Source organism: Rhineura floridana, chromosome 1 (assembly GCF_030035675.1).
Source record: "Rhineura floridana isolate rRhiFlo1 chromosome 1, rRhiFlo1.hap2, whole genome shotgun sequence".
Lineage (NCBI taxonomy): Eukaryota > Metazoa > Chordata > Lepidosauria > Squamata > Rhineuridae > Rhineura > Rhineura floridana.
The window spans coordinates 29,242,745-29,525,762 of record NC_084480.1 but is presented as its reverse complement, the minus strand read 5'-3'; the positions used below and the strand labels follow the sequence as shown (position 1 = coordinate 29,525,762).

General features: G+C 43.9%; 3 protein-coding genes and 9 long non-coding RNA genes across 18 annotated transcripts; 2 read left to right on the top strand and 10 right to left on the bottom strand.

Annotated features, from left to right (window-relative positions):
• Window positions 1–46,282: 46,282 nt before the first annotated feature.
• Window positions 46,283–94,015, top strand: LOC133380236 (complement component C6-like). The gene is made up of 18 exons (XM_061617085.1): window positions 46,283–46,420; window positions 49,828–50,008; window positions 53,090–53,249; window positions 54,038–54,182; window positions 57,536–57,677; window positions 58,963–59,101; window positions 65,749–65,949; window positions 69,183–69,423; window positions 72,852–72,974; window positions 73,460–73,626; window positions 75,666–75,891; window positions 79,001–79,172; window positions 83,119–83,230; window positions 83,400–83,532; window positions 84,800–84,991; window positions 86,154–86,244; window positions 89,519–89,760; window positions 93,524–94,015. Exons 1-18 carry the CDS (start codon window positions 46,417–46,419, stop codon window positions 93,697–93,699), a joined length of 2,847 nt encoding a protein of 948 aa, XP_061473069.1. The 5' UTR covers window positions 46,283–46,416; the 3' UTR covers window positions 93,700–94,015.
• Window positions 94,016–96,150: 2,135 nt separating this feature from the next.
• LOC133380240 (complement component C6-like) lies at window positions 96,151–147,799 on the top strand. 7 transcript variants are annotated; one of them, XR_009761391.1, is made up of 20 exons: window positions 96,151–96,289; window positions 97,560–97,719; window positions 98,784–98,940; window positions 102,155–102,299; window positions 103,383–103,524; window positions 105,480–105,618; window positions 106,942–107,142; window positions 120,226–120,466; window positions 121,033–121,155; window positions 122,094–122,260; window positions 123,050–123,275; window positions 124,767–124,938; window positions 126,117–126,228; window positions 126,706–126,838; window positions 128,063–128,254; window positions 128,940–129,030; window positions 130,303–130,541; window positions 136,563–136,648; window positions 140,636–140,774; window positions 146,187–147,799. XR_009761391.1 is itself a non-coding variant. In XM_061617110.1 (19 exons), the coding sequence occupies exons 2-19, from the start codon at window positions 97,577–97,579 to the stop codon at window positions 146,232–146,234; spliced, it is 2,757 nt and encodes a 918-aa protein (XP_061473094.1). In that variant the 5' UTR covers window positions 96,151–96,289; window positions 97,560–97,576; the 3' UTR covers window positions 146,235–147,799. The 7 variants fall into 7 exon arrangements, 6 of the variants coding, with proteins under 6 accessions (XP_061473094.1, XP_061473109.1, XP_061473084.1 ...); XM_061617110.1 differs by lacking the exon at window positions 140,636–140,774; XM_061617100.1 differs by lacking the exons at window positions 136,563–136,648; window positions 140,636–140,774; window positions 146,187–147,799 and adding an exon at window positions 134,996–135,889 and having other exon boundaries at window positions 96,152–96,289.
• Window positions 142,087–200,958, bottom strand: C7 (complement C7). Its single transcript, XM_061617169.1, has 18 exons — window positions 200,741–200,958; window positions 200,261–200,316; window positions 196,800–196,872; window positions 193,714–193,855; window positions 192,226–192,379; window positions 189,334–189,472; window positions 178,014–178,148; window positions 175,297–175,540; window positions 169,863–169,976; window positions 167,242–167,408; window positions 156,201–156,429; window positions 154,234–154,405; window positions 152,702–152,789; window positions 151,674–151,806; window positions 149,837–150,028; window positions 146,405–146,504; window positions 144,525–144,709; window positions 142,087–143,374 (listed from the first exon to the last, which is right to left on the bottom strand). The coding sequence occupies exons 1-18, from the start codon at window positions 200,744–200,746 to the stop codon at window positions 143,187–143,189; spliced, it is 2,517 nt and encodes an 838-aa protein (XP_061473153.1). The 5' UTR covers window positions 200,747–200,958; the 3' UTR covers window positions 142,087–143,186.
• Window positions 200,959–233,311: 32,353 nt separating this feature from the next.
• LOC133375667 (uncharacterized) lies at window positions 233,312–238,006 on the bottom strand. The gene is made up of 3 exons (XR_009760291.1): window positions 237,867–238,006; window positions 234,107–234,247; window positions 233,312–233,454 (listed from the first exon to the last, which is right to left on the bottom strand). It is a non-coding gene; the product is annotated as an uncharacterized LOC133375667 (long non-coding RNA).
• An 853-nt stretch (window positions 238,007–238,859) lies between these two features.
• Window positions 238,860–243,554, bottom strand: LOC133375666 (uncharacterized). Its single transcript, XR_009760290.1, has 3 exons — window positions 243,415–243,554; window positions 239,655–239,795; window positions 238,860–239,002 (listed from the first exon to the last, which is right to left on the bottom strand). It is a non-coding gene; the product is annotated as an uncharacterized LOC133375666 (long non-coding RNA).
• Window positions 243,555–244,405: 851 nt separating this feature from the next.
• Window positions 244,406–249,102, bottom strand: LOC133375664 (uncharacterized). Its single transcript, XR_009760289.1, has 3 exons — window positions 248,963–249,102; window positions 245,203–245,342; window positions 244,406–244,550 (listed from the first exon to the last, which is right to left on the bottom strand). It is a non-coding gene; the product is annotated as an uncharacterized LOC133375664 (long non-coding RNA).
• An 852-nt stretch (window positions 249,103–249,954) lies between these two features.
• Window positions 249,955–254,652, bottom strand: LOC133375663 (uncharacterized). Its single transcript, XR_009760288.1, has 3 exons — window positions 254,513–254,652; window positions 250,752–250,891; window positions 249,955–250,099 (listed from the first exon to the last, which is right to left on the bottom strand). It is a non-coding gene; the product is annotated as an uncharacterized LOC133375663 (long non-coding RNA).
• An 850-nt stretch (window positions 254,653–255,502) lies between these two features.
• LOC133375662 (uncharacterized) lies at window positions 255,503–260,200 on the bottom strand. The gene is made up of 3 exons (XR_009760287.1): window positions 260,061–260,200; window positions 256,300–256,439; window positions 255,503–255,647 (listed from the first exon to the last, which is right to left on the bottom strand). It is a non-coding gene; the product is annotated as an uncharacterized LOC133375662 (long non-coding RNA).
• Window positions 260,201–261,052: 852 nt separating this feature from the next.
• LOC133375661 (uncharacterized) lies at window positions 261,053–265,730 on the bottom strand. The gene is made up of 3 exons (XR_009760286.1): window positions 265,591–265,730; window positions 261,848–261,988; window positions 261,053–261,195 (listed from the first exon to the last, which is right to left on the bottom strand). It is a non-coding gene; the product is annotated as an uncharacterized LOC133375661 (long non-coding RNA).
• Window positions 265,731–266,584: 854 nt separating this feature from the next.
• Window positions 266,585–271,281, bottom strand: LOC133375660 (uncharacterized). Its single transcript, XR_009760285.1, has 3 exons — window positions 271,142–271,281; window positions 267,380–267,520; window positions 266,585–266,727 (listed from the first exon to the last, which is right to left on the bottom strand). It is a non-coding gene; the product is annotated as an uncharacterized LOC133375660 (long non-coding RNA).
• Window positions 271,282–272,131: 850 nt separating this feature from the next.
• LOC133375659 (uncharacterized) lies at window positions 272,132–276,829 on the bottom strand. The gene is made up of 3 exons (XR_009760284.1): window positions 276,690–276,829; window positions 272,929–273,068; window positions 272,132–272,276 (listed from the first exon to the last, which is right to left on the bottom strand). It is a non-coding gene; the product is annotated as an uncharacterized LOC133375659 (long non-coding RNA).
• An 850-nt stretch (window positions 276,830–277,679) lies between these two features.
• Window positions 277,680–282,376, bottom strand: LOC133375658 (uncharacterized). Its single transcript, XR_009760283.1, has 3 exons — window positions 282,237–282,376; window positions 278,477–278,616; window positions 277,680–277,824 (listed from the first exon to the last, which is right to left on the bottom strand). It is a non-coding gene; the product is annotated as an uncharacterized LOC133375658 (long non-coding RNA).
• Between the last annotated feature and the right edge of the window lie 642 nt (window positions 282,377–283,018).

Here is a 283,018-nt window from a genome sequence, read left to right as displayed (position 1 = left end):
TATGTATATGTTTGTGTTTAAAAAATGTTACATGATCTCTGAACTGTCATGAGGCCTTCAGTTGTTACGTTGTTACAAGCCTGCTTCGGAGTAGCTGCTTGGTGACAGGTTCTGAGATAGGAGAGGCACAATGGCTTTATGTCGGAAGGCAGAGCTGGGGTCCCAATCCCAGGGAGCTGGATCCCGGAGAGTTGGGAGAAGAGTATTCAGATGGATGGCAGAGGGAAGGGGGAGGAACTTCCCCCCTTTGGAGCGAAGACGAAACAGAGGAACTGCCAGTGATAAGGTCGCTTAGCAATGGGGAGCCTGAGCCCTCCCTGGACATTCTCACGCCTCCCCCTCTTTCAGGCTCAGAGCAAGAGGGGAAAGAGGGAGGGCTGCTCACAGCCGAAAAGCGGGGAGGCAGTTTACCATCAGCCCCTCCCCTATCCCCCATCCTGGAATCGGAAACTTCAGAAGAGGAGGGGGTGATGCGTCCCCCCTCACCGCGCACACGCAGACAGCTGAAAAGACAGGAGAGAAGGGGGGGAAGGCGGGCAGTACCTGAGGGGCAGTTAAGGAGGAGCGAAAGATTGCGCACCCGTTTGGCCCCATCTTAAAGAACAGGTGGGAAGAAGTCCCTTGCTCTGTCAACTTTCTCCCAATGCCGCAGGACCTGTATCCCTGTATTGCTTCATGAGAAAACGCAGTCTTTGTTTGGACATTACCCTAATAAAACACGAATTAACTACAATCGTTGGTCTGGTTCCTGAGTCACATCCTGGGCCTGACAGCTTGACAGAGCCACCTAAATCACCCTCAACGCTCTCTTCACTTGACTGGGACAAGATGTCAAAGGGAGCAGCGGGGGGGACGAACCCCACTTCTGAGACGGAAGAAGTGGAACTCTTGAGGACTAAGGTAGCTGATTTGCAGATGGATGTTCAAGCCCTGCTAGCAGCAGTCAAGGCGCTGAAGACGGATAATCAAACCTTGAAGGCCACGATAGACCAGATGCGAACAGCCCCTCCAGCTGCCGTAGTAAAGGTTCCCACTGGATTGCCCCCAAAATACGCGGGACAAAGTGATCAGTTGGCAACCTTCGTGGCTCAATGTGAGTTATATCTGGATGTCAGGCACACAGAATTTCCAGACGATGGGGCTAAAGTAGCTTTCGTGATTAGCCTCCTGGAGGGAGAAGCTGCAAAATGGGTGACTCCGTATCTCGTGAGAAAGGATACTGTCTTAGGAAGGTACAGAGGATTTATACAGGAGATGACCGAGATGTTTCAAGACCCGCAAAGGGCTGAAACAGTAGCGCGGCAACTAGGCGCTCTGAAGCAAGCTAAAGGGACTGTTTCCGAGTACACTAACGCTTTTAAAATTCTGTCCCAGGAAACTGGTTACAATGACGCCGCCCTGATGTTTATGTACCGGAGTGGATTAAATGCTGAAATCCTGGATGGGTTGGCCAGGACCTCCCCCCCCGCTGACCTACCAGGGCTCATCCGGCTATGCCTACAGATAGATCACCGGATGGAAGGAAGGCGCCTGGAAAGGAAGCAGGAGGTCCCGAGATACTCAGCCTCGGCATCCCGCAACAAGACCCTTCCCACTGCAGGGATGGCAGGTAATGCAACTGAGGGACAGGGAGGGGCTAGGCCAAGACTGTCGGAAGAAGAAAAGGAAAGACGACGCCGGGAACGTTTATGCTTTTATTGTTCAAAGCCGGGCCATGTGGCCAGAGCCTGTGGACTGAAAGGGGGGAAAGCCGAGCCGTCGGGAAACTAGAACACCCAGTCCACGTGCAGGCCGGTGGACTGGGGGCAGCGTTGTATAAAGGCCCCCCAACGATCCAACCTCCCTCAAAGGGGGTGTTGGTCTTGCCTATTCAGATTACAACTTCCAGAGGAGTGGTGTTTAATTCCACTGCCTTAATTGACAGTGGAGCCTCCACAAATTTTATTGATGCAAAGTTAGTCAAGCGTCATGGAATTTCCCGGTGGAAACTGGACGCTCCCCTAGCTGTGGAGACTATCGATGGGAGACCCCTGAAGTCAGGAGGGGTGACACAAGCCACGGAGGAAGTGAAACTTCAAATCCCTGGGCACGAAGAGTTCATTTCGCTATACGTGTCAGATCTCTCGAACTTTGAGGTGATTCTGGGAATGCCCTGGCTAGCAAAGCATGAACCCAAAATAAGTTGGAAGGAGGCGGTGGTGTGGTTCACCTCACAGTATTGCCAGGAGAACTGTCAACCTGAAGGAATCAAGAACACCCTAGCGGGGGCAGTGCAAGAGATCGAGCAAGTGACCCTGCCGCCAAAGTATGAAGAATTCAAAGATGTGTTTGATGAAAAAGAGGCAGAGACTTTACCCCCCCACCGCCCTTACGACTGTGCGATTGACCTAGTGCCAGGAGCCAGCATTCCATCAGGGAGAATCTACTCTCTCACAGAGAATGAGAGGGAGGCCCTGAAGGAATTCCTGGATAAAAACCTGAGGCGAGGATTCATATGCCCCTCACAATCCCCTGCTGGAGCACCACTATTGTTTGTGAAAAAGAAGGGGGGGAACTCAGACCCTGTAACGACTATCACGCATTGAACCAGATCACCATCCCCAACAGCTACCCGCTGCCCCTGATCTCAGAGTTGCTGGACCGACTGCGCTCTGCAAAAATCTTCACGAAGTTGGATTTGAGAGGAGCGTACAATCTGATCAGAATGAAGGAGGGAGATGAATAGAAAACAGGATTCTTGACCGCTTACGGACAGTATGAATACCTGGTCATGGCGTTCGGGCTTTGTGGAAGTCCAGGAATTTTTCAAAAATTCATGAACGACGTGTTTAGAGACTTGTTGGACACGTATGTAATCTGTTACTTAGATGATATCCTGGTGTTCTCAAAGAACCAGGAAGACCACGACCAGCATGTGAAGACGGTGTTGAAGAGACTGAGAGAAAATCACCTGTATGCTAAATTAGAGAAATGTGGATTTGACCTCAAGTCTCTAGACTTCCTTGGATATCGAATCTCAGCGGAAGGCGTGGAGATGGACCCAGGGAAAGTAAGCTGCATATTGGACTGGGGCCAACCTGTCACCAAAAAGGATGTACGTTTTTTGGGGTTTGCCAATTATTACAGAAAGTTCATTCCAGGGTTTTCCAAATTAACAGCTCCTCTGACTGACTGTTTAAGGGGGAAGAAGAAGTTTCAATGGACAGAGAACGCCACCGAGGCCTTTGAGGAGCTGAAGAGAAGGTTTGCTACTGAGCCCATTCTGCGCTTTGCTGATCCGAACCGCCCTTTCGTAGTGGAAGCAGATGCTTCAGATTTTGCCATCGGGGGGGTCCTGCTACAATTAGACCAAGAAGGGAAGGAGCTGCACCCCTGTGCATACTTCTCTCGGAAGTTAAAGCCTGCAGAGAAGAACTACACAGTTTGGGAGAAGGAGCTGCTGGCCATCAAGGACTCTTTTGAAAACTGGAGACAATACCTAGAGGGGGCCTCTCATCGAATTGAAGTGCGCTCCGACCACAAGAATCTTGAAAGCCTCCAAACAGCCAGAAAGCTGAACCAGAGACAGATAAGATGGTCCCAGTTCTTCACTAGGTTTAACTTCCAGATTACTTACCATGCCCAAGCCAAAAACCAGAGAGCGGATGCCTTATCCAGACAGCCACAATACAAAGAAAGTGAATCCGAGGACCAGCCTCAGTACGTAATCCCGCCAGAGAAATTAATGTTGGGAGTATGCCAGCCTTCATGGGAAGAGGAACTCAAAAAGGCACAACAAGAAGATGCAGACATGCTAAAATATCAGCAGGAGACGGGACAAGGTCAAGACTCAGAAGTAACCTTTCACTGGAGAAATGGACTGTTATGGTTCAAAACCGCCAGATATGTGCCAGAAGGGGAATTAAGGCTCAGAATCCTACGCCAGTGTCATGATTCCATCACAGCGGGACACTTTGGGATTTACAAGACCATTCAGAACGTGGCCAAGGACTTCTGGTGGCCTAAAATGCGTCGGGATATTGAGAGTTATGTAAAGTCCTGTTCTGTCTGTCTGCGGACAAAAACACAAACAGGGACACCAGCAGGACTGTTACAACCGTTGCCTGTCCCACACGAACCCTGGAAGGACCTCTCCATGGATTTTATAACTGATCTACCCAAGTCCCAAGGAATGAGAGCCATCTTAGTAGTGGTGGATCTACTTACCAAAATGGCACACTTTCTTCCTTGTGCAGGGGCCTTAGAGGCTAAAGAAACGGCCAAGTTATTCATAAAAGAAGTCTACCGGCTGCATGGATTGCCAAACAGCGTAGTCTCAGACCGAGGAACTCAGTTCACAGCCAAATTTTGGAGAGCAATGTGGAAACAGTTGCAGACGGAATTAAAACTCTCCTCCGCCCATCACCCCCAGACAGATGGGCAGACGGAACGCTTGAACACCGTTTTGGAAAGATATTTACGAAGTTATGTGTCCTATCAACAGATTGACTGGGTATCATATTTGCATTTTGCAGAGTTCGCCTACAACAATTCTCTGCACTCCAGCACTCAACAAACCCCGTTCTTCGCTAATTATGGATTCCATCCTAAAGTCTTTCCAAGCAGCTCAGAAGGAATGCTGGTACCGGCAGCTGAGAACTTCCTTAAGGAATTGCAAGCGGCGCAACAGACACTGAAACAGCAGTTAAACGAAGCCAAAACGGAGTACAAGCGAGTTGCTGACCTGCACAGGAAGGAGCCCCCCCCCTTCAACCGGGAGACCAGGTATGGCTGTCCACCCGCTTCCTCCAGATGCCGGGCAAATGTAGAAAATTACAAGACAAGAGGGTGGGTCCTTTCGAAATAGAAACTCAAATCAATCCCGTGGCGTACCGACTGAAGCTGCCTGACACGTTTAAAATACATCCTGTGTTCCATCGATCCCTCTTAACGAAAGCCGCCCCTCCCAGTGAGTTACGGCCGGAGGAACCTCCCGGAGCTCCACTCCTGGTAAATGAGCAGCTTGAGTTTGAAGTTGAGGAGATCTTAGATTCCAGGATCAGACGCCACAAGCTGCAGTACTTGATTCACTGGAAAGGCTATGGGGTGGCTGACAGATCATGGGAAGATGCAGCTGATGTGCATGCTCCAGAATTGGTAAAACTTTTCCATCAATGTTTTCCCCACCGTCCCAAGCCAGACAAGGGGAGGGGGGCACAGCCTGGGAGGGGGGATGGTGTCGGAAGGCAGAGCTGGGGTCCCAATCCCGGGGAGCTGGATCCCGGAGAGTTGGGAGAAGAGTATTCGGATGGATGGCAGAGGGAAGGGGGATATCACGGGGTGGGTCTTAGTGATGTCACAGGGGTGGGTCCCAGTGATGTCACAGGGGCAGGCCCTAGTAATGTCACTAAGCATGATACCTTAAGCATCAACCACAGTTGCTTGGAGCATACAATTCAAACAAAAACTTTTATCTGATTGGAAATTAAGATAGAAATCTTACCTAAAAGATAGCGCCTGGTAAGGAACATTTAATCAAGTCAACTTGCTTCTGGCTAAAAGGGTTAAGTGCCCTCAGGCCAGGCCGGTCACCAGAAGGCCATTGTAGGAAGAAAGGAGACTAGTGTTGTGGAGATGTTAGATGGGACCACTCAGGAGTAAAGATGGATGCCCCTGAAGGCTGCAATTCTAAACACATTTACTAAGGGACTAAGCCCCATAGAACTCAATAGGACTTCTCAGTAGATATGGTTTGGATTGCATTGTTGGTAAAGCTTGACCAGGGATCCTCTGCAAAGATATCCACATCCAAGCAGGGTTGGCAACCCCCTGCCTGCAATGCCCTGCCCCTACATTTTAACATGGCAGCTCCAAATTTCTTTACAAATTTGATCCTTCATTTCAGAAAGAGGTCTGAGAAATGAGTAAGAGTAAGAAGTTTCTCTACTCTTTTCTGTCTCTCCTGTAGGCTGCTATAAACTCACTTTGACAGCCAACCCAATTCCAGTGAATAATAATTGACAGAGAGAAAACAGACATGGTTTGGTCTACCTTCATAGGCAGCAGCCTGGGAACAACAACAATTGCAGCCACACTTCCCAGTATGTGAATTCTCTTTTACCACTATTGGGCAAGAAATAAACCATCATGCAAACAACAAGGCACATCATTAGTGGGTTTAATGGGGTTGCGCAGAGCGCATGGAACCATGGTTGTTGCTTCTCTGGATGAAAGGGAGTGAGGATAAAGGAAAATGAAATGCAAATAGAAAAACAAAAACAAAAGACAGCAATGATTTCCTAAATGCAATACCATAGCAACCACAACAAGATTCCTATGAGTAAGGCAGAAAACTCAGCATCCTACAACTCAGCATCAGGATTCCTAACCAAAAACCAAAACTAAAAAAGTCCTGGCAGCCAGTTAGCCAGGGTCACAGAAATCCCCATGCAGCACAACCTGACCCTGGGGCTCCAGTTAGTACAGAATCCTGTGGCACGATTGCTGACAACAGTGAGACCCTATCAGCATATAATACCTCTGCTCTGAAATCTGCACTGGTTGCTGATTTGCTACCAGTCCATATTCAAGGTGTGCTTTCCATGTTACAGTGCCATGTAGTACTTGTTCTGCTATTGTAAGAAATCAGTCCTTTAGTGTGGCAGCACCCACTCTTTGGAACTCCCTGCCTATTGACATTAGCAGGTGTCTTCATTGTACTCTTTTTGGCACCTGCTAAAACATTTTTGTTTAGGCAAGCCTATCCAGGCATATAGAAGCTATTATGTTTTTATCTATTTTTAACTCATTGTTGGTTTTATTATTCTGAATATTTTTAAATACCTGTCTGTAACGGTTGTTGCCAATAATTTTATTGTTTAATTCTTTCTGTAAACTGCTTTGAGATTTGTTTTACAATAAAGTGGTATATAAATGTTGTAATTAAAATACATAAATTAATTTCTGAGTCATTGTCGCCCTTGGGTCTCTTTCCATTTTTAGGAACAAAGGAATCTGCCTTATACTGCCTCAGGCCATTTGGTGCCATTTAGCTGAGTACTGATGACACGGACTAGCATTAGCTCTCCAGGATTCCAGGCAATAGTCTTTGCCAGAAATTGAATTTTGGGCCTTTGCATGCAAAGCATATGCCCTACCACTGAGCTACAACCCTTCCCCTGTTTTAAAAATATATATTTTAAAATTGTTCTTTTCAGTTCACTTATGAACGCACATAATACCTAGGGCAGATCCACAGCATTCATTTAAAGCACATGAAGCACATGAATCACGCCACAGAATCATGGGAACTGCAGTTTTTTAAGAGTGGTGGGAACTATAACTGTGAAGGGGAAACTATACTTCCCAGGATTCTTTAGGGGAAGTCATGTGCTTTAAATGCAAGTCAGATGTGCTTTAAACATATTGTGTGGATCTACTTAATCAACTTTGCCTGCATGTAAATCGTTTTTTTTTAATGGAAATGAGCTATAAAGTTTACTGGGTGACCATGGACTACTCACCATCTCTCAGCCTAATCTGCCCCTCAGGATGAAAACAACAGAGGGAAACCATGAGCACCCCATGGAAGAAGGGCACACTTAGAATGTAGAGAAAGTAATACTGTACAACCATAGTGTGAAATCAGATACTTATCGGGACATAACATGAAGAAATATTTATATAAGCATGACTATCAAATATGTTTATTATTTACACAACCTGTAAAGATATTTATAGTGCAATCCTATGTTTGTTTACTCAGAAGCAAGTCCCAATGTATTCAATGGGGCTTACTCAAACAGGGAAGCATGCAGAAATCTGCAACCTCAAGTGATAAAGAACATCATTCACCCAACCCAAAATTCAGAATCATGCCACTTTAAGCTGTTTTGCAACTGTTTATACTTGTTTTTATGGTTATTGGATTTCAGAGGGATTTATTTCTTATTGTGAGTCGCCTTGGTTTCCAGTCTGCAACCCTACCACACAGAGTTGTTGGAAAGACTCCATACACACACACACACATACACACTGGAGATGTAAAAATACATACACCCCATATAATAGTTTATTGTCAAAACCAGTTGGTCATTGCAGAATATGTTTGTTTGTTTTAAAAAAATCAGTATTAGTTTCCTACATAATAAAAAACACAAATTGCTGCAGCAACATGGAGAACTGAATTTCAGATTGGAAAAATGAGAAACTGAGAGAAGTGAAATTGACAGATCCTTCCAACTCTAATGACTACACTACCCAAGGCATACCGTACTAAACCAGTGTGAGACATGCTTACCTATAGCAAAAGTCATCCCTTCAATAGCACCAACAGAGATGTGGGTCTTTTCCATTTTGGTGTTATCAATATGTGTGACTTAGATCACTGTTCTTCAACCTTGGGTCCCCAAATATTGTTGGACTACAGCTCCTGTCATCCTTGGCCATTGGCTAAGCTGGCTTGGTTGATGGGAGTTGTAGACCAACAACAACCCAAGGTTGAAGAACAGTTGTCATACAGAAGAGAAAACAACAATGGCTAGCCATAACCTGTTTGTGATTGTCTTGTGACTGGTATGAGTATCACAGATTCTAGCATGTATTCAGTCTAGAGGTCATACTTCCAACAGAAATGGCTGCTTTAGAAATCATGGATTATGAATGCATGCATTATCGTTGCTCCCTGCTACATATACAAATGGTAGAATGCACCCAGCAGTTCAAACTTGATGCTATCTGTGGTATGTATAGTAACACAGGAAGTTGCCTTAATAGCAAGTCAGGTCATTGATCCATCTAGCTCATTACTGTCTACACCAGGGGTGGTCAGGAGGTAGATAAATGTAATCTCTGGGTGATTTGAAGTACATCAGCAAGGATTTATGACTCTCAATTGTTTAACAATGGCAACAATAGAAGGACTCCACCCCTCCATGCTGTTATATTGCTGAAATGAAAAAAACACTATGGGGTACAGTTAAAGCAGGAGTGGGTTTATGTGAGGAATGACTGTGGTCTTTGTTATGTTCTCAGAATTTTTGAACTCCCTGTGTGTGTGTCTTTGGCACCTGGCTCCAGTTGGTGGATCTCACATTGCCCCGCCAAAAAAGCATTGTGTCACTCTTTGTTTTTCCGTGCTAAATACAGCTCTATGTTTTCCTGTATGATAACTCTATGTTTCTATAGGTCCATAGACTTTGCAAGAAGTGATGCTGTACAAAGTGTTGCCTGTGGACCATCAAAGAACTCTAAACTGGGTTTTTTATTATTATAATTAATGCATAGCAGTTGAGGATTTTTTTAAAAGTTAAAAGTTTCATTTCAGTTTTTTTAAAAACAACAACATTGCTTTGCTTTAACAAAAAACAAACAAAACAACAGAGTTCCTCAGAGCTCTGCAGACATCATTCTAGATCAGCCATTCCCAACTAGTGGGCCACCAGGTGTTGTTGGACCACAATTCCCATCTTTCCTGACCATTGGCAATGCTGGCTGAGGCTGATGGAAGTTGTGGTCCAACAACATCTGGTGGCCCACTAGTTGGGAAAGGCTGTTCTAGATGGTATCCCATTGTAAGGCCTATCAGAGAAGACATTCAGTCATCAGGAAAAAAGGCCACTGTGGAACAGCAAAGTTTTAAAAAATGCACAAGCAAGAATATACGCTATGTGGCCACCTCTTAATTATTTTAAAGTAAGAAATACAAGCTTCCACCCCCACCCCCTTTAAGGGATTGCGGAGGATCTTTTACTTCTCCCACAAACAGCCCCTGGACCTAGTTGTCTGCAATTTGGCAGGTTTAATCTACTGTGGAGAAGCTCCTATGCCTGTAAATTTCATCCACTTTGGCAAACAAGGTGGCAGAGAAATGAAGCTGTCTTTAAATTCCCCATTATAGTGAATGGGGAAACACAGACCTTCATTTTATACAAAGTGTCTCAGGAGCCAAATTACAGACTGAAGTGGAGAATGCTCAGAGGCACTCAGAAACAGACTGGAATTTTTAAAACCACACATATAAGGTGAATTTGGGGGGCTGTGCACATCCCTAGTATATACCTTAATTGCTGTGGTGTAGTGGTTAAGGTGTTGGACTACGACCTGGGAGACTAGGGTTCGAATCCCCACATAGCCATGAAGCTCACTGGGTGACCTTGGGCCAGTCACTGCCTCTCAGCCTCATGAAAACCCTATTTGTAGGGTTGCCATAAGTCGGAATCGACTTGAAGGCAGTACACACACACACATTATATTTTGCATTCATATACCTGGCTGTGAAGCATATGCATAGCACGTCAGATGTGTGTGTATGCATAGGTAAACTGGTACATTTCCTTTAAAATATTTGCAGGAGACAAAAAAGGGGGCTATAGTTTAGTGGTGGAGCACATGTTTTACGTTCAGAGGCCCCACATTCAATCCCCGGCATCTCCAGTTAAAAGGATCACATGACAGGTGATGAGAACATGATGGGCCTCCCAGAACATCTGGCTGGCCGCTGTGCAAACAGAAAAATGAATTAGATGAACCCGTGGTCTGATACAGCTGGGCTCTTACATACTGATGAGAAGGACCACAGTGGAGACGCTGGCCAGCCATTACCAGTCACTGAACTAGAAAAGAAACTAGAAAAACTAGAACTAAATGGATACATAACTTGCATCTCCCTAAACTCAGGCTGTAGCTTAGTGCTAGAGCATGCACTTTGAATGCAAAAAGTCAAGGTTTAATCCCAGGCATCTTCAGATAGAGCTGGGAAAGATTCTGGAGACTTGTGACCAGTCAGCGCAGACAGTACAGAGCTAGGGAGATCGACAGCAGCTTTTCATGTCCCTTTGTTGACTTGTTAAGTACAAGAAGCAGCCAATCAAATTCTAAACATCCTTTCTAAGGGCAAAGCACAATGGGGTTGTGTTGTGCTAGGCCTGCCTTTTTATATATTTTGGATGTGTTTGTAGATTTTCATTTTGTTCTTATATATATATATACATACTTGATTTTAATGTTTGTATCATTTTGTAAGTTGCTTTGGGTTGCTTCTTGTGAAAAAATCAGCTTGGAAAAGTTACTTTTTTGAACTACAACTCCCATCAGCCCCAGCCAGCACTGTGCTGGCTGGGGCTGATGGGAGTTGTAGTTCAAAAAAGTAACTTTTCCAAGCTCTGGAAAAATGCTAATAAATGCTAATACTAATAATATTCTGAGTAAACTCGCATTGGAGTTATTTGATAATATAGAGTGGCCAAGAGTTATCAAATCCCTCCTTAGATAGATTCCATGTGAGGGTGACATGTCCTTTAGGGGAAAAAAAACCTAACCCTGAAGTAAAGAAATTAAGGTTTCTAATGACTGAAAAAGACTGCAATCCTAGTAGAAATTAGTGAGGTTAAAATAATTCCACTCAGTGGCTCTCTAGCATGTTTTTTACTTCCTACTGTTGAGATGCAATTAAATTTATATTGAGAAAATATATGAACTGCTTTGTTCAGAGCAGCAAGCATGGACGTGTCACTTATACAAAATCTTTTCATCTGAAAATTGTCAAGATTTTGTTTTTGATTTTTGCTGTTATTAATATTTTATTGAGGATTTTCACCATAGCAGGCAAAAACATTGAGAATAATATAATATGCTCATTAGAACTTTACATAATTTCATGGATACAATTCAAACAGGCTGAAAGCATCTATTAACACAATCATGAATATGCCCGTGAGCTTGAAGCCCTGTTATTCCCTGGAGTGAGCAATGACAGGAATAAATAAGTACTCTAGATGAGTGTACCTTTAAATAGCATATAATAAAAAGTGAAAATAGCATATAATAAACAGAAAAAAAAGGAAAAGGTGGGGGAAACAACAATGAGGTGAGTCAAGAAATCATGTTTTATCATCCTTAGGGTGGTTATAAGTCTACTTTAGAGAGGGTAATCCTCTGTCTGAAGTTGATTGCAACTGACCGACCCTGTGCCCCCTAAAAGTGCTGGACTACAATTACCATCAGCCCCAGCTACCCAGCCTGGGCCTGATGGGAGTTGTAGTCCAAAATATCTGGAGAACATCAGGTTGGCAAAGTTTGGCTCTATTTGAAGGACTATCCAGTCCAAGCATGATTTAAAGATAAAGAAGGGAGAGTAGCAGTGGCCTTGAACTTGCCCATCAATAGTTAGCAAGGACAGAGGTCACCTGGCCATAGGCTTCCTCATTATGGATTAGGGATGGACAGTTCTCTCAATTTTGGTTCTCTCAGTTTCTCATTTTTCGAAGCTTAAATTCAGTTCTCCACATTTTTGCAGCTATTTGCCATTTTTTTTAAAAAAATTCTGATGAAAATTTTCCAGCTTTTTTTGTGCAATTTTCTCCTAATAAACAAAAATTTGAGGGCAGTTTTGACTAATGTGTGCATTTTTGCAAACAGTTTCTCACTGTATAATGCATTTTGTTTATTGTTTTCACTCATATATTCATGTTATGCACACTTTCCCCTACCATGTGCATTTTTGTAAACATTGGTTGGTTGGTGAAGTACATTGCAAAATTCAAATAAGTGCGAATTTTGAAGGATGGGTGTGTCTTAGTTCTCATATCGTTTTGGAAAGTGACATATTCAGCTCCAAATGCAAGCTGAATTGAATTTCTCCCCCATACCTATTATGGATGCTGACTGCTGATTTTCTCTACTGGTCAGAGCGTAGAGATGGAAGAGGACCACCAAACCACCTGCACACCCCTCCCTAGCCACTCTGAGGCCCATGAGTCCTTTCATAACTGAAAGGAAGAGAAACATTAGCTGTGGCTTATTGACACCCTCTGTCTCTGTGTTTTATGGTATGTTTGTAAATTGCCTTGAGGCGCATGTCAGAGGTAATCCATCGATTACTAAAAACAAAATGAAGACTACATTTTGAGTGGGCTTAGCTTTGTCTAAGACCTTGTAATTCATCCCATGGCAATTGCCTCAGCTTGCTATCTGGTACAGAAAATTGGCCCAGACCAGTAAAGTAAGTTCCAGAGGTTAAAGGGGCTGTTTAGTAGAGGCAGTCAGGTAATAAAGGTGAGGCAGTGGTGAGGCCCATTGAGAGGCTGGGTTAGATTCTTTGCATAGCTCTCCTGCCTCTCATGGTGCCGGCTGTCACTAGGGATGGGAGAAAAATTTGGTTCAGATTGTATTAGCAATGGAGAAGAAATTTGATTCAGTTCGCATTTAAAGTCAAATTTATCAAATTTGCATTTTCCTTAACCACATGAGATCCAAAACAGCCATCCTTCAAAATTAGATTGGAAAAAATTAGAAACGGAGAAAACTGAAACTGAGAGAACTTTCCATTCCCTAGTTTGTCTATAATTCCCAATATTCCTGAAACAATATGCAAGCTGTGGCTGTCCTTTGAAATTCACACTTCTCTAGATTTTGCAGTGCAGTTCTTCAACAACAAAAGCAACAGTAAAAATGTGTATATAAGGGGAACGCATACATCAAAAATGCATATATTGGTGAAAATATATATTTGTGATTCTCTATTTGCTTTTATTTGTTTTATACTGTTTCATTTAGGCTCTATTTTTGTTTTAATGCGTTTTAATATATATTATACATGGTGTACACCACTAAGAGATTTTAAAGCTATTAAGCGGTTTAGAAGTGCTTTTACATAAATAACATTCAAAATGCATTATATTAGGAAAATTCTTTGCAAAAATGTGTTTTATTAGGAGAACATACTAAAATGTTGATGAACTGTCACAAGGAGTTTTTATTTTGTTAAAAATGTACACACTGATGTGGAAATTAGGTGAACTGAAGCCTGGAAAAATGAAACTCAGCTTTCTGCCTGACAAAGATCTAAACTATCATCTCATAAATCTATCTGGTTTGGACAGCAGAGGGGAAATCCTACCCCTGAGTCTGGCAAACCACCAAAGAACATGGACTTCATGTGCATTTTGATGCTCAAGCAGGAAGTTATTGCATTTCAACTGAAAGAGGAAAAGCAAGGGTATTTCCCCATGAGGAAGGTATTTCAGTCTTTACTAACCCTTAAGTAATACTAAACATTAGAAATACAAAAGGAAGGTTGAACTGCTTCCTACACCATGTGTATCTATCTGTGACTCAATGATAAATAACAAGAGCCTTATGAAATCAAGGGGCAGGGGACTCTTCATGTTTGATGTTTTGTTGAATGATCAAGAGCAATCTCACCAGCCTTTGAGTTTTGGTTAATACCAAAAGTTTAGTTTCACGGAAGTGCTGTCACTGAACGACTGGCAATTTGTTTAATTAGCAGCACTAAGAAAGATAGAAAATAAGTTTGTGGAATAGCTGGGCAATGCACATGTTCCCAGAGAGCCTGGTTCTTTCTTTGCTTTTGTTTAACATTGGTTGATTGACACAAGAGACAGGAGTTACTACAACATCAGGCTGTGGGAACTTCTGTTCTGTAGGGAAAGAATTATGTCTCTGATGCCTGATAAACCCCTTGACACAGGCACTTGTAATGGAGCAGAGTTATACACAGGTCTCTGGAAGGACTTTAGACACAGACCTGCAGCATGAGTTCTCTTACACTGATGAAAGGAGAGTGAAGTCTAGAGTTTGGGCTGAACTTAGTGCACAGTTGCGCTCCCTGTTCTTAAACAGTACATTGTTACTGTTTTTTCTTTCAGCCAAATAAAGTGTCATCTGTAAAAAATATGCTTTAGGAAGGATGTCACTTTAAAAGTCCCTACAGGGACTGAGGACTGGGAGTTAGATAAGTTTGCAATTTGCCCAGAAAAAGCAGCCTTATCAGTCAGGCCATTGGTCCATTTAGCGCCATGGGCCTAATTAGGCAGGTCTCTCCATTTGGTGCATGAGGCAATTTCAGCCTATGAGCCCTACACCTGACATTATATATTAAGCAAAGTCATGCCAGGTAAGACTTAGCTCCCTGCCAAAAGCAGGCTTTGCAGTCACTGCCTATCAGCTGATTGCCAGCACCTGCAAAGCCTGGGGCCTTCTCAAGCCCTTGCTGTCATTTTCAGTGTTTGAAAAGGCACAGGGCTTTGCAAGTGCTGACACTCGGCTAAACATAGATGCCTGCAAAGTCCTGTGCCTTTGCCCACACAATTTGATTTCAAACAGCACAGGCAAAGGAAAATGTATGAAGTGATGTCAGGTGCATTGGGAGTAAAGTACCAATGCATGTTACAAGTGATTTGAACCAGTGGGGAGGGGGGCAGTAGATAGAAAGGCAAACATTTCTTTCCTCTGCTGATTCTTCCTCTAAAATGTTGGTTGTTTTTGCAGGCTTTGCTCCTCCCCTTCCTTCTCTTCCTGCCTTTGTTTTCCATTAGTAATGGCTCCCTAAGGGCAGGCCACATGGCTGCTTCAGCATGTATGACATTACCTCTTTGCAGTAATAAACCTTGAGTTTCTTTATTCTTTCAACTACCAGTCTTAACAGACTAGTTATGTCTGCACTCTGCTGCAATATATACACATACATGCCACTAACCTACAGCTCTTCTCTTACAGTCAAAAAGTGTTATGTGTTTGAAATAACTAAAAATGACTGAGCAGTTATTCTCGAGCAACAGGATACCTATAACTTTGCCAAACCCACCCTGCTATTGGTACTCCATACTGTTCCATGATGACACGCCATGTGTTGATTCTGCAACACTAGCACAGCTGAATGAATTTGGATGCTACTGGCAGGTCACAAAACAGAGGGTTTAATCAAGCAGACGGCAGGCTGCCATGCTTTGCTGGAGGACTGCCTATAGTCTAGGGAGTGTGAGTTTGCTGGGGTGTGGTGAATCAAAAAGAACAAAAATGGAAACACTGTACAGGATGACCAGGGCACTGGAAGCAAAGCTCTGTGAGGAGAGACTGGAAGAACTGGGCATGTTTAGCCTTGAGAAGAGAAGACAGGGGAGATATGATAGCACTCCTCAAGTACTTGAAAGGTTGCCACACAGAGGAGGGCCGGGATCTCTTCTCGATCATTCCAGAGTGCAGGACATAGAATAATGGACTCAAGTTGCAGGAAGCCAGATTTCGACTGGACAGCAGGAAAAACTTCCCAGTTGTTAGAGCGGCACGACAATGGAACCAATTGCCTAGGAAGGTGGTGGGCTCTTCAGCACTGGCGGCACTCAAGAGGCAGCTGGACAGCCTCCTGTTGGGTGTGCTTTAAATTGGATCCCTGCACTGAGCAGTGGGTTGGACCCAATGACCTTAAAGGCTCCTTCCAACTCTTTTCTCTGATCTATGATCTCACAATTCTGCGGGAGCGAGCAAGCAACATTTCTGTATGAATTCTGTGTAGGTGTGCAATAACTAAGGCAAGTAGGCTGTGTGTCTGTGTTAAATCTAAACTCTATTAAGATGTTTTTGTTGTTATGTGTCTTTAAGTCGATTTTGACTTATGGCAACCCTATGAATCAGCGACCTCCAATAGCATCTGTTACAAACCACCCTGATCAGATCTTGAAGGTTCAGGTCTGTGGCTTTCTTTATGGAATCAATCCATCTCTTGTTTGGCCTTCCTCTTTTGCTACTCCCTTCTGTTTTTCCCAGCATTATTGTCTTTTCTAGCGAATCATGTCTTCCCATTATGTGTCCAAAGTATGATAACCTCAGGCTTATCTGTTTAGCTTCTAGTGATAGTTCTGGTCTAAATTGTTCCAACATCACATTTCAAATGAGTTGATTTTTCTCTTATCCACTTTTTTCACTGTCCAACTTTCACATCCATACAGAGATCGGGAATACCATGGTCTGAATGATCCTGACTTTAGTGTTCAGTGATACATCTTTGCATCTGAGGACCTTTTCTAGTTCTCTCATAGCTGCCCTTGCCAGTCCTAGCCTTCTTCTAATTTCTTATTGTCTCCATTTTGATTAATGTGTGTGCCAAGGTATTGATAAGCAAAGCAGCTTTATAAATTGTACCTGGCAGCACCTCTTATGAACTGAGTAATTCATCTAGTAATGATATGGAAGATGGCAGAGTGCCTTCTGAATCTGCTGAAGCCCTTTTGGGTAAAGTTTCTTGAAACTTTTAAGAAGCAACTGGAGTGAAAAATGATAATGAGCTCTCATACACTCCTGTGAATCTGTGGCTTGATTATTTAAGGTGTGTGTCTCTTTATGCATCCATATCTATCTATATCGGTTCCATCTAGGGTTGCCAGGTCAGAAGCATCCCAAAACCTGAGAGTTCAGGGGCGGGCCCTAGTGATGCCACAGGGGCGGGCCCAAATAAAGTCACAGGGTGGGCCTGAGTGATGTTACAGGGTGGGCCTGAGTGATGTCACAGGGTGGCCTGAGTGATGTCATTAAGCATGATACATTAAGCATCAACCAGAGTTGCTTGGAGCATACAATTAAAAAAAACCATTTCTCTGATTAGAAATTAAGATAGAAATCTTAGCTAAAAGATGGAGCATGGGTAGGGAACATTTAATCTAGCCTACTTGCTTTCAGCAAGGAAGGTTTAAGCAGAGCTTGGAAAAGTTACATTTTTGAACTACAGCTCCCATCAGCCCAATCTGGTGGCCATGTTGGCTGGGGCTGATGGGAGTTGTAGTTCAAAAAAGTAACTTTTCCAAGCTCTGGGTTTAAGTGCCCTCAGGCCAGGCCAGTCACCAGAAGGCCACTGTAGGAAGAAAGGAGCCCAGTGTTGTGGAGATGTTAGATGGGAGCACTCAGGAGTAAAGATGGATGCCCCCGAAGGCTGCAATTCTAAACACACATACTAAGGGACTAAGCCCCATGGAACTCAACAGGACTTACTTCTGAGTAGTTATAGTTTGGATTGTGCTATTGGTAAAGCTTGGCTAGGGATCTCTGCAAAGACATCCACATCTGAAGAGGGTGGTTTATAACAGATGCTATTGGAGGTCACTGATTCATAGGGTCACCGTAAGTCGAAATAGACTTGAAGGCACATAACTACAGCAATGAAATACAAGAAAAGCTTCACCTGTTGACATTCTGTTAGTCACCTTATTACTTGTGTGCAGCCCCTCCCACCTCACCAGCACAAGAGCAGGCAAATTTGCATCCTATTTTTCGAGTGAGGCAAGTGCCTGATCCACCTACAGTGTCCAGGGCCCAGAAAACCCTGCTGGCATTCCTACTGAGAAATGCCTGGCTCAGATGTTGCTAGGGTTTCAGTCAGCTCCACTACATCTCTGGATGTTAAATCTCTGAGAATCACTATGGGTTGTACTCAACTAAATCCTACCCAGAGCAGACCTATTGAAATTAATAAACCTAAGTTAATTGTGCCTATTAACTTCAAATGGGTGTACTACAAGTAGGGCTGCCATTGAATTGCCCTATGCTTTTGAATGAGTACAGGGCATACTACACAGCAGCAGCCTACAGAAAGGCAGCTGGCACCACAGAGGGGATATGGTGGCAGCAGGGATCCTCGGTAGAAAAACAGAGCTATTCCAAACCAGGCAATGTCTCCTATTTTCAAGGGGGTGAAAAGCTGGGGGTATCTTGCCTAAACCTTCATCTGGCATTCAGCACTTCCCTGCCCCTCACGCTGCCCATCCTGCCTACTCGAGGGAAACTTTAGTCTGCATCAGCACATATCACTTGCTCTTGACCTTGCCAAGGCTGACTGACCTGCTGAAGCTCTCCGATATTTCTCTGTGATATAGCAACATGTGTACAAAGAGACATCTAGCTGAGCATGGTGTGGTTCCCAAAGGTCTCTGGGTTTCCAGAAAGTCAAAGGGTGTTTTCACACTTCAGGAACAAAGAAGCTCTTGCTGTAATTGGGCTTTAATGGGGTTTGCAATGTAAAAGAGACACTGGCCAGAATGCTCATTTGAGTGTTCTGTTGGGGCTGTGATGGAACATCTGCTTTGCATGCAAAAGGTCCCAAGTTCAGCCCCCAGCAGCATCTCCAGGTGGGGCTGAGAATGTCCTTTGCCTGAAACCCTGGAAAGCAGTTGCCAGTCAGTGTAGACAATACTGAGCTAGATGGACAGATGGACTGACTCAGTATAAGGTAGCTTCCTTTTTCCTATGCTTGAAAACTGCCTATCTTTCTGGGTTCCCCCCCTTCCTTATTTATAACAGATGTTAATTCTAAATAAATGAATATGTTATCTGGTCAAAGGGGTCATTAGGAAAGGTATTAAAGATAAAAGTGCTGATATAATGCCATCATACACATCTCTGGTGCAACCGCATTTGGAATATTTGGCATATGGTTGCCTCACCTCAAAAAAGATACTGTACAGCTGGAAAGGGCTCAGAAAAGGGCAACCAAACTTATCAAGGGGATGGAGCTACTCCCCTATGAGGAAAGGCTGCAGCATTTGGGGCTTTTTAGTTTAGAGAAAAGGTGAGTAAGAGGTGTCACTGTAGAGGTGTACAAAATTATTCATGGCATGGAGAAAGTGGGTAGAGAAAAGTTTTTCTACTTCTCTCATCACACTAGCACTTGTGGACAGCCAATGAAGCTGAATGTTGGAAGATTCAGGACAGATGAAAGTACTTCTTCATGCAGCACATAGTTAAACTATGGAATTTACTCCCATGAGAGGCAGTGATAGCCACCAACCTGGATGGCTTTAAAAGATGATTAGACAAGATAAGGCTATCAATGGGCAACTAGCTATGAGGGCCATGCTCTGCCTACAATCAGAGTCAGCATGCTTCTGAATAGCGGTTGCTGGAAACCGCAGGAGGGGAGAGTGCTCTTGTGCTCAGCTCTTGCGTGTGGGCTTCCCACAGGTATCTGGTTGGCTTCTGAGAGAACAGGATGCTGAGCTAGATGGGCCATTGTTATGTTAACCCTGATGGGAGGCAATTCCATTGCCAGACTATGTTGACAGGGGAATGTACATCTGAAAAACGTTTCTCCTCTCGAAGGACCGTGTCTCATCCTGGTAAGGAGATCTTATTTGAAGGTTGTCAGTTAAGAAATGCCTCTGATGATCGGATGCCCTTCATCAAGCCAACAGTTATCTCAGAGGGCAGATCTTTGTGACAAGGTTCAAGCACTTCCAAAGAACCTTGTCTCCCTCTGGTATACATGTTAGAAGCATAACGATCTCTTCAGATGAGGCAGACACTTGATAAGCAGAACATCATGCCCTCAGAGTTGATATTGGCCAGGCACCTTGGGATGATGAAACGCCTGGCTCATCTGACTCCAACTCTGTGCCGGGCTTATTTATTTATTTATTTATTTAAGAAACATATATCCTGCTTTTTACCACGTGTCAAAACGGCTTCACAGAAAAAATACAAAGCACAGAATTTAAAACAAAAAGATAGAATACATCAGAACAGGATTCATGGTGTGAAATAAATCATGAATTTTTCCTAACAAATATTTTTTTCTGCAGTTTTGACTAATGTACACAGTTTTTCAAGCAATTTCTCCTAATACAGTGCATCTTTATATCTTATTTTCACTAATATATGCACTTTTATACACATTTTCCTCTAATAGACATTGGTTGGAGGACAGCATTGCAAAATTTGGATAAAGTGTGTATTTCTTTAAGAAAGTGTGAATTTTATATACTTGATAGATGCAGCTATAAATGTGAATGGAATCAAGTCCCCCCCCCAAATCCCTAGAATAGTAGACCAGGCAGGTCTTTGGTCTTTGGCCTCTTCCAGTAGGGCTCCTCTTATGTTTTCCCTGCTCCTCTTGATCCTGGCCCAGGTTTTCCATCTCTCATTCTTCTAACCACAGACACTTCTGTCCTGCATATCCAGATACCACAGCACCTTGCAGATCTACTTCAGTTCTTCTGCCATAATTTAATTCTGCAAACAAGCTCACCCACATTCCTATGTACCCACAACTTGTCTTTTCTACCCATTTGACATAGGTGCGGTCCTACGCAAGCTCCCTCAGGACCTCAGCAGGGATTGCTGATTTCAAGCACACATGCACGCATGCCACAAGTCTTTGTGTCTCCTTACTCTTCCCAAGTGGGTTTTCCCTCTAGCTCTCCTTTTTTCAAAACCAAATATGGTCACAAAAAAGTTTCAGTCTTGCATGTCCAGATATTTCCCAGGGGTTTTGCAGCCCCCTTATTCCAACATAGTGAAAGCAAGCATGGCCTCATCTACCTCCCCACCGTCATAATGGTACATGTCCTCCTGGGTTACAATGCAACTGCTTATAAAAAGGCAGACAGTTTCTCAGCCCAGCTGGGTTTCCTGTGGGCACTCAGAGAATAATCACTTTCTCTGAGAGCAAACTCCCACCCTCTCATTGAGCTCAATGGGCCTCACTCCCGGGTAAGCATCTCTTGGATCTTTCATTCTGAGGGCTGCTGCCACAGACAAAAGAAGACAAGAAGCCACATGGTGAGTAGCACTTGATTAGGTATCCCAGTCTCCCTTGTTGCCTTTGGGACAGTGCCTACCCATTTGACATAGGGGATATCTATATTCCCATAGTTCCTTTTGGCTACCCATCTGAAGATTCCTGTTCTTTTCAGGCGATCCATAACATGTAGAAGAGAACACATGGAAGCAGAGGAAGAGGAAGGAGGGTTGCATGTGATCAGCGGTCTGTGTGCTAGAAAACAGCCTGGCAAAGGACAGAATGGAGACGAAGGATCCCAACAATGGACATTCATCAGCACTCTACCTCCCTTTCATTGCTGTCATCATCTGTTGTCACAAGCACTGGGCAGCGACAATAGGCCCATTGATGTGAAGTATTTAGCTCTTGTGTCTGAACCCAGACACAGATTGGCTATTTCAATGAGGCCTCAGGTAGACCTGACAAAGGTGAGATCCTTTTCTGTTTGGTCTTTGCCAGGGCTACCTGAAGAAATGCCCCACTCACCATTTAACTTGGCCGTGCAGGTGTTGCTGGTTGCCTGAATTGGAGCCGAGAAGGAATTTTTCCCTGTTGAACCCGAACAGGTTTTTTGCCTTCTCTGCACTGCCTTCCTCCTTAACTATTGAGCCTTCTTAGCTTGTAGCTCAGGAGGAGTTAAAGAGTGGGAGCCATACACAGTACAATCAGAGCTTGGAAAAGTTACTTTTTTGAACTACAACTCCCATCAGCCCCAGCCAGCATAGCCACTAGATTGGGCTGATGGGAGTTGCAGTCAAAAAAGTAACTTTTCCAAGCTCTGAGTACACTTCAGAACAGCCCCAAATAATAAAATTATACAGTTCTCAGAGTTTACACATATATTGCTTGTCTTGTCTTTCTTGGTGCGTTGTCTTGTCTTACTTCCTGGGTTTGGGGGCAAGTCTCTTTGGTCTCTGTGCATAGGATTCTAGACTTAATCCAAATCAAAGCCCATTGAAATGTATGGAACAGCTGCAGAATAAATTATATGTCATATAACGTAATTATATGTCTCACTTGAACAAAGTGTTAGAAAGAATCTTTACACAATGGGATGTGTCCAATGTTGGTTCTACTCAGAGTACAACAATTGAAATGATTGGACATGACTGATTTAGGTTAATTTCAATAGGTCTCCCCTTAGAGGGATGGGGGAGAAATTTGATTATGCTTGCATTTGAATGAGAAACTACCTAATTCACAGTGCTTGAACTAATATGTGAACTGAAACACAGCTAGCCTTCAAAATGTGCCCTTCTCTGAACTTTGTGATGCAGTTCCCCAACACAAAAATATGTAAAGAAATGCATTATACTGTGGGAAAGTGCATAAACATGCCTATATTAGTGATTATAATTGCTTGCAACAAAGTTATGGGAGGAAGGGTGGGATAGACATTTAATAAAACAAAAATGTGTTTGTTAGGAGAAATTCACACTAAAATGCTGCCATTTTCATGAGGCTTTCTTTTATAAAAATGCAAAGTAATGTGGAAACTGAGCAAAAAATGAGAAATTTGGGAAAGGGCCATAGCTCAGCGGCAGAGCCTTTGCTTGGCATGCAAAAAGTCCGAGGTTGAGTCCCTGGCATCCCAGGTAGGTCTGTGAGAGACTCCTGCCTAAAATCTTAGAAAGTCACTGCCTGTCAGCTTGGACAATACTGAGCTAGGTGAACCAACAGTCTGATTCGGTATAAGACAGCTTCCGATATGCCTAATCAAAATTGTCAGATTTGTAAATTGGGCACAACCCTATGTTCACAAATGAAACTGAGTTGCTTTCAGTGGATAACTAGGAAGTAATGAGCAAGAAACTACTTTTAGCATTTGGCTTATAAGGATAGATAAGGCTCAGCTTCAAGACTATAATGGGGGACATGGTACAAGAGGTCACAATGGCAGTGACAACCATCCTGACTCAACAATAGGCTCACTGATGAGCAGTACTCAGTTCTGAGCACTGCTTTCAGGTTGTAACACTTGCCAAATTTACTACTATACAGTTAATGAGATAGTATTATTTTAATATGTTTCCTTTATCATCATGTTTAATTAAACAATATTTAGACTTATGATTGAATGTGACAATAATCTTAATTATAGAACACAATTCCTTGTTTAGTTATACATTTTAATTATATATTTGATTTTTTAAAACTTTTATGCCGCATTATTTTCAAAGAAATCTCATAGCGGCTGACAGGTTAAATAGTACAAACGAAAACAAATAACATCCCAAATTAAATCCAATACAATAAAATGAAAAAATCATAACAGATTTTCATTCTGGTTTCCCTGAAGTTATCCATTTCAGATGAATTAGATATGGTAAACAAAAATGATAATAGAATGTGTGCACACGGAAGGAATTCTTTTATTTTTGCATTCAGTAGCAAAAAAATGAGACTTTTATTATGAATCAGTTGTTACTGTATTATTAATAAATAACATTTATCTGGATTATAACTGCACCTAATTCTTGATCATAAAAAGAAAAAGGCCTCGTCAATCTTTAGGTGGGAACTGGAAGCACTAAGCATTTTTTTGTTTGCTCCCTTCTTAATGGGTTTTCATTCTCCTGTGTTTGCTGAAGGTTTAGAGTGTGATCATGTTTTATCTTCTTTTGTTATTTTTGTTTTATTTCCTATCTATTCTGAAGTATTTTCACTCTGCTTTTCAGCCAAAAATGGTTCCCAAAGCAGATCTCAATTAATTATCAAGAATAAGACAGGTCCTGCCCTCAGGCTTGCAGTTTAAAACAGTGTTTCCCAACCTTTATGAGTACAGGACCCCCTTTGTAAGCTCAAAAACTTTTGTGACACCCCCGCTCCACTAATTGTAATTTTAGCCTATGTTAAGCGACAAAATGGTGCATGGCAAAATCACATCTCCAAATATCACTTTCCATAAAAAGCTCCCTGAAGACAGGCAGGTGTTGCTTTCTTTTCTAAATGCAAAGGTCCAATCCAATTGGGATCCCACTCCACCCCTGACTGACGATGTACAGTCCTCCGGGAGTGAGTCTCCTCCTCCGTTCATGGACTCCTCCTCCATCAGCAAAGAGGGGTCTGCAGTACCCTACGGCCCTTGAGGCACCCTCAGGAACCAAATGATTGCACTAGAGAAAGAGAGAGAGAGAGAGATCAGCGTGGGAAGCCTCAGGCCCAAGGGCAAAATCAGAGCTTGGAAAAGTTACTTTTTTTGAACTACAACTCCCATCAGCCCAATCCAGTGGCCATGCTGGCTGGGGCTGATGGGAGTTGTAGTTCAAAAAAGTAACTTTTCAAAGCAATGCCCCTCACTCACCCTATCTCATCCCCTCCTTGAGTGGTTTTGCCTGGCTGGGATATGCCCTTGAACTCTGATAGTGCTTGCCTGGATAGAGGATGGAGAAGGGGTTTGTGAGCCTATGTCTAGAAACTCACATAGCGTACAAAGTCCACGTTGACATCCATTGCTTCATCTGCTCTTGCCTCAGCCTCACCTGCCACTGGCATGTGGCCCTCGGAAGGTTGCCTGGAAGGGAACACGGCCCATGAGCTGAAAAAGGTTTCCTACCCCTGATACAGATTTTATTATATATGACAGACTCAGGCTTTTGAACTTCTCAGTTGCACATGCTGAGCACATAGCCAAAGAGAGATGGGCGCCCATTAGTAGCTATTTGACTTCTGTCACATGTGTGAAAGTCATATGCAAATAGCACATAAATTGCATGCAGTTGTAATCCTCACCTTCGCTGCGCCTTCGCTTCCAATGCACACTATGTTTTCGGGGGGGGAGGGACTCTTTGGCACTGGATGAGCAGCCAACCCTTGGATTAAAAGTCGTAGCCAATTTCAAAGGGTAAATCTCAGGGAGCCATGGACAGTGCAGTATATATATTTCAGTACAGGCTTTTTCTGGATATTGCTCACCTTAACGTCTGGCTTTCTCCTCCCCCCCCCTTGTTTGATGATCACATCTTACTGATTATGAAATGCAAATTGCCTTCATGCCTGCAGCTCCCCCAAAGTATATCAGCACTGAAAAATATGATGCTGGTTGGCTTTGATGCTTGCATCTGTCTTAGGGTTGCCAGGTCGGAACCATCCAAAAACCTGAGAAAAAGGGGAAGGGCCCTAGTGACATCACAGGGCGGGCCCTAGTGAAATAATGGGGCAGGCCCTGGTGATGTCATGGGGCGGGCCCTAGTGATGTCATTAAGCATGATACATTAAGTATCAACCACAGTTGCTTGGAGCATACCATTCAAAAAAAATTCTCTGGAAATTAAAATAGAAATCTTACCTAAAAAAGGGTGTTCCCAGGTTCAGCTGAAGTGACAAGGTCATTCCTTCTCACAAGCTTAGGGAGCATGGATGGAAATGGACAGCCTTCGTCAGTCTCGAATAAGGTTTTCATGGTAAGTGGTATTCAGAGGTGGTTTACTATTGCCTTCCTCTGAGGCTGAGAGGCAGTGACTGGTCCAAGGTCACGCAGTGAGCTTCATGGCTATGTGAGGATTCAAACCCTGGTCTGCCAGGTCATAGTTCAACACCTTTAGGGAACATTTAATCTAGTTTACTTGCTTCTGGCGAGAAGGCTTTACATGCCCTCAGGCCAGGCCATTATAGGAAGAAAGGAGCTTAGTGTTGCAGAGATGTTAGATGGGAGCACAGATGGATGCTGTAGTTTGTCATGGGTGGCGGGAACTCTAACTGCGAGGGGGAAACTACACATCCAAGGATTCTTTGGGGGAAGTCATGCACTTTAAATGTGAGTTGGATGTGCATTAATTCTTGCTGTGAGCTGCCTTAGTTTCCTCTGTAAGCTAACAAGTAGGGCCCCAGTACCAAAACAAAAAAATTAAAAATTAACACATGGAAGGAATACATCAGGCATAGGGAACCATAGGACTTCCAGTTATGCTTCTGGTCCTGGGGAGTTGCAATTCAGAACCATCCAGAAGGCCTAAAAAAAAAAGAAAAAATTGAAATAAAAGAACATAAGGTTGCCAGTGGTAAACTTACCAGAGTCAAAACCACGAAATTTTAAAGGAATTTATACACCTACACACCTGATCATGTGTAAACAATTAAATAGCTGAAGTTAGTTCAAAGCTTGTAACTAAGCTAAAATCCAATGGGAGTAAGTCCCATTGAACCCAATGGAGCTTACTTCTGAGTAGACATGTATTGGTTTGTAGCAAGAAGTGGGGGATGATTATATTGGATGGCAGCAGTGAAAACAACCCTTAATCCTCTGCTGAAGCTTTCCTCTGAGTAGCTGCTTTTTGTGTTTATTTATACCCCACCCTTTATCCAAAAGGACTGGGAGATGGTTACTTGCGTCTGCTGTATAATGGCCAAGGGTATTGCTAGCAGTAATGCAGTGGCAAATTCAGGAGTGCAGGGTTCCTTCATGATAGTCACAGCCACACCCCTCCCACCTTTCCCCCTTCTGCTGCTGGGTTTAGAATGAGATCCTTGTTAATGCATTCTTCCACAACAGAGGTCCCTAGGAGCCTACAGGCATGAAAGAGGAGTGTATTAGCTACTGAGAAGAGTCTGCTCAGTGCCTTACCTCCTTTTACTCTGCTTGGTTCCAATCAGCAGGAAAGGACAGGGACGCATGTTAGAAGACTCCCCTGTCATGTTGATTGGCTCATAGAATGCTGGAAACACAGGGATTCTGCTGAGACCCTGCTCCCAAAAAAGTAAGGCATCTAAGACTCCCCGAGACCCTGGACGACTATACCCCTGGTTGCTAGGTTCTTGAAAGACTCTGGGCAAAAATCTGCATAAATGTATACAGTGCTTCTGGGCAAATTAAAATACAGTAGGGCCCCACTTATACGGCGGGTTCTGTTCCGGACCCCCGCCGTAAAGCGGAAATTGCTGTAAGGCTTAACCCCATTGACTTTAATGGGGAGTGTTGTGCGAAAATGATGCAAAAATGATGCAAAATGCCACAAAAGCGGCAAAAGCGGCTTTTAAAGAGGGGAGGAAAGCCGCTGCACTAGCAGAACGCCGGGAAGCGGAGCGCCGGGAAGCGGGGCCCTACTGTAGTGTGTGTATACACAATATATTTGAAGCACGTTTCTCCTTCCCCAAAGAATCCTGGGAACTGTTGTTTGTTAAGGGTGCTTGAAATTTTAGCTCTGTGAGGGGTAAATTACATTTCCCACAATTCTTTGTGGGAAGTCTCGCACTTTAAATGCAGAGCTTGGAAAAGTTACTTTTTTGAACTACAACTCCCATCAGCCCCAGCCGGCATGGCCACTGGATTGGGCTGATGGGAGTTGTAGTTCAAAAAAGTAACTTTTCCAAGCTCTGTTTAAATGTATGGTGTGTATGCAGCCTGGGATCTCACTGGCACTGCAGTTTGCTGCCCTATGAGCAAAATAAAAATAAACGTGTTTTTAAAAAGCGGGGCACAGCAGATCTGGTCTAGCACAAAAGACCCAGGGCTCAACCTCCCCTGATAATGCCCCTAGCAATTGCAGATTATTATAAATAATAATAAATGCAGTGTATGGCAAGGAAAAAAGATGGGTTTCTGCCCTGAGATGTTTAGAACAGAAAAATAAGATGAAGTCTTTTTCTGGTTGACCCAATACATTTTAGAGGAAAAGACTCTAAAGCCCAATCCCAAGCCTAGTTACTCCAAAACAATCCTCACAAAATTCAGTGGGCTTTCTCCTACCCAAGTGTGTTTAGGATTGCAGTCTTCATTCTGGAGGAAGAACATACTTTCTTGGAAGTAACTATCATGGGAGGGTTCCCAAAGGGGGCACAAGGCTGCAGCAGGTTTTTCTGAGTAAATGAACACTTACAGAGAGCGAGTCTGCTTCAGCTGGTGCTTGGGAGAAAAAGGCTCCCAAGCACACAAGAGAAGAGGTGAGGGAGCCCTGGGATCGGTGAGGGAAAGAAGCGGGAGGGAGAGAGAAATACTGATGTCTCTCATGCAAAATAAAAAAATAGACAAAAATCAAAGGGGGAGGGTAGAAAAGGGAGGAGACAGGGAGAAAGGATGCCTCTAAATGGGGGGGGGGAAGATGGGACACTATCCTGGGTGAGCTGGAGTCGGAAGCTCTAGAGTGGCTAGAGCTCCCTGGCTACTATATGTAAAACCCTCAAAGCCAGGGGGCTTTGAGGGTTTTACATATAGTAGGGTTTTACATATACAGAGGGGGGGCAAAGGAAGGAGGCGTGTCTGGGAGTCCACAAAAGCCGGAGATTAAACTTCATGGGGGTGAGTCTGACCAGAGGCCAGAAGGGCAAGAGCAGGGCCTGAGTCTCTGGCGATTTGCCAGAGATCTGGTAACGCTAGCTCTATCTATAGATATAAATATACCAGCTTCCAGTAATGGGTTGAGAAATGTTTCAGGAAGTAGTTGTGGCTACAAGAAGCATGTTTAGTATTCCAGGCATTTTCTGTTTAATGAACAAACAAACCTTGAGCTATGCAAGATCTGCCCTGAGAAACTGCACTAACTGATTAAGTTTCTGGTTTTATATACATTTATAAACACAGTTTGTTTTTCCTTGTAGTATCTGCGTACAGTCTTTTTTGCCCAGAGACAGAACAACATGATGCTTATTTTATTTGTTTGTTTGTTTATGTCCTTCCTCCCAAAGGAGCCCAAGGGGGCAAACACATCTCTGATAAAACAATACTATTAAAAATAAAAGCACATATTTAACATGTTTTTTAAAAAACAAAACAATCTAAAAACATTTTTTTAAATTACAAAGCAAAACGTGGGGAGGGGACAGTATATGGCTAAATAGATATGCTGACACAAGAACTTTTGGTTGTGCAAAGGAGCTGTCCTCCCTCTCCTCTCCCCTTGTGTCCCCCTAAATCTGTTCTGGGGTTCCCCCAACCCTCCAGAGAGATTTGGAGAGGGTGCAGGTGGCGCATGGAAAGAGGAGAGGGAGGAGCATTTCCACTGCACAAGTGAAAACCTTGTGCTTAGAGATATATTTAGGTGGATAGTGCCCAGGGCTTGTGGGCACTTATAGGGGCAACAGTGATTTGTAAGGACAGGCAGAAGAGCATTCTTTGTGCTTCCCTCACTCCTACATGGATTGTTATTTCCTGTTCGGGCATGACGTCTGGAGAGGGCTAGACGGACATTGAAAAAGTGTGGCAAAAATGATGCTAACACGCATTCCATTGCATTCTGGGCCATTTGGGTTTCAGGGCAGACTGCACGATTAAACCACTACCAACACACTTAAAATGTCTCACTAGTCCTCTTCAGGCATGCTGCCTGCATGCCAAGGCTACATGCAAGAAAGGTGAGCTGGCATGAACATATTTTGCCCTCCTCCTCATGTATCGCTATACTCATTGGAGGGCAAAATCTGAAGCAGGGAGCCTCCTCTACTAATGCAAAACTGGGGTTCTAAACATACAAGGAGCTTCCTGTACTTGTGGAGTCTAGGGATGGGGAAAATATCCGCTAAATCGGACTTAGTACTGGATTCTGACTTCAATCAACAGTCCGCTATCTTTTTGGACTGGCACTGGTTTCTTGCAGCAGGCTGCGGCTGTAATTGTCACAGATTTCTTGCAGTGGCCGCAGCTGTAATCAGCGTGGATTTTTTTCCAAATTTGTTTCCCGACTTTACATAATTATTTTCATAATTTCCTCTAAGCTGATGCATTTGTAACAGTGTGTAGGTATGATGAATAGGAAAAAGTAAAGCACCATGATCATTTACATAGGCATTTACGTTAAAAATTACGCAATTATTTCCGCAACCAAAACAACAACAATAGTGGATCGAATCGGCAAGTGCCAAAGCAAGGGGGAACAAAAAAGGGGGGATTGGGATTGAACAACGGACTATCGGAATACAAGTGGATTGGAACTAGGCAGCGGACCCCATCCCTAGTGGAGCCCACTTCAGCCCATGGAGCCTTCCAGCTCATGGAGCCAGTGTGGTATAGTGGTTAGAGTGGTGACCTGGGAGACCAGGGTTCAAATTCCCACTTGGCCATGAAGCTCACTGGGTAACCATGGGCCAGTCACTGTCTCTCAGCCTAACCTACTTCACAGGGTTGTTGCGAGGATAAATTAGGAGGTAGAGAACCATGCTTGTATGCTGTCTTGAGCTCCTCAGAGGAAAGGTGGGATATAAATGTAATAAAATAATAAATAAAATGGAGAGCAATGGGCATAGGACCCAGGAACTTAGTACACATCCCTGCTCTTGCATAGCCTTTACACACAAGCATTACACCAAAATAGGACTAATGTCTCTTAATTTTCTTGGTAGAAGACAGAAAAAAAATGTTGCTTGGTTTCCAGCCAATGACAGAGAATATACCCCTTCTTTTTAGCTAAATCTAGTGTTGGCAGTCATTCTTAGGTTCCTATATACAGATTGCCTAACACCTAAAGAGCCAGTGTGATTTAATGGTTAGACTGTGTCAGGGAAGAAACCAGCCCTGGCACTAGCAGGTGGCCAGGCGAGGCACTGGCCAAGGGCGCAGGAGCTCACAAGGGCCCCTCACTCTCACGGGCTTTGCTTTCCTTCGCTAGGATGCCCAGGCGATCAGTCCAGTCTCAAGGTGACTCACAGCCCAGACCCCAATTGGCAGCACACTGACATTCACAGAACATGGGGGGGGAGAAGGAGGAGGTTATGCTGCCTGGTGGATGAGTGAGCCAGAGTGAGTGATGTGAGGCAAAGAGGGTGGGGCCAGAATGGTATGGAGAGGGGAGTGATGGGAGGAGCAGCTGCAGCCACAGGAGATGGAGAAGCATGCGGGACTGGGGACTTGCCATGAAGGCAGCAGCAGCAGCTGAGGGAAAAGCAGAAAGGGGCTCCTTCCAGGGAGCATAGCACCGGGAGCCCGCCAGCTCTTCTGCCTAGCTTAGGTGTGTGTGTGTACCAAAGGGAGAGATGTGGAGGTGGGAGAATGGCAGCCACCACCCTAGCATGTCTTCTTTTCCTATCCTTCAGTCATCATCAATTGCTTTATTTGCTTTTATCCATAAGCCATTACAAAACAAACACAAACATTAAACAATAAAATACATATAAAACCAAAACATCATATAATTACAGACGTACCAAGGTTTACTTATTTAGCTCTTTAAAATAATTCGCTCTGATCTTTTTAGCTGCAAGAGCAAAATTGGCCACCGCGATTGTAACCATATTTTGCTTGTCCGCCAAAAGATCTACTATTAAAATATCGGGAGGGCACACCTCCCTCGAGCTAATCAAGGGCTCCAAAAATTGGTATCTAGGGCTATTGTAGAGTGGGCACCTTAACATATAGTGAGCGAGATCCTCTGGCTCTTTGAGTCCACAAATACAGTAACGCTCCTCTTTCGGAGTTCCCTTATACCTGCCCTCCAAATAGGCTGTGGGCATCGTCTGAAATCTAATTTCAGTAAAAGCTCTACGTAACGGAGCACTTGTTAAAATAATAAAATATGAGGGAATAGCATGGTTTACTTTAAAAAGGGGAAACCACCATGAAAAGGGGGACGACACTATGGTAGCCCTGTCTTGGTCCGCATCAAAATTTAAAACCCAATTGCGAAGCTCCAAAGATGAAAAAGTTGAAAGATTACTAGGGGAAAGGTTATAAAAAGCAAATAATTCCCTGGTGGTTTGAGCCCAGCTCCCGGTCCGGAGTTGTTCTTGCCAGCAGAGTTTAATGATAGAGGAATCATCCAAAATTGAAATTTTCCTCCAAAACCTTAAGATAGCCAGATCAATTTTGGCTGACAATGATGAGAGGCGTAATTCAGCTCTTAAATGGGCAGATGAGGATCCCCGAGGGAGTCTCAAAATCTGTCTCATAAAAGAGTTTTGTAAAGGCTCAAGGCTGGCTTTAAGCAAATAACCCCAAAGTTCTGCCCCGTATAAAATTTTGTGTAGAACTTTGGCGGTAAAAAATTTCAACATTGGGGTAATCAACTGTCCCCCACGGGAATAAAAAAACCTTTTTAGTTGTCCAAGGACTCTTGCTCCTATTAATTTAGTAGCTTCTAAACGGGGCTTCCACAAGAGCTTGGCATTAAAAGTTATGCCAAGATATTTGAAAGATTGAACCTGCTCTAAAGATATCCCATTCAGTGTCCAGTTTGTTTTAATCTTTTTTCGCTTGCCACAAACCATGATTTTGGATTTTGAATGATTAATTTGTAAATGTTGGGCATGGCAGTATTCCTCTAAGCGGATTAACATTCTTTTTAAACCTATTTTGTTAAGGGAAACAAGGACCAAATCATCAGCATATAATAAAGATGAGATTTTTCTTTTCCCCACCGAGGGGGAAAAAAAATTTGGAGAGGCCAATGCGGGGACAATATCATTTATGAAATAGCTGAAAAGAAAAGGGGCCAATATACAACCTTGCTTGACCCATTTCATTGCTGGAATTTCGCGGGAAAGGGCACCATTCCTACCAAGACGGACTCGTAAAAAGTTGGATTGATGGAGAGATCTAATTAGCCACATGAGTCTTTTATCAATAGTGTCTACATTCAACTTAAGCCACAGCAACTCCCTATCAACTGAATTGAAAGCTGAGGCAAAGTCTACGAATGCCATGTAGAGCGATGCTCTCGGGCCTGTTAAGGACTTAGTTATTAAATGCTGTAGAATATAAGCTTGGTCTACTGTATTTCTCCCCTTCCTAAAGCCCGCCTGCTCCTGATGGATGATAGAATACTTGGAGTCCCATTCCATAAGTTTATTTAAGAGGAAACGCCCATAGAGTTTAGCAGTAACATCAAGGAGACTAATGGGTCTATAATTGCAAGGGTCTGAAGGGTCCCCTTCCTTAAAAATAGGTATTATTATGCTAGTGCGCCATCCCGAAGGGAAGGCGCCCGTAGCATTAATATGTGTAAATAAGATAGCAAGAAGGGGTCCCCACCAAGAAATTTCTGTCAAATAAATCTCCGGGGGCAACATATCCTCTCCGGGAGCTTTATTTACACGAAGAGACAAGATCAAATCTCCTATCTCGGCAGTGGAAACTGGGGCCACAATGGCAAAGCGATCGAATCCTCAGAAGGAGGGGGTGGTAAAAAAGAGCCAAACTCAAAAATTTTACTAAAATGTGCAATCCAAGTTTCAGGGAGAACGGGGGGAATGGGAACAAAGTAATTTTGGTTAACCCCCCCCGTACAAGATTCCAAAATACGGAGTCGTTGCCCTGGAGTAGGGCTTGCCCCAAGTCTCTCCAATTGTTTGAAAAAAAGGCCTGTTTTTTCTTTCAGCAGCTTTTTATACGCCCTCTTCATCAATAGTAGTTGAAGAACCGCCTCATCTGAGTTATTACGGCGAGTAAATCTAATTTGGGCACCCAATTCTCGCTTCTTTCCTCGGCATTCCCTATCAAACCATGATTTGGGACCACCTGTAGGTTTGACGGGAGCAGAGGAAGTCACCAACTGCTTAAGAGCAGTGGTGATTTCTTCATATAACCCTAAGATGGTCTCTGGAGTAGAGATTGTCTGTTGGGGGAGCTCAAACAAAGCCATTGTTTCTAAGGAATGTTTTACTGTCATTTCAATGTCTGGTGTCCATTTTAGACGCAACCACTCAGATTGTCCAATACTGGATTATAAATACATGGTAAAATGCTTGCAAAAGGGCCTTGGAGTTTAAGGCAAAGGGGAAGGTGGTTGCTGTCAGGTCTAGATAGGACTGCAAATTCCTTGACAATTGACACTAGTGAGGGGGATCCAAGGATATAATCCACCACACTGGCCCCTTTTCCTGAAATAAAAGTAAAATAACCATGGGAAGAATCCAAATACGATCCATTTAGACAGAGTAATTGCGATCTAATAAGAAGACGAAATAAAGCACACCCATTTTGATTGTGGGACTTATCTCTTGACGACCGTGGTAAAACTGTCAGGTCATCAAGAGAATCCCCGGCTAAATTTCCTAAAATAGGATAACTAGGGCCCAGTCTAGCATTTAAGTCACCGCAGATTATTAACGAATGTGACGGATAATCATATGAGAGTTTGTCCAAGTAATTCTCTAAAATAATCCAGTTAGTCGATGTGGTTTGAGGGCATAAAGGAGGAAAATATACATTCAAACATATAATGGGGGAGAGATCGGTGATGAATATTATTAAGGCCAAACAGAAATCAGGAGTTGGTTCGGGAGGCTCAATTACGGTCACACTCAGAGTGGTGGCTATTAAGGTTGCTATGCCTCCACTACCACGACCTCTGTCAGCTCTCCTCGTTGCCTTTTCCCCCCAGGCTTTATAGCCCTGAAGGAAAAGGGAACGAGGATCCAGGAGCCAGGTCTCTTGGAGGCAAAGAGTATCAAACGATTGTATGAAACTTATAAACTCTAAGTCCCCTGTCTTATTATTCCATCCGGCAATATTCCAAGAGAGGAGGGACAAAGCAGAGGGTGAAGAGGAAGAACAAGTCTCAGTGGACAAGTTGTTAAGATTGCCTACTTGGCGCGAGACTAAAGGACTAAACTGACATTTAACTGATTGTCTCTGTCATTCCTCTGAGTTGCTCAATTCCGTAATTTCAACAATGTCTGGGGCCAACATACAAACATTTGAGATAGGCAAAACTGTAAGATTTCTCTGACAGCATGTAGTAGGGGCCAGATCCACCGGTGAACCTAGTTCTTCAGGGTCCAGGTAACGCATTTCAGTCCACGAGGGGCATGTTGAATTCAGCGCTCTCTTGGGTCGGTGGCTGAAAAGAGATTTATCTCCCATATCATTCAAGACTTGCTTACATGATGGGAAATTTAATTCAGCTGACGTTTGGGGAACAATACTACTCAGAGGAAAGCTACTCGCAGGGTTATTCAAAATGACTGACTGGGCAATAGAAGAGGTGGGCAAGTTAGAAGGAAACGATGTCTGTGAATAAGAGGACAGTGGAACTTCCTCGACAAGGGGGACTACTTTGCCCCCTTGCACGCTTTCTAATAACGTTATAAGGTTGGTCAGTCTAGAAGTAATGTCGGCTTGCTCCTTCTTTGGGAGATCATAGAAGGACCTAATCAATTGGGCTTCTTCTAAGAGGAGGGGTGTGATGTTTCTATATATTAGTGTATATATGGTAAGTGCTGGTTGTTTAGAGTATACATGGTAAGTAGTGAAAGAGGAGGGGGAGTGAATGGGCAATAGAATGCTTGATGATTGGCTGAATGTTTAAAATGGCTGACAGTATAAATGAAAGGATGACAGGTAAATCTGGGTGAATGTGAGGTGGTGAATTGTGGAATCTGGGGGGAAAAGAGAAAGAGTGGATTGCTTGGTGGGGTTTAGAGAGTTGTTTACCAGGAGGGAGGTGGAGTTCGGATTAGTATTGAGTAAAACCATATGCTTATGTGCCTTAAGAAGAAATCTTGTTAATCTTGTTAGCTTTGTTATCTGTAATAAATACTTAATTTGGTTTGCCAAAGGCCTGATCCTTGGCTGGGGTTTCACAGACCAGAAGGGAGGGTAAGGTAATGACCAAGGCTGAAGGGGAACTGTAACAAATGGTGGCAGCGGTGAAGAGAATAACAATACCAGTATTCAGAGTCTCTGGGAATACTAGTATTGGGACGTTACTGGTGGTTGCCTAGCAGGGGGATCTGTTGAGATCTGTGCTAGAGCGGGGAGAGAAATCATAAGAGAGAGCGGTCCGGACTGGTGGAGTCCCTGGTGGTGCCTAGAGACAGGCAGTAACCACGAGCAGGTAGGAACCTGACAGGGAGAGCCAGGGAAGGACGCCTCACATGTGGTGGTAGCGGTGGGATACGAACAACAGGGAATCCAGATACGAACCAAAGAGAGTCCCAAAGACACATGGTGACAAAGGAGACTACGTCACAGGTGTTGGCTGTAGCAGTGAGATACGAATACTAGACAATCCCTAATAGTTGTGTGGCAAACAGAAATAACAAAACAAGATTTCTTGTGAGAGTGACTGGCAAAGAGTATGTGGCAAAGAGTGAGTGAACTCAAACACCATGGCTGAATACATAAAAATGAAAAGAGAGGAGCTGGTGGAGAAGTGCATAACATTCAATTTACCTCATGAGGGTAAAGGGGTAGATGAATTGAGGGTAGCACTTATAGGATTTGCAACTGCCCAGCAAAAACAACCTGTCAGAGAAGAGACCCCAGAAGGATATTTAAGCAATCCCGCTTATATAGAGTACTTGAGAGAGAAGTTGAGGATGGAAGGTGCAGAGAAGGAAAAACAGAGAGAGCTGGAAGCTGAGAGATTGAGGATGGAGGCTGAGGAAAAAGACAAGCAGAGAGAGTTGGAAGCTGAGAGATTGAGGATGGAGGCTGAGGAAAAAGATAAACAGCGGGAGTTGGAAGCTGAGAGATTGAGGATGGAAGGTGCAGAGAAGGAAAAACAGAGGGAGTTGGAAATTGAGAGAATGAGATTGGGGTTTGAGGAGAGGGAGAAGCAACGAGCATTGGATGCTGAATTACAAGTAGAAAAGTTAAAATTTGATAGAGAGAAATTTCACTCTGAGGAGACAAGGAAAGAGAGAGATGGAGCAAAAATAAAAATTACTCCAAAAGACTTTGCTGTCTATGAGCCTGGTCAAGATCCTCAAATTTACCTCAGCACCTTTGAAAAAGCAGCTCAGTTGTGGGGGCTACCTGAAGATAAATACATGCAGTATTTATCAAACCTGATTAAAGGGGAATTGGCTGAGGTATACCAATACTTCCCCTCAGACAAGCCCGTCACCTATGCTGAATTCAAAGAAGCAGTGTTTAAAAGATTCAGACTGGGGCCTGATTATTTTAGAAAGCTTTTCAGAAATTGCCAGATACAGACAGGGAGGTCTTTTGTGGAACTGGGAGCAAAGTTGATGGATATATTTGGAAAGTGGATGAGTAGTGCCAAAGCTCAGTCAGTGGAAGAGGTGAAAAGCCTCATGATACTGGATCAATTATACCATCAGTTACCACCAGAAATAAGGCTCCTGGTCAAAGACCGTTCCCCTACATCTGTGCAGGAGGCCGCAGAGATGGCGGATCACTTCGCCTCTAATAGAACTGGCTGGGTGGGGAAAACATCAAGAGAGTTTAAACCCAGACCATATAGTGCTGGCAGAAGGGATGTGGTACCACAGCGAGTGAGTCCTCCATTAAAATCTGAAGGGCACAGGACACCCCAGAGTGGATCTGTGTACCCTAAAAGTGAGGAGAAATTATGCTACAAATGTGGTAGACCAGGGCACCTACGTTTTCAATGTGAGGTTGCCAACCCCATTAGTAATCCTGCTCAGACAAGGGCAGTGAAAACAGAGCCCAAGGCTTTAGAAACAGCGAAAAAGGTTCAGTTTTGCCAGATAAACTGGACAGAAGTAACAGACCTTGATTCAAGTCTGAGAGAGGAAGTGAGAGTACAAGGGGCAAATTATTGGGCATTGCTTGATACTGGTGCCGCTCAGACATTACTGAGGCCAGATTTAATAAAATCTGAGGTAATATTACCTCAGGAAACTGTGACTATCCAAGGAGTGAGGGGTCAACCAGAAAGTTTGCCTGTGGCCCTGGTGGAAATGACTTGGAGAGGCCGAGAGGGCCGATATAAAGTAGGCATTGCCCAGCAACAAGAACCAGTAATACTGGGAAGGGATGTAATGGGCGCCCAAGGAAAGATCTATGTAGTGACCAGACAGCAAATTGGCAGAGAAAAAGAAGCCATATTAAGGGGGGCTGAAACAAACAGGGTGGAATCTGTTAACCAGCCTCAGGTCACCATAGCAACCACTAGCAGGCCTGCTGAAGAAGACAAACTGTATCAAGTGGTCTCTGGGGAAGAAGCAGAGCAATTCAGGGAAGAGCTGCATAAAGATATCAGTTTGAAGCAGGTAAAGGAACAAGCCCTGACCCAACAGATTCCTTTCACTGACAAACTGAGGAATCAAGTTGTGTGTGAGAATGGGATTTTATATAGACTGTGGATGCCTGCTAAAAGAAAGGATGAATGTGAACTAGTGAAGCAATTGATAGTACCTAGCAAATACAGAACCAGATTGCTAGAGGTAGCCCACGATGTCCCATGTGCAGGACATCTGGGAATAAAAAAGACCAAGAGGAGATTGGCTGCACATTATTATTGGCCAAATATCTCCAAGGATGTAAAACAACATTGTCTATCTTGTGGAATATGCCAAAAGGTGGGAAAGAGTGGAGTAAAGACCAAGGCACCCTTAAAGCCCCTTCCTATAATTGGACAACCCTTTTATAGAGTGGGAATAGATTTGGTGGGCCCTTTTTCCAAACCCACAAGGCATGGCAAGAAATATCTAGTGGTGGTGGTGGATTTTGCTACCAGGTACCCAGATGCAGAAGCACTGAGATCTGTAGAAGCCCCTGTAGTGGCAGAGGCTTTATTAAAAATCTTTATGAGGCTGGGTTTCCCTCATGAAGTGCTGACAGATCAAGGCAGTGTATTCATGGGAGAAGTGATGCAATGTATGTGGAAATGTTGTGGTCTAAAACATCTAAAGACCACTACTTACCATCCCACCACTAATGGGCTAACTGAGAGATTCAATGGAGTTTTGAAGGGCATGATAAGAAGCTATGTTCAAGATCACCCACAAGACTGGGATGAACGTTTGGGATGCTTCTTATTTGCATACAGAGAAGTCCCTCAGGAGTCAACAGGCTTCTCAACCTTTGAACTAATGTTTACTAGAAAAGTGAGGGGACCTTTGGAACTGCTAAAAAATTCATGGGAAGGAACTCTGGGAGAGTACAAAACTTCTGTAGTAGATTTTGTATTGGAATTCCGCAATAAATTAACATCAATGATGGAAGTAGTGAAAGAGAATTTGAGTCATGCACAGGAGAAGCAAAGTTACTGGTATGACAGAACAGCCAGAGAACGTGTGTATGATGCGGGAGATATGGTTATGGCGTTCATACCCAGGAAACATGACAAATTACAGGCTAACTGGGAAGGACCATATACCATCAGAGAAAGGCTTGACACAGTGACATATGTAATCACCACAGACCAATTAAACAAAAGCAAAGTGGTTCATGTAAATATGTTGAAGCCTTACCATACCAGGGATGCACAGGTGTTGCAAGTTACCTTATTCCCTGAGGGAAGTGGGCCTGAACTTCCAGATTTGGTACCGGAAAGCAAAGACAAAGGAGGGGTAGATCAAGTGGAATTGTCAGAGGAGGTGAAGGAGGAAGTAAAAGAGGAGATTCTGAGAGTTTTGAAAACCTATAGGAATCTCTTTAGCAACAAACCTGGCCGAACCAGTATAGTTATACATTCCATTGATACTGGAGATCATGCCCCAATCAGATCTGTTCCGTACCGTGCGAATGGGAAAGTTTTGAATGAGATCAAAAAGGAGGTGGAAGAGATGCTGGAATTAGGAGTGATCAGGGAATCCATCAGTCCCTGGGCCTCAAGTATTGTCCTGGTTCCGAAAAAAGATGGAACGACAAGGTTTTGCATTGATTATCGGCTAATCAATAAAATTACTGTCCCAGATGCGTATCCTATGCCTAGGGTAGACGCTATGTTAGAGTTATTGGGGGCAGCAACCATTATCTCTACACTAGATCTCTGTAAAGGATTTTGGCAAATGGAACTAGATGAGCAATCCAGAGCCAAAACTGCCTTCAGTACACCAGATGGGTTATATGAGTTTGTGACCTTACCCATGGGACTAAGGAACTCACCAAGTTCATTTCAGAGGCTAATCAATACTGTGTTGCGAGGCATGTCAGATTTTGCAGTGGCCTATATCGATGACGTGGCCATTTTTAGCAAGTCGGTGCCTGAGCATGTCCAACACCTGACAACAGTATTGGAGGCCTTAAGAAAAGCAGGCCTCACAATAAAAGCTAAGAAATGCTAAGAAATTAAAGGAAGTAATCTATTTAGGACATAAGGTGGGGAGTGGGAAAATCACCCCCTTATGGAGCAAGGTGGAGGCAATACAAGCGTGGCTGATCTCCTTAACCAAAAAACAAGTAAGGGCATTTCTGGGTGTGGCTGGTTTTTATAGGAAGTTTGTGAGAAATTTTGGGGAAATAGCAACCCCCTTGCATGAATTGACCAAGAAGAAGTGTTCTGAGCGTGTGGTATGGACGGATGAATGTCAGAAGGCTTTTGATCTGCTGAAGCAAGCCTTGTGCCAAGGACCCATATTAATAGCACCAGACTATGAGCAACCATTCATCGTGGCTACAGATGCGTCAGACCTCGCGCTGGGAGTCGTCTTGCTGCAGGAGAGAGAAGGCACCAGACATCCAGTGGCGTATCTGAGTCGCAAGCTGACGCCGAGGGAGAAAAACTATTCATCGGTCCAGAAGGAGTGCCTAGCGGTCGTGTGGGGACTGAACAAGTTGCGCCCATACGTGTGGGGACGAAGATTCACAGTGACTACGGATCATCGGGCCTTGTTATGGTTGCAGACTATGAAAAACCATAACACTATGCTGCAGAGGTGGTCCTGGGCCCTACAGGACTATCAAGTGGACTTCCAGTTCATCAAAGGCAAGGACAATGTACTGGCCGATGGACTTTCCAGGCAAGTGGCTGGGACTGCAGTGACGTGACCAGACAGAGGAACAAAGAAAGACATTTTCCCCATAGAGACTTTTATTTGTTAACGCGACGTATAAATCCTGGAACAGGAATAATACTCTGCCGTTGTTTAAGGGGGGGGAAATGTGATGTTCCTATATATTAGTGTATATATGGTAAGTGCTGGTTGTTTAGAGTATACATGGTAAGTAGTGAAAGAGGAGGGGGAGTGAATGGGCAATAGAATGCTTGATGATTGGCTGAATGTTTAAAATGGCTGACAGTATAAATGAAAGGATGACAGGTAAATCTGGGGGAATGTGAGGTGGTGAATTGTGGAATCTGGGGGGAGAAGAGAAAGAGTGGATCGCTTGGTGGGGTTTAGAGAGTTGTTTACCAGGAGGGAGGTGGAGTTCGGATTAGTATTGAGTAAAACCATATGCTTATGTGCCTTAAGAAGAAATCTTGTTAATCTTGTTAGCTTTGTTATCTGTAATAAATACTTAATTTGGTTTACCAAAGGCCTGATCCTTGGCTGGGGTTTCACAGACCAGAAGGGAGGGTAAGGTAATGACCAAGGCTGAAGGGGAACTGTAACAAATGGTGGCAGCGGTGAAGAGAATAACAATACCAGTATTCAGAGTCTCTGGGAATACTAGTATTGGGACGTTACTGGTGGTTGCCTAGCAGGGGGATCTGTTGAGATCTGTGCTAGAGCGGGGAGAGAAATCATAAGAGAGAGCGGTCCGGACTGGTGGAGTCCCTGGTGGTGCCTAGAGACAGGCAGTAACCACGAGCAGGTAGGAACCTGACAGGGAGAGCCAGGGAAGGACGCCTCACAAGGGGCTCGTCCACCAAGCCTAAGGTACTAACTGGAGCACGATCAGCAATAGGGCTCATTGAAGACGTCACTGCGCAGGGCGCATGGCTTGGCTTATTGATTGAAAAAGACTGAGAGAAGTGCTGCCTTTTGTTGCTTAATAATGGTCTAGTAAAGTCTAAGAGTTGGGAGGAAACCCCATTTACAAAGAATCTCATGATTTGTACCCCAATACTCTCAAAAGCAACTCTGTGCACAAAGACCATAGCTGCTAGGCTTGGGTTCGTAAAGGAGACAATAGCCCAAGCTGACCGTTGGTTATTAGGGAGAAACTCAACATATTTAATATGTGCCACACGAAAACATCCAGGGAGGAGAGAATCCAAAAAATACAACAAGTGTCTTTTCTTATAGCGTTGGGATTTTGGACCAAAAGGCATTGGGTAGTTTAGAAATACCACTGTATCTTGCTTCAGAGTTAGATTCCATTGAATGTGGGATAGGCTTTTCAATGAACACTTCGCTGGACTTTTCGGCTCCAATTCATTCCCCAGCGATGATCCAGCTTGGAGGGAGTTGCACGAACGTTGCCTTCGGGGATTCGATAGAGCAGGATGTAATGGAGGAAGGGCACAATCCTGTTTAGGCGTCGGAAGAATTGTTTCTTTCATAGGCATGCTTAACAGTTTGGCCTTCTTTTCCTTCTTTTCTTTCGACAAAATCGTAGAAGATTGCGCTGTGTCTACTTCTGGGGTCCTGCTTAGAGATTCAAGTAATTTAAATAAAGGTTTGTAATCCAATTTCTTGTATTGCAATGGTTTTGGGTTTTTTATGTTCTTTGGCTTTTTACATGAAATCTTCCCTCGTACCCGCTTTGTTTTTGGCTTGACCACTTTTGACCTTTTTTGTGAGTTCTTGCCTTTGTCAACTTTTGTCTCTTTTGGTCTTTCTCCTTGCTTGAAGTGTCCAATGGCATTTACCAGTATGGTCAAGAGATTGTTACATTCCGAAATAAAAACTTTAATTAAGTCGAGTTCTTTCAAAATCAAGAAGAACCAGCCTGCTGTGGGGATATTGTTAAGTCTAAGGGGAGAATCTGCTCCCATATCAGATGTATTTGAGGGATCAATTCCAGATAGATTCTCCCCACGCTCCCTGGCCTTGTCTTCCCCCTGGAGACGGGTCCAGCTTTCGGCTGCCGCTATTTCTTTTGCCAAATTAAGGGATGGAGCATTAGAAGCGTCCTTCAGCCCATATTGAATACTTTTATAATTCAGAGACCAATCTAGAGGATAGCCTGTTGGAGATGATGGAAGGATCTGCACACTCTCCAATACAGAGATCTCAACGCTTTTTGGTGAAAAATATTGCGTAATCTTGGCTTGTCGAGTATTTAAAGGGGCCGCTTCCTGTTCGGGCATTATACCAAGCTCTTTGCATCTTTTCCTGGTGAGAACCATAATTATATCATACCCTAATGCCTCTAAAGATCACTAAGAATTTCCGACTTCCGGGAAGGGTGACTTAGCCTGTGCCTGCTTTTGAGACGGGCTCCTGCCTCAAAAGAAGCTTATTCAGATATATCAGTCAGTTTTTTCTTTTTTTTTTGACTGATTAGACTTCTCCCGGGTAGGGAGAAACGAAGAGATTAACCTCAAAGCCTATTTTTGTTGGGACGACCAGATCTCATTAATTTATGGGACGAGGTCCAGCCGACGAAGGTGGGACGGATTTTCAACAGCAAGCTCTATCTGTTAAAGCGAACGTTCATCTTATCTTCTAAGAGAGAACGCACTAACAGGCAAGCACCCTTCTTTCTATATTTTTCTTTTACTTGACTTAAATTGTTGCTGTTTAAAAGAGATTTGCCAGATTGATCGGTTTTTGACATCTCACTGGGGAGCCGTAACTTCTCTCTGCTACGCACTAATTAATAGCTTATCTCTGTTTTTGTTGCAAAAAGCTGTCCTGGATTTGCATTCTAAAGATACACACAGAAGAGGGATTTCTATTCCAGATTTTTATTTTGAAAAATATTATACTGTTTTGAGACTACTCTCTTTTTGGTCTATTTTATTTTGACGAATCTGTTTCTTGACGATTGCCATTAATTGCTTCGATCCTGGGAACTGCATTTTGTTTACTTAACTATTGGAGAGATAAGGCTGTCTGCTCTGTTTATACTGTGATGTCACCAAGTTTGGAGTATTAACCCAATTGTTGCTGAAATAAGAAGTGGTTTTCCTATATTTTTCTTTTAAAATGGCAATTAAGAAAGTGGCTGAGAATCTGGAAATAACTATGTTTCAGAGAATAATGAATGAGATTGAGATAACGAAAATTGAATTGAGTAAAATGAAGCAGGAGATTAAAGATATAAGGGTCCCTGTGAGAGAGGTGACCCTGGAAGGGGTCCCTGTGAGAGAGGAGACCCCGGAGATTGGAATAGGGGTCCCTGTGAGAGAGGAGACCCTGGAGACTGGAATAGGGGTCCCTGTGAGAGAGGAGATCCCGGAGATTGGAACAAACGTGGAACAGGAACAAGATTTGGAGTCTATGGACTTTAGAAATAAAATCTATTGTTTGGAACTCAATGTTATCTCTGAAGAAATTAATGAAGATTCTAGAGATAAAGTTATCAATGGCATGGATTATCTTCTGGACTGGAATGATGTGATGGAGCCCAATATAGAGAAAATCTATGGAATTAACTGCAGCCATGTGACAATGGAAAAACTTTTAAGAGATGACCCAGTGTATTTTGAAAAAAAGAACAGAGATATGATTTTACAGCAGTATTTCAGCAACTTATTCAGAATGGATGGCAAGAAAATATTTGGGATAGAGGTAATTCCCATCAGACTCTTATTATATGACTATGGCTTTGACAGCAAGATTATTATGGAATACTGATAATGGAAGATTGGATATTGAAATTACTGGACTTAACAAGACTACTGAAGATGGAAGATGGAAAATGGAACTAATAGAGATAATAGAACAATGGCTACTGAAATTACTGAACCTAACAGATTCTGATGTGATGGATTAATTGAAATGTTTATTTTGACTATGGTTATGACAATAAGATTATCATAATTAGTAATGAGATGGATTAATCGATATGCTTATCTGGAAAAAAAAATTGATAGATATATTTCTTAAAGAATTGAAACCTCTCTTTGACTTTTTGTGGAAAGAATAAAGTAATGTTTATGAGATTTGATGATTAAGTAAGATAACTACTGGAGGAAAGTGATTTTATAATATGACTTAAGAGACAGGATTGCTATATATTATAGACTTATAACTGATTTGATCTTTGACAAATGGGAAGTCAATATTTTACTCTTTATTTTTTTTTTTTTCTTCTTTTCTTTTTTTTCTTTTTGTTTAACTATTTTTGATTTTGTTTTTTGTCTTTGAATGTTTTATGATTTTGTCTTGTATGTTTTATGAAAATCTGAATAAAAATTATTGAAAAAAAAAATAAAAATAAAGATCACTAAGAATTTCCCAAGGTTTCTCAAACAGGGGAAGACAAACAGGGAAAGAAATATGCTGTTAATGAGACAATTCGTTTGGCATGGGTTGCTAAAAGGAGCCCGGCTTCCGACAGCCTTGGGGTCAATCCCTCAGTCTTTCTGTCCCTTTTGCAGCCCTCATTCTCTTCCTTTTCTCACATTCCAAGGGCCCCTCTGACCACCCACCATTCATTTCCTTCCCTTCAGCTTTGCTCGCTACAACCTCCCTCTCACTTGGCTCTCTAACCAATCCTAAACAGATTTATCTCAGTTTGAGCTCCACTGATTTTACTGGGGCTTCCTTCTGAGTAAGCATGCTGAAGTTTGCAGCGTAAAGTGTTGGGATTTGGAACACAATACCTATCTCATTTCCCATCCCACATACAGTAATGCCTCAGTTAACAAAGCAGAGGAGTTCCTGGACATTACTTTAACAGAAAGTTTGATAAGAGAGGTAGTAATAACATGGAAAGAATAGGGATAGGTTCCTATGCGTACTCATAGAAGGTGGGGGCAGCTTCAACGGGCTTTAAAGGGTGCCTACCCAACACCCACACACCCACTCCTCCTCCTTCCCCTCCACACTCAGCCTTGAAGCTCCCTAGGTGACCATAGGCTGTTCCCTGTATCTGTCAGCCCTAATCTACCTCACAGGGTTGTTGTGAGGATAAAAGAGGAGCAAGAATTGCTTGGAAGATAGGTAGGACACACATGTAGTAAGTAAATTTTTGCTGTTTTTCTACAAACTTTTGCTATAACCTATGCAGCTACTGTTCTGGAAACCTATGTCCTCGCTGTGGGAGGCTGTGTGGATCCAGAATTGGTCTCCACAGTCACTTACGGACCCACTGTTAAAGACCTTACCCTGGAAGACAATCTTACTCGGCCACGAGTGATCACCAATGAATGAATGACTGTTCTGGAGTATGAGTTACCAACCATGTCTACTCAAGAATAAACTCTGGTGATTTCACTGAGATAGTTAAGCATGTTTTGGATTGCATATCTGGGTTACATTTTAATGGAATGCAAACAAAACCCTTGCATTGCGCCATCGTTTGAGTTGCACCATCACTTGAAAACCCTTGAGTTGCACCTCTTGTTCAGAACGGCTGAGGTCAATGTTGCATTTAGGACAACAGGGGCCACCAAAGTAATTCACTTTTCAGGTAGCTGCTTTGGCTGGATTGTATCTTTACATTGCACACCAACTGTATGGGTAAGTTGTTCTTAAATTTATATCGGCAACCTGACAAGTAATCCCAGTAGATAAACCTACCTAGTGTCTCCAGTTTGGGTGTCTCTTTTAAAAGATCCAATTTATATGCTGCGGTAAAATAAGGAATCCACCAAATAATAATCAGATTAGCTTTACAGGAATGTGGCAGGCCACTCCTGGTTCCAAAGCTAAAGAACAATGATAGGGAGTAAGGTAAGTTGTCAGTGTAGTTCAGCTACTAATGAACTGTGATTTTCCCTCCCTGTGGGGAATACTGTGCCACGTAGGAGAACTTTATGGATTTTTTTTAATTTAAAGGACTGCCATTAAGAGCTCTGTATGAACAGATTTAGAATGATATTTGTTGAATAAGTGAAAAATAGAGGCTTAGATAAAGTGAAGCAAGTATCTACAATAATAGTTTTTGAAAGTAGATGACAGCCCTCGAGTAACTTTTGGAATGTGTGATGCATGGCAATGTTAATGTTGTACTTTGGGTTGCCACCTTTTCTTTTCTCTGCTCCTGTACCTTTAAAAGAGTCCTGATTAAGGTCTTAAAACTTTTCTAGCATTGAGATAAGAGGCTGCAGGGCTGGAGCACTGCTGGCTTAATATCTGTGTTTCAGGCCAATAAAAAAAACCCAGATAGAAATCCTAGCAGGTACAGGCAAAATGTTTGTAAATGTTGTAAGCCAGGATTAAAATGGATAGAAAATGCTGCCACATAATGTGAAAGCAAAATATATTAAGGTTTGGGGGGTGGGGGGAGCAGGATTGTTAAGGATGAGGTGAATATTATCATAAATCAAAGAGTTTAGTGATGAGATGAACTATAGCAGTGCAGTTACTCAATACTGATAAGGTTCACCGCTGTTTTGATACTTCTGTGATTCTCTCTCTCTCTCGCTGCTTATAGGCTGTAGCTGTGAGGAATTAGCATTATAGTAGGGCCCCACTCATACGGTGGGTTGCGTTCTGGACTCCTGCTGAAAAGCGAAAACCGCTGAAAAGCAGAACTCATTGAATAGAATGGTGCGCGATGCCCAAAAACCGCCGTAAAAGCGGAACAAGCGCCATATGAGTGGGGCTTTAGTCTAATTGCACCTAATTGAGACCACCACATTAGCGAACCGCCGTAAAGTGGGACCTACTGTATAGCAATATTTCTTGAGGAGGCTAATTATACTTGGACAGGAAGGGGCCAGAGATCTCTCAGGGAGAAGGATGTGGATCTTCACAAGATCTGGCCATTTCCAGAAGTTAAGTGCTGGCACTTATTATTTATTTATTTTATTAGATTTATATACCGCCCGACTAGCATTAGCTCTCTGGGCGGTGAACAACAGAATATAAAAATACAAAACATCTCAGTTCTCATAATAAATACAGTATAAACATATATAAAACAATAAATCAAAAACAATTACAACAAAATTTAAAACTAAAACGAGTTACATATTAAAACGCCATAGCAAAGAGGCAAGTCTTAACCTGGCGCCGAAAGGAGAGCAATGTCGGTGCCATACGCACCTCTTCGGGGAGACTGTTCCACAGTTCGGGGGCCACCACTGAGAAGGCCCTAGATCATGTCACCGTCCTCCGAGCCTCCCTATGAGACGGAACTCGGAGGAGGGCCTTCGATGTGGAGCGTAGTGTACTTAGCGCTGATGTAAGCCCATCATGGTTGTTGGCAGGACTAGCACCAACAGCTGGCATGGTTGGGCACCTGCCCAGGCTCCAGGAGGGAGCCCACTGACAAAATCTCCCTAGACTTGCTGCTCCTTTTTACCATTGCATAGGGGCATAGGAAGCTGTCTTATACCATCAGACCAATGGTCTGTGTAGCTCAGTATTGTGTGCACTGACGGGCAGCAGCTCTCTCTGGGGCTTCAGACAGGGGTTTCTCCCAGCCCTACTTGGAGATGCCAGGAACTGAACTGGATGCCTTCTGCATGTATAACAGATGCTCTACCACTGAGCTACGGCACTTCCCCTTGCAACTGGCTCCTTCACCCACTTCTTGCGCTGCCTCGGAAAACATTGCTATAGTAGACACATTAGGATCAGTAGAGGCCACTGCCTGCTTGCTTATTGGCTGTCTGCCTGCCAAGCAAACAAGTGGAGCAATGATAAGGAAGAGGAGGAACAGCAGCAGCCTGTGATAATGGTGGGGTTAGAAGCTAGACTTGTTGCGAGAGGAGGGAGCATGGGGGGTGTCTTGCCCAGTGGTTCTCCAGAACCTGGAGCCAGGCCTGGTTGTGAGATGGTAGTCAGTCAACAGATGGTTGTGCCAGAGCGAAAAGGAGCAAGATATCTGGTTAGCTGCAGCATGGTGACATAAAAAAATGCATCACGACAGAAGCACACTCCATGGTTCCATTGGAAGGACTTACCAAGTGCTATCTACACTGGGACCCTTAGAGATTTCTATTAACAGAGCTGTAATTCCCTCTAATAGTGAACTCAGATGTTTACGTGTGCCTATCATTTTGGGAGTAAAATCCCCCCCCCTTAATCACAATGTGATTTCTACATACCCAGGGAGACTCCCTAGATATGCAGAAGCAGCATATATGTTTGTAACTGGAATGAGGGGGGGTGAATTGCCAGAAAAAACCCAAACCCACCAAAATGGCCCCAAAAGCTCCTATGAGGTCCCTGGGCTGGACAGAACATTGACGCCAGTTAAGCATGTACGAGGGGAGTGGAAGGGTAAATGGGAGTCTCTCATTTACGTCTATAGTAGAGAGTAGCTGACACATGTTGTATCCACATCATACAGTCAAAGCACACGGCTTTCCCCCACTCCAATCTGGGGAATGCTGGTTTACCCCTCACAGAGCTACAATTCTCAGCATCCTTAACAGACTACAGTTTCCAAGATTCTTGCGGGGAAGCCATGTGCTTTAAATGTATGATGTGGATGTGATGATAAGAAGTTAGTGTCAGTTGTAGAAATGAAAACGGGGGTCCTTTTCCAACATGGGAAGGTTGGTGACTAGGTAGGCATGATGTGCACGAGGACTTTGGGGGTAGGAGAACATGCATGCAGCCCCTGCCCCAATCCCACATGTTAGAAAAGAGCCATAGGATGTGCCTTTCCAGTACAATCCTATGCATGTCTGCTCAGAAGTATGTTCCATTGAGTTCAATGGGACCTATTTCCAAGTAAGAGTGTATAAGATTGCATCCTGAGTTCTCCTCATTGCTTGTTCACAGCGGTATGTATTAATGGCTTTGATTTCCATCATGATTTTACTGTACACTTTCAGTGATTATCACAGTTTGATCTGGGCTTTGGTCACTCTCTGCAGAACATTGCAGGGTAGACTAGCTCTTCAGCTGCCATATTACAGAAGTGGATGTTAAACTGTTCTAATTGCAACCATTTTTTGTTTGCATTGCAGACTTCATTGACTTTGCTAGCTTCATGCCTACAGCTATGGAGAAAAAAACGAGTTTGCTCCTCCTCCTGCTGCTGCATGCCACCATTGAAAGCAGCGAGGGATGCTACTGTGACCATTATCCATGGACTCCCTGGGTTAGCTGTTCAAAGACCTGTAATTATGGGACTCAAAGTAGGCATAGGTAGGTGAGAACTGCCGTGTTAGTTGTGTGTGTGTGTGTGTGTATGTGTGTGTGTGTGTGTGTGTGTGTGTGTGAGAGAGAGAGAGAGAGAGAGAGAGAGAAGTAGCCTACTGTACAGAGTCACATCTGTTGCCCCATCCACTTTTGTCTCTGGCCATACCCACTTTGCCTCTGGTCCCCCCGACCACTGAAATATGGCCCCCAAAAGGTTGCTCATATCAAATGCAGCTGGAAAAGGTTCTCCACCCCTGCTGTAGAGGTTTTCCTCCAAATTTTGATTTAACCATGACATGGTGTGTGATGCCCACTTTTCCTTCCCAGTGTCAAACCTGAAACCCCAGTTCAGAATGCATTCATGATAGGCCTCATCACAATAGTTGGCGGAGAAGCCTTCCTAGGAGGGCTGACAAGCTGGCAGACCAAGGGAAGGGTCCTCTTTGCCATAGCTACACTTTTGGATTAGGATTGGCTGAGTGGTACACAAAGTTGATTGGCCAGATAGCAGTAGATTGGCAGAAATGCTTGCAGAGCTTCTCTGAGTTCAGATGGAAGTATAAAATATGTGTGTGGAACAAGAAAGAGAATGTGGCTTTGAGATTTTGGGTTTTTTAAAAAAATCACCTGCATGACATTCTCATTGGTAGGACAGTACCCCAGTGGACAGCCTCCACTGCATGATGTATTGTCATTAGTCATGATGGAAAAGGAATACTAGGGGTGCTTCCAATGTCTCCTCATCTCAGGGTTCACCCACACAGCGATTTAGTGTATGTGTGGCGCTACTTGCATCCCCTTGTAATTCGCATGGATCACATGACATTGCAGGCAAGCAGAAGCTGTCGTGGTTTCCCCCTTTAAATCCATATTAACCCAATCCGGTGATGATGCGAAAAGGAAAGGGAAAACCATCTCAGCTGTGCTGCACTGCGCTCCTCCGCGCTCCTCCTTGTAGGCTCTTTGCTTCAATGTTATGTTAGTGGGCGGGCTCTCATGTGCCCCATCACCTGCTCCCTCTCTCTCTGCTGTGTACAAAAGCTGCAGCAGCCGCTGCCTACTTTGCCTTTCACTCACTCCCCCCACCCCCCATCTGCCTTTCACTCAGGCTTGGACAATGGAGAAGGGAAGGGGGGGTCTAGTCAGTTTCATTTTTGCTTGTCAATTGCACACCAAGGCGCTCTCCTAGCTTCAGCCTTGAACCGGAGGGAGTAAACATGTAAAATTAGAGGGCAAGGCCACAAGGAAACAGCAACTGTAATCCTTCTCAGAGGAATGGAAAACAGTGGATTGGAAGCTACCATTGAGCAAGAAGGGTAGACCTTGAAAAGCTATTACGATTGTAAAGGCAGCATCTTTAGTATGAAGTTAGGCTCCCGTGTGGATAAGCCCTCAGTTTCTCCCTGGATTTCAGAGTTCTGAAGTAGAACAAATGCACTGGAAACTGTCCACTGTCCTTTTTTGATTTCCATATTTTCTACAGAGCACTGTGCATGCAGTTTGCAGCAGCTTTCAGTTCATTAGTGCTTTCCCACATGTGCAAACACATTAGCCAGTCACATGAGACCTGCAAAGAAGTAATCTTGATTGCATCAAGATTACTTCTCTTTCATGTACTGTCCATGTTCAGGAGTGCATGTGAGCATCAATGAAATACTGCACATAAAGAATCTTGATGTAATCATTCATACACTGAGAACAAAGTTGCTTCTTTGCAGGGTTTTATGAATGTGCATTGTTAATGCAGACAATGGAAAAAAGATAATGGGATTTTGGAGTTTGAAGAGGCCTTGGAGTTCATCTAGTCCAATCCCCTGCTCACTGAAGGACCTGCAATGCAGGATGCAACTACAACATTCCTGATAGATAGCCATCCAGCCTCTGCTTAAAAATCTCTGGTGAAGAAGAGCCCACCCCCTCTGCTTTGCTATTGAAGAGCTCTTACCATTAGGACACGGGTGGGGAAACTTAGGCTCATAGACCAAATGTGGCCCTCCAGGTCTCTCCATCAGGCCCTCAGAACTTTCCCCAGGCCACCCTCATTCGCTCTAGGCCACACCCTCACTGGCCCCGTTTCACACCCTGAGTGTTTTTGCTTGGCTGGCATGTGTCCTTATTGATTGATTGATTGATTGCATTTGTATACCGCCCCATAGCTGAAGCTCTCTGGGCGGCTTACAACAATTAAAAACATTAAAAACAAATAAACAAATTTAAAAACACTTTTTTAAAAAAAAGCAATTTAAAAACTCATGCTAAAACTCATGCTAAAATGCCTGGGAGAAGAGGAAAGCCTTGTCCTGGTGCCGAAAAGGTAACAGTGTTGGCGCCAGGCACACCTTGTCAAGGAGATCATTCCATAATTCTTGCCTAGATGGAGGACAGAGAGGGGTGCTGAGTATCTGTAGAAATTAGCCTACCGTACAAGAACAGTAAAATTAACATCTGTTGCTCCACCCATTTTTGCCCCTTGCTCCCCCACCACTGGCATGTGGCCCTTGGAAGGTTGCCCAGAAGCGAATGTGGCCCTCGGTGTGCAAAAAACTTGGTTCCCCAGGTTTGCATTAAGAAGTTTCACCTATTGTTTAGCCAAAATCTGCTTCCCTTTAGGGGAAGGCTAAGCAGCCATCACTCTGCCACCCCTCTCCATTCTAAATTCCCTTTCCCCTAAAACCATTTTTCAAATATAAGAATGAATCCAGGGCCTTTGTTACATGCATATGTACGTAAACATGTCACTTGCCCCTTTAGCTGCCAATTTCCCCCCAACCCGCTTTCAGGCCTCCTCCCCAAAGTTAAGCAAAATCTGAACTGCTTCAGCAAAACTTTTTTTTACTATTCTTATCAGTGCTCTGTCAGATCAGGCAAATGCCTTCAGTCTCTATTCCTTTGTGGATGAGTCCATGTGACTTCCAGAATCCCAGGCCTGTTTCAGGCATGCTTAAGACAAAGGGGTTTCTTGCAGCAACTGATTGCACATTAATTTAGCTTCCTTTGTCCCCATCAGCTAGCAGATTCCAAAATGGAAAGCCTTTTCCTTTGCATGACAGGGATTCCTGGTCACATTCATGCCTTTTTATATTCTAGGCAAATCAAGGTGGATGATTATTATTCCAAAAACTTCTGTGCCCAACTTTGCACCACTCAGGAATCCAGGGCCTGCAACCAGCAGATGTGTCCTATCAACTGCCAGCTTGGAGACCAGCTTGGTCCCTGGTCAGACTGTGATCCGTGTGTTAGAAAACAAGTAAGTGCAAAAGGAACTTGAAAGGGTTGGGTAGAAAAGTAAGGCAATGGGGAAATATGTATTTTTATCTATTAAAAATACACCCTGCTCTTCATTTATACAGATATTAGGGCAGGGTACAACCCATAAAATAAACAAATTCATATATGCCACACATGATTATGACATGTGCATACAGGCCCAGTGCCAGAGGGTGGACAGGTTGGGCACTGGCCAAGGGCCCCTGTGGCTGACAGGAGCCCCTGCTGCTGGGGTTGGGCAGGTGTAGCTCCTGCTCCACAGTCTGTGCTAGCATCAGGTCACATCGGTGGAGCGGAAGCCACCCTCCCAGGCGACGCCTCCCTCCACTGCTGGTGCAGGGTGGCCACACCACTTGCCACAGGCTAGTCATGTTGCCTTGTTAGTGTGCTGCTTGTGCATGCTTACCATCACCCAAGATGGCAGGCATGCATGTGCAGTGTGCTATCACGTTGATGTGGCCAGGCTTATTTAAGACTGCAGTGGCAGTAGTACCACGGTGCTGCTGCCCCTTTCGAGGGCCCATTGCATTCTGTTTGTTTCATTGCACATTTTAATTGTGGATGTCTATTTTAATATTTTGATGAAATGGCTTTACTGTGTATTTTAATTATGGGTGTTTAGATTTTTTGATAATTGGTTTGTATACTTGTAAACCCCTCAGAAGCCATTTTGGCAATTAAGCGGCATATAAATTATATAATAATAGTAAAGCAATAATAACAACAACAACCCTAAGTATCATAATCAACCCTTGTTCTGCCTTTCAGTTTCGTGTCAGATCCCTGACTAGACCCTCTCAGTTTGGGGGACAACCCTGCAATGAGCAACTGGTAGAGTCCCGGAGGTGCTACCCAACCAAACAGTGCAACATGGAGGCAGTAAACTGTGAGAACAAATTCCAGTGTGCAAATGGTAACTCTTCTTTGTATCTTCATTCCTCCAGCCAATTATGCACCATCAAAAGATTTTAAATCATTGTAGACTGTTTGGGCTGAATCCTGCGAAGTCATTGCATGAGCAGAATGACTTCTGCTTGTAAAATGGAACTTCCCCTCCACCCATGGGGCCCCTCCCTAAATCTGTTGTAGAGGAAACACCCATGGCAGATTTGGAGGGTGTGATGTGCATGGAGTGAGGAAAGGAGGGGGAAGGTCCATTGCATAAGCAGAAGTTGCTCTGATAGTGCAATACTTGTTGGATACTTATGTATTTACTTACTTATTTAGCCTCTGCTAGCACGTCTACAGAGCAAGCCTCCATGCCATGGCTCCAGTTCTCTGTATTACTCAGGTTCCCCCATAACTATCCTGATCTACCTGACCACCCACTGTTGTGCTGTCAGAGTCATCCCTGCAGGGAGATCAGAGGAAACTAGGCTCACAACAGTCATTTTCAGTGGAAGCTGCACACGTTTTCCATGATATTTCATTTGGCCTTAAGAATCTGAAAAAAAAAAATACCAGGTGTTTCCTAACCTTTGCTGGACTAGATTTTGTTTTTTGTTTTGCTGGACTACAATTCCCATCATTACTGACCATTGGCCATGCCGGCTGGGACTGATGGGAGTTGTAGTCCAACAACATCTCACCCTAAAGTTGAGAAAGGCTGTGCTAGTCATTAAGGCTATTTGCTTTTCCTGTAGGAATGGAAAACTGTGGCCCTCCAGATGTTGCTGTACTACTACAGTACCCATCAGACTTGATCATTAGCCATAAAGACTGGGCCTGAGGATATTTGGAGCCTAACAACCTCTGGGTATACATCCCTGAATGAAAGAATATATTCTTCTTGTTTTTAATAATAATAAGAATAGCAGCTTCTAACTACTAAAGCTTGGGCATGAAAATATAGCATCTTGACAGGGTTGATGATCACCAACTTGGACGGTTTTAAAAGAGGATTAGACAAATTCAGAGAACAAGGCTATTTATTTATTTATTAAACTAATATCCCACTCTTCCTCCAAGAAGGACCCAAGGGCGGCAAACAAAAACACTCTAAAACATCTTTAAACCAAAAGACTTTGAAACTTAAGTGTGAATGTGTAAGTGGTGACACATGGAGGGAAGGCGGCGGTCATCAACAGCGGATCTGGAAAGGGGGCTGGACAACTTTCCATGTGGATGGAACATGTCTCATCGTGCATTTCCAAGACTGCACTTTTCTTATTTATTTATTTATTGTATTTATTGCACTTGTATACCGCCCCATAGCCAAAGCTCTCTGGGCGGTTTACAGCAACCAAAAACATTAAAACAAATATACAATTTAAAACACATGTTTTAAAAACAATTTAAAACACAATTAAAAAATTTAAAACAATTTAAAACAATTTAACACACATGCTAAAATGCCTGGGAGAAGAGGAAAGTCTTGAGCTGGCGCTGAAAAGATAACAGTGTTGGCGCCAGGCGCACCTCGTCAAACAGATCATTCCATAATTTGGGGGCCACCACTGAGAAGGCCCTCTCCCTTGTTGCCACCCTTCAAGCTTCCCTTGGAGTAGGCACCTGGAGGAGGGCCTTTGATCTTGAGCGTAGTGTACAGGTGGGTTCGTGTTGGGACAGGCGTTCCATCAGGTATTGTGGTCCCAAGCTGTGTAAGGCTTTATAGGTCAAAACCAGCACCTTGAATCAAGCTCGGAAACATACAGGCAGCCAATGCAAGCGGGATTTCTTGGATTTATTTTCCTCCATTTCTTGCAACACATCATGCCAGTTCTTGATCTGCTCACACCAACAGCACCGGAGGTGTCGCTTCATCCCTTAGGTTCTGTTTTAACCTCGAAGAACATCCAAGCCCATTGCTTTGTGCATGAAGTTCAAAGCTCAAGGGTGCATGGATAGACATCTGTTTCCAGATCCAGAATTTTCCTTGTCTGAAAATTCAAAATGTGAACATCTTTCCAGAAGATTATGCAACTTGAGATGTTGTGGTCTGGGTTTTTTTCTGGGTCCCATATTTAAGGTCACATCTCAGTGCTGGCTTGAGAATGCAGGTGCCCCATCAGATCTAATGGATTTTTTTTGGGGGGGGAGAGACTAGATGCCAGAAAAATTAGTACCACCTGTGCATTTGGTACTACCAATTAGTACTACCTATGCAAGAAGAAGGAGGTGTGAAAATTGGAGGGAGAAATATAAATAATTTAAGATATGCAGATGATACCATACTACTAGCAGAAACCAGTAATGATTTGAAACGAATGCTGATGAAAGTTAAAGAGGAAAGCACAAAAGCAGAACTACAGCTGAACGTCAAAAAGACTGAAGTAATGACAACAGAAGATTTATGCAACTTTAAAGTTGACAATGAGGACATTGAACTTGTCAAGGATTATCAATACCTCGGCATAATCATTAACCAAAATGGAGACAATAGTCAAGAAATCAGAAGAAGGCTAGGACTGGGGAGGGCAGCTATGAGAGAACTAGAAAAAGTCCTCAAATGCAAAGATGTATCACTGAACACTAAAGTCAGGATCATTCAGACCATGATATTCCTGATCTCTATGTGTGGATGTGAAAGTTGGACAGTGAAAAAAGGGGATAAGAGAAAAATCAACGCATTTGAAATGTGGTGCTGGAGAAGAGCTTTGCACATACCATGGACTGCAAAAAAGACAAATAATTGGGTGTTAGAACAAATTAAACCAGAACTATCACTAGAAGCTAAAATGATGAAACTGAGGTTATCATGCCCTGACACATCATGAGAAGACATGATTAACTGGAAAAGACCATAATGCTGGGGAAAACAGAAGGGAGTAGCAAAAGAGGAAGGCCAAACAGGAGATGGATTGATTCCATAGAAGAAGCCACAGACCTGAACATACAAGATCTGAACACGGTAGTTCATGACAGATGCTCTTGGAGGTCACTGATTCATAGGGTTGCCATAAGTCGTAGTTGACTTGGAGGCACATAACAACAACAATGCATTTGGAGCTTACCTAGCAACCTCCCGGCTCTGGCCAGGCAAGTCAGAATCTGCATGATCCTTTGAATAATATATTGGATGGTGGCTTAAAGACATAGGCCATACGTGGCTATTAATGGTTATTAGCCACAATGGATATGTTCTACCTGCACTGTTGGAGGCAGTATGCCTTTGAAAACCAGTTGCTGGAATCGCAGGTGGGGACGATGCTTTAGTGCTCAGGTCCTGTTTGCAGGCTTCCACTGTGAGTACAGAGTGCTGGACTAGATGGGCCTTTGGCTAGATCCAGGAGGGTTCTTCTTACACTCTTATGTTCTTCGCAACAGGTCGCTGCATCCGCCGAAACTTGGAATGCAATGGAGAAAACGACTGTGAGGACAATTCAGATGAAAGGAACTGTCGCCGTGTGCAGACTGTGTGCAACAGAAGGCACGAAAGTGTTCCTGGCGTGCAGTTAATAGGCCATGGGTAAGTTATTCTTAGAATCAATTTGCGTTTTCAAATTAGAAATGTAAAAAAAAGCATTACCAATAGAGGAAAAAAATTAATATAGGAATATCTCATACATTCAGATATGCTTTATACATATGCTATTTTTTAAAGAAAAATAGTATATTACAAAGAGCAAGATATAATGATTTTCATACAATGGCTGATGTTAAAACATTTAAATAATTTTAACTTATTTTAATATTGCATTTTTACATTGTAGCAACCCACCCTGAGACCTTATGGTGAAGGGCTAATAAAGCTAATAATAATAGCAAATTTAAAAAACCAGAAAGAAAGAAGTAGTAATTCAGCTTCCTTTACTAGTTCCTTAGAAAAATGTATATTGATAATGTTATGAATAACCCATGGAATATTATGAGCATATCAGATTCTATACAGTCATACAGAAAATAAAGTGTAAGTCCAGATACTGTCTTGAAATGGTCTTTTCCAATGATTTATATAAAGTTTCTATCAGATTATTAGGGGCCTGCCTTTCTTTGCATCTTTTGTAATAAAAATGATTTGATAAGAAACATATTCCAATGGTATAAAATTGGGGAAATATCTACTATCTTTAGAGGACTTCCAATTTGTAGCAATAACAAGTTAAGTCTGACCACAGTCAAGAGAGCATCCATCAATTCTAAATAGTCATCCTGAACAATTCCTTTTAAATAGATGCAAATAAAGCTTGCATGAAAAACTGTATGTATTTTCATGCACAGCTCTCCTAATATACACATTTTGTACACAGGTTTGCCCAGCCTACACATTTTTGCAGACAATTTCCCCTAATATAATGCATTTTGTACATTATTTTCACTAATACACATATCTTTGTGCACACTTTTCACTGCTTTAGGTGTTTTTGCATCCATTTTTTGGTTGGCAAACTGCACTGAAAAATTTGGAAAAGTGCAAATTTCAAAGGATTGTTTGAGTTTTGGTTCATGTATTGATTCAGGAAGTGCAAATTAGGTAGCCTTGCATTAAGATATGAATCAGATAAGTTTCTCCCCCACCCCTAGGCATTATTATCGTTGCTGTTTATTACGTTTATATCCTTCCTTTAGTTACTCAAGAATAAGGTCCATTGACTTTCATGAGCGTATACCTCCCAGTAAATAGGCATAGGCAGGCACATTTATTTATTCACCTGTCCATCTATGGATGAAGAAAAGCTTCTTTGACTGAGGAGTCAAAGCCTTTGATGCTTTTTGTGACCAGCCAGACTTCCTGAAATATTTCCTTTCTTTAGATTTCACCTTCTGGCAGAAGAGAACAGAGGAGAAGTCCTTGGTAATTCTTTCAATGGAGGCAAATGCACACTTGTGAAAAACAATGATACAAGGAAAACGTTCCGTGTTCCAGCAAACATAGAGACTGTCAGCTTTCAGGTAAGCACCACATCTTGCAAGCAACCCCCTCTAGGATGCGCACCTTAAGGTGGTGAGGGGGTTTGAGAGTGTTGAAGAAGCTAAGAGCAATGCCGTTGGGAGTCTAGACCAAGAGGCTAGACCAGACTAAGATGCATCCATACTCAGAGGAAGGCAATGGTAAACCACCTCTGAATATCTCTTACCACGAAAACTCTATGAACAGAGTATCCAAAATGCAACACGAGATAGTGCTGGAAGATGAGACCCCCAGGTCAGAAGGCACTCACCGAGCTACTCGGGAAGAACAAAGGACAATTACGAGTAGCGCTGTAACTAATGACGCAGCTGGGTCAAAGCCGAAAGGAAGCCCAGAGGCTGATGTGCACAGATGCAAAAGGAGAGTCTGGAGTTGTACAATGCACCAGGGTGGTTCGTGACAGATGCTCTTGGAGGTCACTGATTCATAGGGTCGCCATAAGTCGCAGTCGACTTGGAGGCACATAACAACAACAACAACTTGCAAGCAAAAGCTCTACAGTGATTAGAAGGCAAATGATATAGTGCTTTTGCAAGTGAGGACTGGACATTTTCCAGATTTTATTCATGTAAAGCATTTATAAGCCACTTTTCAGGGCCATGCCTTTACAAAGCAACATACAAAAAAGGAATACATACTGTACATACACACTACACATCATAATTGTATATAGTGCTATGACAAAGCAACCCTGAATCATGTAAATTATTTGCACTCTTAGGGAAAGGGGAATGGTGGAAGTACCACAGCAGGGATTAGTTAGTGTGCAACCTGAGGGGTTAAATTCTGTTATTGGTCTGGCTGACAGCAGACTCTGATTGGCTGAAGGTTTTAGTCAGTTGGGAGCTGTCAGTAGGACTGTGCTAGAATTCTGCCCAATTCAGAGTTGGTACTGAATTTTCCATTAATTTGCTTATTCTCAATCGTTGTAGATCGGATTTTAACGTAGCAAATTTCCATAACTATTTTTGAAAATTGACATTTTTTAAAAGAAAATCTACCTCTAAAATATCAGTTTTAAGAATGATAATTTATCAATATTTCAGTTTTAAGAATGATAATTTATCAATATTTCCTTTAAAAATATTGACGTTTCCTTCAAAATACCAATATTTTGAAAGGAAATATAGATATTTCCTTCAAAATAACAATATTTCCTTTAAAAATATTGATATTAATATCAACATTTTTTCCAAACAAAAAAAACATGGATCAGTAAAAGCAGCAGCTAGTGGATAAAGAACGATGCTCAAGATTCTACAACAAAGGCTCTTGCCATATATGGAGCGAGAAATGCCAGATGTCCAAGCTGGATTTAGAAAGGGAAGAGGCACCAGAGATCATATCGCAGACATATGTTTGATAATGGAATGGACCAAGGAATTTCAGAAGAAAATCACCCTGTGCTTTGTAGATTACAGCAAAGCCTTGGATTGTGTAGATCATGAAAAACTATGGAATGCTTTAAAAGAAATGGGGGTGCAACAGCATCTAATTGTCCTGATGCGCAACCTATACTCTGGACAAGAGGCTACTATAAGGACAGAATATGGAGAAACTGATTGGTTCCCAAGCAGAAAGGGTGTGAGACAAGGGTGTATTTTACCACCCTATTTGTTTAATTTATACGCAGAACATATCATACGGAAAGCGGGATTGGACCAAGATGAAGGAGGTGTGAAAATTGGAGGGAGAAATATAAATAATTTAAGATATGCAGACGATACCATACTACTAGCAGAAGCCAGTAATGATTTGAAACGAAGGGTGATTAAAGTTGAAGAGGAAAGCACAAAAGCAGGATTACAGCCGAATGTCAAAAAGACTAAAGTAAGGACAACAGAAGATTTATATAACTTTAAAGTTGGCAATGAGGACACTGAACTTGTCAAGGATTATCAATACCTTGGCACAGCCATTACCTAAAATGGAGATAATACTCAAGAAATCAAAGGAAGGCTAGGACTGGGGAGGGCAGCTGTGAGAGAACTAGAAAAGGTCATCAAATGCAAAGATGTATCACTGAACACTAAAGTCAGGATCATTCAGATCATAGTATTCCCAATCTCTATGTATGGATGTGAAAGTTGGATAGTGAAAAAAGCGGATAAGAGAAAAATCAACTCATTTGAAACATGGTGTTGGAGGAGAGGTTTACACATACCATGGACTTCAAAAAAGACAAATAATTGGGTGTTAGAACAATTTAGACCACTATCATTAGAAGCTAAACAGATGAGACTGAGGTTATCATACTTTGGACACATAATGAGAAGACCTGATTCACTAGAAAAGACAATAATGCTGAGGAAAACAGAAGGGGTAGAAAAAGAGGAAGGCCAAACAAGAGATGGATTGATTCCGTAAAGGAAACCACAGACCTGAACTTACAAGATCTGAACAGGGTGGTTCATGACCAATGCTATTGGAGGTCACTGATTCATAGGGTCGCCAAAAGTCGTAATTGACCTGAAGGCACATAACAACAACATATATGGATGTGAAAGTTGGACAGTGAAAAAATGGATAAGAGAAAAACCAACTCATTTGAAATGTGGTGTAGGAGGAGAGCTTTACGCATACCATGAACTCAGAAAAAGACAAATAATTGTGTGTTAGAACAATTTAAACCAGAACTATCACTAGAAGCTAAACAGATGAGACTGAGGTTATCATACTTTGGACACATAATGAGAAGACAGGATTCACTAGAAAAGACGATAATGCTGGGCAAAACAGAAAGGAGTAGAAAAAGAGGAAGGCCAAACAAGGGATGGATTGATTCCATAGAAGAAGCCACACACCTGAACTTACAAGATCTGAACAGGGTTGTTTATAACAGATGCTATTGGAGGTCATTGATTCATAGGGTTGCCATAAGTCATAATCGACTTGAAAGCATATAACAACAACAAAGGCCTGACCTAAGAAAGACAAACCTCTCTGTTTCTTTCTTCTCTAGCTACACCCTGTTCAGTTTACCTCAGTCAAGTATTATCAGTTTCTTTTCTCTCTGTGGGCTCCATCTACTTTATTCCAGTTGCTCTGCTAACATGGAATACATGGGTTATCAATGGCAAAAGTGTGTACTGAAGAGGCTAAGCATAAATCAGTGAAACAGAAATTCCATAACTGGGGGGGGAAGCACCAGAACTTGTACTCGCCAATCTAACTGATCTTTCCAGCAGGCACAGAAGCAGGACCTCCAAATCAGATTTTAATGTACAGGCAGGATCATTAGTTTAAGAATCAGATCTGTTTTAATGTCAATTCCCATAGTAAACTGACATTACAGCTCTAGTACACTGCATAGCATTTGTATATACTTTTCCAGATGTCTGGTATATTTTATTGGGCTGGGATAGAATTTAGCAACCAGTGCACAATCTAGACAATCTCAACATTTTTTTAAAAAAGTTTCTGATCCTCATGATACTTCTTTTGAAGACACACAGTCCAAGTCTGCAAAAAGCCCCAGTCTTCAAGGAGTGGGAAAACTATGGCTTGGGCAGATGTTTATACTTAAGAATGCCACCTTCCTGCTTGTATCAGTTACCCATTCCTCTTCTTCCTGCTTGTATCAGTTACCCATTCTCCTCTTCTCCTTGCATAATAATATTACTGCTTACAAGGAAAAGGATAACCTCCTATTTAAAAGCTCACAGTTCCGTAAACAACTTCAGTTGCTCCAATCCTGCAAGGGAGACCTACATGTGCAGCTGTATAATCCCATGCTCATCTCTGTTCAGTTTGCTGTGCATGGACTTGAGCATCAGCAGCCAGGGCCCCCAGTCATGCATATCAAAGCTGGTTTCAAAGAGCTCAGCTGTGTTCAGAATGTGCATCACTTCGAAAGGGTAGTGACGATTAGATATTTCTTTCCATGAAGTGGCTTATTAGCTGCAATAAATCTGCTGCAGTATCTGGGTTTTCTAGGTGTGGCCTTGGGTATGTCTTTGTGTCTCTGATTATGGGAAAGTACATAAGATGAATGTCTAAGCGCTTTGATCTATGAAACTATAGATTACTATCCCTAACTGGTTATGGGCATGTGTGAACACAGGAGAAGACTTTTGCATGTACATTCCTAGCTGGACAAGGAGTTACATGTGCAAAGGCAAACTGGGTGCACAAGTCTTGTCCCTATCCACTCGCTATATGTGAGTGATTCTGGTCAAAGTAAGCGGCAATAGCTGTGACTGCCGTTCAGGAGGACAACAGTGGACTGGCTAATCCCTGTTCCTCATACTTCCTGTTGAATAGCTTGCAGCCAGGATGGTGCCCTCCTGATGTTACTGATTTATTTGATTGATCAGTCATGTGCTACCCGATTTTAATTATGTTATAAGTCACTTGGAGACAAGTGACGTAACATAATTAAAAGCCAAGATAATATATCATACATAAAACAAAACAAAAATAAAACAAAACAATAACCACCCCCATACAGCCCCAGAAAGCTTTAGCAGCGCACTAATCCTGGCTACTAAAGCAAAAAATATAAAATCTCACCCATCTTCCAGCAGATAACAAATAAAAATAAAACACAAATGTAAGCCACCACCAACCAGCCCAAGGTCAGGTGTATTATTCTGGGAATTTCCCACCCAGGAGTCTTGGCCAGCTGCTGCAATTAGTGGGGGAGTGGGTCTTCCTCTAGGGATGGGTCAATGGCTCTCCTCTCCTTCCAGAGTGGTCAGTAGCAAAATGCAGGGCAGTAGCAGGTGGATACTGCACCTCTCCTGTTGCTGCTGTTGTTGGACTACAAATCCCTGACCACTGGCTATGCTGTCTGGGGTCAATGGAAGTTGTTAACAACATCTGGAGGGGGGTACTAAGTGCAACATGTCTGACCAGGGCTGTGTAAACCTAATTCAATCTCCTGCATGCACATGAATTAAGACCCACATGTTAAAGCTAAGATCCATAGGGCAGTATCCAATGCTCCTGTTCTATTAGCGCAAGGATTTCTGCTTGCACAACGGAACACCGCACACCCTCCCCAAATCTGCTCTGGAGGGTTGGGGAAAACCCCAGAACAGATTTAGGGTGTGCATTGGGGGGACGACGTTTCCATTGCACAAGTGTAAATCCTTGTGCTAACAGAACAAGAAACTTGGTGCTGCTTTGGATACAAGCCTTGTGAATTATTTTATGGGATTCTATGGGGCATTTCAAGAATTCCTCCAGAGAAAGTATCTCATGGATGTCAGTTTGAGTGGGGTCTCCTCAACCTGTCATGGTCAGCTTCATTCTTTGATGTAATAGCATTTTATAGATAAGTAGGTTGTGAACTTTCATTGAGTTTCCTAAGTGTGGTTTGGATTTCCTTTTACTTAAGGATTTCCAATCCAAAACCAAGATTATTGTGAAGTTAAGCCAGGAATGGTTAAATATTTGCATTTTCTTCCTCTTTGGTGTTCCCCCTCAAGTGTTACAACAAGCGGGGGAACTCTTTTTCAGCATGAGAACCACATTCCTTCCTGGGGAACCTTATGGGGGCCACATGTCAGTGGTGAGCTGGGCCGTACAAGCTCGTGGGGTCTAGCAGAAGAGGGACAGAAAGGCTGCTGCATTTCTGTGCTGGGTACAGAGGAGGGATGGACTGCTGTGTCTCTCCTCTGCCAGTCCACTTCCTTGCCTGCATGGAAGGCCATGCACTTGTCTTGTCTGGCTTCCCAGCTAGTGCTTAACATGAGGCTGTGTTAGTCTGAACACCTCAATAGTCTTAACATTGTAGCCATCTTGCAGGTGTTCAATCTGCATGTGTGAGGAGGGCAGCAGGGCCATGTGCACAAGCCCTACCTCTAACATCCCCATTCCTGCTGGAGACCTTTGTGTATTAAGTGTGAAGGTCTGAAAAGAGATTCTAAGGATATTCAGCTGAGCCCACTTAGGAAGCTCCCTCCATTCACGAATCCTGAATGATCAGGGACCCCAGTTGCAGGGAGGCTTCTAAGCATTTTCAGCTGAATGCACTTAGAATCTTCCTCCATACCTTTCTGTTCAGTGCAGGTCAGGTGTGGAACCAGCACACATAGTGATGATGGGGACAGGGCTAGCATATACAGCCCAGCTCTTCTGTACACATCTTCAGGCAATAATTATCCTGTGCTGTTGTGGCTTGAGGCTCACTGGATAACTGGTAGCAATTACCAGAGACGGGGCAGGCAAACCAGGACTCTGGACAGCTCCCAGCTGGCTGAGCTTTGGAAGATGTTGTCTTAGCAAAAGATCTAATTCTCTGAAGGCTTCTAGTGGCTCCGCCCCTCTAAAAGAGCTGACAAGGGCCTGTAATTTATTCTGCAGGTGTGTGTTCCTATGGGTGGCTCTGGAACAGAAGAGAGTACATGGGAATCATTCCCAGAGTCTGTGGAAAAAGAGAAAGCCACAGTCTTAGGCCTAGATGATGGAAAAAAGGATGCTTGAAGGCTCCCTGAATCCCAAGTGGGGTAACTTGTGAGACATCTGAACCTGAGTCCTCCTTGGGGTAATGCAGTATCCAGATACAGGGGACATGAGAATAATGTTTGAATAAAGCCATATCTTTTCTTCATTGAGGGTATATATTGTAAGACACATGTAACAATATCATTCAAGAGTGTGTATCTATTTTCCCTCTCCATAGGTAGAGAATGAAGAAGATGATGTAGCATCTGATTTCTACAGTGATTTAATTCCTTTAGACTCTGCTTCCTCTAGAAGCAGTTCTTCCTCTGGCTCAGGCAAAAGCTCTTCTGGAATCCCATATCTTTTCTCCAAAAAGAAAAAAGTAAAGGTCACATCCTCATCCTCCTTCAAGGAAGCTGTGCAGGCTTCATATAAAAAGGTACTCATGCTTTTGTCTTCTACCCACCAGTCTTTGTCTACTGGTGCTGCCATGGAAAAGCTTAGGGTTTATTATCCAGCAATCACAAAACCTTTCCTCCACTGAATTACCTGTATTGTGAGCGAGCAGAAAATTGTGTCATAGGCCATGAAAGTGTCGATCGAAGCAGATGACTTTAGAATGTAAGAGGTGGCTTTTCGGGTCATTAGAGGAGGCGAAAGATATATTATTTTTCCATGAACAGGTTATAGGGGTTTTTATTCTTTTTAAAAGACTCCTGATGGGTGAAATTAGATTTTTTTTCCAGTCCCAATGAAGCCACCACAATACAATTTGAACAAGAGTGATCTGCTCTTGTTTACCGATTTCTGATGCAGCAGGAGACATTGGTAGTATTACCTACACTGCAATAGAAAAATACCACTGTCATAAAATTCTACAACGAGTGTCCGTAGAAAATGCACCTGTGTTATAAAGCCACAAGAGTGGCTGTATACTATAGCCAGCAAGGATTTTTCACATTCCACCATGTTACATTGAAAATAGACCCCATGCTATTCTGCTGCCTCCCATAAGCTCTTTTCAAAACAAAAATCTTGTAGTCTTTAACTCAGAAACACTTGCTTAACAGCTCTCTAAGTTTTCAGAGGGGTACACAAAACAGAGAGAATCAAGAGTTCAAAGTGTAAAACAAGAGAAAAAAATCTAGACCCCTGTTGGACTTATTTCTGTCAGTGGTCTCATCATTTGCTGAAATTAATTACAAATCAGCCATGTTCACAGAGTACTTGTAATCCTGTTACTGGCCTTGCCCCATACTCTGTCCGCCATCTTCTGCAGTTTAGAAATAAAAAAAAGGCATGGCTGATTTTTATTTAATATAAGAAATTTAACATTGAAGTCAATGATAAGCATGGGTATGCTCAGTAAGAACCAACTGTCAGTGTTCTAAAAGCCAGACTCACAGCTGTTTGGCTAGGCTAATCAGGTGGCTACACCCACACCAGACATTTATTTCACTTTAGACAGTCATGGCTTTCCCAAAGAATCCTGGGAAGTGTCATTTGTGAAGGGTGCTGAGAGTTGTTAGGAGACTCCTGTTCCCCTGACAGAGCTCTAGTGGGCCAGAGTAGTTTAACAATTAGCCCCTCTTCCCAGAGATTTCTGGGGATTGTAGCTCAGTGAGGATATAATATAGAGTATATAGACCATTCTGGACAGATGGGAGCTGATGGGAGTTGTAGTCCAGCAACATATGGAGGGCACCTCTGTGGCTACTCCTGCAACTGGTAGACCAAGCATTCATTGGGTGATATTTGGCCACTATCTACCATAGCTCAGCCAAAGCTACCTTGCAGATTTGTTGGAGAGAAGTATGTATGTTTTTCTGGAGGAAGGGTGGGGAATACATTGTAAATATATGTTCCTGTGAACCACTACATAGCATTTGGGCATAAGAAACACCACAGTTCAAGGGAATGTGTCATGAGTGAGAGGCCCTTCTCTGTGGTGGACCCCAGTTTCTGGAATGCCCTCCCTTTCTAGGTGTGTATTGTATTGCTATTATACAATTTATAGTGTCAGATCAAGGTGTACATCTTTACTCAGGCTGTTGATGACTGGATATTTTCTCTCCTGCTATCTTGCTGACTCCTGTTTTGCTGCTACTGTGATATTGTTGAGTGTTGTGGTTTTAATTTATGGCTTTAATGGATTGTATATTGTTTTAAATTCATGATATTTTATATATTTGATGTAACCTACCCTAAGTGGGCTATAAGTATAAATAATAAATAAAATAAATAATGTTACATTCCTAATCATGTCTACTTAGACATGGACTTGGACTTTCAAAAACTTAGGACTTTCAAAAAGCTTTCGACAAGGTATCTCACCAAAGACTCCTGAGTAAGCTTTGCAGTAATGGAACAAGAGGAAAGGTCCTCTTGTGGATCAGGAACTCATTAAGCAGCAGGAAGCAGAGAGTGGGAATAAATGGACAGTTCTCCCAATAGAAGGATGCAGAAAGTGGAGTCCCCCAAGGATCAGTATGGGGCTTGTGCTTTTTAACTTGTTCATAAACGATCTAGAGTTAGGGGTAAGCAATGAGGTGGTTAGGTTTGCTGGCAATAATAAATTGTTCAGGGACGTTAAAACAAAAAGAGATTGTGAAGAGTTCCAAAAGAACCTTTCCAAATTGAGTGAATGGGCAGTAAAATGGCAAATGCAATTTAATGTGATCAAGTATAAAGTGATGCATGTCAGGGCAAAAAAATCTTAATCTCACATATATGCTCATGGGGTCTGAACTGGCAGTGACTGAAAGGAAGGAGACCTTGGGGTTGTAGTGGATAGCTCGATGAAGATGTCAATCCAGTGTGCGGCAGCTGTGAAAAAGGCAAATTCCATGCTAGGGATCATTAGGAAAGGTAATGAATATAAACCTGCTGATATCATAATGCCATTGTACAACTCTGTGGTGCAACCACACATGGAATACTGTGTACAGTTCTGGTCACCTGACCTCAAAAAGGATATTGTAGCATTAGAAAAGGTTCAGAAAAGATGATTAAGGAGATGGAATAACTCCCCTATGAGGAAAGGTTGCACCACTTGAGGCTTTTTTGTTTAGAGAAAAGGCAAGTAACAGGTCACATGATAGTAGTTTATAAGATCATGCATGACACGGAGAGAGTGGATAGAGAAAAGTTTTTTTCTCTCTCAACGCTAGCACTCAGAGGCATCCAATGAAGCTGAACGCTGGAAGATTCAGGACAGATTAAAGAAAGCACTTCTTCACCTAGCACATAGTTAAGCTATGGAATGCACTCCCAGAGGAGACAGTGATGGCCACCAACTTGGATGAGTTTAAAAAAGGATTAGACAAATTCTTGGAGGATAATGGTATCAAAGGCCACCAGCTACGCTCTGCCTCCACAGTTGGAGGCAATATGCTTCTGAATACCAGTTGATGGAAACCGCAAGGGGCTGCGGGAGAGTGCTCTTGTGCTCAGATCCTGCTTGCAGGTTTTCCATGAGCACCCGGTTGGCCACTGTGAGAAAAGGATGCTGGACTAGATGGGCCACTGACCTGAGACAGCAGCTCTTCTCATGTTCTTATGATCATAGAAGTAAACTCCATTGAATTCAATGGGGCTTACTCCCAGGTAAATAGGGTTAGGATACGTTATTATCTACAGGAGCAAGCTCTTTCTTTTATTCTTCTGTTTTAGAACTCCAACTTTATTAGGGTCCATAAGGTGATTGCTGTGTCAAACTTCACAGTGAAAGAGTCAGACTTGCACCTCTCTGGAGTGTTCCTACAGGCCCTCAACAGCCTGCCTCTGGAGTACAACTATGCCCTCTACAGCCGGATATTTGATGACTTCGGGACTCATTATTACACATCTGGGTCAATGGGAGGCACGTATGACCTCCTTTATCAATACAGTGCTGAAGAACTGAGAAATTCAGGTACATGGCCACAAGCAAGGAAGATAAGCCCGCACAGTTATTTTAAGAGCCCTGGGGGTATTTTTGGATGGAGGGGGAGCATAAGCAGCAATTTAATTAATTATTTTTCTTTAGTGAGATAATGAAATAGGATATGCTCGAGAGTATATTGTAGCAAATGTCTGAAAAAACTGAGGAAGGGTTGTTTAGATTTTTCATGAAAAGTGCAAAAAGAGGACTTTTAAAGTGATGAGCAGAGCAATAAAAAAAAAACCTTTATGCCAGGCTGAGGCAGTTGTTGGATCAGGTGGAGATGTTCCTCTATCCAGCTTTCCTGGCTCAGGCGACCTCCCCCATTTGACTGCTGAAGATGCAGGCAGGTGGGAGAACCACTGGCAGAGTATCCATGCTGGTAGGGGCCAGAGGAAAGCCCTGAAATTTGGCATTCTGAGGGCAGGGAGGAAGGGGGCAGGGCTGAGTCACCCCCAGATTGGCTAGAAATCCACTTGCCTTCCTCTTTCCTCTGAAATGCTGTGGAGCCTGCAGATCCTTAACTTCCAATATTCTGTGAAGAGAATTTTTTTTATTGGGTTTTATGGATAAACAAATAGAAAAGAAATATGGAATAATAATATTATATATGATTACGGCAGCAAGATTATTATATGCACAAAAGTGGAAAATGGAATCAACACCAACAACGGAAGAATGGCTATTGAAATTAATGGACTTAGTAGAGATGGATAAATTGACATGTCTACTTAGAGAAAAATCGACAGATACATTTCTTAAGGAATGGAAGCCTCTCTTAGACTTTTTGTTGAAAGATCAAAATAAAATGATGATACTGGGATTTGACGATTAATCAAGACAGCCTACGGAGAAAAGGGATTCTGTATGTATACATTAAGGGACAGGTTTGATGTATATTATATACTTATAGCTGATCTGCGACAAATCGGAAGTCAACTATTTTATTTTCATTTTTTGTTGATGTATTGTTATGTTTTTTTTACTTTGTTTTGTTTGTCTTTTGAAAAATTTGAATAAAAATTATTAAAAAAAAAAAAAAAAAAGAGCTGCAGCAGTTGGTGGTCCATTCAGGAATTGTATGGGTTTTTGTTCTGACTTCAGAATGCCATGACTGGGGAGGGGCTGATTCTCAACGCTGGTCCTGCTGGTGCAGAGCTTGGAAAAGTCACTTTTTTGAACTACAACTCCCATCAGCCCAATCCAGTGGCCATGCTGGCTGGGGCTGATGGGAGTTGTAGTTCAAAAAAGTAACTTTTCCAAGCTCTGTGCTGGTGTATCTGACGCTGCTTGCGCAGGAGGTGCGTGGAGAACATTTATAGCTTGCCACTGACTAGATTAACTTCTAGGCCTGGCACCAGGCATGACTGGGCCTTTGGGCACCAGGCTGCCCCGGGCCTGTGTTGTCATGCTCTCCAACGCCCCTTATCGATGCAGCCAGCATGGGCTTTAATAGGCCTGCCCCACCTGTTTCCTGTGTCACTGCATCAGCACACTGTGTGCATGCATGCCGTCACCCAAGATGGTGTCGGGGGCATCAAACCCTTAGTTGATGGCAGGCATTCATGTGTTAGTGTGCTAACATGGTGACGCAGGAGATAGGTGAGGTGGGTGGGCCAATTTAAGCCTGCACCTCCTGCATGGGTGGGTTTCCTGGGAGGGTGGACGTCCCGCTCCAAAATCTGTGGCAGCATTGGATCGCTGATCCCTGCAACCTGATGCTGGCATGGATTGCAGAAGGCCCTTGGTCATTGCCTAACCTGGCCGCCCACTGACGCTGGGGCTGTAAGCTTCAGTAAGGCATGTGCCAATCCACATGGTAAGAGGTCAATGGGCACAAGAGTTGCATGCTTACCATGAGCCACATACAACTGCTTGTAGTTGGGTTCTGTGGATAGAAGTCAGAGTAAGCAGCACTACCATAACTAGGGCAGTTGGACATCAGAATAGGGTGTCTCAAGGTGTCCATCATAAACCTACAAAATCCCTTTTGTCATGTTCTGTACGAATGCACTCAGTGGCAAAGATCTCTCCTCAGTCTCTGTTCTCTTATCTGTAAAATGGGTATAACCTAGGGGTTTCCATTGGTTCTGTGTGTATCCTGAATTTCGAGGCAAATTGGGGAGGTTCAGGGGAGAGTCTCATGGTTCTACATTGGCTCGTGCTGTTAATAATGCATGTTGAGGGAGACCAGGGTTCCTTAAGCTTGCAAGTCACCTGTGGCCTTGGCTATCAAAAAAAAAAAAAAAAAAGAACTTTACCATTCTCCCTCTCCCTTCCCCCTCCCCCCGAGAAGCAAAACCATGTTGACTGGGGAAACATCCAGAGCTCAATAGAGGGAGGGAATGGAGAGATGGGGGGATTTTTCATTTTGATAGACAGGCCTTTATATTTTAATCACAGTGCATTATTTCCCCAGGGTGCTCCAATCACAGACCTTTGGGGGAGGGATTACAAAGTGTGTGCGTGTGTGTGTTTTCATATGGACCTATGCCTTCCCGTAAGCAAAACAAAGAGAGATCTCTCTCCCAGGGTCAAAAGGCAGTGTCCCCCAAAATTCATATTGGGAACAAAAAATTCATATTAGAGAGTAGAGAGAATCCCACTTCTACCAATGACCCTTGAGTAACAGAGTCAGTTCTGTGGAGTGATATTGTCCCCACACCAGTTTTTCCTGGGATCAATGCTCTTTTTTCCAGCAGTTCCTACCACCTTTCATTCCCATTGTACTCACCCCACAAATAGTAGAGTTTGCCCTTGCAAGAGAACCACTGCAGCTATCATTCTGAAATCTGTCAGGCTTAATCCTCTCAGATGGGGTGGCCATGCCTGCAAATTTCATCCAATTCTGGCATGAAAGAAAGGGAAAAAAGTATAGACTTTTGCATTGTTTGAAAAATCAAACTGGTGCACTGCATGAAAACTCCTAGATGTGTCTGCCTAGAATTCAGCAGGCTTGATCCACTCTGGATGAGCTGCTATGCCTGTAAATTTCATTCACTTCTACGCAGAGCTTGGAAAAGTTACTTTTTTAAACTACAACTCCCATCAGCCCCAGCCAGCATGGCCACTGGATTGGGCTGATGGGAGTTGTATTTCAAAAAAGTAATTTTTCCAAGCTCTGCTTCTATGAAAACGAATAAGGATAAAGCCATTTTTAGATTATCCATAATCATGAATGGGAGAGTGGGTGGTGGAACAGATCTTTCCCCCCCCCCAGAGATCTAATTTGATCCCAAATGACAAACTGAATTGTAAAAACAGAGTGCCTCTGAAACAGATCACGGTGCTTCCCAAAATTGCACATGCAGATAAAAGCTGAATCTTGTGGCTTGTGTTGTTTTCAAAGCAACACATGAATGCTGGATGATTTTGTGACTTTTAAAGTATTGGAGAAATGATTTCTCTCCTCTCTTTAGGCTTAACAGAGGAAGAAGCAAATGAGTGTGTCCGGACAGAAACAACTAAGCGTGTCTTTTTCAGAAAGAAAAAGAAAGTGCATACGAGATGCGTCACCAACCGAATGAGCGCTCGTCATGAAGGTGACTATAAAGGATAATGGGTTTCTTACTGTTGTTTCTCTAGTCCAGCAGTGTGTCTTGGGAAAGGATAAGAAAAAGCGATAGGGATTGCCATGGTGAATCCAATGAGTGGCCAGTATATCTCAGTATTTTCCTTGCAAGCGTTGACAATTGAGGGAGCCTGTAAACCCCATATTCAGCTCCCCTGTCTTTATCTGCCTTGCACCTGATATGATATGTGATGGCAGATCTAGGGCAGGAGGGCATGGCTCAGCCTAATGAGCCTAATGTGGAGGCCTAATGGACCTCATTATTCCCGTGGGCCAGATGTTCCCTAAGGCTGGCATATGATCTATGAAGTTACTTCTCTTTACGTCCTCCAGGTTTTCAAAAGTGTCCTCTGCAAGCCATTGTCTGTCTCAACTTTGAATAGAGGCTGTCAGCTTGATCGTTTCTATGGTGACCAAACTCTTGGAAGAAAATCACTCATTTCAAATCTGTTCCAGGTTCTTTTTTGCAGTCCTCTGAAAAGTCTATCTCATTAGTAAAAGGAGGGAGGTCTGAATACGCCGCAGCTCTTGCCTGGGAAAAAAAAGGATATTTCCCAGAACATGCCATTTACACAAATTGGCTAGAATCGACTAAAGACAATCCAATCATCGTTGATTTTGAGGTAGGAAAGGAGAAAGCAGAAACAGGCCTCAACTGCACTATACATTTAAAGTAGTATCATATCACTTTAAACAGTCATGGCTTCCCCCCAAGAATCCTGAGAAGTATAATTTGTGAAGGCTGCTGAGAGTTGCTAGGAGACCCCAATTCTCCTCACACAGCTCCAATTCCCAGAGTTCCCTGAGAAGAGAACGGATTGTTTAACCACTCTGCAAAGTGCAGCTCTTTGGGGAGAAGAGGGATCTCCTAACAACTCTCAGCTTTCTTGACAAACTACTCTTCACATAATTCTTTGGGGAAAACCATGATACTGCTTTAAATGCGTAGTGCAGATGGGGCACAGTAAAAGAATGTATAGGTTTAGGTCCTAAAATGCTTCAGTTTGCTTTTGGATGAGCATAGTCTGGCTGTGAATATTGTGAACATGAAATACAGTTAAATCTATAGGTGAAGGGTTGTAGCTTGGTGATGCAGCATCTGCTTTGTATGCAGAAGGTCCAGGTAAGGCTGAGAATGGACCCTGCCTGAAACCCTGGGCAGCTGCTGCCAGTCAATGTAGACAATACTGAGCTGGACAGGTAGCTTCCTATGTTTCAATATACTTTGTAAAGCGCCTAAAGCTGGTATGGGGAATCTGTGGGATTCTAACTGCTATCATTCCTGACCATTGGCCATTTTGGCAGGGGCTGATGGGGGTCCAGCAACATCTGGAGGCCACAAGTTCCCCATTCCCAAGCTAAAGCAATAATACATTTGTTAGCCTTTATGTTGCCATAAGACTCTTTGTTGTCTTGCTGCAACAGATGACCACAGCTACTCCTCTGGATAATGTTTTCTAGATGCGGTAAAAAGATTTTTTAAAATAACAAAGTCCCTGCCTGGAAGGGATTCACATGGCTCCTTCTCACTAGGGATGGAGAAATTCAATTCAGTTTGCATTTCAGTGTGAACTTACCTAATGTGCACTTTCCAAACCAAAATCAAACCAAAACACAGCCTCTGAATTTTGCAATGCAGTTTCCCAGCCAAGTAATATGTACAAAAATGCATACGCAAGGGGAAAGTATGCATAGAAATGCATATATTATGTTAGTTAGAATAACATACACAAATGTGTCACATTAGGGAAAATTGCTATCAATATAGGGCTATCAATGGCTACTAGCCATGATGGCTGTGCTCTGCCACCCTAGTCAGAGGCAGCATGCTTCTGAAAACCAGTTGCCGGAAGCCTCAGGAGGGGAGAGTGTTCTTGCACTCGGGTCCTGCTTGTGGGCTTCCCCCAGGCACCTGGTTGGCCACTGTGAGAACAGGATGCTGGACTAGATGGGCCACTGGCCTGATCCAGCAGGCTCTTCTTATGTTCTTATGTTCTTATGCTTTGCAAAAATGTGTAAGAGAAGGGGAAACCGCATACAAAAATGTGTATATTGGAAGTAATTTGCACTAAAATGCTTGTGTGAGGAAACACATTGAAAGAAAGAGTGAGGGGGTTGCTCCTCCCCCTCCCACCAACATGCCTGGTATCTAGGGATGGGATGGTTGGCGGGTGGTGGTTCAAAAGCATTCTGTTGACTGAAGAGGCCAGTATCGATTCGAGTTTGTTCTTTGTCCGCTAGCTGCTGCTTTTACCAATCTGTTTTTTTCTTGCAAAAAATTGATATTAATATCAATATTTTGAAAGGACCTGATTGAAAATTTTGAAAGGTATCAATACAATTATTAATATTGATATTTTAGAGTTGGGTTTTTTTTAAAAAAAAAGTTTTCGAAAAAAGCAGGAAATCACTACGTAAAAACCCAATCCACAACAATAGCAAATAAGCAAATTAATGGAAAATTTGGTACCAAATCTAAATTGGGTGGAATTCTAGCACCTCCCTGCTGCTGGTGACATCCCTCCTGCCACAATCCATGGCTGCAAGCACTCTGCAGTCTGGACGTTCAGAGTGCATCAGAAGGGGTGGAGTTCCTCCATGTGAGGGAGAATCCTGACTGGGCCAGGGTTCTCATTGCTTCCTATTCACTTTTTTTATATAGTTAACTACCATTTTGGATGTGGTGAAGGGCTTCCCATGTGCGGTGACTAAACGTCGTAACCTCAGGAGAGCTCTTATCGAATATATGGAACGATTTGACACGTGCCGATGTACTCCGTGTCCCAACAATGGCAGGCCTGTGCTATCTGGAACGGAATGCCTCTGTGTGTGCCAGGCTGGTACTTACGGCGATAACTGTGAGATGCGAGCACCTGATTACAAATCCGGTATATGCATTAATGCAAGTATTTTCACTGTAGTAATACACTATAGGGAAGCAGCCTTTCCCAACTTTTGGGTCCGCAGGTGTTGCTGGACTACAATTCCCATCATTCCTGACCATTGGCCATGCTGACGGGAGTTGTAGTCCAACAACATCTGGGGACCCAACAGTTGGGAAAGGCTTATTTATTGCATTTATATTCCACCTTTTCTCCAAGGAGCTCACACATGGTTTTTCCCCTCCTCATTTAATACCCACAACAACCCTGTAAGGTAGGTTAGGCTGAGAAGCAGCAACTGGCTCAAGGTCACTCACTGAGCTTCATGGGTCAATGGGGATTCAAATCTGGAATTGTCTCCAAGAGCATTTGCTGGCTGCACCCTCGGTTTCAGTTTTTAAGTCTTATTTTAAAACCTTCCTTTATTCCAAACCTTTTGGAATTTCAGCTTAGGTTTTTTACTTTTTATAATTTGGATACCTTGAAGTCCTTACTTTGTCCTTTCTTTATTTCTCTTCCCTTTTTGTTGTTCTCATTTTATTTTATTAGATTGTACACCTTTTAAGGCAGGGATTTGTTTTTTTTTTTAAATGTTTGTACAATGCCATGTGCAGTGTAAGGAGTTAGACTTGATTGCCTTATAGACCCCTTCCAACTCTACTATTCTATGATTCTACACATACACAAATATTTGTGTAAATCTCTATAGAGCCAGAGCCCACTTTGTCAAATATGAAGTAGTTTGCTTCTGATTGTGATGACCTACAAAAGCTTAAGCCAGTATGTAACTATTAGGTTTGAAGGTAACATAGGCACCACTGTTTTTGCTGTAACAAACTTACCCCAGCTATGCCCCAGGCGCAATGCATCTGTTCCCTAGAGGAGCCCAGCACAGTTGTGATGACTGAGGCTGATGAAAGTTGTAGCACAAAACAACGAGCTTAATTAATAGTAATTATTAATAGTAATATTAATAGTAATAGTAATAAAAAAACCTGGTCTCCCAGGTCCCAGTCCAACACTCTAACCACTACACCACACTGTCTCTTGAGCAACATCCTGCTTGTGGAAGCACCATAGCTGTGGAAGCCATGCTCTAATATGCCGGGCTGGCAATGGGCCAGAAGGGTCAGGGGTTCATGGCAGATTAGACACTAGGCCACAGATATAGAAATGAGTGGAGGGTGGTCCATTAGGGCAAATGAGGCACTGCCCCACTAATATCAGTCTGCCCTCAGCCAGCTCCCACCTGCCTGCCTTCTTTCTTACAACCAGTCCAGAGAGCTGCACTGCTTGTCAGCTTTTACCTTAGCCTCAGTGTTGCCTTTTGTAGAACTTAACAGGGAAGAGGATGGGGCCAAGCTAGACTGAGTTGACTCTTCTTCTCATTGACTCTGCCTCCACCTACTGCTTGGGCCCCTTGGCATCCGCCCCACCAGCCACCACTGCTGGAAACAAAGCAAGGATTAAGAGGAGCATCCGGCGTTGGGGAAGATGGAGGCAGCAGCAGCTGTCACAGGCCTTCTAGATCCTGGATCCAGGAGCATTAAGGGAGATGCAGCTCCTGGCCCCTGGGTAACCAGGGCTTCAGATGTTTCTAAAGCTCCCCCGCCAAGGGCTCAGCAGCATTTGAGGAGCAATTGGGAAGAGCCACTGCAGCGCATCAGGAGAAAGAGTGAGATAAGCCTTGAAGAAAGAGGAGAGGGCTGAGGAAGGTCCGTGGCTCAGTGGCAGAGCATCTGCTTTGCATGCTGAAGGTCTCAGGCTCAGTCCCCAGCATCTCCAAGTAGGGCTGGGAGTATCCCCTGCCTGAAACTCTGGAGGACTCAACACTGAGCTAGGTGGACCTATATCCCAGAGATGCCAATCTGCTGTGGATGATGGAAGCACTCTTCAATTAAACCAGGGGTGGGCATTCGGCAGCCTTTACCTGATTTCATGCGACCCTCAGCCTAATTTCAAGTGCCATTTGTGAACGATTAGTTTAGACACACTTCTGGTAAGAGTGATCTTTTCCTCCCCTGGCAGCCTCCTGGACAGTGATGAAATGGGGCAGAAATGAGGTGAGAGGGTGGGAGAGAGAGAAGGGGTGTCAGAAAAGGTATTGAAAATAAAACAGCCGATATCATAATGCCGTTGTATAAATCTATGGTGCGGCCGCATTTGGAATACTGTGTACAGTTCTGGTCGCCTCATCTCAAAAAGGATATTATAGAGTTGGAAAAGGTTCAGAAGAGGGCAACCAGAATGATCAAGGGGATGGAGCGACTCCCTTACGAGGAAAGGTTGCAGCATTTGGGGCTTTTTAGTTTAGAGAAAAGGCGGGTCAGAGGAGACATGATAGAAGTGTATAAAATTATGCATGGCATTGAGAAAGTGGATAGAGAAAAGTTCTTCTCCCTCTCCCATAATACTAGAACTCGTGGACATTCAAAGAAGCTGAATGTTGGAAGATTCAGGACAGACAAAAGGAAGTACTTCTTTACTCAGCGCATAGTTAAACTATGGAATTTGCTCCCACAACATCCAGTAATGGCCACCAGCTTGGATGGCTTTAAAAGAAGATTAGACAAATTCATGGAGGACAGGGCTATCAATGGCTACTAGCTGTGATGGCTGTGCTCTGCCACCCTAGTCAGAGGCAGCATGCTTCTGAAAACCAGTTGCTGGAAGCCTCAGGAGGGAAGAGTGTTCTTGCACTCGGGTCCTGCTTGCGGGCTTCCCCCAGGCACCTGGTAGGCCACTGTGAGAACAGGATGCTGGACTAGATGGGCCACTGGCCTGATCCAGCAGGCTCTTCTTATGTTCTTAAAAACAGAGAGAGAAAGGGTGGCTCTGTCCTCTTTTACCTCTTTACCACAGCCAACAGTGCTGTGATCCCCAACAGATGAGGCCAGCCAGTGAGGTTAGGAAGCGCTATGGTTACATAGATTTGAATTACGCCATGTAATAAAGTCCAGATACATCATCTACACCCTGAGGAGACGGAAGAACTATTCAGCCAGTTTTAAGTCTTGGCTTTAAGTAAATATGTGCCCCTTGCATCTGGTGTTACATTGTGATGAGCCTTGTGGTTAATTCGGATTTGCTCAGGGTATCTTCTCATCTGTTTCAGTTGCTGTGGATGGTTACTGGAGTTGCTGGTCTCCATGGAGTCCCTGTAATGCCTCCCATAAGAGGCAAAGGGCCCGTGCATGTAACAATCCCTCGCCACTAAATGGAGGGAAGCCATGTGAAGGCGAACCTGCGCAAGAGGAAGAATGCTATCTCTCAATATTTGCTGACAAGTACGAGTGAAATTGGGCTGGTTGTGGGAAGGGCCGTAGCTCAGTGGCAGAGCGCATGTTTTGTAAAAAGGTCCCACATTCGATCCCTGGCATTTCCAGAGAGTGCTGGGAAAGCCCCCCTCCATCTGAAACCCTGAAAAGCTACTGCCAGCCAGTGTAGATAGTATTGTTACATGCACCCCAGTCTTTGAGGGGTGAAAGATTTTTGGGGTGGCAGCATCACCTACCTCAGGTTTAGTTTTCTTAGAAGAAAGGTAACTGGAGACTTGGTGTCTGTATCATTTTTTAAATTAATATTTAAGAACATAAAAGTGTTGGAGAATTCTTCTCCTTGGGATCTTTTGCTGGGGGTCCTTGAATAAATGGGAAGACACAGGCTTGAAGCAAAAAGGTAGGCCTTGATTCTTTACAAGCATATGCATATGCACATGCAGGGTCAGCCCCCCCCCCCAAAAAAAACATCCAGGAGAGACTTTACTGAGGCGCTGTGTGCAAGCTGTTTTATAGAGTACAGTTACAGCATGTGACAATGATTTCACCAATCTCATGAGTTCTTGCCCACATAACATCACAGTTCCTCCTCTCTACAATCGTTCCAAACCAATCAGAAAGTATTAGCTAACTCCAGTGGTGATTTCAAGATTCTGTCCATATCATTAATGTCTCCATTGTCCTACTGTCTCTCTAGATTAATGAATTTTGGGACTAGTTGGAACAGTTACTATTGTGAATATGCTTTCAAGCATACTTGGTACATTCCATATGCCATTGTTTCTGATCAGTCAGGCTGACCCAGGTACACCTGGAAATATTTGGACAAGTTCCCTGAGTTAAGTTTACCTCAACTCAGGGTGTTTGGGAATGTATGAGCACCCCCAGTTCTATTCCTTTGCCATAGGGGTTCTTATGTCCTTATACTTTCTCAGAAATCCCATTTCCTTACCTATAAAATACACAACTCATGAAAGAGGATTTTGTTTAAACCCCTGAGCTACACTGTGAAACCACACAGACTAAGGAAAAGACTGGGTGACTCTGGCTAACTAGTATCTTTCAGCCTCAGAAATATAGAGGAGGCAGGCCACCCCCTCTTTCTTAATGAAAAGACCACCTTTTTCTTAATGAAAACACACATAAAGTTGTTATAAAATCTCACTGTTTCTCTTCTTTATACCCTTTGATTATGCTGTAAAGCTTTTTTCCCTCTAGATGGGGCTATGGCTTTACAGCATACGAAACCAAGAATCACTAAAATTCAGTTTCCCAGGATTAACAATATATCTATAAATCATAGCTTGTCACAGGTTAAATGGTCTTTTGATTTTAAACAATAGGCTAATTAATATCTGCCAGTCATGTACCAGCTGATTTGGCAAGAACCCAAGAGTTCAAACTAAGTTTACTTTGCCTGCTTTTTCTATAGATTTTAGGATTCTCTGTGAGCCTGTTCTCAACAGGCCTTCAGGCCTATTCTTAATTCCTTATGATCCTAAACCATATGCCTTCTTAATATCTATGATTATGTGTGGATATATAAAATTCCCCATTAAAAGAACCCTAGAGAGAGGATTCAGAAGCCTTTTTAGCAGGTCACAACAGTAACGCTTTCTCAGGTCTTATTATTTTATCATAACAGCACTAGGGATGGGCAAAAATTTCAATTCAGTTCACATTTCAAGCCAAATCTATCAAATTCACAATTTCCACAACAATATGAGAAGCGAAACACAGCCATCTGTCGAAAAGCACACTTATTTGAATTGTGCAATGCAGTTCACCCACCCACCAGTGTTTACAAAAATGCATATGTTAGAGGAAAGTGTGCATTAAAATGAATATATCTATGAAAATAATGTGCAAAAATGCATATATGATGAGAAATGGCTTACAAAACTGTGTACATTAGTCAAAACTGCCTACAAAACTGAGTTTATTCGGAGAAATTCACACTAAAATGCTGAAGAATTTACTTGATGATTCTGTTGTGTGTGTTTTTTAAAAAAAGCACAAATTGCTGCAGAAATGTGTAGAATTGAATTTAAGATTGGAAAAATTAGAAACAGAGAGAACTGAAATTGACAGATCTTGCCATCCCTAAACAGCACATAGTTAAATTATAGAATTCACTCCCACAAGAGGCAGTGATGGCTAATGGCTACTAGCTACAATGGCTATGTTTACTTCCACTGTTGGAGGCATTGTGCCCCTGAATGCTTCCTAGAAAGTGCAGAAGAGGAAAATACAGTTGCACCAAGGCCCTGCTTGCAGGCTTCCCGCAGGCATGTGGTTGGCTGCTGTGAGAACAGGATGCCAGAATAGATGGACTTTTGATGTTCTTATGTTCTTGTTTTAATTTGTATACTGCCTTGGGATGGATTGTAGCAGGTAGGATATAACTACTTCTATTAATTAATTAATGGCTAAAATGAATTTGCGGGGATGGTGGATAGGAAGCACAATCAGTGACAACAGGCTTTAGCTCCAACCAATGTATGTTCATTAGAACATGTGTAGAGAGAGCTGTCACATCTACAGCTGTGCATGTGGAGAGCTCCCTTCAGGAGCCTTCTATGAAAGTTCTCCACATCCACATACACAATTACAATCAACTCATCTTACCCCTTTGAATGACTGCCAGTCACAGTAGGTAATCCTGGGTTAGATGGACCAATGATCTGTCTTGGTTCCCAACCCCTGCTGTTTACTGTGAGGAGAGGACCATCCATCCCCCATATATCGATGTCCTACATCAAAATCCCAGTGTGTCACAATCTGTGAGTTGCTGCATTGTTAAAAGGCTGCTTTGAGAAGTGAAAGGCTCCAGCAACAGTAGTCCTTTTTATTTATTTGTTTATTTATTTATTTATATCCCGCAGGAGCCCATTTTTATTGCGCATTCATGATGGTTTATGCTCATGCTGTTAACGGGATGGTTATACACCATCCCACTTTCAGTAGTGTTTGCGCCTGCAAAAGTTTCAGGGCAGACTTGGCTTCGGTTCCAATCTGTGCATGCCCCATAACTTCCTGCTGAAATCCTGCAACATTTCATACCACGAGCACTCTGGGGGGTGGGGGAGGTGTCCTGTTCTTTATTTATTTATTTGGCTAATTGTAAAAAGGATTTATATCCCACTATTTATATATTGTAATGTCAGGGTAGTATTCAACGATAAAACATAAAACATCACAAAAACAGTACAAAACGAATATTTAAAATGACTGGCCAGTCAAAAAAGCTTCAGACAGCTGCATTTATTTACTTATTTATTTATTGCATTTATATACCGCCCCACAGCCGAAGCTCTCTGGGAGGTTTACAACAATTAAGAACATTAAAAACAGTTATACAAATTTAAACCATTAAAACCCATAAAAACCGATAAGCAAGTTAAAAGCACATGTTATTCAAATGCTGTTAAAATAGGCCTGTTGGCATAAAAAGGTCTTCAAGAGACTCCTGAAAGTCAAAAGCGAGGATGCCTGCCGAATCTCTGCCGGAAGAGTTTTCTACCGCATGGGATCAGCGACACTAAATAGCCAACTTTTGTTGAGCTATATAGAACAAGAGTGCCCCTCCAGATGGTAATAATATGGTAACACTAGGGAAGTATCACAGAACAACTAATAAAATGGAATGAAGTGTAAACTGTGAAGTATAAACCCACCACTAATGCACAGTTATTGTGTCAAGGACACAGTCTGGAAGGGCCCTTAAAGAGATGGAGAAAAATTCACAGCTTTGAAAGTAACATTCATATGGCTTTACATTGTGATCCCTAAACTTTTATGGTTTTTCATTGTTTCAAACCAGAAACTGAAAGCTTAGAGAAAGGATAAGAGGTTACCCCCCTGCCGAGGATCGAAAGTAGATGTGAAGAAGTATTGCTGGTGGTTCTGTTAAGCAAACAAGGGTTGCGTAAATTCCATAGTTCATTTCTTTTAGGGGGGCTTTGTGCATAAATGATGACGAAGAGAAAAAGGAAATTGACATTTTTGTTGGGCAGCCTGAATCTGGATGCTTTAAACCAGACCCTCCAGAACATGGATTCATCAGGGTGAGTGTTGGAGCATTTGCTTAAATAAATAAAAGAGCCAGCAATATCCTGAAACAGAGTTCTGTGAAACAGCTTGTGTATTCCCTATGCAAACCAAAATTGTGTTTCTAAAACTGTTTAAATGTCGTTTGGAATGTTTAGTGAGTAAAATTCTCCATTTTAATTTCAGAATGAAAAGAACTATTATGCTGTTGGCGAACAAGCCGAAGTTGTGTGTTTTAGTGGATATGATCTTGTGGGGTATCAATTCTTTCTCTGCCTGCCGGATCAAACGTGGGCACAGCAGCCTGTTGATTGCCAGCGTAAGAGCCAGAAAAATCCTTGCCACTAAACTGGCAACTAGAGATAAGAAAATCATAATCAGGGATACATACATCGTCCCTTCGTGTATTCATCCAATGTGTGAGGAGGTTGTGGGGTCACGCTGCCTGGACCCACTGACATGCTCACCGTCAGCAACCCCCTGCCACAGTGAGACCAGGCTCTGCTATATGGAAACTGAGCTATGCACATAGAATTCCTCCACATGAGTGTGGGATCCTGACTCCTGACATAAGGGGTGTGTGCCCCTTATGTGGATGAGCACCTGTCTGTACATGCACAGAGGGGTATTCAATGCTAGTCCTACTTAGAGTAGACTAATTGAACTTAACAGACATAACTAATGTATGTTAGGACTTACATAGGAGTTAGGACTCCTGAGTAGGGCTTAGCTGAATACAACCCTTAGTGTTTATTCTCACTGCAGCAGAATATGCAACTGGCAAGGGTGGCAGTTGGGGGGGGTAGATAGTACACTCTTCTCATGATTTGGGTGAATATGTGAAGGGGGTTGTGCACATCCCCCTAATGCAGAGGTCACCAAACTTTCTGGACCAGTGGCCACATTTGGAATTTTGAGAAAATGCCATGTGCGCCAGTCACAAATGACTGCCTTGAGTGTGTGCCATAACACAAAATGGCTGCCACAGGGACATAGCATAGCACAAAGTGGCTGCCACATCTAGCAGAAAAAGAGGGAGGATCACAAAATGGTGCAGACATGCTTCCCAATAACAAGAACTCCATCAGCAGGGAAAAGACTCCACTCACTCATGAGAGAAATCATTTCCACATCTCCCTTGTTCAGAGCAGACGGGAGGGTGGGTTTTGAGCCCTGGCATCCAATGAAATGTAAGCACGTTCAAAGGGGGTGTGGTCAGTGTAGCAGAAGCCAAGCCAGGACAAACAAGAGCTGAGCAAGAAGAACAAATAATTTCTTATGCGTTGTGGATTTTTGAGGGGATATTTGCTGAGACCTTTCATGGGCACCATAGGAGGTACTGGTGTGTACACTGGTGCCCTAATGAATACCTACACCAATTCAAAGATGGAAATTTCTTTCTAGGCAACTTACTCCCACTGGATCAAGTTGTCAATGTTTAAAGCTTTTTTTTTTTACAAATGTAATATTTGACATATTTGGACACACAGTAATAACAAAACAGTTGAGTGCCTCTTTTATTCCATGTTTAACCTGCAGGCTTTTCACCATAAGATGCTAATCTTTTATTATTATTTTTACTATAGCATCTGCTTGTGTCAGACCATCAGCATCTCCTGATGTCTCCATTTCCCCATTTAAAAGTGAATACAGCGTTGGGGAAACCATCCAGCTAAGTTGCCCTGCCACCTATATCCTAAATGGCCACACCCAATACACTTGTGGGAAAGGCCCATCCTGGAAGCCTCCTGTTTGGAGAGTACTTACCTGCAAGAAAGGTAAAAAGAAAATGAGAATATTCCATGTGGCATAGTGGGAAGTGTATCAGACTAGGACTTAAGATCTTGGATGGACCACGTAATGATTTGTTGGGGTGTTGTATTTTATTATATTACAATTTTAATTCCATGGAATTCAGATTGTAATACAATAAAATGCAATATAAGAAATAAAAGAAGCAATAAAAATATATTAAAATAAATGTGAGCATTTAATGTGATGGATATGTTGTCTCCTGTTTTCAACCACAAATCCATAGACACATCACAGACCACCTGAATGAAGTTTGCAGACCACTGGTGGACCACATGTTGGGAGCCCCTGTTCTAGCATCAATGGAGACTGAGTACTTGTTTTTTCTACATAGTCTACACACAATCTAGAACTATTGCATATTTTTTGCTCCTGAAAAGCACTTCTTGAGAAGCGGTTTCATTCGGGGGGGGGGGGGGAAGCTCATTGCAGATATTTTATACATTACCCTGCAGTGTGTCCATTTGAAAACAGATGTAGGTAGTCCCAGCAATGGGAGGTGCATCCACACCTGCCCAGTGACATTGTGGCTGGGAGTATACCATGATTACAATCACCACTTCTTTCTTCATTCACCTGGGGCGTGTGCAGGGAGGAAAAAGCACGGATAACTTAATCAATGGGAGGGTTTTCAAATGCATACCTAGTAACCACACCTGCCCTTGTGGATGACAGGATCTAGAATCAATCTAGATTGAAAGCAGCATGTTACAGATGAGCGTGAACAATTCTGGACTGAGGAAAACTACATTTTTGCACTACGAATGGGTTAGTGTGAATGGGGCCTCAGAGTTATTGGGAGGATAAAAGTATGTGTGTGGGAAAAAAGCTACATATGCTGCCTTGAGCTCTGGGAGGAGGGTGAAATAAAAATGTAACAAATGGGTGTCCACCAAAACCACCTTTTTATGGACCTCTCTAATATATTATCTTCTTTTCTGGCCCTGCCTTATGACACCTTCAGTCTTAAATGCTTCTCTGCCTCTTTGAGGCCTTTCTCATACCACATTTGAACTTCTTTTTTCTTTCTTATGTTTCCCAACATTTGTCAGTGCTCAGTGCTGAAATCTAGAATGGCATTCATATTTCTAAGCGCCTCAAAAATCATGGCATTGCTGACTTTTGCAGATGATCACACTCAAGCTCAAGGCCGTTGCGGCCCAGGCCAAAAGCAGGCTGGATCTCAATGTGTGTGCCTGTCCCCAACAGAGGATTGTGGGTAAGGAAAGTTTCATTTCTCCCACACACACACATGCACACAGACACATATATGCTTTTTGAAATGTGTATAGCTCTTCACAGGTATGGCGTGGGAAGTTTCAATGCTATTTCAAGGCTTATTGGATTTTCTGTACATGTGCAAATAAAGAGGCGAGAAGCAGACAATAGTTATTAAGTGGCATGATAGAGGCATTGATGCACACGCACATTTCTTTTGTCCCACCGTCACCCCTGGTCAAATAAGTTTTTGAAACACTATCAACCCTCCCCTCCTGCCCACACAAAACCTGTTCGACTAGGAATTAGTGTACACACTGTGAAAGAGAATGCTTCTCATGTACCACTTTCAACCTTCTGAACAACAAAGAATTTTCTGCCTCTATGTCAGATTTGTATGGGTTCCATAAACCTGCCTGGTAAACTTAATGTCATTCTTGATTCCTTGCCTCTCAAATATTCCTTGCCTAGGCAGGCTTCAGGTTACTTCCAGTCATCAGATCTGATGTCAAGCCCCACTTTAAAGGTGATGGAACCTAAGCTGCTCCTTCCATCCAATCAGAGGATGATCCATGAGGGAAAATAAGGCACTGCTCCACCAAGCTTAGTCTTCCCTCAGCCAGCCTCCACTTACAACCAGTCCAGAGGGGGACACTGGGTGTCAGCTTTCTTCTCCTTAGTTTCTGTGTTGCCCTTGTAGAACTCAGCAGGGAGGAAGATGAAGACATAACTAGAATTAGGGCCAGTTCACACAGCAATTTAACATGAGATGGGTTCTACTTGCATGCCTGTTTAATTCGCAGCGATCACATGATGTAGGAGGCAAAGGGAAGGTGTCCTGGTGCTTTCAGCTTTTAATCCACAGCAAATAAATCCAAGTTTAATCCAAAAAGGGAAGGAAAAACCATCTGTGGTTCATATCTCTAGGGGCTTGTAGACTCTTAGCTCCTATGCTTTTGTGAGTCCATGCCCACTCCCTCTTCCTCCCTTTGTTATGTCATTTCCTGCTGGCTCCCGTTCTGCAAGCCTGCTGAAAACAGTGCTTTTTTCCCTTTCTCCCCTAACTTGTACAAAAAAGTATAACATTGTTCAAACAAATATTTGTATTCCTGCTGGATTCTGAAAATACAAATAATCAAACTTAGGGTGTTTTTTTTTTTTATGAAACTTTGGAACAAACTGAGCATGCTCGGTTGCCAAGGTAACCAGAGGACGTGATAGTTTGACTTTAAGAGGGTGTGGTCATTAGGAAGCTGTGTGATTGACTCCCTTCAATATGAACAGAAAACAGCGATTGGAAGGTAGGAAGTGTAATCTTTAAACTCTCATCACGATGGAAAAAGCTTCATCTTTAAAACGGGGTTCAACTCCAGTGTGAATGAGTCCTTAGTTGGTTCTGCCTGTCCTTGGCTGTAGTGCCACCTACTGTTGGCCTCTGGTCTTGTGCCTTAAGAGCCAATGGACACCTGCCACTGCGACTTCCAATGACCTGTGTTGCAGATCTGAGTATTTAGAAATGGATTGTATAGAATGCATTCCTTGCCAACAATCACTTTGAAGCTTTCCATAGGGTCTCCTCTCCAATTCTGGAAAGCTTCCTTCAAGCTTTTATTATCAGTGGGTGTTGACCAGGATGCAACTATCTCCCAACAGACATTCCTAAATGTGTGTTAACTCATCCCTTCATCCCTGCCCAGAACTCTCCAGGTTGCGATCCAGTGGGCATGCTGAGAATCTCAGTGTGTTAAACTAAGCTATAGCCAGGACTATGATGGTTCCTTGCCTTTAAGCAGTGGAGGCTAGCCTTTTAGGGCAAATGGGGCACTGCCCCATCAGTCTCAGCTGGCCCTCAGCCAGCTCTCTTCCCCACCCTCTGCCTTTGTACTTATAGCCCATCTAGATGATGTCCCTGGTTGCCAGCTTCCTACTCCCTCGTGCTGCCTTTGTAGGACCCAACAGGGAGGAGGATGGAGACAAAACTAGGATTAGCTGGCTGTGCCTCTCATTGGCTCTGTTGGCCTCCACGCCTTCCATCCTTTCTGATGTCTGTTTTGCCCTAGTCCTTGTTTTTCTGCATGCACACAGGGAAAGCATTTTAAATTAAACCCTCAAGTAAATCTGTGCAACTCCTGCCACTGCTAGAACTTTACCTCCACAGGCTGCACAACACATGTACTATTGTTGTGTACCTGACTCGGGTTTAAACAATCAAGTTCCTTGACTTAGCTTGCCAGACCAAGGCATCTCTCGTTGGCAGCCTCCAAAAAACCCCTCAAGTATCCTCGATGATATAAGTATCCTCGATGATATAAGACTGAGATGCTGTTGGTGGACGGGTTCTCTGATCGGATGGTGGATCTATACCCTGTCCTGGACGGGGTTACACTCCCCCTAAAGGACCGGGTTCATAGTCTGGGAGTCTTTTTAGACTCTTCCCTCTCACTTGAGGCTCAAGTAGCCTCGGTGGTTAGGAATGCGTTTTACCAACTTCGGTTGGTAGCCCAGCTACGTCCCTATTTGAGTAAAGAGGACCTTACATCAGTGGTACATGCTCTGGTAACCTCACGTTTGGATTACTGTAATGCGCTTTACGTAGGGCTACCTTTGAAGACAGTTCGGAAGCTACAACTAGTGCAAAATGCGGCGGCCAGATTGCTGACAAGGACCAAGCGGTCCGAGCATATAACACCTGTTCTGGCCAGCTTGCACTGGTTGGCAATATGTTTCCGGGCTAGATTCAAAGTGTTGGTATTAACCTATAAAGCCTTATACGGTGCGGGACCATGATACCTTGCGGAACGCCTCTTCCGATATGAACCGGCCCGTGCACTACGTTCTGCTACGAAGGCCCTCCTCCGGGTTCCAACTCACAGGGAGGCCCGGAGGGTGATGACAAGATCTAGGGCCTTCTCAGTGGTGGCCCCCGAACTATGGAACAGTCTCCCTGAGGAAGTACGCCTGGCGCCGACTCTGCTTTCCTTCCGGCGCCAGGTCAAAACCTTCCTATTCTCTGAAGCATTTTAAGTTACATTGATCTAATTTTAAAAATGTTTATTGTATTGTTGATTGTATTTTAATATTATTTTGTTATTCATTGTATTTTTATACTATTTTATGTTCACCGCCCAGAGAGCTATCGCTAGTCGGGTGGTATATAAATTTAATAAATAAAATAAATAAAATAAATAAATAAACCCAAAGGCTGCTTCCTTCTGCATTTTTCCTTTCACTGCTTCGACTAGCCAATAAGTTCTTTCTCTTTCTCCTTTTGGCAGCCACTATTCTGAAGATGTTTGCGTCCTGGATGCAACTTCTGAACAAGCCCTTACAAAGCCCAGCTGTCAGTTCTTGGCAGAAAAATGCCTAGTAGAGGATTCGCTCCATTTCCTGCATTCTGGCCCCTGCCTCAGTGACACTGATTTGAGGTGGGCCAAGGAAAGGGCCAACCTCTCTGCAGGCAGCATAAAGAAAGAGCCCTGTGGCTATGACACATGCTATGACTGGGAGAACTGTGCAGGTAAGTCTGGCTCCTGAGTCCTGCAGTTGCTCTGGGTTGAGGCCCAGCCTGATGTTGAACACAGTGGGTCTCACATGTGGCAATTAGTTACATTAGTCAATTAACTTAATTAATCCATTAAAGCAGGGATGGGAACTTTTTTGGCTCCACAGGCCAAATTTGATGGTTGGGCAAGACCTACTGTCAGTCACCAGGCATCACAGTGATGTGACGTGTGAAGTGCTGCTTAAATGAAGGTTTTTTCCTTTGTTTTCACAGGGGATTTTGATGTAGTTAAAAGCCCTCCAATTTAGCAGGGAATTCTGATGTAAATCCTGCCACGCTGAGCAGGATATAATGCCAGATGATGAATGGGGGTATAAATTCTGCTGCTGTGGCTGCAAGTAACAGAGGTGCATGTAGCCAACTGGGATATAACCCATCAGATAATGTCACAAGTGATGTCAGCTAATGGGCGGGCGGGCGGGCAGGCGTGGTTTGGGGGAAAATGGCCTAGCAGATCAACTTGGGGGCCCTGGAGGGCCACGATTGGCTCACAGCCTGCAGATTCCTTACCCCCTGAATTAAAGGTTGTTGTACCAACTCTTCAGAAGTGCCCCTGATTAATCAGGGTGCAGATTTATTTTTATTCACATCCTCCCCCTATAATTTACCAAACAATGCTAGCGACAAGCCCTGTCTTAGAAAAGGCATTCCCATATGAAGGTGTCTTCCATTGAGCCAGGCCATTAGTCAATCTAGCTCAGGACTGACCTGCTTCAATTGGCAACAGCTCTCCAAAGTCTTAGGCAGTTGTTTCTGCCAGCTCTGCTGGCTGAGATTCTTTTAGGTGAACATGCCAGGGATTGAATCTGGGGCTCTTCTGCGTACAAAATATGTGTGCTACCCCTGTGGCTTCCCCTTCTCCCTTGCTCAGGTTGAAATGCATCTTCCAGGGGCTTCCCCCAGGCACCTGGTTGGCCACTGTGAGAACAGGATGCTGGACTAGATGGGCCACTGGCCTAATCCAGCAGGCTCTTCTTATGTTCTTATTGCTAGGTACCTAAAGCACTTGGGCACAGTCCAACAACAAAAATCTGCATAAAATTTGCATAGGCTAATTTGTATAGTAAATTAATATGGTGGTTGGCTGGGGTCTCGCTAGCACTGCACTTTGTAGTGTGCCCAAGTATCCTGCACTACATGCGGTGAAAGAGGACGGGGGAAGGACTGTAACGTGCTGGCAGAGCATCTGCTTTGCCTTCAGAAGGCCCCCGGTTCAATAGCCAGCATCTCCAGGTAGGGCTGGGAAAGATCCCATTCAGAAATCCTGGGGAGCCACTGCTAGTCACAGGAAAGTAGGAAGCTGCCTTATACTGAATGAGACCCAATGGTACTACTGAGCTCAGTACTGTCTACCCTGACCGGCAGTGGCTTTCTAGGGTTTCAGAGAAGGTCTCTCCCAGCCCTACCTGGAGATGCCAAGGATTGGACCTGGGACCTTCTGCATGAAAAGAAGATGCTCTACCACTGAGCGCAACAGTGGCAACCCCTGATGCTGGCCCTGGTAAACTGAGGGAAAGGACACTGTCAATCCTCCAGGGCAACCCTAGAAGTCCCAAGGTGCCACCAGTGGAGCTGTGATCCCCTTCAGCTCCCAGTTCTGAGTAAAAAAAAAAAAATCCATCTTGAACAAATAGCAGCAACTGAGATGAGAAAGTGCTGTTTGTTTAATGAAGAGGTTCTAGCATGTGTCTCAGTGTGTGCCTGTGCTGTGAAGCAAAATCCCCAGGAGATTATTTGTTCAAGCATTATTGTGCAACGGGGGAAAATATTGTGGTTTTTCCCATAAAGTTACAAAATGTTTCTTGGCTGGCTCATTGCACAGACCAGACCAGCCAAGAGAAGGAAAGGGTGACAGCTGCACAAGCAAAGGTCAAGAGGAGGCTGGTGTGGGAAAGAGACTTCCCTCCCCTTCTGTGAGTTTAAGAAGTCAGAAATTAGTGCACTGTTTCACCTTGGGAGAGCTGAGCACAGCCGCGTAACAATCCTCCAGAAGGCCGAGGAGAAAATATAACTTTTTAATTTTTGACCTGGCAACTCTTAATGTCAAGAAGGGCTGTAGGCGTCCTGGAGAAGGAGTGTAGCTCAGTGGTTGATAGGGAAGGAGGAGAAATTCAATTCCGTTTGTACTGAAAGCTAAATTTATCAAATTTGCGCTTTCTAAAACAATATGAGAACTGAAATGCAGCCATCCTTCAAAATTTGTACTTATCTGAATGTTATGATGCAGTTCTCCAACCAAACAAAGTTTACAAAAATTAATATGTAAAGGGAAAATGTTTATGAACATGAATATACATTAGTGAAAATAACATACAAAGATGCACCATGGTAGGAGAAATTGCTTGCAAATGTATATATTAGTCAAAACTGCATGCAAAAATGTGTTAGGAGAAATTCGCACTAATACGCTGAGGACAAAAAACCACAAATCGCTACAGAACTGAATTTAAGATTGGGAAAGTGAGAAACAGAGAGAACTGAAATTGACAGATCTTTCCATCCCTAGTGGTTGAACACCTGCTTTGCATGCAGATGGTGTTCCAGGTGTTCAATCCCTGGCATCTCCAGGTAGGGCTGGGAAAGACTCCTGCCTGAAATCTTTGGGAGCCTCTGCTGGCCAAGCTAGATGGAGCAATAGTCTAGCTCAGTATAAGGCAGCTTCCTATGGTCCTATGACTTCCCAACCTGTTTCCCCAGGGAACAGAAAATGGTTGCACGCTCCCAGCAGGGATGGGCTGAGATTTGTTTGGTTCACATTTTAAAGCAAACATACCAATTCAATGCTTCCTGAACCAATACGTGAAACAAAACACAGCTCTCCTTTGAAATGTGCCTTTCTACACATTTTGCAATGCCGTGCTGCAACCAAAGAATGTGTACAAACTGCATCAATTAGTGGGAAAGCTCACACAATTTAAAAAATGCATTGTTGGAAGGAAATTGCTAGGCATATGCTAGGCATATACTAGGCAGATTTGTATACCAAAGTGTGCGTTTCTCCTAATTTATAGAAAAATGTGATTAATTTTTTTAAAAAAAGTGGAAATGAATTTAAGACTGGAAAAATGAGAAGGAGAGAAACTAGAACTGACAGATTCATCCATCCCCCCTGTTCCCTGCACCACTCTGGCACGTAGTCAAAAGAGGCAAATCAAGTGATTAAATCCAGCCAGAAATTATAATCTCGATCCTCAGAGGCAAGAAGTCAATGACCCCTTCCCATCTCCTGCCTTTCAGTAACATGGTGCTGTTCCCAGTCTTAAGTCCTGGATCTCAATGGTCAACTGTGATTAATTGTAAACAGTGGGGGGCCCTTTCATGTTACATCAGCACTGCAGGAGGTGCTTTTCTAGAGTTTCATCCCACAACGCTCCTGTAATTTTCAAAGGCATGCTGTGTCACAAACCCCCTTTGTGTGTGCATTGCATGAAGGGACACACATTGGACAGGGAAAGGAAAGCTTGCATGCATAGGACTTCCATGTGCTCTGGAACCCTGAGCATGCAGAATGCCGAAAACAGTGAAGAGGCTGCATGCATAGGCTTTTCTTTGCAGGTATCCATGCCTCATACATCAATCTCAGTGCCATGCAAGTTGGGGGTGGTGCCAGGGGCTCAGCCCCATTCTGTGTAGTTCTGCCTTCCTTCTATAACATTTCCAGCCTTTAATATGCCTGGGTACCATCTGAGTAAAACAAAAAACCCTTTCTGTCTTGTAGAGTCACACAATGCATGCTTCTGCCTGCTGCCTAACCAGTGCCCGCAACGTGAAGAGCACCTTGTCTGCATCAAAGTTAGATACAGAACGATGACAGCCAACCTCTGTACACTGGGGGCAATGACATGTTCCAGAGTGCGCTATAAAATACTACATGAAGGAAGCTGCTTGGACTAAGAGCCATCAGAATCATTGCTGGGCTACTTTTGCTCTGGGCCCCTACATATGGCTTTCATTTCAAAGACTGTGCATTCCAGTTCAGCTCTGTTTTTTCCTGTGGTCTACCTGTGCATGGGGTTCAGGGCTGTGCCAATCTGCCTTTTCTTCAGCTGACTCTCTTTGATCATGTGAAGAGTGTCTTTCATTTGAAGGAAGCCAGCTTCTTTTCTAACAATATGGTCTGTGGACAGAGTGCATCTGAGCTTGTACAGGGTGCCTCTTCTAGGAGGCAAATTTATAATAAAAAATCCAAGGACAGTGCCTCTGAAAATAAGCAGAGTGTTAAATGTTGAAAATATAGATAAAAAATACCAAGCAGTAAGAATTCCATAAAATTAAGGCCAGTTGGCAGTGTCAACCTCGGATGTTTTGCTGGTTGCAATGGCACACACATACACACTGCTATGACTAACACTTGCTGTGCTAGTCAAACATCAGTTCCTGCTTTCACTCTCCCACCCACCCCACATCCTCATGCCATCTGAAGTGTGTTGCTTCAGCTTGCTGCACAGTAGGCCAGCCCTACCAGTTGTTAAATGTAGGCCTCTGCAGCTCTAGACAGCTGACATGAGCAGACAATCTATTTCTTTCAGCTGGCTGACTTCTTACATTCTGCATTGCGAGGAGTACATGTTTTGCATCCCAAAGATCCTTGGTTTGACACCCACCCTTTACACTAGAAAGAAGCTCAGGATGCTAGGCTGGGGAAAATGTCTGCTTTGACACTTTGTCTTGCAGTAGACAGTACTAGGCTAGACGGGCCAATGGCCTGACTTGCTATAAGGCAGCTCCCTGAGTTCATAAGGCTTCTGCTGTTGCCTTTGTCTGGGACACTTCTTGTACCCTCCATTGTATACAATATTAACTCCAGGAGCCAACCAAGAGTGTAAGATGTGCCCCAGAGATGCAAGCTTTCTGCAGCTTTGGGGAACTCACAGAAAAGTGGCAAGGCTCGGGAGAGTCTGCATAATTGTGGCCACTAGCCATGACAGCTACGTTCTACCTCTACTGCCCAAGGCAGTGTTTCTCTCAGTACAAGTTGCAGGGAATCACATGTGGGGTATGTGCCCTTGCTCTCAAGTCCTGCTTGCAGGCTACCAAAAAGCATCTGGTTGTCCACTGTGAGGACAGGATGCTGCTGAACTAGATGGGCCTTTGGTCTGATCCAGCAGGGCTCTTACGTTCTTATTAATGTCTAGTTTTTTGCAAAAGCAAGAGGAAAACCCTTCAGGGTGATGTTGAAAACAGCATTTTTATAGTACAGGGTGCTACATGTCTACTCAGAAGCCAGTCCCATTGAGGTCTATGGGACATTTTCACCGATAAACATGCACAGGATTATAGACTAAGAGAGCAATCCAGTGGTGGTGGGAGATTCTATGATCAAGCAACTGCCATATCCCAAGCCCTGCTGGCTAGCTGTGGGGGGGAGGGCAGAGGTTTTTTCTATATTTTCTATCATTCCATTTATTAGAGAAGGAGGGCCAGGATCTCTTCTTGATCATCCCAGAATGCAGGACACAGAATAATGGGCTCAAGTTACAGGAAGCCAGATTTCAACTGAACATCAGGAAAAGCTTCCTAACTGTTAGAGTGGTACGAAAATGGAACCAATTACGAGGTGGAGGGTTCTCCAACACTGGAGGCCTTCAATAGGCAGCTGGACAGCCACCTGTTGGGTATGTTTTAATTTGGATTGCTGCATTGAGCAGGGGTTAGACTCGATGGCTTTATAGGTCCCTCCCAACTCTACCATTCTATGATTCTAGATTCTATGATCTGCATTTTATTTTCCCTCCCATTTTATTTTCCCTCCCATTGATTCAATGAGAAGGACATTACTATCACAGCCCCAGGGCTGGTGTGAGTTTGGGCCCTTTGGGAGCAAATCAAAGGGAACAAGGGGACTTGGGATCCTGTGGGTCCATGGCCTCCCAAGACACACCTCCAAAACACCCTGTTTTCTCCCATGCCACAAGCGGGTCACTGTTAGGAGGCTATCTTCAACCATGCAGCTTACTGTGAGCATACTGGGAAGCCTCCAGTGGTGTGTGTGTCATCCTACCAATGAGCTTCCCTCTGTGGCAGAGTGACACTTAACACCACTTCCAGCAACTCAAAAGGCCAGCTTTAGGACTATTATGTAATTATTTTTTTAGGAATCCATAGAGTTGTACCTTGTGATGATTGGAATGCATAGTTAGGAGTTCCTGCCTGATGCAAGTGGCTTTTGTATGACTTTATAGAATTCCTTCTGAAATGGTTATCTGTTGCCTCGCCAATATGTGTTTAGCATTAATCAACCTTAACCAAGGGTCCGCTTGACTTAAATTCTGGGAGTAAAGTTTCTGTTCTGTTAAAACTTAACTAATACAAATAAACGTCTGATCAGAAAGGCCAATTCTATTTTTGATGGGCAGCGGAAAAAAATCAACACATATTAAGAGTAGACTGTAGGACTAGAGTTCCAAGTGCTCTTTCCTTTACCACATTATCAACCAGACTTGGCATTTTGTGGCTTCTCACACATGGTTTTCAGTCCACCAAGGTAAGTCTCTTTCTTTGACAGATGTTGATTCTTTTATTTGTTGGGCTATACATATATAAATTCAGAAAAAATATGCAACTATATGAATTGCCATGCTGGATCAGATGAAGACCTATCAGGTTCAGTAAACTCTTTTAGAACAAAGGCCATCCAGATGCCTCTAGGAAGCCCACAAGCGGGGCTTGAAAATGGCCTCCTGTTGCTTCTGAAGACAGAGATTCCATTTTGTTGTTGCATTCTCTCTAATAGCAAATGCAACTAGTAAGTGCCGACAGAAATGGAGCCATCGACATAGGAGGAGGAAGTATCAATGTGCTCTCAGACATAAGAAACATCTTTCAAAGAAAAGCCAAATGAGGACTAGGTACACTTTGCAGCAACAGAATGTTGAGAGACAGGTGGAAAAGAAAAGCTGAACATGGGAGGGGGGCTGGTGGAGGAGGAGGGCTTTGCATTGGATGGATGGCTTGAACCCTGAATTGGAACACTCTTGTTGGGAAGTCAGGAAACCTTGCAATATTTTGTTGTAGTGCCCCCTTGTTATGGCTAATTGCCATTGAATAGACCTGAATTTCTTAATCCTTATGCAGAGCTGCCTAAATGAGTAGCCTTCACTGCATCTTGTGGTAGAAAATGCCATACATTAATTACATGTTGCATGAAGAAGCACTTTCTTCAGTCAGTAAGAAGCACTTTACTTCAGTCAGTAAGAATCCAACAGGAGCACTAATCAGCTTCAGCAGGGGATACCAAATTCTAGAAACTCTGGAGAGCAGAGTCAATTTCCTTGTATATTCACTCCATATGAACTATATTCCTCCTTAATTGCCTTCCCCCTCAATAAATTAGGAGAGATTTCTTCAGCCTCATGATTATTTTAGGCTGCATATGAGCCAGTGTGGTGTAGTGGTTAAGATGTTGGACTACGACCTGGGAGACCAGGCAATGATAAACCACCTCTGAATATCGCTTACCATGAAAACCCTATTCATAGGGTTGCCATAAGTCTGAATCGACTTGAAGGCAGTCCATTTCCATTTCATAGTCCTACATAATTTTAGTGGGGTGCTTGCTGGAGAAGTATACTAATTTCATGTTAACACACAAACTTAACACACAGGTGCTCACTTTCTACCACTGAGCTATGGCCCTATTTTGATTTGTTGACAATAGGACAGTGTATTATTTATTTTAAAATATGTATATATCATCTTTGAGAGTGGACTATTGCCATAGGTAAAATAGATGTATGTGCATCCATCCTTTGTAGCTTGATACTTTCAGACTATGGAAAGAACCAGTCTGGTGATCCTTGTCCTACTGAGCACTGTAATTAAGAAAAGTTTTGGGTGCTTCTGTGACCATTATCCCTGGAGTTCCTGGTCCAGTTGTTCAAAGACTTGCAATCATGGAATACAAAGCAGATCAAGGTTGGTATAAGCAACCACAAGATGTTTTTCCCTTCAGAACACAGACTTTTTTTGCCTTGATCAACAACAAACTCAAACATTAATTTGAGAGATACGTTATAGAAATAATAGTATTGTTATTTATTGAATTTATGTAACCATCCATCAATAATTATTCCCTTTGTCTTGACAAAGAGGAGAGAGCTTGTTTTTTATTATTTGTTTCACTTATGAATCACTTCCCATGAGGCATCTCAAAGCGCCTTATAATATAATATATATAAAACAATTAGATGTAGAGGATAAAAACAGTTAAAAGAATTGCATATATAGAAACAATTTTTAAAAACAATTATAAATACAATATAGTTTAAAATAACAACAGCACATATATAAAATAAATCCAAGGCACATACCAACTGGGATAAAGGTTTTAGAAGGCTTGTTAAAAGAGGAGCATTTTTATCAGGTGTCACAAAAACAATAGTGAATAGTGTCTGATACACAGTGGAAGGGCATTCCAAAGTGTAGGTGCCACAACACTAAAGGCCTGATTCCAACATCATAAAGAACAGACCTCCAGATAGGATGGTATCTGTAAGACACCTTCTCCTGCAAAACAGTGATTGACTGGATATGTAAAACTATGCAAGTAAAATCTTCCCAAATTAGTTGCAACCATCAATAATTGGTTCCAGATCGAGGGGCAGGACTCTCGGCAAGGTGTCCTCAAGGAAAAAATCCCACCCCAAGCAAGCTTAACGGGGGTGGTGGAGTGAGCAGCACCAGAGACAGGTAGCAGGTGACAATGTACATGTGCAAAACCTCCCCATAGAAAGGGGATTCTGATTGGCCCAGGATTCCCACCTGATATGGAGGAGTACCATGTACATAAATCACTAGGTGCATAGGGCCACGTCTCGTGCTCGCCACATGGGCAGACAGGTGTGTAGTCAGGATACACGTTGCTAGTTGGGGTGGATCTGTTCTCTGCCTTGGAGGAATATGTAAGGTATGGGATTGTGTGTACCCCCTATCTCCCTGTCCTGAAAATCAACACTGATTTAAGCATCTTCATCTTGCAGAGAAAGAGTCTATGATGCCTATTATTATAAGAATTCTTGCGACAGATTGTGTGCCTGGAGTGAAACTCGGGTCTGTAACCAGCAAGCCTGCCCCATCAACTGCCAGCTCAGTGACTGGGGCACCTGGTCAGAGTGTGACCCATGTGTTAAAAAACAAGTAAGCAAATTTAACACGCAAGAGTGCGTGAACAAACTAGAACTCTGTGATTTCCCTTTGCTTTCAGAGACAGCATGCACAATTTAGAAAACATAAGAAGATGAATGGAATACATTCCAAGAAAATGGGCAACTCCCCATACAGTACTTTAGGGTTGCCAGGTTCAGTCCCTGAGACTGATCCTGTATCTTTAGGAGAAGAGAAAGTCAGCCAAGTGCAGGTGTTCTTGAAACCCTGTAATGGGAAAAAACACAAGGTGGAATTCTCCCTTCCCCCTGCACAACTTTTAAAGATATAGAAGACCTCTTGGTTGCCAGGCTCAGCCTCCAAGAGGTCTTTTGTATCTTTAAAAGTTGTGCAGGGGGAAGGGAGAATTCCACCTTGTGGTTTTTCCCATTACTGGGTTGCAAGAACATCTGCACTTGGCTGACTTTCTTTTCTCCTAAAGATACAGGATCAGTCTCAGGGATTGAACCTGGCAACCCTACTTAAGATGTTTGCAGTGTAAAGCTCACAGTAATAGGCTATTCAATTACTGATCTTCTAGCACAGGCAGGCTCCTGAGTTGATGCTACTGTCTCAGCAGTGGAGATGTTCTTCTGCGCCTGGTTTATTATGCAAACAGTGCATATGCAGTCAGGTATGGTTCTAGAAGGAGTTACTACAGCACAAAGCTGAAGTAACCCCCAGCAGTATTTGGCAGCTTAAATGCATTTAATGCTATCATTTGGATTGGTGGATTGGTGCAACAGTTAACCCCTAGTGATTCCTACCCAATTCTCCTCCTCCTCCTCTACCACCACCACCTTCCTGCTTTGTAAACCTGATACTAGGGAGAGATTTGGTTCAGTTTGCATTTAAAGGCAAACCTACCTAATTTGCAGTTCCCAAAACTAATTCACATTAAAATGCTGATAAATTTTCATGGGGGCTTACAAAAAAAAACTGATGTGGAGAACTGAGTTTCAGATGGGAAAAATTAGAAACAGAGGGCTCATCTACATGGAAGCATTTCTTCATAGGAAATACACTTCTTTTACCTTCGCTTTTCATTTGCGTCATCTGCAGATGACCAAGCATGCTCAGTTTGTTTTACCAGCAGCAGTAGGTTCCTTAAACAAAACAAACCTGAAGTGTGAATATCTGTGTTTGCCCTGGTAGGATACAGCTGAAATACAAATCTTTGTTTGAGCAGTCATATGCTTTTGCGCACAAGGTAGGGGGGAAAGAAAACAAAGGCACCATTTGCAGCAACATAAAAATAGCCAGAATGGAGAGGAACTGGAAGTTGCTTGTCAGCCTACAGGAAATAAAATGAACGGAGGAGGAGGAAGTGGGGATAGAGAGGGGAACAATTGACACACCCACCTAAAAGCATTGGAGCAAAGTGTCTGCAAGCACTAGAGAAAGGGAGTGAAGACATTTTTTCCTTCTCTTTTTGTATTATCAGTGGATTGGGTTAGTATGGATTTACAGGGGGGAACTGTGTGATAGGTTCTGTTTGCTGGTCACGTCATGTGAACCATGCAAATTTAAATGAGATGTGAGTAGCACTAAACACACATTAAACCACTGTGTAGATGAGCCCAGAGAGAAACTGAAATTGAGAGATTTGCCTATCCCTATCTGACACAAATCCTAATCAACATAAGGTTGGGCTGATTTAAACGTAATGAAATGTGGTTGCCCTTGGGCATTGGAAAACTTTAGAACTACCTTTTTTGGAAATTTGTATAGATGTTGAAAAGCTTATTCATCTCCAGATTTTAAGGGGGAAGATCTATTTAAATCTCAATGACATAGTGTATGTATACCAGTTGATAATCATTCTGGTTAGATGTTGTTTGTTTTATATATAACAATCTGCCATTATTAGTTTTGAATGGAAGTGTGGCAACATCATGAGCAACCATCCTAGCTTTCTCGTATAGTGGGTAAGACAGGAGCTCTGAGCCAGGAGCTTGTCCAGGTTCAACTCAGAGCCCACTGTGGACTCTCTCCATAGCCTTAAGGACACTAATATCCTCAGCCTCAACTACCCATCTGAAATTCAAGGATAAGATTACTAGTCTACCATGTAGGGCTGATGGAAGGGCTAGTGAGATAATCTATGCAAAGCACCATATGCATAAGTGTTTGCCTAACTTTGTGAAAGGTAAAGAACTATGTGGGCCATAGCCTAACCCACTGTAGTCGGAAGGTAGATTGACATCTATTCTGGGAGATCTGTGGGTAATCTGCAGTAGATCAGCAAAGATTCCCAAGTCCATTTTTTTTCAATGCCAGCAACTATATAGCATTCCCCATCACCACCACTACCACCTCCATATTAGGCCGGTGAAATGAATTAAACTTGTGGGGGATCCCAAGAGTGGGTTTTTGAGCGAATGAACTGTAAACTCTGGTCTGGTACTGAAAACAGAGTGCTGGGCTAAGAATGTGCTCACAGAAACTTTGTTCCTTGTTTCTAAATGTATGCTCACAGACAAACAAACACCACCCCAAGCCATAGATTTGCTGTGGTTGGTGGATTTTTGAGATTCTAGTATGAAACTCATTCCAATCTGTATGTAACCTTGGAAGGCTGCCTCTTTTGAGGGAAAGGTATCCAGTCTTAGGAAAAGATATTTGGAATCTAGTTTAGGCTGCTGTGGTGAAGATTCTGAGTTGTAAAGATATACATTCATTTTGGCATCTATCCTCTAAATTTTAATGTTTAAACTCTAGCAAAAAGAAATGCATTTTATTTTATGCATTTTAAAGTGAAGTTTAAAATGTATTTTATTTGCATGTGGAGTTTACATGTACTTAATTTTGTTCTCTTTTTATATGGTCTACAGACTAATTCAATAAAACTCTGTTCTATAGTAAATATATATATATATTACGTGACTCTCACAAGCTGAAGTCAGCCTGTGCCTGACCTAACCCATTGAATTCCTGCTAAACTTCTATGTGACATCTGATGTTCCATCAGGACACCTGCACACCTTTGAAGCTTAATCTTCACAACTCTATGGGCCAAGAACTTGTGTTATTTTAAGAGCAGTGAAACCTCAGGTTCTCTATATACTGCATTCCACATCCAGTGCCAAATGCCATATTTGTATAATCCAGTTACAGACACTTGATCTACATGCAGATGCAGCACAGAAGCTAGAAACACCATATTATTATTTCGTCTTTGTATTTTCACTTGTTTCATCCCTTTCAGTTTCGTGTCAGGTCTCTGCTACGCCCATCTCAGTTTGGAGGTCAATCCTGTACTGAGCAGTTGGCAGATTTCCAGAGATGCTTCCCAAGGAAAATATGCAGGATAGAAGAAGTCAATTGTGGGAATAAGTTTGAGTGTGAAAATGGTAATTTCTGTATTATATATCTCTTTGTAGACCACAATTGATGCATGCCCATATATTTCTTAGATTCTGAACCTCTTGACCTGAAGTTCCCAAACTTTCCAGGCCTAAGCAAGGGCACATTGGGAAATCTAAGAAACTGTTGCAGCCTCTACAAAATACCATTTCACAGAAGAAAAACTGGCCGTGCTCAGATAACCAGTGATCATTTTTTTTGGTTAAAAAAAATTAAGTTCCTGTACTCATATCTTGGTCAAAGTGCTGTGGGTGCTAGCACAAAATGGCAAAAAAAAGGGGATGGCACTACATACCAACCTGCTGCCCTCAAGTGCAGTAGAGGACTCTGTCTCATTGTCAGTATTGAAGTAAGATTCATCTGCCAGCCCAGACAGCTTTTTGTATTTGGAAAGCTGGGTGGGGGCATCTTGCCCTTTGCTCAAGCAACAATGTGTTTGTCCCATTCCTGTGAATGTCCAGCCTTTTTCATCTTACCATATGTGTGCTAACAGCATGATCTGCGGCTTCTCAAAGTGTGATAAGTAACTTGCTCAAAAGTGTACCCCCACAGGTCTTAACAAGTTAGATTTGTTTCTAATGCTGATTCATTACTGCAGGCATGATGCACCTGTTGACTCTCCAGATGTTGCTGAACTACAACTCCCATCAGCCCCAGTAGGCATGGCCAATGGCCAGGCATGATGGGAGTTGTAGTTCAGCAACATCTGAAAGGCTAAAGGTTCCCCACATCTGCATTACTGAAAGCAGTACTCTTGCTGTATTCAGTAGGATCTTTACATCTGTCCAGGAAGTTACTAATTCCAGATTAATTTGAAGGCCTTTAAACCATCCAGGGCATAAATCCCTCTTTAAGGTACTGTTTTGCTTCATGACCTGTCAATTTAGAGCACCCTTTTTCTTTTTCTTAAACCAGCATGTTTCTTATACTAGATTGGACTAGATCTTCAGTACACTGCAGTGCTGTTCAATTAGCACTAACACACCTTGAGTTGTGCCACAGGGGCTACTGCTTCTTAGCAAGAAGTCATTCCTGAAATGTGTCATGTTACCGTTATTTCTCCAAAACAGGCCGTTGCATTGCCAGACAACTGAGATGCAATAGAGAAAATGACTGTGGAGACAATTCAGATGAAAGGAATTGTCAGGGGACGAAGACTGTGTGCAACAAGAGAGCCAAGAGCCTACCAAGTGTGCATCTCATGGGCCTTGGGTATATTGCTTCCGTTTGAACTTCACATGAGTAGCTTAGTACAACACTAGTACAATAACACTAGTACAAAATCACAGGACATAATGAGCAGCTCTGTGTGATGTTTGTTTGTGTCTTGGACTCAGAGTGCTGGTGAAGGATCCAATGTCTGAATGCTCTCTCTTTCATATATATTAAAAGAAGGGTCACCAACCCGACATCCATGTGCAACAGCTCACCTGCCAGTACCTCCAATGGCGCCCGTAAATATCCCCTCAAGAATTCACAATACATGAGAGACTGTTTGCTCCTGTTCAGCCTCTCCTACATTAAATATGCCCTCTTAAACATGCCTACATTTTATTGGGTGATCCACCCTCACTTCCATTTTGAATACAGGAGAGGTGCAAAGAGCTTCTCTCTGTGAGTGAGTGCAGTGGTGACTGATATGGGTGCCTTCTTCTCCATTGAATGGGGGGGGCACTGACAGAGGGCATGCCCACATCATTTTATGGTCCTGTCTCTTTTTAGAAGTGGCAGTCATTTTGTGTCATACCACACCCCAACAGCAACCATTCTGTGACTGGCATCTATTTTGAAATTCTTGAAATGTGGAATGGTCCAAAAAGGTTGCCAACTCCTGTATTAAAGAATCTCCTTGGACTTTCAAAACTATGACACAGCTACATCTGTTCCTGCTGTAAATATCAATGTGAATTCCTAGTCAAATTGGTTGGCAAAAACTCACCAGCAAATCTTTGCTCACGGGGTGGTAATTGCTCTCAGGTCCATCTAGGGTAGCCAAAGGAGGCAGAATACCCAGAGACAGCATAACAACAATTAGCAGTGAGTATGGTGGAGTGGAAGGCAGAGCAACCCTTCGAAAACTGGTGTTGCTGTTGCTTAAGGGGACAGGGCTGGGGTGGAGTGGCACTATGGGGGTGGAGTGGGACTATGAGGGTGTAATGGCTGGACCACCACTGTCAATGCAACACTCCTGTTGGTGCACCTGCACAGCTTCAATCCCATCACCATCTTGCCCCATCCAAGTAAACAGCGGTGACAATGGTGTTGGGAGAGCGGCTCCATAGCTGTGCCCCAACACATGTGCTCCTACTGATAAAAATGGCTACTGATAACCACACCCACACACACAAGCTAACACTTATTAGCTATTACTAACAGGAAAAAAGCAAGGTGCAAATTACATGTTATAGTGAGATGTGTGGGCACTTCTGCGCTGACCTGCATCTCCCTAGTAATGTGTGATTGATTGATATCACACGGCCACTCCACTTAACTGACTCCCCAGCATGCAAGGTGGGGAATGAAATGTTAATACAATACCCTACTTGTGAGTAAGTAATGCGTGCCTAGGGCTTACCTCTCCATCTAACCTACCTCACAGGATTGTTGCGAGGATCAAGTAGAGAGAGGGGAAGATTCACATACACTGCCCTGAATTGTTTGGCAGAAGGGTGGGATATAAACAAAACAAATGAAAATAAATAGTCAACATATTGTGGCTTTACATACATATGAAAATAAGGCAGACAGGTGTACAAATGTGGGTGGCTATCAGTCCTACTTTATAGAAAATGCTCTCTTATAAGGGCCGCCCAGTCCACATTTCGCTTAAAGATAAAGAGCCTTAAAAGAGGAGAGCAGCGATCTTGCAGGTCCCCATCCGCAGTTAGCACCTGGACTGCAGACTGAGCAGGCACACAGACACCCAGTCAAAAGCATTCACATTATTGTAAGACATACTGTATTTCTATTTAAATTATACAAATGTCTACATTTGCATCTGTACATATCAGCTAACATATGAAATTGGCATGTAAATCCTTTTTTTATCTTTTTCTTTTTGATGATCTGTAAGTGACCGCTTAAGAACAAATTTGGTATGAGCCAAGAACAAAAGCCACCTCTTAGTTCTGTATAGCCTAATCATCCTTTGCTTCATTTCACTCTAGATACCATATTCTGGCAGGAGAGAGCCCAGGGGAAGTCCTCGACTCTTCTTTCAATGGGGGGACCTGTGTCCTGGTGGTGAGCAAAGACAAAAGGAGCACATTCCGTGTGCCTGCAAACCTCGAGGCCATCAGCTTTCAGGTGATTGACAAGGCCTTCTGCAGGGCTAGCAACTCAGCTGGCAAAGGGAGCCCAGTCAGAGGATGGACTGAGGTCCCCAGGCTTTCCTCCAGGTTTTCCTAGACTGTGCTGCAGGGATGTGGCCTTTCAGATGTTGCTAGACTACTTCTCCCATATAATTCTAATAATTGGCCATGCCAGAGGGGGAGAATGGGACTTGGGAGTCCAACTACATCTGGAGAGCCACAGGTTCTCCATTCTTGCTGTATTGTCACCATTGGGGAAAGGGGCATAGCACAGTGGCAGAGCATCTGCTTTTCATGCAGAAGATCCCAGGTTCAATTCCCAGCATCCCCAGGTAGGGCTGGCAGAGAACCCTGTCTGAAATCCTGCAGAACCACTGCCACTAAGCTAGAAAGACAAATGGCCCAACTTGGTCTAAGTCAGTTTGCTTCCTGTGAAAGAAAGGACCTCTTTCTCTCAGTCCAGTGGGTATTAATGAAAGACTGTTGCTTATTCCAAAAGTTGATAGGTGCTTAAAGCACTTGGAGCACAGGCCCATGATGCAAAGTTGCATGGAATTTGCATAGGTTAATTTGCATTTAGAGAAGCCTCGGTGAAATTAACATGGTGCACCCAGCTACTGCATTAGTAAAGTAAAAGTAAAAACAATCTTTTAAATTTAAAAAGGAGAGGGAGGGACAGGAGGCTAGAGGTCTGCTGCAAAAGACCCAGGATCCTCTCCACCACAGCTGAAAAATGCCCCTACCTTTGACCATGCCATGGGGCTGCTGAGAGTCAGAGTCCAGCAACACCTGGAGGGCCATAGGTTCCCTATTCCGGCTGTAAGGTAAGTGAGTATTATTAGCACCCCAATTGCAGATAGGGTGACTGAAGCTGAGAATGTGACAGCTTAGTGGGTTCATGGCAGACATTCAAATTGGAGATTATCTGACAGATAGCTCAGGCTGCAATCCTAACCCTGCTTATCTGGGAGCAAGCCCCATTGAATTCAGTTGGACTTACATATGAGCAGACATTTTAGGATTGTGCTGTCAGTCTCTTAGCCACTACACTAGACTAGCTGACCTATGTAATATTCTATATAAATGGTATAAAATTCTGAAGAGCGCAGTGATTTATATTTTTCCTTTGAAATGCATTGTAACTTTGTTTTCTTTTGTAAATACTGACTTTTTTTAAAAAAATGGAACCTTTTCACATTATTTATGTTTAAAACAATTTGGCAAAACATCATGTTTCATCCACTGTGCTGTGTGCTACCAGCTTTCATTCTACCATTCCCTCTAATCCACACATGATTTTCTGGATCTCTCTTGACAGGTGAAGCATCAAGAAGATGACCTGAAAACAGATTACTACACAGACTTAACACCCTTGATACGTTCGTATAGTAAAAAAGAGTCTTCCAAGAGACACGAGAAAGATTATTCTGGAATCCCGTATTTTTGGGGCTCAAAATCAAACACAGAAGCTACATCATCAGCTGCCTTCCAGGAAGCCATTAAATCATCCCATAAAGTGGTGAGAAGTTGCAGCTCCATAGTCAGCCTCCATCTACTGGGCGCTTTCCAGAGATTTTGGACTACAACTCCCATCAGTCTCAGTCAGCACAGCCATGTTGGCTGGGGCTGATGGGAATTGTAGTCCAAAACAAGGCATCAGGTCGATGAAGGCTTTCTTTAGTCATGCCAATGCATTGTTTCCTTTTCTTTCCCACAATCAGCTGGCACAGAATTCAAAGGGTGGTTTTAAGCAAGTACTTAATCTAGCTCAATATGATGGCAGCAGTGCCCATCTCAGTAGCCCAGATCCTTCCAAAATGTCTACTTATTGAGTAAGCTCCATTCAGTAAAGGTCCTTTCCAATGTTAATTAAAAGTATCTTGTTCGCAGGTTGATCCCATTTTACTACTTTTCTGCTCAACATGACTGGCGAATTAGTGCTGAATTGCCCCTTATTAGATACGTTGTTAAATTAGGTGTGATGACATCATGTCACTACTCACAATACAGGTATTTGTGTGAAAGAGTACACACTTGTTGATTTGTTCAGCTCAGCTATTGTGTACACAGGTTTTGTTGTTATGTGCCTTCAGGTTGATTACAACTTAATGGTGACCCTATGAATCAGCAACCTTCAATAGCATCTGTTATATAAACCACCCGCTTCAGATCTTGTAAGTTCAGGTCTGTGGCTTCCTTTAGGGAATCAATCCATTGCTTGTTTGGCCTTCCTCTTTTTCTACTCCCTTCTGTTTTTCCAGCATTACTGTTTTTTCTTGTGAATCATGTCTTCTTATTATGTGTGCAAAGTATGATAAACTCAGTTTCATCATTTTAGCTTCTAGTGATAGTTCTGGTTTAATTTGTTCTAACATCCAATTACTTGTCTTTTTTGCAATCCATGGTATGCACAAAGGTCTCCTCCAACACTACTTTTCAAATGAGTTGCTTTTCTCTTATCTGCTTTTTTCACTGTCCAACTTTCATATCCATACATAGAGATTGGGAATACCATGAATGATCCTGACTTTCGTGTTCAGCTATCCAGATTTGCATTTGAGGATCTTTTCTAGCTCTCTCATAGCTGCCCTCCCCAGTCCTAGCCTTCTTCTAATTTCTTGCCTATTGTCTCCATTTTGGTTAATGACTGTGCTAAGGTATTGATAATCCTTGACAAGTTCATAGAATCATAGAATAGTAGAGTTGGAAGGGACCTATAAGGCCATCAAGTCTGAAGCCCTGCTCAGTGCAGGAATCCAAATCAAAGCATTCCCGACAGATGGCTGTCCAGCTGCCTCTTGAATCCCTCCAGTGTCGGAGAGCACACTACCTCTCTAGGTAATTGGTTCTGTTGTCGTATGGCTCTAACAGTTAGGAAGTTTTTCCTGACGTTCAATCGAAATCTGGCTTCCTGCAACTTGAGCCCATTATTCTGTGTCCTGCACTCTGGGACGATTGAGAAGAGATCCCGGCCCTCCTCTGTGTGGCAACCTTTTGTGTACTTGAAGAGTGCGATCATATCTCCCCTCAGTTTTCTCTTCACAAGGCTAAACATGCCCAGTTCTTTCAGTCTCTCCTCATAGGACTTTGTTTCCAGTCCCCTGATCATCCTTGTTTTCCTCCTCTGAACCTGTTCCAGTTTGTCTGCATCCTTCTTGAAGCACGGAGACCAGAACTGGATGCAGTGTTCAAGATGAGGCCTAACCAGTGCTGAATAGAGGGGAATTAATACTTCACGCGATTTGGAAACTATACTTCTGTTAATGCAGCCTAAATCGCATTTGCCCTTTTTGCAGCCACATCACATTGTGGGCTCATATTCAGCTTGTGATCAATGACAATTCCAAGATCCTTCTCACATGTCGTATTGCTGAGCCAAGTATCCCCCATCTTATCTGTGCATTTGGTTTCTTTTTCCTAAGTGTAGAACTTTGCATTTATCCCTGTTGAATTTCATTCTGTTGTTTTCTGCCCAATGCTCCAGCCTATCAAGGTCCCTTTGAATTTTGTTTCTGTCTTCCATGGTATTAGGTGTGCCCCCCAATTTTGTATCATCTGCAAATTTGATAAGCACGCTCTGTACCTCCTCATCCAAGTCGTTAATAAAAATGTTAAAGAGCACTGTGCCCAGGACCTAGCCCTCTGGTACCCCACTCGTTACTTCCACCCAGTTTGAGAAGGAACCATTCAGAGGCACTCTTTGAGTACGATTCTGGAGCCAACTGTGGATCCACCTGATAGTTGTTCCATCCAGCCCACATTTAGCTAGCTTGCTAATCAGAATATCATGGGGCACTTTGTCAAAAGCTTTGCTGAAGTCGAGATATATTATGTCCACAGCGTTCCCACAGTCTACAAGAGAGGTTACCTGATCAAAAAATGAGATAAAATTAGTTTGGCAGGATTTGTTCTTCATAAATCCATGTTGGCTCCTAGTAATCACTGCATTGTTTTCAAGGTGCTTATAGATTGACTGCTTTATAAGCTGCTGCAGAGTTTTTCCAGGGATTGATGTTAGGCTGACTGGTCTGTAGTTCCCCGGTTCCTCCTTTCTGACTTTTTTGAAGATAAGACAACATTAGCTCTCCTCCAGTCATCTGGCACTTCATCAGTCCTCCATGATTTCGCAAAGATAATAGACAGTGGTTCTGAGAGTTCTTCAGCCAGTTCCTTCCATACTCTAGGATGCAGTTTATCGGGCCCTGCCGATTTGAACTTGTTCAAAGTGATTAGGTATTCCTTGACTATTTGCCTATCAATCTCAAGCTCCAATCCTGCCCCTTCTACTACATGTTTCCTGGGAGGGTCATAGACCCTTTTTTGGGAGAAGACTGAGCCAAAGTAGGAATTGAGCACCTCTGCCTTTTCTTTGTCATCTGTTCTCATTTTGCCATCCTCAATGAGTAGCTGTGCTACCATTTCCTTTCTCTGTCTTTTACTATGGACGTACCTGAAGAAAGCTTATTTGTTGCTTTTGGCATCCCTTACTAACCTCAGCTCATTCTCAGCTTTAGCCTTCCTGACACCATCCCTGCAGTTCCGTGATACCTGCCTCTACTCTTCCTTTAAGGCCTGGCCTTCTTTCCTAGGGTTGCCATATTCCAGTTCCACAAATCCGGACAGGTTAATTTGCATATTATGTAAAGTATTTGCATATTATGCAAATTATTTGCAAATTATTTGCATATTATGCAAATATTTGCATATTAATACTTGGATTGTCCAGTTGTTTTGTTTTTGTGCCTAGGAATTACCACCAAAAACTGGGGAAAGATGTGAGAAATCTTTTTTTTAAAAGCAACATTTTTAGCCTTAAATGCCTAGACTCTAGTTTCCAACACTATGGAGTATTTATTAATTGATTAAGAGAATTTATATTCTACCCTTTTGCTGTTAAAAACAGAGCTCAGCACAGCTTACAAATATAATAAAAACAATAAAAATACACAATCAATATAAAAACATAATAAAAACACAAAATAGCAACAAACATAAAGTAAGTCAGGGCAACAATACAGTTAACCATATACGATATATTTCAAAGATGTGGTGGGTGGAGAAAAACAAGAAGCCAAAATGTTAGGAAAAGGAGTCTTTCACACCACATGCTCAGTTCTAAATACTGTTGCAGCAAGCTTTACAAGTTCCTCCAGTATTCCACTGGTGCAGGCACTCAGACATTCAAAGTATCTGTATGGTTCTTAGGTTTTATAAAAGCAGAGCTTTGCTTAACTCAAAATTTCTTCTCCCTTTGATCAACCACATCTACACAGGTTCCACCTCCATACTCAAAATGAAACTGGGCCTGGAAGTATGCAACAACCCCACACATACCTTGCTAATTAGATTACCAATGCCAGGATGTCTGTCTTATCGACTACTCTCCTGCTCTGCCCCCCCCCCCGCCCATCATGAAAGACCCAGTCCTGGGCTCAGAAAGAAAATAAATATCTGGTCCTCTTCAAATTATTGATAAGCCTCTTGTTTTAATTGAAATAATAATTATAAATTCTTGTTCTTATCACTAATGGGAGTTAATTATCTTGCATATGCTGCTGTTGCTTCTATGGCTGTAACAGAGTGAGGTTAAAGATAAGTGAAATGCAAATAGGGAAAAAACAACACAAAAGGCAGTAACACTTTCCTAAATGTAATACCATACCAACCACAACAAGATTCTTATGAGTAAGGCAGAAAACTAAGCATCTCACAACCAAAAATATGATAAATGAAGAAATATTTATATAAAAGCATGACTATCAAATATATTTATTATTTACACAAACTGTAAAGATATTTATAGTGCAATCCTAGGTTTATTTATTCAGAAGCAAGTCCCAGTGTATTCAGTGGGGCTTACTCAAACAGGGACAGAAATGCAACTTTAAGTGATAAGCAACTTCATTCACACAACCCAAAATTCTGAATCATGCCACTTTACACTGTTTTGCAACTGTTTTTATACTTGTTTTTATGGTTATTGGATTTTAAATGGCTTTATTTCTTGTTGTGAGCTGCCTTGGTTTCCAACCCTACCTCACAGGGGTGTTGGAAAGATTCCATACACGCACACACTGCAGATGTATAAATACATACAGCCCATATAATAGTTTATTGTCAAACCAGTTGGTCATTGCAGAAAAATCAGTATTAGCTTTAAAAAAATCAGTATTACTTTCCTACAGCATAAAAACTGTAATACCTAAGTAAGCCCTGCCTACTTGCTTTAAAATAGGACTGGAGGGCACAAACACAATTCTTTTTTACATTCACTCCAAAGTCCCATTGATTTTCAGCACATTCATAACCATGTCTACTCAAAAGTAAGTCCTATTGAATTCAATGGGATTTACTCTGGGCATATGGGATTAGCATTGCTTTTACAAAAAGCAAGCATTGGGAAGGTTTTCAAAACACTGCCCAAGATCTGACTCCTGCACACAAGAGGAAAAACACCTGAAATGTATATACTTACCCAATTTATGAGATTTTCAGATAAACAGGGTGAAACCACCATTTTGTTTTCTAGACACTGCCTCAGGTCAATGAAACTGAAACACAATCCCTGATTGGCTGCAATCCTGAACAGGCAGGGTTAAAGCTACGAAGTGCTATACAGTACTGTTTAAAGAAAGATTTAACAGTCGGGGGGGCGGCTGACGTTTTTATAATAATAATAATAATAATAAAATTTTATTTAGCAGACGCCCATCTGTCCGACTGAACGGACACTCTGGGCGACTTACAATATAAAATACAATATAAAATACAATCTACTCATATACATAATCATCACATTATTAATATCATAACATCTCATCTGAAGACCATCTTACATTAATACAATGTAAAACCTAACCCACCCCAGAGATCCCATAGGCCTGCCTGAAGAGCCAGGTCTTCAAGGCTCGGCGAAAAGTCAGTAGGGAGGGGGCATGCCGAAGGTCAAAGGGAAGTAAGTTCCAGAGGGTGGGGGCCACGATCGAAAAAGCCCTCTCCCTGGTCCGCACCAACCTAGCTGTCTTAGTCGGTGGGACCGAGAGAAGGTTCTGTGAGGCTGATCTTGTTTGGCGGCATATTTGGTGATACTGGAGGCGCTCCTTCAGATAAACTGGGCCGGAACCGTATAGAGTTTTAAAGGTTAAAACCAACACCTTGAATTGGGCCCGGTATACAACTGGCAACCAGTGTAATTCAATCAACACTGGGGTGATATGATCGCGGCGGCGGGTCTGCTTTATTAAGCGTGCCGCCGCGTTTTGTACCAGCTGGAGTTTCCGGACCGTCTTCAAGGGTAACCCCACGTAGAGCGCATTACAGTAGTCTAATCGAGAGGAGATCAGGGCATGTATCACTCGTGGGAGCAGATGTATGGGAAGATAGGGTCGCAGCCTCTGTACTAGGTGAAGTTGGTACCAAGCTGCCTGGCTCACTGCAGAAACCTGAGCCTCCATAGACAGCTGGGAGTCCTTCCGGGAAGGGTGACTTAGCCTGTGCCTGCTTTTGAGACGGGCTCCTGCCTCAAAAGAAGCTTATTCAGATATATCAGTCAGATTTTTTTTTTTTTTGACTGATTAAACTTCTCCCGGGTAGGGAGAAACGAAGAGATTAACCTCAAAGCCTATTTTTGTTGGGACGACCAGATCTCATTAATTTGTGGGACGAGGTCCAGCCGACGAAGGTGGGACGGATTTTTAACAACAAGCTCTATCTGATAAAGCGAACGTTCATCTTTTCTTCAAAGAGAGAACGCACTAACAGGCAAGCACCCTTCTTTCTATATTTTTCTTTTACTTGACTTAAATTGTTGCTGTTTAAAAGAGATTTGCCAGATTGATCAGTTTTTGACATCTCACCGGGGAGCCATAACTTCTCTCTGCTATTCACTAATTAATAGCTTATCTCTGTTTTTGTTGCAAAAAGCTGTCCTGGATTTGCACCCTAAAGATATACACGGAAGAGGGATTTCTATTCCTGATTTTTATTCTGAAGAATATTATATTGTCTGAGATTACTTTTTTCCTAGTTCATTTTATTTTGACGAATCTGTTTTCTCACGACGCCATTAATTGTTTCGATCCTGGGAACTGCATTTTGTTTACTTAAGCATGGAGAGATAAGGCTGTCTGTTCTGTTTACGCTGTGATGTCACCAAGTTTGGAGTATTAACCCAATTGTTGCTGAAATAAGAAGTGGTTCTTTTATATTTTTCTTTTAAAATGGCAATTAAGAAAGTGGCTGAGAACCTGGAAGTATCTATGTTTCAGAAAATAATGGATGAAATTGAGATAACGAAACGAACCCTGCGACAGGGTTGTAAGGAGCTGAAAATTGAAATGAGCAAAATGATAGGGGTCCCTGTGAGAGAGGAGACTCTGGAGACTGGAACAAACGTGGAACAGGAAAAAGACCTGCGACAGGGTTGTAAGGAGCTGAAAATTGAATTGAGTAAAATGACACAGGAGCTTAAAGAAATAGGGGTCCCTGTGAGAGAGGAGACCCTGGAGACTGGAATAATTGAATTGAGCAAAATGTCACAGGAGCTTAAAGAAATAGGGGTCCCTGTGAGAGAGGAGACCCTGGAGACTGGAATAATTGAATTGAGCAAAATGTCACAGGAGCTTAAAGAAATAGGGGTCCCTGTGAGAGAGGAGACCCTGGAGACTGGAACAAACGTGGAACAGGAAAAAGATTTGAAGCTTATGGATTTTAGAAATAAAATCTATTGTTTGGAATTTAATGTTATCTCTGAAGAAACTAAGGAAGATTCTAGAGAGAAAGTTATCAATGGCATGGATAATCTTCTGGACTGGAATGATGTGATGGATGGAATTAACTGCAGCCATGTGACAATGGAAAAACTTTCAAGAGATGAGCCAGTGCATTTTGAAAAAAAGAACAGAGATATGATCTTACAGCAGTATTTCAGCAACCTATTCAGAATGGTTGGCAAGATAATATTTGGGATAGAGGTAATTCCCATCAGACTCTTATTGTATGACTATGGTTATGACAGCAAGATTATTATGGAATACTGATAATGGAAGATTGGACACTGAAATTACTGGATTTAACAGGACTATCGGAAGATTGGACACTGAAATTACTGGATTTAACAGGACTATCGGAAGATTGGACACTGAAATTACTGGATTTAACAGGACTATCGAAGATGGAAGATGGAAGATGGAACTAATAGGGACAATAGAATAATGGCTATTGAAATTATTGAACCTAACAGATTCTGATGAGACGGATTGTTTGAAATGTTTATTTTGACTATGGTTATGACAATAAGATTATTATAATTAGTAATGAGATGGATTAATTGATATGCTTATTTGGAAAAAAATTGATAGATATATTTCTTAAAGAACTGAAACCTCTCTTTGACTTTTTGTGGAAAGAACAAAGTAATGTTTATGAGATCTGATGATTAAGTAAGATAACTATTGGAGGAAAGTGATTTTATAATATGATTTAAGAGACAGGATTGTTATATATTATAGACTTATAACTGATTTGATATGTGACAAATGGGAAGTCAATATTTTATTCTTTATTTTTTTTTTTTGTTCAATTATTTTTGATTTTGTTTTTTGTCTTTGAATGTTTAGTTTTGTATGTTGTATGAAAATTTGAATAAAAATTATTAAAAAAAAAAAAAAATAGACAGCTGGGAGTCCAAAATGACCCCGAGACTGCGGACCTGGTCCTTCAGGGGCAAACTCACCCCATTAAGTATCAGGTCAAAATCACCCAACCTTCCCTTGTCCCCCACTAGTAATACCTCAGTCTTATCGGGGTTCAGCTTCAGCCTATTCTCTCCCATCCATCCACTTACAGACTCCAGGCACTTGGACAAGGTATCCACAGCCAACTCTGGTGAAGATTTAAATGAGATATAGAGCTGCGTGTCATCCGCATATTGGTGACACTGCAGCCCAAAACTCCTGATGATGGCTCCCAGCGGTTTCATATAAATGTTAAATAGCATGGGAGAGAGGATAGAACCCTGTGGCACACCACAGTTGAGGGGCCAAGGGTCTGAAACCTCATCCCCCAACACTACCCGTTGATATCTACTGGAGAGATAGGAACGGAACCACTGTAAAACAGTGCCTCCAATTCCCAGTCCCTCCAGGCGACTCAACAGGATACCGTGGTCGACGGTATCGAAAGCCGCTGAGAGGTCCAGGAGGACGAGGAAGGTATGTTCTCCCCTATCCAACGCCCTCCTCATATCATCCACCAGAGCGACCAAGGCTGTTTCAGTTCCGTGTCCAGTCCTGAAGCCCGACTGGAAAGGATCTAAATAATCTGCTTCCTCCAAGTGTGTCTGTAGCTGCTTTGCCACCACATGCTCAATTAACTTGCCCAAGAACGGTAAATTGGAGACTGGGCGAAAGTTGTTTAAATCTTGGGGATCCAAGGAGGGCTTTTTCAGAATAGGTCTTATCACTGCCTCCTTGAGGGGCAATGGCATTACACCCTCCTCCAAGGATGCATTTACCATTGCCTTGATCCCATTGCCCAGTCTCTCTTTACAGCTCATAACGAGCCATGAAGGCCAAGGATCAAGTAAGCAAGTGGTTGGTTTTACAGTAGAGAGCACCTTGTCCACTTCATCAGAGAGAAGAGGCTGAAACCGATCCCAGCAGACCGGATTGCAACTGGCCGCCTCTGGACCTCTACTTGTAACCACGACGTACGGAATCTTGTCCTTTAGGTGCTCGATTTTATCGGCAAAGTGTTTAACAAATGCGTCACAGGAGGCTTTTGATTGTTCCATAGGTTCCTGTGCTACTGGACCGACCAGGCTTCGGACCACTTGGAACAACCTCCTGGGACAGCACTCTGCCGACGCAATAGAGGCAGCAAAGAATTGCCTCTTTGCTGCCTTTGTTGCCCGCTGGTAGGCCACTATTGCCGCTCTAACCAGTGTCCGATCACCTTCAGTGCACGATTTCCGCCATCGGCGCTCTAGTCGTCTCACTTCCTGCCTCAGACTGCGTAACCGTGGTGTATACCAGGGTGCAGTCTGAGTTCTATTCAGGAGAAGAGGACGTTTCGGTGCCACCCGGTCTATTGCCCTAGTGATCTCCCTATTCCACTCCATCACCAGGGCTTCGACCGGGTGGCCTTCAATTAGCTCCAGATCACCCAGCGCATTTAGGAATCCAATAGGCTCCATCATGCGTCTGGGGCGGACCATCCTAATAGGTCCTTGTCCCCTGCGGAGGGTGTGCGGCACAGAGAGATCCAATTTCACCAGGTAGTGATCTGACCATGACACAGGGCTAGAAGAAACAGTCCCCATCTTCAGATCACTTTCCTTCTCTCCCGCGACAAATACAAGGTCAATGGTATGGCCGGCTACATGGGTGGGACCCATATTACTTAGGTGCAGTTCCCATGAAGTCATGGTTTCAATGAAATCCCGAGGGGCTCCAGTGAGAATGGCCTCGGCATGCACGTTGAAATCCCCCAAAACCAATAAGTTCGGGGTAAACAACCGTACAGCCGCGACCATCTCGAGCACCTCGGCCAGGGAGTCTGCCGTGCAGCGGGGTGGGCGGTACATCAGCAGAATTCCTAAACTGCCCTTTGGTCCCAACCTCCAGTACATACAATCAACAAACTTGGTCACGTGGAGAGGAGGTCTGGCGAAAACCAAGGACTCTCGATAAATAACTGCCACACCCCCTCCCCGCCTACCAATCCTCGGCTGCTGTGCATATCGGAAACCCGCTGGACACATGGCCTCAAGTATAGGAGCCGAGGCCTCGTCCAGCCAGGTCTCCGTAATGCACGTCAGGTCTGCATGCTCATCCAAAATAAGATCATGGATGAGTGATGTTTTCTGAACTACAGACCTGGCGTTATACAACAGCAGTCGAAGATTGGATGGAGTCTTACATCCCCCAGTTATCTTCTGGTTTAGGGCAGGCCCGGAACAAGGGATGGGTACAATACATCTATCCCTTGTTCCCCTAACCTGGCGTGGCCTGCCACCTCCGCCCATCCAGGGTCTGCTGCCAAGCCTCACGATACCGTGGCTCCCCACATTATTCCCCTCCAGCTTACACATGTCCCCCTCCCCGTCTGCCGATCAGGCAGGCCCCCCACCCCTAAAATTAGCTTAAAATTAAAATTAAAAAAAATCAAAATGAAAATAAAGATAAAAATAATAATAAAATAAAATAAAATAAAAAATAAAAAATAAAAATATATAGAATGAATTAAAATAAAATAAAAATAAATAAATAAATAAATAAATAAAATAAAAAATAAAAAATAAAAAATAAAAAAATAACAAAATTGAAATAAAAAATGAAAAATAAATAAAATAAAATAAAATAAAATAAAAGCCTCCGACTTCCTTGATCCAGATGACGTTGGAGGAACTCGCTTCCATTCGCTGGCACTTCTTTTTAACTCCTGCTGCCAGTCACTCTCTCCTGTCCAAGCAAGATGTCCTTAAGCCGCCAAGCAAGGGCGGCAGCAGCACGGCCACAGCAACGGGCGCAAGCCGCATCAGCGGCAACGATAACAAAGACGCCCCAATGGGCCGCGGCGACGGGCATAGGCCGCAACAACAGCGGCGAGGAAACATCCGCCCCACCGAGCAGCCGCGGCGGCAGCAGCAGAACAATCCAAGCCACGGCCCCAAGCGCCGGCCCCGAAGGCGCAAAAACACCAGCCACCAGAAACGTCCGGGCCAGGCACAGCAATAGCGGCACGCAGCAAGAAGGCAGCAAGCGACACAGCCGCCGTACCAGCAAACACAGCCACACCCACAACGGACGGGGCCACCCGCAGCCAACCAGCCACCGCAACAGCAACAGCAACCAAGCGCCCCGAAGAGCCGCAGCTGGAATAGGAGGCGGCAGGCCGTAACGAAGCCCCAGGCCACAGCAACCATGGCGTCGGAAAAGCCAGCGTCAGTCCAAGCAAGAGGCAAAAATCACAACCGGGAACGCCTCCCGGCCCAAAGTAAAAACGCCGGCCACAGGTAAGGCACGGGGAGATCTCCACAGGATGGTATTAAAAAAGGGGGAGACAACGCGCTTGCTCACCCCTTCACACAATCCAGAATGGTCCAGGAGCCTTTCAGAGATGTTTTAAAGATATTAATTGATGTTATTGATGTTAAATGTAAATGTTAAATGTTAAGGCGACGGAGGAACTCCAATCCACATCCTCCTACTTCGCCGCCTGACGGTATATATCTCGAGAACCGGACCACCTAGAAACTTAATTTTTTTTTTAAATTAAAGCTGAGAATCCGGGCCACCTAAAGGACTAGTCGGGTGCCGGGTGGCATGCATAGAATTCGGGTAAAACCTGGCTAACCGGGCAATATGGCAACCCTATTCTTTCCACTTCCTGTATGTGTCCTTTTTTTGTTTTCAGGTCCTCTCTAAGCTTTTTATGAAGCCACATTGGTTTCTTCAGCTGCTTCTCCCCTTTTTTCCTTGTTGGAATTGCTTGCTATTTCACTTTTAGAATTTCCTTTTTTAGAAACTCCCACCCATCTTGGACTCCTTTTCTCATTAGGGTCGCTTGCCATGGAACTGTACTTATAATTGTTCTGAGTTTATTGAAATCAGCTTTCTTGAAGTCCAGTGTGCGTGTATGGCTTTTGCTTCTGTTAAAATCAAGAATTCAAGTATAGTGTGGTCACTTTCCCCCAGAGTTCCTGCAACTGCCACTTCCATCCCACTGCAGTTCATCATGTGCCAAACCTAATTTGGCTCACTGTTCACTGTGGCAAAATTACATAATTTACATAATTTACATCATGAATGATGTAAATTACATAAGTGTCATTGCCATTGTGGTGTTTGCTCCATTCATTTAAATGCAAATGGGGGAAAACAATCAGTTACATATCATTTGCAGACTGATAGCCACAATGACAGCAAATCCCAACTGTATTCTCTGGAATGATTTTCCGTTTGGGGCTTGGGATGAATAAGTGAACACTTGCAATTTCCACCCCAATTTCTGTTTCTTTCTGAATTTTCTGACATCCCTAAGCCAATTGTACACTCATTGAATGTAATGTGTGAACATCCCACTTCAGCACCTGGGTGTCTATTTTGTTTGTTTGCTTGCTTGCTTTTGCAGGTTGCTCCTGCTGGTCCTTTTTGCTTGCACATTCGGAGTAAACAGGTGAACAAGCAGCAGCAGGAAAGACAACTAGCAACAGAGCCAGAGGGCTCAAGGGGGTCACTGGGATCCCTGCAAGGGTGCAAGCCTCTGCAGGTGTTCAACAATGTCACCTTCTGATGCTGCCTCTGCCAAGTCCTCTCTCGATCACCTGCAAGTCAAGCACTAGACCAGGAATGGAAAACCTGTTGCCCACCCAGACATTTTTAGACTCTAGCTCCCATCATACCTCACCATTGGCCATGCTGGTTGGAGCTGAAGGGAGTCAGAGTCCTAGAGGGCCACAGGTTCCTCATCCCTGAACTAAGCTGTTCATCATATAGGCTAGGATTTTCTACTGCGGCTGCCAAAATGTATATGTAGTTAAAAAAGGAAAACGGAGAGAGAAACTAATAATGCTCATAATGATCTTTGTTTGTTTGTTTAGAACTCCAACTTTATTAGGGTTCATAAGGTGATTGCTGTGTCAAACTTCACAGTGAAAAAGTCAGACTTGCACCTCTCTGGAGTGTTCCTACAGGCCCTCAATAGCCTGCCTCTGGAGTACAACTATGCCCTCTACAGCCGGATATTTGATGACTTCGGGACTCATTACTACACGTCTGGTTCAATGGGAGGCAAATATGACCTTCTTTACCAGTACAATGAAGAGCAGACAAGAAACTCAGGTGTGCCTATCTATGTTTTAAGAAAAGAATTTTCAGTGTTCAGGTAGGTGATGGTGGTAGAGAAACCACGTGTTTTGGTATTTCTGTACTCTGGGATTGTGAGATTCGCTTGGAAATCAAGAGGTGAAAGAAATTAGATGTTAAGACAGCTTTAAGCTGGAAGTGGAATAGCAGCTCTGCTTCCAGACATGTGGAATCCAAATATTATTTTGTAGAAAGTGCTCAGCCCCCTTTTTCCCAGCCAGAAACATGGGGGTGCGGAGTGATTTTCACTGGGACCATTGTGTGCTGGGAAAGGGTGAAATACTGTGTTCCTCCCAACTGTTCTCCTGATCACAATTGTCTTCCATTGCAGCTGTGGAGGGATGGAGAAAATGGATATAAAAAAATATTTTTGGGGAGGAAAAGGACTGTGGTTTGAGTGTGCCTTGTGGCCATTACTACTAGCCACTACTACTAGCCGCTACTACTGTCAAGGATCAGACACTAACGTTCTTTATATCATGGATGATCAGTTCTTCTTTGAGAAAGTTAATCTGCTGTTTTTATTGTTGAATGGCATCTAGGTTTAACAGAAGCCCAAATGGAACACTGTGTGAGAACAGAAACAAATAGTTATATTTTCTTCTTTAAGACAACAGAGTATCATGAGGAATGCTTCAGAAATAAAATGACAGAGCGCTATGAAGGTAGCTATCCTATCCTCATACTCTGCATTAAAGATTCCCATGAGTCTAGTTGAGAGGTAGCCAATGTGGTGCCCTGCAGGTGTTGGTGGCCTTCAACTCCCATTATTCTCATGGCCAGTGATCACAGATGATGGAAGTTGCAGAACAGCATCATCCGGAGGCATCACATTGGCTACCACTGGTCTAGCTAGACTCTTTCCACACTCCAGTGACATTTGGAACTATACCAGCAGTAAGCTATCTCTTCATGGGGAAAATTACCATGTGCATTCATACGTGGTTATGTTCATGTAGGCAGTTCACAAAGGCAGTTTGCTTCTGATCTTCCAGGGTTCTTAACCATGTGGAGAGCATCCAGAAGTAGAAAAGGCTCCCTGCTGCAGAAATTACATGTTGATGTGAGCATAGAACTAAAGATGCAGTCCCTCATAATCCTTTTCTACTTGTGTTGCACTTTCATAGCTATTATGCCTGAAAACAGCTGTAGTCAAAGACAGGCTAGAGATAGATACAGGGTTGGGCAGGCAAGAGAGACCATCTTTTGTACTAGCCATTGTAACAAGTTGTCAGACTAGACTGGAAGGAAGGAAGGAAGGAAGGAAGGAAGGAAGGAAGGAAGGAAGGAAGGAAGGAAGGAAGGAAGGAAGGAAGGAAGGAAGGGTTTTATAGGGCTTGGTACCTCTCCAGTAGTTTGCAAGGTCAGCTGATCATTTTCAGGCTGAAGGGTCAGTTGACATCACTCAAGCCAGTACTGCAGCCTGGAGGGCACTCTTGCCCTATGGAGCCTCATCAAAGTGGCTGGTTGAAGGTTCAGACCAATAGGGGTACAGGAGGTAAGATACCGAAGGCTGGCAGCTGGAAGTCCCAATTAGTGACCCTCCCTTGTCACCTTATAGTTTGTATGTATTCTGCATTTGCTGATTTCATATCCATCTTAGGTTCCATGTTGAAGTCATCTGAGCGGTCTGTTTCCTTGGTCAAGGGTGGACAGGCAGAATATGCTGCAGCCCTAGCCTGGGAGAAAAAAGGATCTTTCCCGGGACAAACTACCTTTACCAACTGGCTGGAATCAACCAAGGAAAATCCAGTTGTGGTTGAGTTTGAGGTAAGAGAGAGGGAAAACAAAATAATAGTAGATGTGAGGATTACAGAGCTTACTGCAATAGTGAGACATTCACTTCTCCAAGAGGAAAAAAGAAGTGAAGATGCTGCTCATTTGCATGTATGCTAATTTATTTAAAATTGCTCATTCTCTGTGCAAGTCCCGATTGCTCCCATCGCTGCCTAGTTCTGATCTGCTTGTGTTCCTATAGTCTGTCATTCCATCCCGATCTGCCCTTTTTTTGTTTCTGCTTGCTTTGCCTCTTGCCGATTTGATCCGATGGGGTTTTGTTTTGTTTGCGAAAAAAAGCATAATTTTTAACATAAATGCCTATGTAAATGATCACGTTGTTCCACATGGTTTATTTTTTTCCTATTTATCACACCTACACGCTGTTACAAATGCATCAACTTAGATGAAATTACGAAGATAATTTTGTAAAATTGGGGGATTTCTTTTTAAAAAAAATCTGTGCCGATTACATCCGCAGCCTGCCGCAAGAAATCAGTGCTGGTCAGAAAACATATTGGACTCTCAAATTCAGTTGGAATCTGGTACTAAGTCCTATTTAGTGGATGTTCTCCCCCATCCCTACTCCCGTTTCCTTTAATCTGTGCTGGGGCATCTTGCCAGTAGTTCTTCCTTAGAGCTGTAATTGGCCTGCCCTTGTATAGAAACAACAGAAAACACCAATAACTTTTGTTTTGTCTTGGTTGTTGCCCAAACAGGTGTTTCCTTGACTTAGGGAATTTCACTCCAACATTTGAAAAAGCCAGTATGATTCCTTCTTAGGTGACCCCCATTCTGGATTTGGTGAAGAACTTCCCATGTGCTGTGACCAAGCGCAATAATCTCAGGAAGGCTTTTTCAGAATATATGGGTAAATATGATCCATGTCGATGTGCCCCATGTCCCAACAACGGTCAACCTGTTTTATCTGGAACCAAATGTCTCTGTGTCTGCAAAGCTGGAACTTATGGTGATAACTGTGAGATACAAGCTCCAGACTACCAATCAGGTATTTAGCATAAGTATGTTGTCTCATACAATTTGGCCCAAGGTAATTTAGCTGTGAAATTTTGTACCGACTGGAGTAACCAGAGAGTCTTCAAAGGCAGCTCCATGTACAATGCATTGGAGCAATCTAACCTGGAATGCCGGTGCTTGTGCTAAATGATTGAGATGCAATCTGTTCATCATATGCATGATCCTATCTGAGTGGCCGGCCAAAAATAGTTTTTGCTGCCTTGAGCAGCTGCAGTACTCCATCTTTGGGGTGTATCCCAGAATCCTTTGCAAAGTTGCTGGGTCCAGTCTTGGAACAAGCAGGTGTGTACAATGCAAGAGGTTGTTGTCTAACATCCACTGCAGCATTGAAAGGGATCCTGGAGCCCCCACCCATGTCATGCATGACTTCATGGGTGCCTATAAAAATATTGCTGCCCCAAGAGGCCACTTGCTTGCCTGTATGGTCAGGTCTGACCTGCTAACTGGAGCATCAAACAGAAAAGCAGAGTGGCAATGTAAATGAGCAAGGAGATATTTCATTGGGTTTTATGCTCCAGATTACACTTGGCTCAAGGTGAGAGTGTTGTCTGTTACTCTCTGGATCTCTTCTTTGGAATGGCTGTTGTGTTTTTATAGTTGCTTTATTTGCTGCTTTATTGATCTTTGTTTTATTAGAATTGTGATTTTAAAAAGTCTGTTTTATTTTCTATGTCACCCAGAGAACATGTTACTGGACGACTGAATAAATGGATTGAATGAATGAATGATGGACTTGGCTGCATAAGATGTGATGATGGCCACATTTTTGATGGTTTCAAATTAAGACAAAACGGTTACATATGATACGCTCCCCAAAAAGGAGCAAGAACTCCTATGCATTCTAACATAGGACACTTCCTTATACTGAGTCAAACCATTGGTCCATCTGGTTCAGCATTGTCTACAATGGCTCTCCGGGGTTTCAGACAGGTTCTCTCCCAGCCCTGTTTAGAGATGCCTTGTACTGAACTGCAGATCTTTTGAACAGAAAGTATGAGCTCCACCACTGATTTGCAGCTCTTTACATAACCATAAGCCAGACTTTCTGCTTATTGTGGTTTGTTGCTAGGGCTAGGGCTTTGCTCTTTCCCTGGCACGAGTAGGATAAACAAACTAAGAAGCCTTGGCTTCCCATTGCATCTGAACCAGAAAGCATTATATGTTCCTTCCTAAGAAGCTACAATCCCCAATTCCAGCAGTAAGCCATGGCTTAAAGTTTTCTAGTGGTTATGGCTTGTTAGTGTTTTTTTTTTATTCTGCTCATATTAGGGGAGGAGTGGGGCCAGAGTGATTGGGCAGTGTGCAACAATGCACTGCTGTCTGTTCACAATAAACCAGGATAAGGCAAAAAGTCTGGTTTATTACATATGAATGGAGCCATTGAGTTTGGTAACAGCCATTCTGTTGCTGTCAGTGGTCTTTGGATGAGATCACAAGGGCATCTTGTTGTTTTGAATGCTAGTTGCAGTAGATGGCTTCTGGAGTTGCTGGTCTGCATGGAGCACGTGTGATGCATCTTTTAAGAGGAGAAGGACTCGGTTGTGTAACAACCCCCCACCTACAAGTGGAGGAAAACCTTGTGAAGGTGAAGGAGAAGAAGAGGAAGACTGTTACATCTCACTCTTTGCAGACAAGTATGAATCATACCATTTATATAGTGCCACCAATGGACATGCTCCTTTGCTCAAACTCAAACTACACACTATACAGTTCAATCTGCCCAGCCCCTTGTTCATGCCATTGTCACCAGCACCTGCAATGTTGAGGGTGGAATACAAGTGACTGTGTGTGCACTAGAGGAACTGGATGTGACTGGATAAAAACATATTTGTCCCCTTTCAAAGCCATCAAGTAGATGCAACTCAAGGAGTGCTGGCACTAGGATTCTGGAGCCACCCCTTAACCTGGAAGATGTGGGCAGTATTTATTTTATTTATTTGATTTCTATCGCTCCCTTCCTCCCAGTAGGAGCCCAGGGTGGTACATAGGAGCATAGGAAGCTGTATTATGTCAAGTGGAACCATTGGTTCATGTAGCTCAGTATTGTCTACACCATCCATCTCTGACCTTATGCCCTCCAGAAATTTGGACTACAACACCCATCAGGCCCAGCATGGCCAATGGTAATGGATGATGGAAGCTGTAGTCCAAAATATCTGGAAAGCATTAGGTTGGGGAAGGCTAGTCTACAGTGACTGGAGGTGGCTCTCCAGGGCTTCAGTCAGGGATTCTTCCCAGCCCTACCTGGAGATGCTGGGAAATGAACCTAAGACCTTCTCCACAGAAAATACATGCACTTCCACTAAGCTATTACCTTTCCCTAACCGTGTATCTCATGGTTTCCTGAGTGCCAAATGCAAAATTAGAATGAAAGCAGTGGAAGCTGGTCCACTGGGGCTAGTGGGGCACTGTCCCACCAACTTTAATATGCCCTCAGCCAACCCAGACTTGCTGCCTTCTTACTTATAACCAGTCTAGCAGGTGGCCCTGGCTATTATCTTCCCCCTCCTCCTCCTCTTCAGTGTCAGTATTGCCCTTGTAGAACTTGGCAGGCAGGAGGATGGGGACAAAACTCTGATTAGTTGACTTTGCTTCTCACTGGCTACAGCTCCACTGACTGTTGGGTTCACTACCTTCCACCCCACCAGTCCCAATATCAGCCACCACCGAATGACAGTACTGTCAGAGTGGGTGTGGTTTCGCTGGTGTTTGAACCCTTCTAGATCCATGCCTCCCAAGATCTAAAACTCTGATTCTGTGTGAGTGTTTGTTTACAGTTTTTCTTAATATATTCCTAACTCATACATTTCAGAGGTGCTCCTTGCATAAACGATGATGAAGCCATAAGAGAGGTAGAAGTGTATGAACCGGAACCAGACTCGGGATGTGTGACTCCAGCACCACCAGAAAATGGATTCATCAGGGTGAGGAGCATTTCACAACTGCAATGGAAGGTGTTGAGGCAGGCCTAGGAGGATCCCAATCTTCTGGTGGAAGATTTTGGCTAGTCAGAGCACTAACCCTGGAATGCCATTTTGTGCTCTTGGGATCACCTTTTTGAAATGGTCTTGTGAGCATGTATGGATTTAAATATTATATCAAAACTAGTTAGCCATCCACCAAACCCTGAGATTGAGAGGTCATTGAAGGATAACTTCATACAATTTAAGGAGGCCTGGATTAAGTTGTCCTTCTCCCTGGAGGGGATGATGTGTGTCAACCCAGTTTTATTCCTGGTCATCCCATTGCTGCTTAGAAAGAAGCTGCATGGTATACTTAGCTAATTAGGTATTATTACCAAAATTAGGTATTATCTCCAAACACTAACCCTCAGAGTTATCTAGCTCTAGCTCATGTCAGTGAATAACCAACTTAATGGCCTATTCTTACACTGATTGCAGAATGAGCAAACACATTATTCCATTGGAGAAGAAGCCGAAGTTGTCTGCCTGAGTGGTTATAATCTTATAGGCTACCAGTTCCTTAGGTGCCTGCCGGACAACACATGGATTCAGCACGCGGTCGAGTGCCAACGTAAGAAGCAGCAGAACAACTTTGATGGAAAGCAGGGATGGGGAACCTGTGGCCCTCCCGATGTTGTTGGACTCCATCAGCCCCAGCCAGCATGACCAGTGGTCAGATATGACAGGAGTTGTAGTCCAACAGCATCTAGAGGGTCACAGGTTCCCTGACCCTGATGTAAAGAATAGGAATGAAGTGGTATATTATCTATGGGCGGAATCCAACATTGTGTGAGTGTTCTGCTCATGCAATGGGACTTCACGTTCCTCTTCTCCTGCAGCCTCCCATGTACACTCAAAATCTGATCCAATGGGTCCCTACAATCCTCCAGAGTCGATTTTGAGGGCATGTGGGAGGTTCTGAGGGAGGTGAGAGGAAAAGGAAGTCCCATTGTGCAACCAGAAGTCTGTTCTACTCACACACATACAGCACTGGATACAGCACTATAAAAACAAATCTGGAGTGGGACAAATGGTAATACTTTGTCTTGGCTGTCTACTCCAAAGGTACCAGGTACCATATTGCCTTCAATGGTATGCACTGTGCATTCGAGCCCTTTGCCCAATCTAGTATCAAGTCTTTCAAACTTTAGAATTCTCACTATTTTCTTTGAGAAGCTGTTCAATAGCAGTATGACAGCATCTAAGAAGGTCTGAATTAAGTCATCATTCTCCCAGGAGGGGATAGTGCATGTCAATCCAGCTTTGCTCCTTATTGTAGGAGCCTAGGAAGCTGCCTAAAACTGAGTCAGACCACTGATCCATCTAGTTCAGTATTATCTACACTGATTGGCAGTGCCTCTCCAGGGTTTCAGACTGCAGACATTTTCATCCCTACCTGGAGATGCTTGGGATTGAACCTGGGACCTTCTGCATGCAAGGCAGATGCTGTGCCACTGAGCTATGGCCCTTCTCCAAAGGCTGTTGCTTTCGTGGCTGATCTACCTTGGCCCCTTACTGGGGAGGAATCAGTCATGTGAACTCAGCTTGGACTCTCTTCCCTGAAAGTGCACTGAAATGAAAGGTTCAGACTCCTGCAACTTTCTTGGTCTGTTGGGAGGGAGCCTTTGAGGGTATAAGCAAGCATAATCAGGCTGCCATTCATATGGTATAAAGGTAACATATAGCCTAGCTGTCACATTACTTTTTCAAGATGTGGGATGATTCCCACCTTATTTTTTTCCATCCAAGAATTGCTTGTTCACTCTGACATTTACATTTATTTCTTAAACTGCAGCATCGGCTTGTTCCAGACCATCAGTCTCCAATGCTATTGAGATTTCCCCATTTAAATTTCAGTACCAGATTGGGGACATCATCCAGCTGAGTTGCCCAGATGGTTATGTTGTTACTGGCCAAAAGAAGTATACCTGTGGGACTGATTTATCCTGGGGCCCTCCTGTTTTGAGATCACTTACGTGCAAGAAATGTAGGTATCTACCAATACCAGTTTCTGTACTTGTGACATTGCGTTTGTTGTACATTTCCCATTTACTGTATTTTTCTTTTGTGTCATTCCATGCTAAATTCTCACGAGGGGAGTAACCACTTGCATGCACAAATTGTGATATCAAATGCAGTCCACCAGCCGGGATATGGTGGTCCATCAAGGACTCAATAAACCCGGCTTGCTAGTTGCTTGGGGCTGCAAACAAAGTGTTGTTGAGCCTTCAGTGGGCAATGATACATGGTTGGTGGGTTGTGTTCAACTTGGTAGTCTGCAGGTTGTCCAGGTCTGTTCTAAATAGAGATAAAAATGTGAAAAAATCATATAAAACAGTTGCAGGAGGAGGCAAGTGCATATAATGATATTTGTTGACATAACTAACTTCTGTCCTTCTTCCAAACAAGCTAGGACAATGAAACTTTGTTTGTCTACTTATCAGCCCATTTTAAAGCCCAGTGGAGACTGGTGACTCCGATGTGTAGTGAGGCAGTGAATCTGCTCCTGGTTTTAGTCTGAACTTTCAAGGAGCTGTCCAAGGTTCTTCATCTTTGTCTGAAAGTTCAGACAAAATTCGGAGCAGATTCACTGCCCTGCTAACATCAAAGCCAACAGTCTGAACTGCCATTCTGGGATACTTGTTCAATTACTTTTCTTTTCTTTTCTTCAGATGGGCAAACTAATTCAAGAGGGAATTGTAGCCTTGGACAAAAGGAAGTGGTGTCTCAGTGTGTCTGTATGTCTCCTGAGGAAGACTGTGAGTAAGTAAGCATGATGAGATGAATGATAACGATCAGTCAGGTCATGGCCTGCCAGTTGCTCAACAACCTTCTTCTTGTTGCAGTTTTAGGCAGGCAACAAAAACAGGAGGGCTGTTGAGCCCCTGCTGTCCCACACAATACATAAATGCCATCCTGCAGTCTTCTCAAAGCACACAAACAAGCAGGAGGAAAACCACCTCAGACTTTGGGAGTCCTCAAAGCTCTCTGAAATAACAACACAACCTTAACCTGAAGTCAAAATGCCAGCAAAAGGGCATAGATTTTTCCAGAAGTGTTGGTGCCATTGTTCTATAGAAGGGATCATCAAACTTTTTGGGTCTGTGGGCACATTGTAAACCAGAGAAAGTCATGGGCTGCAACACTGCAGCCTATTTTATTGGCTACAATAGAATGCTTCTTTCAAGCCTAACTTTGGGGAGGGGATCCTGTGGGCACCAGAGAAAGCCTCTGTGGGTGCACGTGTCGTCCCACATTGGTGACCCCTGTTAAAGTGTTGGTTCCATTGTCAATAAGGCTCTGTCCAGGGTAACCCACCATCACATGCACACATATATTCTATTTCAAATTTTTCAGTGACTCTCTGATAACAGCAGATTGGGTAAAATCCTGACTTCTCTTCATGGGGTCCATATGTTGATGTTACAGATACAGTCAGGACAGGTGGGGAGGAGTCTTGAAGCTCAGTGATCTATAACTGCACATTAACATTCTGGAGGAAGAACTATTCTGTCTCCAGCTTGAAATTACTAATACCTACAATCCCAAGCCTAGGAAAGGACTTTATGGAGAACTAGATGGTTTTGAAGGGAAATGCATTTCTATCTAGTGTAAGATGGATGCACCTGTCAAGAGCAACTATGACTTAGTTTTGTCCTAAAGAAAGGTTTCAGGCATGAATTGAAGCCCAAGACAGATGCTCTGTAAGGATTCCATTTACAAAGCAGTTAAGGCCTTGGCATCTCTTGAGCTCAGGAGCAAGTTGACAATGTGAGCAATTTGCTTTCAATGCAAATTAAGTATTTTATTTATTTGTTTGTTTTATAAAACATTCTTCCCATAATACAAGCATAAGTACACAAAGCTGGGATAGGGGAAATTCATTGCAGATCATATAAAGATTGCTGAATATTGGGTACCCAGTGTTTAAAATGTTATAGAAGATTGGATGTTCAAGTGATGAATCAGATTGTAAAAATGCCACCTAAGCAATGGCCACCTTGTCTTCAAGTCCTCACCTTGATCTCTTGACAGTCTCTTCTCTGAAGATATTTGTGTACTGGATGCAGCGTCTAATGAAGCCCTTACAAAACTGGGCTGTCATTATCTGGCTGAAAGGTGCAAGGGCTCTGAACAGTTCCATTTCCTCCATTCTGGACCCTGCCACAATACCAGTTTGAGCTGGGCCATTGAGAGGACACGCCTTTCATTGAACAGCACAAAGAAAGAACCCTGCAGATATGATATATGTTATGACTGGGAAACATGTTCAGGTAGGTTTCTTCCACACTGCAGTCTTTCACCCAAAAGGGTGAACTTTTGAAATGTAAGATGAAAGGCATGTTGAAACATACAATTATGCATGAGGGGAAAAAATCAGCTAATCCATTAATTACAAAACAATATATAATACATGTTACAATTATTAGAATATAAATCCAAGCAATCAAAGTATGTGTGTGTGTGTGTGTGTGTAACACACACATACACAATACCACAATTTTATTAATTGATGATGATATTTTCCTTTTGCTATTTGGTAAAATTAGCTTATAGTTTGTGACCAACAATTGTTTCTCTATGCATCCAATTCCAGCAAACTATGGTTTGCCCACAACCCAGGATTGCAAACCACAAGTTTGGAACCATGAACAATTAGAATTCCCAATCCTGCAGGAGCCTTTGAGTATACAACTATACATGTGAAGGCCCTCTCCCTACAGGTGCTTGTGCTGTATGCATGTAATGTTGGGCTGGGACTATTCACCACAGCCCCGCTCCTTGCCCCTCTGTCACTGAACATAGGCACCATTAATTCCCCCAAAGGGCTACTGTCTTCAATGGATCATTTAATATAACATGGAGGTAACAAGAGGATGAATGATTGAGTCCAGGTCTGATCTCTCCAGGGGAGGATGGAATTCACATATAAATCAAAGTTGGTAAAAAAAAAAAAAACTAGCCACTTCTGTCACTTGCTCCCACTATGTCCCGTTTGACCAAATTTTACCTACCTTCTGGTTTGCCTATTTGCTAATGGGTGATCAAACACAGGCCCGGTTCCAGCAGAGGGTCAGGTAGGGCACTGGCCATTCCTCTAGGAGCTCAGAGGTGCCCCTCACTGGTCCCAGCCCAAGGGGGGAAGGATGGGAAAAGAAGGTGAATGAGCATGCACCAAAAGGAAGACAAGTGAGTGTTATGAGTGGGCATTGGCCCTGGGTGACCCACAGAGCCACCACAAGGCCTCCCTTTCCTCCATGCCATATGGTGGTGCGAAGGCAGGCAAGTGGATAAAACTGGGCAGAGAGTGGACAGTGACATGAGGCAGCCTGCATGAGTGGGGGAGGCTTAACCAGGCCAAGATTTGTTTTACTTTAAAGGGGTGAGGCCAAGCAGGAGGAGGAGTGATGTTTGAGGAGGAAAGCAAGAGGACAAGGAGCCCACTGATAGCCTCTGCCCAAGAGCCCCCAGAAACCTGGAGCTGGCCCTGATCAGATGAAATACTTTCGTTAATGTCTTTTCATTTGCACTGTTCTGTATACTTGCTTGGGAGGTCAGTGTCACTGAAATCTAAAGTGCTTATTACTGAGCAGAAAAAAATGGAGAGGACCATGCTGCTAGTTTTGGAGACATTTCAAATTCATAATATTAATGTGTGAGAGCCATGTTTATTTATAGCTTTATGGAGGAAAGAGAGGGCAGAAGAGAACTTTTTTGGGTGAGTAAGTCTCCATAAAAATGAAACTTCGTGTCAGTGTTTGTTATGCAACTTGTTGTTCACTGTGCAACAGGGTGATAACAATGGTGGGTTTTCTCATAAATTGCCTTGGATGAGAACACATGAATAAGTTTTCTACCAGGAAAATGATGGCTTGTCTGGTTAAATTCTTCCTTCTCCCCATCTCCTAGTATGATCCTCTCTCTTTTAGCTGCAAGTAGAAGCCAAGCCTTCCACATCTGAAGCAACAGCAGTCTCACTCATTCTTCCTTGCAATATGAATGAGAACCATTTTTTGGAAAATAGCTTATAGTGACTGGAGGCAGAGAAATCATATCCCCTCTGGAATTTATGGCTTGGATGTAGGCCACATCCACACCCAACATTTATTCTACTTTAAACAGCAATGGCTTACCCCAAAATATCATGGGAAGTGTAGTTTGTGAAGGGTGCTGAGAGTTGTTAGGAGCCCATTCTTCCCTCGCAGAGCTACAATCACCAAGGCTGACTGTTAAACCACTCTGGCCATTGGAGTTAGTTGGCTCTGCCTGTCATTGGTTCTGGCTCCACCTACAGTTTACTATTAGCCCTACCTCCTCCTGGGGAGCCATCTTTTCTTTTAAAGAAAAAACATGACCTGGAAGAGTCTGATAAGACCAGATCATCTGGACTGGATGTTTGGGACTGCAGGGTATGTGTGTATGTGTATGATTTCCTCCTGTCCCTCTAAGTTTGCCTCTGCACCAGATGGAGGTTTGTGGCCAGAGAACATGACAGATTTGGATGCAAAGGCAACCTATGGTGTGTCACAAGCTATGATCAGGCATTTTTAAGCACCGTGTGCAATCAGAAGAGGAAGCAGGGAGCGTGGGAGGTTTTCACTGGCTTACTCTTGTAATGTCAGGTCATGGTTTGGCATTACGTCTGCATGGCTCCAAGGCAATGTTCCAAATTCTACAAAACTATTCTGCTAATGGATGCGCAACTGATTTCTTCTGGTGATAGGCGATGGGTATTTTAGCTGCTACTCCTAAATTAGCAACCACTGTTGGCACTGTGATTGAATGGCCTCAAAATGTCAAAATGAATGTATGATTTGTGCTTGCAGGAGACCTTGCCATGCGAAAGAAGTTTCTATAGAAATGGGCAACGTCTGCATTATTCTGTAATGATGAATTCTAAGATTACATTAAACAAGGTGTACTCCCCCCCCCGTAATGTGATTCCCTTTTCTCTCTATATATTTTTAATACATTTTTAATATATGTCTTGACTTGGTCTTCCATGGTATTTCCCTTCCACCTCCACCTACTTGCAGCAGAGCCCGCTGATGACTGGGAGTGGGACTGAGCAGCTAGAACTGGCTCAGGCCATGATGGAGGCAAGCCTTCCCTTGCTGGTAGTTGCCAGGCAACAGCTCCCAGCAATGTCCTCTGAGGCAAGGGAGTGGTGCTGAGCCTCTGGATCTCATTCAACCGATGATAAAGGCAAATCTTCCCTTGGATGTCAGAGATTTAACCTGGGACCTTTTGAGTGCTCTACTACTGAGCTATAACCTTTCTATTGAGTATTATTTATTTATTGCAAAGAAGAAAGCACTTCTACAATTAACTACTACACCCCTGCATGACGAGACACCTACCAAAGCCACACTGATTGGGAAAGGACCCAGCACTGACTGTTCTTGCTTACTTTTCCCCCTCCCTGTAGACTGAAAACTCATTGGGTTGTATTCAACTTAGTGCTAAGCAGATCATTCCATCAGCACAAGGATTTCTCCTTGCGCAACAGAAGCATCTTCTCCTCCCTAAATCTGTTCTGAGGTTTTCCCCAATCGGCCAGCATATATTTGGGGATGGTGTGAAGCCCATGTGAGGGAAAGAGTGGGGGTATTCCTATTGCACTCGTGCAACTTTTTATTTGAATTCCTCCCACTGTTACCCCCCAGCAGGAATAAGGATGAAATTCAGTAGGTTCTGAGTATAATATCAGTCTTGCTAATAGAAATCATGATGGTTCTGTACTACCTCCAGGATCAGATGCAGTGTGCCTCTGAACCCCATTTAATATTTACAACTTTACATGTAATGTGCTCTGTATAGGACTGGCTGTGGAGTATGTCTGGAAAATTCAACTGGTTCAGAGTACTGAGGCCAGACTCTTAACAAAGGCTGGTTATAGGGCCCGTGTGACCTTCCCTCTGCCTTGTTACAATAGTGTCACTGGCTATCAGTCCATTCCTAGGCACAATTCAAAGTGCTGGTTATAACTTACAAAGCCCTACACAACTTGGGACCTGGTTATCTGTCAAAAAACCATTCCCCCCATTTGAGCCTGCCCAGGTTTTAAGACCCTTAGGAGAGACCCTTCTATGTGTCCCACCATCTTCCGAATCACATTAGGTGGGAAATTCAGACAGGGCTTTCTTGAGGGCTGTCTCCCAGGCTTTGAAACTCCTTGCTGGGGGGGGGGCACTAGGCCCATCTCCGATACCCCTAAGTTGACTTGTTCAAATATGTTGAAACTGGTTTGAATTGGTTGTTTTTATTGGATGTTTTACCTGCCTTATTAGGAGTTCTTGTTCATGTTGTATTATTGCTGGTCTGTCGTATTTTACATTTATTGGATTTGTGATGGTGTTGTTAGCTGCCTTCAGTACCATTTGATGGGAAAGCAGATAAAAAATAAATATACAACAGCAAGAGAGGGCTGTTGCTTTTATTTTCATCCTGCTTTGTGGGCTTCCCATAGGCATCTTGTTGGCCACTGTGGGAAACAGGGTGATGGACTAGACAGGCCTCTGATCGTCTTACGTTCTAAACAAGGGGTGGGGAACCTTGTAGTTCAGCAACATCTGAAGGGCCCAACTCCCATCATCCCTGGCCATTTTTTGCTGGGGCTGATGGGAGTTGTAATTCAGCAACATCTGGAGGGCCAAAGGTTCCACACACTTGCTCTAAACCAAAACAAACCATTCTCAGCTGACCCTAAATCCATCCCTATTCACAGAAACAGAATCACAGTGTACCTGCTTGCTTCCATACCAGTGCCCAAGGGATGAGGGCCAACTTTATTGCATCCAGACTGGATCTGGACGCCGGAAGAGGACATCCACCCTCTGTGCATTCGGAGCCATGAAATGTGCCAAGATGAGAACAGAACTCTTGCATCCTGGGAAGTGTTTGCCTTAAGATGGATGTCAAGACTCATCTCCTTACAGAAAGAAATCCAGATAGACTGATTTCAGTAATGCAGTATATTCAGAATAAATACCTATGGGTGTTGATACTTTGGTATCTATTTAGGACAATTACTGAAGTATGGAGTGCTTTATAATGTGCCCTTAAAGTAGAGCACTGCTGAAAATGTCAAAAATGTATTTTTCAGCCATTCCGTATGTGTGTATGTGTAAAAAAAAAAAACCTCACCCCAAAAGGGAAAAGCAAGAAACTTCTCTGAAATGTTTGAGAAGGGGTTACGATTTACTTTACTTAATCTTATGAAGTGGCCAAGGGTTTCCTTTTTTTTCCTCATCAGCCCCTCCCCCCACACAATCAATGGGAAAATGGCACTTACATCAGCCACTACCCTCACTCACAGAGAGAAGCTCTTTGCACCTCCCCTCTTTTCAGAATGGAACAGAGGGTAGATGTCCAGTCCTGGCATTCTACGAAATGTGGGCATGTTTAAGGGGACAGATCTAATGTAATAGAGGCTGCACCAGGGCAAATGGGAAATGAGCAGGAAGAGCAAACACTCTCACGCATTGTGGATTTTTGAGGGCATATTCAGTTTTTTATTAATTGGTTTTCTTTGCAGATGTATCAATGAAAGGAAAGGAAAATCAAAGAAAAAGCAAAAATAAATAAAAATATTGAAGGTAGAAAATTTTTAAAAAAGTTAATATATGAATATTACTACTAAATAACAATAAACTATCATCAGTTTACATTAGATACAATAACGATCAGTATGTGCACCTTGAGTTAAGCATACAAGTTAATATAAGCCCTCCAGATGTCCAAATAGGTACCCGCTCAAAACTGACATCTGTATGAAATATGTTCCATTGTAGCCAGGGCAGAGAGGACTTCAGTTCATTGCATAACAGAGGGTGGGTATTTATCCTTCCAGGCTTGATGTTTCTTGGCTACCAGCAGGGCTCACAAAATCTACTTTTGTTGCCCTGCTATTAACCCTCATACCACAGGGATATTATTTAAAAGTGCACAAACATCTGGCAACTCATTTTGAGAAGCATACTGTCACTGGCTATGGTGGCAGAGCACAGTCATCATGGCTAGTAGCTATTGATAGCCTTATTTTCCATGAATTTGCCTAAACCTCTTTTAAAGCCCTCCAAGTTGGCAGCCATCGCCAGCTTTTGTGGGAGAGAATTCCTTAGTTTAACTATGTGTGATGTGAAAAAAAAAATGTTTGTTTATCCTGCATCTTCCAACATTCAGCTTCATTGGATGTTCCCGAGTTCTAGTGTTATGAGAGAAAAACTTTTCTCTATCCATTTTCTCCACACCATGTGTAATTTTATACACCTCTATCATGTCTCCTCTTACAGAAGACAGCCTTCCAATGGGAGAAAATCTTCAATTAACACCCATTGTCCCAGCCTCGTGGTCCAATATACTTTGCCCTGATATCCTGGTGAGTGGGATTGACTTTGCTGGTGTGAGGAAGCCTGGGGTTTTCAGAAACAAATCGTAAGAGGCGCATGCTTCAATGCTAGTAAAACAGAGAGAGAGAGATAAATCATATGTATGGGCTAGCACTTCAGAATGGCACAGGAGGACAGGGGAGGGGACTACCAATATTCCTGGCACTTCTGAGGTCATGGGGTGCCATGTTGCAGCGCGTGTTGACATGATCCAGAGAGGCGGCACTGAAGCAGGTTCGATCAGAAATAATACAGGCCAGGCAAAGTACTTTGTAAGAGTCTTTTACTGACATTAAGCTTAACTAACGCAGTCCTCCTTCCATACAACAATCCCCCACACCAGAGCTGCCGTGAGTCCTGTTCTTATCAGAGCTGTTGCCCTTGCCAACCAGCTGCTGGCCTTGACAGACCTGGCATTCTCTCTTGCTCTGTTTAACCCTTTTCCTTCAGGTTTTCAGAACCTCTTTCTGTGAGACACACAGATAGCATAACAGGTCAACAGCCCCCACCTGTGACTCACAGAAAGCAAAATACATATATCTTATTTCAATTTTACAATACAAATTTCCATTCCAATTCATTTCAATACATTTCAATACACATATGTACATATCATTTTGTTGTTCATTACTTTGATACAGTCTCTCTGTCCATTACATTTCTTGTTTTGTTTCTTTATTCATACAATATACATGTCTGTTGATTTTATTTGACAACATTTTCTCAGAGTCATTTACATATCATTCTTCAATACAGTACTTCCACATTAAATCCATTGTATCTGTGTCTATTGGCCCTTCTTTTACCCATTCTGTAGGATATTCATCTGTCTCATCTTCCTTGTTTTGTGTTACATTAAATGTGGATCTATGTGGCGGTTTTCCTTTTGTTGTTCTCTCAGAACGTCTGACACTGTCAATTTCCATTGCTTCTTCACTCTCATCTTTTATTGCTCCTGCACTTGAGCCTGCACTTGTTCCTGGCACTTCTGTGTCCTGCATTACTATGTCCTCACCTCTAAGTCTTTTAATGTTACGTTTGCCACCCTTAATCAAATCAGTTAACGCATCTCTTAATGGTATTTGAGGACCAAAAGGAATATCTGCTGCACCCTGTTTGCTTGCATCATCAAGCACAATTGTTTGACTATTTTTCCATGGCTGATCTACTACTTTTATGCTTCTGCTAAGTACTACTTGTTGCGTTTCAGGTACCCAGATTCTATAAAACGCATTCTGAAATCCCAAAACACGACCTGCCTGAGCTCTTGGGGCCATTTTTCCATGTCTTTTCTGTCTAGCAACATGTACCCAGCACTTTGCTCCAAAACGCTCAATATGTGTTAGCCTGGGGTTTCTCCCTGTCAACTTCTCGTAGGGAGACATTCCAATCATTCTGTGTACAAGACGGTTTTGTATGTATACAGTATATAAAATACATTTCCCCCAATATGTATTATTCAATTCTGCATCTGCTAACATTGCTCTCATTGAATCCTGCAGAGACCTGTTCCTTCTCTCTGCTGTCCCATTGGAAAATGGGGAGAAGGGAGCAGTGAGACTTTGGGTTATTCCCTTCTTTTCCAGATATGTTTTCAATGCATTACTTGTAAATTCGCCCCCCTGGTCTGATTTAATATTTTTAATAATAACCCCATGTTGTGTCTCTGTTCTCTGTATAAATGTGCGTAATTTATCCTCCGCTTCACTTTTCTTTTTCAATAAATACACGTCCGTAAATCTAGAAAAATCATCAACAATCACTAAGTAGAATCTTGCCCCTCCTTTTGAACACTGTAGAGGTCCTGCTAAGTCTACATGAATGAGCTGATAAGGTTCCGTGGTAGTGCTTTCAACGCTCTTATTTATGGGTGCCACTGTCATTTTTGCTTTATAGCATGCATCACACTCCTCTACATGCTCACAACTTGTTAGCTTAAGTCTTTACTATGCTTTGGGGTGTTTTTAATTTTCTCGAAGTTGGCGTGCCCTAATCTTCTGTGCCACTCATGAATGCAATTATCGTGTACGTTTTTATTAACTCTTAACCAGGCACATGTTGGTTCAGCATGCTCACTCTGTACTATAAACACTGAGTCCTGCAACGTCCCCTGCATACATATTTCATTGCCTTTCTGTACAATGCATCTATTTCTTTCAAAAGTCACTTTACAACCGAGTTGAGTCAATTTTCTCACTGAAGGAATATTACCTTTCCAATTAGGAACTAAAAGTACATCTGTCAATATTGTTCTAAGATTACTCAACCTGATAGTGCCTCTGGCAATCGCGTCTCTCGTTGATCCGTAGGCTAGATAAATCTTCTCTTGAACAGGCTTTGAAGTGTAAAACAAACTTGCGTCAGTAATCAGGCAATTACACACTCCGCTATCCAGAAGCCATTTAGAGCTAAGTGTTTTATTGTCCTCCTCAGTAATAAAGTTTACACTTGGTTTCTGCCATCCATAGTCCCTGTTTCTTCTTTTCTTATTCAAACAATGTCTTTGTATATGTCCCCGGGACCCACAAAAATAACATGTTTTATTTTCTTGCCTGTTTCTTGAATAATTCTGTTGTGATGCTTCAGCTTCTTTAGACTCAGTCCTTTTACTCTCCTGTCTTCTGTTCCATTCCTGTTGCAGTTTTTGCTCTACAAAGTCCAAATTTAAAGTCCCATCAGGTAAAGTTTCCATACTTGTCACCAAATGGTCCCATTTTTGATCAAATGAAGATAAAATGATATAAACCATTTGAATGTCACTGTGATTTACTCCTCTATCTTGAAGATCAGCAAACAATCTACGAAATTCAGCAAGATGCTCACTCATAGTCACTTCATCTGTAAAACGCATCTGATAAAGTTTCCGCGCTAAACACAGCCGGCTCCCTGCTGTTTGTTGCACATGGGCAGCCTTTAACGTTTCCCACATTTGGTGTGCTGTCGGCTCATTCCTTACGTGTAGCAGTTGAGAATCAGACAGCCCTAGAGTAATAAATGCTTTCGCTTTCTCGTCTCTCTTCGTCCACGCTGCTGATGGAGCGGCCGGAGGGGGAATTTCCACCATGTCATACAAATCTTCTTTGACCAGAACTGCTTTCATTCTCCACTTCCAACTGGCATAATTAACGGCACTCAATCTTTCCATCGACATCCCGGTTGACAGGTTCATCACCATGTTGCTCACTCTTTTACTTGCCTCTCTTTTGCTGCTTCCTATCTCTTCAGCAATGTATCAGAACAGCTCCAGAACCTCCTACTTTGGACCGTATGCTGGGCCCATAACCCGTGTTGCAGTGCATGTTGACACGATCCAGAGAGGCGGCACTGAAGCAGGTTCGATCAGAAATAATACAGGCCAGGCAAAGTACTTTGTAAGAGTCTTTTACTGACATTAAGCTTTACTAACGCAGTCCTCCTTCCATACAACATTCCCCCACACCAGAGCTGCCGTGAGTCCTGTTCTTATCAGAGCTGTTGCCCTTGCCAACCAGCTGTTGGCCTTGACAGACCTGGCATTCTCTCTTGCTCTGTTTAACCCTTTTCCTTCAGGTTTTCAGAACCTCTTTCTGTGAGACACATAACAGGTCAACATGCCATCCCATAGGTGCCCATTGTGTTAGCTGTCAACACAACATTAATCTGTTGGGTTAGCCCTTAACTACCAATACACAGGTATTGGTAATTTAGAATGCTATATGCAGCTCCCCATTAGGGCTTCCCCGTTGTGTCCTCAAAGGTGTGACATTCCCCTCTAGGGAAACCACTGCATCTGGAAAGATCCTAGGTCTTTCCTTGCAGTATGATCACTGACGTGCCTTAATATCTGCTCTCAGACATCTGCTATCATGCCTCCTCTGCTTTCAGCCAATTGTCAAGAGCATTTTGTCCAACTTTGCAGGTTAGAAGCAGCAGAAGAAAGCTCTTCCTCCTTGATTAATGCCCTAGAGTCAGGCTTATTGTTTGCTCTTGTGTAACAGGCAGGCTTCTAGTTATGCAGCATAGCCTGGAGGCTTTTACGCCCATCCTGAATGTTCTGCCTAGAGAGAGGTCCTGTGATGCTTCTCTTTAGCATTAGTTCTGCACTGACGGTACCTTCTCCCTTCAGCCAAGTGCAAGGTAAGAATTGACATCTATCACTTTGCCCATTTCTCCAGTGCAGAGAATTTCCCCAGTGGCTGGCTTGATAAACAATCCTTCTAAAGTGAAGAAAAATTGGTAAAAGCATTAATCAAAGTTACGTCAAGCTTTGAGTTATGGGGGTGGGGCAGGAAACCTGAAAGTCCAACAATTCTGACTTATGCTACCTTCTCTTGAAAGGTACTTTTGCACAAGAAAGAAGGCAGAGGTAGGCTCTTCAGCCAGAATACATTTTACCAGTACAAAGATGACCGCTTCTATTGTTGCTTCTAGGGATGGGGGAGAAATTTGATTCAGTAGGCATTTAAAGGTAAATTTACCAAATCTGCACTTTCCAAAACAATATGTGAAATGCAGCCATCCTTCAAAATTCACGCTTGTCTGAATTTAGCAACGCATTTCTCCAGCCAAGCAATGTGTACAAAAAGGCATACAGTAGTGAAAATAACACAGAGAAATGCATTATATTAGAAGAAAAATGCTTTGCAAAAACATTTATATTAGGCAAAAGTGCATACAAATATGTGTATATTAGGTGGAAGTTGCAACAGAATATTAATATAAGGAGGTTTATGAACAGGAATGACACCACCACCATTTTAAAAACATTTATTGATTCAAGATACATATTGTCATGATCTTGGACTGTATAGTCCATCTGCTTACTTTAAGACAATATGAAATAACTGTTGTAGGTTATTGCAGGCCTTATGCAGCTAAAGACCTATCAAGCAAGATGCACCCCATGAAACCTGTATGTTGGCCTGCCAGAGGCTTGGAAGCCCCACAGTTATTGCAGTTACAGACCGGCAGCAAACACAGAAAGCAAACCACATTTTGAAGGAATCAATATTGCCATCTAGGGGGTAAGACCATTAGGTCTGGAATCTAAAATTACCTAAGTAGACCACTGCCTAGTTCCCATGCTCTGTCATACTCTACCACAGTCAACTTTTTCAAACATACACTGAACCTCAACTTGCAGAATGGGACTAAATTATGGGCCCTCCAGTAATCTCAACTATGGAGCCCACTTTCTCTCTGCGTTATTTCTTCTTTCTCTTTCCTCTTCTTCTTCCCTTTCTTTTTCTCTCCATTTCCCCCCTCAATCTCCCTCTCTTTCTTCGTTTAAAAGACAGCAATCCTTTCAAAAATATAAGACAGTTAAATCATGGAGTTGCCACCGGTATGATCTGCCTTAGGTTATTAGTCCTGATTACCCATCATTTCAAGTCCAGGCACTTTAGAATCTAGCACAATCAAGTAACAGAACTAAATACGAGGTTATGCGTATATTTCATTCATTCATTTATTAAATTTGTATCCCACCCTTCCTTCCAAAAAATCCCACAGCAGATAGGAGGAGGTTTGATTCTCAATGGGTGGGATCAGCAGGCACAGAGAGCAATTTAACAGCACATCTGTAGTGTCCTCAAATGCACCCCTTTAATTCCGCCCATACAAATGAATGGTTGCCATTCAGCCCACACACAAAAAGAAAGCACCACACTTGGATACACATTTGCAATACAAAAAGTCTACTCTGTATGTGACACTGCATGGCCTGCCTCTCTCTGGCAGGTAGCTGTGTGCATGGGGTGTGTGTGTGCTGCAGTCAGGTATCGCTGTAATATACGTCTTCTGTCCTTGTATGACCTACATAGTGATGGTCATTTTGCTAGTTTTAATAATCCCAATAGCCCCAGTCCCCTGATCCATTATTATTATTATTTTATTTAGAAGAATGTATAGACTGCTTAGAGAGCCAGTGTGGCATAGTGGTTAGAGTGTTGAACTACAACCTGGGACACCAGGGTTCGAATCCCCACATAGCCATGAAGCTCACTGGGTGACCCTGGGCCAATCACTGCCTCTCAGCCTCAGAGGAAGGCAATGATAAACCCCCTTTGAATACCGCTTACCATGAAAGCCCTATTCATAGGGCCGCCATAAGTTGGAATCAAGTTGAAGGCAGGCCATTTCCATTTCATAAACTGCTTAACCAAAAAATATCTAAGAGGGGTACGTAAAACAACATGAAGCACATCAATATACAGATATAATCAACAAGCATGGGTATACATAGCTAAATTACAGTGGAGAGTGGTGGTGCTGATGTCAGTGGGGCACTGAATCCACTGTGGGTTTTAGTCCAAACTTCCAAGGAATTGTCCAAGGTGCTTTCACCTTGAAAGCTGTGAGTAAAACCTAGAGCTGATTCACTGCCCCGCTGACATCGGAGTCACCAGTTGCCACTGGCAATCGTATGTCTGGATAGGCTTGATGAAATAAGAAAGTTTTCAGCAAGCACCTAATACAGTGTGCAACACACCGTAAAACCCATCCTGCTACTGACGCATCGTGGTTATCCTAGTACAGTAAGAAAATATATTAGGGATTTTGTACATCACAGGGTCTTATGCTGACAACAATGATGCTCTCGCCCTGGCACTTGAGGAGGCCAGCCTCGCATTCAGTCATGGTCTGCTGGGCAACACTTCCTTCCACCTCAACACAAATGCTTATTCCTGAGTGACCGCATTGTCCAGCTTCCTTGCATGTGCACTGGTTGGTTGGATCTAGACAACAGCCACAAATTAGCCAGATAACCCAAACAAATGGAAAAATTAGACCAGTAATTAATCTGAATTAACAAAGCTAATGCAGAAAGACCAAAAGAAGCCAACTGATCTGTTCAAAGCTGGGGAAACGGGGTGTGGGGGAGTTTTCATTGTATCCACTCGGGGCAGGACAAGAAACAATAAGTTTAAATGATACAGGGAGTTACATTACATGAAGTTGCCTTATACAAAGTCAAACCATTAGTCCATCTAGCTTAGTACTGTCTGCACCAGGGACCCCCAGCCTTTTTGGATCCAGGGCACATATGGAAATCTAAGGTACTGTTGTGGGCACTGCAAAATATTCATTTTGCTAGTTTGCTAGTTGAAAATATTCATTTTGCAGAAGAGAAACCTGCAATGTTCAGAGCCACGACCTAAAAAACCTGGCAAAACACACACAAAAGCAAGCAACATCCCCCCCCCAAAAAACAGGCACCCCTCAATCAAAATAAAGTCTAGTTTATTTTTATTTTAAAAAATTGGGAAGAGCAGGGAACCTTGGTGAGTGCCATGGGGGATATACAAGGCCACAATGGTGCTCGTGGGCATCACACTGGGGATCCCAGATCTACACTGACTGGCAGCAACTCTCTGAGGTTTCAGACAGTTTTCCCCCAGCTCTACCTAGAGATGTTCAACTGGGGACATTCTGCATGCCAAACATGTTCTCTGTCACTTATAACGTACTCATCTCACGAGTTCCAATGAGCAGGAATGGGGAAGCTGTGGCCCTCTAGATGTTGTTGGACTTCTATAAACCCTGACTATTGCTCTTGCTGGCTGGGGCTAATGCGATGTTAGAGTCCAACCAGATCTGGAGGGACACAGGTTTGCCATTCCAGATATCAACTTTCTAGTCTGTCTTGGGCCTTTGCTGCGATAACTGCTCCATATCGGGCTCCCCCTGCCCCAAGGTATGAGGAACTGATGGTGGACAATCCCCAACATCTGCAACCAGTAGAGTGGTGAAAGGCCCCTGCTTAAGCCCCGAGTGAGCTGCTTGTTCTGTGGTATTCCTGAGGGGCTAGTATGGGTTGAAGCATCCACAAATTGCATTCTCTGGCCAGATCTTTTGGTGGGGAAGGTTGTAGGGGAAACCTCTTACCGTGGCATGTCTCCCACAGCTGGCACGAGCCACAAGGCTTAGGAGATGCAGCAGGAGTCCTGCAGTTTTCCTTGCTGACCAACGCATACTGCCTCCCCATGCACTCAAGGGCATGTAGCTTACAGACAGTCAGCCACGTGCTTTTCTTGGTTCTTTGGTCTGTAGCACAGATGTCCAGGGAAGAGCTGGAAAGAAAAGCAGAAAATCTCTTAACGTGAGGCTGGACTTAGCACTCTTTACAACAGGGGTGAAGAACTTGTGACCCTCCAGCTGTTGTTGGCCTCCAACTCCCTCCCACCAGCCCCAGCTGGCACGACCAATGGTTAGGAATGGTGGGAATTATAGTCCGGCAACATTGGAAAGCGTCTGGTTGGGAAAGGCTGATCTAATCCATTATTATATAATATGACTGGCTTCATCTCTCCAAGGCCTCAGGCAAGGAGGAGTCTTTCCCAGTCTTGCTACACAAGATCTAAATAGACGTGTCAGGACTGAACCACTGAACTATGTGCCTTCCCCTTTTTTTCTGATTGGCAAAATTCACTCGCCATGACTCAAGACATTGATGTGGTGTCACTATAGTTCACTTGGCCACAGACAGCATGACTGAGCCACGCTGGGCTCAAGATGGGGGGGGGGAAACAAGCATGCAAACAAGACCAGGGGTGGGGTTGGTGCGTGAAGCAGGAGCAACTCCCTGTGTGTGTATATGTGTGTACACACACATACACATGTATATACCGGGTATACAGTAGTTATTTCAGGATAACTCTAAGATCATAATCTACATCTTGACTATGAAAACCAGATCTCTGCCTTCTTTCTCTCTGTTGCAGCAGTATCCTCTTTTTTTTGCAAAGGCAATAAATATTTCCAGCATTTGTTTCAGTCTGTGACAAAATCAGTCCCAACTGTCATTCATGGGCTAGCTACAGTCCAGCCTGTGGTGCATTCTAAAGGCACTGGGGCCCCTCCAGAGGACCTTTTTATTATTCATGATTATTTGAGCTCATGATGAAATCTGGGCAGTTATCCCACTTTCAACACTGTTTGCACCTGCAAAAGTTTCAAGGCGGACAAACAGCTTCCTTTGCAATCTGTGCATGTTCTGTCACTTCCTGCTCAAATCCTGTAAGTTTTCATAACCCAAATGTTCTGCGGTGTGAGCTTATTTTTGTCCCGCTTTTGTTGTGCTATAACACGAAAGTGCCACTCCAGACAGCAATAATATGGTAAACTGAGGAAGCATCACAGAACACCTAATAAGGCAGAATTACGTGTGGACACTTCAGTGTAAATCCACCACCAATGGACTCTTACTGTGTCAATGACATGTCACAGAACATACTCATAAAAAAACAAAACACCAGTTCTGGAGGGGCCCTTAGGAATAAACTGCAAAGAAGAATGTCAAGCTGGGCACATATTACTTTAACGTCACCCCGGATCCATCTGTCATTGTCACAGGACAGATTCTCCAGAACTGTTGTGCACACAGGGTGACGGATTATTTATTACTTATCTTTCCAATGTTCCCCAAACAAAGCCATCCATTTTTATTTCACATCCTCACTTGTGTTTGTCACCTTAGATCCTGCTGGGACCACTTCTGTAAATCTGCAGAAAATATATTTTGTTTCCTTTTCTTTCCCTATTCTACAGATCAAGCAGAACCAAGGCTCTCTTTCCACCTACTGTTCATTTAGCTGAATTTTATCTCCAGTAATACCAAATGACAGATCTGTCAAGCCAGGTAAAATGATGAAAAAGACAGTATTTTATTGTAAACAAAACTCCATTTATTTCTCCAAAGCTCTAACCTGCCAAGCCCTTGGTGGATTTACTTGCTTAATAGAAATGGGATACCAACAGCAACTCACCCACATTCATATGGCATCTTACACACACATTTTGTCTGTTGGACTTTCTCCCACGGTTGGCATTCAGGTCCAACAGGTTCAGTATTAGCCATGCTGGGAACTGCAGTGAAAGAACAAACACAAGATCTGGAAGACGACAGTAAGACAAAGCCATACTGCTACCCTTGCATTTATTCCAGAATATTCCCATTCGCTTCAGTGGGGAGATTCACACAGTGCCATTCTGAGCCAGGGATCAAGCTAGTGCTTAGTTTAGAGAGCTTGTGTAGTGCAGTGGCTAGAACCCTGAGCTATGAAACAGTAAGTTTCCAATTTGAATCATGTCTCTGCCACAGACTCACTAGGTGGCCTTAGGCAAGCCACTTAGCCCCAGCCCCCATACTTACCCTACAGGCAGGAAGGGGAGGCAGGATAATAATATCGGATCATCATACAGGACTTTTGTAAGGATTACCACTAGATAATGCATGCAAAGTGCTTTGAACGCTTGAAAGTGCTGCACAATTGTTAATCATCATCACCACCATCATCATTGTCATCATCATCCAAAACCAGAGGTGCTAAGGCTGAAGTAAGGATGGAGGAGAAACGGGATTTGGGTTGCCTCTCTGAAACCCTGGAGAACCACTGGCACCCAGTGCAGATAATACTGAGCTAGACGGACCAATGGCCTGACTCGGTACAAAGTAGCTTCTGATGTTCCTCTCAATGGATGGACTATTCTGGAAGGAGAGTGCCACTTGGGAATCCCAGCGCAGCTGTCTCTGCCTCATTCCCTGGATATGCGTCAATGTGGAAGAAGAAGAGCCAGTCCCTTTTTGCCAACTCAGAACACACAGAGGTCTGATTTGCTTTGGCGGCCCCCCTCAAAACCAAGTGGGGAAGCAAGATCAGATAGTATTAGGGGTGGGGGCGAAATTCGATGCGGTTTGCATTGAAAGACGAATCTATCGAATTCGCGCTTTCCAAATTATGACAATAACCAAAACACAGCGATCCCTTGAAATTTGCACTTATCCAAATGTTGTGATGCGGTTCTTCAACCAAAAATCCTTACAAATATGCATAAAGGAAAATGTGGTTAACAACGAATATATTGGCAGAAATAATATACAAAAATGTGTTAGGAGAAGTTGCTTTCAAAAATGTGTAGAATAGTCAGAACTGCATACAAAAATATGTTTATTAGGAGAAAATCACAGTAAATTGATGAATAAAATCACAAATTTCTGCAGAAATGTGGAGAACTGAATTTAAGATTGAAATATGAGAAACGGAGAAATCCCAAACTGACAGATCCTTCCACTCTTGGTTAGAAATGATAATGCCATCAACATTTTATCCTACGGCTAGCCTGTATCTATGCACAAATAAAACCATCTATCACAAAGGCAATGCATGACTACAGTGACCTTTGTAACCCCAAGGCATGCGCTGTGCCCCCGAGATATCTTGCCACTCAGAGACCAGAGTGCACATAGCAATATATGAGTAATAAAACGGACTAACAGAAAGACAAAAAAGAAAACCACACAAATTTACATCTCAGGCCTCACTCCTTGACTGCCATAAACCCCATCAGCTTTGATGATTAGCCTATTTGTGGCCTTTTCTATTACAGAACCTTGATCCTGAATTATTTCTACTTGAAACGTAATCCCACCTCAACAAAAAAATAATTAAAAAATCCTCCTCTTTGCAGCCACTTGCACAACCAGACCTGTCTTTTCTCTCTAGTTCACACTACAGTGAAGCAAAAAGAGGAAACCATTGATTTTTTCATAGTACTATGATTCAAAAAGGCCAATTACGTTTACTCTATAACCTCTCACAAAGACAGCTAATCCAGTCCATCCATTTTTAATATCCACGTTTTAAGACTCTCAATTCTTTTGTACATCTTTTTTTATGAACTATGTTGAGGTTTTTTCAGCATTCTCTGTCTTTATCACTGATGTTTTTCTCCTCCCACACTGTGATGAAGTGGTCAGCAGCTAGCAACCTTTGGCTGAATTTAACCTTCAAGCACAGGGGAAGGCAACGTGGTGCCCTCCAGATGTTGTTGTACTACAGTTCCCATCAGCCCTCACCATTGGCTATGCTGGGAGGGAGCTGTAGTCCAGCAGCATCTGGAGGGGCATGACACTGGCTATCTCTGATCTAGTAGTAATCATGGGGCAAACTCCAAAATGGGGAGGGGGAGTTTGGAGCCAAATTGTAGATACTCACTCTGTATTTTTAATAGAATCCCATACCTTCTAGATCCTAAATCTATCCATATCTGGAAACATAGAAAGTTCCCTTACACCGAGGCAAACCACTGGTCCATCTAGCTCCGTACGGTTGAGGTTGACATTGGCTAGCAATGGCTCTCCAGGGTTTCGTGCAGGAGCCTTCCCAAGACCTTTTGCATGCAAACCATGTGCTCTAGCACTGAGCTATGATCCTTTCCTAATCCCTAGCTGCAACATTCTCCAGATCCCTTTCCATCATCCTCTCACACTGTGAAACCTACCAGTGCAAAGAGGGACTGATGACGGGGAAAGCTCCAGGTGATACCAAAACTGGGACTGAGAACTGGGTGCTATGGTGCATTGTTGCTGCATAAATCAATAATGCAGGGAGCCACAGGAAAAGTAGTTTTCCATGGCTCCCTCAACCCTTGGATGTTGCAGCAAGCATGTACTACAGCAGTCTGAAACCCTCTCCCATTGCAAAAGAGGGAAAGAGAGAAGTTACAACTACCAGCTGGCTCCAAATAAACAGATAATTGCAGTCACTTTTGCTTACCAGGAAAGGGGGGAGGGATGAGACTGTGGGGATGCAAATACACTGGTGAAGCCGATTCAGCACTCTTGCTGGTACATTTGCACTGTGTTGGCCTCCCCATCATCTCACCTCTTCCCCTCCTAGTAAGCAACAGTGATTCACCTGCTGGGAACTTAGCATAGTGGTTCTGCAAGCTATGTCTGAGCAAAAGGTAGTTCTTGAAAACACACAAAGATTACAAGACTTCTCCTCCTTCAAAGGGAAAAGTTTATATAAACACCAGTTAACATCTCTAGGCCCAATGAATGAGTCATCTTTGGATTATAGGATGTTGTTAACTGAGCTGGTCTTAACCTGGTCAGTGCTTGGATAGGAGGCCGCCCTGGCGGCCTACAGAAGTTGCTCTGAACTTTCAAAGGAAAAGCAGGATATACGTGTGTAAAAAACAAAAATTCCTACCAGCTGGTGACTCCATGTCAGTGGGGCAGTGGAATCTGCTCTGGGTGTTAGTCTGAACTTTAAAGCACCTTGAACAGCTTTTTGGAAGTTTGGACTAAAATCCAGAATGGATTTCACTGCCCCACTGACATGGAGCCATCACTGCCTTCAGGAGAAAGTGCCATTTCATCTTTATTTGGACCCAAGAGTCATCATGGGACATACCTCTCCTCTGGCACTGGATGTCATTGACATTAGGAGACCATTTCAGGCTAGGTTCACACAAAAGGTAAGCTGCTCCTTCCAGCTGCATGCCATCTGGGCAGGACAGTTTTACTTTCTCTCCAATTTGATATGAAGGTTTCACTGGGTCTCCTCTCAGTCCTCCTTCCAATGCAGGTAAGACACAAGCTATTTCTAAGGAAAAGAAGTGGAAAGCAAACAGTGTAGGCTGGTCCCTTAGGGTGAATGAGACACTACCTGCCAATCTCAGTCTGCCCTTAGTCAGACCCCACCTGCCTGGCTGTCAACTTCCTCCCCCTTCATCTAATGTTTGCCTTTGCAGAACTCAGCAAGGAGGAGGATGGAGGAAAAAAAACTAGAATTAGTTGGCTCTGTTTGTCATTGGTTCTGTCTTTGCCTGTCATTGGCTCTGGCTCCACCTACTGTTGGCCTCCCTGCTTTCTGGCCAGTGGACACCGACCACCACTGGAAGCAAATACAAGTATTTTCTGTTTCTATAGGTTGTTTATTTTCTCTCTCCTCTGGATGGTTTAAGTTTCCATAGTCCACAACCTTTCAGATCCAGGACCTAACCTCAGCCAGAAACAAGGGGACCCATTTTAAATATTTTCTTTCACTAAGTATGCCCATCTTTCTTCCTCTCATTTTCCCTTTCTGTCCCTCCTTATGCCTTCTATGTTTTTTTTTTAAGTTAACAATAAACAAGGAAAGGGCACTGTAATAATCGATGGGACCCAGCACAGGTCAGTGTTCTAAGACAGGGGACGGGAATATTTCCCAGCCCAGGGTCACATTCCAGCCTAGGCATCCCTGTGGGGACCTCAAGCCAGTGTTGGGTATGGCAACGGGAAGAGACTCTTATCCTTATACAACAGGCAACAGTCCAGCTACACAAAAGCCAGAGGTTTCTCTCCATCCAACAGGCATAATTACAACTGAAGGTCATATTCCAGCCAACCAAAAGGAGAGGGGTGTGGCTTGGGAAAAGGGGCATGGCCTGAAGAGACCCCCGAGGGCTACACAGAGAGGCCTGGAGGGTCAGATCTGGTCCCAGGGTCTGAGATTCCCTATCACTGTTCTAAGGCAAGGGCTGAGCTCCTTCCTTACCCCATCAAGGATTATAGATGAATCCGTCATACATTTGGGTAGGTGGTTAAATGATCAGATTAGGAAAAAGGATACCCAGAAACAAATTGCCACTCAGGGTAGAGACCCACTTACTGTTCTGCCGGTCCCAGTGCATCTCCACCTCCATTTCCTGAAAATGGGGGCATACCACGTGAATCAAACCCCGCCCCTTTTTACTGTAAACCTTGGTGGGATCAGGTCCAGTGCGTTTTTTAAAAATTTGCTTCAAAGAGATTTCACAATTGGCATACCAAACCGTTCCCCCTTCAGGTGTGGCCAATGGAAACGCTTTGCTGCAGGCAACTAGTGTGCTCACAAGCATAGCCATACAGTTCAAGACTTTCGGCCAATCACTCTGTCTGTCTAAACTATCTCATAAGGCTGTTGTGAAGATAAACCACAGGGCAGGAGAATCATGTGTGCTACCCAGAGGTCTCCAAAGGAAAGGAAGAATAAAAAGGATTAAAAACACCTTTTTGTCACTAGCCTTTGAGGGCTGGGAAGTGAAAATAAACACTTCTCTACAGTTACCTATTGTTGCTGCCCATTCAACCCCCCCCCCGCCCCCGGCAAAGGCTCCTCTGCCTTGGACACCTGCATGGCAGGCAGAAATTCAACAATGGCATATGTTCCTGGCACAGAAATGTAAATGGGGAACCGTACTTTTGCAGCCAGGGTTATAGATACATACTCTGGCAGCTCATCTGTCCAACAATCCAATTGAAGCCTTCACCGCATGTAGCAACAGAGTCCCCCACAAGAGCATATCCATTATTACAGGTGTACATGATGCTTTTCCCCACAGGATATGATGAATCAGCATCCTATAAAGAAGAAAACCTGAGGATTGCTCAATGAGCGGACGACCAAAACAAACCCTCCCTCTGAATCCTTACATGCTTGAATAATTCTTACAGAATTAATCAAAATATACAGTATTATGGATTTATTTGTTTGCATTTTTTATTCATCAGCACTATGGCCTAGGACCTGGACTTGGACTTTTCTGCCCATGAAGTGTTTGTAAACTTGTAGTAAAACAGCAATGCAATTCTATACATTTGTACTCAGAAGTAAATCCCACTGGGCAGTATTTAACTAAACAGTTGTGCAAGAGCAAGGATTAGCACTAGCACAATTGGATTCCCCACTCTTCTCCCCCTATGCATGCCTCACACCATCCCCAAATCTGCTCCAGAAGGTTGGAGGAGTCCCCAGATCAGATTTAGGGTGCACGCAGAGGAAGGAGAGGGAGAGAACATTCTGTCATGCAAGATGAAATCTTTGCACTGACACAACATTCACTGTAGTGTTACGATGAACACAACCTATTGAGTTCAATGGGGGTTACTCCTGGGTAATGGGAAATTGTAGTCAACCTGGTGGCCTCCAGATGTTGCTTAGGCTATAACTCCCATAAGCCCTGAGCACTGCCCATGCTGGTTAGAGCTGATGGGAATTGTAGTTCTACAACACCTGGAGGTGACCAAACTGGCTACCTTTGGGGTATAGAATTGCAGCCTAAACCAGTCTTTCCCAACCTTTGGGTACCCAGATGTTGCTGAGCTACAACTCCTATCAGCCCCAGCCAGCATGGCCAATGGCCAGGAATGATAGGAATTGTAGTCCAGCAACCTCTGGAAACAAGGTTGGCTTAAATTATATTCCTCTACCTACACACAGAACCTGGATAAGGAGAACAATTTATATTTCACCTACTTGAACGTATCCATTTTCCAAGGGAGGAGGTGATGGGCAGGATTCTGTGCCAAATGCAGACACATCAAAACAGTGTGGTTCTATTGAACTACAAAGCAAAACATTTTAAAAGACCATGATTTATTTCAGAGTTCACCTTTCATTTCAAAACGCATTACTTTCCAGGGAGGTCTGTTTCTGTAAAGCCATTAAACGTCAATCAGATGAAAATTGTCATCATCTGGAGATGGACAACTCCACCCACCCCCATACAGAAACAGGAGCTGTGTGATACTCATTAGTTTTTTCCCTAGTGCCAGTCTAAATAAAATGCTCCAAACCCTTGAACCTCACATGAAAATGTTAGCTTGAGTCAAGGCTTTTTCCAAGTGTCAAATCAGATTCAAAGACTCGCTTTCGTAACATAATTTTAAAAAATCATTTTTTTAAAAAAATGTGTCTATATCCTGATTTTACAAGTTACAACTAGGGATGTCAGAGAATTCTGACGAAAACAGAAACAGGAGTTGAAATTGCCATGGTAGATTATTCTTGCTATGTCCAGAACGGAAATCAATCCAGCAAATATGATTCTGCTTTCAGTCTCGAAATGATATGTAATTGATCATATTCCCTGCCCCTCCATGGGCATTGCATTTGCATTAAAAAGAATGGGGTGGAATAACATAATGACAACGTAACTTATATAAGTTACATAATTAATTATGTAAACTATATAATTACATAATTTTGCCACTGTAGATAGCAAAATGAATAATGTAAATTTTTGGTGGAAGACAAATTGCAGCAGAATGGAAACAGTGCTGCATGCGACAAACACAGGGTGGAATGGAAAACAATGTTTTCTTACATCCCTATTTATAGCTGGATTTATTGCACTCTCTTAATTTCAGCAATGCTGCCACATTAGGTCCCCATTAACAATTCACTGAGGAAACTTTTGTGTGCAGTTTGTGGTAACCCACTCTTGCATCCTGTAAAAAAAACTGCCCCCATGTTGTTTCATATTTTGTTCGTATTACTTTATGAGCACAAAATAAAAAAGTAGAATGTGTGGCAAAATTCAATGTTCATTTATAATGGGAAGAGGGAAGAAGATCGATACAAAAAGCCTGAATGTATACATGCCATATAGACCTATATTCTATGAGTTTACATCAGGGATAGCCAACATGGATCCCTCCAGAAGTTGCTGGACTCCAACACCCATCAGTCCCACCCCAATCATCAAGGATGATGGGAGTTGAAGTCCAATGCATCTAGAACAAAGGTGGGGAATCTGTGTCCCACCAGATTTAAAACTTTACACCATGGATAGCCAAGGTGGTACCTTCCAGATATTATTTGGACGACAACTCCAATCAGCCTCATCCAGCATGAGCAATAGTCAGGGATGATGGCAATTGTAGTCCAGCAATATCTGGAGGGTACCACATTGACTGCCCCTGCATTATACCATTTCCGACAAGTCTGAGATGACTCCAGGACTGTGCACTCCATATTTCCTCTTTGCATGTTTCATTTGCACCTACCGAAAATGTTGCAACTCCTCATCCTCACACTGACGGCTTTCTACTGCTTCTCCAATGCAGGACCTTCCGCCACCACTGGGATAGGGGTTGTTACAGCTTCGACTTCTCAATTTCCTTCCTCCTGTACAAGAACTCCAAGAGGACCAGCAGCTCCAGCTTCCATCAAAGACTCCTTCATAAGGGCAAGAAAGGTCTCACATCATTTCTCAGTAGATCAGACACAGCATACTGTGCAACACGGCAATCCCATAAATCCACCTGCACCCTCCTCCCTCTGGAGGGAAGAGCTTGAAACCTGGACTACATTAGGATATTTGCTATATTTGATTTCCTCACCGAGTGATGGCTTTAAGTTATCTACCTGTAGGTCTTAGCTTCAGTCGTTCCTACTCTGAGAGGTGAAAATAGCTGAGCTGTTAACTGTTACCTGGCTATATAGTTCACACATTGTTGCAAGTGCTTCAGCACAGCAGTGTGCCAATTGCTTATCCTTCAGCACAAATGTTCCTCACATGTGAATTATGAGTATTCATTGCTTGCCTTTGACTAAGTCTTTGTGTAGCTCTGCTGCCCAGTTTCAGAGTTTTGTGTTAGAATCCCTGAGTAATTTTCTAGCATTTATAGAACCTGAGATATGAGGGGAAATATACAGACGTTATTCTCATTTTTGTGTGTGAGAAACTAGCCTGCTTCCCACTTTCAGTGTTTAACTTTGCCCCCTCCTTTAAAAATTCCTGTGGACTCCCAAGGACACAGATTTGTACATCTGAGTGAATGGCTTAGCCTTAGATAATGTGGTAGGTAATTATCTCCACCCTGCAAGCTACCACTTTGCATTAGAATGTCCTCCTCCGAGCCACTATTTTGCATCTAGGTTTGGTTGCTGGTTCTTTGAGGTCTATTTATTTCTTTATTTAACAAAATTTACATACCCCTTGATTGTGAAAAACCTCTAAGCGGTAAATCATCAATAAATGGTTAAAAACGAGTAATCAAAACATTTTGTTTAAAAAAAATTAAAACCACAATAGACCAAAAAGAGATTAAAACACATCAGCAGCTGTGTGTCTGGGTAGGCTTGCCTAAACAAAAACATCTTAAGCAAGTGCCAAGAAGAGTACAGGGAAGGCACCTTCCTGATGTCAATAGGCAAGGAGTTCCAAAGTGTAGGTGCTGCCACACTAAAAGAACAATTTCTTACAACTGCAGAATGAGTATTATGTGTAACAGTGCTGGTTCTGCAGATCGAAGCAGTTGAGTCAGCACATATGGAGTAAAAAGAAGAAAAGTTACAGTAGATCCTGCAAGTCCACGTCTGGTGTCGAACAGCCCACAGACAAAGGTTGGTCCTTTCATGCTCTAAGTGACTTCAAAGTACAGTGACATCATGTATATGTGTGGGTGGGAGGAAGGCAGTGTTACACATTGCTCAGCCTACTTTAAATACTTCCATTCTAAAGGGTGCTTTATAAAATCCTATAAAGTCCTATAAAGCCCTATACAGCTTAGGACCAGGATATCTGAAAAGTCATCTCACCCCTTATATATCCAGTCGATCATTGCACTCTACATGTGAGGGCCTCCTGCAGAAAGCATCTCATCTAGAGAGCTGCTTTACACAACATAGAAGGGCACTATGGTTGTAGCAATTACCTTTTGGAATTCATTCCCCTTAAATATTAGACAGGCACCGTCTTTTTGGAGCCTATTGAACACCTTCCTCTTTCAACAAGCCTTTTAAGTAGAGACCTTATCCCAGTCTGTATCTGTGCTGGAATTGTTTTTTAAGATGCTTTTTGAGATTTGCTTAGTTTTTAAAGATTTTTTTTTAAGATGTTTTGTTTTTAAGACGTTTTATAGGTGTTTTTAGTGGTTTGTTGCATGTTTTCCGCCCTGGGCTTCTTTGGGAGAAAGGGTGGGATATAAATTTAATTAATAAATAAATAATTAAAAGAGAAATGACTTGCCAGGCTGGTCTTGTACAAGAGTTCCCAGTTCACAAGCTGCTCCAAAAGTATATGGTTTGCAGAAACACAGACATTGAGTTCCTACAATGGCTGGTTCACCACCATTTTGACATGGCTGGCATCTGCAAGGATCATTTTCACTCATGTACTCTTCAATGGCTTGCTTCAGGTGATGCCTTTTGACTGATGCGCAAGGTACTTCCTTCACCAACTCATATAGTGGTGTGAGCTATATATATAATTAACATGTTCAGCTGTTTATTTATTTGTGTTAAAAATGTCATTCATACTAGAACATAGGGAGGGGGAGAAATGCAAGTCATTTCCAATTTAAAAGCAAATCTATTAAATCCACACTTTCTGAAACTATAGGAGAACTGAAACACAGCTGTCCTTTGAAATCCGATGGAAGGATCTGTCAATTTTAGTTCTCTCAGTTTCTCATTTTTCCAATCTTAAATTTAGTTCTCCACATTTCTGCAGCAATATGCAAATTTTGTTTAAAAAAATCCTCATGAAAATTCTTCAGCATTTTAGTGCAAATTTCTCAATAAACACATTTTTATATGCAGTTTTGATTAATGTACACATTTTTATTTATTTATTTATTTATTTATTTTATTATACTTGTATACCGCCCCGTAGCCGAAGCTCTCTGGGAGGTTTACAGTAACCAAAAACAAATACAATTTAAGATACATCTTTTAAAAAACAATTTAAAACACAAGCTAAAACGCCTGGGAGAAGAGGAAAGTCTTGACCTGGCACCAAAAAGGTAACAGTGTTGGCGCCAGGCGCACCTCGTCACAAAAATAGTTCCGTAATTTGGGGGGCACCACTGAGAAGGCCCTCTCCCTTGTTGCCATTCTCCGAGCTTCCCTTGGAGTAGGCACCTGGAGGAGGGCCTTTGATCTTGAACGTAGTGTACGGGTGGGTTTGTATCGGGAGAGGCATCAGGTATTGTGGTCCCAAGCCATGTAAGGCTTTATAGGTCAAAACCAGCACCTTGAATCGAGTTCAGAAACATAAAGGCAGCCAGTGCAAGCGGGCCAGAATCAGTTTTATATGTTCGGACCATCTGGTCCCTGTTACCAATCTGGCCGCTGCATTTTGCAGAAGCTGCAGTTTCCGAACCGTCTTCAAAGGCAGCCCCATGTAGAGTGCATTGCAGTAATCTAATTTGGAGGTTACCAGAGCATGGACAACTGAAGCCAGGTTATCCCTGTCCAGATAGGGATGTAGTTGGGCCACCAACCGAAGTTGGTAGAAGGCACTCCGTGCCACTGAGGCTACCTGAGCCTCAAGTGACAGAGATGATTCTAGGAGAACCCCCAAGCTACGAACCTGCTCCTTCAGGGGGAGTGCAACCCCATCCAGGACATTTTTGCAAGCAATTTCTCATTATAATGCATTTTTGTATGTTATTTCCATGAATATATTTATATGCACACTTTTACTAAATCTGTGTATTTTTGTAAATGTTGCTTGGTGGGAGAACTGCATCACAAAATTCGGGTGTGAATTATGAAGGATGGCTGTGTTTCTGTTTTTATATTGGTTTGGAAAGTGCAAATTCATATTTAAATGCAAACTGAATCAAATTTCTCCCCTAACCCTAATCCTAACTGATCTTGCTTCCCCACTAGGTATCGGGGGTATGTGCCAAAACTAGACAGACTTCTGTGTTTTGAGCTGGCAAGAAGGGACTGGCTATTCTTCCTCCACGCTCACCTGTATCTAGGGAAGGATGCAGGGAAAGGTGAGCCCTGAATTTGATAGATTTGGCTTTAAATGCAAACTGAGTCAATTTTCTCCCACATCCCTAGGTACAACTTAGCCAAAGTTAAACACTTTTAAATCCTGCTATTAAAATCAGTGGGTGTTAAATGACCCTTATTTTGGCATTTCCAGTTGGTTCACTCAAGATCTGGCTTCACTCAAACATATTTAGCAATGATAGCAAAACTGAGCATCCTCAGACCATTCCCTGGACCCTCAGTCTTGAATACTTTATGGTAGATTATTTATTTATGTATTACCTTGCCTTTCAACACATTTCTAGAGCAACTTATTATTCATTTACTAAATTTCTATCCCACCCTTCCTCTCAAAAGGACCTTTCAAAACAACAACAATAAAATAAACAGATTGCAAACAACAACAGTGAATGAACAGCCAAATATAAGCAGAGGATAAAGCAGTTGCAGTGCAGAGTAAAACACTTTAAGAATTAAAATTATATTTGGTATTTTTATATGTGGGTGTCTTCCTGATTTACATCTGATTTTTTGTGTTTTTTTGCAAAATATAAAGCAAACCCACCTTCTAGCAGATACCTCAAAAAAAAAAAAGCGGGCAGAGTTTTCATGCCAAGAGGTACCTGTTTGTTTGTTTGTTCTGCATTTATCTAGATAAAGTTAGCCACTAACCTAAAATAATGTTTGCTATGTGATGCCTATACCTGACAAAACTTGTTCATGTGGGCTGCACAGTTGGCAAGCATTCTGAACATGTGTCTTAATAACACTAAAAGCAAAAACACTGAACTGCAGAACTTAAATATGACATCTTGAAAGGTCTGCATATAAGTGCTTAGAGCTCATTAAGCTAGATGCCTAATTGAGTATTTAAATGGACTGCCTTCAAGTCGATCCTGACTTACAGCGACCCCATGAATATTCACAGGGTTTTCATAGTAAGCGGTATTCAGAGGTGGTTTCCTATTGCCTTGCTCTGAGGCTGAGAGGCAGTGACTGGCCCAAGGTCACACAGTGAGCTTCATGGCTGTGTGAGGATTTGAACCAGTCCAACACCTTAACCACTACACCACACTGGCTCTCTTTGACTGAGTATAGTGACCTGAATTAAATTGAAAACAGGGTACAATGCTCTCAGTGATTTCTGCTTTTTAAAAAATTATTTTCTTTGACCTATGTTGAATAGGGGAACAGGGGAACACACTGACTGACTGAGATAAAATAAAAGGAAGATGGAAGCAACACACTGAAGAACTCTATAAAAGAGATGACAGGATGACAGATTCATTCATGGAGGAACCATATGATGAAGAACCAGAAATTTTAGAATGTGAGGTGAAAGCTGCTCTTAAAATACTTGGAAGAAACAAATCACCAGGAACAGATGGCATACCAATAGAGTTGATACAAGCTACTGAGACTGAATCTGTCCAAAGTTTGACAAAAAATTGTCAACAAATATGGAAAACTAAACAATGGCCCACAGACTAGAAGCATTCAATATACATCGCAATTCCAAAGAAAGGGGATCCCAGGGAATGCAGTAATTATCAAACTATTTCCTTAATATCCCACACAATTAAAGTAATGCTCAAGATTCTACAACAAAGACTTCCGGGAAGGGTGACTTCGCCTGTGCCTGCCTTTGAGGCAAGCTCTCGTCTCAGAGGAAGCTTTTTCAGGTTTAAAATCAGTCAGAACGTTTTTTTTTTACTGGTAAAGACTTTCTCCCGGGCAGGGAGAAACGTAGAGATTAACCACAAAAGCCTGTGTTTGTTGGGAGGACTGGATTTCATTAGTTTATGAGAGAAGGTTCAGCCAGCAGTGCCGGACGGACTTCCAAACAAGCTCTAACTGATTAAGCGACACGTTTATCTTTTCTTCAAAGGAAAACGGATTTTAACAGGCAAGCATCCTTCTTTCTATTTTTATCATCTGGTTTAAATTGTTGCAGCAAAAAGAGATTTGTCAATGAATTAGCTATAAAGAATCCCTGGGTGAGTTATAACTCTTCTCTTTCATTCACGAAATTAAGGAGGAAAGAAATTGAAAAAGCTTATCTTTGTTATTATTGCAAAAAGCTGGCCTGAAATTTGTGCATTTTAAAGATACAAACGGATGAGGGATTTCTATTCCGAGGAGAAAAAAATAAATAAATCTGTTTTATGAACTTTTGGAGTATTATATGTCTGGGACTATTTTTTTTGGTCTATTTCATTTTGACGAATCTGCTTGTTCACGATGCCACTAACTGTTTTGATGCTGTGAACTAAATTTGTTTTGCATTCCTGAACATATAAGAGATAAGGCAGGCTGTGCTGTCTACACTGTGATGTCATCAGGCTTGGAATATTAATCCAATTGTTGCTGGAATAAGAAGTGGTTTTGTTGTTTTTTTCTTCGTGGTTTTAAGAATGGCAATCAAGAAAGTGGCTGAGATCCTGGAAGTAATTATGCTTCAGAAAATAATGGATGAGATTGAGATAATGAAACAAACCCTGAGACAGGGTAGACAGGAGATGAAAATTGAATTTGGCAAAATGAAGCAGGAGCTTAAAGAAATAGGGGATCTTGTGAGAGAGGAGGTTGATGAGATCAGAGATACAACTGGACAAGCATTAGAAGATGAAAAAAAGAAAAATTAAAGGGAAGATGCAAGCCCTGGAGATTGGAACAAATGTGGAACTGGAAAAAGACTTGGAGTTTATGGATATTAGAGATAAAATTTACTGTTTGGAATTCAACGTTGTCTCTGAAGAAATTAATGAAGATATTAGAGATAAAGCTATCAATGTCTTGGATAAATTTCTGGACTGGAATGATGTGATGGAGCTTGACATAGAAAAAATCTATGGAATTAATTACAGATATGTGACAATGGAAAAACTCTCAAGAGATGTGCCAGTGCATTTCGTAAAAAAGAAGAACAGAGATATGACTTTACAACAATATTTCAGCAACACATTCAGAATTGATGGCAAGGAAATATTTGTGATAAAGGAAATTCCCATCAGACTCTTATTATATGACTATGGCTATGACAGCAAGATTATTATGGGATATTGATAATGGAAGAATGGCTACTACTGAAATTACTGGACTTAACAGGATTATTGAAGATGGAAGATGGAATTAACATTGATAATGGAAGAATGGCTGTTGAAATTATTGGACCTAACATATTTGATGAGATGGATTAATCGACATGTTTATTTGGAGAAAAATTGATAGATATATTTCTCAAGGAATTGAAACCTCTCTTTGACTTTTTGTGGAAAGAATAAAGTAATGTTTATGAGATTTGATGATTAATTAAGATAACTACTGGAGGAAAGTGATTTTGTAATATAATTTAAGAGACAGGTTTGTTATATATTGTAGACCTATAACTGATCTGCGACAAATCGGAAGTCAACATTTTATTTTATTGTTTAATTATTTTTGTTTTGTTTTGCTCTGTTTTTGAAAATTTGAATAAAAATTAATGATAAAAAAAAAGATTCTACAACAAAGACTCTTACCATATCATATATGGAGCGAGAAATGCCAGGTGCCCAAAAGCTAGATTTAGAAAGGGAAGAGTTACTAGAGATCATATTGCAAGCATATGTTGAATAACGGAACAGACCAAGGAATTTCAGAAGAAAATCACCCTGTGCTTTATAATTACAGCAAAGCCTTTGATTGTGCAGATCATGAAAAACTCTGGAATGCTTTAAAAGAAATGGAGGTGTCGCAGCATCTGATTGTCCTGATGTGCAACCTATACTCTGGACAAGAAGCTACTGTAAGGTCAGAATATGGAGAAACCGATTGGTTCCCCATTGGAAACAGTGTGAGATGGGTTTATTTTATCACCCTATTTGTTTAATCTATATGCAGAACATATCACAAGGAAAATGGGATTGGACCAAGATGAAGGAGGTGTGAAAACTGGAGGAAGAAATATCAATAATTTAAGATATGCAGATGATACCGTACTACTAGCAGAAACCAGTAATGATTTGAAACAAATGCTGATGAAAGTTAAAGAGGAAAGCACAAAAGCAGGACTACAGCTGAACGTCAAGAAGACTAAAATAATGACAACAGAAGATTTATGTAACTTTAAAGTTGACAATGAGGACATTGAACTTGTCAAGGATTATCAATACCTCGGCACAATCATTAACCAAAATGGTGACAATAGTCAAGAAATCAGAAGAAGGCTAGGACTGGGGAGGGCAACTATGAGAGAACTAGAAAAGGTCCTCAAATGCAAAGGTGTATCACTGAACACTAAAGTCAGGATCATTCAGACCATGGTATTCCAGTGAAAAAAGTGGGTCAGAGAAAAATCAACTCGTTTGAAATGTGATGTTGGAGGATAGCTTTACACATACCATGGATCATGAAAAAGACAAATAATTGCATGTCAGAACAAATTAAAACAGAACTATCACTAGAAGCTAGAATGATGAAACTGAGGTTATCATACTTTGGACACATAATGAGAAGACATGATTCACTAGAAAAGACAATAATGCTGGGAAAAACAGAAGGGAGTAGAAAAAGAGGAAGGTCAAACAAGAGATGGATTGATTCCATAAAGGAAGCCACAGACCTGAACTTACAAAATCGGAACAGGATGGTTTATAACAAACGCTATTGGAGGTCGCTGATTCATAGGGTAGCCATAAGTCGTTATTCACACACACACACACACACACACACACACACACACAGAGAGAGAGAGAGAGAGAGAGAGAGAGAGAGAGAGAGAGAGAGAGCAAGCTCAGTGGCAACTTCCTTTTACTGTGAATAGCATTTTGGGGGAACTGCAATGAAAGAGAAAAAGCAAAGTGAAAAGCTTTATTTTTAAAAAGTGTTTATAAAATCAGCTAACTCACCCTAAATGGAAGACTTGTATAATGCACCAGGGTGGCAATGGCTATGGAATATATGGAGTAATACTGAAGTTAGGGATACAAGCTCATAAGCTTCCCATTGATGGCCTCCACCCTTCTCTCGGGATGCCTGTCCGTTTTATTCCTCCTTTTGCACTTAAAAACAGCCAATAACCCTTTTCACATGGTCAGGGATGCTCAAGTGGAGGGCACTGTGGTCACTGCCTCACTTCTGACATCAGCACATTGAAGTTCCTTTGTAAAAACAGAGCCTATGCATGCATGGCATGGCATGCAGGAAGGCTTTCTGTGTGTAATGGTGTGTTCTGGTTCCCAACCGAAGAAGCAGTCTCAAGACTCAGAGACTGGATTGTGTGCATGAAGCTTTAATCCAGAAGTCAGTACAGGAACACAGCATCACACTCTAGGCTCAAATCAGAATACAAAACCTAGAGCAAACTAGGCATGTCTCAGGATACAAACACATAAGACCAAATATATCTCAGGAACAAATTAGGCAATAGACATTGTCACAACAAATCTAAACAGGCTCCACTGCACCTTTCTATCAGAAGGCCACTTGTATTCTACGGATTAATTCTGGCTGTTTCTAGCCTGCTCTACAAGATAGGTGCTTCTTCTGAAAGCACAGAGCATTTACTATAACTCAAGCCTCTCCATTCCTTTCATCAGTACTGGCAACCCCCTCCTCAACATCTGTACCCCACTCTTCATCTGTCCAAAGGTTTTCATTGGGGCCCATGACATTGTGGACCTTGCATTTTGCAAGGCACCAGATCACATACACACATATTGAGGACAGAGGAGAAATTTGATTCAGTTCACATTTAATGTGAACCTACCTAATTCACACTTCCTGAACAATATGAAAACCAAAACACAACTATCCTTGGAAATTCATACTTCTCCAAACTCTCTGTGATACAGTTCTCCAGCCAGAAAAATGCATATATTTGGGAAAAGTGTGAAAAAAATGTGTGTATTAGGAACATAAAAAGCATTATATTAGAAGAAATTGCTTGCAAAAATGTGTACATTAGGCAAAATTGCACACAAAAATATTGATACCAGGAGAAATGGGTACTAAAATGCTGATGAATTTTTGTGAGTATGTTTTAACACAGTGGTTCCCAAACTTTATGAGTTTGGGACCCCCTTTATAAACTCAAAAAATTTCATGACCCCCTCCCCCAGGGAGGCAGGCTAGCTGCCAGGAAGGAAGGGAGAAAGCAGCCTTTCCTTGCAGCCGTGCTTCTGTTTGCTCCATAAAAAGCCCTCTTCTCTCATTCTGAGTAAGGGCGTTGTTACCAGTGTCAGTGCGAGGAGACGGAAGTTGGTGATAGTAATCCCCTCTTTTTCCTGGTATCTCTACCCTCAGCCTCCTTTGGCGTCTGCCATGTATTTTATAGGCAGATGCCTGCCCTCGGTGCACCTGAAAGACGTTCTGGTGCTTCAGCAAAAGTCCTCCCCTCTCGTTTAGAGCAATTTGTCATCTGCAGTGGCAGTGGGAAGCAGAGAGTGTCCAGGGAGTTAAGACCTCTTAAAAAAATTAATAAATAATTTATTTTTCTACTGTTCGCGGCCCCCTCTGGATTACTTCACAGCCCCCTGGGGGTCACGGCACCCAGGTTGGGTACCATAGAATCATAGATCATAGAATCATAGAGTTGGAAGGGGCCTTGTAGGCCATCGAGTCCAACCCCCTGCTCTTGTTCTCCATACCGGCTATCATCCTCGTCGCCCTCTTCTGAACCCGCTCTAACTTGTTTATATATTTCTTAAAATGAGGCGCCCAGAACTGAACGCAGTATTCCAGATGAGGCCTGACTAATGCAGAATATAGTGGGACTATTACTTCCCTCAACCTGGAAACTATAGCTCTGTTTATGCAGCCCAAAACCGCGTTTGCCTTTTTTGCCGCAGCATCACACTGCTGGGTCATGTTCAACTTGCGATCCACTACAATTCCAAGGTCCTTCTCACGTGCACTACTGCTAAGCCGCATATTTCCCATCCTGTACCCGTGCATTTTGTTTTTGTGGCCTAAATGCAGAATCTTGCATTTGTCTTTACTGAATTTCATTTTATTAATTTCAGCCCAATTTTCTAGTCTATCCAGGTCCCTTTGGATTTTATTCCTGTCTTCCATTGTGTTAGCTATCCCTCCCAGTTTGATATCATCCGCAAACTTCATAAGGCTTCCCTCCACCCCGTCATCTAAGTCATTGATAAAAATGTTGAAGAGTATTGGCCCCAGGACAGAACCCTGTGGCACTCCTCTCAAAACCTCCTTCCAGTCCGAAGCAGAGCCACCGACGACCACTCTTTGAGTACGGTTTTCCACCCAGTTGTGAATCCACCTGACAGTATTTCCATCTAGTCCACATTTGACCAGTTTGCTAATCAAAAGGTTGTGGGGGACTTTGTCAAACGCTTTGCTGAAATCTAGATAGATGACATCTACAGCATTTCCACCATCTACTAAGCTAGTGACCTGATCAAAAAAAGAGATGAGATTAGTTTGACAGGATTTTTTCTTGACAAACCCATGCTGGCTCCTACTAATCACAGCATTGTCATCTAGATAATTGCCAATGGACTCTTTTATTATCTGTTCTAATATCTTTCCCGGTATTGAAGTCAGACTGACTGGCCTGTAATTCCCCGGATCTTCTTTTTTACCCTTTTTAAAGGGCGGGACGACGTTTGCCCGTCTCCAATCCTCCGGCACCTCTCCCGTTCTCCAGGATTTCTCAAAGATGATGGCAAGAGGTTCCGAGAGTACATCCGCAAGTTCCTTCAATACTCTGGGATGCAGTTCATCAGGCCCTGGAGATCTGAACTCATTTAGGTTAACTAGGTATTTCCTGACTATCTCCTTATCAATCTTGAACTGCAATCCTGACCCCTTACTGAGATTGCTACCGATGCAAGGTTGCACACTGTTCCCTTTTTGGGAGAAAACGGAGGCAAAATAGGCGTTGAGCAGTTCTGCCTTTTCCTTGTTATCTGACAACATTTTGCCATCCTCATTGAGCAGCAGTCCCAACATTTCCTTGGTCTTTCTCTTGCTTCGAACATATCTGAAAAACCCCTTTTTGTTGTTCCTCGCTTCCCTCGCCAGCCTCAGCTCATTCTGGGTTTTAGCTTTCCTTACGCTATTCTTGCAAGCCCGACCCGCTCGTCGGTACTCTTCCTTGGTGATGCGTCCTTCCTTCCATTCTTCCATTCATACATGCTCTTTTTTACTTTTACCTCCTCCACCAGTCTTCCGTGTAGCCACATTGGCTTTTTCCGATGTCTTCCGTTTTTCTTCCTCTTTGGAATTGTTTGCGATTGAGCTTTTTGTAATACCTTCTTCATGAACTCCCATGCTTCTTGGGCTCCTTTTTTCTTTAGTCTATCTAGCCACGGGATCCTACCCATCATTTCCCTGAGCTTGCTAAAATCGGCTTTCCTGAAATCCAAGGTCCATATTTGACTATATTCTTCTTTGGCTTTCCCCAGAATCACGAATTCCAGCATTACGTGGTCACTTTCCCCCAAGGTACCGACCGCTTTAATTCCCATGACCAATTTGTCCCTGTTAGTTAAGGTCAGGTCCAGGATTGCCCCTTGTTCCTTCTCCTACTTTTTGAAAGAGGAAATTATCAGCAAGGCCCATCAGGAATTTGTTGGAGGTTTTGTGCTTCGCAGAGTTTGTCTCCCAGCAGATATCCGGGTAGTTGAAGTCCCCCATCACTACTACTTCTTGCCTCCTTGAGATTTCAGATATTTGTTTGAGAAAGGCCTCATCTACCACCTCTTCTTGGCCAGGGGGTCTGTAGTAGACACCTACTACCATGTCGGTTTTATTTGTTTCTCCATTTATTTTTACCCAAATGGTCTCTACCGGACCACTTTGTTCGCTCTCTTGGATTTCCATAGAGGTGTATTTGTCTTTGACGTATAACGCTACTCCCGTTTTAACAAATGTGGAAGTGTGAAGAACTGAAGTTAAGAGTGGGAAAATGAGAGAAACCAAAATGGACAGATTTGTCCATCCCTAGGAAGCATGCAATTGTTATGCATGTAGACTCTGTGCAGAGGATCAGATCAACATGGGGAGGTCGGTAGTGGGGACCACAAGCAAGATAAGATGTAAGAGCCTGCTGGATCAGGCCAATGGCCCATCTTGCCCAGCATCCTGTTCTCACAGTGGCCAAAGAGATGTCTGTGGGAAACCTGCAAGCAGGCCCTGAGAGCGATAGTCTCCCCACTTGTGATTCTCAGCAACTGGCATTCAGAAACACCCTCCTGCTCCATGTGTTGAGAACTGGTTTTGATTGTGTAAGAAGGGGTCATCTAATTCCACAATCACACAAATCCAAGTCTTACCTTTTGCTTTATTACACTGGGTAAATGGGACACCGATCTGGCCCAAAAGGCATATTGCTGAGTATTTGTCACAGGATTGTGTATGTTGAAGTAGCTTAGGCCAGCTACAGCTGCTGGACTCCCTCCCTGTACAAATGGGTCAGCTTTGATCTGATTGCTGCTGGCACCTGGAAGCACATGTAGAAAACAGCATATAAAAAAAGAAGCATTTTCTATTGTCATGAATGTGTGGCACATGCAATTAGCAAGTAAAGAGGGTTTAAGAACACATACATTAAGTATGGTACATTGCTGGTGGCTCATACGTTGACTGATTATATGTAATTAAAGTGGAAGGAATGCTTTTAAAGTATGTTTGGGGAACAACAGAGGTAGATTGGACCCTCTTCTGAAGGATCCATATAGTCCTCCATTTTGTGCCTAATGCTCATCATGCACTGCAAGGCTCCAGAAAGCAAGGCAATGCCAGATCCATGCTGAAGGGACTATGAGAGAGTAGAAGGTCCTTCATTCTTTTTGATTGCCTTTTTTTTAAAGTATATTTATGTCCTGTCTTTTTTCCACTATGGTGCTCAAGGCAGTGTACATGAGGTTCCCAGCCAGTTTTCCATTCAGGCACTGGCCACACCTACACCTGCTTGGGTTCAGCAAGGTGGCTGCATCATTTGCCTTTGGATCATGCCTAGCCCCATCTTTCATCTTGTAATGTATTAGCACAACTGGCTTGCTGCACCAGGAAGTGCCTGAGTTCTCTCTCAGGCGCTATGTTTTCCATTCCAGTTCTGTACTGCAAGCAGAAATCTGCTACCTGGACATGCTCCCCTCCACCTTCCATGCATTCGGTCAACATGTGAAGACATTGTACATGTGTACTTATGATTAAGTAATTTTTTAATGTTTTTAATTGTAACCGTTTTTAGAATGTTTTCAACTGTTTTGAGTGAGTGAGTGAGTGAGTGAGTAAGTGAGAGAGAGAGAGAGAGAGAGAGATTGTTTTGTTAATGCGTTTGCTGCCCTGGGTTTCTTTGGGATGAAGGTAGGATATAACAATAATAACAATAACGTGCATTAGTTCTTCCAAGTGACACGGGACCCTGGCCCAATCAGGGTCCCAAGTTGTGTGGAAGAGCTCAAGTTGTCTTCAGGTCAACTGGATGTGTGGAAGGTGTGGATGGAAGTCATGGTGTGGTTTGCTGTGCATGTCAGCAGGGACAAAGGCTAGCCAATGTGGCCTCACAACCTTCTTCTCATGTTCTTTTAGCATATGCGTGTGTGTGTGTGCGTGTGTGTGTGTGTAGGTCTACAGAGAACCCCCTACAGAGAACCCCAGGATATAACTATGCAGATGGGGAGGTGCTATTGTTGATTCTTAATATCACTGAGGAGTAGGGTGGGAATCAGACCCAATGCTGTTCCCATAACGTTTCTCATATAAATGAACAGTTACCACAGGGCTTAGAGGAAGGCAATGGTAAACCACCTCTGAATACCTCTTACCATGAAAACCCTATGAATATATCCAAAAAGAATCATAGGGTCGCCATATGTAGTAATTGACTTGAAGGCATATAACAACAACATACCACAGGGCAAAGTAAAACACTGACTTTCAGTACTCTGTTGTGGTGAGAGCAAAATCTACTTGCAGGCCTCTCATAGTCATCTGGTTGGCCATAGTGAGAAAAGCATACTGGACTAGATGGGTCATTGGCCTGATCCAGCAGGGCTCTTTTTATGTACTTATGCCCTCCACCCCTTGACAATATGTGGCCCTCACTGTCAAGGATCCTACCCTGAGTTGTACTTGCCAAAAGTTCTCCTTGCAATGTGGAAGCCCTCCATTATACACCCACAATAACAATGGGGATTTTGCTAGTTTCTTTTATTGGTTGATTTATTCTAAAGATTTATATCCTGCCTTTTAGTTCCAGGTGACTTACATCTGAATTAAAACAAAACAAGAATACAATAGAATCAATTTTTTAAAAATAATTATTACAGCAAAGGAGGACTATTAATAAAACTGCAGCATGAAACACAAAACACCATTAGCAACCATAAAACACTGATAAAACTGCCCATTAAACGCCTATGGGGGGGAGCCATTTTAACCTGGTACCTAAAATTTAATAAGGTAGGTGACAGCATCTAACTGGGGGCAATTGGGGTATCACCACGGCAAAGACCCTGTCTCTGATTAGTGGTCACCAGATATCTGAATTCTGAAGGTGGTGGCACCTTGAGAAGGACCTCTGAAGATAGTTATTAATCAATCTTAATGAACTGACAGATTAGTACAGAAGCTGGCAATATTTAGATATGGGCCTTTATGGATCAATACCAGCACTCGAATTGAACCAAGAAACACAGAGAAAACCCACATATTTTAACATGGATGTTTTCCATGCAGCTAGTCCCAAACAACAAACTGGCCATCAGGCTGTCTCTGCCAAGGAAGGGTTACGGTTGGTCCACTAACCTGCTGAATTTTCCTCTGAACAGCTCAAGAGCCCAAACTCTTAATAGGATCATCTCACATATTTACTTGCCTTAGTGAAACATTCAGTTCATTAACCTGGATGGCTACTACTGATCAGGGAGCCTCTCCAAGAATCATTTACCTGATGAGTGCTCAAGGAGTTCATCCAGTTTGTGGCATTCCGTTTTCTTCTTCTTTACGAACCAAAAATTCCAGCCTGACGTGCTGCATTTGTGCATGTCTGTCATGCTCAAACCTAGTCCAAAAAAGCAGCCATTAACCTTGACTGTGGAATGAATGAAAGATCAATGCAATAATTTCCAGTGTGCAGGAGGACTTCCTGCGGAATTTTTTCCCAAGGTAGCTTGGACCTTAATCAAATCTGTTTATTAAGAGTTGTATCCTACCTTTCTGCCTAAAAAAAGAAAGCCTCCAACGCGGCTTACACTTAAAAAAAAAAGCTCAAACAGACTAAAAAAAACAATAATTACTTCTGTGACCAGTGTTGACTTTTTTTGCATATGCAATTCTAATTGGGAGCAATTATAGAAATGCAGAAATAAATAAATAATGGGCAGCATCCAAATAAACAGTTCCAATAGTGCAAGGACTTTTACCTGTGCAGAGGAACTTCTTCACCCTGTCTCCTGTGTGACCCCTAAAGCTGCTCCAGAGGGTTGGGGGAACCCAGAACTGATTTAGGAGTTGCACAGGGCCTGGAAGTGGAGAGGTAGGGGAAGTTCCATTGCACAGCTAAAAGTCCTTCTGCTAGCAGAACTGTTTCATTGGATACTGCCTTATGTAGTCAAAACAGCATTACCCATGCACAACAGGGAGGCATCACAACGCTTTGGGGAACCCAAAGTTTCCAGAAGTACAAAAAAACCTTTTAGAAATAAGACACTAAGGGGGGTGGGAGGAACTCCAAAAACACTCCAATGAGGACTGTGCATGCTCAGTGGGCCCAGAATGGTGACTGACGTTGGTGGGAGATGGAAATAAGGGGGAAGGGGGACAGAATAGCTTGCTTGGAGACATTAATGGTAACACTCCATGCTACAACACTGTGTTGCAGCTAAGGATCAGGGAAAGATTTGATTTTGTTTACATTTTAATGAGAAACTGCCTCATTGGCTCAGCAATACGACATGTGAGAAGGATCTTGGAATTGTCGTTGATCACAAGCTGAATATGAGCCAACAGTGTGATGTGGCTGCAAAAAAGGCAAATGCTATATTAGGCTGCATTAACAGAAGTATAGTTTCCAAACTGCGTGAAGTATTAGTTCTCCTCTATTTGGCACTGGTTAGGCCTCATCTTGAGTACTGTGTCCAGTTCTGGTCTCCGCACTTCAAGAAGGATGCAGACAAACTGGAACAGGTTCAGAGGAGGGCAACAAGGATGATCAGGGGACTGGAAACAAAGCCCTATGAGGAGACACTGAAAAAAGTGGGCATGTTTAACCCGAAGAAGAGAAGACTGAGGGGAGATATGATAACACTCTTCAAGTACACGAAGGGTTGTCACACAGAGGAGGGCCGTGATCTCTTGTCGATCATCCCAGAGTGCAGGACACAGAATAATGGGCTCAAGTTGCAGGAAGCTAGATTTTGATTGAACAACTTCCTAACTGTTAGAGCCATACGACAATGGAACCAATTACATAGAGAGGTAGTGGGCTGTCCGACACTGGAGGCATTCAAGAGGCAGCTGGACAGCCATCTGTCAGGAATGCTTTGATTTGGATTCCTGCATTGAGCAGGGGGTTGGACTTGATGGCCTTGTAGGCCCCTTCCAACTCTACTATTCTATGATTCTAGATTCTATGATCTGTATTTCCCAAATTAGTAAGCAAACTGAAACTCAGCTATCCTTTGAATTGTGGACTTCTCCAAATTTTGTGATGAAATTCTCCTACCAGAAAATGGTACAAAAATGCATATATTAGGAGAATCGGTACATAAAAATACAGATATTAATAAAAGTAACATTCAAAGTGCATTCTATTAGGGGAAATTGCTTACAAACCTGTGCATATTAGTCAAAATGACACAAAAAAGAGAAATTCACATTATAATGCTGACAAATTTTCATGAGGATTTTTTAAAAAACCATATCTTTTTGTAGAAATGTGGACAACTGAATTTAAGATTGGGAAAAAATGAGAAACAGAAATTGACACATTTATCCATCCCTAGTTGCAGCCCCCACTTGTAGTGTTTATAAAACCAGCAGAATCCATGAAGAGAAAAGGGAGACAAGTGATTAATTAAGTGCTATCACAAGCCTTGGTATGTTTTTAAAAAGCCACCTAACTAAAAATGTTTCAATGGCTGCCTTAATGTTTGTAATGTGGGCATCTGCTGAATGAAGCTGGGGAGGGTATTCCATAGTCTGGTGTCACTACAGAAAAGGCCCACACTTCCTCTGCATTTCCCCATCACTTTCCTTCCTGTAAAAAGTCCAGTTTTTTAAAAAGCAAGTTTGATGTACAAGCGAGCCAAATCCACTTTAATTATACCACCTGAATTTTGCTGGTGTGAGGATAAAACAGTGATGGTGTTGTGCCTCTGCGAGTCCTTGCAGGAGGCCCCACCAGCAATAAACAAGCTCAGGCCGGAGGATACGCCTCTCCTCTCAGCCTGCAGAGGGGCGCGTAAGCAAGCGCTTGCCTGGATACCACCAGCATGAGAGAGCTGTGTATTTCCTGGATAGGCTGTCCATATCTTAGGCATTGTGGGTGGTCATCAGCCGGAGTCTCGAGTCCCAGGCCCGTAGAGATTGATTAAAAAGCCTGTTGGGCCTACTAGCGCCCTGTTCGGCTTGATTGGGGGACTGCTGATACTCAGGTGGTCTCACTCAGGGTGGCAGGAGTCCTCTTTGCAAGTAGAAGTTCTCTCTTTTTTCCTATTCTGTACTGCTATCTTTTCTTCCCTCCCCGTTACACCAGACTGGCCCGTAAGCATTTAAATGTGGTTCTGCAATGCAGGGAGAGAGCTATGCAGAGGCTCACACGTGTCTCCTCTTCCAACTTGAGCTGATTTGTGTTGTCTCTCTCCTAGTGCTGTTTAAGGCTAGCATCAATTGTAACCACAGAAGTGCCAAGAGTGAGGCATGGGCTTGATGAGGAATAGGTAAGAGGAGAGCTGAGAGAAGCAGGTGATAGGAATTGTTGAGATGTATTCCAGCTTGCTTGCAAAGTGAGCAGTTTAGGGGAACAGAGATAAGATGGTGATGCCCTCTAAAGCAGCATCCAAAGGAAGTTGAGAGGAGAAAAGGGATATGGAGAAGGAAACTCTCACACTTACATCAAATAATAAGGAAACAAGAAATAGAGGCGCTGGAGTTAGGGTCTGACACAAAAAGTCCCAGTGGTGAGCCTAAAACAGGAGATTGATGGAGCATAAGACAATTAGGGGTAAGAAGCAGGATAAAAGACAAGCCTGGAGGACGGATCCTCTGGCCCACCCAGTATACTCTGAAGTAAGAGTACAGTGGTACTCTAAGGATCGTCTTAGGTGGGAAGTGGTGGATAAACACAGAGTGAATATAACAGCTGGTATTCCATTGAACCCCCCTCCTCCCTGCAAAAGCAACAGTCTGGAAGTGCCCTAGATTCTACCCTTGGTTAAGAACATAAGAACATAAGAAGAGCCTGCTGGATCAGGCCAGTGGCCCATCTAGTCCAGCATCCTGTTCTCACAGTGGCCAACCAGGTGCCTGGGGGAAGTCCACAAGCAGGACCCGAGTGCAAGAACACTCTCCCCTCCTGAGGCTTCCGGCAACTGGTTTTCAGAAGCATGCTGCCTCTGACTAGGGTGGCAGAGCACAGCCATCATGGCTAGTAGCCATTGATAGCCCTGTCCTCCATGAATTTGTCTAATCTTTTAAAGCCGTCCAAGCTGGTGGCCATTACTGCATCTTGTGGGAGCAAATTCCATAGTTTAACTATGCGCTGAGTAAAGAAGTACTTCCTTTTGTCTGTCCTGAATCTTCCAACATTCAGCTTCTTTGAATGTCCACGAGTTCTAGTATTATGAGAGAGGGAGAAGAACTTTTCTCTATCCACTTTCTCAATGCCATGCATAATTTTATACACTTCTATCATGTCTCCTCTGACCCGCCTTTTCTCTAAACTAAAAAGCCCCAAATGCTGCAACCTTTCCTCATAAGGGAGTCGCTCCATCCCCTTGATCATTCTGGTTGCCCTCTTCTGAACCTTTTCCAACTCTATAATATCCTTTTTGAGATGAGGCGACCAGAACTGTGCACAGTATTCCAAATGCGGCTGCACCATAGATATATACAACGGCATTATGATATCGGCTGTTTTATTTTCAATACCTTTCCTAATTATCCCTAGCATGGAATTTGCCTTTTTCACAGCTGCCGCACACTGGGTTGACATTTTCATTGTGCTGTCCACTACAACCCCAAGGTCTCTCTCCTGGTGGGTCACCGCCAGTTCAGACCCCATGAGCGTATATGTGAAATTCAGATTTTTTGCTCCAATATGCATAATTTTACACTTGTTTATATTGAATTGCATTTGCCATTTTTCCGCCCATCCACTCAGTTTGGAGAGGTCTTTTTGGAGCTCTTCGCAATCCCTTTTTGTTTTAACAACTCTGAACAATTTAGTGTCGTCAGCAAACTTGGCCACTTCACTGCTCACTCCTAATTCTAGGTCATTAATGAACAAGTTGAAAAGTACAGGTCCCAATACCGATCCTTGAGGGACTCCAATTTTTACAGCCCTCCATTGGGAGAACGGTCCGTTTATTCCTACTCTCTGCTTTCTGCTTCTTAACCAATTCCTTATCCACAAGAGGACCTCTCCTCTTATTCCATGACTGCTAAGCTTCCTCAGAAGCCTTTGGTGAGGTACCTTGTCAAATGCTTTTTGAAAGTCTAAGTACACTATGTCCACTGGATCACCTCTATCTATATGCTTGTTGACACTCTCAAAGAATTCTAATACGTTACTGACTTTCCCTTGCAGAAGCCATGCTGGCTCTGCTTCAGCAAGGCTTGTTCTTCTATGTGCTTAGTTAATCTAGCTTTAATAATACTTTCTACCAGTTTTCCAGGGACAGAAGTTAAGCTAACTGGCCTGTAATTTCCAGGATCCCCTCTGGATCCCTTTTTGAAGATTGGCGTTACATTTGCCACTTTCCAGTCCTCAGGCACGGAGGAGGACCCGAGGGACAAGTTACATATTTTAGTTAGCAGATCAGCAATTTCACATTTGAGTTCTTTGAGAACTCTCGGGTGGATGCCATCCGGGCCCGGTGATTTGTCAGTTTTTATATTGTCCATTAAGCTTAGAACTTCCTCTCTCGTTACCACTATTTGTCTCAGTTCCTCAGAATCCCTTCCTGCAAATGTTAGTTCAGGTTCAGGGATCTGCCCTATATCTTCCACTGTGAAGACAGATGGTTACTAGAAGAAAGAAATTCTCCTGCATGGAGAATAATTCTTTGGGATTATTCTGTTGTTCAAATGTAAGAATAGAAGGCATTTTGTTCACAAATTCATTGCTTTACTATTTGGGAATGAGTACCCCGGCATACTACCTTTTGCTTTCGTACTATCTGTATCGACATGAAAAAGAACTTTGTAATATCCTCCCAAAGATCCAGAGTGCAGGAAATGCGTTCCAAACCGTTCAATTAGTCTTCGGTATGCATTGTATTCATAGAAGGCTGGAAGGTTAGCAAGCTCTTTCCAGAAGGGCTCAGCAAGATTTAGAAATTCTGGCTGTTTATTGATGAACTGAGCAACTTCTACATTGTTTTCGATAACCATAAGTAGGTTACTCTAGGAAGGCAAAAATAAAGAAATCATGCAGTTGTTTTCACAATGGCAGAAGAACATTTATAAAAAGAGCGATTCACAGCTGTTGCCTTCTGAATTAAGAATACTTTGCTTAGTTCCACATGCTGGTTAGCTTTTTGGTTTCAAAGTTCAGCAAACAAGGACATATAAAGATTTCAAGATTTCTGGTAAGGGATGGAGAAGAAATTCAGCTCTATTCACATTTTAGTGTGAACATACTTAATTCACACTTCTCAAAACAGAACACAAATTGAAAAGCAGCGATCTTTCAAAAATTTGCATATTAGGCAAATTTGCATAGAAAAATGTGTATGTTAATAGTAATGCTTATGAATTTTTAGAACTTTTTTTTTTAAAGTCTGGGCCCAGACGATGCTCTGAAGGCACATGAAGCCACCACCTTGCTGTAGTTAAGCAGATCTGGGTCTGGTCAGTGCCTGGATGGGAGACTGCCTGGGTACCACATGTACAGAGTCTTAAGCACCACAGTGGAAGAAAGACACTTTACATATAAATATACTTTAAATAGAAGGGTTCTATAATGAAAGAAAGGTGGGTAAGAAATAAATAATTTTAAAATTGCAAACTGATAACAAATGTGGTGAATCGAACTTAAGACTGGAAAATTGAGAAACTGAAACTGACATATGTATCCATCGCTAGGAACAATGCACACGTGGGGCAGCTGCTCTCTGCATGGGCCTCCTCCACTATACAAGCCAAAGCCTGCAACAAGGTGGGTGCAGATTCCCAGATCTGGGGTTGCTCAATTGACAGAAGCGTGAACAGGGCAAACAAATAGGTAGATCCTGCTGTATTCACAGCACACTCTTCAGTACCCAACATCTCCTTCCACCTCCCTCCACACACTTCCATATGTGAACTGTCAGCTCATGCTTCTGGGTAGTATCCAACCATTGCCATATTTTATCATAAGCCCTGCTGTTCTTTGACACAAGGTGAAAAGTCAGGTCCCTAGAAGAGCCCTGGAAATAATCCCAGAAAAGTTACTAGCCTATAAAAATATCTACTAGCTTGCTAAGAGGGTAGGATCATGGATATACAGCCTACCAGCATCTTAGCAGCCTAGGGTTTTTTTTAATGGCCTTCTAACCAAGCAATCTGACCCTCCTCTGACAGCCTGTTATTCACCTGTATGGAATTCCTGGATGCCTTTGGCTACCAAGCATGGAGTTAAATGCAAGTCTGTTCTAGAATCAAGATCCAAAGAGCTACTGCTTGCTCACACCAATTGGTGTTTTCAAAAGTCATTTGCAGCACAGGGAGAATGGGGGATCTGGTGTTCCAGATGCATAAGCTTAAAGCAAACATGGGAATCCTTAAATTGCTGAGTGGCTTTTTGGATCTTGGTCTACATCTTGTATACAATGGCAGCTGATGTTTAAGCAATAAGTGCTTGATTTGGGGGACATTTTTAGGGATGGGCTTCACTCTTTGGTTCTCGTCCATGTTTTGGTATTCACAACTGGCTTGTGGTGCCAATCCGCACCATTGTCCCCCCCCCATTCTTTTTTTTTTTTCTATTTCCCATCTGCTTGTAAAAGCTAAGGAAATTGCTAATGCTGTTGGATCTTTCTATGGATGGTCTCTTGGGTTTTCTATTTAAATTTAAATTAGGCAGATCATCGCCTGTTAATTCTGCCTCTTGCCTCAGGTTACTGAGCAGCAGTGCTGACCAAAGATGTTAATGGTGATTGTTATCACCTCATTAAGACAGAAGTCAAAGGAATACACATTGCAGCACTTCAGAGCAAAGCTGTTAATAACAATGTCAAATTAGCCACAGATTTGTTTTTTTTAAAAGTCAGTGTTGCTGACAGTCGCAAGCATTAGTCAAACCTGATCCGAAGACAAACAGGATTTACAGATTCTGACAGAACTTAAGATTCTAACAAATCTGAAAATGCCAAAAATTGCCCCCCATCTCTAGACATTTTACTTTTTTTGTTCTAAAGCCACCCTAGGATGCACTTTGGGTCACACTGTCCACTAGGATGAAAGCAAGTTTTTGCCAAGACTGGTGACGAGTATCAGGAGAGGAGAAGTAGAAAGCAGCATGTTCAGTTTCTGAATTTTGTATAAGTAGATGGATGCAGTCGTGAATACAGTACTGCTTCTGTGGGCTTGTGACTGCATCCCCAACATCTCTGCTCAATCTATACATATTTTTTATTTAAATATATTATTCCAAAAGACAACAACAAGTCTCTCCAAAAGTCTCTCTTTCCAAGAAAACAACTGTTTAAAGAAGGAGTAGGGAACCTGTGGCCCTCCAGATACTGTTGGACTGCAACTGCCATCAGCCCCAAACAGCATGGCCAATGAACAGAGATGATGGGAGTTGTGGAGGGTCACCGATTGCCCACCTCTGCTGTAAAAGGTGGCCCTGATCTTCCTGTAACTTAGAGAGAGAAGGGCACAAAGCGCTGTGTACCTTTGAACTGCTTTCTTCACATTTAGCTGTCGTGTACCGGTGGTAATTGTTTCCAGTTTCACGATTCTCTGTATGTTTCATATAAGCCCAGCTACTGTTGTAAAACTCAGTGCTGAAGTCATTCTGAACGGTCACCTATAAGAAAAAGGAACAAAAAGTACCTTTATAAATCTTTTTTTTCTGGAAAGAAATAAAATATCGACAATGAGATTCTCTTTCTTGGCATACATAGCTGTTGCCCCCTCACTAGCTCTTTTCTTGGGAGAAGGTACAATAACAACTCATGTTACCAACAATTGAGTATAAAACATTAAAATTTATTATTATTATTATTGCTTATATCCAAAATGGCTTAGTGTATCAATACACTTAGGCTGCAATCCAATATACACTTTCCTGGGAGTAGGTCCCATTGAACCCAATGGAGCTTACTTCTGAGTAGACATGTACTGGACTGCAGCTTTAGTTTAATAAAAATCCTCCCCTCCCCCATTTCTGTTAGCGCTACCAGGTGGGTACCCCAGACACCCTTTTCCCTTTAAAGCTTTTGTGATGCGCTGCAAGTCCTTCAGACAGCCCTTGCCCCTCCCCTTTAACCCCATTCTGCCCTGTGAGATGGAAGAAAATGAGGCAGGCAGGCAGGAAGAGACACCAACGCGGCCTGTCCCAGTCACTCAGACTGTCCTCTCCCTCCACAGGGCCATCATTCTCTCCCAGGAGAAGGAAGAAGGGCTTCGGGAGGGGGTTGTTGGCGTTTTATGTATTTATGTATTTATAAGAAGCATTTATATACCAGCCTCTCGCAAAACATCACAGCAGCATGCAACATAAAAACATTTAAAAACAAGACAAAACAATAATTAAAATGACTGGCAGCTCAACAAAAACATTTTAAGCAGCTGCACAGGCCTGACAGATGCCTCAAAGTCCAAAGTGAAGATGCGTTTGTGTTTTACTTTTATCTGCTGGTGAGTGGGTGGGCGAACTGTAAAACTGCAAAACACCTTGGGTGCCTTGGCCAAAAGGCGGTATATCAATCTAATAAACAAACAAACAAGCAAGCAAACAGGGCATCTAGTAGGAGCTGAAATAGGGATCTAAGTGTCTTGCCTTTATTGCTGAAATGAAACCCACAACAGAATTATTACCTGCCACCATCTACTGAATGCACAGTAGTACAGGTAGTTATTTGGCGGAGAGGCCCAGGGTAGGGATGTGGGGTGATATATGGCAGGTCAGAGGTAGCCAGTATTAGGAACATAGGAAGCTGCCTTATACAGAGTCAGAGTATTCATTCATCTAGCTCAGTATCATCCGCACTTACTGGCAGAGGCTCTTCAAGGTTTCAGGCAGGGGTATCTCTCCCCCGGAGATGCCAGGGATTCAACCTGGGACCTCCTGTATGCAAAGCAGATGCTCTCCCTACCACTGAACATCAGTCCTCCCCAGAAAGTTAATTTGTGGAGTCTGTGATGCGTCCTTCCCTGGCTCTCCCTGTCAGGTTCCTACCTGCTCGTGGTTACTGCCTGTCACTAGGCACCACCAGGGACTCCACCAGTCCGGACCGCTCTCTCTTATGGTTTCTCTCCCCGCTCTAGCACAGATCTCAACAGATCCCCCTGCTAGGCAACCACCAGTAACGTCCCAATACTAGTATTCCCAGAGACTCTGAATACTGGTATTGTTATTCTCTTCACCGCTGCCACTATTTGTTACAGTTCCCCTTCAGCCTTGGTCATTACCTTACCCTCCCTTCTGGTCTGTGAAACCCCAGCCAAGGATCAGGCCTTTGGTAAACCAAATTAAGTATTTATTACAGATAACAAAGCTAACAAGATTAACAAGATTTCTTCTTAAGGCACATAAGCATATGGTTTTACTCAATACTAATCCGAACTCCACCTCCCTCCTGGTAAACAACTCTCTAAGCCCCACCAAGCAATCCACTCTTTCTCTTCTCCCCCCAGATTCCACAATTCACCACCTCACATTCCCCCAGATTTACCTGTCATCCTTTCATTTATACTGTCAGCCATTTTAAACATTCAGCCAATCATCAAGCATTCTATTGCCCATTCACTCCCCCTCCTCTTTCACTACTTACCATGTATACTCTAAACAACCAGCACTTACCATATATACACTAATATATAGGAACATCACATTTCCCCCCCCTTAAACAACGGCAGAGTATTATTCCTGTTCCAGGATTTATACGTCGCATTAACAAATAAAAGTCTCTATGGGGAAAATGTCTTTCTTTGTTCCTCTGTCTGGTCACGTCACTGCAGTCCCAGCCACTTGCCTGGAAAGTCCATCGGCCAGTACATTGTCCTTGCCTTTGATGAACTGGAAGTCCACTTGATAGTCCTGTAGGGCCCAGGACCACCTCTGCAGCATAGTGTTATGGTTTTTCATAGTCTGCAACCATAACAAGGCCCGATGATCCGTAGTCACTGTGAATCTTCGTCCCCACACGTATGGGCGCAACTTGTTCAGTCCCCACACGACCGCTAGGCACTCCTTCTGGACCGATGAATAGTTTTTCTCCCTCGGCGTCAGCTTGCGACTCAGATACGCCACTGGATGTCTGGTGCCTTCTCTCTCCTGCAGCAAGACGACTCCCAGCGCGAGGTCTGACGCATCTGTAGCCACGATGAATGGTTGCTCATAGTCTGGTGCTATTAATATGGGTCCTTGGCACAAGGCTTGCTTCAGCAGATCAAAAGCCTTCTGACATTCATCCGTCCATACCACACGCTCAGAACACTTCTTCTTGGTCAATTCATGCAAGGGGGTTGCTATTTCCCCAAAATTTCTCACAAACTTCCTATAAAATCCAGCCACACCCAGAAATGCCCTTACTTGTTTTTTGGTTAAGGGGATCGGCCACGCTTGTATTGCCTCCACCTTGCTCCATAAGGGGGTGATTTTCCCACTCCCCACCTTATGTCCTAAATAGATTACTTCCTTTAGTCCAAACTGGCATTTCTTAGCTTTTATTGTGAGGCCTGCTTTTCTTAAGGCCTCCAATACTGTTGTCAGGTGTTGGACATGCTCAGTCACCGACTTGCTAAAAATGGCTACGTCATCGATATAGGCCACTGCAAAATCTGACATGCCTCGCAACACAGTATTGATTAGCCTCTGAAATGAACTTGGTGAGTTCCTTAGTCCCATGGGTAAGGTCACAAACTCATATAACCCATCTGGTGTACTGAAGGCAGTTTTGGCTCTGGATTGCTCGTCTAGTTCCATTTGCCAAAATCCTTTACAGAGATCTAGTGTAGAGATAATGGTTGCTGCCCCCAATAACTCTAACATTGCGTCTACCCTAGGCATAGGATACGCATCTGGGACAGTAATTTTATTGATTAGCCGATAATCAATGCAAAACCTTGTCGTTCCATCTTTTTTCGGAACCAGGACAATACTTGAGGCCCAGGGACTGATGGATTCCCTGATCACTCCTAATTCCAGCATCTCTTCCACCTCCTTTTTGATCTCATTCAAAACTTTCCCATTCACATGGTACGGAACAGATCTGATTGGGGCATGATCTCCAGTATCAATGGAATGTATAACTATACTGGTTCGGCCAGGTTTGTTGCTAAAGAGATTCCTATAGGTTTTCAAAACTCTCAGAATCTCTTCTTTTACTTCCTCCTTCACCTCCTCTGACCATTCTACTTGATCTACCCCTCCTTTGTCTTTGCTTTCCTGTACCAAATCTGGAAGTTCAGGCCCACTTCCCTCAGGGAATAAGGTAACTTGCAACACCTGTGCATCCCTGGTATGGTAAGGCTTCAACATATTTACATGAACCACTTTGCTTTTGTTTAATTGGTTAGTGGTAATTACATACATCACTGTGTCAAGCCTTTCTCTGATGGTATATGGTCCTTCCCAGTTAGCCTGTAATTTGTCATGTTTCCTGGGTATGAACGCCATAACCATATCTCCCACATCATACACACGTTCTCTGGCTGTTCTGTCATACCAATAACGTTGCTTCTGCTGAGCTTGACTCAAATTCTCTTTCACCACTTCCATCATTTGTTTCACTGGTTCACATTCACCCTTTCTCTCAGCAGGCATCCACAGTCTATATAAAATCCCATTCTCACACACAACTTGATTCCTCAGTTTGTCAGTGAAAGGAATCTGTTGGGTCAGGGCTTGTTCCTTTATCTGCTTCAAACTTATATCTTTATTCAGCTCTTCTCTGAAATGCTCTGTCTCTTCCCCAGAGACCACTTGATACAGTTTGTCTCCTTCAGCAGGCCTGCTAGTGGTTGCTATGGTGACCTGAGGCTGGTTAACAGATTCCACCCTGTTTGTTTCAGCCCCCCTTAATATGGCTTCTTTTTCTCTGCCAATTTGCTGTCTGGTCACTACATAGATCTTTCCTTGGGCGCCCATTACATCCCTTCCCAGTATTACTGGTTCTTGTTGCTGGGCATTAATGCCTACTTTATATCGGCCCTCTCGGCCTCTCCAAGTCATATCCACCAGGGCCACAGGCAAACTTTCTGGTTGACCTCTCACTCCTTGGATAGTCACAGTTTCCTGAGGTAATATTACCTCAGATTTTATTAAATCTGGCCTCAGTAATGTCTGAGCGGCACCAGTATCAAGCAATGCCCAATAATTTGCCCCTTGTACACTCACTCCCTCTCTCAGACTTGAATCAAGGTCTGTTACTTCTGTCCAGTTTATCTGGCAGAACTGAACCTTTTTCGCTGTTTCTAAAGCCTTGAGCTCTGTTTTCACTGTCCTTGTCTGAGTAGGATTACTAATGGGGTTGGCAACCTCACATTGAAAACGTAGGTGCCCCGGTCTACCACATTTGTAGCATAATTTCTCCTCACTTTTAGGGTACACAGATCCACTCTGGGGTGTCCTGTGCCCTTCAGATTTTACTGGAGGACTCACTCGCTGTGGTACCACATCCCTTCTGCCAGCACTATATGGTCTGGGTTTAAACTCTCTTGATGTTTTCCCCACCCAGCCAGTTCTATTGGAGGCGAAGTGATCCACCATCTCTGCGGCCTCCTGCACAGATGTAGGGGAACGGTCTTTGACCAGGAGCCTTATTTCTGGTGGTAACTGATGGTATAATTGATCCAGTATCATGAGGCTTTTCACCTCTTCCACTGACTGAGCTTTGGCACTACTCATCCACTTTCCAAATATATCCATCAACTTTGCTCCCAGTTCCACAAAAGACCTCCCTGTCTGTATCTGGCAATTTCTGAAAAGCTTTCTAAAATAATCAGGCCCCAGTCTGAATCTTTTAAACACTGCTTCTTTGAATTCAGCATAGGTGACGGGCTTGTCTGAGGGGAAATATTGGTATACCTCAGCCAATTAACTTTTAATCAGATTTGATAAATACTGCATGTATTTATCTTCAGGTAGCCCCCACAACTGAGCTGCTTTTTCAAAGGTGCTGAGGTAAATTTGAGGATCTTGACCAGGCTCATAGACAGCAAAGTCCTTTGGAGTAATTTTTATTTTTGCTCCATCTCTGTCCTTTCTTGTTTCATCAGAATGAAACTTCTCTCTTTCAAATTTTAACTTTTCTACTTGTAATTCGGCATCCACTGCTTGTTGCTTCTCCCTCTCCTCAAACCCCATTCTCATTCTCTCAGTTTCCATCTTCAACTTCTCAGCTTCCATCCTCAATCTCTCAGCTTCCAAGTCTCGGTTTATCTTTTTCCTCAGCCTCAAAGACCCGCTGCTTTTCTTTCTCATCAGCCTCCCTCCTCAATCTCTCAGCTTCCAACTCCCTCTGCTTATCTTTTTCCTCAGCCTCCCATCTTAACTTCTCTCTCAAGTACTCTATATAAGTGGGATTGCTTAAATATCCTTCTGGGGTCTCTTCTCTGATAGGTTGTTTTTGCTGGGCAGTTGCAAATCCTATAAGTGCTACCCTCAATTCATCTACCCCTTTACCCTTGTGAGGTAAATTGAATGTTATGCACTTCTCCACCAGCTCCTCTCTTTTCATTTTTATATATTCAGCCATGGTGTTTGAGTTCACTCACTCTTTGCCACACACTCTTTGCCAGTCACTCTCACAAGAAATCTTGTTTTGTTATTTCTGTTTGCCACACCACTGTATCTGGATTCTCTGTTGTTCGTATCCCACCGCTACTGACACCACGTGTGATGCGTCCTTCCCTGGCTCTCCCTGTCAGGTTCCTACCTGCTCATGGTTACTGCCTGTCACTAGGCACCACCAGGGACTCCACCAGTCCGGACCGCTCTCTCTTATGGTTTCTCTCCCCGCTCTAGCACAGATCTCAACAGATCCCCCTGCTAGGCAACCACCAGTAACGTCCCAATACTAGTATTCCCAGAGACTCTGAATACTGGTATTGTTATTCTCTTCACCGCTGCCACCATTTGTTACAGTTCCCCTTAGCCTTGGTCATTACCTTACCCTCCCTTCTGGTCTGTGAAACCCCAGCCAAGGATCAGGCCTTTGGTAAACCAAATTAAGTATTTATTACAGATAACAAAGCTAACAAGATTAACAAGATTTCTTCTTAAGGCACATAAGCATATGGTTTTACTCAATACTAATCCGAACTCCACCTCCCTCCTGGTAAACAACTCTCTAAACCCCACCAACCAACCCACTCAGTTCTCTTCTCCCCCCCCCCGATTCCACTCTCACTCTTCCTTTTATACATTCAGCCATTTTAAACACTCAGCCAATCATCTCGCATTCTACTGCCCATTCACTCCCCCTCCTCTTTCACTCCACTTACCATGTATCTTCTAAAACAACAACACTTACCATATATACATTAATATAGGAACATGACAGAGTCCACTGCCCCAAGCCTCATAGACTGAACTGTGCTCCTCAAAGGTACGTTAGCCAATGTGGTGCTCTTCAATTATTGTTGGACTACAACTCTGATCAGCTATCAGAGGTCACTGATTCATAGGGTCGCCATAAGTCGCAATCGGCTTGAAGGTATATAACAACAACAACAAAACAACTCTGATCAGCCACTGTCAGCATAGCCAGCAGCCTGGGATCAGGGCCGGATTATTCATTAGGCTTAGTAGGCTGAACCCTAGGGGCCCGGAGCTCTTGGAGGCCTGTGGGGCACTGGCCCGAGGGCCCCTGGAGCTACAGGGGGCCCTCCGCTCTCCTTCCACGATCCATGGAAGCATCCGCAGACCGCCATCCCCCTGCTTTACCTACTTTTCCGTTGTTTTTTGTGGCGCACAGATTTGCCATCAATAATGATGGCAGCCGAGGTTTCCTTAAGGGGCTGAAGCCTCTGCCACCATCTTGGCTGATGGCACGCATCAAGAGATGATGGCAGGAGAGAATGTGGGCAGCAGCACTGCAAATGCAAGGCTGGGGAACTTCAAGCTTAGGGGCTGAATGTGGCCCTCTAGGCCTCTCTTTCTGGCCCTTCTGATTCTCCCCAGGCCCTCTCTTCACTGGTCCTGCTCCATGCCTCTTGCTTGCTTGACTGCATGGATCTCTGATCTTTGCCTGACAGAAATATAGCCTACTGTGTAAGGTTGCAGGCACACTTTTTGCCAACTGCTGGCCTGCCCCCCCCCCAAAAAATGTTGTCCATGAGGGAATGTGGCTCTTGGGCTGAAAAAGGTTCCCCACACATTGCATATGCTGATCAAACAGCCCTGTGCCTCTGATGTTACTTCCTGATGCCTACTGGAAAACCCGTAGAGCCACCCTTTCCCTTGGCTGCTGCTAGTAGTTGATGAAACTAGGCCACTTTCACATGTTTTTGCCCATAATTCCATTCTGTTTCTGCATTCATCTGCAAATTTCTTTAAAGTTCCTCTCAAAATAAAATTTAAATACCTAAAATATGTAATTTACATATATAAATGGGTATTTTCTCCCAAATTTTCATGCTTAAAATTTATAATTTATCTTAAGATACGTATTTAAATGCAATTTTTCTCTTAAAAATGCGTATCTAAATGAAATATAGGCCTGAAATATTATTCAGGTAAAGCTTTGTAACTTCTTTCTGCAGGATGTCTCAACTGGCCACCAAATTTTTGCAACTATTTTTTTTCCTGGTCAGCCTGAACCCTCAAGATAATGCAGATTTCCCCCCTACTTTTCATTTTTAAAAGTTTGTTCAGATAGCATTTTTAAGCAAACCAATCTAATTCACATCTCTTGGACTAATAAATAGTTCAGAACATAATCATTAGGGCTGTGCACAAGATCCAAATCCCAGATCCCTAACCGAATTGGGTTGATTCAGTTCAACTTGGGATTTGGCCAGATCAGTTTAAGGCAGCCACAGGTCCACATGGAGTGTCAAAAGGGTTGTCAAACAGAAGGCAGTTTGGTGGCAAGGGGGAAAGGGAGAAGGAAATACACCGGCAGTCTGTATGCATCTCCTTCATCTCGACTAAATGTGTAATCAGGGTTTATAACCCTGATTAAACATATGATCGGGGTGGTTGGGAGATGGATATACATATACATACACACACACACACACACACACACGTAATTGTGATTAACAAAACAGAGCCTGGGTGAAGTTCTGTTTGTTGCTTTCAAAACTCTCTCCCCCTCTCTCCATATGTGTGTGTGTGTGTTGTAATGAGAAATCAAATACTGGGAATTTTTAATCTTTGATTCATCTCAGTGAACCAGAGTTTGGAAAGCCTGCAACAGCAACGATTCCTGGGAGACAGCTCCTCTGAGACCTCTGAGTACATATCTTGCAAACCTGAAGGTACAGACTTCCTGGCTCCTATGGAAATTTGGAGAATGTCACCCAGTAAGAACAGGTGCTCCTTTCAAACAAAGGAAATGTTTATGATAATCTAAAACCTTTAGGAGGAGACAGAATAGCTCCTTTCAAACTGGGAAATGTTATGCATTTCTAAGCCTTTGGAGGAGACAGGATAGCTCCTTTCAAACTAGGAAATGGTCTGCATAACCCTTATGATAGTCTTAAAGGAAGAGGTAGAACATTAGGAGTTCACAGGTAGGAGATTACAGTCGTTATCTGGGAATTCCCCAAGGCATGGTTTCTGGAAAAACAACACATTCCTTGACTGATGATCCTAAATTCTTTCATTGTTCTTGTTTGTCACGTCCACATCTTCCTGGAGTCATTTACATTGGGTTTACATTGGGGTCAGTTTAGTTAGGAAAAGGTATAAATGAGGAGTGACAAGGGGTGGGCAGTTCCTCGTCTGAAGGGCTCCAACAGCTGCTTTTCTGACCAACGCACGCTAGCATCTTTGGGACAATTTCAGAGCTATAGATTTGGGTGAGAACTTTCAAATCTGGCGCTGGTTACAAAGGGCGGAGCTTTTGCTTATTGGGCTAGATACGAAAGTCTCTCTCTCTCAGCCTTAGTCTTGCAGCAACTCTCCAGGAAAGGTATATGCAACTATCTGGGCCTTTTTCTTTCCTTTTTTCTTTCTGTGTGGGTGAGCTTAATGTGAAAGTGTTTATAGGGTTAGTCTCTTTGCTTTAGTCTATCCAGTGTTGCTGAATGAATGAATAAAGCTGCTCAATGTTAACTGCAATTGTAAACTGCAATATTTTGCCTTGTTTCTTCTCTTAATAAAACCACTCTTTATTTTTACTTTCAGTGTGTGTCATTGGGTTAAGGGTAAATTTATACATACTCTGGGGGTGACGTGCGTGTAACTCCAGCAAAAGTTCCTACTGCTCTCGCTTGATATGGGAACTTGCATTTCTAGTGAGCTCTGCTCATGAGGAAGTTCAAGGTCCCTTCGTAACAGTATATATATATATATTTACATACCTATTTTGTGATGAAAATATTATAAATTTAGAACTTTAGAAAATGATAGGGTTTTTTATTTTTAGGATTGCTGAAGTTTTGTAAACCTAGTTTGTGATACCTTTGTGAACCCCTTTGTTGAATTTTACATTGTTTTAGCCATTCAGCAGTATTTTTTTAACATATACTTGGTGAGGTACATTGCAGCATATAACAATAGTATGAGTTGTATTTTCTAATTCATGTCAAAGTACATCATCAGTAATATACATCCTCAGTTGGGAAGTTTTTTATTTATTTTACCCTTTTCATTTAAATCTGAAATTCCAATATTTGTTTTCACAATAGAATATTTATGTATTTTAATTGTATTTTATGTATTTTAATTTATTTTAATGTTTTTGTGATTTTATTGTTTGCAATTTTATTATGTACGTGTTTGATTTTATTTTTGTAATATTTTTTGTAAGCCGCCCTGAGTGCCCTATTATAGGGTAGAAGGGCAGGATAGAAATACTTAATAAAAAAAAATTGCAGTTAACTACAAATTTCTGTACTTTTATACATGTGGAAACAGGATGGGATGGATTTATGAATGAACAAGTGCAAAATTGGCACTGACTGGAAAGAGACTGGCCCATCCATTGGAAGGACCATAGCTCAGGGGCAGAGCATCTGACTTGCATGGAGAAGTCCCGGGTTCAATCCTGGGCATCTCCATGTATGGCTGGGAGAGAATCCTGCCTGAAACCCTGGAGAGTTGCTGCCAGTGTAGACAATACAAAGAGAGATGAACCAATGGTCTGACAAAGTATAAAGCAGCTTCCTATGCTAACCAAAGCAGCTTGCCAGGTGGGGTAGAGCTGCTACACTACCTCCCTAACAGGTGGGTCATTGTTGCTCGCCAGGAGGGTTGTGATGGTGGTAGGTTGCCATGTGCAAGTACTCCAGCTGAGCCAATGCCAGTGTGTTTGCATTACACCAGCCTCCTCGCCTGTCCCCTTCCTGGTAAGCAACAGTGCCTCACCTACCCCAAAGTAGCATCTGCCTAGGGATGGATGGATCTGTCAATTTTGGGTCTCTCACTTTCTCATTTTCCCAATCTTAAATTCAATTCCTCATATTTCTGCACGTTTGTGATTTTTTTAAAAAAAAATTGATATGAAAATTCACCAGCATTTTAGTGCAAATTTCTCCTAATTAACACATCTTTACATGCAATTTTGCCCAATATACACATTTTTGCAAGGCAATTTCCCCAAATATAATGCATTTTTGCATGGTGTTTTCATCAATATATCATTTTTTATGCACACTTTACCCTAGTATATGCATTGTTCTACACATTACTTGGCTAGAGAACAGCATTGCAAACTTCAGAGAAGTGAGAATTTTGAAGGATGGCTGTGTTTCAGATTGTGTATTGTTTGGAAAGTGTCAGGTGGGTTTGCCTTTAAATGCAAATGTAATTGGCAGGTTGCTTCTTTTCCGATTCCTTGATAACATTATGGCTGAAAGCAAGCAAGCAAACACACCTGGAATGTGTAAGCAAGGACACTGTCACTCAGCCGATAATATTCTCTCTGGTCCCCGCTGAACACCTTTCTGCATTGGCCACCAAAACTCTTTGTATGGATGACTCCACCTCTGCTCTCACCCGTAAGAGCATCAAAGCTGCAACCAATCAGAGTCACAACACAGATTGTTAAGTTCACAGGATTTAGAAACGTCAATTGTTAACTAAATGTTAGTGTACATCTGTATGAAACTAAATTATGCAAAGAACAAGGTACTCTATAATGAAATTTTGTACTGGCAGAGCCATGATGCAGATTCCTGCCATAGCAGGTTACATCAGGATGTTTTTTAAAAAAATGTTCCCCTTGATAGTGTCAACAGAGAACAGCAAGTACCTGATAATTCTAATGCATTTTATCTCTATGGCAACTGCCCTTGCAAAGTCCCATTTCTAGGTAAAATTAATGCAACTTGACAGACAACAATGGCCAATCTCCTCACATCTTTTTCCCTTGTGTTCAGTCTGAATGGAGGTCACCCACATGGCCACAGGAACACACAAAAAAGGTAATTGATTTTCTTTGCAATAATCACCTATCCTTTATGCTGAAGTTCTGGTAAACACTGAGAGCTAAGGAATAGCAGCAGCAGCTCATGACCAGTCCTATGAATCACTGGACTGAGATGGTACAGTATCTCTTGTCCATCTACAACATAGAGATAATTACACTGGCTGAGGCAATTATTGCATGTTGTACTGCCCTGAGCAGTAGGAAGTTTTGTTTGTTTTTAGGGAACAAGTGTATCCAATGCTATTCCTACTCAGAGTAGACCCGTTGCAGTTAATGGACATGAGTAACTTAGATGCATTCATTTCAATGAGCCTATCTTGAGTAGTCAGCCTTTTATAGGGCCAGTTTACTTGTGAAGTGAAAGAACTGGAGTCTTGTGTGATTTTATTTGTACTGGGGGACAAGGAAGCGGTCAGATAGGTGAGAAAGGAACATTTGGAATTACTGCCTCCCCCCCTCCCAATTCAACAACTTCAAGAGCTCAGTCTCCTTTAATGATTCTATTTTAATTCCCAGAAACAGCTTTCTTTCAAAAGCCATTTCTATCTGGCAGGAGGCAACGTGGGACAGTGTGGCCCATTCCATTGCCTTGGGAGGGCCTCTCAGCCATTTGGCTCCTCCTCTCCTGAAACGGAATCCCTCACTGGCCATTCCACCTGGGCATTTAACTGTATGGAGAATTTGCTTCTTTACCTCTTCCCTTCCTAACCCTTTTTCCTTTTGTATTGTGTCTATTAAAACATAAACCTGCAAGTAGGCAGATGTACTATTTTCTCAATATTATGTATAGAGCCTAGAAAACCTAAGGTGTTGCTGTTATTATCTAACACATCATCATAATTATCTCCCATGCTTTTACTCTCCAGCTCTTATGCAATCATGATAATCATCATCATCATTTTTATTATCTCCCACATTGCCGTTCTTCAGCTATTATGACTGACAGTGGCTCTCCAGGGTTTTGGACAGCAGTCTTTCCCAGTCCTACCTGAAGAAGGGAGGGATTGAACCTGGGACCTTCTGCATGTAAAGGACTCCTATGGGGAGGAAGGGCGGGATGTATATACACCCAATTATTTGTCTTGTTTGCAGTCCATGGTTTGCAGTCCATGGTATGCGCAAAGCTCTCCTCCAGCACCACATTTCAAATGAGTTGATTTTTCTCTTATCTGCTTTTTTCACTGTCCAACTTTCACATCCGTACATAAAGATCGGGAATACAATGGTCTGAATGATCCTGACTTTAGTGTTCAGTGATACATCTTTACATTTGAGGACCTTTTCTAGTTCTCTTGTAGCTGCTGTCCCCAGTCCTAGCCTTCTTCTGATTTTTTGAGTATTGTCTCCATTTTGGTTTATGACTGTATATATATATATATATATATATAAATTAAAATAAAATAAAGAAGATCCTCTACCGATGAGCTATGGCCCTTTCTCATCTCCATCACTATTGCTCTCCAGCTCTTAATGCAAGCAAAAGAGATTTCCATTATTTATTTATTTATTATTTGATTATTTGATTTATATCCTGCCCTTCCTTCTAGAAGGACCCTAGGGAGGCAAACAAAAGCACTAAAAACACATTAAAACATCATAAAAACAGACTTTAAAATACATTAAAACAAAAAATCTTTAAAAACATTTTTTTTTAAAAAGCTTTCAAAACATCTTTAAAAAAGGTTAAAAACATTTTCTTAAAAAAGGTTTAAAAACATTAAAAAGCAATTCCAACACAGACGCAGACTGGGATAAGGTCTCAACTTAAAAGTCTTATTGAAAGAGGAAGGATAGTGAAACACTTTCTAGCCATCAGTGGCCTCAGGGCTGTTGTCAGGAGTTGGCAGTGTCAGGCACCTGCCAAGGCCCATGCCCTGGTAAGGGCCCCACTTTCAAGCCCTGGAACCTCCTGGCTTCGCTGCTTCTCTTCCTTGCTGTAGCTTCCAATGCACCTGTCTTCTCCAAGCAAGCAAGCAGTGAGAGGAGGAGCAGTAACCTCTGCATGCCTTGACCTCTCTTTGTGGGAAGTGGTGAAGCTTGTCTCAGAGGGAGAAACAGGAAAATAAGCTGTAGCAACAGTGGGAAGCAAGGAGGAACAGATGGGCATGCCCTGGAATGCCTCCCAGAATGGCCCCATCAAAGAAGCAGTGGTAGTTATTCAGCTAGTGAAAAGATAATCTCATTCCACACAGCCACAGCACAATCTAGATGGAATGCTTTGAACACTTGAAACTACATAAACACCTGAACCCTCTATAAAAGCTAAGGGATGTCATTATTCATAAATAACAGACAATCATTGCACTGAGACTAGTGAAAACTATGACGGAAACTTACCCTGCTCCTGTAAGCTCTACATTAGGAGGTGGCTTAAGGGGTGGTTTAATGTTTTCACACACCATCTTGATCTCTTCACATTGATCTTCATCAGCACCATCTTCCTCACAGTCATGATCTCCATTGCACACCAAGGATTTGCTAATGCACTGACCTATGGTCATAAAGACAGATAATACGGTGTTAGTGAAGAAACTCTTGAACCCAGCTTTTTTATTATTATTATTATTATTATTATTATATCCATCCTTCATCCTGAGGTTCCAGGGCGGGTTACAACAGTTTGAAATACATCATTAAAACAATTTTAAAACAACTTGAAATCACAAACATCACAAAACATAGGGTGGGTCATAAGAATATACATTTTTATAGAGAGAACAGATCTCCTTCAAAACTCCTTCTCCATCATCTAAGCCTGGGATCCCCCGTGTGGTGCCCTTGAGCAGCACAGTGTCCTGAGCCACCTCAATTGGCACCAGTGCTCTCCACTGTCAGAGGCAGGATGCCCCTGAATGCCGACTGCTGGGAATCACAAGTGGGTAGAGTGCTAATGAACTCGGGTCTGACTTTCGGGCTTCCCATAGGTATCTGGTTGGCCATTGTGAGAACCGGATGCGGGACTAGATATGTCTCTGCCCTGATCCAGTAGGCTCTTCTTATATTCCCATGGAGGCCTCCGTCCTATAGTGTTTTTCTTTTCTCTTTTAATTTTTCGTGGGCAACACTGAGCAGGCTGAAAAGCAAAGTGCCTTCAGCTTCCCTTTTCCCTATGCCTGGTTTTCTGTTTCTTTTCTTTCTTTTTTGCTTTGTGTTTGCAGGTGGGTTTTGCCAGTTTTTTGTGGCTTTGGGGGATGGATGCGTTTCTCTGAGCATCCCCAGTTTTCCTTCTGTGAAATGGGTCGTTTTGTTTTGCAGGGCAAATGTGTGGTTTGATATCTGGGACTCAAGCCTAATCTCTGCCTCATGCTTAGTTTCTTGGGAAGTTATCCTTTGTGACAAGGTGGGTCACCACTCTCACCATGACAGGCATTTGATGGTGGTGCTCATGACACTTCCTCAGATTTCTGAATGTACTCCCTGGCCCAAAATGTTTGATCTAAACAACATACCAAGTTCACACAAAATATATCCTTTGCCTGTTTAAATTTAAATTTCACAGAACAGAAGCTGACACGGGGCCATTGTGAACCTCACTGACATAAAAGGCCTTAGTTTGCCTATGACCTTTACTAGATCAACATGTACTATCAACCGCCAGTCTTGGAAACCTAAAAATAGCAAATCTCATCTGACTTGTTTCTGCCTCCACTTCCGTTATGTTTCAGGCTTTCAATCTTATCTTTCAGTCTCTGGTTTGATGCTCCACCTCAGCATGCCATATCATACACACCAGTTAACACTTGCATTCTCAGATCTCCCTCTTTTTTTGCCTCAAACAGATCACATTGGCTTCAGCAGTGGCCACTTGGTCTTGAAGCAACATACCCGATGAACATCTAAAACGATCACCACATCCGTCTTCGGTTGGACACCCTCTTGTAGGAACACACGGGCGGGATTCAAATGAATTCCCCAAACATGGATGTCCTCCAAACTGCCCATAAACTGCTATGGTCCTTCTGCGAATCTAAATCCAAAAACAATCCTTTAGGCTAGGGGTATGTTCAGATAGTGCTCTTAGGGAGAAACTAGATCGGTGGTTCCCAGCCTGGGGATTGGGAAGTCAGTGGGGTTGCAAAGAGCAAAGCAAGGAATTATTTAATTAATTAATGGTTGGTCTGTGCACCATCAACTTGCAAGCCTGAACTATGTGTGCGTGCAGCTACCTCCACCTCCCCTTCCTTCCTTCCAATGGGCACAGTCAGTTCCTGCCACACACAGCCCTGAGCAGCACGGCATGCGAGCAAAGGAGGCGCGTGTAATGTGAATGCATTAAGAGAAGGGGCCGGCTGGGCTTATTTAAGCTCCAGCACCTCTTCTCCCCCCTTTTGTTAGTGGCAGTGGGGAAAGATTGATTGTGCTGATTGGCTCTGGCTGTAAAGACCTCTGACCTCTGACCCTGGCAGGCGGCCACCTGCCAAAAAAGGAATGGGACAGAGTCCCAGAGCATTCCCCCATGAAAAGACATCTGGGCACTTGTTAAAAAAATTCACTGTATAGTTAACTTATAGTACAATGTATACCTACTCAGAAGAAAGTCTCTTCATATTTAATGGGGCTTACTCCTAGGTAAATCAAGTTGTAGTAATCATATCAGATTAAGATTCTGTTGAAGCTTTGAAGCTATACTACTGTCTTGCAGTGGGGGAGGGATATGGGGCTTTATAGTACAAAGACGCATCATTCTGGTTAAAGGAAGTAAAAAAATTATGTCTATAATATAAGGACTTAGGATGCAATCCTAACCAGGTCTACTCAGAAGCAAGTCCAACAGAATGGAGTTTATTCCCAAGTAAGTTTATTCCCAAAATTAAAATGGCCAGAAAAGGAGACTGCAGCCTTCTACACAACAACCATATGAGGCAGGTTAGGCTGTTGGTTGGCAGGCTCAAGGCAGTAAGCAAGCAAGCAAAAAAATGATGGGTAAAGTAAGTTTTAAAATGTGCTTAGTGTATTTTTGTTGCTGTTTAGCAAGGCTTTGGGTGTGTTTTCATACAGTTGTATATATTTATTTTAAATTTTAAAATATGTAGTCTAAATTTTGTTGTTTTTATTCTTGAGTTATTTGCATGGTTTAGGGTTGGCATTGTGTCTTTAACAGCTGTGTGGTAGGCAGAAATTAAATATAAATTAAATTAAGCCTTGTCTAGTTTGGGAATACAATTATGGGGAAAGCTTCATCTGTTGACATTCTGTCTGATAGACATATTATTACTGTCGTATGGAGCTTCCTGCGCCAAGAAGAGGAGCATCATTATATACAGATGGAACACTTAAAGCCAGAGTCCAAATACCCTGGCATCAACCAGGCTCTGTTCACCACTCTAGGTAGTTTACTTTTATCTCCTTCCATTCATTTCCTTCAAAATTTGTTTATATTGCTATAACCTGCTTTGGAACCTTCGGGTGAATGGTAGGTAATAAATATCATCATCATATTTGTTGTTGTGATTATTAAAAAGCAACATTATTTAATGCTTCAATCTGTATTTTTTTCAATTAACAGAGACTAATATTACAACAATTAGCATGTGGGGGTTGTGAAAATTTTTGCGGTGACAAAGGGGGTCCACTGAACTAGATGATATGTTAGCTCTGTATCTGTGTCCTTCACTGCAAGGGGAATTTCACAAAATGCAGGAGGGGGTGACAATATGGACCTGGAATCTAGCATGAGGGACAGAAGGTCTTTAACCCTTTGCCTCTTCACTATGGCCCTAATTTAGATCCTCCTCCCCCAATGCTGGCAATTTGTTGCAGTGAGACCTGGTTAGGAGATCTGGTACAACAAACCTGATTCCTCAAAATATTCTTTTTACAATAAGGAAAGTGACGGTGGCATATACACCATACATTTAAAGCACATGACTTCCCCAAGGAATCATGGGAATTTTAGTTTATCTTTGACAAAGCTACAATACCTACAGTTCGCAGGATTCTTGGGGGAAGTCATGTGCTTTAAATGTATGGTGTGTAAGCAGCCAATGGGAAAATGCACAGGAAAGTTTGGGATAACACTGGCTTTGATGCAATGCTGTTTAACCTCCCTGCAAACAAATCAGAATGAATGCTCAGTAAATAGCCAACATTGTCCAGTCTCCTAGCAAACAAATCACAATGAATGCTCAATAAATAGGTCTTCTGGAAGCACCCATAGTCATCGGCTGGCCTGATTTTAAGTGATGGCTGCAGATGGAAATCTAGGGTACAATCCTTCTGGAACTTCTCCTGTGCCAGCCCTATTGAAAGAATGGGCTATGCAACAATGCTGTTGTACAGTACCCATTCCAATGGACACTTGAGCAGGAGAACTTCCAACTGATTGTGCCCTAGACCAAGGGTCGGCAAGTGGTAGATTGCAATCTACTGGTAGATCTTTGGGTGATCTGCAATAGATTGGCACTGGTTTCTAATTCTCATTTGTTTGACAGCAACAGTAAAATAACATTTTCCTCCTAAATTAGACTGATGAAATTTGGAAATGAAGGAAAGCTAACCAGGAATTAACTTTTGTGTGAATAGACTTTTGTGTAAAAGGACTATGACCTTGGTTCTGCTCTAGTACTGAAAATAAATCCATAAGATTCAGAATGTGCTCCAAGGCTGGCTGTGTGTGAGTGTGTCTGTGTTATTTGCACTTGACTCTGGTTGATAGATCTTGGGGTTACAGAAAAAGCAAAGTAGATCAGACAAGTCTGAGGTCTGCTTGTTTCAGTCCCAGACTCCATCTATAACCATCACTGAAAATTAACTTAACATATTGCTGTTTTATTGAAAGTATATTTAAATTAACTAACGATAACTAAAGAAGATAGGGTAGTCATATCTTCAAAGTCTTGGGTAACTAAATAACAATGATTATGATGATGGCCCAGGTAGCATATAAATGGCACATATTTATAATACTGTACCTGAGTCTTAGTACAGCCGTCACATTCTGACCAAGGACCAAATGGATTCCAGCTGCAGTGGACTGGAGAAGCTCTGATGAGTTTAGGGAGAAGGAAAGATATTGTCAAGGATTGCAACATTGGGAGAAGGGCCATAGCTCAGTGGTAAAGCACATGTCTTGCATGCAGAAGATCCCAGGTTCAATCCCCAGCATCTGCAGGCTTGGAAAAAATCCTATTTGAAACCATGGACAGGGATTCCCAGTCAATAGGCAATCCTGCGATAGATTCTGACTCAGTATAAGTTCTGTATAACATTTTGGAAGCTTGAAGAAAGCCAGCCACATAGATGTGGGACAATACCATAGAAAGGGACTTGCTGGTCTTGTAACAGACTCAAAGCAATATTTCCCTGTCTGTCTTTGAAAACATTATCTCCTTCTTGGCAATCTCGATGAGGCCCACACTTGGTGAATGGCCTAGAATAAGCCACTAGCTTGTATCCTAACTGAGGGATGGAGGAGAAATTCTGTTTTGTTTGCAATTTAATGAGAAACTACCTAATTTGCACTTCTCAAGCCAATACGCAAACCAAATCACACCCATCCAAAATTTGCACTTCTATGACTTTTGCGATGCAGTTCTCCAGCCAAACAATATGTCCAAAAATGGATATTCTAGGGGTAAATGTGCACAAAAACACAGATTTTTGTGAGAACAACATACAAAAGTGCATCATATTACAGAAAAAGTGCTTGTAAAAATGTGAGCATTAGCCTAAAATACATACAACAAATGTGTTTAATAGGAGAAATGTGTACAAAAATGCAATGAGGATATATTTTTTAAATCACAAATTGCTGCAGAAATGTGGAGAACTGAAGAGTGGAAAAATGAGAAATTTAGGCTCCATCTGCATTATACATTTAAAGCAGTATCATACCACTTTTAAAAATCACGGCTTCCCCCAAAGGAATCCTGGGAAATGTAGGTTGTAAGGATGCTGAGAGTTGTTAAGAGACCTCTATTCCCCTCACAAAGCTACAATTTTCAGAGTGGTTTAACTTCCAAGGGAGCGCTGTGAGGTGAATAGGGGTCTCTAAACAACTCTTAACAAACTAGTTCCCAGAATTCTTTAGGGGAAACCATGACTGTTTAAAGTGGGATGATACTGCTTTAAATGTATTGTCCAGATTGAGTCTTAGAAAACTGAAAGAGTGCATCCCTTCCAATCACCCTGTTTGAGACTGCAACATCCAAACTAGGATTGCAACATCCAAAGCATAAACTATGCTGCTAATGCCCTCTGAGCATTTTCTTGGGAGAAAGTCCCATGGAGTTCAGTGGAATTCAGTTCTGAGTAAATATGGTTAGGATCTGCCTCATGTTTACTCACTAGGCATTTGTTCCCCTGCTGCTGGGCTGCTCCAATGCTCTGCCTGCCTGGCCATAGCTCTTCCCTTCTCTATTACTGTTCAAAGCCACTCCTGTTACATACAGTATCTTTTAGAGGAGTGGAGTAGGCAGTGATTGCTGCAGCTCCACCACAAGGACAAAAAAAATTACAGCAGCTCTTGCTGGCACTGGAAAATGTGACACTAGACTCTAACCATTTTTACTCGAAAGTCCTATTGAACTCAATAGGGCCAAAGCAGATGTGATGCAGGATATTTTATTTTATTTTAAAGCTGTAGGGCAAGTGTGGGGAGCCTTTGGCCCTCCAAATGTTACTGAACGACAACTCCCATCATCCCTGGCTATTGGCCATCCTTGCTAGGGCTGATGGGAGTTGTAGTTCAGCAACATCAGGAGGGCCATAGGTTCCCTGCTTCCGCTGTAGGGCATTCCATTGTTTATCACAACAGCAAAGCTGGGGGAGTAGTTTGGTCCTCCCCCTTGGGCTGGGGAAGAGAGTGCTTATGCTTCCCTCCACATTCCATCCCCCTACCTTAATTGCTCCCAAAGATGCTCTTAGGTCTGGGTATGTGTGTGGTTCCCCAGATGTTTTTGGACTACAACTCCCATCATCCTTGGTCATTGGCTAAGCTGGCTGGGGTTGATGGGAATTGTAGTCCAACAACATCTGGGGACCCAAGGCTGAAGAACAATGGTATAGAAGATATGGATAAATGTATCATGCCAATTCACACCCCATTCCCATCTCCTGCAAGATTTCAGCAACTTTGGGGGGGGGAGAGATTTGGATTAGCACAGGATCAAAGGCTTAAAACACCCTCTCCCCTCAGCACTGACACTCCAAAATGGAGTCTTCAAATGCAGATCTCCCACATCATGCCTATGTTGACTCTTGGCCCCCGCTAGTGCTTAGGATTGCAGATAAACCAGCCTTCTCCAACCTGGTGCCCTCCAGATGTTTTGCCCTCCAACTCCCATCAGCCCCAGCCAGCATGGCCAATGGGCAAAGGATCATGAGTATTGTAGTATAAAACACCTGTATAGTACCAGTTTGGGGAAGGCTAAGCTAAGGTATAGCAGTGTGTGGTGCTGGTTGGTCTATGAGGGCAAATAGGGTGCAGCCCCACCAAACTCAGTCAGCCCACACCTACCTGACTTCTTACATATAACCAGCCCAGGGTGTGGTCCTGGGTGTCACCTTGCTGACAGTGTTCTGATGATACTGCTGTTGTACATGCATTGCACTGAGCTCTCCAAACCTCTCCATCTCAGGTACCCGCAGCTACACTCAGCATTAGGAAGGCAGCTGAGCAATGCTGCCATGCCTGTGCTGCCTCACTAACAGCTACTGTCTAGATCAGCCTTTCCCAACTAGTGGGCCACCTGGTGTTGTTGGACCACAACTCCCATCAGCCTCAGCCAGCATTGCCAATGCTCAGGAAAGATGGGAATTGTGGTCCAACAACATCTGGTGGCCCACTAGTTGGGAAACGCTGGTCTAGATGATCTCCAAGGTACCTTTGAACTCCAAAACTCTTATGATTTCTATGTTAATATGAAAGAAACTTTATATGGAGATTGTACATAGAGTAGCCATCTTAGAATCATAGAATCATAGAGTTGGAAGGGGCCTTGTAGGCCATCGAGTCCAAGCCCCTGCTCACAGCAGGAAATCCACAGCTAGAGCATCTCCCGCAGATAGCTGTCCAGCTTCTGCTTGAAGACATCCAGTGAAGGGGATCCCACCACCTCCCTAGGCAGTCGGTTCCATTGCCGAACCGTCCTTACTGTCAAGAAGTTCCTTCTAATGTCCAAGAAGTTCCTTCTAATGTCCTTCTAATGTCTTTTTCCTCTGACAGAGCTCCTGTAGAGGCCACAAGTTTGAATGTCTGCTTCTTGTGCAGCTGTTATTAAAGTTAGAGGACCTATCTGTCTGTCTGTTTACAAGTTGAATTTCTCAGTGTTGTGCAGCTTTTACAAACACAGTAGCCCTACCAGAGAAAAAAGTTGGTAACCTGGGGGGTAGATATTACCATAAATCCTAAGCCTATACAAGAACTACTCACCTTAAAAAAGCAGGAAAGGAGCCCACAATTTCTATCAGAATGAAGAGTTCAAGGGTCTAAAAAGAGAAAAGGGGAGGGAGAAATTATTGTTTTCTGTATATGATTGGCTCACATTTGGCCTGCTTTCCCAAGTGTCACAGGACAATCTTAACCATGTCTACTCTGAAATAAATCCTAGTGAATGCAAGCGGGCTGACTCCCAGGTAAGTGGGGTTAGGATTGCATCCTAAATCAGGTAGACCGCAACTACTAGCAGATGCTGGTAGAGTTACTGCTGAATTTAAATTCTAATTATTGCTGCTGCTGCTCTTACACCATCAACATTCCTTTCCCACCTCTTTATTCTGGCAGTGCTGTGCCCATATTGGGATTTTTGGCTGCCGCCACTCCCCCCCCCCAAAAAAAACCCCTGCTTTGGATAAATGAATATGACATTAGCCTTTGTTTCGCTGGCAGAAATTGGCTCAATGATCATCTTACCTTCATGTTGGGAAAAATGCCCAGCTACACGGCAACTATCAGTGAAAGAAACATTTCTCCTTTGGGACAAGAACACAGTTCAGAACCAGGAGGAGCCGTCGTCAGTCAGTCTGTCTCAAAACGTCTGGAGAATGACTCTGCCTGGCTGTTTTGCTTTTTCTTTCACAAGAGAAGCTTTAAGCAATACAGAGGAATGTTAATGCTAACCCATCTCATCTCCCTGGGGACACAAACAGCCTGTGCCTGTAACTGCTCAAATATATTAAAATGCTATTTTTTTTTAAAAAAAAACTAGATTATAAATCAAAGCTTGGCATATTGCCAAGGAGTAGAATATAGCTCTGATTTAAAAAAAAGACTATAGGAAGCAGTGTTGCAGCAAGGTAGGGTGTTTATCCATCTAAGCCAATGTTACCTACTACCTTGACTGCATCTGCTCTCCAGGCCAATTAGGGAAGAGCCGTAGTTAAGTGGAAGAGCATCTGTTTTGCATGCAGAAGGTCCCAGGTTCAATCCCTGACATCCCCAGGTAGGGCTAGGAATGTCTTCTGCCTGAAACCCTGGCAAGCCTCTGCCAGTCAGAGTGGACAATGGTGAGCTAGATGGACCAGTGGTCTGAGTCAGTGTAAGTTCCAGGAAGCCAGATTTCAGCTGAACACCAGGAAAAGCTTCCTAACTGTTCGAGCAGTACGACAATGGAACCAATGACCTAGGGAGGTGGTGAGCTCTCCGACACTGGAGGCATTCAAGAGGCAGCTGGACAGACACCTTTTGGGTGTGCTTTAATTTGGATTCCTGCATTGAGCAGGGATTGGACTTGATGGCCTTATAGGGCTCTTCCAACTCTATGATTCTATGAAGTCAGCCTCCTATGTTCCTGTGTCTCAGAAGATAATCTTTCCCACCACCTGCTTCTACTTCGTCCTTTTATCTGGAGGTGCTAAGGACTGAACCTGGGATCTTTGCATGTAAAACAGGTTCATGCATAAGAGCCTAATAGTAAGGAAAATAGTAGTTTAAAACTGCCCCCCTTTTTTCCTCCGTCTCCTGACTAAAGCTGTAATTTTCCTATGAAAACAACTGGACCAGACATAGAGATAAGGGGTCTGGGCAGAGGAGGAAAGTTTAGCTAACCCAGGCATAGCCAATGTGGTGCCCTCTAGATGTTGTTGCACTACAACTCCTATCAGCCCTAGCCGGCATGGCAATTGGTCAGGGACAATGGGAGTTGTAGTCCAACAACATCTGGAGGGCACCACATTGGCTACCCATAAGTTAGCCCTTTGATGATTAAATATATTCCTGATGCAGGTGTGAATTCTCATCTTGAACCAAGACAAAACAGACATCTGCCTTCATTTTGTTTTGGATAAACACAAAATAGTTTAGACAAAAGGCACGCCTGCCAAAGTTGGCCCTGAATATCCCCCAGAGTTGTGATTTCACAATTATTTCTTGACAATTCACACAGTATATTCATTCACCTGAACATTTAGGTTGGGATTGCTGGCTTGTGTTGTTTATCTGACAACTATTCCTCTGTTTGTGTATTTCTTTCCTAATAAAGATGTGTGCCTTGTTTCCATTTGTGCTAAACACAGATTTATTTGCTGAATGAAGTTAATCTTTTGGCATCCCACCGTTTGGCATTTCTCTTGTTTGTTTGTAACATGTTATCTCTATTGAAGGCTGAGGGCCAAACTAAAGGAGCTAGTGTTTTAAAAAGTGAGGTCCCATTTGCAATACACATTTAAAGCAGTATCATACCACTTTAAACAGTCATGGCTTCCCCCAAAGAATCCTGGGAACTGAGACTTGTAATTGGACCTTTTCCCCCCTCATAGAGCTGGAATGCTCAGAGTTCCCTGGGAAGAGGCATTGACTGTTAAACCACTCTGGGACTTGTAGCTCTGTGAGGAGAACTGGGCTTTCCTAACAACTCTCATCAGCCTTTACAAGCTACAGTTCCCAGGTTTCTCTATGGGCAGCCATGACTGTTTAAAGTGGTATGATAGACCTTTAGCTGTATAGTGCAGAAGGGGCCTAAATTGCAGGCATGGGGAGGGAAGGGAGTGGTACAGATCAGGACCCTGGTGTGGACAGCAGGGGAGGCTTTATCCACTTCCCTTCTGCTATGATCCCAATACAGATCAATTCCCAGGGTCTGCTGTTTGCTTTGGGAAAAGCTCTCACTGGAGCGGGAAAACAACAGAGGTGGATGGTCAGTTCCCACCTCCCTGTGTGCAAGAGTCAAAACAGACATTTGCAGCGTCTGCCCTTGCTATTTCTAAACAAAAAACAAGCACAGGAGAGGAGATGATGGTGATGGTGATGGTGATGATGGCAATAATAGTAATAATTAATTAAATTACTATTCCACCTTTCCTCCCAAAGGAATCCATGCCAGCAAACACCAAAGCGGTAAAACAATACTATTTAAAAAACAACAAAAACATCTAAAAACATGGAAAAACATGGAAAAAATCTAAAAACATTCACATCTCAGCTAATAATTTCAAAGATGCCAGAGATAGTATCTTTCAGCCATCAAATGCCTGGCTGAATAGGGCTTGTTTTTTAAAAGTTCCTTCTGAAAGATAATAAGGAGAGAGAAGACACACCTCACCAGGGAGGGCATTCCACAAGCAGGGAATCACCACTGAGAAGGCCCTTGTCACAGGCTAAGCAGGCAGCACCCAGCAGCAGCAGTAGCATCAACAGGGCCTCCCGTGCTGATATTAGGGCCAAAGATGATTGATACTGCAGGAAATCCTCTTTTAGGTACTTGGGAGCCAAGTTGTTTAGGACTTTATATGCTAGTAAGAACACCTTGAATTGGGCCTGGAAATACACTAGTAGCCAGTGCAGCTCTTTCAGGATGGTGACACATGGTCCCATTGGCCTGCCCTGCTTATAAGGGTGGCGCAGGCATGACTGGGTCCTTGGGCACTAGCCTGCCCTGGGCCCACAGTGCTGTAAGGCCAAACACTCCTGCCATATACAGGTGGTGTGAGGCTTAAATAAGCCCATGTGCTCCACCCACCTGTCTCATCAGCGCATTTGTGCCACTATCTTGCCACTATCTAGGCTGATGGCAGACCTGTACCCACAGAGCATGGGGCATTCGTGCCGATGCACTGATGTAACAGGTAAGTGGAGCAGGCAAGTTTATTTAAGCCCTGTGCTGCCTGTATTGGGGGGTGGGGGTCCACGGGAGCTCCCACTTTTGGATCCATGGCAGTGTCAGGTCACTGAGTCCTGCAACACAACGCTGCCACACTTGATGCTGCCATGGATCACCAAGAGGGAGCTTCCCTGTCCCTCTCTCAGGGGCTCCTCTGGGGCCCTCAGCCAGGGCCCAACCTGGCCCTACTGCTTACCAACCTAGCAGCTGCATTCTGCACTAGCTGCAGCCTCCAGACTGTCTTCAAGGGAACCCCACATAGACCACATTACAGTAGTCTAGGCAGGAAGCCACCATCAGCATGGACAACTGAGGCCAGGCTATCTTAGTTCAAGATTGGTCACTGCTGGTGAACCAGACTAACCTGGGTATAAGCACTCCCAACCTGGTTCCCTCCTGATGTTTTGGACTACCACTCCCATAAGCTCTAGCCTGCACAGACATTGGGAAAAGATGCGATAGAATCTCTGTCTGGTCAATGGGACAGTTGAGGAACTTGGAAATGAGGAAAGGAAAACATGAGAAAGATGAGACAAAATGACACTGTAACCTTCTGCCCTACACGTATTTGTTCAGTGCAATAACTGATGAAAAACTTGCTTCACAGATAGACAATCCTGAGACCTAATGTCTTGGGTCTAATTGGATGTTTATACTTGGGTGTCTTTAGGCTGCTTCCATCTGGCGTCTAGCCGGGACACAAAACAAGGCACTTCCTAAGAAAGCATTTATTCTTCCAAAAGTGCTGTGCTCTTCTGAAGAGCCCATTATATTTCCTTATTAGCTTTTGGCTCTTTTCATGCAACAGACATTCAGGTTCCTCCTTAAATTTCAAGTGCCCTTGGACTGTAACAACATCACACCCATTAAAATTGATTTTAAGTTGTGTATCTTTGGAAGTTCTCTGATTTTGATCTGAAGATTGCAGTTGACAGAGAGCCTAACTCATCCCTTGATGTACCCTCTCTGTTAATGTACAATAATTCCCCTTTCCATTCATTATCTGTTATGTTCCTAGATGCCAACTCTTTGCCTCTATTACTTCTGCAGATGGTGAGGATCAAATTACAGCTGGAAAGAGATAGAATGCCGGGTTGATACATTCTTCGCTTGGGAAATTGGGTTTCAGCAAGAGCTTCTGGACTTGTTTCTGTTAGCAAATGTCATCCTCCTTTTTCTAATTAGCTGTAATTAGCTGGCTCCAAAGCTCTTAAGTTATTTATCACATTTCAGGGACTAATAGAATGTGCCTGGGGACATGCCTTTCGGAAATGTGTCAAATGACGGTGTTTGGCTATTTTCTGCAGCACAAATGGTTCTTTCCCAGGGGGCTTTAATGGAAGCAAAGTTTCATATGTGAGTAATCAATCTTCTGTTGCATCCAAGGAAAACAAATAATTTATTTGCACAGTCATGCAACAGGTGATATAATCACACCTACAATGAAAAAAAATACTAACAGAAGGCCTAGGATCCCCACTTTCTAGAAGGCAGCAGTGGAGACTGGTGGCTGCGATGTCAGTGGGGCAGTGAATCCACTCTGGGTTTTAGTTCAAACTTTCAAAGAGTTGTCCAAGGTGGACAGCTCCTTGAAAGTTTGGACTAAAACGACTTCCCAGGAGGATCCCTACGCCTGTGCAGCCTCCGAGACGGGCTCCCGTCTTGGATGAAACTTATCCAGGTTAAATTCAGTCAGAAGGCTCTTTTCTGACTGGGAATAATTTCTTCCGGTTAAAGAAGAAACGTGAGATTTCCCACATAGCTTTGTTTTGACTGTTGGAGTCTGGAATTCGTCAGAATCGTCTGTCTTCCAGCAGCTCAGACAGAGCGAGGATTTTTATGCTAGCTCAGCTGGATAAGTGACCCGTTTTTTTTTATACGGATTAACAGGCAAACATCCTCCTGTCTACATTCATCATTTTCTTATCTATACAGCTAAAGAGATTTGTCAAAGTAACAGCAATTGAGATAACCTAGGTGAGGTAAGACTTTCCTCTTTTTGTTCGCGGAGCTAGGGGGGAAGAAAATATAAATAGCTTATCTTTTTTTTATTGCAAAAAGCTGACATGGAAAATGGCATTCTAAAGATTACAACGGGCGAGAGATTTCTGATTGGAGGAGATAAGAAATCTTTTTGATCTATGGTAGGGACTATTTTTTCTGATCTACTTTTTTTGTTTGACGAATCTGCTCATTCTCTCTGCTACTAGCTATTTCGACGCTGTGAACTAAAGCTGTTCTTACACTTTCAGGCAGATAAGAGATAAGGGCTGTCTAGCGTGTGACGTTAGTTTGTTGGAAAAATTAACTCCTTTGTAACTGGTTAAAGAAATAAGCTGCTCTTTGTTTGGGACATTGAAAATTGAAGGAGTTTTGTTCCTTTGGCTTTAAGAATGACAATTAAGAAGACTATGGATGTACAAGAAGGGACTTTATCTCTAGACATGTTTCAGAAAATAATGAATGGGATTAACTCAATAAAACAAGAACTGAGAAATAATAGACAAGCGTGGAGAATTGAATTTTATGAAATGAGACAGGAGCTGAAAGAAACTCAGGATTCTATGAGAAAGGAGAATAAAGATAGATCTGGAAAACAAAAAAAAGATGAAAGAGAAATTAAAGGCAAGGTTCAAACTATGGAGATTGGCTTAATTATGGACATGAAAAAAGATTTGGATTTCCTGGCTGTGATGGATCCTGGAGACAAATATTACAGTTTGGAATTCAGCGCTGTCCCTGAAGGAATTGAAGAGATTGGAGATAAAGATATTATCGGTTCAAAAAAATTCTTGGACTGGAAGGATCTGATGGAACTTGAAATGGAGAAAGTTAACAGAATTAATCCCTGTCTTGTGTCAATGGAAAAACCTTCAAGAGATGTACTAGTGTATCATGTGGAAAAGAGGAACAGAGATGCGGCTTTGCAACAATACTTCAGTGATACGTTTGGATTTGATGGCAAGAAAATATCTGTGATGGAGGAAATTCCTATCAGACTTTTATTATATGACTATGACAGCAAGATTTTTGGGTGCGTAAAGATGGAAGATGGAAGATGGACCCAATATGGATAATGATAGAAGAGCGATTTAAAATCACTGGACTTAGTAGATTTGATGAGTTGGATTAATTGGCATGTTTATTTAGAAAAAAAAATTGATTGACATATATCTCAAGGATTGGAAACTTCTCTTTGACTTTTTGTGGAAGATTAAAATGATATGATGTTAATGAGATTTGAAACCAACTAAGATAACTGTTGGAGGAAGGTGATTTTATAATCTATTAAGAGATAGGTCTGTTACCTATTATAGATTTATAGTTGAATTATAGTGTTTTGAAATTACTGGATTTAGTAGATTTGATGAGCTGGATTAATTGGCATGTTTATTTAGAAAAAAATTGATTGATATATATCTCAAGGATTGGAAACTTCTCTTTGACTTTTTGTGGAATATTAAAATGATATGATGTTAATGAGATTTGAAACCAACTAAGATAACCGCTGGAGGAAGGTGATTTTATAATCTATTAAGAGATAGGTTTGTTATATATTATAGATTTATAGCTGAACTATGACAAATCGGAAGTCAATATTTTTATATATATGCATTTTTTTGTATTGTATTAGTTATTGATTTGTGTTGTTTTCTTTTTGTATTATTTTGGTTTTGAAAATTAGAATAAAAATTAATTGAAAAAAAAAAAAAAAGAAAGTTTGGACTAAAACCCGGACATCGGAATCACCAGCCTCCACTGGAAGACAGTCTCTTTTTTTGAAGATAAAGCTCCAGAAGAAGGGACACAAGGGCCTTGAAGCTGCCAATCAACAATTAGCACTTGGACAGTAGATTGAGCAGGAATGTAGAGATTGCCTGGTCACAGGCTTCCCCTCCGTGGGGAGATGTGATGTATTTCTATGGCAATTATAGAAATTATATACCCATGAAAATTTTATCGGTGTCCTCTTTTGGTGATGCATAAGTGACCAGCCTGGGCAGGTCTGTAGCAAGAAAGCTTTGCTTTGGTGCGTCTAATGATATTCTGAAGGGAGGGGCCATCATAAGTTAATGCAAAGTATGATGTGAACCTGTTCCAAATTGGTGGGCATTCAACACTTACATTTTAAGATTTTATTACAAGCTTGACAGCAGGCCAATTCTGCTCTTCAGATCCACTCAGTGGAGGGGGTTAGGAGCAAAGGTGACTCCCTATTGGCTGAGATGAGCTTCTCCAGCAGAGGAACATGTCCATTGTGAAAGCCTCCACTACACCTCCAGATAGCTCTGGTTGTAGTAATTGACTGCAGGACCCAAAATGGGGATAGGGCATGGGCAGGACAGGCAGCCATACTGAGATCCATGCAGTAAATCCCCCACACACTGGCAAGGCTTTGGAAGCGATAGATGATCTATCACTATGTGCCCCCTCCAGTTATTGCACCATTATTTACTTATTTATATATTAGCTGTCTAGTCCACCCTTCATCAAATTAATGTTCCCAGGGCAGGTTGGTGTAATGAGCCCAGATTCTAGCAGCAATCAAGAGTCAGAGGCTGCAGAGTCTCCAGGTAAGGATTCTCCAGCTCCGGGAGCAGACCTGGTTCAGGGCTCTGAGCTGACTAGGGGAGATCTGAAGACGTTCAAGCTAAAGTGTTGGCCGGAGCCTAGGAGAAGTGGTCGGGGGGGGGGGGAGACTTAAAAAGACTCAGTCTGCTTGCAACCTTTGTCAGAGCATGTTGCTTGCTTGGAGCTACCTGAGATCCTGCAACTCCTGTCATGCCTTGCCTCGTGGGATGACGGGACATGTACAGTATAAAGCAGTATAAAACCATACCACACATTAGGTCTCTGATTCATAGGGTCTCCATAAGTTGTAATCGACTAGAAGGCACGCAACAACAACAACAAAGTAATAATAAACTACATCTAAAAAGCATTATTAATCTGAATTTTATTTTCATTTACATTATTTGACAAAAAAGAATGTAAACGTATCAGACTGCTATTAAATTATTTTAATTAAAATAAAATATCTTTATAAAATGACAAGGGTGCTTGTCACTTTTTCAAAAGACTGTATTTTATTTTAACTAAAATGAGTTAGTAGCAGCCTAATACACTCAAAGTCATTGTATCAACTCATTTTGATTAAAATAAAAATACAATTTTAATAAAATCTAAACAAATCATATGCCAAGCGTTCACAGATCTGGAACCAGTTTACTTCCTAGCAAGCAGTCAGGCAGGATGCTGCCCACATGTCTCTCCATCTCGCTCTTCATGCAAAAGGGCTGAGAGCAACGAGGTGAAACAAGAGTGATAGAGCCACTGCTGCATGCGAAGTCCTCTTCCTGGCCTTAAGTATGGCAGAAGGGCTCTCTGTACTTCTGATTATATTTTCTGAATCAGCACCAATATGGGAAGGCCTGGAACATGCTTCATGGACCTCACCATCACAAGTCCCAAATAAGATTGGGCCAATTCTTGGAGGGGGGGATCTGGGCATTGCTCGAGTCGGGTTGAGACAGCCCTGGATTGCTGCAGGCCAGGTTGGGTGGCCCAGAGTGATCTGGCACTTTCTGGGGGTGGGGGCACCAAGCAGGAAGGAGAGGCAGGCATCAGGCAGGAAAAAGGAGGGAAAATGCGAAAAGGCCAAGAGTAGGAGGGACCTACCTGGCCGGCTGCATCTTTCTAGAAGGTTGGAGTTTCTGCTTGGACTGCTTCCTGCCTAACCTCCCCTTCTTCCTGCCTGATGCGCCGCCCCCTATTGCAGCACTGCACAGGATGGAATCTCTGCTTACCAGTTGGTAAATGCAGCTTTCCATCCTGTATGGTGCAGGTTGCTGCCTCTTTTGGAGGTGCTTCCTTGCCAGGAAGGCAGCACCCTGCAGGATTGAACCCTCCTGCTCTTGGTCGGGAAAGGGGGGGAAAGAGATGCAGTGTATCCTCCCCCTCATCATATGTTTAATTAGTGTTTTAAATTCCTACTTAAGCATTAGCTCCATCCTCAGATTGATCCAGGATCAGATTGGGGGGTAGATGGGGTGGCCCCGGGTCTGCACGGGGTGGGCCTGCCTTATCCAGGGCCCCCAAATTGGGGGCCCTTAGTTACTAGTCTATCAAAAGGAGTTTTCCCCCCAATTTGCTGGTACATATTTGTACATACAGCAGTAACATCGGAAGCTGCCTTATACTGAATCAGGCCATTGGTCCATCTACCTCAGTACTGTGTACACTGACTGGTAGTGGCTCTCCACAGGGTTTCAGACAGGGTTCATTCGCTGCCCATCCTGGAGATTCCAAGGATTGAACCTGGGACCTGGTGCATGCAAGGCGGTTGCTCTTTCCACTGAGCTATGGCTTGACTGGTGCTTATTGGTGTGTTGTTTCCCTGCCCCATTTTGTTATGTAGGACTTTATTTTGGAGTCAGTATACTGAAGATGAACGGTGGCTGTCTATTAAAAATATAATAAAATGAATCCCCTCTCTAAAGGGGAATGTCAAGTTGCTTTTGGTGGCATGGCATTATCAATATGTATGGAACTGTAAATAGCTCCTTTACATGTGCCTGTGTGGGTGGTACATAGCACCAAGCACATGAAAAAACAGAGTTGGATCCAGACTTCAGCACAATCCCCACCATGTCTACCTATTGAATTCAAAGGGCTTCCTCCCAGGTAAATGGGGTTAGGACTGAAATAGTCTGAATTCCATAGCACTTAGTGTAATGCATACACTTACAAAGTCATACAAATACAGTAGGGCCCCGCTCATACGGCAGGTTCTGTTCCGGACCACCGCTGTAAAGCGAAATCTGCCGTAAAGCGGAACGCATTGACTAGCATTGTCTAAAATGGCGCCCGATGCCCCAGAAACGCTGTAAAAGTGGAACAAGCGCCGTAGGAGCAGGGCCTTTCTGCAATTGACAACCGCTGTATTGGTGGAATGCTGCAAAGCGGAGCGCCACAAAGCGGGGCCCTACTGTAAGCTATATTGAATTCACTATTCTGTGGATCAAATAAATTCATGTCAAACTTGACTGTGCTACGAGTGGGTTCCTCAGCTAGTTCTCAGTGATTCCCTCTCAAGTGTAGCTTAATTATCATGACATTAATTATCATGACCGTATCTTCCCATAAGAGCCTCTCTAAGCCCTGAGATCATCGGGGGGGGGAGGCCCTTCTCTCGGCCCCGCCATCCTCACAGGTTTGGTCTGGTGGGAACATGGGAGAAAGCCTTCTCGGTGGCCGCCCCAAAACTTGGAAGTCTTTCCTAGGGAGGTTAGACAGGCTCCCTCCCTGCTGTCCATCCGTTGGCTGGTGAAGACTTTTCTGTTCTGATAGGCTTTTGGGAACTGACCTCAGGGGCTATTAAATAGGTTGCTGGTTTTGGTGATTTGTATTTTGTAGGGTTTTTTTAATCACTGTTTTTGGAAAATGGAAATGGACTGCCTTCAAGTCAATTCTGACTTATGGTGACCCTATGAATAGGGTTTTCATGGGAAGAGGTATTCAGAGGGGGTTTACCATTGCCTTCTTTTGAGGCTGAGAGTCAATGACTGGCCCAAGGTCACCCAGCGAGCTTCATGGCTATGTGGGGATTCAAACCCTGGTCTCCCAGGTCATAGTCCAACACCTTAACCACTACATCACACTGCCTCTCCACTATGTTTTTAATGGTTTTAATTTTATAGTTAATTTAATTACATTTTAATTATAACTTCTGTATTGTTTTATTTATATGTTTTTAACTGTATTTGTTTTAATTTTTATAAGCCGCTTTGAGACCCAGTTCTGGGGGAAAGGTGGGATGATGATGGAGTAGTTATTCTGGGTTTATTTCAGCACAGATTATCTAATGCGTATGACTTGCCAGCAGAAAAATGGACCCCAGGTTCACTTTTAAGGTTCTCAGGTTGTTATTACAGCTGAACATGCCACCCTTCTACTCACATTGTGAAGGTTCGCTAGGGTGCACTTCACCATAGTCAGAGCTGAGCTAATCATTCCCTTCCCCTGTCTGTAACCTTTGCATGGAAGAAAGAGACGTGAGGAAGAATTGCCAAGGAACTGATGCCATTTTAGAATGTTTGAAATTGCACTTGGACATATAAATCAGAGGAAGTCTTGGGGGGTATTCACACATTACTCTATACCCAGGTAGAAGCCCCCTGAACCTGGGTTCTGCTGCTCTTGAGAAAGAGTCTACACATGTACCAGTACCCTGAAGAAAGAGATCTTTTGTTCATGATTCTCCCTGCATGCTGTCCACCTGAAGCTGATCATGAGCAATTAGTTTTTCTTCCCCGGGGACAGCCTGAGGCTTTGTTTTAGCAGCAGCTGCTGCCTTCAGAAATGAGCTCAAGGAAACATCAGTTGCTGGAGCCACGGAGGGGGAAAGAAGAATAAAATTAAAATGGAGGCAAGGGCAAGAAAGAGGGAAAGGAGGCCAACTTGAAGCAGAGCTTCTGTGTGCAGGCAATGGGTAAGCTTAAAGGAAGGAGGCAAAAAAAGGGGGGAGCTTTGCAGGATGCACACTGCAATTTTTAAAAAGTTTACAGTAGGGCCCCACTTACCGGCACTTTGCATTCTGGCATTCCACTAATGCGGCGGCAAGGGGGAATCCCCCTTTTTAAAGCCGATTTTGTGGCATTTTGTGACATTTTCACATCATTTTCATGCAATGGCCCCATTGTAGTCTATGGGTTCTGCTTTACGGCAATTTCTGCCTTACAGCGGGGCCCGGGGCCCTACTGTAGTCAGAAGTAAGTTCAATTGAGTTCAGTGGGGCTTACTCCTGGGTAAGCAGAGTTAAAAGTGCCTAAAAATTTCAGAGATTCTGTCAGGGAAGCTAGAGTGAGGAATGGACTGTCTAAATTGTTAAATTGTTTTACAAACAAATAGAATTCATGCCTCTTGTGGTCTCAGACAAGTGAAAATTGCTCTACTGAGAGAAGGAAAAAGGAGGCAGGGAAGTAGAGACCTAGTGAGGGGAGATAAGTGGGGCAGCTTCTGAGGGCTCATACTATATTTCTAAAAATGTCTACTCAGAAGTAAGTCCCATTTCCTTCAATGTGGCTTACTCACAGGTATGTGGAATTAGGATTGCCTAAAAAAGAGCACTTCCTGTCAGGGAAGCTAGAGTTAGGTATGGACTACCTAAATTGTTAGTTTTTAAAAAGATCAGTTTGGTTTGCATTTACAGTGCCTAACCATGCCTACTCTAAAGTAAATCCCATTCAGTTCAGTGGGACTTACTCCCATGTAAGAAGGATTAGGATTCCAGCCCCATAGAAGAAACAGTTGGGGGGTAGAGAAAGGGAGGGGAGAGAGTTTGTCTATGTGTCTGCTCACAGTACAGTCCTAGCCATGTTTACTCAGAAGTAAATAAGTGGGGTTTGGATAGGATTGCAGCATCACTTTGAGGTGAATGTAGGGTAGGGTTGTCAGGCCTGGCCTCCAAGAGGTCTTCTGTTTCTTTAAAAGTTGTGCAGGAGGAAGGGAGAATTTCACCTTGTGGTTTTTCCCATTACAGTGTTGCAAGAACACCTGCACTTGGCTGACCTTCTCTTCTCCTAAAGATACAGGATCAGTCTCAGGTCCTGAACCTGGCAACCCTAGGGAGAGGTGAAAGAACAACAGAGAGGTAATGAAGAGAGAAAAGGCTGCGGGAGCATCCTAAGGCTCTGAAGCAGAACTTGTGTGGCCCCTGTGGGCTCCGCCAATGGAAATTGCTATCTTGAGAGAAGGTGGAAGGATGTATCACTAATCTAGTAAAGGCATGGGGAGAAAGACTTAGGAATGTGAAGCTATAGTGCAGTCCTAACTATGTTTATTCAGAAGTAAGTTCCACTGAGTTTAATGGGGCTTACTCCTGAAGTGAAAGTGAACATAGAATTACAGCTTTTAACATCTAAATTCAATTCTTTCCCTTAAATACTAGGTGATTTATCAATAAATATTATAAAATTTATAAGTCTGTTAAATGTTCAATGTGTCATTATGACTCTTGTTGTTGCACAGCTACTCTTCAGGATTGTGCCACAAATAGATTCCAAAAAGTCTGCTTTAAACTTGCTCCAAACCCCTGTCGCATATAATGAATAATAGCTCAGTCACAACTGCAATAATAAAATAACTTAATGGCTAGGTAACATATTGCTCAGAAATAGTTACTAATAAATAATAGAAACTTTGGGTAATAGTTATCCCTTGTGTCTTAACATAATCCCAAGCAGGTTTACTCAAAAGTAACTTTCACTGTTCAATGGATCTTACTCTCAAGTAAATGTGCATAGAATTGTAGGCTTAATTTTATTTAATGCCTTATTTTCTTTACGTCTCAACTTTCCTGCAAAGAGCTCAGGGTGACATACGTGGTCCTGCACCTCCCCAATATATTGTCAGAATAGCCCTATGAGGTAGTTTAGGCTGAGAAGGTGACTAGCTCAAAAGTCACCCAGTGAATTTCATGCCTGAATGAGGATTTCAGGCCCTAGTCCACGAGTCTTATCCCTACATCACACTGGCTTCAGAAGTCTCCGGAAAACCATCAGGGAGGAAGCAGAAAGGGCTTCTTGGGGTAGGGTATTCCAAAGCTTGGGGACCATAGTAAAAAGGCTCTCTCCTGTGTGTCTGTCAGTCTAACATCTTTCATTCCAGGCACGCAGAGGACACTAGAGGCAGATGACCTTAAACGCCAGGCAGGTACATATGGGTGTAGGCAGTCCCTCAGGTACATTGGTCCAAGGCTGTTTAGGGCTTTAATGGCCGGAACCAGGACTTTGAATTGGGCCTGGGAACAAATTAGGAGCCAGTGGAGTCGGTAAAGCACAGGGGTGATATGCTCCCTGCACCGTGCTCCAGTTAACATTCTGGCTGCTGTATTTTGAACCAACTGTAATTTCCAAACTGCTTTCAAAGGCAGCCCCACATAGAGTGTGTTACAGTAAACAAGCCTCAATGTCACCAATGAATGTGTTACTGTGGCCAAGTCAACTGCTTCTAGGAATGGATGCAGCTCGTAGACCAGTTTGAGCTGGCCAACACACCCCTGGTTACTGCAGCCACCTGATATTCAAGCTGCAGGGCAGGATCCAGGAGGACTCCCAAACTGTGGACCTGTTCCTTCAAGGGGAGTACAACCCCATCCAGAACAGGTTGTAACCCTATCCCCGGCACAGTTTCCCCCTTGACCAGCAACACTTCCTTCTTGTCTGGATTAAGTTTCAGTTTGTAAGCCCACATCTTCCATTCACAGACTGCAGGCATTTAGGATAAGCACTCCCTCCCTGCGATCATGTGGTAGGGAGAGATAGATTTGAGTGTCATAGCATATTGATGACATTGTACTCCAAATCTATGGATGACCTCTCCCAGCGGTTTCATATAAATGTTAAAGAGCATGGGAGACATAATGGAACCCTGCGGTACCCCATAGGACAACAGCCAGGGGGTCGAGCAGTAGTCTCCCAGCACCACCTTCTGGGTCCTGTGCATCAGGTAGAACCAGAGCCACCATAAAACAGTGCCTCCCAATCCCATCCCAGCTAGACCGCCCAGAAGGATACCATGGTCAATCATATTGAAGGCTGCCGAGAAGTCCAGCAGCACCAACAGGGATGCATTTCCCCTGTCTGATGCCCAGCATAGGTCATCAAGCAGGGTGAACAAGGCAGTCTCTGTCCTATGACCAGGCCTGAAGCCTGATTGAAAAGGGTCTAGCTAGTCCAATTCATCCAGGAAAACTTGGAGCTGAGCAGCCACTACCTTCTCAGTCACCTTGCCCAAAATTGGGAGATTAGAGACTGGGCAGAAGTTGTTAAGATCCACAGGGTCTAACGGAGGTTTCTTTAACAAAGGTCTTATTACAGCCTCCTTCAACAATGTTGGCACAGAACCTTCCCTTAGGGAGGTGTTAATTAAATATGCCAACCAGTCAACCACTCCCACTCTGGCAGATTTGATTAACCAGGATGGGCAAGAGTCAAGAGAACAAGTAGTGGCCCTCGATTCTCCCAGAATCCTGTCCACATCCTCAGGCTTTACAAGCTGAAAAGTATCCATAGAAAAATGACCAGAGGAAGCCTCGGGGACATCTGGCACAACTGTAGTTAATGAGGAGTCCAAGTCAGTCTGAATGTGAGCAATTTTATCTGCAAAGTGCCTTGCAAACATGTCACAACGAGTGACTGATGGCTCAGAGTCTAATATAGGGCCAGAACCCAAAAGATCCTAGACCACCTAGAAAAGCATCGCCGGACAACACTGAGCAGACACAATGGTGGCAGAGAAGTTAACTTTCTTCATTGCCATCACCGCCACATGATAGGCTTGAAAATGAGCTCTAGCCTGTGTTCGGTCGGAAGCAGATTCAGTTTTTCTCCATCATCACTCTAGTTGTCATCCCTGCCGTTTCATCAGGCCCAAGGTTTAAGTAAACCAAAGTGTACTATAGGCCTTCCCTGGGGGGAGAGGGTGCTTTGGAGCAATACTGTCCACCGCCCAGATCACCTCCGTATTCCAGAGATTGACCAGGGCGTCAGCAATATCGCCAGCCATGCTGGGAATATCCCCCAGAGCAGTCAGAAAACCATCTGGATCCATGAGTCTCTGGGGCAGACCATCTTAATCGGTCCTTCACCCCTGTGAAGGTTACAAGAGGCACAAAGTCTAAACCTTGTCAGATGGTGATCTGTCCATGACAACGGAGTCACTAAGAACCCCTCCACCCTCAGATCACCTTCTTCCTGTCCTGAACAAAACACAAGATCAAGTGTATGTCCTGTTACATGCGTTGGTCCAGATGATATTACAGACAGACCCATGGTTGTCATGGCAGCTATGAAGTCCTGAGCCAGACCTGTGAGTCTAACCTTAGCATGTATACTGAAGTTGCCCAGGACAATCAGCCTTGGGAACTCCAACACTAACACCAAGACCAGCTGCACCAGCTCAGGGAGAGAGACTGTTGGGCAGCAGGGTGGACGGTACACCAACAGAATCTCCACTCTGTCTCCTTGACCCAATGCTAGGCACACACACTGAAAGCTGGAGGTGTTAGGGACAGGGTACCTGACAGGAGAGATACATTCCCTGCAGACAATTGAGACCCCACCTTCTCGTCCCCTGGATCCAGGCTGCTGGAGTGCCACAAAACCTGGTGGGCAGAGCTGGGAGAGACCTACTTTGTCTTGGTCATTTAGCCAGGTTTCGGTAATACAAGAAAGGCCAGTGCATTCTGTGATGCCCCTGTATTTATAATACTGTAAATATGGTAAGTGTGTGTTTATTAGAGTATATATGGTAAGTAGACTGAGTGAGAGGGGGAAGTACATGGGCTGGAATGCTGGAGAATGTTGTATTATGATTGGCTGAGCATTTGAGTGTCTGAAGGTATAAATGAACATACATAAGAACATAAGAAGAGCCTGCTGGATCAGGCCAGTGGCTCATCAAGTCCAGCATCCTGTTCTCACAGTGGCCAACCAGGTGCCTGGGGGAAGCCCACAAGCAGGACCCGAGTGCAAGAACACTCTCCCCTCCTGAGGCTTCCAGCAACTGGTTTTCAGAAGCATGCTGCCTCTGACTAGGGTGGCAGAGCACATCCATCATGGCTAGTAGCCATTGATAGCCCTGTCCTCCATGAATTTGTCTAATCTTCTTTTAAAGCTATCCAAGCTGGTGGCCATTACTACATCTTGTGGGAGCAAATTCTATAGTTTAACTATGCGCTGAGTAAAGAAGTACTTCCTTTTGTCTGTCCTGAATCTTCCAACATTCAGCTTCTTTGAATGCCCACAAGTTCTAGTATGAGAGGGAGAAAAACTTTTCTCCATCCACTTTCTCAATGCCATGCATAATTTTATACACTTCTATCATGTCTCCTCTGACCCGCCTTTTCTCTAAACTAAAAAGCCCCAAATGCTGCAACCTTTCCTCATAAGGGAGTCACTCCATCCCTTTGATCATTCTGGCAACCCTCCTCTGAACCTTTTCCAACTCTATAATATCCTTTTTGAGATGAGGCGACCAGAACTGTACACAGTATTCCAAATGCGGCCGCACCATAGATTTATACAACGGCATTATGATATCGGCTGTTTTATTTTCAATACCTTTCCTAATTATCCCTAGCATGGAATTTGCCTTTTTCACAGCTGCCGCACACTGGGTTGACATTTTCATTGTGCTGTCCACTACAACCCCGAGGTCTCTCTCCTGGTCGGTCACTGCCAGTTCAGACCCCATGAGTGTATATGTGAAATTAAGATTTTTTGCTCCAATATGCATAATTTTACACTTGTTTATATTGAATTGCATTTGCCATTTTTCCGCCCATTCACTCAGTTTGGAGAGGTCTTTTTGGAGCTCTTCGCAATCCCTTTTTGTTTTAACAACCCTGAACAATTTAGTATCGTCAGCAAACTTGGCCACTTCACTGCTCACTCCTAATTCTAGGTCATTAATGAACAAGTTGAAAAGTACAGGTCCCAATACCGATCCTTGAGGGACTCCACTTTCTACAGCCCTCCATTGGGAGAACTGTCCATTTATTCCTACTCTCTGCTTTCTGCTTCTTAACCAATTCCTTATCCACAAGAGGATCTCTCCTCTTATTCCATGACTGCTAAGCTTCCTCAGAAGCCTTTGGTGAGGTACCTTGTCAAACGCTTTTTGAAAGTCTAAGTACACTATGTCCACTGGATCACCTCTATCTATATGCTTGTTGACACTCTCAAAGAATTCTAATACGTTACTGAGACAGGACTTTCCCTTGCAGAAGCCATGCTGGCTCTGCTTCAGCAAGGCTTGTTCTTCTATGTGCTTAGTTAATCTAGCTTTAATAATCCTTTCTACCAGTTTTCCAGGGACAGAAGTTAAGGTAACTGGCCTGTAATTTCCGGGATCCCCCCTGGATCCCTTTTTGAAGATTGGCGTTACATTTGCCACTTTCCAGTCCTCAGGCACGGAGGAGGACCCGAGGGAAAAGTTACATATTTTAGTTAGCAGATCAGCAATTTCACATTTGAGTTCTTTGAGAACTCTCGGGTGGATGCCATCCAGGCCCGGTGATTTGTCAGTTTTTATATTGTCCATTAAGCTTAGAACTTCCTCTCTCGTTACCACTATTTGTCTCAGTTCCTCAGAATCCCTTCCTGCAAATGTTAGTTCAGGTTCAGGGATCTGCCCTACATCTTCCACTGTGAAGACAGATGCAAAGAATTCATTTAGCTTCTCTGCGATCTCCTTATCGTTCTTTAGTACACCTTTGACTCCCTTATCATCCAAGGGTCCAATCGCCTCCCTAGATGGTCTCCTGCTTTGAATGTATTTATAGAATTTTTGTTGTTGGTTTTTATGTTCTTAGCAATGTGCTCCTCAAATTCTTTTTTAGCATCCCTTATTGTCTTCTTGCATTTCTTTTGCCAGAGTTTGTGTTCTTTTTTATTTTATTCATTCGGACAAGACTTCCATTTTCTGAAGGAAGACTTTTTGCCTCTAAGAGCTTCCTTGACTTTGCTCGTTAACCATGCTGGCATCTTCTTGGCCCTGGCGGTACCTTTTCTGATCTGCGGTATGCACTCCAGTTGAGCTTCTAATATAGTGTTTTCCTGAGCTAGATGGACCAATGGTCTGACTCAGTACAAGGCAGCTTCCTATGTTCCTATGTGGCCAGCTGGCCAGCAGCCAATTAAATGAGAAGCAGGTGTGTGGTCCAAAATAGTCATCAGTCAAATTCCAGAGCACCAAGCAGGGATAAGATGGGCGAAACATACATAGCGGTGAAGAGATTGCAGTATCACTGATGCACAGCTGAAAGAGATGGGTATATGGTACATGGCAGGAGTTGCCAATTTTATTGGCCAGTGGGCACATTTGGAATTTTGAGAAAGTGCCATAGGCTCCAGTTGCAAAATGGTTTCCATGGAGATGTGGCACAACATGAAGCAGTTACCATGTATGGGTGGCATGATGCCTCTCCATCATCCACCCCATCAATTGGGGTGGGGGTAGGGAAGCACCTACAGCAGCCACCATCATACTTGCTCAGAGAGAGAAGCTCTTTGCATCTTTCTTCTGTTCAGAACAGATGGGAGGATGGGTGTCCAGTCCTGGCATCCAACAAAATATGGGCATATTTAAGGTTGTGTGTTCAGTGTAGGATAGACCAAGCCAGTGCAAACAGGAACTGAGCAAGGAAAACAGACCCTTGTGCAATGTGGATTTTTGAGGAGATATTCACAGAGACTTTTCATGGGTGCCATAGGGGGTACTGGTAGGTACATTGCTACCTGCAGGTGCCACATGGCAACCCTTAGTTATAGAGTCTGTTATATGGAGTTTATGAATTTTTCATTTTTATTGTATTTGTGTTTGGTTATTTTATTGTATTACTATTCTGTCCTGAGATCTTTAGTTTATTAAACAGGAGGTAATGTTCCAGTCTTACTAATTTGAGATACTTCTCACACACTCCCAGCACTTTACCCCCAACATGATGGGAAATCAGCATTCACTAGTGTGACATTTATCCTGCTTTTGTTTATGAATTTTGTAACTGAGCAAAACTCCATTAAACAATATTTCTGAAGTGCTGAAACGTTTACAAAAGGTAATGTCTTAAGTCTTGTGTGGACAACTGGAATGTAACCGTGTTCGTTTTTTAAAAGGGAGCATGCACAAAAGGTTTTAAAACCTGTAGACAGAATTAATGATTGTTCTGTTATGCAAAGTGACAAGTTTCTTGATGAATTTCAGATTGCACCAAATATACTGTGGTACTGTGATTTTAAAAAGAATCAGATGAACATCTCTATCCTATCTAAAGTATTTTTCTACCTCTCCTTCAAAATGGATGTAATGTTTCTTCTTTCCTGATGGCATTTATTTTTCATAGTGTAATATACTGTAAATTATTGTGTGTAAAGAGATCAGAAGGATCCCTGGAAAATATATTTCCCCGGATTCACAGTTGAGACTGTAGAGTTGAGCCAGTTAGCTGTTTATGAACGAAATTTGAGAATCTCTGTATGTATAAAAATTAGTTTCTCTAACATTCTTTAAAGCTTATGTTTGTAGGATGCATGCTGAAATCCTTTATCCTTGTGAATGTGTGTTTCTTGCAGCTATCAACTTTGCTAATATTTTTAAAGAAATAAAGTGGAGTGTCCCACTTTATTGTTCTTTTTAATATGACTCCACTTTAATTTTAATTTCCCTACTGACCTTTTCAAAATCACAGTCATTAGAATCACTTATTTCCCCCAAAAAAATAATTTGAGCAGATACAAGTGGTTAGCTGGGAACACACTGACCTCTAGTGGCAATCAGTGTTTGTGCTGTCCACAATAGGCCTGCACACTATAACCCTTCAGCTATATATTGTGGTAGAGTGCCAGTTGATAGACAACAGTCTGATTTTGACACTCCCAAGCAAGCGGCAAAAGCTATTTTGACACTCTCAGGCCAGCGGCAAAAGCAGGAATTTTACATATGACTGATGTGCTGTGATTGGCTTGCTAGGGCCCAGCCCTGCTGCTCTCTGCCTGCTTTCACCTGCAGAGTGATGCTATAACCCCATTCCATCCACTAAATGTGCAAGTGGGCTTCAGTGCCACTAGCTGAATTATCACTGGTAGCAGCCCAGAAAAAAGCCCCCAAATTGGGCAGTCCAGGGCTGGGGCTCATCCACCACAGGATCGACTGGATCCCAAGCCAGACCTACTGCTGTCACATCATGGCATCAGGCGCAATCAGAGCTTGGAAGTAACTCATTATTTTTAATGAGTTACTTGTAATTCGTTACAATTTTAAATAACGAGTGGGTAATTCCATTATATTTGGCAAGTAATGGAACGACTAGTAATTTCCCTACTTTTCAGCTGCAACTTTAACGTTTCCACGTTAGGTTGCACGTTACTTGGGGGCGGGAACAAGGGGAAGTCAGCTCCTGGCTGTGATTGGTTAACACAAGACATGCGCCTCACACTGATTGGACCTCTGCGCAGACTGTCTCTTCCCTCGTGATCTGTGTTAGGAGGCACGAGGGAAGAGGTGAATAGGCAGGGCCTGCTAGCATCTGAGAGGACAAAATGGACACCAGAGGAAAAAGCCAGGGCAAGGACAATGGAGGAGAAGGCAGCAGCAGAATGGCAAAGAGCTGTGGAGGTGAGTGACGATGATTTGTGTGTGTGTGTGTGTGTGTGCCCCCCCGCGGCACTGTTCTGCCCCCCCCACCCCCACCCCGTGGCACCGTTCTGCCCCCTGCCCCCCCGCGGCCCCCTCCATCAATCACAAGGCACTTCTGAAACTTCAGAGCTTGGAAAAGTTACTTTTTTGAACTACAACTCCCATCAGCCCTAGGCAACATGGCCACTGGATTAGGCTGATGGGAGCTGTAGTTCAAAAAAGTAACTTTTCCAAGCTCTGGTTCCTCCCCCCCCTTTTTGAACTCTCCCCCTTGTTCCCATGCATACCTGTGTGCTGTATTTATCCAGACAGAGCACTCCTGCCTTTTAAAATGCCGGCTAGCTTTTTATTGTATATTTATTTGAACTCCATCTTTGTTTTTATTTGTATTTTTGTCCTGTTTAATCACAAGACTGAATTGTATGTGGAATTGTATGTGGGACAAAAACTGTCTCAGTAATAATAATAATAATAATAAAAATAAAAAATCATTAGGTGTATAATAAATGGCTTAAGGCTGATTTTTTTGTTCTTGGCAGAGATGAGGTGAGACGTAGGGTCCTTGCAGCTCCTCCTCTCAGTCCCCCAGCTCTCAAATTCATGTTCTGTGAGAAAGAGAGAGATTCCCAGTCCCAGAGAGAGACAACTGCTGTAAACCCCATTCTCTCACCTCTTGTAGGAAAAAATCCATTTATTGCAGCTGAATATCTGGGCAATGTAAAATAAAAATGTTTAACTGATTAATCCTCTCCCTTTCAATAAACTGATCAATTACATTTCAATTGATTTACTTATCACCAAGACTTCAAATCTATGAGAATTTCCAGAATATAATAATTAAAAGGAGTGCAAGACAATGAAGAATTCAATACAGAAGCTCTAGGGCACACAGTTACAAAAAATCAAGGCTGATCTTTGTTATTGTTTCATGCATTCCCCAGTACAGTAACATACAAAATTACTCTAAAAACAATAAACAAGTGTCTCATATTAAAACTCATTCTTACCAATAAAAATAGGCCCCACTGATTAATCAACTCTCCTTTTAGTTAATTAATCTGCTGAAAATTAAAGCTTGTAGCCCTAGAGTTGGTTTTTTTTTAAAATCATTTGACCAGGAAGACAAGTACCGTTCAGTTCGCATACAGTGAATTTCAGAGTTGAGATTAATCTGTTCTCATCACAGCCCAGGCTTGTGTATTTACGTGCAAGCCCTTTCTTGATGACATTGCCATGTGGTGACCAAAGCAAGGAGGAGAGAAGTCTCAGGCTGTGTGGTGCAGTTGCTGCAACACAATTGCTGCCTAGAAAAGAATGTGCAGGTGCAAAAAGCAGAAGCTCAAGTAAGCTTCAATAAGATGAACAGTGCCAAAGCTGCACAGGCTGCAATAGGCAATGTTGAGGGGTTTCATCATTACTGCTTTTTAGGAAGTGAAGGTCAACCACTGTCAGTGCCGCCCTGGGCTCCTACTGCGAGGAAGGGCGGGATATATATAAATATAAATAAATATATATATATACAGAAAGAAAGGAGAGATGTAAAGGAGAGTATTTCTTTAGATGTTACCCTACTTTCCATTTTTGCTTTCTATTTGCTTCTAGCCCTATTCTGTCACTCTCCAGTACACATGAAGAAGGGGCAGTGAGGGCAACTCCCAAACCTGGGTGTTGCGCCTCCAAGTTAGTTACTTAGAACTAGGTATGCCTTTCCTATCTACGATGTATTTCTATAAATGAAATAGCTTTTCTTATTTTACTAAGTCTTAAGTCTCAGTGATCTCAGTGCAGGGTAAAAGCCTGCCACAAACACACACATTGGCGCACACAAGCATCATAGACTGTTGACAATCTCTGCTAATATCTATACAAATGTACATAACATGCATCACCTGAACTCACATGATCTAGAGTTACCTTAGATCTTGCAAGATTTGCAAATGAGAAGCAATAGGGTTTTATATCAGTTCTGATTGTCTATTGGGCTATCATAGGTTATATGTTTTTTTCATTTTCTATGGCGAAAACTCCAACTTCAGTGGAATTTATGTGATGTGTTCTAATCATTTGAATTTGGCTAATGAATGCTTTATTCTTTCATCAGAACTTTTGCAGTAGTACTAAAATATTAATAAAAAAGAAAAGGGAAAGAAAAAATACTTTACATACATCATTCAGCTGTATTGCTAATTATAGATATAGATATAAAAGATAAACGGCATTTTGTCAAAAGTATTTTTGTCTACATTTTATACCTCATCCTTGGTTTTCCAAGCTTGGCATGGAATGCTTCTCATACAGAATTAATTTGAAATGCTGCATATTTATTATCATAATCATAATATTCAAAATAAAAAATATATGTACCGCCTTCAAGTTGATTCCAACTTATGGTGACCCTATGAATAGGGTTTTCATGAGGCTGAGAGGCAGTGACTGGCCCAAGGTCACTCAGTGAGCTTCATGGCTATGTGGGGATTTGAACCCTAGTCTCATTTTGTTCTCACAACAACCCTGTGAGATAGTAGGTTAGACTGGCCCAGGCAGGGTTATTTAGTGAGCAAAAATGATGCAAATAGGATCTCTTTTAATTGTGCTATCGACCTGCTTACTTCCACTCTGACTGGGGGATCTTGCAGCATGGGGAAGAGATGGGGGCACATCACAGCTGAAGTTCACCCACATAGGAGCATTATCTCTTGTTTATTACACAGACGCCTGTTGCAGGTTTTGCTGCTGAGAGCAGCAGTCAGTTAGTGCGGCCACTTGCGTCACAGCTTGTTGATCCTGAGGAGGCAAAACTAGAAAGTGAGGTTCAGAAAGGAGGCCCTGTGCACGAGGAGGAGGAGGGCATGAAGCAGTGCCAGTTGCCCACAGCCACATCTGCAGAACAGCAAGTACCATGGTTTGGCTTTGAGAAAGCTTGTACATTTGTGAGCCAGAGTGGGAAAAATGTTGTTGTACGATGCAATTACTGCCTTCCAAGGATCAAAAATCTGAGATCAGCTGTTTCCTCCTCATCCAATGTGAAGAAACATTTTGAGGTAAGCCTTTGTCATGCTGGTCCTCAAAGAGTGTCCATTGTCTATTGATGTTTAAATTGTGAAGTTCCTCTTCCATTTTTTCTTGGATTCATGCTTTGTTCTTCTTCCTCAGAGGGCACACCCTGAGAAGCTGAGAGCAATTGAAGAAGCAATAAAGGCAAGGAGACGTGGCCTTCCTGAACCAATGCATGACACCCCTCCTCCCAAAATGCTGAAGCAGCAGCAGACAACCCTTGAGAGGTGGGGATCTGGCAGGGATCTGCTTCTTCTGGCAGCCTGCGTACACCCTCGCTTCAAACTAGATCGGCTGGAATCGTGTCAGGCCACCACCCATACCAACAAGTAAGAACATTAGGGAAGCCCTTTGGGTGGATTACTCCAAGGGAAATGTTGTCTCAAGGGAGGCATCAGAGGGCTTAAGGTGGTAGGCAGGGGCTGGTCCTTTTCTTCCTGGGGCTCCTCATCACAACCTTGGGTTGCTGCAGGTAATCCTTAAGGGTCTGCTGTGCTGCCCCATGAGTGTGGTGACTTGGTCACCTTCCTACCTTCCATGTCATCATCCACAGGCTCAGGCTGGACCCTGAACCAGGGGACATGACAAGCATCAGGAAATGAAGAGCAGATGATGGTTTCCTAACATATATGTGTTAACATATCCTCTCTCTTTCTTAGATACACAATGGAAGCCTTGCTGAAAGCCGAAATAAAGATGGGTGTACTTAATGAGGACAGTGATCAGTCTTCAGATAAAGACCAGGAAGGAGATGACTTAGAAGATGACTTCTTTAACTTTCTGCCCCAGGGCAAGAAGTCAGCAGTGGACACTGCTGAGGAGGAACTGGTGAGGTACCTGAGGTCTCCCAGCAGGGAAGTGTCATCACTCCATGGCTTTCCACGTGTGCTGCGGTGTTTTTTGCAGCACAACACAGGCATGCCTTCAAGCGCCGCAGTAGAACGCCTGTTCAGTACTGGTGGCAACGTAATGACTGTCAAAAGACATTCCTTGTCTGACATGCTCTTTGAGCATCTTGTTCTTTTGAGACATAACAGAAACATATTATAAAAGCATTTCAAGTGTAAAATTTGATTTCAAGAGTTGGGGTATCTTCATTGCTTGGGGGGATGTGAGATTCTGTTATGCCATTATGTTAATCTTATGGATAATTTTTTTTATTCTACTACCCCCTGTATGTGAGTGTTTATTTTTAATATTGTTTTAGGCTTCTTAGATGTGCAGCAGCCAAGGCCAGCACCTTGTAGGAGTTTTTTTTAAAAAGTAACTGAAATGTAATTGTAGTGATTACTTTTGAGAAAAAGTAAAGTAATCAGTTACTTTCAGAGCAATTGTAATTGTAACGGTAATTACTCCTTTTGGGGCCAAGTAATTGTAACTGTAATTTATTACTTTTTAAAAGTAATCTTCCAAGCTCTGGATAGGAGGGAGAATCACTGAGATCCTCCGGGGGAGCGCTGTTAGTTGTCCTCCATGTTACAGAGGCCCAACTGGCCTCCATTAGAAGTTGGGCGTTTAGTGGTGCCGGCCGGTCCCAGGCTGTAGATCCACAGGGCCTTGGTTTTCCAAGGATTCAGCTTATTAGCCTTCATCCAGCCCCCTGAACAATGAACCTCCTTCAGAGGAGGGGGATCTTTTGCTAGGGATAAGAACAAGCACTTTGTCCTGAAATGTGCCTAAATGGTGTATATATATATAACCCAAGAAATGCAGGTCCAAACCAAGATAAAGCAAAGCTTGCTTTTATTGAGAGAGAGAGAATAGCATTACAGAATCACTTGGGTGCATGGCAGCTTAATCATTAATATCCTTACCCATTCATAACATCAAACTAAAGAGATTAAAGAACCCTATTACTATAAAAAGTAGGAATGATTACCTCTCCTAGGCCCTGAGAGGGCAACTAAATACAGCTGAAGTTATTTGAAAGAGCTCTGATCCAAAACCAGGATGGAATCTCTTGGTCTCAAGGTTTTGCACCGAGACCCAGAGTTTCTCCCTGGTTCTGTCCCTGCAGTCCCTCGATGTGTTCCTTGAGAGCGTAGTACACGTGTTGGAGCTCTGAACTTCCTCAGCCCCCCCTTCTCCTTCTCCTCTGTAGATTCAAGCCTCATTTTTAAAAGACTTTTTCCTCTCTCCCCTCAAGGAGGGGTCTGGGAATCTGCTGATTTTGTGTGTGTGTGTGTCTGCATGAGAGTTTCTTACTGACCCTGAAAAACTAAGGCTTCTTCTAATGAACAATGGAGGATTCTACTATGAGTGAGGGAAGTCTGCCAAAGAATAAGATAACATTTATGCAGTAGCTTTTAGTTAATTTTGTTTCTTAACACTGCCCTTGTTCTTCACACAATACCTCTGGAACGCATAACCAGCCATACCATCGGGTGGGGGTGTGTGAGAGTGGGGGTGGGAGTATAGTTCCTGGCCTTGCACCTCCTGGGTTCCCCTTAAACCAAAATGGGGTTAGCCAAACAATCATAACACCAGTACATGTGTGTTTATGGAAAAGAGTTGGAATTTGGCTAATAAAACAACAGTCTGACATCAGACTGCTCTGATGTCTGTTAAGGTGTGATTGATGCAGGGTGCTTTTTCCACAAGCAGAGCATTTATACAGTGCATTGCCTGTATGGATTCTCCTCCAGTGGACAATCTAGTCTGAGCAATCATTGAACCTAGTTCTGCAATCCATGCATATGTATGGTTTTCCCCTGCATGTGTCCTCTCGTGCCGGATGAGGTGCGCTCCACGGCCAAAGGTTCTTTCACAAGATGAGCACTTGTATGGCTTCTCCCCAGTGTTAATCCTCTTGTGCACCACGAACATGGACTGCTTCCTGAAGCTTTTCCCGCAATCCGCACATATGTATGGCCTCTCTCCTGTGTGGAAGCTGTGGTGCCTAATCAGGTGCGAGGAGCGGCCACACCCTTTCCCACAATAGAAGCATTTGTAAGGTTTTTCTCCTGTATAGATGTTCATGTGCACTATGAAGCTTATAAAGGGTTGCTGAAGCTTCGCCCACAGTCCGCGTAGATATATGGCTTCTGTCTGGTGTGCTTTCTCTTGTGCACAATGAGCTGGGAGCTGCAGTTAAAGCTTTTCCCATAATCAGAGCACTTGGTTTCTCCCCTGTGTGGATTCTCTGATGTCGGACACGTTGTGCTCTGCAGGTGAAGCTGTTCCTGTGGTCCAAGCATTCGTACAGTTTTGCTCTGGCGTGGGTTCCTTCTTGCAACATAAGCTCATGCTCCCAGGTAAAAATGTCCTCACATGTTTTTTCTCTTTCATCCTTGAGGATTATTTTTTGGACTATACTCTCCTTGGGACCCTCATCTTCCTGAGAAGGAAGCGGTCCATTCTCTTCCTTCCATGGGCAATTACCTTGCCAGCTCTCAGGGGCTTCTCCCTGGTCAGGAGGGTGAGACACCATCTGCTCCTTACTTCCCAACAGCATCCAGTGCAGCTCAGCTTCCCCCAGATTTTCCAGCTGATGTCTTTCCTTCTCGCATCTCCTCTGGTCATCTATTGGGATAAAAAGAGAATCCAACCTAGAAATCATCTGTTTGTCAAAGGCAGAAAGGAACCTTCAGTCAGGTTGTGCACTTGGGGAAGAGGGCAAAACCTGGGGACGTGTTTTTTTTTTTATTAATCAATGACTTAGATGATGGGGTGGAGGGAAGCCTTATGAAGTTTGCGGATGATACGAAACTGGGAGGGATAGCTAACACAATGGAAGACAGGAATAAAATCTAAAGGGACCTGGATAGACTAGAAAATTGGGCTGAAATTAATAAAATGACATACAATAAAGACAAATGCAGGATTCTGCATTTAGGCCACAAAAACAAAATGCACGGGTACAGGATGGGAAATACCCGGCTTAGCAGTAGTGCGTGTGAGAAGGACCTTGGAATTGTAGTGGATCGCAAGTTGAACATGACCCAGCAGTGTGATGCTGCGGCAAAAAAGGCAAATGCGGGTTTGGGCTGCATAAACAGAGCTATAGTTTCCAGGTCGAGGGAAGTAATAGTCCCACTATATTCTGCATTAGTCAGGCCTCATCTGGAATACTGCGTTCAGTTCTGGGCGCCTCATTTTAGGTTCAGAAGAGGGCGACGAGGATGATAGCCGGTATGGAGAACAAGTCTTATGAGGAAAGGTTGAAGGAACTTGGCATGTTCAGTCTGGTGAAGAGAAGGCTGAGAGGCGACATGATTACACTCTTTAAGTACCTGAAGGGCTGTCACATAGAGGAGGGTACAGATTGGTTCACTGCTGCCCCAGAGGGTAGGGCTAGGTCTAATGGTTTTAAGTTGCAGGAGCGTAGATTCAGACTGGACATTAGAAGGAACTTCTTGACAGTAACGGCAGTTCGGCACTGGAACCGACTGCCTAGGGAGGTGGTGGGATCCCCTTCGCTGGATGTCTTCAAGCAGAGGCTGGACAGCTATCTGCGGAAGATGCTCTAGCTGTGGATTTCCTGCTGTGAGCAGGGGGTTGGACTTGATGGCCTACAAGGCCCCTTCCAACTCTATGATTCTATGATTCTATGAATGAAACGAAGTGTCCTGGAAATGGGCATGGCTGGCTGGCACTGTAAATAGGAGCACTTCATGCAGCAACTGCAGGTCCCACTTGTTGCACTGTGGAGTGCTCCAATTAGAGCGCCAGCCAGCCAGCTAGCCATGCCCACTTTAAGGATACTCCATTCCACCCCCGCCTCAGTTTTCTGTCCCTACCACACACTCATTCAACATTGCATGCCTATAGAGCATATCACTGGGAGGTTTGGGGGATTTTTTCCCAACTGCAAGACTTATTTTGCCTTTTAAAAAAAAGTGTCTACTTCTGCAACCCCTCCCAAGCCTGTGGATAACTCCTTCTTGTGTATTTGTCTGGTGCTGCTTTGGCTACATAAGAATGAGTTTGTTATTATTAAATAATAATGATATTCCGGTTGTTTTAAGGGATCGATGCATTCTCAAAGCTTATCAGGTACACCTGAGGTCTAGGAAAAGTCACTCGGGACTGCTGCTTGTAAGTTGAACCAAAATCCTGCATCTTCTTCACGCTGGTGCACTGTCTTAGTTCGACTGAGGACAGCGTACATACCTTCCATGACTTTCCCAAAGAATCCTAGAAACTCTAGTTTGTTAAGGATGCTGGGAATTCTAGCTCTGTGAGGGGTAAACCACAGTTCCCACAATTCTTTGTGGGATGCCCCGTGCTTTAAATGTGCTTTACATGTATGGGTTCTTCTACTCCCCGTAGTCCAGAAGCCAGGCAGACTGAGGCACTTCTGCCCTTAAGAAAGACACCAAGACCTGCTTAAAACACGAGCCAGAATTTCTTGACCAAAGTTTCTTCCTTTGCACTCCAGGGCACTCTCTAGGGAGATCGCCTTCCTTCACCATGAAGAAAGATGTGCCCCCGCCCAGAGCAGTGGGCTGGATGAGGGCTAATAAGCTGAATCCTTGGAAAACCAAGGCCCTGTGGGTCTACAGAATGGGACCGGCACCACTAAACGTCCAGCTTCTAATGGAGGCCAGTTGGGCCTCTGTAACATGGAGGACAACTAACAGCGCTCCTCTGGAGGAACTCAGCGATGGAGATGGGATAGAAGGGCTCAGGCAGTCCATAAATCATGCTGGATCCAAGCTGTTCAGGGCTTTGTATATCAACAGAGGAACCTTGAACCTGGTCTAGTGAAATCAAACTACAGACTTTGCTTCCTTAATCCTTTTCAGCAATGCTTAATTCCTTAAAAGAATATTAATCTGCTGGCACCACAAAGACTGATTTCGTTAAAATAAAGTCATGGCTATTTATATATTTATATAAAATATTGTTATGAGCATGGGGGGGGCTGGAATGGATGATTTCTGTGGGTCACCTTTCCAGCCTCTGATTTGGAATCCTATGCCTGGGAGGCTGGTTCTGCTAGCCAGATGAATCTCCTTTGTTAATCAAATAGAGTGGCCAGGTAGTTAATGGGCCTGTTTAATTGCCCCGGCAACTGGTGAAAGGGCTAGGAAGATCCTTTTGTCATTTTAAACTCTACTGGAGGAGAGTCTCTCCCCCCACTCCTGGGCGGGCAGAAGTGTGTTTGGAACTGGAAGTGGGTGTACTGGAGAACTAGGGCTGCAGGCATGCAGAGAGGCTGGCTCCCTGCATGGTGGCGATAGGATGCCCCTGCACCTAGATGGAAAAGCTGGATATTAGACTGCTGATGCCTTGAACCCCTCCATCCTAAGCTCAGGTTGGAATGTGTGTACATAAATAAACCATATTTCATAAAGACACCGCAGTCTCTGCTGGCCTTCTTCCCAAAGGAAACCAAACCCTGGATGGGCGCAGGGACCCCCTGAAATCTCACCGCTCGGAGATTGGGGGAGGCACGCAACAATAGATAAATATAACCTTTATCTCAAACTGTATGTTATGACAGACGTTCTGCCCGGCCCTCAGGAATCTTCCCAGGCCATGCCCATCACAGGCCCAGCTCCAAATCCTCCTCAAGTGCTTTTGTGTCCTTGGAACTGTGATGAGGCCTGTTGCTTAAGTGGACTGGAGAGATGGGAAAGTGCAGAAACCTTTGATTTTTGCATAACTGGAATGGAGCCGAATGTACAAAGATAAGTCACGGCCGTTGCTCCACCCACACTTGCATTTGGCCATGCCTACTTTTTGCCTCTGGCCCTGCCCCCCTCTGGCATGGAGTCCCCAGAACGTTGCCCGCAAGGGAAGGCCATCCTTGGGCTGAACTATCTTCCCTAGCACAGTATGAGTACAGATGAAGGGTGGGCTATAAAACTTTTTAATATTAAAAGAGCAATCAAATAAATCATAGCTGAGTCACACCCACAATTGTGAGGTGTGTGAAGAGATGAGGCCTCCCCAGCTGTTGCCACAGGCTGTGGACTGCCTGTGGCATCACAGAAGCACATGGCCGTTGAGTGGATATAAAGGGGGGCCAAGTGGACTGAGGCAAAAGCATGGCCTGGTCTTTCACTTGGAGAAGGTGAATTGGCAAATGCAAGGAGGTGATCATCTGGCTGCGGGATGTCATCATTATTATCAGCGATAATGAGGCAAGTTTACTTGCTGAGCGGGATCACGGCTTGAAGGTGGCTGCTACTCACCTCTGAAGCTGGTTGATGTCTAGCGATGGACCTAGCGGAAGCTGGCAGTGTGTATGGAAGCCAGTGGATTTCGCATTCGGAAGCTGGCGGATGCCGCAAGGCTGAAGCAGGCGGATGTTTGTGGAGGAAGCTGTTTGACGGTCGATATTTGTGGGTTGAAGCCGGGGAACGAATGTGAATGGATGGGGAGGGGCGAGAAAGGGGCGGATGTTGTCGCTGGCGTTTTCACGAATGTCGGATGGCCGTGTGTGTGTGTGTGAGTGGAGTTTCGGATGCGGTAAAGGGGTTGGGTGGGTGTAAGTGTGTGAATGTGACAAACCGGTGGATGTACCATGACTAAATGACACCAGTGAATGTTGGTAGGTGGAAGCTAGAGGATGAAGTTGCCAGGCGGATGCTGGTGGAGGTGCCTGGGTGAGGCTGTTGGATAGTTGCCATCCCCCTCATTGTCTGTGTTTTTTTCCTTCCAGGGGTGTCTCTGAAGCTAGTGAGGTTTTGGAAGAGACTACCTGTGAGAGCAACAAAGAGGACTGCAAGGCTTAAAGAAGCCAGCTTTTATTTCTAAATAAAATGGTTTTTTGTATTCATCTCCTGTGGAGTCCCTTGCTTTATTCAAAAACAGCTAATGGGAGATCAAATCCCAGAGCGTTATGGTGTGCCTCTCCCTGGTATGAGTATACATGAAGCCATAGCTATACATGAGGCTAGAAATATTTTAATAATAAATGAATACATCACTGCTGAGGTGTCCTTACCATTGTCAGGCTGAGGGAGGTTGTGCTGTTACTGTGGGCAAGGGACTGCCTGTGAAGTCACGAAAGGACATGGTGGCTGAGAGGAAGAAGGATGCCGGGGGGGGGGACGAATGGAGGGAAGGAGCCCAGGAGGGAGGGGGAGGCTGAGGGGAAGTGCTGTCAAAAAAGGAATGTAACTGAGGATTCTCCTTGCCTCCATACACACCAATAAACACCTTAGGAGGATCTCATGGGTTTGGAAAGCTCTTTTATTTGTAATATGCCTGCTGGGGCTGGTGAGGAACTTGCTTCAGGATCCATCAATGACAACTTTGAAGAGCCTCAGTGCAATCTAAGAGCTCAGCATCTAGGCTTTGAAGAGGACCTGGGTTCAAATCATGCCTGCAAGGGAAGGGGGAGATGTTATTTTCTCAGCTTCCCCTTCTCCCTCCCAGCACCAGACAAATACACAAGAAGGAGGTATCCACAGGCTTGGGAGGGGTTGCAGAAGTAGATACTTTATTTCAAAAGGCAAAATAAGTCTTGCAGTTGGGAAAAAATCCCCCAAACCTCCCAGTGATATGTTCTATAGGCATGCAATGTTGAAGAGGGAGGGGATAGGAGCAGAGCTTGGAAGTAACTCATTATTTTTAACGAGTTACTTTTAATTCGTTACAATTTTAAATAACGAGTGGGTAATTCCATTACATTCGGCAAGTAACGTAACGAATAGTAATTTCCCTACTTTTCAGCTTCAACTTTAACGTTTCCACGTTAGGTTGGACGTTACTTGGGGGCGGGAACAAGGGGAAGTGAGCTCCTGGCTGTGATTGGTTAACACAAGACATGTGCCTCACACTGATTGGACCTTCGTACAGTTTCGCTCTGGCGTGGGTTGCTTCCTGCAACATAAGCTCATGTTCCCAGGTAAAAATGTCCTCACATGTTTTTTCTCTTTCATCCTTGAGGATTATTTTTTGGACTATACTCTCCTTGGGACCCTCATCTTCCTGAGAAGGAAGCGGTCCATTCTCTTCCTTCCATGGGCAATTACCTTGCCAGCTCTCAGGGGCTTCTCCCTGGTCAGGAGGGTGAGACACCATCTGCTCCTTACTTCCCAACAGCATCCAGTGCAGCTCAGCTTCCCCCAGATTTTCCAGCTGATGTCTTTCCTTCTCGCATCTCCTCTGGTCATCTATTGGGATAAAAGAGAATCCAACCTAGAAATCATCTGTTTGTCAAAGGCAGAAAGGAACCTTCAGTCAGGTTGTGCACTTGGGGAAGAGGGCAAAACCTGGGGACGTGTTTTTTTTTTTATTAATCAATGACTTAGATGATGGGGTGGAGGGAAGCCTTATGAAGTTTGCGGATGATACGAAACTGGGAGGGATAGCTAACACAATGGAAGACAGGAATAAAATCTAAAGGGACCTGGATAGACTAGAAAATTGGGCTGAAATTAATAAAATGACATACAATAAAGACAAATGCAGGATTCTGCATTTAGGCCACAAAAACAAAATGCACGGGTACAGGATGGGAAATACCCAGCTTAGCAGTAGTGCGTGTGAGAAGGACCTTGGAATTGTAGTGGATCGCAAGTTGAACATGACCCAGCAGTGTGATGCTGCGGCAAAAAAGGCAAATGCGGGTTTGGGCTGCATAAACAGAGCTATAGTTTCCAAGTCGAGGGAAGTAATAGTCCCACTATATTCTGCATTAGTCAGGCCTCATCTGGAATACTGCGTTCAGTTCTGGGCGCCTCATTTTAGGTTCAGAAGAGGGCGACGAGGATGATAGCCGGTATGGAGAACAAGTCTTATGAGGAAAGGTTGAAGGAACTTGGCATGTTCAGTCTGGTGAAGAGAAGGCTGAGAGGCGACATGATTACACTCTTTAAGTACCTGAAGTGCTGTCACATAGAGGAGGGTACAGATTGGTTCACTGCTGCCCCAGAGGGTAGGACTAGGTCTAATGGTTTTAAGTTGCAGGAGCGTAGATTCAGACTGGACATTAGAAGGAACTTCTTGACAGTAACGGCAGTTCGGCACTGGAACCGACTGCCTAGGGAGGTGGTGGGATCCCCTTCGCTGGATGTCTTCAAGCAGAGGCTGGACAGCTATCTGCGGAAGATGCTCTAGCTGTGGATTTCCTGCTGTGAGCAGGGGGTTGGACTTGATGGCCTACAAGGCCCCTTCCATCTCTATGATTCTATGATTCTATGAATGAAACGAAGTGTCGTGGAAATGGGCATGGCTGGCTGGCACTGTAAATAGGAGCACTTCATGCAGCAACTGCAGGTCCCACTTGTTGCACTGTGGAGTGCTCCAATTAGAGCGCCAGCCAGCCAGCTAGCCATGCCCACTTTAAGGATACTCCATTCCACCCCCGCCTCAGTTTTCTGTCCCTACCACACACTCATTCAACATTGCATGCCTATAGAACATATCACTGGGAGGTTTGGGGGATTTTTTCCCAACTGCAAGACTTATTTTGCCTTTTAAAAAAAGTGTCTACTTCTGCAACCCCTCCCAAGCCTGTGGATACCTCCCTCTTGTGTATTTGTCTGGTGCTGCTTTGGCTACATAAGAATGAGTTTGTTATTATTAAATAATAATGATATTCCGGTTGTTTTAAGGGATCGATGCATTCTCAAAGCTTATCAGGTACACCTGAGGTCTAGGAAAAGTCACTCGGGACTGCTGCTTGTAAGTTGAACCAAAATCCTACATCTTCTTCACGCTGGTGCACTGTCTTAGTTCGACTGAGGACAGCGTACATACCTTCCATGACTTTCCCAAAGAATCCTAGAAACTCTAGTTTGTTAAGGATGCTGGGAATTCTAGCTCTGTGAGGGGTAAACCACAGTTCCCACAATTCTTTGTGGGATGCCCCGTGCTTTAAATGTGCTTTACATGTATGGGTTCTTCTACTCCCCGTAGTCCAGAAGCCAGGCAGACTGAGGCACTTCTGCCCTTAAGAAAGACACCAAGACCTGCTTAAAACACGAGCCAGAATTTCTTGACCAAAGTTTCTTCCTTTGCACTCCAGGGCACTCTCTAGGGAGATCGCCTTCCTTCACCATGAAGAAAGATGTGCCCCCGCCCAGAGCAGTGGGCTGGATGAGGGCTAATAAGCTGAATCCTTGGAAAACCAAGGCCCTGTGGGTCTACAGAATGGGACCGGCACCACTAAACGTCCAGCTTCTAATGGAGGCCAGTTGGGCCTCTGTAACATGGAGGACAACTAACAGCGCTGCTCTGGAGGAACTCAGCGATGGAGATGGGATAGAAGGGCTCAGGCAGTCCATAAATCATGCTGGATCCAAGCTGTTCAGGGCTTTGTATATCAACAGAGGAACCTTGAACCTGGTCTAGTGAAATCAAACTACAGACTTTGCTTCCTTAATCCTTTTCAGCAATGCTTAATTCCTTAAAAGAATATTAATCTGCTGGCACCACAAAGACTGATTTCGTTAAAATAAAGTCATGGCTATTTATATATTTATATAAAATATTGTTATGAGCATGGGGGGGGGCTGGAATGGATGATTTCTGTGGGTCACCTTTCCAGCCTCTGATTTGGAATCCTATGCCTGGGAGGCTGGCTCTGCTAGCCAGATGAATCTCCTTTGTTAATCAAATAGAGTGGCCAGGTAGTTTATGGGCCTGTTTAATTGCCCCGGCAACTGGTGAAAGGGCTAGGAAGATCCTTTTGTCATTTTAAACTCTACTGGAGGAGAGTCTCTCCCCCCACTCCTGGGCGGGCAGAAGTGTGTTTGGAACTGGAAGTGGGTGTACTGGAGAACTAGGGCTGCAGGCATGCAGAGAGGCTGGCTCCCTGCATGGTGGCGATAGGATGCCCCTGCACCTAGATGGAAAAGCTGGATATTAGACTGCTGATGCCTTGAACCCCTCCATCCTAAGCTCAGGTTGGAATGTGTGTACATAAATAAACCATATTTCATAAAGACACCGCAGTCTCTGCTGGCCTTCTTCCCAAAGGAAACCAAACCCTGGATGGGCGCAGGGACCCCCTGAAATCTCACCGCTCGGAGATTGGGGGAGGCACGCAACAATAGATAAATATAACCTTTATCTCAAACTGTATGTTATGACAGACGTTCTGCCCGGCCCTCAGGAATCTTCCCAGGCCATGCCCATCACAGGCCCAGCTCCAAATCCTCCTCAAGTGCTTTTGTGTCCTTGGAACTGTGATGAGGCCTGTTGCTTAAGTGGACTGGAGAGATGGGAAAGTGCAGAAACCTTTGATTTTTGCATAACTGGAATGGAGCCGAATGTACAAAGATAAGTCACGGCCGTTGCTCCACCCACACTTGCATTTGGCCATGCCTACTTTTTGCCTCTGGCCCTGCCCCCCTCTGGCATGGAGTCCCCAGAACGTTGCCCGCAAGGGAAGGCCATCCTTGGGCTGAACTATCTTCCCTAGCACAGTATGAGTACAGATGAAGGGTTGGCTATAAAACTTTTTAATATTAAAAGAGCAATCAAATAAATCATAGCTGAGTCACACCCACAATTGTGAGGTGTGTGAAGAGATGAGGCCTCCCCAGCTGTTGCCACAGGCTGTGGACTGCCTGTGGCATCACAGAAGCACATGGCCGTTGAGTGGATATAAAGGGGGGCCAAGTGGACTGAGGCAAAAGCATGGCCTGGTCTTTCACTTGGAGAAGGCGAATTGGCAAATGCAAGGAGGTGATCATCTGGCTGCGGGATGCCATCATTATTATCAGCGATAATGAGGCAAGTTTACTTGCTGAGCGGGATCACGGCTTGAAGGTGGCTGCTACTCACCTCTGAAGCTGGTTGATGTCTAGCGATGGACCTAGCGGAAGCTGGCAGTGTGTATGGAAGCCAGTGGATTTCGCATTCGGAAGCTGGCGGATGCCGCAAGGCTGAAGCAGGCGGATGTTTGTGGAGGAAGCTGTTTGACGGTCGATATTTGTGGGTTGAAGCCGGGGAACGAATGTGAATGGATGGGGAGGGGCGAGAAAGGGGCGCATGTTGTCGCTGGCGTTTTCACGAATGTCGGATGGCCGTGTGTGTGTGTGTGAGTGGAGTTTCGGATGCGGTAAAGGGGTTGGGTGGGTGTAAGTGTGTGAATGTGACAAACCGGTGGATGTACCATGACTAAATGACACCAGTGAATGTTGGCAGGTGGAAGCTAGAGGATGAAGTTGCCAGGCGGATGCTGGTGGAGGTGCCTGGGTGAGGCTGTTGGATAGTTGCCATCCCCCTCATTGTCTGTGTTTTTTTCCTTCCAGGGGTGTCTCTGAAGCTAGTGAGGTTTTGGAAGAGACTACCTGTGAGAGCAACAAAGAGGACTGCAAGGCTTAAAGAAGCCAGCTTTTATTTCTAAATAAAATGGTTTTTTGTATTCATCTCCTGTGGAGTCCCTTGCTTTATTCAAAAACAGCTAATGGGAGATCAAATCCCAGAGCGTTATGGTGTGCCTCTCCCTGGTATCAGTATACATGAAGCCATAGCTATACATGAGGCTAGAAATATTTTAATAATAAATGAATACATCACTGCTGAGGTGTCCTTACCATTGTCAGGCTGAGGGAGGTTGTGCTGTTACTGTGGGCAAGGGACTGCCTGTGAAGTCACGAAAGGACATGGTGGCTGAGAGGAAGAAGGATGCCGGGGGGGGGGACGAATGGAGGGAAGGAGCCCAGGAGGGAGGGGGAGGCTGAGGGGAAGTGCTGTCAAAAAAGGAATGTAACTGAGGATTCTCCTTGCCTCCATACACACCAATAAACACCTTAGGAGGATCTCATGGGTTTGGAAAGCTCTTTTATTTGTAATATGCCTGCTGGGGCTGGTGAGGAACTTGCTTCAGGATCCATCAATGACAACTTTGAAGAGCCTCAGTGCAATCTAAGAGCTCAGCATCTAGGCTTTGAAGAGGACCTGGGTTCAAATCATGCCTGCAAGGGAAGGGGGAGATGTTATTTTCTCAGCTTCCCCTTCTCCCTCCCAGCACCAGACAAATACACAAGAAGGAGGTATCCACAGGCTTGGGAGGGGTTGCAGAAGTAGATACTTTATTTCAAAAGGCAAAATAAGTCTTGCAGTTGGGAAAAAATCCCCCAAACCTCCCAGTGATATGTTCTATAGGCATGCAATGTTGAAGAGGGAGGGGATAGGAGCAGAGCTTGGAAGTAACTCATTATTTTTAACGAGTTACTTTTAATTCGTTACAATTTTAAATAACGAGTGGGTAATTCCATTACATTCGGCAAGTAACGTAACGAATAGTAATTTCCCTACTTTTCAGCTTCAACTTTAACGTTTCCACGTTAGGTTGGACGTTACTTGGGGGCGGGAACAAGGGGAAGTGAGCTCCTGGCTGTGATTGGTTAACACAAGACATGTGCCTCACACTGATTGGACCTTCGTACAGTTTCGCTCTGGCGTGGGTTGCTTCCTGCAACATAAGCTCATGTTCCCAGGTAAAAATGTCCTCACATGTTTTTTCTCTTTCATCCTTGAGGATTATTTTTTGGACTATACTCTCCTTGGGACCCTCATCTTCCTGAGAAGGAAGCGGTCCATTCTCTTCCTTCCATGGGCAATTACCTTGCCAGCTCTCAGGGGCTTCTCCCTGGTCAGGAGGGTGAGACACCATCTGCTCCTTACTTCCCAACAGCATCCAGTGCAGCTCAGCTTCCCCCAGATTTTCCAGCTGATGTCTTTCCTTCTCGCATCTCCTCTGGTCATCTATTGGGATAAAAGAGAATCCAACCTAGAAATCATCTGTTTGTCAAAGGCAGAAAGGAACCTTCAGTCAGGTTGTGCACTTGGGGAAGAGGGCAAAACCTGGGGACGTGTTTTTTTTTTTATTAATCAATGACTTAGATGATGGGGTGGAGGGAAGCCTTATGAAGTTTGCGGATGATACGAAACTGGGAGGGATAGCTAACACAATGGAAGACAGGAATAAAATCTAAAGGGACCTGGATAGACTAGAAAATTGGGCTGAAATTAATAAAATGACATACAATAAAGACAAATGCAGGATTCTGCATTTAGGCCACAAAAACAAAATGCACGGGTACAGGATGGGAAATACCCAGCTTAGCAGTAGTGCGTGTGAGAAGGACCTTGGAATTGTAGTGGATCGCAAGTTGAACATGACCCAGCAGTGTGATGCTGCGGCAAAAAAGGCAAATGCGGGTTTGGGCTGCATAAACAGAGCTATAGTTTCCAAGTCGAGGGAAGTAATAGTCCCACTATATTCTGCATTAGTCAGGCCTCATCTGGAATACTGCGTTCAGTTCTGGGCGCCTCATTTTAGGTTCAGAAGAGGGCGACGAGGATGATAGCCGGTATGGAGAACAAGTCTTATGAGGAAAGGTTGAAGGAACTTGGCATGTTCAGTCTGGTGAAGAGAAGGCTGAGAGGCGACATGATTACACTCTTTAAGTACCTGAAGTGCTGTCACATAGAGGAGGGTACAGATTGGTTCACTGCTGCCCCAGAGGGTAGGCCTAGGTCTAATGGTTTTAAGTTGCAGGAGCGTAGATTCAGACTGGACATTAGAAGGAACTTCTTGACAGTAACGGCAGTTCGGCACTGGAACCGACTGCCTAGGGAGGTGGTGGGATCCCCTTCGCTGGATGTCTTCAAGCAGAGGCTGGACAGCTATCTGCGGAAGATGCTCTAGCTGTGGATTTCCTGCTGTGAGCAGGGGGTTGGACTTGATGGCCTACAAGGCCCCTTCCATCTCTATGATTCTATGATTCTATGAATGAAACGAAGTGTCGTGGAAATGGGCATGGCTGGCTGGCACTGTAAATAGGAGCACTTCATGCAGCAACTGCAGGTCCCACTTGTTGCACTGTGGAGTGCTCCAATTAGAGCGCCAGCCAGCCAGCTAGCCATGCCCACTTTAAGGATACTCCATTCCACCCCCGCCTCAGTTTTCTGTCCCTACCACACACTCATTCAACATTGCATGCCTATAGAACATATCACTGGGAGGTTTGGGGGATTTTTTCCCAACTGCAAGACTTATTTTGCCTTTTAAAAAAAGTGTCTACTTCTGCAACCCCTCCCAAGCCTGTGGATACCTCCCTCTTGTGTATTTGTCTGGTGCTGCTTTGGCTACATAAGAATGAGTTTGTTATTATTAAATAATAATGATATTCCGGTTGTTTTAAGGGATCGATGCATTCTCAAAGCTTATCAGGTACACCTGAGGTCTAGGAAAAGTCACTCGGGACTGCTGCTTGTAAGTTGAACCAAAATCCTACATCTTCTTCACGCTGGTGCACTGTCTTAGTTCGACTGAGGACAGCGTACATACCTTCCATGACTTTCCCAAAGAATCCTAGAAACTCTAGTTTGTTAAGGATGCTGGGAATTCTAGCTCTGTGAGGGGTAAACCACAGTTCCCACAATTCTTTGTGGGATGCCCCGTGCTTTAAATGTGCTTTACATGTATGGGTTCTTCTACTCCCCGTAGTCCAGAAGCCAGGCAGACTGAGGCACTTCTGCCCTTAAGAAAGACACCAAGACCTGCTTAAAACACGAGCCAGAATTTCTTGACCAAAGTTTCTTCCTTTGCACTCCAGGGCACTCTCTAGGGAGATCGCCTTCCTTCACCATGAAGAAAGATGTGCCCCCGCCCAGAGCAGTGGGCTGGATGAGGGCTAATAAGCTGAATCCTTGGAAAACCAAGGCCCTGTGGGTCTACAGAATGGGACCGGCACCACTAAACGTCCAGCTTCTAATGGAGGCCAGTTGGGCCTCTGTAACATGGAGGACAACTAACAGCGCTGCTCTGGAGGAACTCAGCGATGGAGATGGGATAGAAGGGCTCAGGCAGTCCATAAATCATGCTGGATCCAAGCTGTTCAGGGCTTTGTATATCAACAGAGGAACCTTGAACCTGGTCTAGTGAAATCAAACTACAGACTTTGCTTCCTTAATCCTTTTCAGCAATGCTTAATTCCTTAAAAGAATATTAATCTGCTGGCACCACAAAGACTGATTTCGTTAAAATAAAGTCATGGCTATTTATATATTTATATAAAATATTGTTATGAGCATGGGGGGGGGCTGGAATGGATGATTTCTGTGGGTCACCTTTCCAGCCTCTGATTTGGAATCCTATGCCTGGGAGGCTGGCTCTGCTAGCCAGATGAATCTCCTTTGTTAATCAAATAGAGTGGCCAGGTAGTTTATGGGCCTGTTTAATTGCCCCGGCAACTGGTGAAAGGGCTAGGAAGATCCTTTTGTCATTTTAAACTCTACTGGAGGAGAGTCTCTCCCCCCACTCCTGGGCGGGCAGAAGTGTGTTTGGAACTGGAAGTGGGTGTACTGGAGAACTAGGGCTGCAGGCATGCAGAGAGGCTGGCTCCCTGCATGGTGGCGATAGGATGCCCCTGCACCTAGATGGAAAAGCTGGATATTAGACTGCTGATGCCTTGAACCCCTCCATCCTAAGCTCAGGTTGGAATGTGTGTACATAAATAAACCATATTTCATAAAGACACCGCAGTCTCTGCTGGCCTTCTTCCCAAAGGAAACCAAACCCTGGATGGGCGCAGGGACCCCCTGAAATCTCACCGCTCGGAGATTGGGGGAGGCACGCAACAATAGATAAATATAACCTTTATCTCAAACTGTATGTTATGACAGACGTTCTGCCCGGCCCTCAGGAATCTTCCCAGGCCATGCCCATCACAGGCCCAGCTCCAAATCCTCCTCAAGTGCTTTTGTGTCCTTGGAACTGTGATGAGGCCTGTTGCTTAAGTGGACTGGAGAGATGGGAAAGTGCAGAAACCTTTGATTTTTGCATAACTGGAATGGAGCCGAATGTACAAAGATAAGTCACGGCCGTTGCTCCACCCACACTTGCATTTGGCCATGCCTACTTTTTGCCTCTGGCCCTGCCCCCCTCTGGCATGGAGTCCCCAGAACGTTGCCCGCAAGGGAAGGCCATCCTTGGGCTGAACTATCTTCCCTAGCACAGTATGAGTACAGATGAAGGGTTGGCTATAAAACTTTTTAATATTAAAAGAGCAATCAAATAAATCATAGCTGAGTCACACCCACAATTGTGAGGTGTGTGAAGAGATGAGGCCTCCCCAGCTGTTGCCACAGGCTGTGGACTGCCTGTGGCATCACAGAAGCACATGGCCGTTGAGTGGATATAAAGGGGGGCCAAGTGGACTGAGGCAAAAGCATGGCCTGGTCTTTCACTTGGAGAAGGCGAATTGGCAAATGCAAGGAGGTGATCATCTGGCTGCGGGATGCCATCATTATTATCAGCGATAATGAGGCAAGTTTACTTGCTGAGCGGGATCACGGCTTGAAGGTGGCTGCTACTCACCTCTGAAGCTGGTTGATGTCTAGCGATGGACCTAGCGGAAGCTGGCAGTGTGTATGGAAGCCAGTGGATTTCGCATTCGGAAGCTGGCGGATGCCGCAAGGCTGAAGCAGGCGGATGTTTGTGGAGGAAGCTGTTTGACGGTCGATATTTGTGGGTTGAAGCCGGGGAACGAATGTGAATGGATGGGGAGGGGCGAGAAAGGGGCGCATGTTGTCGCTGGCGTTTTCACGAATGTCGGATGGCCGTGTGTGTGTGTGTGAGTGGAGTTTCGGATGCGGTAAAGGGGTTGGGTGGGTGTAAGTGTGTGAATGTGACAAACCGGTGGATGTACCATGACTAAATGACACCAGTGAATGTTGGCAGGTGGAAGCTAGAGGATGAAGTTGCCAGGCGGATGCTGGTGGAGGTGCCTGGGTGAGGCTGTTGGATAGTTGCCATCCCCCTCATTGTCTGTGTTTTTTTCCTTCCAGGGGTGTCTCTGAAGCTAGTGAGGTTTTGGAAGAGACTACCTGTGAGAGCAACAAAGAGGACTGCAAGGCTTAAAGAAGCCAGCTTTTATTTCTAAATAAAATGGTTTTTTGTATTCATCTCCTGTGGAGTCCCTTGCTTTATTCAAAAACAGCTAATGGGAGATCAAATCCCAGAGCGTTATGGTGTGCCTCTCCCTGGTATCAGTATACATGAAGCCATAGCTATACATGAGGCTAGAAATATTTTAATAATAAATGAATACATCACTGCTGAGGTGTCCTTACCATTGTCAGGCTGAGGGAGGTTGTGCTGTTACTGTGGGCAAGGGACTGCCTGTGAAGTCACGAAAGGACATGGTGGCTGAGAGGAAGAAGGATGCCGGGGGGGGGGACGAATGGAGGGAAGGAGCCCAGGAGGGAGGGGGAGGCTGAGGGGAAGTGCTGTCAAAAAAGGAATGTAACTGAGGATTCTCCTTGCCTCCATACACACCAATAAACACCTTAGGAGGATCTCATGGGTTTGGAAAGCTCTTTTATTTGTAATATGCCTGCTGGGGCTGGTGAGGAACTTGCTTCAGGATCCATCAATGACAACTTTGAAGAGCCTCAGTGCAATCTAAGAGCTCAGCATCTAGGCTTTGAAGAGGACCTGGGTTCAAATCATGCCTGCAAGGGAAGGGGGAGATGTTATTTTCTCAGCTTCCCCTTCTCCCTCCCAGCACCAGACAAATACACAAGAGGGAGGTATCCACAGGCTTGGGAGGGGTTGCAGAAGTAGATACTTTCTTTCAAAAGGCAAAATAAGTCTTGCAGTTGGGAAAAAATCCCCCAAACCTCCCAGTGATATGTTCTATAGGCATGCAATGTTGAAGAGGGAGGGGATAGGAGCAGAGCTTGGAAGTAACTCATTATTTTTAACGAGTTACTTTTAATTCGTTACAATTTTAAATAACGAGTGGGTAATTCCATTACATTCGGCAAGTAACGTAACGAATAGTAATTTCCCTACTTTTCAGCTTCAACTTTAACGTTTCCACGTTAGGTTGGACGTTACTTGGGGGCGGGAACAAGGGGAAGTCAGCTCCTGGCTGTGATTGGTTAACACAAGACATGTGCCTCACACTGATTGGACCTTCGTACAGTTTCGCTCTGGCGTGGGTTGCTTCCTGCAACATAAGCTCATGTTCCCAGGTAAAAATGTCCTCACATGTTTTTTCTCTTTCATCCTTGCGGATTATTTTTTGGACTATACTCTCCTTGGGACCCTCATCTTCCTGAGAAGGAAGCGGTCCATTCTCTTCCTTCCATGGGCAATTACCTTGCCAGCTCTCAGGGCTTCTCCCTGGTCAGGAGGGTGAGACACCATCTGCTCCTTACTTCCCAACAGCATCCAGTGCAGCTCAGCTTCCCCCAGATTTTCCAGCTGATGTCTTTCCTTCTCGCATCTCCTCTGGTCATCTATTGGGATAAAAAGAGAATCCAACCTAGAAATCATCTGTTTGTCAAAGGCAGAAAGGAACCTTCAGTCAGGTTGTGCACTTGGGGAAGAGGGCAAAACCTGGGGATGTTTTTTTTTTTTTATTAATCAATGACTTAGATGATGGGGTGGAGGGAAGCCTTATGAAGTTTGCGGATGATACGAAACTGGGAGGGATAGCTAACACAATGGAAGACAGGAATAAAATCTAAAGGGACCTGGATAGACTAGAAAATTGGGCTGAAATTAATAAAATGACATACAATAAAGACAAATGCAGGATTCTGCATTTAGGCCACAAAAACAAAATGCACGGGTACAGGATGGGAAATACCCGGCTTAGCAGTAGTGCGTGTGAGAAGGACCTTGGAATTGTAGTGGATCGCAAGTTGAACATGACCCAGCAGTGTGATGCTGCGGCAAAAAAGGCAAATGCGGGTTTGGGCTGCATAAACAGAGCTATAGTTTCCAGGTCGAGGGAAGTAATAGTCCCACTATATTCTGCATTAGTCAGGCCTCATCTGGAATACTGCGTTCAGTTCTGGGCGCCTCATTTTAGGTTCAGAAGAGGGCGACGAGGATGATAGCCGGTATGGAGAACAAGTCTTATGAGGAAAGGTTGAAGGAACTTGGCATGTTCAGTCTGGTGAAGAGAAGGCTGAGAGGCGACATGATTACACTCTTTAAGTACCTGAAGGGCTGTCACATAGAGGAGGGTACAGATTAGTTCACTGCTGCCCCAGAGGGTAGGGCTAGGTCTAATGGTTTTAAGTTGCAGGAGCGTAGATTCAGACTGGACATTAGAAGGAACTTTTTGACAGTAACGGCAGTTCGGCACTGGAACCGACTGCCTAGGGAGGTGGTGGGATCCCCTTCGCTGGATGTCTTCAAGCAGGGGCTGGACAGCTATCTGCGGAAGATGCTCTAGCTGTGGATTTCCTGCTGTGAGCAGGGGGTTGGACTTGATGGCCTACAAGGCCCCTTCCAACTCTATGATTCTATGATTCTATGAATGAAACGAAGTGTCCTGGAAATGGGCATGGCTGGCTGGCACTGTAAATAGGAGCACTTCATGCAGCAACTGCAGGTCCCACTTGTTGCACTGTGGAGTGCTCCAATTAGAGCGCCAGCCAGCCAGCTAGCCATGCCCACTTTAAGGATACTCCATTCCACCCCCGCCTCAGTTTTCTGTCCCTACCACACACTCATTCAACATTGCATGCCTATAGAACATATCACTGGGAGGTTTGGGGGATTTTTTCCCAACTGCAAGACTTATTTTGCCTTTTTAAAAAAAGTGTCTACTTCTGCAACCCCTCCCAAGCCTGTGGATACCTCCCTCTTGTGTATTTGTCTGGTGCTGCTTTGGCTACATAAGAATGAGTTTGTTATTATTAAATAATAATGATATTCCGGTTGTTTTAAGGGATCGATGCATTCTCAAAGCTTATCAGGTACACCTGAGGTCTAGGAAAAGTCACTCGGGACTGCTGCTTGTAAGTTGAACCAAAATCCTGCATCTTCTTCACGCTGGTGCACTGTCTTAGTTCGACTGAGGACAGCGTACATACCTTCCATGACTTTCCCAAAGAATCCTAGAAACTCTAGTTTGTTAAGGATGCTGGGAATTCTAGCTCTGTGAGGGGTAAACCACAGTTCCCACAATTCTTTGTGGGATGCCCCGTGCTTTAAATGTGCTTTACATGTATGGGTTCTTCTACTCCCCGTAGTCCAGAAGCCAGGCAGACTGAGGCACTTCTGCCCTTAAGAAAGACACCAAGACCTGCTTAAAACACGAGCCAGAATTTCTTGACCAAAGTTTCTTCCTTTGCACTCCAGGGCACTCTCTAGGGAGATCGCCTTCCTTCACCATGAAGAAAGATGTGCCCCCGCCCAGAGCAGTGGGCTGGATGAGGGCTAATAAGCTGAATCCTTGGAAAACCAAGGCCCTGTGGGTCTACAGAATGGGACCGGCACCACTAAACGTCCAGCTTCTAATGGAGGCCAGTTGGGCCTCTGTAACATGGAGGACAACTAACAGCGCTCCTCTGGAGGAACTCAGCGATGGAGATGGGATAGAAGGGCTCAGGCAGTCCATAAATCATGCTGGATCCAAGCTGTTCAGGGCTTTGTATATCAACAGAGGAACCTTGAACCTGGTCTAGTGAAATCAAACTACAGACTTTGCTTCCTTAATCCTTTTCAGCAATGCTTAATTCCTTAAAAGAATATTAATCTGCTGGCACCACAAAGACTGATTTCGTTAAAATAAAGTCATGGCTATTTATATATTTATATAAAATATTGTTATGAGCATGGGGGGGGCTGGAATGGATGATTTCTGTGGGTCACCTTTCCAGCCTCTGATTTGGAATCCTATGCCTGGGAGGCTGGCTCTGCTAGCCAGATGAATCTCCTTTGTTAATCAAATAGAGTGGCCAGGTAGTTTATGGGCCTGTTTAATTGCCCCGGCAACTGGTGAAAGGGCTAGGAAGATCCTTTTGTCATTTTAAACTCTACTGGAGGAGAGTCTCTCCCCCCACTCCTGGGCGGGCAGAAGTGTGTTTGGAACTGGAAGTGGGTGTACTGGAGAACTAGGGCTGCAGGCATGCAGAGAGGCTGGCTCCCTGCATGGTGGCGATAGGATGCCCCTGCACCTAGATGGAAAAGCTGGATATTAGACTGCTGATGCCTTGAACCCCTCCATCCTAAGCTCAGGTTGGAATGTGTGTACATAAATAAACCATATTTCATAAAGACACCGCAGTCTCTGCTGGCCTTCTTCCCAAAGGAAACCAAACCCTGGATGGGCGCAGGGACCCCCTGAAATCTCACCGCTCGGAGATTGGGGGAGGCACGCAACAATAGATAAATATAACCTTTATCTCAAACTGTATGTTATGACAGACGTTCTGCCCGGCCCTCAGGAATCTTCCCAGGCCATGCCCATCACAGGCCCAGCTCCAAATCCTCCTCAAGTGCTTTTGTGTCCTTGGAACTGTGATGAGGCCTGTTGCTTAAGTGGACTGGAGAGATGGGAAAGTGCAGAAACCTTTGATTTTTGCATAACTGGAATGGAGCCGAATGTACAAAGATAAGTCACGGCCGTTGCTCCACCCACACTTGCATTTGGCCATGCCTACTTTTTGCCTCTGGCCCTGCCCCCCTCTGGCATGGAGTCCCCAGAACGTTGCCCGCAAGGGAAGGCCATCCTTGGGCTGAACTATCTTCCCTAGCACAGTATGAGTACAGATGAAGGGTTGGCTATAAAACTTTTTAATATTAAAAGAGCAATCAAATAAATCATAGCTGAGTCACACCCACAATTGTGAGGTGTGTGAAGAGATGAGGCCTCCCCAGCTGTTGCCACAGGCTGTGGACTGCCTGTGGCATCACAGAAGCACATGGCCGTTGAGTGGATATAAAGGGGGGCCAAGTGGACTGAGGCAAAAGCATGGCCTGGTCTTTCACTTGGAGAAGGCGAATTGGCAAATGCAAGGAGGTGATCATCTGGCTGCGGGATGCCATCATTATTATCAGCGATAATGAGGCAAGTTTACTTGCTGAGCGGGATCACGGCTTGAAGGTGGCTGCTACTCACCTCTGAAGCTGGTTGATGTCTAGCGATGGACCTAGCGGAAGCTGGCAGTGTGTATGGAAGCCAGTGGATTTCGCATTCGGAAGCTGGCGGATGCCGCAAGGCTGAAGCAGGCGGATGTTTGTGGAGGAAGCTGTTTGACGGTCGATATTTGTGGGTTGAAGCCGGGGAACGAATGTGAATGGATGGGGAGGGGCGAGAAAGGGGCGCATGTTGTCGCTGGCGTTTTCACGAATGTCGGATGGCCGTGTGTGTGTGTGTGAGTGGAGTTTCGGATGCGGTAAAGGGGTTGGGTGGGTGTAAGTGTGTGAATGTGACAAACCGGTGGATGTACCATGACTAAATGACACCAGTGAATGTTGGCAGGTGGAAGCTAGAGGATGAAGTTGCCAGGCGGATGCTGGTGGAGGTGCCTGGGTGAGGCTGTTGGATAGTTGCCATCCCCCTCATTGTCTGTGTTTTTTTCCTTCCAGGGGTGTCTCTGAAGCTAGTGAGGTTTTGGAAGAGACTACCTGTGAGAGCAACAAAGAGGACTACAAGGCTTAAAGAAGCCAGCTTTTATTTCTAAATAAAATGGTTTTTTGTATTCATCTCCTGTGGAGTCCCTTGCTTTATTCAAAAACAGCTAATGGGAGATCAAATCCCAGAGCGTTATGGTGTGCCTCTCCCTGGTATCAGTATACATGAAGCCATAGCTATACATGAGGCTAGAAATATTTTAATAATAAATGAATACATCACTGCTGAGGTGTCCTTACCATTGTCAGGCTGAGGGAGGTTGTGCTGTTACTGTGGGCAAGGGACTGCCTGTGAAGTCACGAAAGGACATGGTGGCTGAGAGGAAGAAGGATGCCGGGGGGGGGGGACGAATGGAGGGAAGGAGCCCAGGAGGGAGGGGGAGGCTGAGGGGAAGTGCTGTCAAAAAAGGAATGTAACTGAGGATTCTCCTTGCCTCCATACACACCAATAAACACCTTAGGAGGATCTCATGGGTTTGGAAAGCTCTTTTATTTGTAATATGCCTGCTGGGGCTGGTGAGGAACTTGCTTCAGGATCCATCAATGACAACTTTGAAGAGCCTCAGTGCAATCTAAGAGCTCAGCATCTAGGCTTTGAAGAGGACCTGGGTTCAAATCATGCCTGCAAGGGAAGGGGGAGATGTTATTTTCTCAGCTTCCCCTTCTCCCTCCCAGCACCAGACAAATACACAAGAGGGAGGTATCCACAGGCTTGGGAGGGGTTGCAGAAGTAGATACTTTCTTTCAAAAGGTAAAATAAGTCTTGCAGTTGGGAAAAAATCCCCCAAACCTCCCAGTGATATGTTCTATAGGCATGCAATGTTGAAGAGGGAGGGGATAGGAGCAGAGCTTGGAAGTAACTCATTATTTTTAACGAGTTACTTTTAATTCGTTACAATTTTAAATAACGAGTGGGTAATTCCATTACATTCGGCAAGTAACGTAACGAATAGTAATTTCCCTACTTTTCAGCTTCAACTTTAACGTTTCCACGTTAGGTTGGACGTTACTTGGGGGCGGGAACAAGGGGAAGTCAGCTCCTGGCTGTGATTGGTTAACACAAGACATGTGCCTCACACTGATTGGACCTTCGTACAGTTTCGCTCTGGCGTGGGTTGCTTCCTGCAACATAAGCTCATGTTCCCAGGTAAAAATGTCCTCACATGTTTTTTCTCTTTCATCCTTGCGGATTATTTTTTGGACTATACTCTCCTTGGGACCCTCATCTTCCTGAGAAGGAAGCGGTCCATTCTCTTCCTTCCATGGGCAATTACCTTGCCAGCTCTCAGGGCTTCTCCCTGGTCAGGAGGGTGAGACACCATCTGCTCCTTACTTCCCAACAGCATCCAGTGCAGCTCAGCTTCCCCCAGATTTTCCAGCTGATGTCTTTCCTTCTCGCATCTCCTCTGGTCATCTATTGGGATAAAAAGAGAATCCAACCTAGAAATCATCTGTTTGTCAAAGGCAGAAAGGAACCTTCAGTCAGGTTGTGCACTTGGGGAAGAGGGCAAAACCTGGGGATGTTTTTTTTTTTTTATTAATCAATGACTTAGATGATGGGGTGGAGGGAAGCCTTATGAAGTTTGCGGATGATACGAAACTGGGAGGGATAGCTAACACAATGGAAGACAGGAATAAAATCTAAAGGGACCTGGATAGACTAGAAAATTGGGCTGAAATTAATAAAATGACATACAATAAAGACAAATGCAGGATTCTGCATTTAGGCCACAAAAACAAAATGCACGGGTACAGGATGGGAAATACCCGGCTTAGCAGTAGTGCGTGTGAGAAGGACCTTGGAATTGTAGTGGATCGCAAGTTGAACATGACCCAGCAGTGTGATGCTGCGGCAAAAAAGGCAAATGCGGGTTTGGGCTGCATAAACAGAGCTATAGTTTCCAGGTCGAGGGAAGTAATAGTCCCACTATATTCTGCATTAGTCAGGCCTCATCTGGAATACTGCGTTCAGTTCTGGGCGCCTCATTTTAGGTTCAGAAGAGGGCGACGAGGATGATAGCCGGTATGGAGAACAAGTCTTATGAGGAAAGGTTGAAGGAACTTGGCATGTTCAGTCTGGTGAAGAGAAGGCTGAGAGGCGACATGATTACACTCTTTAAGTACCTGAAGGGCTGTCACATAGAGGAGGGTACAGATTGGTTCACTGCTGCCCCAGAGGGTAGGGCTAGGTCTAATGGTTTTAAGTTGCAGGAGCGTAGATTCAGACTGGACATTAGAAGGAACTTTTTGACAGTAACGGCAGTTCGGCACTGGAACCGACTGCCTAGGGAGGTGGTGGGATCCCCTTCGCTGGATGTCTTCAAGCAGGGGCTGGACAGCTATCTGCGGAAGATGCTCTAGCTGTGGATTTCCTGCTGTGAGCAGGGGGTTGGACTTGATGGCCTACAAGGCCCCTTCCAACTCTATGATTCTATGATTCTATGAATGAAACGAAGTGTCCTGGAAATGGGCATGGCTGGCTGGCACTGTAAATAGGAGCACTTCATGCAGCAACTGCAGGTCCCACTTGTTGCACTGTGGAGTGCTCCAATTAGAGCGCCAGCCAGCCAGCTAGCCATGCCCACTTTAAGGATACTCCATTCCACCCCCGCCTCAGTTTTCTGTCCCTACCACACACTCATTCAACATTGCATGCCTATAGAACATATCACTGGGAGGTTTGGGGGATTTTTTCCCAACTGCAAGACTTATTTTGCCTTTTTAAAAAAAGTGTCTACTTCTGCAACCCCTCCCAAGCCTGTGGATACCTCCCTCTTGTGTATTTGTCTGGTGCTGCTTTGGCTACATAAGAATGAGTTTGTTATTATTAAATAATAATGATATTCCGGTTGTTTTAAGGGATCGATGCATTCTCAAAGCTTATCAGGTACACCTGAGGTCTAGGAAAAGTCACTCGGGACTGCTGCTTGTAAGTTGAACCAAAATCCTGCATCTTCTTCACGCTGGTGCACTGTCTTAGTTCGACTGAGGACAGCGTACATACCTTCCATGACTTTCCCAAAGAATCCTAGAAACTCTAGTTTGTTAAGGATGCTGGGAATTCTAGCTCTGTGAGGGGTAAACCACAGTTCCCACAATTCTTTGTGGGATGCCCCGTGCTTTAAATGTGCTTTACATGTATGGGTTCTTCTACTCCCCGTAGTCCAGAAGCCAGGCAGACTGAGGCACTTCTGCCCTTAAGAAAGACACCAAGACCTGCTTAAAACACGAGCCAGAATTTCTTGACCAAAGTTTCTTCCTTTGCACTCCAGGGCACTCTCTAGGGAGATCGCCTTCCTTCACCATGAAGAAAGATGTGCCCCCGCCCAGAGCAGTGGGCTGGATGAGGGCTAATAAGCTGAATCCTTGGAAAACCAAGGCCCTGTGGGTCTACAGAATGGGACCGGCACCACTAAACGTCCAGCTTCTAATGGAGGCCAGTTGGGCCTCTGTAACATGGAGGACAACTAACAGCGCTCCTCTGGAGGAACTCAGCGATGGAGATGGGATAGAAGGGCTCAGGCAGTCCATAAATCATGCTGGATCCAAGCTGTTCAGGGCTTTGTATATCAACAGAGGAACCTTGAACCTGGTCTAGTGAAATCAAACTACAGACTTTGCTTCCTTAATCCTTTTCAGCAATGCTTAATTCCTTAAAAGAATATTAATCTGCTGGCACCACAAAGACTGATTTCGTTAAAATAAAGTCATGGCTATTTATATATTTATATAAAATATTGTTATGAGCATGGGGGGGGGCTGGAATGGATGATTTCTGTGGGTCACCTTTCCAGCCTCTGATTTGGAATCCTATGCCTGGGAGGCTGGCTCTGCTAGCCAGATGAATCTCCTTTGTTAATCAAATAGAGTGGCCAGGTAGTTTATGGGCCTGTTTAATTGCCCCGGCAACTGGTGAAAGGGCTAGGAAGATCCTTTTGTCATTTTAAACTCTACTGGAGGAGAGTCTCTCCCCCCACTCCTGGGCGGGCAGAAGTGTGTTTGGAACTGGAAGTGGGTGTACTGGAGAACTAGGGCTGCAGGCATGCAGAGAGGCTGGCTCCCTGCATGGTGGCGATAGGATGCCCCTGCACCTAGATGGAAAAGCTGGATATTAGACTGCTGATGCCTTGAACCCCTCCATCCTAAGCTCAGGTTGGAATGTGTGTACATAAATAAACCATATTTCATAAAGACACCGCAGTCTCTGCTGGCCTTCTTCCCAAAGGAAACCAAACCCTGGATGGGCGCAGGGACCCCCTGAAATCTCACCGCTCGGAGATTGGGGGAGGCACGCAACAATAGATAAATATAACCTTTATCTCAAACTGTATGTTATGATAGACGTTCTGCCCGGCCCTCAGGAATCTTCCCAGGCCATGCCCATCACAGGCCCAGCTCCAAATCCTCCTCAAGTGCTTTTGTGTCCTTGGAACTGTGATGAGGCCTGTTGCTTAAGTGGACTGGAGAGATGGGAAAGTGCAGAAACCTTTGATTTTTGCATAACTGGAATGGAGCCGAATGTACAAAGATAAGTCACGGCCGTTGCTCCACCCACACTTGCATTTGGCCATGCCTACTTTTTGCCTCTGGCCCTGCCCCCCTCTGGCATGGAGTCCCCAGAACGTTGCCCGCAAGGGAAGGCCATCCTTGGGCTGAACTATCTTCCCTAGCACAGTATGAGTACAGATGAAGGGTTGGCTATAAAACTTTTTAATATTAAAAGAGCAATCAAATAAATCATAGCTGAGTCACACCCACAATTGTGAGGTGTGTGAAGAGATGAGGCCTCCCCAGCTGTTGCCACAGGCTGTGGACTGCCTGTGGCATCACAGAAGCACATGGCCGTTGAGTGGATATAAAGGGGGGCCAAGTGGACTGAGGCAAAAGCATGGCCTGGTCTTTCACTTGGAGAAGGCGAATTGGCAAATGCAAGGAGGTGATCATCTGGCTGCGGGATGCCATCATTATTATCAGCGATAATGAGGCAAGTTTACTTGCTGAGCGGGATCACGGCTTGAAGGTGGCTGCTACTCACCTCTGAAGCTGGTTGATGTCTAGCGATGGACCTAGCGGAAGCTGGCAGTGTGTATGGAAGCCAGTGGATTTCGCATTCGGAAGCTGGCGGATGCCGCAAGGCTGAAGCAGGCGGATGTTTGTGGAGGAAGCTGTTTGACGGTCGATATTTGTGGGTTGAAGCCGGGGAACGAATGTGAATGGATGGGGAGGGGCGAGAAAGGGGCGCATGTTGTCGCTGGCGTTTTCACGAATGTCGGATGGCCGTGTGTGTGTGTGTGAGTGGAGTTTCGGATGCGGTAAAGGGGTTGGGTGGGTGTAAGTGTGTGAATGTGACAAACCGGTGGATGTACCATGACTAAATGACACCAGTGAATGTTGGCAGGTGGAAGCTAGAGGATGAAGTTGCCAGGCGGATGCTGGTGGAGGTGCCTGGGTGAGGCTGTTGGATAGTTGCCATCCCCCTCATTGTCTGTGTTTTTTTCCTTCCAGGGGTGTCTCTGAAGCTAGTGAGGTTTTGGAAGAGACTACCTGTGAGAGCAACAAAGAGGACTGCAAGGCTTAAAGAAGCCAGCTTTTATTTCTAAATAAAATGGTTTTTTGTATTCATCTCCTGTGGAGTCCCTTGCTTTATTCAAAAACAGCTAATGGGAGATCAAATCCCAGAGCGTTATGGTGTGCCTCTCCCTGGTATCAGTATACATGAAGCCATAGCTATACATGAGGCTAGAAATATTTTAATAATAAATGAATACATCACTGCTGAGGTGTCCTTACCATTGTCAGGCTGAGGGAGGTTGTGCTGTTACTGTGGGCAAGGGACTGCCTGTGAAGTCACGAAAGGACATGGTGGCTGAGAGGAAGAAGGATGCCGGGGGGGGGACGAATGGAGGGAAGGAGCCCAGGAGGGAGGGGGAGGCTGAGGGGAAGTGCTGTCAAAAAAGGAATGTAACTGAGGATTCTCCTTGCCTCCATACACACCAATAAACACCTTAGGAGGATCTCATGGGTTTGGAAAGCTCTTTTATTTGTAATATGCCTGCTGGGGCTGGTGAGGAACTTGCTTCAGGATCCATCAATGACAACTTTGAAGAGCCTCAGTGCAATCTAAGAGCTCAGCATCTAGGCTTTGAAGAGGACCTGGGTTCAAATCATGCCTGCAAGGGAAGGGGGAGATGTTATTTTCTCAGCTTCCCCTTCTCCCTCCCAGCACCAGACAAATACACAAGAGGGAGGTATCCACAGGCTTGGGAGGGGTTGCAGAAGTAGATACTTTCTTTCAAAAGGCAAAATAAGTCTTGCAGTTGGGAAAAAATCCCCCAAACCTCCCAGTGATATGTTCTATAGGCATGCAATGTTGAAGAGGGAGGGGATAGGAGCAGAGCTTGGAAGTAACTCATTATTTTTAACGAGTTACTTTTAATTCGTTACAATTTTAAATAACGAGTGGGTAATTCCATTACATTCGGCAAGTAACGTAACGAATAGTAATTTCCCTACTTTTCAGCTTCAACTTTAACGTTTCCACGTTAGGTTGGACGTTACTTGGGGGCGGGAACAAGGGGAAGTCAGCTCCTGGCTGTGATTGGTTAACACAAGACATGTGCCTCACACTGATTGGACCTTCGTACAGTTTCGCTCTGGCGTGGGTTGCTTCCTGCAACATAAGCTCATGTTCCCAGGTAAAAATGTCCTCACATGTTTTTTCTCTTTCATCCTTGCGGATTATTTTTTGGACTATACTCTCCTTGGGACCCTCATCTTCCTGAGAAGGAAGCGGTCCATTCTCTTCCTTCCATGGGCAATTACCTTGCCAGCTCTCAGGGCTTCTCCCTGGTCAGGAGGGTGAGACACCATCTGCTCCTTACTTCCCAACAGCATCCAGTGCAGCTCAGCTTCCCCCAGATTTTCCAGCTGATGTCTTTCCTTCTCGCATCTCCTCTGGTCATCTATTGGGATAAAAAGAGAATCCAACCTAGAAATCATCTGTTTGTCAAAGGCAGAAAGGAACCTTCAGTCAGGTTGTGCACTTGGGGAAGAGGGCAAAACCTGGGGATGTTTTTTTTTTTTTATTAATCAATGACTTAGATGATGGGGTGGAGGGAAGCCTTATGAAGTTTGCGGATGATACGAAACTGGGAGGGATAGCTAACACAATGGAAGACAGGAATAAAATCTAAAGGGACCTGGATAGACTAGAAAATTGGGCTGAAATTAATAAAATGACATACAATAAAGACAAATGCAGGATTCTGCATTTAGGCCACAAAAACAAAATGCACGGGTACAGGATGGGAAATACCCGGCTTAGCAGTAGTGCGTGTGAGAAGGACCTTGGAATTGTAGTGGATCGCAAGTTGAACATGACCCAGCAGTGTGATGCTGCGGCAAAAAAGGCAAATGCGGTTTTGGGCTGCATAAACAGAGCTATAGTTTCCAGGTCGAGGGAAGTAATAGTCCCACTATATTCTGCATTAGTCAGGCCTCATCTGGAATACTGCGTTCAGTTCTGGGCGCCTCATTTTAGGTTCAGAAGAGGGCGACGAGGATGATAGCCGGTATGGAGAACAAGTCTTATGAGGAAAGGTTGAAGGAACTTGGCATGTTCAGTCTGGTGAAGAGAAGGCTGAGAGGCGACATGATTACACTCTTTAAGTACCTGAAGGGCTGTCACATAGAGGAGGGTACAGATTGGTTCACTGCTGCCCCAGAGGGTAGGGCTAGGTCTAATGGTTTTAAGTTGCAGGAGCGTAGATTCAGACTGGACATTAGAAGGAACTTTTTGACAGTAACGGCAGTTCGGCACTGGAACCGACTGCCTAGGGAGGTGGTGGGATCCCCTTCGCTGGATGTCTTCAAGCAGGGGCTGGACAGCTATCTGCGGAAGATGCTCTAGCTGTGGATTTCCTGCTGTGAGCAGGGGGTTGGACTTGATGGCCTACAAGGCCCCTTCCAACTCTATGATTCTATGATTCTATGAATGAAACGAAGTGTCCTGGAAATGGGCATGGCTGGCTGGCACTGTAAATAGGAGCACTTCATGCAGCAACTGCAGGTCCCACTTGTTGCACTGTGGAGTGCTCCAATTAGAGCGCCAGCCAGCCAGCTACCCATGCCCACTTTAAGGATACTCCATTCCACCCCCGCCTCAGTTTTCTGTCCCTACCACACACTCATTCAACATTGCATGCCTATAGAACATATCACTGGGAGGTTTGGGGGATTTTTTCCCAACTGCAAGACTTATTTTGCCTTTTTAAAAAAAGTGTCTACTTCTGCAACCCCTCCCAAGCCTGTGGATACCTCCCTCTTGTGTATTTGTCTGGTGCTGCTTTGGCTACATAAGAATGAGTTTGTTATTATTAAATAATAATGATATTCCGGTTGTTTTAAGGGATCGATGCATTCTCAAAGCTTATCAGGTACACCTGAGGTCTAGGAAAAGTCACTCGGGACTGCTGCTTGTAAGTTGAACCAAAATCCTGCATCTTCTTCACACTGGTGCACTGTCTTAGTTCGACTGAGGACAGCGTACATACCTTCCATGACTTTCCCAAAGAATCCTAGAAACTCTAGTTTGTTAAGGATGCTGGGAATTCTAGCTCTGTGAGGGGTAAACCACAGTTCCCACAATTCTTTGTGGGATGCCCCGTGCTTTAAATGTGCTTTACATGTATGGGTTCTTCTACTCCCCGTAGTCCAGAAGCCAGGCAGACTGAGGCACTTCTGCCCTTAAGAAAGACACCAAGACCTGCTTAAAACACGAGCCAGAATTTCTTGACCAAAGTTTCTTCCTTTGCACTCCAGGGCACTCTCTAGGGAGATCGCCTTCCTTCACCATGAAGAAAGATGTGCCCCCGCCCAGAGCAGTGGGCTGGATGAGGGCTAATAAGCTGAATCCTTGGAAAACCAAGGCCCTGTGGGTCTACAGAATGGGACCGGCACCACTAAACGTCCAGCTTCTAATGGAGGCCAGTTGGGCCTCTGTAACATGGAGGACAACTAACAGCGCTGCTCTGGAGGAACTCAGCGATGGAGATGGGATAGAAGGGCTCAGGCAGTCCATAAATCATGCTGGATCCAAGCTGTTCAGGGCTTTGTATATCAACAGAGGAACCTTGAACCTGGTCTAGTGAAATCAAACTACAGACTTTGCTTCCTTAATCCTTTTCAGCAATGCTTAATTCCTTAAAAGAATATTAATCTGCTGGCACCACAAAGACTGATTTCGTTAAAATAAAGTCATGGCTATTTATATATTTATATAAAATATTGTTATGAGCATGGGGGGGGGCTGGAATGGATGATTTCTGTGGGTCACCTTTCCAGCCTCTGATTTGGAATCCTATGCCTGGGAGGCTGGTTCTGCTAGCCAGATGAATCTCCTTTGTTAATCAAATAGAGTGGCCAGGTAGTTTATGGGCCTGTTTAATTGCCCCGGCAACTGGTGAAAGGGCTAGGAAGATCCTTTTGTCATTTTAAACTCTACTGGAGGAGAGTCTCTCCCCCCACTCCTGGGCGGGCAGAAGTGTGTTTGGAACTGGAAGTGGGTGTACTGGAGAACTAGGGCTGCAGGCATGCAGAGAGGCTGGCTCCCTGCATGGTGGCGATAGGATGCCCCTGCACCTAGATGGAAAAGCTGGATATTAGACTGCTGATGCCTTGAACCCCTCCATCCTAAGCTCAGGTTGGAATGTGTGTACATAAATAAACCATATTTCATAAAGACACCGCAGTCTCTGCTGGCCTTCTTCCCAAAGGAAACCAAACCCTGGATGGGCGCAGGGACCCCCTGAAATCTCACCGCTCGGAGATTGGGGGAGGCACGCAACAATAGATAAATATAACCTTTATCTCAAACTGTATGTTATGACAGACGTTCTGCCCGGCCCTCAGGAATCTTCCCAGGCCATGCCCATCACAGGCCCAGCTCCAAATCCTCCTCAAGTGCTTTTGTGTCCTTGGAACTGTGATGAGGCCTGTTGCTTAAGTGGACTGGAGAGATGGGAAAGTGCAGAAACCTTTGATTTTTGCATAACTGGAATGGAGCCGAATGTACAAAGATAAGTCACGGCCGTTGCTCCACCCACACTTGCATTTGGCCATGCCTACTTTTTGCCTCTGGCCCTGCCCCCCTCTGGCATGGAGTCCCCAGAACGTTGCCCGCAAGGGAAGGCCATCCTTGGGCTGAACTATCTTCCCTAGCACAGTATGAGTACAGATGAAGGGTTGGCTATAAAACTTTTTAATATTAAAAGAGCAATCAAATAAATCATAGCTGAGTCACACCCACAATTGTGAGGTGTGTGAAGAGATGAGGCCTCCCCAGCTGTTGCCACAGGCTGTGGACTGCCTGTGGCATCACAGAAGCACATGGCCGTTGAGTGGATATAAAGGGGGGCCAAGTGGACTGAGGCAAAAGCATGGCCTGGTCTTTCACTTGGAGAAGGCGAATTGGCAAATGCAAGGAGGTGATCATCTGGCTGCGGGATGCCATCATTATTATCAGCGATAATGAGGCAAGTTTACTTGCTGAGCGGGATCACGGCTTGAAGGTGGCTGCTACTCACCTCTGAAGCTGGTTGATGTCTAGCGATGGACCTAGCGGAAGCTGGCAGTGTGTATGGAAGCCAGTGGATTTCGCATTCGGAAGCTGGCGGATGCCGCAAGGCTGAAGCAGGCGGATGTTTGTGGAGGAAGCTGTTTGACGGTCGATATTTGTGGGTTGAAGCCGGGGAACGAATGTGAATGGATGGGGAGGGGCGAGAAAGGGGCGCATGTTGTCGCTGGCGTTTTCACGAATGTCGGATGGCCGTGTGTGTGTGTGTGAGTGGAGTTTCGGATGCGGTAAAGGGGTTGGGTGGGTGTAAGTGTGTGAATGTGACAAACCGGTGGATGTACCATGACTAAATGACACCAGTGAATGTTGGCAGGTGGAAGCTAGAGGATGAAGTTGCCAGGCGGATGCTGGTGGAGGTGCCTGGGTGAGGCTGTTGGATAGTTGCCATCCCCCTCATTGTCTGTGTTTTTTTCCTTCCAGGGGTGTCTCTGAAGCTAGTGAGGTTTTGGAAGAGACTACCTGTGAGAGCAACAAAGAGGACTGCAAGGCTTAAAGAAGCCAGCTTTTATTTCTAAATAAAATGGTTTTTTGTATTCATCTCCTGTGGAGTCCCTTGCTTTATTCAAAAACAGCTAATGGGAGATCAAATCCCAGAGCGTTATGGTGTGCCTCTCCCTGGTATCAGTATACATGAAGCCATAGCTATACATGAGGCTAGAAATATTTTAATAATAAATGAATACATCACTGCTGAGGTGTCCTTACCATTGTCAGGCTGAGGGAGGTTGTGCTGTTACTGTGGGCAAGGGACTGCCTGTGAAGTCACGAAAGGACATGGTGGCTGAGAGGAAGAAGGATGCCGGGGGGGGGACGAATGGAGGGAAGGAGCCCAGGAGGGAGGGGGAGGCTGAGGGGAAGTGCTGTCAAAAAAGGAATGTAACTGAGGATTCTCCTTGCCTCCATACACACCAATAAACACCTTAGGAGGATCTCATGGGTTTGGAAAGCTCTTTTATTTGTAATATGCCTGCTGGGGCTGGTGAGGAACTTGCTTCAGGATCCATCAATGACAACTTTGAAGAGCCTCAGTGCAATCTAAGAGCTCAGCATCTAGGCTTTGAAGAGGACCTGGGTTCAAATCATGCCTGCAAGGGAAGGGGGAGATGTTATTTTCTCAGCTTCCCCTTCTCCCTCCCAGCACCAGACAAATACACAAGAGGGAGGTATCCACAGGCTTGGGAGGGGTTGCAGAAGTAGATACTTTCTTTCAAAAGGCAAAATAAGTCTTGCAGTTGGGAAAAAATCCCCCAAACCTCCCAGTGATATGTTCTATAGGCATGCAATGTTGAAGAGGGAGGGGATAGGAGCAGAGCTTGGAAGTAACTCATTATTTTTAACGAGTTACTTTTAATTCGTTACAATTTTAAATAACGAGTGGGTAATTCCATTACATTCGGCAAGTAACGTAACGAATAGTAATTTCCCTACTTTTCAGCTTCAACTTTAACGTTTCCACGTTAGGTTGGACGTTACTTGGGGGCGGGAACAAGGGGAAGTCAGCTCCTGGCTGTGATTGGTTAACACAAGACATGTGCCTCACACTGATTGGACCTTCGTACAGTTTCGCTCTGGCGTGGGTTGCTTCCTGCAACATAAGCTCATGTTCCCAGGTAAAAATGTCCTCACATGTTTTTTCTCTTTCATCCTTGAGGATTATTTTTTGGACTATACTCTCCTTGGGACCCTCATCTTCCTGAGAAGGAAGCGGTCCATTCTCTTCCTTCCATGGGCAATTACCTTGCCAGCTCTCAGGGGCTTCTCCCTGGTCAGGAGGGTGAGACACCATCTGCTCCTTACTTCCCAACAGCATCCAGTGCAGCTCAGCTTCCCCCAGATTTTCCAGCTGATGTCTTTCCTTCTCGCATCTCCTCTGGTCATCTATTGGGATAAAAAGAGAATCCAACCTAGAAATCATCTGTTTGTCAAAGGCAGAAAGGAACCTTCAGTCAGGTTGTGCACTTGGGGAAGAGGGCAAAACCTGGGGATGTTTTTTTTTTTTTATTAATCAATGACTTAGATGATGGGGTGGAGGGAAGCCTTATGAAGTTTGCGGATGATACGAAACTGGGAGGGATAGCTAACACAATGGAAGACAGGAATAAAATCTAAAGGGACCTGGATAGACTAGAAAATTGGGCTGAAATTAATAAAATGACATACAATAAAGACAAATGCAGGATTCTGCATTTAGGCCACAAAAACAAAATGCACGGGTACAGGATGGGAAATACCCGGCTTAGCAGTAGTGCGTGTGAGAAGGACCTTGGAATTGTAGTGGATCGCAAGTTGAACATGACCCAGCAGTGTGATGCTGCGGCAAAAAAGGCAAATGCGGGTTTGGGCTGCATAAACAGAGCTATAGTTTCCAGGTCGAGGGAAGTAATAGTCCCACTATATTCTGCATTAGTCAGGCCTCATCTGGAATACTGCGTTCAGTTCTGGGCGCCTCATTTTAGGTTCAGAAGAGGGCGACGAGGATGATAGCCGGTATGGAGAACAAGTCTTATGAGGAAAGGTTGAAGGAACTTGGCATGTTCAGTCTGGTGAAGAGAAGGCTGAGAGGCGACATGATTACACTCTTTAAGTACCTGAAGGGCTGTCACATAGAGGAGGGTACAGATTGGTTCACTGCTGCCCCAGAGGGTAGGGCTAGGTCTAATGGTTTTAAGTTGCAGGAGCGTAGATTCAGACTGGACATTAGAAGGAACTTCTTGACAGTAACAGCAGTTCGGCACTGGAACCGACTGCCTAGGGAGGTGGTGGGATCCCCTTCGCTGGATGTCTTCAAGCAGAGGCTGGACAGCTATCTGCGGAAGATGCTCTAGCTGTGGATCTCCTGCTGTGAGCAGGGGGTTGGACTTGATGGCCTACAAGGCCCCTTCCAACTCTATGATTCTATGAATGAAACGAAATGGGCATGGCTGGCTGGCACTGTAAATAGGAGCACTTCATGCAGCAACTGCAGGTCCCACTTGTTGCACTATGGAGTGCTCCAATTAGAGCGCCAGCCAGCCAGCTAGCCATGCCCACTTTAAGGATACTCCATTCCACCCCCGCCTCAGTTTTCTGTCCCTACCACACACTCATTCAACATTGCATGCCTATAGAACATATCACTGGGAGGTTTGGGGGATTTTTTCCCAACTGCAAGACTTATTTTGCCTTTTTAAAAAAAGTGTCTACTTCTGCAACCCCTCCCAAGCCTGTGGATACCTCCCTCTTGTGTATTTGTCTGGTGCTGCTTTGGCTACATAAGAATGAGTTTGTTATTATTAAATAATAATGATATTCCGGTTGTTTTAAGGGATCGATGCATTCTCAAAGCTTATCAGGTACACCTGAGGTCTAGGAAAAGTCACTCGGGACTGCTGCTTGTAAGTTGAACCAAAATCCTGCATCTTCTTCACGCTGGTGCACTGTCTTAGTTCGACTGAGGACAGCGTACATACCTTCCATGACTTTCCCAAAGAATCCTAGAAACTCTAGTTTGTTAAGGATGCTGGGAATTCTAGCTCTGTGAGGGGTAAACCACAGTTCCCACAATTCTTTGTGGGATGCCCCGTGCTTTAAATGTGCTTTACATGTATGGGTTCTTCTACTCCCCGTAGTCCAGAAGCCAGGCAGACTGAGGCACTTCTGCCCTTAAGAAAGACACCAAGACCTGCTTAAAACACGAGCCAGAATTTCTTGACCAAAGTTTCTTCCTTTGCACTCCAGGGCACTCTCTAGGGAGATCGCCTTCCTTCACCATGAAGAAAGATGTGCCCCCGCCCAGAGCAGTGGGCTGGATGAGGGCTAATAAGCTGAATCCTTGGAAAACCAAGGCCCTGTGGGTCTACAGAATGGGACCGGCACCACTAAACGTCCAGCTTCTAATGGAGGCCAGTTGGGCCTCTGTAACATGGAGGACAACTAACAGCGCTCCTCTGGAGGAACTCAGCGATGGAGATGGGATAGAAGGGCTCAGGCAGTCCATAAATCATGCTGGATCCAAGCTGTTCAGGGCTTTGTATATCAACAGAGGAACCTTGAACCTGGTCTAGTGAAATCAAACTACAGACTTTGCTTCCTTAATCCTTTTCAGCAATGCTTAATTCCTTAAAAGAATATTAATCTGCTGGCACCACAAAGACTGATTTCGTTAAAATAAAGTCATGGCTATTTATATATTTATATAAAATATTGTTATGAGCATGGGGGGGGGCTGGAATGGATGATTTCTGTGGGTCACCTTTCCAGCCTCTGATTTGGAATCCTATGCCTGGGAGGCTGGCTCTGCTAGCCAGATGAATCTCCTTTGTTAATCAAATAGAGTGGCCAGGTAGTTTATGGGCCTGTTTAATTGCCCCGGCAACTGGTGAAAGGGCTAGGAAGATCCTTTTGTCATTTTAAACTCTACTGGAGGAGAGTCTCTCCCCCCACTCCTGGGCGGGCAGAAGTGTGTTTGGAACTGGAAGTGGGTGTACTGGAGAACTAGGGCTGCAGGCATGCAGAGAGGCTGGCTCCCTGCATGGTGGCGATAGGATGCCCCTGCACCTAGATGGAAAAGCTGGATATTAGACTGCTGATGCCTTGAACCCCTCCATCCTAAGCTCAGGTTGGAATGTGTGTACATAAATAAACCATATTTCATAAAGACACCGCAGTCTCTGCTGGCCTTCTTCCCAAAGGAAACCAAACCCTGGATGGGCGCAGGGACCCCCTGAAATCTCACCGCTCGGAGATTGGGGGAGGCACGCAACAATAGATAAATATAACCTTTATCTCAAACTGTATGTTATGACAGACGTTCTGCCCGGCCCTCAGGAATCTTCCCAGGCCATGCCCATCACAGGCCCAGCTCCAAATCCTCCTCAAGTGCTTTTGTGTCCTTGGAACTGTGATGAGGCCTGTTGCTTAAGTGGACTGGAGAGATGGGAAAGTGCAGAAACCTTTGATTTTTGCATAACTGGAATGGAGCCGAATGTACAAAGATAAGTCACGGCCGTTGCTCCACCCACACTTGCATTTGGCCATGCCTACTTTTTGCCTCTGGCCCTGCCCCCCTCTGGCATGGAGTCCCCAGAACGTTGCCCGCAAGGGAAGGCCATCCTTGGGCTGAACTATCTTCCCTAGCACAGTATGAGTACAGATGAAGGGTTGGCTATAAAACTTTTTAATATTAAAAGAGCAATCAAATAAATCATAGCTGAGTCACACCCACAATTGTGAGGTGTGTGAAGAGATGAGGCCTCCCCAGCTGTTGCCACAGGCTGTGGACTGCCTGTGGCATCACAGAAGCACATGGCCGTTGAGTGGATATAAAGGGGGGCCAAGTGGACTGAGGCAAAAGCATGGCCTGGTCTTTCACTTGGAGAAGGCGAATTGGCAAATGCAAGGAGGTGATCATCTGGCTGCGGGATGCCATCATTATTATCAGCGATAATGAGGCAAGTTTACTTGCTGAGCGGGATCACGGCTTGAAGGTGGCTGCTACTCACCTCTGAAGCTGGTTGATGTCTAGCGATGGACCTAGCGGAAGCTGGCAGTGTGTATGGAAGCCAGTGGATTTCGCATTCGGAAGCTGGCGGATGCCGCAAGGCTGAAGCAGGCGGATGTTTGTGGAGGAAGCTGTTTGACGGTCGATATTTGTGGGTTGAAGCCGGGGAACGAATGTGAATGGATGGGGAGGGGCGAGAAAGGGGCGCATGTTGTCGCTGGCGTTTTCACGAATGTCGGATGGCCGTGTGTGTGTGTGTGAGTGGAGTTTCGGATGCGGTAAAGGGGTTGGGTGGGTGTAAGTGTGTGAATGTGACAAACCGGTGGATGTACCATGACTAAATGACACCAGTGAATGTTGGCAGGTGGAAGCTAGAGGATGAAGTTGCCAGGCGGATGCTGGTGGAGGTGCCTGGGTGAGGCTGTTGGATAGTTGCCATCCCCCTCATTGTCTGTGTTTTTTTCCTTCCAGGGGTGTCTCTGAAGCTAGTGAGGTTTTGGAAGAGACTACCTGTGAGAGCAACAAAGAGGACTGCAAGGCTTAAAGAAGCCAGCTTTTATTTCTAAATAAAATGGTTTTTTGTATTCATCTCCTGTGGAGTCCCTTGCTTTATTCAAAAACAGCTAATGGGAGATCAAATCCCAGAGCGTTATGGTGTGCCTCTCCCTGGTATCAGTATACATGAAGCCATAGCTATACATGAGGCTAGAAATATTTTAATAATAAATGAATACATCACTGCTGAGGTGTCCTTACCATTGTCAGGCTGAGGGAGGTTGTGCTGTTACTGTGGGCAAGGGACTGCCTGTGAAGTCACGAAAGGACATGGTGGCTGAGAGGAAGAAGGATGCCGGGGGGGGGGGACGAATGGAGGGAAGGAGCCCAGGAGGGAGGGGGAGGCTGAGGGGAAGTGCTGTCAAAAAAGGAATGTAACTGAGGATTCTCCTTGCCTCCATACACACCAATAAACACCTTAGGAGGATCTCATGGGTTTGGAAAGCTCTTTTATTTGTAATATGCCTGCTGGGGCTGGTGAGGAACTTGCTTCAGGATCCATCAATGACAACTTTGAAGAGCCTCAGTGCAATCTAAGAGCTCAGCATCTAGGCTTTGAAGAGGACCTGGGTTCAAATCATGCCTGCAAGGGAAGGGGGAGATGTTATTTTCTCAGCTTCCCCTTCTCCCTCCCAGCACCAGACAAATACACAAGAGGGAGGTATCCACAGGCTTGGGAGGGGTTGCAGAAGTAGATACTTTCTTTCAAAAGGCAAAATAAGTCTTGCAGTTGGGAAAAAATCCCCCAAACCTCCCAGTGATATGTTCTATAGGCATGCAATGTTGAAGAGGGAGGGGATAGGAGCAGAGCTTGGAAGTAACTCATTATTTTTAACGAGTTACTTTTAATTCGTTACAATTTTAAATAACGAGTGGGTAATTCCATTACATTCGGCAAGTAACGTAACGAATAGTAATTTCCCTACTTTTCAGCTTCAACTTTAACGTTTCCACGTTAGGTTGGACGTTACTTGGGGGCGGGAACAAGGGGAAGTCAGCTCCTGGCTGTGATTGGTTAACACAAGACATGTGCCTCACACTGATTGGACCTTCGTACAGTTTCGCTCTGGCGTGGGTTGCTTCCTGCAACATAAGCTCATGTTCCCAGGTAAAAATGTCCTCACATGTTTTTTCTCTTTCATCCTTGAGGATTATTTTTTGGACTATACTCTCCTTGGGACCCTCATCTTCCTGAGAAGGAAGCGGTCCATTCTCTTCCTTCCATGGGCAATTACCTTGCCAGCTCTCAGGGGCTTCTCCCTGGTCAGGAGGGTGAGACACCATCTGCTCCTTACTTCCCAACAGCATCCAGTGCAGCTCAGCTTCCCCCAGATTTTCCAGCTGATGTCTTTCCTTCTCGCATCTCCTCTGGTCATCTATTGGGATAAAAAGAGAATCCAACCTAGAAATCATCTGTTTGTCAAAGGCAGAAAGGAACCTTCAGTCAGGTTGTGCACTTGGGGAAGAGGGCAAAACCTGGGGATGTTTTTTTTTTTTTATTAATCAATGACTTAGATGATGGGGTGGAGGGAAGCCTTATGAAGTTTGCGGATGATACGAAACTGGGAGGGATAGCTAACACAATGGAAGACAGGAATAAAATCTAAAGGGACCTGGATAGACTAGAAAATTGGGCTGAAATTAATAAAATGACATACAATAAAGACAAATGCAGGATTCTGCATTTAGGCCACAAAAACAAAATGCACGGGTACAGGATGGGAAATACCCGGCTTAGCAGTAGTGCGTGTGAGAAGGACCTTGGAATTGTAGTGGATCGCAAGTTGAACATGACCCAGCAGTGTGATGCTGCGGCAAAAAAGGCAAATGCGGTTTTGGGCTGCATAAACAGAGCTATAGTTTCCAGGTCGAGGGAAGTAATAGTCCCACTATATTCTGCATTAGTCAGGCCTCATCTGGAATACTGCGTTCAGTTCTGGGCGCCTCATTTTAGGTTCAGAAGAGGGCGACGAGGATGATAGCCGGTATGGAGAACAAGTCTTATGAGGAAAGGTTGAAGGAACTTGGCATGTTCAGTCTGGTGAAGAGAAGGCTGAGAGGCGACATGATTACACTCTTTAAGTACCTGAAGGGCTGTCACATAGAGGAGGGTACAGATTGGTTCACTGCTGCCCCAGAGGGTAGGGCTAGGTCTAATGGTTTTAAGTTGCAGGAGCGTAGATTCAGACTGGACATTAGAAGGAACTTTTTGACAGTAACGGCAGTTCGGCACTGGAACCGACTGCCTAGGGAGGTGGTGGGATCCCCTTCGCTGGATGTCTTCAAGCAGGGGCTGGACAGCTATCTGCGGAAGATGCTCTAGCTGTGGATTTCCTGCTGTGAGCAGGGGGTTGGACTTGATGGCCTACAAGGCCCCTTCCAACTCTATGATTCTATGATTCTATGAATGAAACGAAGTGTCCTGGAAATGGGCATGGCTGGCTGGCACTGTAAATAGGAGCACTTCATGCAGCAACTGCAGGTCCCACTTGTTGCACTGTGGAGTGCTCCAATTAGAGCGCCAGCCAGCCAGCTAGCCATGCCCACTTTAAGGATACTCCATTCCACCCCCGCCTCAGTTTTCTGTCCCTACCACACACTCATTCAACATTGCATGCCTATAGAACATATCACTGGGAGGTTTGGGGGATTTTTTCCCAACTGCAAGACTTATTTTGCCTTTTTAAAAAAAGTGTCTACTTCTGCAACCCCTCCCAAGCCTGTGGATACCTCCCTCTTGTGTATTTGTCTGGTGCTGCTTTGGCTACATAAGAATGAGTTTGTTATTATTAAATAATAATGATATTCCGGTTGTTTTAAGGGATCGATGCATTCTCAAAGCTTATCAGGTACACCTGAGGTCTAGGAAAAGTCACTCGGGACTGCTGCTTGTAAGTTGAACCAAAATCCTGCATCTTTTTCACGCTGGTGCACTGTCTTAGTTCGACTGAGGACAGCGTACATACCTTCCATGACTTTCCCAAAGAATCCTAGAAACTCTAGTTTGTTAAGGATGCTGGGAATTCTAGCTCTGTGAGGGGTAAACCACAGTTCCCACAATTCTTTGTGGGATGCCCCGTGCTTTAAATGTGCTTTACATGTATGGGTTCTTCTACTCCCCGTAGTCCAGAAGCCAGGCAGACTGAGGCACTTCTGCCCTTAAGAAAGACACCAAGACCTGCTTAAAACACGAGCCAGAATTTCTTGACCAAAGTTTCTTCCTTTGCACTCCAGGGCACTCTCTAGGGAGATCGCCTTCCTTCACCATGAAGAAAGATGTGCCCCCGCCCAGAGCAGTGGGCTGGATGAGGGCTAATAAGCTGAATCCTTGGAAAACCAAGGCCCTGTGGGTCTACAGAATGGGACCGGCACCACTAAACGTCCAGCTTCTAATGGAGGCCAGTTGGGCCTCTGTAACATGGAGGACAACTAACAGCGCTCCTCTGGAGGAACTCAGCGATGGAGATGGGATAGAAGGGCTCAGGCAGTCCATAAATCATGCTGGATCCAAGCTGTTCAGGGCTTTGTATATCAACAGAGGAACCTTGAACCTGGTCTAGTGAAATCAAACTACAGACTTTGCTTCCTTAATCCTTTTCAGCAATGCTTAATTCCTTAAAAGAATATTAATCTGCTGGCACCACAAAGACTGATTTCGTTAAAATAAAGTCATGGCTATTTATATATTTATATAAAATATTGTTATGAGCATGGGGGGGGGCTGGAATGGATGATTTCTGTGGGTCACCTTTCCAGCCTCTGATTTGGAATCCTATGCCTGGGAGGCTGGCTCTGCTAGCCAGATGAATCTCCTTTGTTAATCAAATAGAGTGGCCAGGTAGTTTATGGGCCTGTTTAATTGCCCCGGCAACTGGTGAAAGGGCTAGGAAGATCCTTTTGTCATTTTAAACTCTACTGGAGGAGAGTCTCTCCCCCCACTCCTGGGCGGGCAGAAGTGTGTTTGGAACTGGAAGTGGGTGTACTGGAGAACTAGGGCTGCAGGCATGCAGAGAGGCTGGCTCCCTGCATGGTGGCGATAGGATGCCCCTGCACCTAGATGGAAAAGCTGGATATTAGACTGCTGATGCCTTGAACCCCTCCATCCTAAGCTCAGGTTGGAATGTGTGTACATAAATAAACCATATTTCATAAAGACACCGCAGTCTCTGCTGGCCTTCTTCCCAAAGGAAACCAAACCCTGGATGGGCGCAGGGACCCCCTGAAATCTCACCGCTCGGAGATTGGGGGAGGCACGCAACAATAGATAAATATAACCTTTATCTCAAACTGTATGTTATGACAGACGTTCTGCCCGGCCCTCAGGAATCTTCCCAGGCCATGCCCATCACAGGCCCAGCTCCAAATCCTCCTCAAGTGCTTTTGTGTCCTTGGAACTGTGATGAGGCCTGTTGCTTAAGTGGACTGGAGAGATGGGAAAGTGCAGAAACCTTTGATTTTTGCATAACTGGAATGGAGCCGAATGTACAAAGATAAGTCACGGCCGTTGCTCCACCCACACTTGCATTTGGCCATGCCTACTTTTTGCCTCTGGCCCTGCCCCCCTCTGGCATGGAGTCCCCAGAACGTTGCCCGCAAGGGAAGGCCATCCTTGGGCTGAACTATCTTCCCTAGCACAGTATGAGTACAGATGAAGGGTTGGCTATAAAACTTTTTAATATTAAAAGAGCAATCAAATAAATCATAGCTGAGTCACACCCACAATTGTGAGGTGTGTGAAGAGATGAGGCCTCCCCAGCTGTTGCCACAGGCTGTGGACTGCCTGTGGCATCACAGAAGCACATGGCCGTTGAGTGGATATAAAGGGGGGCCAAGTGGACTGAGGCAAAAGCATGGCCTGGTCTTTCACTTGGAGAAGGCGAATTGGCAAATGCAAGGAGGTGATCATCTGGCTGCGGGATGCCATCATTATTATCAGCGATAATGAGGCAAGTTTACTTGCTGAGCGGGATCACGGCTTGAAGGTGGCTGCTACTCACCTCTGAAGCTGGTTGATGTCTAGCGATGGACCTAGCGGAAGCTGGCAGTGTGTATGGAAGCCAGTGGATTTCGCATTCGGAAGCTGGCGGATGCCGCAAGGCTGAAGCAGGCGGATGTTTGTGGAGGAAGCTGTTTGACGGTCGATATTTGTGGGTTGAAGCCGGGGAACGAATGTGAATGGATGGGGAGGGGCGAGAAAGGGGCGCATGTTGTCGCTGGCGTTTTCACGAATGTCGGATGGCCGTGTGTGTGTGTGTGAGTGGAGTTTCGGATGCGGTAAAGGGGTTGGGTGGGTGTAAGTGTGTGAATGTGACAAACCGGTGGATGTACCATGACTAAATGACACCAGTGAATGTTGGCAGGTGGAAGCTAGAGGATGAAGTTGCCAGGCGGATGCTGGTGGAGGTGCCTGGGTGAGGCTGTTGGATAGTTGCCATCCCCCTCATTGTCTGTGTTTTTTTCCTTCCAGGGGTGTCTCTGAAGCTAGTGAGGTTTTGGAAGAGACTACCTGTGAGAGCAACAAAGAGGACTGCAAGGCTTAAAGAAGCCAGCTTTTATTTCTAAATAAAATGGTTTTTTGTATTCATCTCCTGTGGAGTCCCTTGCTTTATTCAAAAACAGCTAATGGGAGATCAAATCCCAGAGCGTTATGGTGTGCCTCTCCCTGGTATCAGTATACATGAAGCCATAGCTATACATGAGGCTAGAAATATTTTAATAATAAATGAATACATCACTGCTGAGGTGTCCTTACCATTGTCAGGCTGAGGGAGGTTGTGCTGTTACTGTGGGCAAGGGACTGCCTGTGAAGTCACGAAAGGACATGGTGGCTGAGAGGAAGAAGGATGCCGGGGGGGGGACGAATGGAGGGAAGGAGCCCAGGAGGGAGGGGGAGGCTGAGGGGAAGTGCTGTCAAAAAAGGAATGTAACTGAGGATTCTCCTTGCCTCCATACACACCAATAAACACCTTAGGAGGATCTCATGGGTTTGGAAAGCTCTTTTATTTGTAATATGCCTGCTGGGGCTGGTGAGGAACTTGCTTCAGGATCCATCAATGACAACTTTGAAGAGCCTCAGTGCAATCTAAGAGCTCAGCATCTAGGCTTTGAAGAGGACCTGGGTTCAAATCATGCCTGCAAGGGAAGGGGGAGATGTTATTTTCTCAGCTTCCCCTTCTCCCTCCCAGCACCAGACAAATACACAAGAGGGAGGTATCCACAGGCTTGGGAGGGGTTGCAGAAGTAGATACTTTCTTTCAAAAGGCAAAATAAGTCTTGCAGTTGGGAAAAAATCCCCCAAACCTCCCAGTGATATGTTCTATAGGCATGCAATGTTGAAGAGGGAGGGGATAGGAGCAGAGCTTGGAAGTAACTCATTATTTTTAACGAGTTACTTTTAATTCGTTACAATTTTAAATAACGAGTGGGTAATTCCATTACATTCGGCAAGTAACGTAACGAATAGTAATTTCCCTACTTTTCAGCTTCAACTTTAACGTTTCCACGTTAGGTTGGACGTTACTTGGGGGCGGGAACAAGGGGAAGTCAGCTCCTGGCTGTGATTGGTTAACACAAGACATGTGCCTCACACTGATTGGACCTTCGTACAGTTTCGCTCTGGCGTGGGTTGCTTCCTGCAACATAAGCTCGTGTTCCCAGGTAAAAATGTCCTCACATGTTTTTTCTCTTTCATCCTTGAGGATAATTTTTTGGACTATACTCTCCTTGGGACCCTCATCTTCCTGAGAAGGAAGCGGTCCATTCTCTTCCTTCCATGGGCAATTACCTTGCCAGCTCTCAGGGCTTCTCCCTGGTCAGGAGGGTGAGACACCATCTGCTCCTTACTTCCCAACAGCATCCAGTGCAGCTCAGCTTCCCCCAGATTTTCCAGCTGATGTCTTTCCTTCTCGCATCTCCTCTGGTCATCTATTGGGATAAAAAGAGAATCCAACCTAGAAATCATCTGTTTGTCAAAGGCAGAAAGGAACCTTCAGTCAGGTTGTGCACTTGGGGAAGAGGGCAAAACCTGGGGATGTTTTTTTTTTTTTATTAATCAATGACTTAGATGATGGGGTGGAGGGAAGCCTTATGAAGTTTGCGGATGATACGAAACTGGGAGGGATAGCTAACACAATGGAAGACAGGAATAAAATCTAAAGGGACCTGGATAGACTAGAAAATTGGGCTGAAATTAATAAAATGACATACAATAAAGACAAATGCAGGATTCTGCATTTAGGCCACAAAAACAAAATGCACGGGTACAGGATGGGAAATACCCGGCTTAGCAGTAGTGCGTGTGAGAAGGACCTTGGAATTGTAGTGGATCGCAAGTTGAACATGACCCAGCAGTGTGATGCTGCGGCAAAAAAGGCAAATGCGGTTTTGGGCTGCATAAACAGAGCTATAGTTTCCAGGTCGAGGGAAGTAATAGTCCCACTATATTCTGCATTAGTCAGGCATCATCTGGAATACTGCGTTCAGTTCTGGGCGCCTCATTTTAGGTTCAGAAGAGGGCGACGAGGATGATAGCCGGTATGGAGAACAAGTCTTATGAGGAAAGGTTGAAGGAACTTGGCATGTTCAGTCTGGTGAAGAGAAGGCTGAGAGGCGACATGATTACACTCTTTAAGTACCTGAAGGGCTGTCACATAGAGGAGGGTACAGATTGGTTCACTGCTGCCCCAGAGGGTAGGGCTAGGTCTAATGGTTTTAAGTTGCAGGAGCGTAGATTCAGACTGGACATTAGAAGGAACTTTTTGACAGTAACGGCAGTTCGGCACTGGAACCGACTGCCTAGGGAGGTGGTGGGATCCCCTTCGCTGGATGTCTTCAAGCAGGGGCTGGACAGCTATCTGCGGAAGATGCTCTAGCTGTGGATTTCCTGCTGTGAGCAGGGGGTTGGACTTGATGGCCTACAAGGCCCCTTCCAACTCTATGATTCTATGATTCTATGAATGAAACGAAGTGTCCTGGAAATGGGCATGGCTGGCTGGCACTGTAAATAGGAGCACTTCATGCAGCAACTGCAGGTCCCACTTGTTGCACTGTGGAGTGCTCCAATTAGAGCGCCAGCCAGCCAGCTAGCCATGCCCACTTTAAGGATACTCCATTCCACCCCCGCCTCAGTTTTCTGTCCCTACCACACACTCATTCAACATTGCATGCCTATAGAACATATCACTGGGAGGTTTGGGGGATTTTTTCCCAACTGCAAGACTTATTTTGCCTTTTTAAAAAAAGTGTCTACTTCTGCAACCCCTCCCAAGCCTGTGGATACCTCCCTCTTGTGTATTTGTCTGGTGCTGCTTTGGCTACATAAGAATGAGTTTGTTATTATTAAATAATAATGATATTCCGGTTGTTTTAAGGGATCGATGCATTCTCAAAGCTTATCAGGTACACCTGAGGTCTAGGAAAAGTCACTCGGGACTGCTGCTTGTAAGTTGAACCAAAATCCTGCATCTTTTTCACGCTGGTGCACTGTCTTAGTTCGACTGAGGACAGCGTACATACCTTCCATGACTTTCCCAAAGAATCCTAGAAACTCTAGTTTGTTAAGGATGCTGGGAATTCTAGCTCTGTGAGGGGTAAACCACAGTTCCCACAATTCTTTGTGGGATGCCCCGTGCTTTAAATGTGCTTTACATGTATGGGTTCTTCTACTCCCCGTAGTCCAGAAGCCAGGCAGACTGAGGCACTTCTGCCCTTAAGAAAGACACCAAGACCTGCTTAAAACACGAGCCAGAATTTCTTGACCAAAGTTTCTTCCTTTGCACTCCAGGGCACTCTCTAGGGAGATCGCCTTCCTTCACCATGAAGAAAGATGTGCCCCCGCCCAGAGCAGTGGGCTGGATGAGGGCTAATAAGCTGAATCCTTGGAAAACCAAGGCCCTGTGGGTCTACAGAATGGGACCGGCACCACTAAACGTCCAGCTTCTAATGGAGGCCAGTTGGGCCTCTGTAACATGGAGGACAACTAACAGCGCTCCTCTGGAGGAACTCAGCGATGGAGATGGGATAGAAGGGCTCAGGCAGTCCATAAATCATGCTGGATCCAAGCTGTTCAGGGCTTTGTATATCAACAGAGGAACCTTGAACCTGGTCTAGTGAAATCAAACTACAGACTTTGCTTCCTTAATCCTTTTCAGCAATGCTTAATTCCTTAAAAGAATATTAATCTGCTGGCACCACAAAGACTGATTTCGTTAAAATAAAGTCATGGCTATTTATATATTTATATAAAATATTGTTATGAGCATGGGGGGGGGCTGGAATGGATGATTTCTGTGGGTCACCTTTCCAGCCTCTGATTTGGAATCCTATGCCTGGGAGGCTGGCTCTGCTAGCCAGATGAATCTCCTTTGTTAATCAAATAGAGTGGCCAGGTAGTTTATGGGCCTGTTTAATTGCCCCGGCAACTGGTGAAAGGGCTAGGAAGATCCTTTTGTCATTTTAAACTCTACTGGAGGAGAGTCTCTCCCCCCACTCCTGGGCGGGCAGAAGTGTGTTTGGAACTGGAAGTGGGTGTACTGGAGAACTAGGGCTGCAGGCATGCAGAGAGGCTGGCTCCCTGCATGGTGGCGATAGGATGCCCCTGCACCTAGATGGAAAAGCTGGATATTAGACTGCTGATGCCTTGAACCCCTCCATCCTAAGCTCAGGTTGGAATGTGTGTACATAAATAAACCATATTTCATAAAGACACCGCAGTCTCTGCTGGCCTTCTTCCCAAAGGAAACCAAACCCTGGATGGGCGCAGGGACCCCCTGAAATCTCACCGCTCGGAGATTGGGGGAGGCACGCAACAATAGATAAATATAACCTTTATCTCAAACTGTATGTTATGACAGACGTTCTGCCCGGCCCTCAGGAATCTTCCCAGGCCATGCCCATCACAGGCCCAGCTCCAAATCCTCCTCAAGTGCTTTTGTGTCCTTGGAACTGTGATGAGGCCTGTTGCTTAAGTGGACTGGAGAGATGGGAAAGTGCAGAAACCTTTGATTTTTGCATAACTGGAATGGAGCCGAATGTACAAAGATAAGTCACGGCCGTTGCTCCACCCACACTTGCATTTGGCCATGCCTACTTTTTGCCTCTGGCCCTGCCCCCCTCTGGCATGGAGTCCCCAGAACGTTGCCCGCAAGGGAAGGCCATCCTTGGGCTGAACTATCTTCCCTAGCACAGTATGAGTACAGATGAAGGGTGGGCTATAAAACTTTTTAATATTAAAAGAGCAATCAAATAAATCATAGCTGAGTCACACCCACAATTGTGAGGTGTGTGAAGAGATGAGGCCTCCCCAGCTGTTGCCACAGGCTGTGGACTGCCTGTGGCATCACAGAAGCACATGGCCGTTGAGTGGATATAAAGGGGGGCCAAGTGGACTGAGGCAAAAGCATGGCCTGGTCTTTCACTTGGAGAAGGCGAATTGGCAAATGCAAGGAGGTGATCATCTGGCTGCGGGATGCCATCATTATTATCAGCGATAATGAGGCAAGTTTACTTGCTGAGCGGGATCACGGCTTGAAGGTGGCTGCTACTCACCTCTGAAGCTGGTTGATGTCTAGCGATGGACCTAGCGGAAGCTGGCAGTGTGTATGGAAGCCAGTGGATTTCGCATTCGGAAGCTGGCGGATGCCGCAAGGCTGAAGCAGGCGGATGTTTGTGGAGGAAGCTGTTTGACGGTCGATATTTGTGGGTTGAAGCCGGGGAACGAATGTGAATGGATGGGGAGGGGCGAGAAAGGGGCGGATGTTGTCGCTGGCGTTTTCACGAATGTCGGATGGCCGTGTGTGTGTGTGTGAGTGGAGTTTCGGATGCGGTAAAGGGGTTGGGTGGGTGTAAGTGTGTGAATGTGACAAACCGGTGGATGTACCATGACTAAATGACACCAGTGAATGTTGGCAGGTGGAAGCTAGAGGATGAAGTTGCCAGGCGGATGCTGGTGGAGGTGCCTGGGTGAGGCTGTTGGATAGTTGCCATCCCCGTCATTGTCTGTGTTTTTTTCCTTCCAGGGGTGTCTCTGAAGCTAGTGAGGTTTTGGAAGAGACTACCTGTGAGAGCAACAAAGAGGACTGCAAGGCTTAAAGAAGCCAGCTTTTATTTCTAAATAAAATGGTTTTTTGTATTCATCTCCTGTGGAGTCCCTTGCTTTATTCAAAAACAGCTAATGGGAGATCAAATCCCAGAGCGTTATGGTGTGCCTCTCCCTGGTATCAGTATACATGAAGCCATAGCTATACATGAGGCTAGAAATATTTTAATAATAAATGAATACATCACTGCTGAGGTGTCCTTACCATTGTCAGGCTGAGGGAGGTTGTGCTGTTACTGTGGGCAAGGGACTGCCTGTGAAGTCACGAAAGGACATGGTGGCTGAGAGGAAGAAGGATGCCGGGGGGGGGACGAATGGAGGGAAGGAGCCCAGGAGGGAGGGGGAGGCTGAGGGGAAGTGCTGTCAAAAAAGGAATGTAACTGAGGATTCTCCTTGCCTCCATACACACCAATAAACACCTTAGGAGGATCTCATGGGTTTGGAAAGCTCTTTTATTTGTAATATGCCTGCTGGGGCTGGTGAGGAACTTGCTTCAGGATCCATCAATGACAACTTTGAAGAGCCTCAGTGCAATCTAAGAGCTCAGCATCTAGGCTTTGAAGAGGACCTGGGTTCAAATCATGCCTGCAAGGGAAGGGGGAGATGTTATTTTCTCAGCTTCCCCTTCTCCCTCCCAGCACCAGACAAATACACAAGAAGGAGGTATCCACAGGCTTGGGAGGGGTTGCAGAAGTAGATACTTTCTTTCAAAAGGCAAAATAAGTCTTGCAGTTGGGAAAAAATCCCCCAAACCTCCCAGTGATATGTTCTATAGGCATGCAATGTTGAAGAGGGAGGGGATAGGAGCAGAGCTTGGAAGTAACTCATTATTTTTAACGAGTTACTTTTAATTCGTTACAATTTTAAATAACGAGTGGGTAATTCCATTACATTCGGCAAGTAACGTAACGAATAGTAATTTCCCTACTTTTCAGCTTCAACTTTAACGTTTCCACGTTAGGTTGGACGTTACTTGGGGGCGGGAACAAGGGGAAGTCAGCTCCTGGCTGTGATTGGTTAACACAAGACATGTGCCTCACACTGATTGGACCTTCGTACAGTTTCGCTCTGGCGTGGGTTGCTTCCTGCAACATAAGCTCATGTTCCCAGGTAAAAATGTCCTCACATGTTTTTTCTCTTTCATCCTTGAGGATTATTTTTTGGACTATACTCTCCTTGGGACCCTCATCTTCCTGAGAAGGAAGCGGTCCATTCTCTTCCTTCCATGGGCAATTACCTTGCCAGCTCTCAGGGCTTCTCCCTGGTCAGGAGGGTGAGACACCATCTGCTCCTTACTTCCCAACAGCATCCAGTGCAGCTCAGCTTCCCCCAGATTTTCCAGCTGATGTCTTTCCTTCTCGCATCTCCTCTGGTCATCTATTGGGATAAAAAGAGAATCCAACCTAGAAATCATCTGTTTGTCAAAGGCAGAAAGGAACCTTCAGTCAGGTTGTGCACTTGGGGAAGAAGGCAAAACCTGGGGACGTGTTTTTTTTTTTATTAATCAATGACTTAGATGATGGGGTGGAGGGAAGCCTTATGAAGTTTGCGGATGATACGAAACTGGGAGGGATAGCTAACACAATGGAAGACAGGAATAAAATCTAAAGGGACCTGGATAGACTAGAAAATTGGGCTGAAATTAATAAAATGACATACAATAAAGACAAATGCAGGATTCTGCATTTAGGCCACAAAAACAAAATGCACGGGTACAGGATGGGAAATACCCGGCTTAGCAGTAGTGCGTGTGAGAAGGACCTTGGAATTGTAGTGGATCGCAAGTTGAACATGACCCAGCAGTGTGATGCTGCGGCAAAAAAGGCAAATGCGGGTTTGGGCTGCATAAACAGAGCTATAGTTTCCAGGTCGAGGGAAGTAATAGTCCCACTATATTCTGCATTAGTCAGGCCTCATCTGGAATACTGCGTTCAGTTCTGGGCGCCTCATTTTAGGTTCAGAAGAGGGCGACGAGGATGATAGCCGGTATGGAGAACAAGTCTTATGAGGAAAGGTTGAAGGAACTTGGCATGTTCAGTCTGGTGAAGAGAAGGCTGAGAGGCGACATGATTACACTCTTTAAGTACCTGAAGGGCTGTCACATAGAGGAGGGTACAGATTAGTTCACTGCTGCCCCAGAGGGTAGGACTAGGTCTAATGGTTTTAAGTTGCAGGAGCGTAGATTCAGACTGGACATTAGAAGGAACTTCTTGACAGTAACGGCAGTTCGGCACTGGAACCGACTGCCTAGGGAGGTGGTGGGATCCCCTTCGCTGGATGTCTTCAAGCAGAGGCTGGACAGCTATCTGCGGAAGATGCTCTAGCTGTGGATTTCCTGCTGTGAGCAGGGGGTTGGACTTGATGGCCTACAAGGCCCCTTCCAACTCTATGATTCTATGATTCTATGAATGAAACGAAGTGTCCTGGAAATGGGCATGGCTGGCTGGCACTGTAAATAGGAGCACTTCATGCAGCAACTGCAGGTCCCACTTGTTGCACTGTGGAGTGCTCCAATTAGAGCGCCAGCCAGCCAGCTAGCCATGCCCACTTTAAGGATACTCCATTCCACCCCCGCCTCAGTTTTCTGTCCCTACCACACACTCAGTCAACATTGCATGCCTATAGAACATATCACTGGGAGGTTTGGGGGATTTTTTCCCAACTGCAAGACTTATTTTGCCTTTTTAAAAAAAGTGTCTACTTCTGCAACCCCTCCCAAGCCTGTGGATACCTCCCTCTTGTGTATTTGTCTGGTGCTGCTTTGGCTACATAAGAATGAGTTTGTTATTATTAAATAATAATGATATTCCGGTTGTTTTAAGGGATCGATGCATTCTCAAAGCTTATCAGGTACACCTGAGGTCTAGGAAAAGTCACTCGGGACTGCTGCTTGTAAGTTGAACCAAAATCCTGCATCTTCTTCACGCTGGTGCACTGTCTTAGTTCGACTGAGGACAGCGTACATACCTTCCATGACTTTCCCAAAGAATCCTAGAAACTCTAGTTTGTTAAGGATGCTGGGAATTCTAGCTCTGTGAGGGGTAAACTACAGTTCCCACAATTCTTTGTGGGATGCCCCGTGCTTTAAATGTGCTTTACATGTATGGGTTCTTCTACTCCCCGTAGTCCAGAAGCCAGGCAGACTGAGGCACTTCTGCCCTTAAGAAAGACACCAAGACCTGCTTAAAACACGAGCCAGAATTTCTTGACCAAAGTTTCTTCCTTTGCACTCCAGGGCACTCTCTAGGGAGATCGCCTTCCTTCACCATGAAGAAAGATGTGCCCCCGCCCAGAGCAGTGGGCTGGATGAGGGCTAATAAGCTGAATCCTTGGAAAACCAAGGCCCTGTGGGTCTACAGAATGGGACCGGCACCACTAAACGTCCAGCTTCTAATGGAGGCCAGTTGGGCCTCTGTAACATGGAGGACAACTAACAGCGCTCCTCTGGAGGAACTCAGCGATGGAGATGGGATAGAAGGGCTCAGGCAGTCCATAAATCATGCTGGATCCAAGCTGTTCAGGGCTTTGTATATCAACAGAGGAACCTTGAACCTGGTCTAGTGAAATCAAACTACAGACTTTGCTTCCTTAATCCTTTTCAGCAATGCTTAATTCCTTAAAAGAATATTAATCTGCTGGCACCACAAAGACTGATTTCGTTAAAATAAAGTCATGGCTATTTATATATTTATATAAAATATTGTTATGAGCATGGGGGGGGCTGGAATGGATGATTTCTGTGGGTCACCTTTCCAGCCTCTGATTTGGAATCCTATGCCTGGGAGGCTGGCTCTGCTAGCCAGATGAATCTCCTTTGTTAATCAAATAGAGTGGCCAGGTAGTTTATGGGCCTGTTTAATTGCCCCGGCAACTGGTGAAAGGGCTAGGAAGATCCTTTTGTCATTTTAAACTCTACTGGAGGAGAGTCTCTCCCCCCACTCCTGGGCGGGCAGAAGTGTGTTTGGAACTGGAAGTGGGTGTACTGGAGAACTAGGGCTGCAGGCATGCAGAGAGGCTGGCTCCCTGCATGGTGGCGATAGGATGCCCCTGCACCTAGATGGAAAAGCTGGATATTAGACTGCTGATGCCTTGAACCCCTCCATCCTAAGCTCAGGTTGGAATGTGTGTACATAAATAAACCATATTTCATAAAGACACCGCAGTCTCTGCTGGCCTTCTTCCCAAAGGAAACCAAACCCTGGATGGGCGCAGGGACCCCCTGAAATCTCACCGCTCGGAGATTGGGGGAGGCACGCAACAATAGATAAATATAACCTTTATCTCAAACTGTATGTTATGACAGACGTTCTGCCCGGCCCTCAGGAATCTTCCCAGGCCATGCCCATCACAGGCCCAGCTCCAAATCCTCCTCAAGTGCTTTTGTGTCCTTGGAACTGTGATGAGGCCTGTTGCTTAAGTGGACTGGAGAGATGGGAAAGTGCAGAAACCTTTGATTTTTGCATAACTGGAATGGAGCCGAATGTACAAAGATAAGTCACGGCCGTTGCTCCACCCACACTTGCATTTGGCCATGCCTACTTTTTGCCTCTGGCCCTGCCCCCCTCTGGCATGGAGTCCCCAGAACGTTGCCCGCAAGGGAAGGCCATCCTTGGGCTGAACTATCTTCCCTAGCACAGTATGAGTACAGATGAAGGGTTGGCTATAAAACTTTTTAATATTAAAAGAGCAATCAAATAAATCATAGCTGAGTCACACCCACAATTGTGAGGTGTGTGAAGAGATGAGGCCTCCCCAGCTGTTGCCACAGGCTGTGGACTGCCTGTGGCATCACAGAAGCACATGGCCGTTGAGTGGATATAAAGGGGGGCCAAGTGGACTGAGGCAAAAGCATGGCCTGGTCTTTCACTTGGAGAAGGCGAATTGGCAAATGCAAGGAGGTGATCATCTGGCTGCGGGATGCCATCATTATTATCAGCGATAATGAGGCAAGTTTACTTGCTGAGCGGGATCACGGCTTGAAGGTGGCTGCTACTCACCTCTGAAGCTGGTTGATGTCTAGCGATGGACCTAGCGGAAGCTGGCAGTGTGTATGGAAGCCAGTGGATTTCGCATTCGGAAGCTGGCGGATGCCGCAAGGCTGAAGCAGGCGGATGTTTGTGGAGGAAGCTGTTTGACGGTCGATATTTGTGGGTTGAAGCCGGGGAACGAATGTGAATGGATGGGGAGGGGCGAGAAAGGGGCGGATGTTGTCGCTGGCGTTTTCACGAATGTCGGATGGCCGTGTGTGTGTGTGTGAGTGGAGTTTCGGATGCGGTAAAGGGGTTGGGTGGGTGTAAGTGTGTGAATGTGACAAACCGGTGGATGTACCATGACTAAATGACACCAGTGAATGTTGGCAGGTGGAAGCTAGAGGATGAAGTTGCCAGGCGGATGCTGGCGGAGGTGCCTGGGTGAGGCTGTTGGATAGTTGCCATCCCCCTCATTGTCTGTGTTTTTTTCCTTCCAGGGGTGTCTCTGAAGCTAGTGAGGTTTTGGAAGAGACTACCTGTGAGAGCAACAAAGAGGACTGCAAGGCTTAAAGAAGCCAGCTTTTATTTCTAAATAAAATGGTTTTTTGTATTCATCTCCTGTGGAGTCCCTTGCTTTATTCAAAAACAGCTAATGGGAGATCAAATCCCAGAGCGTTATGGTGTGCCTCTCCCTGGTATCAGTATACATGAAGCCATAGCTATACATGAGGCTAGAAATATTTTAATAATAAATGAATACATCACTGCTGAGGTGTCCTTACCATTGTCAGGCTGAGGGAGGTTGTGCT

Coding starts and splice junctions, on each gene's coding strand:
- LOC133380236 (XM_061617085.1), top strand. Junction 69,424..72,851: donor TGAAGAACTGAGAAATTCAG/GTACATGGCCAC, acceptor TCCTCTCTTTAG/GCTTAACAGAGGAAGAAGCA. Junction 83,231..83,399: donor CAGAACATGGATTCATCAGG/GTGAGTGTTGGA, acceptor TTTTAATTTCAG/AATGAAAAGAACTATTATGC.
- LOC133380240 (XM_061617100.1), top strand. CDS start 97,577: ATGGAAAGAACCAGTCTGGTGATCCTTGTCCTACTGAGCACTGTAATT. Junction 97,720..98,783: donor GGAATACAAAGCAGATCAAG/GTTGGTATAAGC, acceptor TTCATCTTGCAG/AGAAAGAGTCTATGATGCCT. Junction 122,261..123,049: donor CAGTTGTGGTTGAGTTTGAG/GTAAGAGAGAGG, acceptor ATTCCTTCTTAG/GTGACCCCCATTCTGGATTT.
- C7 (XM_061617169.1), bottom strand. Junction 175,541..178,013: donor GTGAAGAAAGCAGTTCAAAG/GTACACAGCGCT, acceptor TTGCCTTCCTAG/AGTAACCTACTTATGGTTAT. Junction 150,029..151,673: donor TGGACAGATGAGCTGCCAGA/GTATGTATCTAT, acceptor TCTTTTCCTTAG/AAATAGCTTGTGTCTTACCT.